Source organism: Barbus barbus (assembly GCF_936440315.1).
Source record: "Barbus barbus genome assembly, chromosome: 24".
Lineage (NCBI taxonomy): Eukaryota > Metazoa > Chordata > Actinopteri > Cypriniformes > Cyprinidae > Barbus > Barbus barbus.
The window spans coordinates 7,562,322-7,816,221 of NC_136752.1; the positions used below are offsets into that span (position 1 = coordinate 7,562,322).

At 37.9% G+C, this 253,900-nt stretch overlaps 8 protein-coding genes across 10 annotated transcripts; 5 read left to right on the forward strand and 3 right to left on the reverse strand.

The window, feature by feature from the left end:
* Positions 1-79,322: 79,322 nt before the first annotated feature.
* LOC306844112 (acyl-CoA:lysophosphatidylglycerol acyltransferase 1-like) lies at positions 79,323-118,675 on the forward strand. The gene is made up of 8 exons (XM_079376030.1): positions 79,323-79,910; positions 80,991-81,243; positions 93,853-93,971; positions 94,102-94,197; positions 94,360-94,636; positions 106,288-106,414; positions 117,317-117,423; positions 117,539-118,675. The coding sequence occupies exons 2-8, from the start codon at positions 81,006-81,008 to the stop codon at positions 117,688-117,690; spliced, it is 1,116 nt and encodes a 371-aa protein (XP_079232156.1). The 5' UTR covers positions 79,323-79,910; positions 80,991-81,005; the 3' UTR covers positions 117,691-118,675.
* Positions 118,676-123,328: 4,653 nt separating this feature from the next.
* LOC306844110 (serine/threonine-protein kinase Nek2-like) lies at positions 123,329-129,694 on the forward strand. Its single transcript, XM_079376028.1, has 10 exons — positions 123,329-123,592; positions 123,676-123,779; positions 124,099-124,316; positions 125,143-125,383; positions 125,696-125,778; positions 125,920-126,046; positions 126,515-126,737; positions 127,418-127,472; positions 128,331-128,407; positions 129,223-129,694. The coding sequence occupies exons 1-10, from the start codon at positions 123,583-123,585 to the stop codon at positions 129,432-129,434; spliced, it is 1,350 nt and encodes a 449-aa protein (XP_079232154.1). The 5' UTR covers positions 123,329-123,582; the 3' UTR covers positions 129,435-129,694.
* A 697-nt stretch (positions 129,695-130,391) lies between these two features.
* LOC306844109 (proton-coupled zinc antiporter SLC30A1-like) lies at positions 130,392-137,746 on the forward strand. Its single transcript, XM_079376027.1, has 2 exons — positions 130,392-131,190; positions 135,503-137,746. Exons 1-2 carry the CDS (start codon positions 130,584-130,586, stop codon positions 136,393-136,395), a joined length of 1,500 nt encoding a protein of 499 aa, XP_079232153.1. The 5' UTR covers positions 130,392-130,583; the 3' UTR covers positions 136,396-137,746.
* A 7,214-nt stretch (positions 137,747-144,960) lies between these two features.
* Positions 144,961-157,665, forward strand: LOC306844113 (protein RD3-like). Of its 2 annotated transcripts, none has more exons than XM_079376032.1 (4): positions 144,961-145,068; positions 150,289-150,436; positions 152,574-152,899; positions 156,660-157,665. In XM_079376032.1, exons 3-4 carry the CDS (start codon positions 152,613-152,615, stop codon positions 157,024-157,026), a joined length of 654 nt encoding a protein of 217 aa, XP_079232158.1. In that variant the 5' UTR covers positions 144,961-145,068; positions 150,289-150,436; positions 152,574-152,612; the 3' UTR covers positions 157,027-157,665. The 2 variants fall into 2 exon arrangements, with proteins under 2 accessions (XP_079232158.1, XP_079232157.1); XM_079376031.1 differs by lacking the exon at positions 144,961-145,068 and adding an exon at positions 149,706-150,043.
* Positions 157,666-158,198: 533 nt separating this feature from the next.
* LOC306844114 (uncharacterized protein) lies at positions 158,199-160,729 on the reverse strand. Its single transcript, XM_079376033.1, has 7 exons — positions 160,489-160,729; positions 160,148-160,217; positions 159,898-160,047; positions 159,704-159,762; positions 159,261-159,350; positions 159,042-159,134; positions 158,199-158,844 (listed from the first exon to the last, which is right to left on the reverse strand). The coding sequence occupies exons 1-7, from the start codon at positions 160,489-160,491 to the stop codon at positions 158,794-158,796; spliced, it is 516 nt and encodes a 171-aa protein (XP_079232159.1). The 5' UTR covers positions 160,492-160,729; the 3' UTR covers positions 158,199-158,793.
* Positions 160,730-162,267: 1,538 nt separating this feature from the next.
* LOC306843970 (ammonium transporter Rh type A-like) lies at positions 162,268-171,485 on the reverse strand. 2 transcript variants are annotated; one of them, XR_013781883.1, is made up of 11 exons: positions 171,212-171,485; positions 166,773-166,956; positions 166,483-166,633; positions 165,687-165,834; positions 164,897-165,063; positions 164,665-164,802; positions 164,451-164,572; positions 164,283-164,356; positions 163,963-164,036; positions 163,635-163,832; positions 162,268-162,846 (listed from the first exon to the last, which is right to left on the reverse strand). XR_013781883.1 is itself a non-coding variant. In XM_079375740.1 (10 exons), the coding sequence occupies exons 1-10, from the start codon at positions 171,390-171,392 to the stop codon at positions 163,758-163,760; spliced, it is 1,314 nt and encodes a 437-aa protein (XP_079231866.1). In that variant the 5' UTR covers positions 171,393-171,485; the 3' UTR covers positions 162,268-163,757. The 2 variants fall into 2 exon arrangements, 1 of the variants encoding a protein (XP_079231866.1); XM_079375740.1 differs by having other exon boundaries at positions 162,268-163,832.
* A 21,913-nt stretch (positions 171,486-193,398) lies between these two features.
* On the reverse strand, positions 193,399-201,488 carry LOC306844177 (uncharacterized protein; the record flags this gene model as incomplete). The annotated part of the gene is made up of 20 exons (XM_079376127.1): positions 193,399-193,469; positions 193,538-193,649; positions 193,768-193,933; positions 194,009-194,198; positions 195,972-196,102; positions 196,459-196,550; positions 196,626-196,795; positions 196,871-196,985; positions 197,192-197,394; positions 197,740-197,857; positions 197,945-198,153; positions 198,350-198,500; positions 198,575-198,792; positions 198,873-198,969; positions 199,041-199,208; positions 200,478-200,531; positions 200,764-200,904; positions 201,064-201,188; positions 201,271-201,363; positions 201,473-201,488. The coding sequence occupies 20 exons, from the start codon at positions 201,486-201,488 to the stop codon at positions 193,399-193,401; spliced, it is 2,640 nt and encodes an 879-aa protein (XP_079232253.1).
* A 5,205-nt stretch (positions 201,489-206,693) lies between these two features.
* LOC306844178 (delayed-rectifier potassium channel regulatory subunit KCNS3-like) lies at positions 206,694-207,974 on the forward strand (the record flags this gene model as incomplete). The annotated part of the gene is made up of 1 exon (XM_079376128.1): positions 206,694-207,974. The coding sequence occupies one exon, from the start codon at positions 206,694-206,696 to the stop codon at positions 207,972-207,974; it is 1,281 nt and encodes a 426-aa protein (XP_079232254.1).
* Between the last annotated feature and the right edge of the window lie 45,926 nt (positions 207,975-253,900).

Below are 253,900 nucleotides of genomic sequence, written 5' to 3' on the forward strand. Positions count from 1 at the left end.
TAGACAATTCTATCATTGGCATTGGTCAGATGCCAAAATCAACAATAGAAAACAATGTTTACAGTGTGAACAATGCTTCCAATTATAAAAGCATCTTTGTCAGAAGTGGGATTTGAACCCAAGCCTCCATGTGGAGACCAGAAACCTCAACAACTGAGAAGGAGATAACACCTTGAGTCTGGCGCCTTAGACCACTCGGCCATTCTGACAATAACACACTATTTTGTAAAAAAATAAAAATAAATGATAAATGGAATTGGTCAGAGGGCAAAAGAAGGAATGTAAAATATAACATTGACTGTCTCAACAACTCTTCCAACTATAAAAGAGCTGCTGTCAGAAGTAGGATTGGAACCTACGCCTCCATGTGGAGACCAGAAACCTCATCAAGTGAGAAGAGAGAAAAGCCTTCAGTCTGGCAACTTAAACCACTCTGCCTATCATTGCCATTGGTGAGATGCCAAAATAAACAATAGAAAATATAATGTTTATAGTGTCAACAATGCTTCCAATTATAAAAGCATCTATGTCAGAAGTGGGATTTTGTCCATTCTGACAAATGGACAACAGGATGTATAGACAATTCTAACATTGGCATTGGTCAGATGCCAAAATCAACAATAGAAAACAATGTTTACAGTGTGAACAATGCTTCCAATTGTAAAAGCATCTTTGTCAGAAGTGGGATTTGAACCCAAGCCTCCATGTGGAGACCAGAAACCTCAACAACTGAGAAGGAGATAACACCTTGAGTCTGGCGCCTTAGACCGCTCGGCCATTCTGACATATGGACAGCAGGATGTATAGACAATTCTAACATTGGCATTGGTCAGATGCCAAAATCAACAATATAAAATATAATGTTTACAGTGTGAACAATGCTTCCAATTATAAAAGCATCTATGTCAGAAGTGGGATTTTGTCCATTCTGACATATGGACAACAGGATGTATAGACAATTCTAACATTGGCATTGATCAGAATCCAAAATCAACAATAGAAAACATAATGTTTACAGTGTCAACAATGCTTCCAATTATAAAAGCATCTTTTTCAGAAGTGGGATTTGAACACACGCCTCCATATGGAGACCAGAAACCTCAACAACTGAGAAGTAGATAACACCTTGAGTCTGGCGCCTTAGACCGCTCGGCCATTCTGACATATAGACAGGAGGATGTATAGACAATTCTAACATTGGCATTGGTCAGATGCCAAAATCAACAATATAAAATATAATGTTTACAGTGTCAACAATGCTTCAAATTATAAAAGCATCTTTGTCAGAAGTGGGATTTGAACCCACGCCTCCATGTGGAGACCAGAAACCTCAACAACTGAGAAGTAGATAACACCTTGAGTCTGGCGCCTTAGACCGCTCGGCCATTCTGACATATGGACAACAGGATGTATAGACAATTCTAACATTGGCATTGGTCAGATGCCAAAATCAACAATAGAAAACATAATGTTTACAGTGTGAACAATGCTTCCAATTATAAAAGCATCTTTGTCAGAAGTGGGATTTGAACCCACGCCTCCATGTGGAGACCAGAAACCTCAACAACTGAGAAGGAGATAACACCTTGAGTCTGGCGCCTTAGACCGCTCGGCCATTCTGACATATGGACAACAGGATGCATAGACAATTCTAACATTGGCATTGGTCAGATGCCAAAATCAACAATATAAAATATAATGTTTACAGTGTGAACAATGCTTCCAATTATAAAAGCATCTATGTCAGAAGTGGGATTTTGTCCATTCTGACATATGGACAACAGGATGTATAGACAATTCTAACATTGGCATTGATCAGAATCCAAAATCAACAATAGAAAACATAATGTTTACAGTGTCAACAATGCTTCCAATTATAAAAGCATCTTTGTCAGAAGTGGGATTTGAACCCACGCCTCCATGTGGAGAACATTAGAACATTGACTGTCTCAACAACGCTTCCAACTTTAAAAGAGCTGCTGTCAGAAGTAGGATTGGAACCTACGCCTCCATGTGGAGACCAGAAACCTCATCAAGTGAGAAGAGAGAAAAGCCTTGAGTCTGGCAACTTAAACCACTCTGCCTATCATTGCCATTGGTGAGATTCCAAAATAAACAATAGAAAATATAATGTTTATAGTGTCAACAATGCTTCCAATTATAAAAGCATCTATGTCAGAAGTGGGATTTTGTCCATTCTGACATATGGACAACAGGATGTATAGACAATTCTAACATTGGCATTGGTCAGATGCCAAAATCAACAATAGAAAACATAATGTTTACAGTGTGAACAATGCTTCCAATTATAAAAGCATCTTTGTCAGAAGTGGGATTTGAACCCACGCCTCCATGTGGAGACCAGAAACCTCAACAACTGAGAAGTAGATAACACCTTGAGTCTGGCGCCTTAGACCGCTCGGCCATTCTGACATATGGACAACAGGATGTATAGACAATTCTAACATTGGCATTGATCAGAATCCAAAATCAACAATAGAAAACATAATGTTTACAGTGTGAACAATGCTTCCAATTATAAAAGCATCTATGTCAGAAGTGGGATTTTGTCCATTCTGACATATGGACAACAGGATGTATAGACAATTCTAACATTGGCATTGATCAGAATCCAAAATCAACAATAGAAAACATAATGTTTAAAGTGTCAACAATACTTCCAATTATAAAAGCATCTTTGTCAGAAGTGGGATTTGAACCCACGCCTCCATATGGAGACCAGAAACCTCAACAACTAAGAAGGAGATAACACCTTGAGTCTGGCGCCTTAGACCACTCGGCCATTCTGACAATAACACACTAGTTTGTAAAAAAATAAAAATAAATGATAAATGGAATTGGTCAGAGGGCAAAAGAAGGAATGTAAAATATAACATTGACTGTCTCAACAACGCTTCCAACTATAAAAGAGCTGCTGTCAGAAGTAGGATTGGAACCTACGCCTCCATGTGGAGACCAGAAACCTCATCAAGTGAGAAGAGAGAAAAGCCTTGAGTCTGGCAACTTAAACCACTCTGCCTATCATTGCCATTGGTGAGATGCCAAAATAAACAATAGAAAATATAATGTTTATAGTGTCAACAATGCTTCCAATTATAAAAGCATCTATGTCAGAAGTGGGATTTTGTCCATTCTGACATATGGACAACAGGATGTATAGACAATTCTAACATTGGCATTGGTCAGAATCCAAAATCAACAATAGAAAATATAATGTTTACAGTGTGAACAATGCTTCCAGTTATAAAAGCATCTATGTCAGAAGTGGGATTTTGTCCATTTTGACATATGGACAACAGGATGTATAGACAATTCTAACATTGGCATTGATCAGAATCCAAAATCAACAATAGAAAACATAATGTTTACAGTGTGAACAATGCTTCCAATTATAAAAGCATCTTTGTCAGAAGTGGGATTTGAACCCACGCCTCCATGTGGAGACCAGAAACCTCAACAACTGAGAAGTAGATAACACCTTGAGTCTGGCGCCTTAGACCGCTCAGCCATTCTGACATATGGACAGCAGGATGTATAGACAATTCTAACATTGGCATTGATCAGAATCCAAAATCAACAATAGAAAACATAATGTTTACAGTGTGAACAATGCTTCCAATTATAAAAGCATCTTTGTCAGAAGTGGGATTTGAACCCACGCCTCCATGTGGAGACCAGAAACCTCAACAACTGAGAAGGAGATAACACCTTGAGTCTGGCGCCTTAGACCGCTCGGCCATTCTGACATATGGACAGCAGGATGTATAGACAATTCTAACATTGGCATTGATCAGAATCCAAAATCAACAATAGAAAACATAATGTTTACAGTGTGAACAATGCTTCCAATTATAAAAGCATCTTTGTCAGAAGTGGGATTTGAACCCACGCCTCCATGTGGAGACCAGAAACCTCAACAACTGAGAAGGAGATAACACCTTGAGTCTGGCGCCTTAGACCGCTCGGCCATTCTGACATATGGACAACAGGATGTATAGACAATTCTAACATTGGCATTGATCAGAATCCAAAATCAACAATAGAAAACATAATGTTTACAGTGTGAACAATGCTTCCAATTATAAAAGCATCTATGTCAGAAGTGGGATTTTGTCCATTCTGACATATGGACAACAGGATGTATAGACAATTCTAACATTGGCATTGATCAGAATCCAAAATCAACAATAGAAAACATAATGTTTAAAGTGTCAACAATACTTCCAATTATAAAAGCATCTTTGTCAGAAGTGGGATTTGAACCCACGCCTCCATATGGAGACCAGAAACCTCAACAACTAAGAAGGAGATAACACCTTGAGTCTGGCGCCTTAGACCACTCGGCCATTCTGACAATAACACACTAGTTTGTAAAAAAATAAAAATAAATGATAAATGGAATTGGTCAGAGGGCAAAAGAAGGAATGTAAAATATAACATTGACTGTCTCAACAACGCTTCCAACTATAAAAGAGCTGCTGTCAGAAGTAGGATTGGAACCTACGCCTCCATGTGGAGACCAGAAACCTCATCAAGTGAGAAGAGAGAAAAGCCTTGAGTCTGGCAACTTAAACCACTCTGCCTATCATTGCCATTGGTGAGATGCCAAAATAAACAATAGAAAATATAATGTTTACAGTGTGAACAATGCTTCCAGTTATAAAAGCATCTATGTCAGAAGTGGGATTTTGTCCATTTTGACATATGGACAACAGGATGTATAGACAATTCTAACATTGGCATTGATCAGAATCCAAAATCAACAATAGAAAACATAATGTTTACAGTGTGAACAATGCTTCCAATTATAAAAGCATCTTTGTCAGAAGTGGGATTTGACCCCACGCCTCCATGTGGAGACCAGAAACCTCAACAACTGAGAAGTAGATAACACCTTGAGTCTGGCGCCTTAGACCGCTCGGCCATTCTGACATATGGACAGCAGGATGTATAGACAATTCTAACATTGGCATTGGTCAGATGCCAAAATCAACAATAGAAAGCATAATGTTTACAGTGTGAACAATGCTTCCAATTATAAAAGCATCTATGTCAGAAGTGGGATTTTGTCCATTCTGACATATGGACAACAGGATGTATAGACAATTCTAACATTGGCATTGATCAGAATCCAAAATCAACAATAGAAAACATAATGTTTACAGTGTCAACAATGCTTCCAATTATAAAAGCATCTTTGTCAGAAGTGGGATTTGAACCCACGCCTCCATGTGGAGAACATTAGAACATTGACTGTCTCAACAACGCTTCCAACTTTAAAAGAGCTGCTGTCAGAAGTAGGATTGGAACCTACGCCTCCATGTGGAGACCAGAAACCTCATCAAGTGAGAAGAGAGAAAAGCCTTGAGTCTGGCAACTTAAACCACTCTGCCTATCATTGCCATTGGTGAGATGCCAAAATAAACAATAGAAAATATAATGTTTATAGTGTCAACAATGCTTCCAATTATAAAAGCATCTATGTCAGAAGTGGGATTTTGTCCATTCTGACATATGGACAACAGGATGTATAGACAATTCTAACATTGGCATTGGTCAGATGCCAAAATCAACAATAGAAAACATAATGTTTACAGTGTGAACAATGCTTCCAATTATAAAAGCATCTTTGTCAGAAGTGGGATTTGAACCCACGCCTCCATGTGGAGACCAGAAACCTCAACAACTGAGAAGGAGACAACACCTTGAGTCTGGCGCCTTAGACCGCTCGGCCATTCTGACATATGGACAACAGGATGTATAGACAATTCTAACATTGGCATTGATCAGAATCCAAAATCAACAATAGAAAACATAATGTTTACATAATGTTGATCAGAATCCAAAATCAACAATAGAAAACATAATGTTTACAGTGTGAACAATGCTTCCAATTATAAAAGCATCTTTGTCAGAAGTGGGATTTGACCCCACGCCTCCATGTGGAGACCAGAAACCTCAACAACTGAGAAGTAGATAACACCTTGAGTCTGGCGCCTTAGACCGCTCGGCCATTCTGACATATGGACAGCAGGATGTATAGACAATTCTAACATTGGCATTGGTCAGATGCCAAAATCAACAATAGAAAGCATAATGTTTACAGTGTGAACAATGCTTCCAATTATAAAAGCATCTATGTCAGAAGTGGGATTTTGTCCATTCTGACATATGGACAACAGGATGTATAGACAATTCTAACATTGGCATTGATCAGAATCCAAAATCAACAATAGAAAACATAATGTTTACAGTGTCAACAATGCTTCCAATTATAAAAGCATCTTTGTCAGAAGTGGGATTTGAACCCACGCCTCCATGTGGAGAACATTAGAACATTGACTGTCTCAACAACGCTTCCAACTTTAAAAGAGCTGCTGTCAGAAGTAGGATTGGAACCTACGCCTCCATGTGGAGACCAGAAACCTCATCAAGTGAGAAGAGAGAAAAGCCTTGAGTCTGGCAACTTAAACCACTCTGCCTATCATTGCCATTGGTGAGATGCCAAAATAAACAATAGAAAATATAATGTTTATAGTGTCAACAATGCTTCCAATTATAAAAGCATCTATGTCAGAAGTGGGATTTTGTCCATTCTGACATATGGACAACAGGATGTATAGACAATTCTAACATTGGCATTGGTCAGATGCCAAAATCAACAATAGAAAACATAATGTTTACAGTGTGAACAATGCTTCCAATTATAAAAGCATCTTTGTCAGAAGTGGGATTTGAACCCACGCCTCCATGTGGAGACCAGAAACCTCAACAACTGAGAAGGAGATAACACCTTGAGTCTGGCGCCTTAGACCGCTCGGCCATTCTGACATACGGACAACAGGATGTATAGACAATTCTAACATTGGCATTGATCAGAATCCAAAATCAACAATACAAAACATAATGTTTACAGTGTGAACAATGCTTCCAATTATAAAAGCATCTTTGTCAGAAGTGGGATTTGAACCCACGCCTCCATGTGGAGACAAGAAACCTCAACAACTGAGAAGTAGATAACACCTTGAGTCTGGCGCCTTAGACCGCTCGGCCATTCTGACATATGGACAACAGGATGTATAGACAATTCTAACATTGGCATTGGTCAGATGCCAAAATCAACAATAGAAAACATAATGTTTACATAATGTTGATCAGAATCCAAAATCAACAATAGAAAACATAATGTTTACAGTGTCAACAATGCTTCCAATTATAAAAGCATCTATGTCAGAAGTGGGATTTGAACCCACGCCTCCATGTGGAGACCAGAAACCTCAACAACTGAGAAGTAGATAACACCTTGAGTCTGGCGCCTTAGACCGCTCGGCCATTCTGACATATGGACAACAGGATGTATAGACAATTCTAACATTGGCATTGATCAGAATCCAAAATCAACAATAGAAAACATAATGTTTACAGTGTGAACAATGCTTCCAATTATAAAAGCATCTTTGTCAGAAGTGGGATTTGAACCCACGCCTCCATGTGGAGACCAGAAACCTCAACAACTGAGAAGTAGATCACACCTTGAGTCTGGCGCCTTAGACCGCTCGGCCATTCTGACATATGGACAGCAGGAAGTATAGACAATTCTAACATTGGCATTGGTCAGATGCCAAAATCAACAATAGAAAACATAATGTTTACAGTGTGAACAATGCTTCCAATTATAAAAGCATCTTTGTCAGAAGTGGGATTTGAACCCACGCCTCCATGTGGAGACCAGAAACCTCATCAAGTGAGAAGAGAGAAAAGCCTTGAGTCTGGCAACTTAAACCACTCTGCCTATCATTGCCATTGGTGAGATGCCAAAATAAACAATAGAAAATATAATGTTTATAGTGTCAACAATGCTTCCAATTATAAAAGCATCTTTGTCAGAAGTGGGATTTGAACCCACGCCTCCATGTGGAGAACATTAGAACATTGACTGTCTCAACAACGCTTCCAACTTTAAAAGAGCTGCTGTCAGAAGTAGGATTGGAACCTACGCCTCCATGTGGAGACCAGAAACCTCATCAAGTGAGAAGAGAGAAAAGCCTTGAGTCTGGCAACTTAAACCACTCTGCCTATCATTGCCATTGGTGAGATGCCAAAATAAACAATAGAAAATATAATGTTTATAGTGTCAACAATGCTTCCAATTATAAAAGCATCTATGTCAGAAGTGGGATTTTGTCCATTCTGACATATGGACAACAGGATGTATAGACAATTCTAACATTGGCATTGGTCAGATGCCAAAATCAACAATAGAAAACATAATGTTTACAGTGTGAACAATGCTTCCAATTATAAAAGCATCTTTGTCAGAAGTGGGATTTGAACCCACGCCTCCATGTGGAGACCAGAAACCTCAACAACTGAGAAGGAGATAACACCTTGAGTCTGGCGCCTTAGACCGCTCGGCCATTCTGACATATGGACAACAGGATGTATAGACAATTCTAACATTGGCATTGATCAGAATCCAAAATCAACAATAGAAAACATAATGTTTACAGTGTGAACAATGCTTCCAATTATAAAAGCATCTATGTCAGAAGTGGGATTTTGTCCATTCTGACATATGGACAACAGGATGTATAGACAATTCTAACATTGGCATTGATCAGAATCCAAAATCAACAATAGAAAACATAATGTTTAAAGTGTCAACAATACTTCCAATTATAAAAGCATCTTTGTCAGAAGTGGGATTTGAACCCACGCCTCCATATGGAGACCAGAAACCTCAACAACTAAGAAGGAGATAACACCTTGAGTCTGGCGCCTTAGACCACTCGGCCATTCTGACAATAACACACTAGTTTGTAAAAAAATAAAAATAAATGATAAATGGAATTGGTCAGAGGGCAAAAGAAGGAATGTAAAATATAACATTGACTGTCTCAACAACGCTTCCAACTATAAAAGAGCTGCTGTCAGAAGTAGGATTGGAACCTACGCCTCCATGTGGAGACCAGAAACCTCATCAAGTGAGAAGAGAGAAAAGCCTTGAGTCTGGCAACTTAAACCACTCTGCCTATCATTGCCATTGGTGAGATGCCAAAATAAACAATAGAAAATATAATGTTTATAGTGTCAACATTGCTTCCAATTATAAAAGCATCTATGTCAGAAGTGGGATTTTGTCCATTCTGACATATGGACAACAGGATGTATAGACAATTCTAACATTGGCATTGGTCAGAATCCAAAATCAACAATAGAAAATATAATGTTTACAGTGTGAACAATGCTTCCAGTTATAAAAGCATCTATGTCAGAAGTGGGATTTTGTCCATTTTGACATATGGACAACAGGATGTATAGACAATTCTAACATTGGCATTGATCAGAATCCAAAATCAACAATAGAAAACATAATGTTTACAGTGTGAACAATGCTTCCAATTATAAAAGCATCTTTGTCAGAAGTGGGATTTGAACCCACGCCTCCATGTGGAGACCAGAAACCTCAACAACTGAGAAGTAGATAACACCTTGAGTCTGGCGCCTTAGACCGCTCGGCCATTCTGACATATGGACAGCAGGATGTATAGACAATTCTAACATTGGCATTGGTCAGATGCCAAAATCAACAATAGAAAGCATAATGTTTACAGTGTGAACAATGCTTCCAATTATAAAAGCATCTATGTCAGAAGTGGGATTTTGTCCATTCTGACATATGGACAACAGGATGTATAGACAATTCTAACATTGGCATTGATCAGAATCCAAAATCAACAATAGAAAACATAATGTTTACAGTGTCAACAATGCTTCCAATTATAAAAGCATCTTTGTCAGAAGTGGGATTTGAACCCACGCCTCCATGTGGAGAACATTAGAACATTGACTGTCTCAACAACGCTTCCAACTTTAAAAGAGCTGTTGTCAGAAGTAGGATTGGAACCTACGCCTCCATGTGGAGACCAGAAACCTCATCAAGTGAGAAGAGAGAAAAGCCTTGAGTCTGGCAACTTAAACCACTCTGCCTATCATTGCCATTGGTGAGATGCCAAAATAAACAATAGAAAATATAATGTTTATAGTGTCAACAATGCTTCCAATTATAAAAGCATCTATGTCAGAAGTGGGATTTTGTCCATTCTGACATATGGACAACAGGATGTATAGACAATTCTAACATTGGCATTGGTCAGATGCCAAAATCAACAATAGAAAACATAATGTTTACAGTGTGAACAATGCTTCCAATTATAAAAGCATCTTTGTCAGAAGTGGGATTTGAACCCACGCCTCCATGTGGAGACCAGAAACCTCAACAACTGAGAAGGAGATAACACCTTGAGTCTGGCGCCTTAGACCGCTCGGCCATTCTGACATATGGACAACAGGATGTATAGACAATTCTAACATTGGCATTGATCAGAATCCAAAATCAACAATAGAAAACATAATGTTTACATAATGTTGATCAGAATCCAAAATCAACAATAGAAAACATAATGTTTACAGTGTGAACAATGCTTCCAATTATAAAAGCATCTATGTCAGAAGTGGGATTTTGTCCATTCTGACATATGGACAACAGGATGTATAGACAATTCTAACATTGGCATTGATCAGAATCCAAAATCAACAATAGAAAACATAATGTTTACAGTGTCAACAATGCTTCCAATTATAAAAGCATCTTTGTCAGAAGTGGGATTTGAACCCACGCCTCCATGTGGAGAACATTAGAACATTGACTGTCTCAACAACGCTTCCAACTTTAAAAGAGCTGTTGTCAGAAGTAGGATTGGAACCTACGCCTCCATGTGGAGACCAGAAACCTCATCAAGTGAGAAGAGAGAAAAGCCTTGAGTCTGGCAACTTAAACCACTCTGCCTATCATTGCCATTGGTGAGATGCCAAAATAAACAATAGAAAATATAATGTTTATAGTGTCAACAATGCTTCCAATTATAAAAGCATCTATGTCAGAAGTGGGATTTTGTCCATTCTGACATATGGACAACAGGATGTATAGACAATTCTAACATTGGCATTGGTCAGATGCCAAAATCAACAATAGAAAACATAATGTTTACAGTGTGAACAATGCTTCCAATTATAAAAGCATCTTTGTCAGAAGTGGGATTTGAACCCACGCCTCCATGTGGAGACCAGAAACCTCAACAACTGAGAAGGAGATAACACCTTGAGTCTGGCGCCTTAGACCGCTCGGCCATTCTGACATATGGACAACAGGATGTATAGACAATTCTAACATTGGCATTGATCAGAATCCAAAATCAACAATAGAAAACATAATGTTTACATAATGTTGATCAGAATCCAAAATCAACAATAGAAAACATAATGTTTACAGTGTGAACAATGCTTCCAATTATAAAAGCATCTTTGTCAGAAGTGGGATTTGACCCCACGCCTCCATGTGGAGACCAGAAACCTCAACAACTGAGAAGTAGATAACACCTTGAGTCTGGCGCCTTAGACCGCTCGGCCATTCTGACATATGGACAGCAGGATGTATAGACAATTCTAACATTGGCATTGGTCAGATGCCAAAATCAACAATAGAAAGCATAATGTTTACAGTGTGAACAATGCTTCCAATTATAAAAGCATCTATGTCAGAAGTGGGATTTTGTCCATTCTGACATATGGACAACAGGATGTATAGACAATTCTAACATTGGCATTGATCAGAATCCAAAATCAACAATAGAAAACATAATGTTTAAAGTGTCAACAATACTTCCAATTATAAAAGCATCTTTGTCAGAAGTGGGATTTGAACCCACGCCTCCATATGGAGACCAGAAACCTCAACAACTAAGAAGGAGATAACACCTTGAGTCTGGCGCCTTAGACCACTCGGCCATTCTGACAATAACACACTAGTTTGTAAAAAAATAAAAATAAATGATAAATGGAATTGGTCAGAGGGCAAAAGAAGGAATGTAAAATATAACATTGACTGTCTCAACAACGCTTCCAACTATAAAAGAGCTGCTGTCAGAAGTAGGATTGGAACCTACGCCTCCATGTGGAGACCAGAAACCTCATCAAGTGAGAAGAGAGAAAAGCCTTGAGTCTGGCAACTTAAACCACTCTGCCTATCATTGCCATTGGTGAGATGCCAAAATAAACAATAGAAAATATAATGTTTACAGTGTGAACAATGCTTCCAGTTATAAAAGCATCTATGTCAGAAGTGGGATTTTGTCCATTTTGACATATGGACAACAGGATGTATAGACAATTCTAACATTGGCATTGATCAGAATCCAAAATCAACAATAGAAAACATAATGTTTACAGTGTGAACAATGCTTCCAATTATAAAAGCATCTTTGTCAGAAGTGGGATTTGAACCCACGCCTCCATGTGGAGACCAGAAACCTCAACAACTGAGAAGTAGATAACACCTTGAGTCTGGCGCCTTAGACCGCTCGGCCATTCTGACATATGGACAGCAGGATGTATAGACAATTCTAACATTGGCATTGGTCAGATGCCAAAATCAACAATAGAAAGCATAATGTTTACAGTGTGAACAATGCTTCCAATTATAAAAGCATCTATGTCAGAAGTGGGATTTTGTCCATTCTGACATATGGACAACAGGATGTATAGACAATTCTAACATTGGCATTGATCAGAATCCAAAATCAACAATAGAAAACATAATGTTTACAGTGTCAACAATGCTTCCAATTATAAAAGCATCTTTGTCAGAAGTGGGATTTGAACCCACGCCTCCATGTGGAGAACATTAGAACATTGACTGTCTCAACAACGCTTCCAACTTTAAAAGAGCTGCTGTCAGAAGTAGGATTGGAACCTACGCCTCCATGTGGAGACCAGAAACCTCATCAAGTGAGAAGAGAGAAAAGCCTTGAGTCTGGCAACTTAAACCACTCTGCCTATCATTGCCATTGGTGAGATGCCAAAATAAACAATAGAAAATATAATGTTTATAGTGTCAACAATGCTTCCAATTATAAAAGCATCTATGTCAGAAGTGGGATTTTGTCCATTCTGACATATGGACAACAGGATGTATAGACAATTCTAACATTGGCATTGGTCAGATGCCAAAATCAACAATAGAAAACATAATGTTTACAGTGTGAACAATGCTTCCAATTATAAAAGCATCTTTGTCAGAAGTGGGATTTGAACCCACGCCTCCATGTGGAGACCAGAAACCTCATCAAGTGAGAAGAGAGAAAAGCCTTGAGTCTGGCAACTTAAACCACTCTGCCTATCATTGCCATTGGTGAGATGCCAAAATAAACAATAGAAAATATAATGTTTATAGTGTCAACAATGCTTCCAATTATAAAAGCATCTATGTCAGAAGTGGGATTTTGTCCATTCTGACATATGGACAACAGGATGTATAGACAATTCTAACATTGGCATTGGTCAGATGCCAAAATCAACAATAGAAAACATAATGTTTACAGTGTGAACAATGCTTCCAATTATAAAAGCATCTTTGTCAGAAGTGGGATTTGAACCCACGCCTCCATGTGGAGACCAGAAACCTCAACAACTGAGAAGGAGATAACACCTTGAGTCTGGCGCCTTAGACCGCTCGGCCATTCTGACATATGGACAACAGGATGTATAGACAATTCTAACATTGGCATTGATCAGAATCCAAAATCAACAATAGAAAACATAATGTTTACATAATGTTGATCAGAATCCAAAATCAACAATAGAAAACATAATGTTTACAGTGTGAACAATGCTTCCAATTATAAAAGCATCTTTGTCAGAAGTGGGATTTGACCCCACGCCTCCATGTGGAGACCAGAAACCTCAACAACTGAGAAGTAGATAACACCTTGAGTCTGGCGCCTTAGACCGCTCGGCCATTCTGACATATGGACAGCAGGATGTATAGACAATTCTAACATTGGCATTGGTCAGATGCCAAAATCAACAATAGAAAGCATAATGTTTACAGTGTGAACAATGCTTCCAATTATAAAAGCATCTATGTCAGAAGTGGGATTTTGTCCATTCTGACATATGGACAACAGGATGTATAGACAATTCTAACATTGGCATTGATCAGAATCCAAAATCAACAATAGAAAACATAATGTTTAAAGTGTCAACAATACTTCCAATTATAAAAGCATCTTTGTCAGAAGTGGGATTTGAACCCACGCCTCCATATGGAGACCAGAAACCTCAACAACTAAGAAGGAGATAACACCTTGAGTCTGGCGCCTTAGACCACTCGGCCATTCTGACAATAACACACTAGTTTGTAAAAAAATAAAAATAAATGATAAATGGAATTGGTCAGAGGGCAAAAGAAGGAATGTAAAATATAACATTGACTGTCTCAACAACGCTTCCAACTATAAAAGAGCTGCTGTCAGAAGTAGGATTGGAACCTACGCCTCCATGTGGAGACCAGAAACCTCATCAAGTGAGAAGAGAGAAAAGCCTTGAGTCTGGCAACTTAAACCACTCTGCCTATCATTGCCATTGGTGAGATGCCAAAATAAACAATAGAAAATATAATGTTTACAGTGTGAACAATGCTTCCAGTTATAAAAGCATCTATGTCAGAAGTGGGATTTTGTCCATTTTGACATATGGACAACAGGATGTATAGACAATTCTAACATTGGCATTGATCAGAATCCAAAATCAACAATAGAAAACATAATGTTTACAGTGTGAACAATGCTTCCAATTATAAAAGCATCTTTGTCAGAAGTGGGATTTGAACCCACGCCTCCATGTGGAGACCAGAAACCTCAACAACTGAGAAGTAGATAACACCTTGAGTCTGGCGCCTTAGACCGCTCGGCCATTCTGACATATGGACAGCAGGATGTATAGACAATTCTAACATTGGCATTGGTCAGATGCCAAAATCAACAATAGAAAGCATAATGTTTACAGTGTGAACAATGCTTCCAATTATAAAAGCATCTATGTCAGAAGTGGGATTTTGTCCATTCTGACATATGGACAACAGGATGTATAGACAATTCTAACATTGGCATTGATCAGAATCCAAAATCAACAATAGAAAACATAATGTTTACAGTGTCAACAATGCTTCCAATTATAAAAGCATCTTTGTCAGAAGTGGGATTTGAACCCACGCCTCCATGTGGAGAACATTAGAACATTGACTGTCTCAACAACGCTTCCAACTTTAAAAGAGCTGTTGTCAGAAGTAGGATTGGAACCTACGCCTCCATGTGGAGACCAGAAACCTCATCAAGTGAGAAGAGAGAAAAGCCTTGAGTCTGGCAACTTAAACCACTCTGCCTATCATTGCCATTGGTGAGATGCCAAAATAAACAATAGAAAATATAATGTTTATAGTGTCAACAATGCTTCCAATTATAAAAGCATCTATGTCAGAAGTGGGATTTTGTCCATTCTGACATATGGACAACAGGATGTATAGACAATTCTAACATTGGCATTGGTCAGAATCCAAAATCAACAATAGAAAATATAATGTTTACAGTGTGAACAATGCTTCCAGTTATAAAAGCATCTATGTCAGAAGTGGGATTTTGTCCATTTTGACATATGGACAACAGGATGTATAGACAATTCTAACATTGGCATTGATCAGAATCCAAAATCAACAATAGAAAACATAATGTTTACAGTGTGAACAATGCTTCCAATTATAAAAGCATCTTTGTCAGAAGTGGGATTTGAACCCACGCCTCCATGTGGAGACCAGAAACCTCAACAACTGAGAAGTAGATAACACCTTGAGTCTGGCGCCTTAGACCGCTCGGCCATTCTGACATATGGACAGCAGGATGTATAGACAATTCTAACATTGGCATTGGTCAGATGCCAAAATCAACAATAGAAAGCATAATGTTTACAGTGTGAACAATGCTTCCAATTATAAAAGCATCTATGTCAGAAGTGGGATTTTGTCCATTCTGACATATGGACAACAGGATGTATAGACAATTCTAACATTGGCATTGATCAGAATCCAAAATCAACAATAGAAAACATAATGTTTACAGTGTCAACAATGCTTCCAATTATAAAAGCATCTTTGTCAGAAGTGGGATTTGAACCCACGCCTCCATGTGGAGAACATTAGAACATTGACTGTCTCAACAACGCTTCCAACTTTAAAAGAGCTGTTGTCAGAAGTAGGATTGGAACCTACGCCTCCATGTGGAGACCAGAAACCTCATCAAGTGAGAAGAGAGAAAAGCCTTGAGTCTGGCAACTTAAACCACTCTGCCTATCATTGCCATTGGTGAGATGCCAAAATAAACAATAGAAAATATAATGTTTATAGTGTCAACAATGCTTCCAATTATAAAAGCATCTATGTCAGAAGTGGGATTTTGTCCATTTTGACATATGGACAACAGGATGTATAGACAATTCTAACATTGGCATTGATCAGAATCCAAAATCAACAATAGAAAACATAATGTTTACAGTGTGAACAATGCTTCCAATTATAAAAGCATCTTTGTCAGAAGTGGGATTTGAACCCACGCCTCCATGTGGAGACCAGAAACCTCAACAACTGAGAAGTAGATAACACCTTGAGTCTGGCGCCTTAGACCGCTCGGCCATTCTGACATATGGACAGCAGGATGTATAGACAATTCTAACATTGGCATTGGTCAGATGCCAAAATCAACAATAGAAAGCATAATGTTTACAGTGTGAACAATGCTTCCAATTATAAAAGCATCTATGTCAGAAGTGGGATTTTGTCCATTCTGACATATGGACAACAGGATGTATAGACAATTCTAACATTGGCATTGATCAGAATCCAAAATCAACAATAGAAAACATAATGTTTACAGTGTCAACAATGCTTCCAATTATAAAAGCATCTTTGTCAGAAGTGGGATTTGAACCCACGCCTCCATGTGGAGAACATTAGAACATTGACTGTCTCAACAACGCTTCCAACTTTAAAAGAGCTGTTGTCAGAAGTAGGATTGGAACCTACGCCTCCATGTGGAGACCAGAAACCTCATCAAGTGAGAAGAGAGAAAAGCCTTGAGTCTGGCAACTTAAACCACTCTGCCTATCATTGCCATTGGTGAGATGCCAAAATAAACAATAGAAAATATAATGTTTATAGTGTCAACAATGCTTCCAATTATAAAAGCATCTATGTCAGAAGTGGGATTTTGTCCATTCTGACATATGGACAACAGGATGTATAGACAATTCTAACATTGGCATTGGTCAGATGCCAAAATCAACAATAGAAAACATAATGTTTACAGTGTGAACAATGCTTCCAATTATAAAAGCATCTTTGTCAGAAGTGGGATTTGAACCCACGCCTCCATGTGGAGACCAGAAACCTCAACAACTGAGAAGGAGATAACACCTTGAGTCTGGCGCCTTAGACCGCTCGGCCATTCTGACATATGGACAACAGGATGTATAGACAATTCTAACATTGGCATTGATCAGAATCCAAAATCAACAATAGAAAACATAATGTTTACATAATGTTGATCAGAATCCAAAATCAACAATAGAAAACATAATGTTTACAGTGTGAACAATGCTTCCAATTATAAAAGCATCTTTGTCAGAAGTGGGATTTGACCCCACGCCTCCATGTGGAGACCAGAAACCTCAACAACTGAGAAGTAGATAACACCTTGAGTCTGGCGCCTTAGACCGCTCGGCCATTCTGACATATGGACAGCAGGATGTATAGACAATTCTAACATTGGCATTGGTCAGATGCCAAAATCAACAATAGAAAGCATAATGTTTACAGTGTGAACAATGCTTCCAATTATAAAAGCATCTATGTCAGAAGTGGGATTTTGTCCATTCTGACATATGGACAACAGGATGTATAGACAATTCTAACATTGGCATTGATCAGAATCCAAAATCAACAATAGAAAACATAATGTTTAAAGTGTCAACAATACTTCCAATTATAAAAGCATCTTTGTCAGAAGTGGGATTTGAACCCACGCCTCCATATGGAGACCAGAAACCTCAACAACTAAGAAGGAGATAACACCTTGAGTCTGGCGCCTTAGACCACTCGGCCATTCTGACAATAACACACTAGTTTGTAAAAAAATAAAAATAAATGATAAATGGAATTGGTCAGAGGGCAAAAGAAGGAATGTAAAATATAACATTGACTGTCTCAACAACGCTTCCAACTATAAAAGAGCTGCTGTCAGAAGTAGGATTGGAACCTACGCCTCCATGTGGAGACCAGAAACCTCATCAAGTGAGAAGAGAGAAAAGCCTTGAGTCTGGCAACTTAAACCACTCTGCCTATCATTGCCATTGGTGAGATGCCAAAATAAACAATAGAAAATATAATGTTTACAGTGTGAACAATGCTTCCAGTTATAAAAGCATCTATGTCAGAAGTGGGATTTTGTCCATTTTGACATATGGACAACAGGATGTATAGACAATTCTAACATTGGCATTGATCAGAATCCAAAATCAACAATAGAAAACATAATGTTTACAGTGTGAACAATGCTTCCAATTATAAAAGCATCTTTGTCAGAAGTGGGATTTGAACCCACGCCTCCATGTGGAGACCAGAAACCTCAACAACTGAGAAGTAGATAACACCTTGAGTCTGGCGCCTTAGACCGCTCGGCCATTCTGACATATGGACAGCAGGATGTATAGACAATTCTAACATTGGCATTGGTCAGATGCCAAAATCAACAATAGAAAGCATAATGTTTACAGTGTGAACAATGCTTCCAATTATAAAAGCATCTATGTCAGAAGTGGGATTTTGTCCATTCTGACATATGGACAACAGGATGTATAGACAATTCTAACATTGGCATTGATCAGAATCCAAAATCAACAATAGAAAACATAATGTTTACAGTGTCAACAATGCTTCCAATTATAAAAGCATCTTTGTCAGAAGTGGGATTTGAACCCACGCCTCCATGTGGAGAACATTAGAACATTGACTGTCTCAACAACGCTTCCAACTTTAAAAGAGCTGCTGTCAGAAGTAGGATTGGAACCTACGCCTCCATGTGGAGACCAGAAACCTCATCAAGTGAGAAGAGAGAAAAGCCTTGAGTCTGGCAACTTAAACCACTCTGCCTATCATTGCCATTGGTGAGATGCCAAAATAAACAATAGAAAATATAATGTTTATAGTGTCAACAATGCTTCCAATTATAAAAGCATCTATGTCAGAAGTGGGATTTTGTCCATTCTGACATATGGACAACAGGATGTATAGACAATTCTAACATTGGCATTGGTCAGATGCCAAAATCAACAATAGAAAACATAATGTTTACAGTGTGAACAATGCTTCCAATTATAAAAGCATCTTTGTCAGAAGTGGGATTTGAACCCACGCCTCCATGTGGAGACCAGAAACCTCAACAACTGAGAAGGAGATAACACCTTGAGTCTGGCGCCTTAGACCGCTCGGCCATTCTGACATATGGACAACAGGATGTATAGACAATTCTAACATTGGCATTGATCAGAATCCAAAATCAACAATAGAAAACATAATGTTTACAGTGTGAACAATGCTTCCAATTATAAAAGCATCTATGTCAGAAGTGGGATTTTGTCCATTCTGACATATGGACAACAGGATGTATAGACAATTCTAACATTGGCATTGATCAGAATCCAAAATCAACAATAGAAAACATAATGTTTAAAGTGTCAACAATACTTCCAATTATAAAAGCATCTTTGTCAGAAGTGGGATTTGAACCCACGCCTCCATATGGAGACCAGAAACCTCAACAACTAAGAAGGAGATAACACCTTGAGTCTGGCGCCTTAGACCACTCGGCCATTCTGACAATAACACACTAGTTTGTAAAAAAATAAAAATAAATGATAAATGGAATTGGTCAGAGGGCAAAAGAAGGAATGTAAAATATAACATTGACTGTCTCAACAACGCTTCCAACTATAAAAGAGCTGCTGTCAGAAGTAGGATTGGAACCTACGCCTCCATGTGGAGACCAGAAACCTCATCAAGTGAGAAGAGAGAAAAGCCTTGAGTCTGGCAACTTAAACCACTCTGCCTATCATTGCCATTGGTGAGATGCCAAAATAAACAATAGAAAATATAATGTTTATAGTGTCAACAATGCTTCCAATTATAAAAGCATCTATGTCAGAAGTGGGATTTTGTCCATTCTGACATATGGACAACAGGATGTATAGACAATTCTAACATTGGCATTGGTCAGAATCCAAAATCAACAATAGAAAATATAATGTTTACAGTGTGAACAATGCTTCCAGTTATAAAAGCATCTATGTCAGAAGTGGGATTTTGTCCATTTTGACATATGGACAACAGGATGTATAGACAATTCTAACATTGGCATTGATCAGAATCCAAAATCAACAATAGAAAACATAATGTTTACAGTGTGAACAATGCTTCCAATTATAAAAGCATCTTTGTCAGAAGTGGGATTTGAACCCACACCTCCATGTGGAGACCAGAAACCTCAACAACTGAGAAGTAGATAACACCTTGAGTCTGGCGCCTTAGACCGCTCGGCCATTCTGACATATGGACAGCAGGATGTATAGACAATTCTAACATTGGCATTGGTCAGATGCCAAAATCAACAATAGAAAGCATAATGTTTACAGTGTGAACAATGCTTCCAATTATAAAAGCATCTATGTCAGAAGTGGGATTTTGTCCATTCTGACATATGGACAACAGGATGTATAGACAATTCTAACATTGGCATTGATCAGAATCCAAAATCAACAATAGAAAACATAATGTTTACAGTGTCAACAATGCTTCCAATTATAAAAGCATCTTTGTCAGAAGTGGGATTTGAACCCACGCCTCCATGTGGAGAACATTAGAACATTGACTGTCTCAACAACGCTTCCAACTTTAAAAGAGCTGTTGTCAGAAGTAGGATTGGAACCTACGCCTCCATGTGGAGACCAGAAACCTCATCAAGTGAGAAGAGAGAAAAGCCTTGAGTCTGGCAACTTAAACCACTCTGCCTATCATTGCCATTGGTGAGATGCCAAAATAAACAATAGAAAATATAATGTTTATAGTGTCAACAATGCTTCCAATTATAAAAGCATCTATGTCAGAAGTGGGATTTTGTCCATTCTGACATATGGACAGCAGGATGTATAGACAATTCTAACATTGGCATTGGTGAGATGCCAAAATAAACAATAGAAAATATAATGTTTATAGTGTCAACAATGCTTCCAATTATAAAAGCATCTATGTCAGAAGTGGGATTTTGTCCATTCTGACATATGGACAACAGGATGTATAGACAATTCTAACATTGGCATTGGTCAGATGCCAAAATCAACAATAGAAAACATAATGTTTACAGTGTGAACAATGCTTCCAATTATAAAAGCATCTTTGTCAGAAGTGGGATTTGAACCCACGCCTCCATGTGGAGACCAGAAACCTCAACAACTGAGAAGTAGATAACACCTTGAGTCTGGCGCCTTAGACCGCTCGGCCATTCTGACATATGGACAGCAGGATGTATAGACAATTCTAACATTGGCATTGGTCAGATGCCAAAATCAACAATAGAAAGCATAATGTTTACAGTGTGAACAATGCTTCCAATTATAAAAGCATCTATGTCAGAAGTGGGATTTTGTCCATTCTGACATATGGACAACAGGATGTATAGACAATTCTAACATTGGCATTGATCAGAATCCAAAATCAACAATAGAAAACATAATGTTTACAGTGTCAACAATGCTTCCAATTATAAAAGCATCTTTGTCAGAAGTGGGATTTGAACCCACGCCTCCATGTGGAGAACATTAGAACATTGACTGTCTCAACAACGCTTCCAACTTTAAAAGAGCTGTTGTCAGAAGTAGGATTGGAACCTACGCCTCCATGTGGAGACCAGAAACCTCATCAAGTGAGAAGAGAGAAAAGCCTTGAGTCTGGCAACTTAAACCACTCTGCCTATCATTGCCATTGGTGAGATGCCAAAATAAACAATAGAAAATATAATGTTTATAGTGTCAACAATGCTTCCAATTATAAAAGCATCTATGTCAGAAGTGGGATTTTGTCCATTCTGACATATGGACAACAGGATGTATAGACAATTCTAACATTGGCATTGGTCAGATGCCAAAATCAACAATAGAAAACATAATGTTTACAGTGTGAACAATGCTTCCAATTATAAAATCATCTTTGTCAGAAGTGGGATTTGAACCCACGCCTCCATGTGGAGACCAGAAACCTCAACAACTGAGAAGGAGATAACACCTTGAGTCTGGCGCCTTAGACCGCTCGGCCATTCTGACATATGGACAACAGGATGTATAGACAATTCTAACATTGGCATTGATCAGAATCCAAAATCAACAATAGAAAACATAATGTTTACATAATGTTGATCAGAATCCAAAATCAACAATAGAAAACATAATGTTTACAGTGTGAACAATGCTTCCAATTATAAAAGCATCTTTGTCAGAAGTGGGATTTGACCCCACGCCTCCATGTGGAGACCAGAAACCTCAACAACTGAGAAGTAGATAACACCTTGAGTCTGGCGCCTTAGACCGCTCGGCCATTCTGACATATGGACAGCACGATGTATAGACAATTCTAACATTGGCATTGGTCAGATGCCAAAATCAACAATAGAAAGCATAATGTTTACAGTGTGAACAATGCTTCCAATTATAAAAGCATCTATGTCAGAAGTGGGATTTTGTCCATTCTGACATATGGACAACAGGATGTATAGACAATTCTAACATTGGCATTGATCAGAATCCAAAATCAACAATAGAAAACATAATGTTTAAAGTGTCAACAATACTTCCAATTATAAAAGCATCTTTGTCAGAAGTGGGATTTGAACCCACGCCTCCATATGGAGACCAGAAACCTCAACAACTAAGAAGGAGATAACACCTTGAGTCTGGCGCCTTAGACCACTCGGCCATTCTGACAATAACACACTAGTTTGTAAAAAAATAAAAATAAATGATAAATGGAATTGGTCAGAGGGCAAAAGAAGGAATGTAAAATATAACATTGACTGTCTCAACAACGCTTCCAACTATAAAAGAGCTGCTGTCAGAAGTAGGATTGGAACCTACGCCTCCATGTGGAGACCAGAAACCTCATCAAGTGAGAAGAGAGAAAAGCCTTGAGTCTGGCAACTTAAACCACTCTGCCTATCATTGCCATTGGTGAGATGCCAAAATAAACAATAGAAAATATAATGTTTATAGTGTCAACAATGCTTCCAATTATAAAAGCATCTATGTCAGAAGTGGGATTTTGTCCATTCTGACATATGGACAACAGGATGTATAGACAATTCTAACATTGGCCAGAATCCAAAATCAACAATAGAAAATATAATGTTTACAGTGTGAACAATGCTTCCAATTATAAAAGCATCTATGTCAGAAGTGGGATTTGAACCCACGCCTCCATGTGGAGACCAGAAACCTCAACAACTGAGAAGTAGATAACACCTTGAGTCTGGCGCCTTAGACCGCTCGGCCATTCTGACATATGGACAACAGGATGTATAGACAATTCTAACATTGGCATTGGTCAGATGCCAAAATCAACAATAGAAAACAATGTTTACAGTGTGAACAATGCTTCCAATTATAAAAGCATCTTTGTCAGAAGTGGGATTTGAACCCACGCCTCCATGTGGAGACCAGAAATCTCAACAACTGAGAAGGAGATAACACCTTGAGTCTGGCGCCTTAGACCGCTCGGCCATTCTGACATATGGACAGCAGGATGTATAGACAATTCTAACATTGGCATTGGTCAGATGCCAAAATCAACAATATAAAATATAATGTTTACAGTGTGAACAATGCTTCCAATTATAAAAGCATCTATGTCAGAAGTGGGATTTTGTCCATTCTGACATATGGACAACAGGATGTATAGACAATTCTAACATTGGCATTGATCAGAATCCAAAATCAACAATAGAAAACATAATGTTTAAAGTGTCAACAATACTTCCAATTATAAAAGCATCTTTGTCAGAAGTGGGATTTGAACCCACGCCTCCATATGGAGACCAGAAACCTCAACAACTAAGAAGGAGATAACACCTTGAGTCTGGCGCCTTAGACCACTCGGCCATTCTGACAATAACACACTAGTTTGTAAAAAAATAAAAATAAATGATAAATGGAATTGGTCAGAGGGCAAAAGAAGGAATGTAAAATATAACATTGACTGTCTCAACAACGCTTCCAACTATAAAAGAGCTGCTGTCAGAAGTAGGATTGGAACCTACGCCTCCATGTGGAGACCAGAAACCTCATCAAGTGAGAAGAGAGAAAAGCCTTGAGTCTGGCAACTTAAACCACTCTGCCTATCATTGCCATTGGTGAGATGCCAAAATAAACAATAGAAAATATAATGTTTATAGTGTCAACAATGCTTCCAATTATAAAAGCATCTATGTCAGAAGTGGGATTTTGTCCATTCTGACATATGGACAACAGGATGTATAGACAATTCTAACATTGGCCAGAATCCAAAATCAACAATAGAAAATATAATGTTTACAGTGTGAACAATGCTTCCAATTATAAAAGCATCTATGTCAGAAGTGGGATTTGAACCCACGCCTCCATGTGGAGACCAGAAACCTCAACAACTGAGAAGTAGATAACACCTTGAGTCTGGCGCCTTAGACCGCTCGGCCATTCTGACATATGGACAACAGGATGTATAGACAATTCTAACATTGGCATTGGTCAGATGCCAAAATCAACAATAGAAAACAATGTTTACAGTGTGAACAATGCTTCCAATTATAAAAGCATCTTTGTCAGAAGTGGGATTTGAACCCACGCCTCCATGTGGAGACCAGAAATCTCAACAACTGAGAAGGAGATAACACCTTGAGTCTGGCGCCTTAGACCGCTCGGCCATTCTGACATATGGACAGCAGGATGTATAGACAATTCTAACATTGGCATTGGTCAGATGCCAAAATCAACAATATAAAATATAATGTTTACAGTGTGAACAATGCTTCCAATTATAAAAGCATCTATGTCAGAAGTGGGATTTTGTCCATTCTGACATATGGACAACAGGATGTATAGACAATTCTAACATTGGCATTGATCAGAATCCAAAATCAACAATAGAAAATATAATGTTTACAGTGTGAACAATGCTTCCAATTATAAAAGCATCTATGTCAGAAGTGGGATTTGAACCCACGCCTCCATGTGGAGACCAGAAACCTCAACAACTGAGAAGTAGATAACACCTTGAGTCTGGCGCCTTAGACCGCTCGGCCATTCTGACATATGGACAACAGGATGTATAGACAATTCTAACATTGGCATTGGTCAGATGCCAAAATCAACAATAGAAAACAATGTTTACAGTGTGAACAATGCTTCCAATTATAAAAGCATCTTTGTCAGAAGTGGGATTTGAACCCACGCCTCCATGTGGAGACCAGAAATCTCAACAACTGAGAAGGAGATAACACCTTGAGTCTGGCGCCTTAGACCGCTCGGCCATTCTGACATATGGACAACAGGATGTATAGACAATTCTAACATTGGCATTGGTCAGATGCCAAAATCAACAATATAAAATATAATGTTTACAGTGTGAACAATGCTTCCAATTATAAAAGCATCTATGTCAGAAGTGGGATTTTGTCCATTCTGACATATGGACAACAGGATGTATAGACAATTCTAACATTGGCATTGATCAGAATCCAAAATCAACAATAGAAAACATAATGTTTACAGTGTCAACAATGCTTCCAATTATAAAAGCATCTTTGTCAGAAGTGGGATTTGAACCCACGCCTCCATGTGGAGACCAGAAATCTCAACAACTGAGAAGGAGATAACACCTTGAGTCTGGCGCCTTAGACCGCTCGGCCATTCTGACATATGGACAGCAGGATGTATAGACAATTCTAACATTGGCATTGGTCAGATGCCAAAATCAACAATATAAAATATAATGTTTACAGTGTGAACAATGCTTCCAATTATAAAAGCATCTATGTCAGAAGTGGGATTTTGTCCATTCTGACATATGGACAACAGGATGTATAGACAATTCTAACATTGGCATTGATCAGAATCCAAAATCAACAATAGAAAATATAATGTTTACAGTGTGAACAATGCTTCCAATTATAAAAGCATCTATGTCAGAAGTGGGATTTGAACCCACGCCTCCATGTGGAGACCAGAAACCTCAACAACTGAGAAGTAGATAACACCTTGAGTCTGGCGCCTTAGACCGCTCGGCCATTCTGACATATGGACAACAGGATGTATAGACAATTCTAACATTGGCATTGGTCAGATGCCAAAATCAACAATAGAAAACAATGTTTACAGTGTGAACAATGCTTCCAATTATAAAAGCATCTTTGTCAGAAGTGGGATTTGAACCCACGCCTCCATGTGGAGACCAGAAATCTCAACAACTGAGAAGGAGATAACACCTTGAGTCTGGCGCCTTAGACCGCTCGGCCATTCTGACATATGGACAACAGGATGTATAGACAATTCTAACATTGGCATTGGTCAGATGCCAAAATCAACAATATAAAATATAATGTTTACAGTGTGAACAATGCTTCCAATTATAAAAGCATCTATGTCAGAAGTGGGATTTTGTCCATTCTGACATATGGACAACAGGATGTATAGACAATTCTAACATTGGCATTGATCAGAATCCAAAATCAACAATAGAAAACATAATGTTTACAGTGTCAACAATGCTTCCAATTATAAAAGCATCTTTGTCAGAAGTGGGATTTGAACCCACGCCTCCATATGGAGACCAGAAACCTCAACAACTGAGAAGTAGATAACACCTTGAGTCTGGCGCCTTAGACCGCTCGGCCATTCTGACATATAGACAGGAGGATGTATAGACAATTCTAACATTGGCATTGGTCAGATGCCAAAATCAACAATATAAAATATAATGTTTACAGTGTCAACAATGCTTCAAATTATAAAAGCATCTTTGTCAGAAGTGGGATTTGAACCCACGCCTCCATGTGGAGACCAGAAACCTCAACAACTGAGAAGTAGAAAACACCTTGAGTCTGGCGCCTTAGACCGCTCGGCCATTCTGACATATGGACAACAGGATGTATAGACAATTCTAACATTGGCATTAGTCAGATGCCAAAATCAACAATAGAAAACATAATGTTTACAGTGTGAACAATGTTTCCAATTATAAAAGCATCTTTGTCAGAAGTGGGATTTGAACCCACGCCTCCATGTGGAGACCAGAAACCTCAACAACTGAGAAGGAGATAACACCTTGAGTCTGGCGCCTTAGACCGCTCGGCCATTCTGACAATAACACACTAGTTTGTAAAAAAAAAAAAAAAATTGATAAATGGAATTGGTCAGAGGGCAAAAGAAGGAATGTAAAATATAACATTGACTGTCTCAACAACGCTTCCAACTATAAAAGAGCTGCTGTCAGAAGTAGGATTGGAACCTACGCCTCCATGTGGAGACCAGAAACCTCATCAAGTGAGAAGAGAGAAAAGCCTTGAGTCTGGCAACTTAAACCACTCTGCCTATCATTGCCATTGGTGAGATGCCAAAATAAACAATAGAAAATATAATGTTTATAGTGTCAACAATGCTTCCAATTATAAAAGCATCTATGTCAGAAGTGGGATTTTGTCCATTCTGACATATGGACAACAGGATGTATAGACAATTCTAACATTGGCATTGGTCAGATGCCAAAATCAACAATAGAAAACATAATGTTTACAGTGTGAACAATGCTTCCAATTATAAAAGCATCTTTGTCAGAAGTGGGATTTGAACCCACGCCTCCATGTGGAGACCAGAAACCTCAACAACTGAGAAGTAGATAACACCTTGAGTCTGGCGCCTTAGACCGCTCGGCCATTCTGACATATGGACAACAGGATGTATAGACAATTCTAACATTGGCATTGATCAGAATCCAAAATCAACAATAGAAAACATAATGTTTACAGTGTGAACAATGCTTCCAATTATAAAAGCATCTATGTCAGAAGTGGGATTTTGTCCATTCTGACATATGGACAACAGGATGTATAGACAATTCTAACATTGGCATTGATCAGAATCCAAAATCAACAATAGAAAACATAATGTTTAAAGTGTCAACAATACTTCCAATTATAAAAGCATCTTTGTCAGAAGTGGGATTTGAACCCACGCCTCCATATGGAGACCAGAAACCTCAACAACTAAGAAGGAGATAACACCTTGAGTCTGGCGCCTTAGACCACTCGGCCATTCTGACAATAACACACTAGTTTGTAAAAAAATAAAAATAAATGATAAATGGAATTGGTCAGAGGGCAAAAGAAGGAATGTAAAATATAACATTGACTGTCTCAACAACGCTTCCAACTATAAAAGAGCTGCTGTCAGAAGTAGGATTGGAACCTACGCCTCCATGTGGAGACCAGAAACCTCATCAAGTGAGAAGAGAGAAAAGCCTTGAGTCTGGCAACTTAAACCACTCTGCCTATCATTGCCATTGGTGAGATGCCAAAATAAACAATAGAAAATATAATGTTTATAGTGTCAACAATGCTTCCAATTATAAAAGCATCTATGTCAGAAGTGGGATTTTGTCCATTCTGACATATGGACAACAGGATGTATAGACAATTCTAACATTGGCATTGGTCAGAATCCAAAATCAACAATAGAAAATATAATGTTTACAGTGTGAACAATGCTTCCAGTTATAAAAGCATCTATGTCAGAAGTGGGATTTTGTCCATTTTGACATATGGACAACAGGATGTATAGACAATTCTAACATTGGCATTGATCAGAATCCAAAATCAACAATAGAAAACATAATGTTTACAGTGTGAACAATGCTTCCAATTATAAAAGCATCTTTGTCAGAAGTGGGATTTGAACCCACGCCTCCATGTGGAGACCAGAAACCTCAACAACTGAGAAGTAGATAACACCTTGAGTCTGGCGCCTTAGACCGCTCAGCCATTCTGACATATGGACAGCAGGATGTATAGACAATTCTAACATTGGCATTGGTCAGATGCCAAAATCAACAATAGAAAGCATAATGTTTACAGTGTGAACAATGCTTCCAATTATAAAAGCATCTATGTCAGAAGTGGGATTTTGTCCATTCTGACATATGGACAACAGGATGTATAGACAATTCTAACATTGGCATTGATCAGAATCCAAAATCAACAATAGAAAACATAATGTTTACAGTGTCAACAATGCTTCCAATTATAAAAGCATCTTTGTCAGAAGTGGGATTTGAACCCACGCCTCCATGTGGAGAACATTAGAACATTGACTGTCTCAACAACGCTTCCAACTTTAAAAGAGCTGCTGTCAGAAGTAGGATTGGAACCTACGCCTCCATGTGGAGACCAGAAACCTCATCAAGTGAGAAGAGAGAAAAGCCTTGAGTCTGGCAACTTAAACCACTCTGCCTATCATTGCCATTGGTGAGATGCCAAAATAAACAATAGAAAATATAATGTTTATAGTGTCAACAATGCTTCCAATTATAAAAGCATCTATGTCAGAAGTGGGATTTTGTCCATTCTGACATATGGACAACAGGATGTATAGACAATTCTAACATTGGCATTGGTCAGATGCCAAAATCAACAATAGAAAACATAATGTTTACAGTGTGAACAATGCTTCCAATTATAAAAGCATCTTTGTCAGAAGTGGGATTTGAACCCACGCCTCCATGTGGAGACCAGAAACCTCAACAACTGAGAAGGAGATAACACCTTGAGTCTGGCGCCTTAGACCGCTCGGCCATTCTGACATATGGACAACAGGATGTATAGACAATTCTAACATTGGCATTGATCAGAATCCAAAATCAACAATAGAAAACATAATGTTTACATAATGTTGATCAGAATCCAAAATCAACAATAGAAAACATAATGTTTACAGTGTGAACAATGCTTCCAATTATAAAAGCATCTATGTCAGAAGTGGGATTTTGTCCATTCTGACATATGGACAACAGGATGTATAGACAATTCTAACATTGGCATTGATCAGAATCCAAAATCAACAATAGAAAACATAATGTTTACAGTGTCAACAATGCTTCCAATTATAAAAGCATCTTTGTCAGAAGTGGGATTTGAACCCACGCCTCCATGTGGAGAACATTAGAACATTGACTGTCTCAACAACGCTTCCAACTTTAAAAGAGCTGTTGTCAGAAGTAGGATTGGAACCTACGCCTCCATGTGGAGACCAGAAACCTCATCAAGTGAGAAGAGAGAAAAGCCTTGAGTCTGGCAACTTAAACCACTCTGCCTATCATTGCCATTGGTGAGATGCCAAAATAAACAATAGAAAATATAATGTTTATAGTGTCAACAATGCTTCCAATTATAAAAGCATCTATGTCAGAAGTGGGATTTTGTCCATTCTGACATATGGACAACAGGATGTATAGACAATTCTAACATTGGCATTGGTCAGATGCCAAAATCAACAATAGAAAACATAATGTTTACAGTGTGAACAATGCTTCCAATTATAAAAGCATCTTTGTCAGAAGTGGGATTTGAACCCACGCCTCCATGTGGAGACCAGAAACCTCAACAACTGAGAAGGAGATAACACCTTGAGTCTGGCGCCTTAGACCGCTCGGCCATTCTGACATATGGACAACAGGATGTATAGACAATTCTAACATTGGCATTGATCAGAATCCAAAATCAACAATAGAAAACATAATGTTTACATAATGTTGATCAGAATCCAAAATCAACAATAGAAAACATAATGTTTACAGTGTGAACAATGCTTCCAATTATAAAAGCATCTTTGTCAGAAGTGGGATTTGACCCCACGCCTCCATGTGGAGACCAGAAACCTCAACAACTGAGAAGTAGATAACACCTTGAGTCTGGCGCCTTAGACCGCTCGGCCATTCTGACATATGAACAGCAGGATGTATAGACAATTCTAACATTGGCATTGGTCAGATGCCAAAATCAACAATAGAAAGCATAATGTTTACAGTGTGAACAATGCTTCCAATTATAAAAGCATCTATGTCAGAAGTGGGATTTTGTCCATTCTGACATATGGACAACAGGATGTATAGACAATTCTAACATTGGCATTGATCAGAATCCAAAATCAACAATAGAAAACATAATGTTTAAAGTGTCAACAATACTTCCAATTATAAAAGCATCTTTGTCAGAAGTGGGATTTGAACCCACGCCTCCATATGGAGACCAGAAACCTCAACAACTAAGAAGGAGATAACACCTTGAGTCTGGCGCCTTAGACCACTCGGCCATTCTGACAATAACACACTAGTTTGTAAAAAAATAAAAATAAATGATAAATGGAATTGGTCAGAGGGCAAAAGAAGGAATGTAAAATATAACATTGACTGTCTCAACAACGCTTCCAACTATAAAAGAGCTGCTGTCAGAAGTAGGATTGGAACCTACGCCTCCATGTGGAGACCAGAAACCTCATCAAGTGAGAAGAGAGAAAAGCCTTGAGTCTGGCAACTTAAACCACTCTGCCTATCATTGCCATTGGTGAGATGCCAAAATAAACAATAGAAAATATAATGTTTACAGTGTGAACAATGCTTCCAGTTATAAAAGCATCTATGTCAGAAGTGGGATTTTGTCCATTTTGACATATGGACAACAGGATGTATAGACAATTCTAACATTGGCATTGATCAGAATCCAAAATCAACAATAGAAAACATAATGTTTACAGTGTGAACAATGCTTCCAATTATAAAAGCATCTTTGTCAGAAGTGGGATTTGAACCCACGCCTCCATGTGGAGACCAGAAACCTCAACAACTGAGAAGTAGATAACACCTTGAGTCTGGCGCCTTAGACCGCTCGGCCATTCTGACATATGGACAGCAGGATGTATAGACAATTCTAACATTGGCATTGGTCAGATGCCAAAATCAACAATAGAAAGCATAATGTTTACAGTGTGAACAATGCTTCCAATTATAAAAGCATCTATGTCAGAAGTGGGATTTTGTCCATTCTGACATATGGACAACAGGATGTATAGACAATTCTAACATTGGCATTGATCAGAATCCAAAATCAACAATAGAAAACATAATGTTTACAGTGTCAACAATGCTTCCAATTATAAAAGCATCTTTGTCAGAAGTGGGATTTGAACCCACGCCTCCATGTGGAGAACATTAGAACATTGACTGTCTCAACAACGCTTCCAACTTTAAAAGAGCTGCTGTCAGAAGTAGGATTGGAACCTACGCCTCCATGTGGAGACCAGAAACCTCATCAAGTGAGAAGAGAGAAAAGCCTTGAGTCTGGCAACTTAAACCACTCTGCCTATCATTGCCATTGGTGAGATGCCAAAATAAACAATAGAAAATATAATGTTTATAGTGTCAACAATGCTTCCAATTATAAAAGCATCTATGTCAGAAGTGGGATTTTGTCCATTCTGACATATGGACAACAGGATGTATAGACAATTCTAACATTGGCATTGGTCAGATGCCAAAATCAACAATAGAAAACATAATGTTTACAGTGTGAACAATGCTTCCAATTATAAAAGCATCTTTGTCAGAAGTGGGATTTGAACCCACGCCTCCATGTGGAGACCAGAAACCTCAACAACTGAGAAGGAGATAACACCTTGAGTCTGGCGCCTTAGACCACTCGGCCATTCTGACATATGGACAACAGGATGTATAGACAATTCTAACATTGGCATTGATCAGAATCCAAAATCAACAATAGAAAACATAATGTTTACAGTGTGAACAATGCTTCCAATTATAAAAGCATCTATGTCAGAAGTGGGATTTTGTCCATTCTGACATATGGACAACAGGATGTATAGACAATTCTAACATTGGCATTGATCAGAATCCAAAATCAACAATAGAAAACATAATGTTTAAAGTGTCAACAATACTTCCAATTATAAAAGCATCTTTGTCAGAAGTGGGATTTGAACCCACGCCTCCATATGGAGACCAGAAACCTCAACAACTAAGAAGGAGATAACACCTTGAGTCTGGCGCCTTAGACCACTCGGCCATTCTGACAATAACACACTAGTTTGTAAAAAAATAAAAATAAATGATAAATGGAATTGGTCAGAGGGCAAAAGAAGGAATGTAAAATATAACATTGACTGTCTCAACAACGCTTCCAACTATAAAAGAGCTGCTGTCAGAAGTAGGATTGGAACCTACGCCTCCATGTGGAGACCAGAAACCTCATCAAGTGAGAAGAGAGAAAAGCCTTGAGTCTGGCAACTTAAACCACTCTGCCTATCATTGCCATTGGTGAGATGCCAAAATAAACAATAGAAAATATAATGTTTATAGTGTCAACAATGCTTCCAATTATAAAAGCATCTATGTCAGAAGTGGGATTTTGTCCATTCTGACATATGGACAACAGGATGTATAGACAATTCTAACATTGGCATTGGTCAGAATCCAAAATCAACAATAGAAAATATAATGTTTACAGTGTGAACAATGCTTCCAGTTATAAAAGCATCTATGTCAGAAGTGGGATTTTGTCCATTTTGACATATGGACAACAGGATGTATAGACAATTCTAACATTGGCATTGATCAGAATCCAAAATCAACAATAGAAAACATAATGTTTACAGTGTCAACAATGCTTCCAATTATAAAAGCATCTTTGTCAGAAGTGGGATTTGAACCCACGCCTCCATATGGAGACCAGAAACCTCAACAACTGAGAAGTAGATAACACCTTGAGTCTGGCGCCTTAGACCGCTCGGCCATTCTGACATATAGACAGGAGGATGTATAGACAATTCTAACATTGGCATTGGTCAGATGCCAAAATCAACAATATAAAATATAATGTTTACAGTGTCAACAATGCTTCAAATTATAAAAGCATCTTTGTCAGAAGTGGGATTTGAACCCACGCCTCCATGTGGAGACCAGAAACCTCAACAACTGAGAAGTAGAAAACACCTTGAGTCTGGCGCCTTAGACCGCTCGGCCATTCTGACATATGGACAACAGGATGTATAGACAATTCTAACATTGGCATTAGTCAGATGCCAAAATCAACAATAGAAAACATAATGTTTACAGTGTGAACAATGTTTCCAATTATAAAAGCATCTTTGTCAGAAGTGGGATTTGAACCCACGCCTCCATGTGGAGACCAGAAACCTCAACAACTGAGAAGGAGATAACACCTTGAGTCTGGCGCCTTAGACCGCTCGGCCATTCTGACAATAACACACTAGTTTGTAAAAAAAAAAAAAAAATTGATAAATGGAATTGGTCAGAGGGCAAAAGAAGGAATGTAAAATATAACATTGACTGTCTCAACAACGCTTCCAACTATAAAAGAGCTGCTGTCAGAAGTAGGATTGGAACCTACGCCTCCATGTGGAGACCAGAAACCTCATCAAGTGAGAAGAGAGAAAAGCCTTGAGTCTGGCAACTTAAACCACTCTGCCTATCATTGCCATTGGTGAGATGCCAAAATAAACAATAGAAAATATAATGTTTATAGTGTCAACAATGCTTCCAATTATAAAAGCATCTATGTCAGAAGTGGGATTTTGTCCATTCTGACATATGGACAACAGGATGTATAGACAATTCTAACATTGGCATTGGTCAGATGCCAAAATCAACAATAGAAAACATAATGTTTACAGTGTGAACAATGCTTCCAATTATAAAAGCATCTTTGTCAGAAGTGGGATTTGAACCCACGCCTCCATGTGGAGACCAGAAACCTCAACAACTGAGAAGTAGATAACACCTTGAGTCTGGCGCCTTAGACCGCTCGGCCATTCTGACATATGGACAACAGGATGTATAGACAATTCTAACATTGGCATTGATCAGAATCCAAAATCAACAATAGAAAACATAATGTTTACAGTGTGAACAATGCTTCCAATTATAAAAGCATCTATGTCAGAAGTGGGATTTTGTCCATTCTGACATATGGACAACAGGATGTATAGACAATTCTAACATTGGCATTGATCAGAATCCAAAATCAACAATAGAAAACATAATGTTTAAAGTGTCAACAATACTTCCAATTATAAAAGCATCTTTGTCAGAAGTGGGATTTGAACCCACGCCTCCATATGGAGACCAGAAACCTCAACAACTAAGAAGGAGATAACACCTTGAGTCTGGCGCCTTAGACCACTCGGCCATTCTGACAATAACACACTAGTTTGTAAAAAAATAAAAATAAATGATAAATGGAATTGGTCAGAGGGCAAAAGAAGGAATGTAAAATATAACATTGACTGTCTCAACAACGCTTCCAACTATAAAAGAGCTGCTGTCAGAAGTAGGATTGGAACCTACGCCTCCATGTGGAGACCAGAAACCTCATCAAGTGAGAAGAGAGAAAAGCCTTGAGTCTGGCAACTTAAACCACTCTGCCTATCATTGCCATTGGTGAGATGCCAAAATAAACAATAGAAAATATAATGTTTATAGTGTCAACAATGCTTCCAATTATAAAAGCATCTATGTCAGAAGTGGGATTTTGTCCATTCTGACATATGGACAACAGGATGTATAGACAATTCTAACATTGGCATTGGTCAGAATCCAAAATCAACAATAGAAAATATAATGTTTACAGTGTGAACAATGCTTCCAGTTATAAAAGCATCTATGTCAGAAGTGGGATTTTGTCCATTTTGACATATGGACAACAGGATGTATAGACAATTCTAACATTGGCATTGATCAGAATCCAAAATCAACAATAGAAAACATAATGTTTACAGTGTGAACAATGCTTCCAATTATAAAAGCATCTTTGTCAGAAGTGGGATTTGAACCCACGCCTCCATGTGGAGACCAGAAACCTCAACAACTGAGAAGTAGATAACACCTTGAGTCTGGCGCCTTAGACCGCTCAGCCATTCTGACATATGGACAGCAGGATGTATAGACAATTCTAACATTGGCATTGGTCAGATGCCAAAATCAACAATAGAAAGCATAATGTTTACAGTGTGAACAATGCTTCCAATTATAAAAGCATCTATGTCAGAAGTGGGATTTTGTCCATTCTGACATATGGACAACAGGATGTATAGACAATTCTAACATTGGCATTGATCAGAATCCAAAATCAACAATAGAAAACATAATGTTTACAGTGTCAACAATGCTTCCAATTATAAAAGCATCTTTGTCAGAAGTGGGATTTGAACCCACGCCTCCATGTGGAGAACATTAGAACATTGACTGTCTCAACAACGCTTCCAACTTTAAAAGAGCTGCTGTCAGAAGTAGGATTGGAACCTACGCCTCCATGTGGAGACCAGAAACCTCATCAAGTGAGAAGAGAGAAAAGCCTTGAGTCTGGCAACTTAAACCACTCTGCCTATCATTGCCATTGGTGAGATGCCAAAATAAACAATAGAAAATATAATGTTTATAGTGTCAACAATGCTTCCAATTATAAAAGCATCTATGTCAGAAGTGGGATTTTGTCCATTCTGACATATGGACAACAGGATGTATAGACAATTCTAACATTGGCATTGGTCAGATGCCAAAATCAACAATAGAAAACATAATGTTTACAGTGTGAACAATGCTTCCAATTATAAAAGCATCTTTGTCAGAAGTGGGATTTGAACCCACGCCTCCATGTGGAGACCAGAAACCTCAACAACTGAGAAGGAGATAACACCTTGAGTCTGGCGCCTTAGACCGCTCGGCCATTCTGACATATGGACAACAGGATGTATAGACAATTCTAACATTGGCATTGATCAGAATCCAAAATCAACAATAGAAAACATAATGTTTACATAATGTTGATCAGAATCCAAAATCAACAATAGAAAACATAATGTTTACAGTGTGAACAATGCTTCCAATTATAAAAGCATCTATGTCAGAAGTGGGATTTTGTCCATTCTGACATATGGACAACAGGATGTATAGACAATTCTAACATTGGCATTGATCAGAATCCAAAATCAACAATAGAAAACATAATGTTTACAGTGTCAACAATGCTTCCAATTATAAAAGCATCTTTGTCAGAAGTGGGATTTGAACCCACGCCTCCATGTGGAGAACATTAGAACATTGACTGTCTCAACAACGCTTCCAACTTTAAAAGAGCTGTTGTCAGAAGTAGGATTGGAACCTACGCCTCCATGTGGAGACCAGAAACCTCATCAAGTGAGAAGAGAGAAAAGCCTTGAGTCTGGCAACTTAAACCACTCTGCCTATCATTGCCATTGGTGAGATGCCAAAATAAACAATAGAAAATATAATGTTTATAGTGTCAACAATGCTTCCAATTATAAAAGCATCTATGTCAGAAGTGGGATTTTGTCCATTCTGACATATGGACAACAGGATGTATAGACAATTCTAACATTGGCATTGGTCAGATGCCAAAATCAACAATAGAAAACATAATGTTTACAGTGTGAACAATGCTTCCAATTATAAAAGCATCTTTGTCAGAAGTGGGATTTGAACCCACGCCTCCATGTGGAGACCAGAAACCTCAACAACTGAGAAGGAGATAACACCTTGAGTCTGGCGCCTTAGACCGCTCGGCCATTCTGACATATGGACAACAGGATGTATAGACAATTCTAACATTGGCATTGATCAGAATCCAAAATCAACAATAGAAAACATAATGTTTACATAATGTTGATCAGAATCCAAAATCAACAATAGAAAACATAATGTTTACAGTGTGAACAATGCTTCCAATTATAAAAGCATCTTTGTCAGAAGTGGGATTTGACCCCACGCCTCCATGTGGAGACCAGAAACCTCAACAACTGAGAAGTAGATAACACCTTGAGTCTGGCGCCTTAGACCGCTCGGCCATTCTGACATATGAACAGCAGGATGTATAGACAATTCTAACATTGGCATTGGTCAGATGCCAAAATCAACAATAGAAAGCATAATGTTTACAGTGTGAACAATGCTTCCAATTATAAAAGCATCTATGTCAGAAGTGGGATTTTGTCCATTCTGACATATGGACAACAGGATGTATAGACAATTCTAACATTGGCATTGATCAGAATCCAAAATCAACAATAGAAAACATAATGTTTAAAGTGTCAACAATACTTCCAATTATAAAAGCATCTTTGTCAGAAGTGGGATTTGAACCCACGCCTCCATATGGAGACCAGAAACCTCAACAACTAAGAAGGAGATAACACCTTGAGTCTGGCGCCTTAGACCACTCGGCCATTCTGACAATAACACACTAGTTTGTAAAAAAATAAAAATAAATGATAAATGGAATTGGTCAGAGGGCAAAAGAAGGAATGTAAAATATAACATTGACTGTCTCAACAACGCTTCCAACTATAAAAGAGCTGCTGTCAGAAGTAGGATTGGAACCTACGCCTCCATGTGGAGACCAGAAACCTCATCAAGTGAGAAGAGAGAAAAGCCTTGAGTCTGGCAACTTAAACCACTCTGCCTATCATTGCCATTGGTGAGATGCCAAAATAAACAATAGAAAATATAATGTTTACAGTGTGAACAATGCTTCCAGTTATAAAAGCATCTATGTCAGAAGTGGGATTTTGTCCATTTTGACATATGGACAACAGGATGTATAGACAATTCTAACATTGGCATTGATCAGAATCCAAAATCAACAATAGAAAACATAATGTTTACAGTGTGAACAATGCTTCCAATTATAAAAGCATCTTTGTCAGAAGTGGGATTTGAACCCACGCCTCCATGTGGAGACCAGAAACCTCAACAACTGAGAAGTAGATAACACCTTGAGTCTGGCGCCTTAGACCGCTCGGCCATTCTGACATATGGACAGCAGGATGTATAGACAATTCTAACATTGGCATTGGTCAGATGCCAAAATCAACAATAGAAAGCATAATGTTTACAGTGTGAACAATGCTTCCAATTATAAAAGCATCTATGTCAGAAGTGGGATTTTGTCCATTCTGACATATGGACAACAGGATGTATAGACAATTCTAACATTGGCATTGATCAGAATCCAAAATCAACAATAGAAAACATAATGTTTACAGTGTCAACAATGCTTCCAATTATAAAAGCATCTTTGTCAGAAGTGGGATTTGAACCCACGCCTCCATGTGGAGAACATTAGAACATTGACTGTCTCAACAACGCTTCCAACTTTAAAAGAGCTGCTGTCAGAAGTAGGATTGGAACCTACGCCTCCATGTGGAGACCAGAAACCTCATCAAGTGAGAAGAGAGAAAAGCCTTGAGTCTGGCAACTTAAACCACTCTGCCTATCATTGCCATTGGTGAGATGCCAAAATAAACAATAGAAAATATAATGTTTATAGTGTCAACAATGCTTCCAATTATAAAAGCATCTATGTCAGAAGTGGGATTTTGTCCATTCTGACATATGGACAACAGGATGTATAGACAATTCTAACATTGGCATTGGTCAGATGCCAAAATCAACAATAGAAAACATAATGTTTACAGTGTGAACAATGCTTCCAATTATAAAAGCATCTATGTCAGAAGTGGGATTTTGTCCATTCTGACATATGGACAACAGGATGTATAGACAATTCTAACATTGGCATTGATCAGAATCCAAAATCAACAATAGAAAACATAATGTTTACAGTGTCAACAATGCTTCCAATTATAAAAGCATCTTTGTCAGAAGTGGGATTTGAACCCACGCCTCCATGTGGAGAACATTAGAACATTGACTGTCTCAACAACGCTTCCAACTTTAAAAGAGCTGTTGTCAGAAGTAGGATTGGAACCTACGCCTCCATGTGGAGACCAGAAACCTCATCAAGTGAGAAGAGAGAAAAGCCTTGAGTCTGGCAACTTAAACCACTCTGCCTATCATTGCCATTGGTGAGATGCCAAAATAAACAATAGAAAATATAATGTTTATAGTGTCAACAATGCTTCCAATTATAAAAGCATCTATGTCAGAAGTGGGATTTTGTCCATTCTGACATATGGACAACAGGATGTATAGACAATTCTAACATTGGCATTGGTCAGATGCCAAAATCAACAATAGAAAACATAATGTTTACAGTGTGAACAATGCTTCCAATTATAAAAGCATCTTTGTCAGAAGTGGGATTTGAACCCACGCCTCCATGTGGAGACCAGAAACCTCAACAACTGAGAAGGAGATAACACCTTGAGTCTGGCGCCTTAGACCGCTCGGCCATTCTGACATATGGACAACAGGATGTATAGACAATTCTAACATTGGCATTGATCAGAATCCAAAATCAACAATAGAAAACATAATGTTTACATAATGTTGATCAGAATCCAAAATCAACAATAGAAAACATAATGTTTACAGTGTGAACAATGCTTCCAATTATAAAAGCATCTTTGTCAGAAGTGGGATTTGACCCCACGCCTCCATGTGGAGACCAGAAACCTCAACAACTGAGAAGTAGATAACACCTTGAGTCTGGCGCCTTAGACCGCTCGGCCATTCTGACATATGAACAGCAGGATGTATAGACAATTCTAACATTGGCATTGGTCAGATGCCAAAATCAACAATAGAAAGCATAATGTTTACAGTGTGAACAATGCTTCCAATTATAAAAGCATCTATGTCAGAAGTGGGATTTTGTCCATTCTGACATATGGACAACAGGATGTATAGACAATTCTAACATTGGCATTGATCAGAATCCAAAATCAACAATAGAAAACATAATGTTTAAAGTGTCAACAATACTTCCAATTATAAAAGCATCTTTGTCAGAAGTGGGATTTGAACCCACGCCTCCATATGGAGACCAGAAACCTCAACAACTAAGAAGGAGATAACACCTTGAGTCTGGCGCCTTAGACCACTCGGCCATTCTGACAATAACACACTAGTTTGTAAAAAAATAAAAATAAATGATAAATGGAATTGGTCAGAGGGCAAAAGAAGGAATGTAAAATATAACATTGACTGTCTCAACAACGCTTCCAACTATAAAAGAGCTGCTGTCAGAAGTAGGATTGGAACCTACGCCTCCATGTGGAGACCAGAAACCTCATCAAGTGAGAAGAGAGAAAAGCCTTGAGTCTGGCAACTTAAACCACTCTGCCTATCATTGCCATTGGTGAGATGCCAAAATAAACAATAGAAAATATAATGTTTACAGTGTGAACAATGCTTCCAGTTATAAAAGCATCTATGTCAGAAGTGGGATTTTGTCCATTTTGACATATGGACAACAGGATGTATAGACAATTCTAACATTGGCATTGATCAGAATCCAAAATCAACAATAGAAAACATAATGTTTACAGTGTGAACAATGCTTCCAATTATAAAAGCATCTTTGTCAGAAGTGGGATTTGAACCCACGCCTCCATGTGGAGACCAGAAACCTCAACAACTGAGAAGTAGATAACACCTTGAGTCTGGCGCCTTAGACCGCTCGGCCATTCTGACATATGGACAGCAGGATGTATAGACAATTCTAACATTGGCATTGGTCAGATGCCAAAATCAACAATAGAAAGCATAATGTTTACAGTGTGAACAATGCTTCCAATTATAAAAGCATCTATGTCAGAAGTGGGATTTTGTCCATTCTGACATATGGACAACAGGATGTATAGACAATTCTAACATTGGCATTGATCAGAATCCAAAATCAACAATAGAAAACATAATGTTTACAGTGTCAACAATGCTTCCAATTATAAAAGCATCTTTGTCAGAAGTGGGATTTGAACCCACGCCTCCATGTGGAGAACATTAGAACATTGACTGTCTCAACAACGCTTCCAACTTTAAAAGAGCTGCTGTCAGAAGTAGGATTGGAACCTACGCCTCCATGTGGAGACCAGAAACCTCATCAAGTGAGAAGAGAGAAAAGCCTTGAGTCTGGCAACTTAAACCACTCTGCCTATCATTGCCATTGGTGAGATGCCAAAATAAACAATAGAAAATATAATGTTTATAGTGTCAACAATGCTTCCAATTATAAAAGCATCTATGTCAGAAGTGGGATTTTGTCCATTCTGACATATGGACAACAGGATGTATAGACAATTCTAACATTGGCATTGGTCAGATGCCAAAATCAACAATAGAAAACATAATGTTTACAGTGTGAACAATGCTTCCAATTATAAAAGCATCTTTGTCAGAAGTGGGATTTGAACCCACGCCTCCATGTGGAGACCAGAAACCTCAACAACTGAGAAGGAGATAACACCTTGAGTCTGGCGCCTTAGACCACTCGGCCATTCTGACATATGGACAACAGGATGTATAGACAATTCTAACATTGGCATTGATCAGAATCCAAAATCAACAATAGAAAACATAATGTTTACAGTGTGAACAATGCTTCCAATTATAAAAGCATCTATGTCAGAAGTGGGATTTTGTCCATTCTGACATATGGACAACAGGATGTATAGACAATTCTAACATTGGCATTGATCAGAATCCAAAATCAACAATAGAAAACATAATGTTTAAAGTGTCAACAATACTTCCAATTATAAAAGCATCTTTGTCAGAAGTGGGATTTGAACCCACGCCTCCATATGGAGACCAGAAACCTCAACAACTAAGAAGGAGATAACACCTTGAGTCTGGCGCCTTAGACCACTCGGCCATTCTGACAATAACACACTAGTTTGTAAAAAAATAAAAATAAATGATAAATGGAATTGGTCAGAGGGCAAAAGAAGGAATGTAAAATATAACATTGACTGTCTCAACAACGCTTCCAACTATAAAAGAGCTGCTGTCAGAAGTAGGATTGGAACCTACGCCTCCATGTGGAGACCAGAAACCTCATCAAGTGAGAAGAGAGAAAAGCCTTGAGTCTGGCAACTTAAACCACTCTGCCTATCATTGCCATTGGTGAGATGCCAAAATAAACAATAGAAAATATAATGTTTATAGTGTCAACAATGCTTCCAATTATAAAAGCATCTATGTCAGAAGTGGGATTTTGTCCATTCTGACATATGGACAACAGGATGTATAGACAATTCTAACATTGGCATTGGTCAGAATCCAAAATCAACAATAGAAAATATAATGTTTACAGTGTGAACAATGCTTCCAGTTATAAAAGCATCTATGTCAGAAGTGGGATTTTGTCCATTTTGACATATGGACAACAGGATGTATAGACAATTCTAACATTGGCATTGATCAGAATCCAAAATCAACAATAGAAAACATAATGTTTACAGTGTGAACAATGCTTCCAATTATAAAAGCATCTTTGTCAGAAGTGGGATTTGAACCCACGCCTCCATGTGGAGACCAGAAACCTCAACAACTGAGAAGTAGATAACACCTTGAGTCTGGCGCCTTAGACCGCTCGGCCATTCTGACATATGGACAGCAGGATGTATAGACAATTCTAACATTGGCATTGGTCAGATGCCAAAATCAACAATAGAAAGCATAATGTTTACAGTGTGAACAATGCTTCCAATTATAAAAGCATCTATGTCAGAAGTGGGATTTTGTCCATTCTGACATATGGACAACAGGATGTATAGACAATTCTAACATTGGCATTGATCAGAATCCAAAATCAACAATAGAAAACATAATGTTTACAGTGTCAACAATGCTTCCAATTATAAAAGCATCTTTGTCAGAAGTGGGATTTGAACCCACGCCTCCATGTGGAGAACATTAGAACATTGACTGTCTCAACAACGCTTCCAACTTTAAAAGAGCTGTTGTCAGAAGTAGGATTGGAACCTACGCCTCCATGTGGAGACCAGAAACCTCATCAAGTGAGAAGAGAGAAAAGCCTTGAGTCTGGCAACTTAAACCACTCTGCCTATCATTGCCATTGGTGAGATGCCAAAATAAACAATAGAAAATATAATGTTTATAGTGTCAACAATGCTTCCAATTATAAAAGCATCTATGTCAGAAGTGGGATTTTGTCCATTTTGACATATGGACAACAGGATGTATAGACAATTCTAACATTGGCATTGATCAGAATCCAAAATCAACAATAGAAAACATAATGTTTACAGTGTGAACAATGCTTCCAATTATAAAAGCATCTTTGTCAGAAGTGGGATTTGAACCCACGCCTCCATGTGGAGACCAGAAACCTCAACAACTGAGAAGTAGATAACACCTTGAGTCTGGCGCCTTAGACCGCTCGGCCATTCTGACATATGGACAGCAGGATGTATAGACAATTCTAACATTGGCATTGGTCAGATGCCAAAATCAACAATAGAAAGCATAATGTTTACAGTGTGAACAATGCTTCCAATTATAAAAGCATCTATGTCAGAAGTGGGATTTTGTCCATTCTGACATATGGACAACAGGATGTATAGACAATTCTAACATTGGCATTGATCAGAATCCAAAATCAACAATAGAAAACATAATGTTTACAGTGTCAACAATGCTTCCAATTATAAAAGCATCTTTGTCAGAAGTGGGATTTGAACCCACGCCTCCATGTGGAGAACATTAGAACATTGACTGTCTCAACAACGCTTCCAACTTTAAAAGAGCTGTTGTCAGAAGTAGGATTGGAACCTACGCCTCCATGTGGAGACCAGAAACCTCATCAAGTGAGAAGAGAGAAAAGCCTTGAGTCTGGCAACTTAAACCACTCTGCCTATCATTGCCATTGGTGAGATGCCAAAATAAACAATAGAAAATATAATGTTTATAGTGTCAACAATGCTTCCAATTATAAAAGCATCTATGTCAGAAGTGGGATTTTGTCCATTCTGACATATGGACAACAGGATGTATAGACAATTCTAACATTGGCATTGGTCAGATGCCAAAATCAACAATAGAAAACATAATGTTTACAGTGTGAACAATGCTTCCAATTATAAAAGCATCTTTGTCAGAAGTGGGATTTGAACCCACGCCTCCATGTGGAGACCAGAAACCTCAACAACTGAGAAGGAGATAACACCTTGAGTCTGGCGCCTTAGACCGCTCGGCCATTCTGACATATGGACAACAGGATGTATAGACAATTCTAACATTGGCATTGATCAGAATCCAAAATCAACAATAGAAAACATAATGTTTACATAATGTTGATCAGAATCCAAAATCAACAATAGAAAACATAATGTTTACAGTGTGAACAATGCTTCCAATTATAAAAGCATCTTTGTCAGAAGTGGGATTTGACCCCACGCCTCCATGTGGAGACCAGAAACCTCAACAACTGAGAAGTAGATAACACCTTGAGTCTGGCGCCTTAGACCGCTCGGCCATTCTGACATATGGACAGCAGGATGTATAGACAATTCTAACATTGGCATTGGTCAGATGCCAAAATCAACAATAGAAAGCATAATGTTTACAGTGTGAACAATGCTTCCAATTATAAAAGCATCTATGTCAGAAGTGGGATTTTGTCCATTCTGACATATGGACAACAGGATGTATAGACAATTCTAACATTGGCATTGATCAGAATCCAAAATCAACAATAGAAAACATAATGTTTAAAGTGTCAACAATACTTCCAATTATAAAAGCATCTTTGTCAGAAGTGGGATTTGAACCCACGCCTCCATATGGAGACCAGAAACCTCAACAACTAAGAAGGAGATAACACCTTGAGTCTGGCGCCTTAGACCACTCGGCCATTCTGACAATAACACACTAGTTTGTAAAAAAATAAAAATAAATGATAAATGGAATTGGTCAGAGGGCAAAAGAAGGAATGTAAAATATAACATTGACTGTCTCAACAACGCTTCCAACTATAAAAGAGCTGCTGTCAGAAGTAGGATTGGAACCTACGCCTCCATGTGGAGACCAGAAACCTCATCAAGTGAGAAGAGAGAAAAGCCTTGAGTCTGGCAACTTAAACCACTCTGCCTATCATTGCCATTGGTGAGATGCCAAAATAAACAATAGAAAATATAATGTTTACAGTGTGAACAATGCTTCCAGTTATAAAAGCATCTATGTCAGAAGTGGGATTTTGTCCATTTTGACATATGGACAACAGGATGTATAGACAATTCTAACATTGGCATTGATCAGAATCCAAAATCAACAATAGAAAACATAATGTTTACAGTGTGAACAATGCTTCCAATTATAAAAGCATCTTTGTCAGAAGTGGGATTTGAACCCACGCCTCCATGTGGAGACCAGAAACCTCAACAACTGAGAAGTAGATAACACCTTGAGTCTGGCGCCTTAGACCGCTCGGCCATTCTGACATATGGACAGCAGGATGTATAGACAATTCTAACATTGGCATTGGTCAGATGCCAAAATCAACAATAGAAAGCATAATGTTTACAGTGTGAACAATGCTTCCAATTATAAAAGCATCTATGTCAGAAGTGGGATTTTGTCCATTCTGACATATGGACAACAGGATGTATAGACAATTCTAACATTGGCATTGATCAGAATCCAAAATCAACAATAGAAAACATAATGTTTACAGTGTCAACAATGCTTCCAATTATAAAAGCATCTTTGTCAGAAGTGGGATTTGAACCCACGCCTCCATGTGGAGAACATTAGAACATTGACTGTCTCAACAACGCTTCCAACTTTAAAAGAGCTGTTGTCAGAAGTAGGATTGGAACCTACGCCTCCATGTGGAGACCAGAAACCTCATCAAGTGAGAAGAGAGAAAAGCCTTGAGTCTGGCAACTTAAACCACTCTGCCTATCATTGCCATTGGTGAGATGCCAAAATAAACAATAGAAAATATAATGTTTATAGTGTCAACAATGCTTCCAATTATAAAAGCATCTATGTCAGAAGTGGGATTTTGTCCATTCTGACATATGGACAACAGGATGTATAGACAATTCTAACATTGGCATTGGTCAGATGCCAAAATCAACAATAGAAAACATAATGTTTACAGTGTGAACAATGCTTCCAATTATAAAAGCATCTTTGTCAGAAGTGGGATTTGAACCCACGCCTCCATGTGGAGACCAGAAACCTCAACAACTGAGAAGGAGATAACACCTTGAGTCTGGCGCCTTAGACCGCTCGGCCATTCTGAAATATGGACAACAGGATGTATAGACAATTCTAACATTGGCATTGATCAGAATCCAAAATCAACAATAGAAAACATAATGTTTACATAATGTTGATCAGAATCCAAAATCAACAATAGAAAACATAATGTTTACAGTGTGAACAATGCTTCCAATTATAAAAGCATCTTTGTCAGAAGTGGGATTTGACCCCACGCCTCCATGTGGAGACCAGAAACCTCAACAACTGAGAAGTAGATAACACCTTGAGTCTGGCGCCTTAGACCGCTCGGCCATTCTGACATATGGACAGCAGGATGTATAGACAATTCTAACATTGGCATTGGTCAGATGCCAAAATCAACAATAGAAAGCATAATGTTTACAGTGTGAACAATGCTTCCAATTATAAAAGCATCTATGTCAGAAGTGGGATTTTGTCCATTCTGACATATGGACAACAGGATGTATAGACAATTCTAACATTGGCATTGATCAGAATCCAAAATCAACAATAGAAAACATAATGTTTAAAGTGTCAACAATACTTCCAATTATAAAAGCATCTTTGTCAGAAGTGGGATTTGAACCCACGCCTCCATATGGAGACCAGAAACCTCAACAACTAAGAAGGAGATAACACCTTGAGTCTGGCGCCTTAGACCACTCGGCCATTCTGACAATAACACACTAGTTTGTAAAAAAATAAAAATAAATGATAAATGGAATTGGTCAGAGGGCAAAAGAAGGAATGTAAAATATAACATTGACTGTCTCAACAACGCTTCCAACTATAAAAGAGCTGCTGTCAGAAGTAGGATTGGAACCTACGCCTCCATGTGGAGACCAGAAACCTCATCAAGTGAGAAGAGAGAAAAGCCTTGAGTCTGGCAACTTAAACCACTCTGCCTATCATTGCCATTGGTGAGATGCCAAAATAAACAATAGAAAATATAATGTTTATAGTGTCAACAATGCTTCCAATTATAAAAGCATCTATGTCAGAAGTGGGATTTTGTCCATTCTGACATATGGACAACAGGATGTATAGACAATTCTAACATTGGCCAGAATCCAAAATCAACAATAGAAAATATAATGTTTACAGTGTGAACAATGCTTCCAATTATAAAAGCATCTATGTCAGAAGTGGGATTTGAACCCACGCCTCCATGTGGAGACCAGAAACCTCAACAACTGAGAAGTAGATAACACCTTGAGTCTGGCGCCTTAGACCGCTCGGCCATTCTGACATATGGACAACAGGATGTATAGACAATTCTAACATTGGCATTGGTCAGATGCCAAAATCAACAATAGAAAACAATGTTTACAGTGTGAACAATGCTTCCAATTATAAAAGCATCTTTGTCAGAAGTGGGATTTGAACCCACGCCTCCATGTGGAGACCAGAAATCTCAACAACTGAGAAGGAGATAACACCTTGAGTCTGGCGCCTTAGACCGCTCGGCCATTCTGACATATGGACAGCAGGATGTATAGACAATTCTAACATTGGCATTGGTCAGATGCCAAAATCAACAATATAAAATATAATGTTTACAGTGTGAACAATGCTTCCAATTATAAAAGCATCTATGTCAGAAGTGGGATTTTGTCCATTCTGACATATGGACAACAGGATGTATAGACAATTCTAACATTGGCATTATTCAGAATCCAAAATCAACAATAGAAAACATAATGTTTACAGTGTCAACAATGCTTCCAATTATAAAAGCATCTTTGTCAGAAGTGGGATTTGAACCCACGCCTCCATATGGAGACCAGAAACCTCAACAACTGAGAAGTAGATAACACCTTGAGTCTGGCGCCTTAGACCGCTCGGCCATTCTGACATATAGACAGGAGGATGTATAGACAATTCTAACATTGGCATTGGTCTGATGCCAAAATCAACAATATAAAATATAATGTTTACAGTGTCAACAATGCTTCAAATTATAAAAGCATCTTTGTCAGAAGTGGGATTTGAATCCACGCCTCCATGTGGAGACCAGAAACCTCAACAACTGAGAAGTAGATAACACCTTGAGTCTGTCGCCTTAGACCGCTCGGCCATTCTGACATATAGACAGGAGGATGTATAGACAATTCTAACATTGGCATTGGTCTGATGCCAAAATCAACAATATAAAATATAATGTTTACAGTGTCAACAATGCTTCAAATTATAAAAGCATCTTTGTCAGAAGTGGGATTTGAATCCACGCCTCCATGTGGAGACCAGAAACCTCAACAACTGAGAAGTAGATAACACCTTGAGTCTGTCGCCTTAGACCGCTCGGCCATTCTGACATATGGACAACAGGATGTATAGACAATTCTAACATTGGCATTGATCAGAATCCAAAATCAACAATAGAAAACATAATGTTTACAGTGTCAACAATGCTTCCAATTATAAAAGCATCTTTGTCAGAAGTGGGATTTGAACCCACGCCTCCATATGGAGACCAGAAACCTCAACAACTGAGAAGTAGATAGCACCTTGAGTCTGGCGCCTTAGACCGCTCGGCCATTCTGACATATAGACAGGAGGATGTATAGACAATTCTAACATTGGCATTGGTCAGATGCCAAAATCAACAATATAAAATATAATGTTTACAGTGTCAACAATGCTTCAAATTATAAAAGCATCTTTGTCAGAAGTGGGATTTGAACCCACGCCTCCATGTGGAGACCAGAAACCTCAACAACTGAGAAGTAGATAATACCTTGAGTCTGGCGCCTTAGACCGCTCGGCCATTCTGACATATGGACAACAGGATGTATAGACAATTCTAACATTGGCATTAGTCAGATGCCAAAATCAACAATAGAAAACATAATGTTTACAGTGTGAACAATGTTTCCAATTATAAAAGCATCTTTGTCAGAAGTGGGATTTGAACCCACGCCTCCATGTGGAGACCAGAAACCTCAACAACTGAGAAGGAGATAACACCTTGAGTCTGGCGCCTTAGACCGCTCGGCCATTCTGACAATAACACACTATTTTGTAAAAAAAAAAAAAAAATTGATAAATGGAATTGGTCAGAGGGCAAAAGAAGGAATGTAAAATATAACATTGACTGTCTCAACAACGCTTCCAACTATAAAAGAGCTGCTGTCAGAAGTAGGATTGGAACCTACGCCTCCATGTGGAGACCAGAAACCTCATCAAGTGAGAAGAGAGAAAAGCCTTGAGTCTGGCAACTTAAACCACTCTGCCTATCATTGCCATTGGTGAGATGCCAAAATAAACAATAGAAAATATAATGTTTATAGTGTCAACAATGCTTCCAATTATAAAAGCATCTATGTCAGAAGTGGGATTTTGTCCATTCTGACATATGGACAACAGGATGTATAGACAATTCTAACATTGGCCAGAATCCAAAATCAACAATAGAAAATATAATGTTTACAGTGTGAACAATGCTTCCAATTATAAAAGCATCTATGTCAGAAGTGGGATTTGAACCCACGCCTCCATGTGGAGACCAGAAACCTCAACAACTGAGAAGTAGATAACACCTTGAGTCTGGCGCCTTAGACCGCTCGGCCATTCTGACATATGGACAACAGGATGTATAGACAATTCTAACATTGGCATTGGTCAGATGCCAAAATCAACAATAGAAAACAATGTTTACAGTGTGAACAATGCTTCCAATTATAAAAGCATCTTTGTCAGAAGTGGGATTTGAACCCACGCCTCCATGTGGAGACCAGAAATCTCAACAACTGAGAAGGAGATAACACCTTGAGTCTGGCGCCTTAGACCGCTCGGCCATTCTGACATATGGACAGCAGGATGTATAGACAATTCTAACATTGGCATTGGTCAGATGCCAAAATCAACAATATAAAATATAATGTTTACAGTGTGAACAATGCTTCCAATTATAAAAGCATCTATGTCAGAAGTGGGATTTTGTCCATTCTGACATATGGACAACAGGATGTATAGACAATTCTAACATTGGCATTGATCAGAATCCAAAATCAACAATAGAAAATATAATGTTTACAGTGTGAACAATGCTTCCAATTATAAAAGCATCTATGTCAGAAGTGGGATTTGAACCCACGCCTCCATGTGGAGACCAGAAACCTCAACAACTGAGAAGTAGATAACACCTTGAGTCTGGCGCCTTAGACCGCTCGGCCATTCTGACATATGGACAACAGGATGTATAGACAATTCTAACATTGGCATTGGTCAGATGCCAAAATCAACAATAGAAAACAATGTTTACAGTGTGAACAATGCTTCCAATTATAAAAGCATCTTTGTCAGAAGTGGGATTTGAACCCACGCCTCCATGTGGAGACCAGAAATCTCAACAACTGAGAAGGAGATAACACCTTGAGTCTGGCGCCTTAGACCGCTCGGCCATTCTGACATATGGACAACAGGATGTATAGACAATTCTAACATTGGCATTGGTCAGATGCCAAAATCAACAATATAAAATATAATGTTTACAGTGTGAACAATGCTTCCAATTATAAAAGCATCTATGTCAGAAGTGGGATTTTGTCCATTCTGACATATGGACAACAGGATGTATAGACAATTCTAACATTGGCATTGATCAGAATCCAAAATCAACAATAGAAAACATAATGTTTACAGTGTCAACAATGCTTCCAATTATAAAAGCATCTTTGTCAGAAGTGGGATTTGAACCCACGCCTCCATATGGAGACCAGAAACCTCAACAACTGAGAAGTAGATAACACCTTGAGTCTGGCGCCTTAGACCGCTCGGCCATTCTGACATATAGACAGGAGGATGTATAGACAATTCTAACATTGGCATTGGTCAGATGCCAAAATCAACAATATAAAATATAATGTTTACAGTGTCAACAATGCTTCAAATTATAAAAGCATCTTTGTCAGAAGTGGGATTTGAACCCACGCCTCCATGTGGAGACCAGAAACCTCAACAACTGAGAAGTAGAAAACACCTTGAGTCTGGCGCCTTAGACCGCTCGGCCATTCTGACATATGGACAACAGGATGTATAGACAATTCTAACATTGGCATTAGTCAGATGCCAAAATCAACAATAGAAAACATAATGTTTACAGTGTGAACAATGTTTCCAATTATAAAAGCATCTTTGTCAGAAGTGGGATTTGAACCCACGCCTCCATGTGGAGACCAGAAACCTCAACAACTGAGAAGGAGATAACACCTTGAGTCTGGCGCCTTAGACCGCTCGGCCATTCTGACAATAACACACTAGTTTGTAAAAAAAAAAAAAAAATTGATAAATGGAATTGGTCAGAGGGCAAAAGAAGGAATGTAAAATATAACATTGACTGTCTCAACAACGCTTCCAACTATAAAAGAGCTGCTGTCAGAAGTAGGATTGGAACCTACGCCTCCATGTGGAGACCAGAAACCTCATCAAGTGAGAAGAGAGAAAAGCCTTGAGTCTGGCAACTTAAACCACTCTGCCTATCATTGCCATTGGTGAGATGCCAAAATAAACAATAGAAAATATAATGTTTATAGTGTCAACAATGCTTCCAATTATAAAAGCATCTATGTAAGAAGTGGGATTTTGTCCATTCTGACATATGGACAACAGGATGTATAGACAATTCTAACATTAGCCAGAATCCAAAATCAACAATAGAAAATATAATGTTTACAGTGTGAACAATGCTTCCAATTATAAAAGCATCTATGTCAGAAGTGGGATTTGAACCCACGCCTCCATGTGGAGACCAGAAACCTCAACAACTGAGAAGTAGATAACACCTTGAGTCTGGCGCCTCAGACCGCTCGGCCATTCTGACATATGGACAACAGGATGTATAGACAATTCTAACATTGGCATTGGTCAGATGCCAAAATCAACAATAGAAAACAATGTTTACAGTGTGAACAATGCTTCCAATTATAAAAGCATCTTTGTCAGAAGTGGGATTTGAACCCACGCCTCCATGTGGAGACCAGAAATCTCAACAACTGAGAAGGAGATAACACCTTGAGTCTGGCGCCTTAGACCGCTCGGCCATTCTGACATATGGACAGCAGGATGTATAGACAATTCTAACATTGGCATTGGTCAGATGCCAAAATCAACAATATAAAATATAATGTTTACAGTGTGAACAATGCTTCCAATTATAAAAGCATCTATGTCAGAAGTGGGATTTTGTCCATTCTGACATATGGACAACAGGATGTATAGACAATTCTAACATTGGCATTGATCAGAATCCAAAATCAACAATAGAAAACATAATGTTTACAGTGTCAACAATGCTTCCAATTATAAAAGCATCTTTGTCAGAAGTGGGATTTGAACCCACGCCTCCATATGGAGACCAGAAACCTCAACAACTGAGAAGTAGATAACACCTTGAGTCTGGCGCCTTAGACCGCTCGGCCATTCTGACATATAGACAGGAGGATGTATAGATAATTCTAACATTGGCATTGGTCAGATGCCAAAATCAACAATATAAAATATAATGTTTACAGTGTCAACAATGCTTCAAATTATAAAAGCATCTTTGTCAGAAGTGGGATTTGAACCCACGCCTCCATGTGGAGACCAGAAACCTCAACAACTGAGAAGTAGATAACACCTTGAGTCTGTCGCCTTAGACCGCTCGGCCATTCTGACATATGGACAACAGGATGTATAGACAATTCTAACATTGGCATTGGTCAGATGCCAAAATCAACAATATAAAATATAATGTTTACAGTGTGAACAATGCTTCCAATTATAAAAGCATCTATGTCAGAAGTGGGATTTTGTCCATTCTGACATATGGACAACAGGATGTATAGACAATTCTAACATTGGCATTGATCAGAATCCAAAATCAACAATAGAAAACATAATGTTTACAGTGTCAACAATGCTTCCAATTATAAAAGCATCTTTGTCAGAAGTGGGATTTGAACCCACGCCTCCATGTGGAGACCAGAAACCTCAACAACTGAGAAGTAGATAACACCTTGAGTCTGGCGCCTTAGACCGCTCGGCCATTCTGACATATAGACAGGAGGATGTATAGACAATTCTAACATTGGCATTGGTCAGATGTCAAAATCAACAATATAAAATATAATGTTTACAGTGTCAACAATGCTTCAAATTATAAAAGAGCTGCTGTCAGAAGTAGGATTGGAACCTACGCCTCCATGTGGAGACCAGAAACCTCATCAAGTGAGAAGAGAGAAAAGCCTTGAGTCTGGCAACTTAAACCACTCTGCCTATCATTGCCATTGGTGAGATGCCAAAATAAACAATAGAAAATATAATGTTTATAGTGTCAACAATGCTTCCAATTATAAAAGCATCTATGTCAGAAGTGGGATTTTGTCCATTCTGACATATGGACAACAAGATGTATAGACAATTCTAACATTGGCATTGGTCAGATGCCAAAATCAACAATATAAAATATAATGTTTACAGTGTGAACAATGCTTCCAATTATAAAAGCATCTATGTCAGAAGTGGGATTTTGTCCATTCTGACATATGGACAACAGGATGTATAGACAATTCTAACATTGGCATTGATCAGAATCCAAAATCAACAATAGAAAACATAATGTTTACAGTGTCAACAATGCTTCCAATTATAAAAGCATCTTTGTCAGAAGTGGGATTTGAACCCATGCCTCCATATGGAGACCAGAAACCTCAACAACTGAGAAGTAGATAACACCTTGAGTCTGGCGCCTTAGACCGCTCGGCCATTCTGACATATAGACAAGAGGATGTATAGACAATTCTAACATTGGCATTGGTCAGATGCCAAAATCAACAATATAAAATATAATGTTTACAGTGTCAACAATGCTTCAAATTATAAAAGCATCTTTGTCAGAAGTGGGATTTGAACCCACGCCTCCATGTGGAGACCAGAAACCTCAACAACTGAGAAGTAGATAACACCTTGAGTCTGGCGCCTTAGACCACTCGGCCATTCTGACAATAACACACTAGCTTGTAAAAAAAAAAAAAAATTGATAAATGGAATTGGTCAGAGGGCAAAAGAAGGAATGTAAAATATAACATTGACTGTCTCAACAACGCTTCCAACTATAAAAGAGCTGCTGTCAGAAGAAGGATTGGAACCTACGCCTCCATGTGGAGACCAGAAACCTCATCAAGTGAGAAGAGAGAAAAGCCTTGAGTCTGGCAACTTAAACCACTCTGTCTATCATTGCCATTGGTGAGATGCCAAAATAAACAATAGAAAATATAATGTTTATAGTGTCAACAATTCTTCCTATTATAAAAGCATCTATGTCAGAAGTGGGATTTTGTCCATTCTGACATATGGACAACAGGATGTATAGACAATTCTAACATTGGCATTGGTCAGAATCCAAAATCAACAATAGAAAATATAATGTTTACAGTGTGAACAATGCTTCCAATTATAAAAGCATCTATGTCAGAAGTGGGATTTTGTCATTTCTGACATATGGACAACAGGATGTATAGACAACTCTAACATTGGCATTGGTCAGAATCCAAAATCAACAATAGAAAACATAATGTTTACAGTGTCAACAATGCTTCCAATTATAAAAGCATCTTTGTCAGAAGTGGGATTTGAACCCACGCCTCCATATGGAGACCAGAAACCTCAACAACTGAGAAGTAGATAACACCTTGAGTCTGGCGCCTTAGACCACTCGGCCATTCTGACAATAACACACTAGTTTGTAAAAACAAAAAAAAAAGTGATAAATGGAATTGGTCAGAGGGCAAAAGAAGGAATGTAAAATATAACTTTGACTGTCTCAACAATGCTTCCAATTACAACAGATCCTTTGTCAGAAGCTATAATGTTTACAGTCTCAACAACGCTTCCAACTATAAAAGAGCTGCTGTCAGAAGTAGGATTGGAACCTACGCCTCCATGTGGAGACCAGAAACCTCATCAAGTGAGAAGAGAGAAAAGCCTTGAGTCTGGCAACTTAAACCACTCTGCCTATCATTGGCATTGGTGAGATGCCAAAATAAACAATAGAAAATATAATGTTTATAGTGTCAACAATGCTTCCAATTATAAAAGCATCTTTGTCAGAAGTGGGATTTGAACCCACGCCTCCATGTGGAGACCAGAAACCTCTGCAACAGAGAAGGAGACAACACCTTGCGCCTGGCGCCTTAGACCACTCGGCCATTCTGACAATAACACACTAACTTGTAAAAAAAAAAAAATGATAAATGGAATTGGTCAGAGGGCAAAAGAAGGAATGTAAAATATGACATTTACTGTCTCAACAATGCTTCCAATTACAACAGATCCTCTGTCAGAAGCTATAATGTTTACAATCTCAACAACGATTCCAATTATACAAGCATCTATGTCAGAAGTGGGATTTTGTCCATTCTGACATATGGACAACAGGATGTATAGGCAATTCTAACATTGCCATTGGTGAGATGCCAAAATAAACAATAGAAAATATAATGTTTACAATCTCAACAATGCTTCCAACTATAAAAGAGCTGTTGTCAGAAGTGGGATTTGAACCTACACCTCCATGTGGAGACCAGAAACCTCATCAAGTGAGAAGAGAGAAAAGCTTCGTGTCTGGCGACTTGGACGACTCTGCCTGTCATTGCCATTGGTCAGATGCTAAAATAAACAATAGAAAATATAATGTTTATAGTGTCAACAATGCTTCCAATTATAAAAGCATCTATGTCAGAAGTGGGATTTTGTCATTTCTGACATATGGACAACAGGATGTATAGACAACTCTAACATTGGCATTGGTCAGAATCCAAAATCAACAATAGAAAACATAATGTTTACAGTGTGAACAATGCTTCCAATTATAAAAGCATCTTTGTCAGAAGTGGGATTTGAACCCACGCCTCCATGTGGAGGCCAGAAACCTCAACAACTGAGAAGGAGATAACACCTTGAGTCTGGTGCCTTAGACCACTCGGCCATTCTGACAATAACACACTAATTTGTAAAAAAAAAAAAAAAAAAAAAAAAAAAAAAAAATTGATAAATGGAATTGGTCAGAGGGCAAAAGAAGGAATGCAAAATATAACGTTGACTGTCTCAATAATGCTTCCAATTACAACAGATCCTTTGTCAGAAGCTATAATGTTTACAATCTCAACAACGATTCCAACTATAAAAGAGCTGCTGTCAGATGTAGGATTGGAACCTACGCCTCCATGTGGAGACCAGAAACCTCTTCAAGTGAGAAGAGAGAAAAGCCTTGAGTCTGGCGACTTAGACCCCTCTGCCTATCATTGCCATTGGTGAGATGCCAAAATAAACAATAGAAAATATAATGTTTATAGTGTCAACAATGCTTCCAATTATAAAAGCATTTATGTCAGAAGTGGGATATTGTCCAATCTGACATATGGACAACAGGATGTATAGACAATTCTAACATTGGCATTGGTCAGAATCCAAAATCAACAATAGAAAACATAATGTTTACAGTGTGAACAATGCTTCCAATTATAAAAGCATCTTTGTCAGAAGTGGGATTTGAATCCACGCCTCCATGTGGAGACCAGAAACCTCTGCAACTGAGAAGGAGACAAAACCTTGAGTCTGGCGCCTTAGACCACTCGGCCATTCTGACATTCTGACAATTACACACAAAATTGTAAAAAAAAAAATTGATAAATGGAATTGGTCAGAGGGCAAAAGGAGGAATGTAGAATATAAAATTGACTGTCTCAACAATGCTTCCAATTACAACAGATCCTCTGTCAGAAGCTATAATGTGTACAATCTCAACAACGATTCCAACTATAAAAGAGCTGTTGTCAGAAGTGGAGATTTAGGTTTAATTTGAACCTAAGCCTCCATGTGGAGACCAGAAACCTCTTCAAGTGAGAAGAGAGAAAAGCCTTGAGTTTGGCGACTTAGACCACTCTGCCATTCTGCCAATCATTGTTACTGGTCAGATGCCAAAATAAACAATAGAAAATATAATGCTTAAAATGTGAACAACGCTTCCAATTATAAAAGCATCTTTGTCAGAAGTGGGATTTGAACCCACGCCTCCATGTGGAGACCAGATACCTCAACAACTGAGAAGGAGATAACACCTTGAGTCTGGCGCCTTAGACAGCTCGGCCATTCTGACATATGGACAACAGTATGTATAGACAATTATATCATTGCCATTGGTCAGATGGCAAAATAATCAACAGAAAATATAATATTTACAGTGTCAACAATGCTTTCAATTCTAAAAGATCCTTTTTCAGAAGTGGGACTTGAACACACGCCTCCATGTGGAGACCAGAAACCTCAACAAAGGAGGTTTGTTGGTTTGTTAAAGAGACCAGAAATCATAACAACTGGGAAAGTGGAAAAGCTTTGCGTCTGGCGCCTAAGACCACTGGGCCATTCTGAAAATTACGAACAAACATGTGAAAAATAAATTCAATTAATGGAATCAGTCAGAGGGCAACATAAACAATAGAAACTATAATGCTTACAGTCTCAACAACACATCAACTATAAAAGAGCCTTTGTCAGAAGCGGGATTTGAAACCACAAGAGACCAGAAACCTCATCAACTGGGAAAATGTAAAAACCTTAAGTCTGGCACCTTAGACCGCTCAGCCATTCCAAAAATTACAATTAAACATGTGAAACATAATTCAATAAATGGAATTGGTCAGAGGGCAAAAGAAGGAATGAAAACTATAATGTTTACTGTGTCAACATTGCTTCCAATTATTAAAGAACCTTTGTCAGAAGTGGGATGTTTATATAGTCCATATATAGTCCAATATAGTCCATGCAGTCTCTTCTAATGCATCTTTCAGCATTCCCTTCTTGTAATGGAATCATTAATATGCCATAATGTTCATGTCTTAAAACAATGATAGTAATTATATGTATTGTTTACACAATTAAATGGTGTATTTACCAAACACCATCCCTAATACAGAATATTCACCATGCTTTATTATCCAAAACCATGTGCAATATTTTGCTGGAGGATATTGCATAAAGACAGCTAAAGTAGCATATAAAAGACAGATCATATTGAAAAGAAATAAAAATTTGTTATTTAAAACCATATTATTTTAATCGGATGAAGCCACCAGATTGCATGCATAGTGAAATGTCCTGAGCATCATAGAATCACATTCAGTTTCCTGCTCATCATTAGAGCTCTCCTGGTTTTCTTCCTCTTGCTTGCTTGTCCATGTCCCTATCATAATTTTATTCTTCCATGACTTAAACAATTTGCAGTTGTTCTCTATCGTATCGAGACTATCTCTCCACCAGAATACATACGTATGGGGAACTATGACACCACCCGTGGCACGTGACGTGGATTATCTGTAAAACATTAATTATGCCCTTGCGCAGATCGTACCCACTTGTGTATATTAGGGATGATCATAGTGCTTTACTTTCTCCTTTGATTCCACGCGTTACGGAGCATGTGGCTAGTAATTGCTGGTAATCTTATCGTATTTTCTACATTTCTATTTATTCAGTGTTTGTTTACCTGACTGATTTCTGTTGTTGCAGGCACGAGTGTGAAACCTCCAATCCATCAAGGATAAAAAATAGCTTTTTTGTTGCACCTCTTCTGGAGAACGCCCGCTTTTATAGAGATCTTCATATATTCATCCATTCCGCAGCTATACCGCATCACATCATTGGTGAGGTTTTAACATGCCCATGAGCTGTAGTTCCATATTGCGTTCTAGATCGCTAACACGGGCAAATTTAGGTGGGTGTTAAGTCATCTTCTGCATGCAGCGGTGTTAAGAACATCAGAAGTACGATACCGTATTGCACGGCTTGTGCTAGTCTCACGTAGCCAGACCTTCAGACTTACAGCTGAAGGTCTGGAATATATAGCCGTTTTCATTGGCCAAGGCCCGCTCATTGTGTCAAAGCAACTGCACAATATCAAAAAAGGAAAATAGTGTGTCAATAATGTAAAATGAAAAGATAAAAAAAAAGATTTTCAGTTAAAGGTATTTCATTATTGAATTCAGTGATGTCATCATCCAGCTCAGTTCAGTTTAAATCGTGTCTTTGCAATCAGGTCGACGATATCGCTGGAAATGAAGTGTTCCCAACTAAGCAAGCCAGAGGCGACAGCGGCAAGGAACCAAAACTCCATCGGTGACAGAATGGAGAAAAAAACCTTGGGAGAAACCAGGCTCAGTCAGGGGGCCAATTCTCCTCTGCCAAACGAACCAGCAGTTCAATTCCAATTGCAGCAAAGTCAGATTTTAAGGGCTCAACTGGTTCCAGTGGTCTTTACCGATGGCTGTCTAAGTGGCAGGGTCCTCACCGGGGATCTGTCTCTGGCGCTCATCTCAGTGTCCTGGTCTCTGCTGACGTTCAGGGCCATAGAGGTCGTCTCTGGGTGCTGATCCACCATCTGATCTGGATACAGACTGGATCTGGTGACTGCAGTGACCATCTGGGCTGGATACGGACCGGATCGGGTGGCTACGGTGGCTGGGGATATGTCCGGTTTCACACTTTTGTTGCCAACAGAGTCTCCATCATTAGGGAAGCCACAAAGACATCACAGTGGCTATATGTTGGCACAAAGGAGAATCCATCTGACGATGCATCCAGAAGAAGGAGGGCTGGAGATTTTATCAAGAACAACAGATGGATAGAAGGACCCAAGTTTAATGTACAAACCAGGAGAGGATTGGCCTGTAAATATGTTGGACACTACAGTAAGGGATGATGACCTTGAGGTCAAGAAGGAAGCTTTTGTGAATGTGGTAAATACTCAAGACTCACTGAAGGGTACAAATAGGTTGATGGCTTATTTTTCAGATTGGAGGAGACTTTGAGTATCAGTTGCCTGTTTGCTCAAGTTGAAGAGGATGTTGTTGAGAAGGATCTGCAAGAGGTTGAGAAAGAACCTCACTGCAGTTCTCCAACAGCACATGCTTGATGATGACAGTTTCCACACAGTCTTGCAGAGGCGATCTTGAACGATAGACCAATCACCAAATTGTCTGATGATCCAATGGATCTGGAAGCTCTCACACCCAATCATATTCTGCTGCTGAAGGGAAAACCATCCTTATCTCCTGAGATGTTTGATGTGCATGACTTATACATAAAAAGGAGGTGGAACATACGTTTCACACCTCTTTTGGAAGAGATGGGTGAAAGAATACCTGCCTTTGCTCCAAGAAAGGCAGAAATGGAATAAGGTTAAGAATAGCCTCAAGCGTGGAGACATTGTGGCTATTATGGATTCAACGGCACCTCGAGGCTCTTGGCCACTTGGAAGAGTCTTGGAAACATTCCCTGACAAGAAATGGCTGGTACGCTCTGTTAACTTACAAACTAAGACAAGTTTTATTGATAGGCCAGTAGCAAAACTTTGCTTTTTTACATGAGTCTATGAGTTAAGGGGTTTTGTTACCAGCATCATGTGTGTATTGTACTCACTATTTGTATTTGTTTATGGCTCTTTGTTATGTGTTGGGAATTGGTATGTTAAATCATCCCACTTAGGGGCCCGTATGTAAGAGCCATTTTTGGTCTTTTCCTTGAATTATGTACGTGTATGTCCAGTAGGGGTCACTCTTGGGTGATTGTTCACAAAATATCAGTGGGAACCTTCCTTCAGGTAACAGGTGTTGCTGGAGGGAAGGTGCACACATTTTTTGACCGTTAAGCTAGGCTGTTTGTACCGCGCTGTAAAGGTGAATGACTGGTGGATTTATTGACTGTTTGTTTGGATTCTTGCCTACATGGAAATGAAGACCAGTAGCAGTAAAATAAATCTACAACAATAAGCATTTTAAACTCTTGTGTGGACAGTCCAGTTAATAGTAATTCAAGAGTGCGCGTCCATTTACAAGCAACGTCCAGCATCCCTCAGCTGCTTAAAGTAAGAACTTGCTTAAAGTTGGCTGCTTACAAATCCCCCATAACATTTACAATTGAAAATATTTTTTATTTTTAAACCTGATAGCAGTTACAATTGCTGGACATGTTTTGTCCCATGTCTCAAGAATCAGTAATTGTGTCTGATTAATTCATACAGTAATACAGTTTTCATAAGCACAGTAAAATACTGTTAATTTAGGTAATTTGTATCATTGTATCAAAGCCGACACTCTGACACTACCTCAGCAGCTGGGTTTCGTCGGAGAGGCTCAACTCAGTGGTTGGGTAGCATTAAAAATGACCCAGCAACTTAGTTACAGAAAAAAATACCAGCACCTGGATAAAAAAATATTAAGAATAACCCAATAAAATGATCCAACAAGCTGAACCCAGAATTTGGTGTAAAATAAATAAATAAATAAAAACAGCACTTGGGTAAAAATATAAAAAAAACAACCCAATAAAATGACCCAACGGGCTGAACCCAGCATTTGGGTTAAAACAATAACCCAGCATTTTTAGAGTGTACATTTAAAATATAGGACGAGTTTCAGCCAATATTAAGTGCCATACATTTTAGACACAATATTGTCAATATCTATTGCTATTGCTTCAAATTAGCTCTAAACAGTCACAGTATAATTTTTGCTTCCAGGAACAACAGTGGCCTTTCATTCTTGAACGATTTAGTCTTTTACATTAAACTTTAACATGTTGTTTGAACATAAATGTGTGTTGGCAGTGTGTGCACACATCCACCCTATAATGATAAAAACCCACCCAGTGTTTTTATTTTTTATTTTATAATTCACATAAATCTTGACCCCTTTCTCAAATCAAGCCATTCTCAGCTTATTGGCTGTGTGACATCACACAGACCCATGCCGTTCCCACGATTGTTGATTGACACCTGGTGTTTTACCTTAGACCCCTCCTGAGTGAATAGTTTCAATAAATAATTGGACCGTCCGACATTGTTTTGACGCTGGAGCAGGGATAGACAAGAATGGCCCCTTAGCGATTGAGGTGTTTTGTTGTTGGATATAATAATGAACATAGCAGTCATCATTCACTCCCGATATCTGAGATGTTGAAAACGCAGTGGATTAATTTTGTTTTTGAAGGGAATGTGTCCCCCGATCTGCCTAAATGCATCTATGTCCGTGCGAATCATTCGTGATCCAGCCTCACCTACAGCAGAAGTGAGTATAAGTTTTTTTTTGTTTGTTTTTTTTAATTAATCTTTGCAAATCACCATTCCTAATACTGTGCTAATTAGCAAGTTTCACGGCTAAAGTAAACAGTATGGCTCACCACACCATGGAAGAGAGGGGCGTGGTGACCAGAGCTCATTAGTATTTAAAGAGACATGCATCAAAACAAGTTGCTGTGAAAAGAGTTGTTTTTGACAAGGTAAAAAGGGTCTTGTTTTACACTACCATTGAGAAATTTTAACCAAAGTATGTTAATTTTGGTTAAAATGTCTTGTAAAACAGACTTTTCATTAAGACCCTAAAGCAGTGGTTCTCAATTCCAGTCCTGGGGACCCCCTTTCCTGCACATTTTGCATGCCTCCCTTATTTAACACACCTGATTGAGATCATCAGCTTGTTAGTTCAGTTTATAGCTCTTTCCCCTAACAAGCTGATGATCTCAATCAGGTGTGTTAAATAAGGGAGGCATGCAAAATGTGCAGGACAAGGGGTCCCCAGGACTGGAATTGAGTACCACTTCCCTAAAGAATCATATAAACTTATGGAAAATGGACATCCGATGACCCATTTCACAAATCATCAATGAGCCAATGGTTCAATTCCTCATTCATAAAGATTCATTTCTAAATGAACCAGCCGAGTTGATCTCAGCCACAGTCTATGCTTGTGTTTATATGAGGCGCGATTTAAACAGAGAGAGAGTGTGTCTGAACCCCGAACGTTGTCAGGAAGGCTATTCCAGAGTTTGGGAGCCAAATGTGAAAAAGCTCTACCTCCTTTAGTGGACTTTGCTATCATAGGTACTACCAAAAGTCCAGAGTTTGCGACCTTAGGGAGAGGGTTGGATTGTAGCGTGGTAGAAGACAAGTTAGGTACGCAGGAGCTAAACCATTTAGGGCCTTATAGGCAAGTAATAATATTTTGTAAATGATATGGAACTGAATAGGTAGCCAGTGCAGAGACTGTAAAATTGGGGTAATATGATCCTATTTTCTTGAACTGGTAAGAACTCTAGCCGCAGCATTTTGGACCATCTGTAGCTTGTTTACTGAAGATGCAGGACAACCAGCTAGCAATGCATTACAAGTCCAGTCTAGAGGTCATGAATGCATGAACTAGCTTTTCTGCATCAGAAACAGGTAGCATGTTTCGAAGCTTGGCAATGTTTCTAAGATGGAAGAATGCTGTTCCCTATCGATACTCCACTCGTACTGCGTCTTGCTAAAGACGCTATGGGAAAAAGCCTTTTTTCTCCTTTACTGAAGCCTTATTCAATCACGCAGTGAAACTGCACGATCATTGGTTCGTGCAGTGTGTTAAAAACGAACCAATGTGTCGGCAGCGGAGCTGCATGAGCCTATGGCGACGGAGCCCGCCAGATCCCGCCAGAACGGGCGGGGTTATCTGGCTATATAATCGGCCGTCTGGCCATAGGATCCTCAGATTTCTTCTCCTTCAGCGACGACATCTCGCCTTCGCTGATCCCAAGAAGCCGCCTCGCCGTTGACACGCCTCGCAGCTGAGCCAGAGACCTCCTGCCAGCTGAGACGCCGCTTTCACCGCGCTCCAGCCCCGCAGAAGCCCCGGTCTGTTCGCTGCCGCCATCCGGTGAGTGCTATAAAAATGCATATTTATCGGCGTTGTTGCAAATGCCGCAACAGCGAGTGTGGCTCGTGCAGGGGATCCTGCACGATGCAAAAGAGCAGTGAGCGCGTGCCGCCTGTCTGGGTCTCGCCCACGCACTGACTGCGCGCTTACTGAGACAGCTCGTTCGAGTATGAGTCTCGCTCTTCCCGCTCGCTGTCCGTCTCTGTGGAGGCAGCTCCGCTCTCCCGTTTCCCCTCTCTCAGCAAAGCTCGGAGAATGAAACATCAGAGCCACGGAGCTTCCTGCAGCGCTCGGATCCGCCGGTGTTCACACGTGAGAATCAGAGCTCCTCCTTCATTGGGCGGCTCTATTCTCTTTGGCGGACCGGAGTGGAAAGTTATGTGTGTGCGTCACTGAGACTGCGCTCACACAGGCAGCCTGCTTTCACCGAAAGCCAGGCTTTACTCTGATTTGCTCGCGGTCCTCTATGTAGCAGGCCCCGCCTCCCCCCTTCTCTTCTCCCAGTCACCTTGGAGACAGGAACAGCGAGTGAGGCTGAGCAATCAGGTTGAGTGATTTTTCGCGCCGGCTTAGCCCCGTGTGTTTCACTCTGCATACAGCGCTTTGATCTGCCAGCGCGTGTGGATTAGCGCGCCTCATTACATTGAGTGGCTCAATCCTTCTGCGCGCATTGTAAAATGCTGCGCTGGGCGGCCACCCACTCACGTTTATTTTCTCCCAGTCACCTCGGAGAAAAAGACGGTAAAATCGCATGGCTGGGCGTTCAGGCTTGAGTGATTTTTCGCGCCGGCATAGCCCCGTGTGTTTCACTCTGCATACAGCGCTTTGATCTGCCAGCGCGTGTGGATTAGCGCGCCTCATTACATTGAGTGGCTCAATCCTTCTGTGCACATTGTAACATGCTGCACTGGGCGGCCCCGACTCTCGCGTTTCTCTTCTCCCAGTCACCTCGGAGAAGGAGACGGATAAAAAAAAAAAAAAAAGGCTTGAGTGATTTTTCGCGCCGGCATAGCCCCGCGTTTTTCACTCTGCATACAGTCTTTGATCTGCCAGTGTGTTTACACTAAGTATTAGCGCCTCTTGCAGCTCTTTGATCTGCCAGCGCTACTTTCATTATGAAAGCTTCAGTCTGTCCCTGCCGCGCTCACGGTCCCTTTCTTCAATGAAGGTGGCCACGCCTCCCCTGCTCTAGTGTTTCTACTCTCCCAGTTATCTCGGGGAAGAAACTGCAAGCTCCAGGGTTCACGCGATCAAGCTTGAGTGAATTTACGCCAGGGCAGCCCCGCGTTTCACTCTTTGATCTCGGCTCGCCTTCTTCAGTGAAGATGGCCCCTCCCCTCGTCCGCTACGAGCGGATCTGAGAGGATGCGCGCGGCACTTTTGATCTGCTGGTGTGTTTACACAATGGTAATTAATACCCCTCTTCTAAGAGTGGTTGATCCTTTTAGGCAGATCGAAAGCAAGTTGTCACTATGATTATAACTGACAGCTTCAGACTCCTGACGCTTCTGGGCTGTGCCCACGGCCCAAATGGCCTCTGTCATGCCTCCAAACACCCCGTTTAGCTCCGGGTGCCTATGGCAATGAGTTTGTGGTAAATACTGTTGTGAACACTGGGCCCTTTCAAAAAGCGCCCACACAACTGATCGCTGTTATAGCAAGGAAATAAAACACAAACATTTTCAAAAGGGAGCACATTCCTCTCCCTCTTATCACGAGCTTCAGGTCCCCGCTTGGCGGCCTGCCACTCGAGTTTATCCAGCCCCTTGCCACGCGGGCCAAGGCCTGGAGGGCCATCCCCGGAGTGTCAGAATGGGTTATACGGATAATAGAACGAGGTTACTCACTCCAATTCGCTCGCAGACCCCCGCGCTTCAGCGGCGTGGTCTCCTCTTCTGTAGATGGCTAGAACGCTCACGTTCTACGTTCAGAAATGATGATGCTGTTGAAAAAAGGAGCCATAGAAATGGTTCCTCCAGCTCAGAGCGAATCAGGCTTTTACAGCCATTACTTCCTCGTTCCCAAGAAGGATGGCGGCCTCCGGCCCATCCTCGATCTCAGACGCCTGAATCGCGCCCTCGTGAGGAGGTCGTTCAGGATGATCACACTGAAGCAGATCCTCTCGCAAATTCGCTCAGAGGACTGGTTCTGTTCCCTGGACCTGAAAGACGCATACTTTCACGTCCAGATAGCCCCCCCATCACAGACGATTCTTGAGATTCGCCTTTGAGGGAGTGGCTTATCAGTACACGGTCCTTTCCTTTGGACTGTCCCTGGCCCCACGCACTTTTACGAAGTGCATGGACGCGGCTCTTTCCCCTCTCAGGCAGATGGGAATCCGCATTCTCAATTACCTCGACGACTGGCTCATTCTGGCCCAGTCAGAGGTACAACTACTCTCACACAGAGCCCTCCTCCTCAGCCACCTAGAATGCCTGGGGCTCAGGGTCAATTTTGCCAAGAGCGCGCTGTTTCCCAGCCGACGGGTGTCGTTTCTGGGAACAGTTTTGGACTCAGCTCAGATGAGAGCTGTGCTAGCGCCGGAACGCGCTCTGGCCATTTAAAAGCTCGCAGCCTCCTTCCAGAGCGGCACCGCTCGCCCCGTCAAAGCGTTTCAGAGGATGCTGGGCCTCATGGCCACAGCATCGCCGGTGCTACAGTTGGGCCTGCTTCGCATGCGGCCCCTTCAGCGCTGGTTGAAACCACGGGTTCCACCCCACGCATGGCGACATGATCGCCTACATATCAGGGTGAGCCAGGCCTGTGTAACAGCCCTGGTCCCCTGGAAGAACCCACGATGGTTCAGAAAGGGTGTGGCCATAGGGATGGTCTGCAGCAGGAAAGTTGTCACAACAGACGCCTCCAACATGGGTTGGGGGCGCTGTGCGAAGGCAAACCGACCTTTGGTCGAAGGCGGAGCAGAACCTCCACATCAACTGCTTAGAAATGCTAGCAGTGTGTCGAGCCTGCCAGTTTTCCTGCCAGAGCTAAAGGGACGACATTTGCTGATCCGCTCAGACAACATGTCAGTGGTGTCCTATGTAAATCACCAGGGAGGTCTCTCCTCGAAGCGCCTCTTCCTTATGGTAGAGCGACTTCTGGAGTGGGCTCAGCTCAACTTGCGCTCGCTGAGAGCAGCAAATTTGCCGGGCAGATTGAACCGAGGAGCGGATATGCTATCACGGAGCAACGTCCTCTCAGAAGAGTGGATGCTCCATCCGCAGACGGTTCGAATGATCTGGAGAATCTTTGGCAAGGCCGAAGTAGACCTTTTCGCCTCCAAAGACAACTCTCACTGCCCAGCCTATTATTCGAAGGTCAAGGACGCGTTGGCCCACGACTGGCCCAACCTCCTCCTTTATGCATACCCTCCGATCGCTCTGATTCCTCAGGTCATCAGGCGAATCAGGGAACAACGACACAAGGTCTTGTTGGTGGCCCCCCTGTGGGAGAACCAGCCTTGGATGTCAGAGCTGACCCAGCTGCTAACCGCAGCCCCCTGGTCCGTGCCCCTGAGACGAGATCTCCTCTCTCAGGTGAATGGTTTGTGGCACCCTCTTCCCAAACTGTGGGCGCTTCACCTCTGGCCGCTCAACGGGAGCCTACCAGCCTCCCAGAGCGAGTGCTAAATACCATTTCTGAGGCTAGAGCCCCGTCTACGAGACGCCTCTATGCCCTTAAATGGGCGGTTTTCTCTAAATGGTGTCTAAACCGCGGTGAGGACCCCCCTACATCTGAGTTGGCGGTGATTCTGTCCTTCCTGCAGGAACTGCCGGATAAAGGACGCTCTCCCTCCACACTCGGGCTGTTCGTATCGGCAATAGTGGCCTTCCACGCCCCTATTGCGGGCCAATCAGTGGGCAGGGACAATGCTATCGTCCGTTTTCTAAGGGGTGCCAAGAGGCTGAATCCGCCTCGGCCCCTTACTGTCCCTACATGGGACTTACCCACTGTGCTGAGGGCCCTGAGGGGCCCTCCTTTTTGAGCCGCTCCAGTCCACGAACCTTTGGTCACTGTCGCTGAAGACTGCTCTGCTACTAGCACTAGCGTCAGTCAAGCGAGTAGGAGACCTGCAGGCGCTCTCTGTGAGCCCCGCCTGCCTGGAATTTGGGCCAAACGACTCCAAGGTCGTCCTAAAACCAAGGCATGGATACGTACCTAAGGTACTTTCCACTCCGTTCAGAGCTCAGGTCATCAAACTCTCCGCGCTTCCTCCCTCCGAGGAGGACCGGGAGTTAATTTTGTGATGCCATGTTAGAGCCCTACGGATCTACTTTGAGCGTTCCGCCTCCTTCAGGCGCACGGAACAGCTCTTTGTTAGCTTCGGTAACCGCGCCAAAGGGCTTCCGGTCACGAAGCAGAGACTCTCTAAGTGGATAGTGGATGCCGTTACGCTGGCTTACTCTTCCTTGGGCCTTCAATGCCCCATTGGAGTACGAGCCCATTTGACTAGAGGCATTGCCTCGTCACGGGCCTGGTCTAGCAGTGTGTCTATTACAGACATTTGTGCGGCGGCCGGCTGGGCCTCGCCGTCCACATTTGCAAGGTTTTATAAGCTGGATGTACCGGCCTTGCAGGCCAGGGTCCTATCTGCTTAGATGAGTATGACTTACGTTGTGGGAATAACCCTAACGGAGAACTCTTGACTGCACGGGCACTCAAGCTCTCTGATGGGTTCCTTGCATATCTCAGCCCTGAAAGTGCTGAGTATGCGAGGAATGCATGGAATGACCCGGGCCGAGCGTGACCCCTACGAGCTCAGCTCGCTTTAGCCCGAGTATACTATTATACTTCCCTCTGAGCATGGAATGCTTATGGAGGTATTTTACACAGTCGTTCCTCTACCATAGCACGGCGTGATTGAATTGTGTTCCCATAGCGTCTTTAGCAAGACGCAGTACGAGTGGAGTATCGATAGGGAACGTACTCGGTTACTATCGTAACCTCGGTTCCCTGAGATACGGAACGAGTACTGCGTACTTTGCCGTGCCAGGTAGCTGCACGACTCAGTCGTCGCTTCAGTCGAAGTAAACCTGAGGATCCTATGGCCAGACGGCCGATTATATAGCCAGATAACCCCGCCCATTCTGGCGGGATCTGGCGGGCTCCGTCGCCATAGGCACATGCAGCTCCGCTGCCGACACATTGGTTCGTTTTTAACACACTGCACGAACCAATGATCGTGCAGTTTCACTGCGTGATTGAATAAGGCTTCAGTAAAGGAGAAAAAAGGCTTTTTCCCATAGCGTCTTTAGCAAGACGCAGTACTCGTTCCGTATCTCAGGGAACCGAGGTTACGATAGTAACCGAGTACGTTTTTGTAACATGGGAAATATGATTTTCAAAGGACAAGTTGCTGTCTAATATAACACCCAGATTTTTTACTTTAGAGGACGTAACAGTACATCCGTCTAGTTGTAAATTGTAATCCAAGAGATTCTGTGTACTGTTTTATCTGAATTTAATAGGAGGAAATTATTGGTCATCCAATCTTTTACATTTTTTACACAATCTATTAGCTTAGATAGTTTAGACGTTTCATCTGGTCTTGTTGAGATATATAGTTGAGTATCATCAGCATAACAATGAAAACTAATCCTTTATTTTCTAATAATATTACCAAGAGGCAACATGTACAGTATATTGAAAATAGCAGAGGACGTAGGACAGATCCTTGTGGTACTCCATACTTTACTGGTGATAATTGAGATGACTCCCCATTTAAATGAACAAAGTGGTAGCGATCGGACTGGTAGGATCTAAACCATCTTAAAGCCTGCCCTTGAATACCAGTATAGTTTTGTAATCGATCTATGAGTATGTCATGGTCTATAGTGTCGAACGCAGCAGTCATTTGTAATTTTAACAAGTGCAGTTTCTGTGCTATGGTGAGGCCTGAAACCTGACTGAAATTCTTCAGTGAAGAGGCTTAATAACCGCCAGCTTGAATGGTTTTGGGACGTGACCTTAAGATAACGATGAGTTAATAATATTGAGAAGCGGTTCTTCTGCTACAGGTAACAACTCTTTCAGTAGTTTAGTGGGTACAGGATCTAATAAACATGTTGTTGGTTTAGATGGTGTCGATAAGTTTATTTAGCTCTTCCTGTCCTATAGTTGTAAAGCACTGCAGTTTTTCTTTGGGTGCGATGAATGAAGCTGAAATTCTAGATGCAGTAGAATCTACATTTGATATTGTATTTCTGATGTTATCTATTTTATCAGTAAAGAAATGCATAAAGTCATTACTATTAAACTGTGAGGGAATATTTAGTTCGGGCGGTGTCTGTTTATTTGTTAATCTAGCCACTGTGCTAAATAAGAACCTTGGATTGTTTTGGTTATTATCTATGAGTTTGCGGATATGCTCTGCCCTGGCAGCTTTTAGAGCCTGTCTATAGCTGGACATACTGTTTTTCCACGCAATTCTAAAAACTTCCAAGTTAGTTTTTCTCCATTTGCGCTTCTTTCTTGAGAGAATGGGTATAACTGTTGTACCATGGCACAGTACGTTTTTCTCTAACCTTTTTCAATTTGAGGGGGGCAACAGCTTCTAATGTATTAGAGAAGATGGTGCCCATGTTAGTCATTTCGTCTAGTTCATGTGTATTTATGGGTACACAGAGCAGTTGAGATAAATCAGGCAGGTTATTTGTGAATCTGTCTTTGGTGGCTGGAACAATAGTTCTGCCCGGACGATAACGCAGAGCCATATAATTAATATCAGTAATACGCAGCATGCACAATACAAGGAAATGATCGGTAACATCATCACTTTGAGGTACGATATCTATATCGGTAAGATCAGAAGACACTGACTGCTGCTTTTTATATAACATATTTCCCGTTATGAATTATGATACCGTTTGGTTCGTTGAGTCGGATTGCTTTCTCACCACAAACGAACCGCTCCAGGGGTTGTTTGAAAGCGTGCCGAAACCTCCTCTTCAAGGAGGTCTCGGTACGCTTGTTTGGTCCGCTTTTGGTGCACACCTGAGTGTGATTGCTGCTTTCTCACCTGCCCAAACGAACCGCACCAAGAGGGAAAACGAACTCTAGTGCGATTCAACCGAATTAAATGAGGCAGGTGTGAAAGCACCCTAAAACGATGAGTGGGCCCGGTGACGTTTTGCTTGACTCCAAATGAGTTTATTAGGTCAGTAAACGCAAGTCCTAACACATCATTTGTATTATTAACGTGAATGTTAAAATCTCAGACAATCAGCACTTTATCAGCATTAACTAATAGATCTGAGAGGAAATCTGCAAATTATTTTAGGAAATCTGTATATGGCCCTGGCGGTCTATACACAGTAGTCAGAGCAAGAGATAAGAGATTTACAATAACTGCTTTGGGTGCGAGTGATCTAATGTTTAGGAGCCCAAGCTTTAAAAATAGTTTTTGTTCATTTATTTTGCGTTTTTCTGGTTTAATCACGATCAGATTGTTTCTAGATCCTGCATTAAATTTATATTTTGACCTCGCTATTCGGGGAACAGACACAGGCTGTATAGATTGGACAACGCAAGTACTTCTATCTTTTAAGTGGGTAGAACAAAAGTCATCATAGCAGTTATTGCATAATTGGCTTACTAGTCAGATGGAGCGTAGCGTCCTGGAGATGTTGTCCGACAGGAGTTCCGCTCCGACTCTGCTGGGGTGCAGGCCATCAGCAGGAAAAAGCCTAGGACGCTCCCAGAAAATATTCCAATTATTAACAAAGAGCAGTTTCTGTTCTTTACACCATGACAATAACCATTCGTTTAAATCAAACAGTCTACTGAACCTTTCGTGTCCTTGTAGATATGTGGGTAGCGGTCCTGACACGATGATCGTAGTCGCGGGCGATGTGCTGCGTATCGTCTCGATCAGGCTCCTGAAGTCCCTCTGCCGCAGCTTGGTGCCGTTAACCCCCGCGTGCAGCACGACAGCACCGATGCTCTCGTTGCCCTTCAGGATCGTGGGTATCTGCGCAGAAACATCGAGAACACGAGCACCGGGGAAACAGTGAGTGTGCACTTCACCTTCAGCTAACTTAGCACGTACGTGCCGGATGATGGAGTCTCCGAATATCACAGTGTTGTGTTCCATCTCGCGGAGGGGAGCGAAGCGGTTCTGGGTGGAGATCTCGAAGACTGGAGGCGGCGGAGGAGGACAGGTCGTCGCCCGGGGCCTGGCTTGCGTCTTCCACTGATGGTGCACCCAGGGTCCGTGGCGTCCCGGCGCCGGAGTGAAGGACATCTTGGAAGATCGTGTCCTGTGTGCACAGGGTCTGTGCAGAGAAACACACGGAGTAGAGGTGGTGGGAGTGTTAACAGCGTGCTGTATACTTACCCCGGACTTGTGAGCATCAGCCCGGGATGTTTCCAGCGCGGCTCTCCGCTCTCTCAGCTGGGCCTGCTTCTCCATCAGGTCGCAGATCTGCTTCTCCACGGCCTCCAGCTCCAGCTGTCACCTAGTCACCAAGTTATATTCGTGAGTTTGGAGTCTGTTCTATGTTGTATTTTCCCCTGCGTGTTGTCATTAAAGACTATTTGAGTTATTTCCTGCCTCCTGCGTTCTCCCTGCTTCCAGGTTACTTGACCGACACAGAGATTTAAAAAGGTTAGATAAATTGCCTTTTAAGTTAAAAAAAAATATCCCTGTTAATTAATTTAAATATCACATCTTATTAGACATTAGAGAAATCACACCTTAGAGAAATTTCTGCTTGTAGGGTTGGGATTATTCTATTTAGGACTATTTTATCCTGGCTTAACTGTATCCTGCAAAGTGTCCTTTTTGGTGTTACAGAAATGGCCAACCTAATTAAATCTGTTGTCGGTTAATTTGACAGATAAACTTACATCTCGACTTTTATTATTTCAGATGTGACAAGTAAAATTTTTGTTGCCATTGTTGATATTAATTTGGTCACTGTCATCATGGTTACAGATCATGTTGCACATTTGTACAGAAAGTATTCAAGATGCTATTGTTAAGTGTCAGTGTGAAGAGAATATTTCAAAACTTAAATTCTCAAATTACTTTCAGTTCTGGCCTTGATTAAAAAACAAACACAAAAATAATGGCTTCTGAGAGGGATGGTCTCCAAAAATTGGAGCACAGGGTCCTCTGGATATCTCAAGCTAATATTGCTCACATTCCAGGAGTTTTATGCCAATTTATCCCTGATTTACCCATCCTGCAGTCTGAGAAAAAATATTGTCCAGGACTGGTTGGTTCCAATGTTCAGCATTTTCAGATCAAATCTTAAGACTCACAGACACACTGGGCTGTCCTAATCATATAAAAAATGTTTGATATGAAGGATTTCAAATTGAGATGAATATGATTGGGACAGAACCTTCGCAATAGCCAACGTACAACCAACAAGCTGCTGTATGAGTCCGTTGGACAGCAGAGATGGAGGAACAGCATGTGGAAGTTTGGCAACAACACAACTGCTTGTACTTGTAAAAGAGTCAACTAAAGGTCAACTAAAATATTCCAGTTGTCCCTTAAATTGACATTGAGTAGCTTAAAATTTCAAGTTGACCTAAACTAAAAAAATTTAAGTCAGCGGAGTAACAAATTATTTTAAGTTGAAGCAACTTTTTGAAACTTTTTTTTTTTTTTTTTTTTTTTTTTTTTTTTTTTACAGTTCTTGAAAATGTACCACAACCAAACAGACAAAGAGAAGCACTGGGGTGAAATCGCCTCGGTTATGAACATACTGGCTCAGTGTAAAATGCTCGTAGTGCACTAGCCAGCAAACGTAAACATTAGCTGTTGAAATGTCATTGATGATCTGCAACATGAAACTATGTGGGATCACATGAGGTTCTCCCTCTGGCAATATAATCTTAAAAAAATATCTTGTAGTGTGAGATGCGCCATGATTTTCAATTCTTGTAATGTGTGTACGTTTGGGATTTGGGAGAAGAAAATGTGTGAAGATTCTGCTTATGTGTGTGATGCAACCAGATTTCACTTCCGGTTAGGATTTAAAAACACCTGTAGTGTGAGCATGGACTTAAACAAATAAACAAACATATTTAAATGTATGATTTTCAATTACACTGATTTAACTTGATCATTAATTTACAGCTATTTGCATTGGTAATGCCTGCACAGACAGGTGTTTTTCTGCATGGCAGAGGTTGCTGTGGATGGCTGTACAGGAGAGGGTGTGGGAAAAACGATCTTTAGCGATTTTTGCATTGGGATGCCACAATAAGCAGCAATGGAACAAGCACAAAGCAGGCGAAGGAGCAGATCACATACAGAGCATCTATCATGGATGTGTGGTAATGACGCCAGGCCAAAGTGCAAGAGATGCCATATGGTTCAGGCACATACTCACCCTATCTGAACTGCAGGAAGGATGACCAAACAGCAGCAATTTACCATGTAGCTACACACACCAGATGGATGTTATCTCCTTCTATCCATGTAGCTGGAGATACAAAGAAGGTCATATTGGTAAATTCATCATTAATGAGTTGATCTACATAATTAGACCTCTGAATTGTGATGGTCAACTATTATTACCATTGTGATGTATTTCAGAGTAGCACAGCTATTTATGAAGGAGAAAAAAAAACGGTCATGGCTGTTGATTGGATTGTGAAAATTTTGCATTGCGTACATTAAAGTGATAGTTCACTCAAAAAAATAAAAATAAATAAATTATAATTTACCCATCCCCATGTTGTTCCAAACCTGGATACGTTTCTTTTTACTGCTGAACACAAAAGTAGATATTTTGAACAATGCTGGTAACCAGAGTTGCTGGTAGCCATTGCTTTCCGTAGTACTTTCCCCTCCCCATGCTATTCAAGTCAATGGCTACCAGCAGTTTGTTACCTATTTTTTGGTTAACATTCTTCAGTATATTTTTTGCATTCAACAGAAGAAAGAAACTCATACAGATTTGGAACAACTTGAGGATGAGTAAATAAAGACAGCATTTTTATTTTTGGGTGAACTATCCCTTTAATGGAGGCAGATCTGAATGCAATAAATTGATCACAATAAAACCATTCCATGCATAAAGAAAATAAATAGGCTTAATATTGATTACATGCCATCTTTAAAGAGTGGTTTGTGAGACCTTCAAGTTTTATTTCAAGGTTCCTTGGTCTTCATTAAACTGCTGCTAAAAAGACACAATGATACAATAACTACATAGTTTAAAAGTTGTCTAACAGAATTTTGGTCATGTATCAGGACAATTTACATGCTTCTAGATGAAAAAGCCTGGAGTTTCTTCTATTTTGCATTTTTCTTGTTTAATACCATAGCAATTTATATGTACAGTCATGGCCAAAAAATATCGGCACCCTTGGTAAATATGATCAAAGAAGGCTGTGAAAATGAATCTGTGTTGTTCATCTTTTATTAAAAAAATTCACAAAAATCTAACCTTTCATTGGATAATAAGAATTTAAAATAGGAGGAAATATCTTGAAATAAATATATGAAATAAATGTAAAAAAGAGATCAGAGACCATTCCTTCATCCAGAATCACTCCAGACCCTTTAGATTCCCAGCTCCATGTTGGTGCTTCTCTTCAGTTCACCTCACTCATTTTCTACAGGGTTCAGGTCAGAGGACTGGAATGGCCAGCAGAAGCTTGGTTTTGTGCTCAGTGACCCATTTTTGTGTTGTTTTTGAGGTTTGTGTTTGGATTATTGTACTGTTGGAAGATCCAAACATGGTCCATTATAAGATTTCTAACAGAGTGAAAATATGAAAATATTATCAAATACCAACAGATTAAAAAAATCAATAAACGACTGCACTAGATTTTTTTATCTGTTGGTATTTGATGGAATCCATGATGCCATGTGTCTAAACAAGATGTTCAGGACCTCCAGCAGAAATATAGGCCCAAAACATCACAAATACAGCAGTATATTTCATTGCGCACATGGGGTACTTTTTATCTGTTTTCACCAAACCCATCTTGAGTGTTTGCTGCTAAAAAGCTAATTTTTTAGTTTCATCTGACCATAGAAGCCAGTCCCATTTGAAGTTCCAGTCATGTCTGATAACTGAATATGCTGGAGTTTGTTTTTGGATGAGTGAGGAGATTTTTTCTTGAAACCCTCCCAAACAACATGTGGTGATGTAGGTGCTCTTTGACCATTTATTTTTAAGGTTTTCTGACCCCGAGACTCAACTATTTTCTGCAATTCTCCAGCTGTGGTCCTTGAAGAGTCTTTAGCCACTCAAACTCTCCTTCTCACCGTGCATTAGGACGATATAGACACACATCCTCTTCCAGGCAGTTTTGTACCATTTTATGTTGATTGAAAATTCTTAATTATTGCCTTGATGGTGGAAATGGGAATTTTCACTGCTCTTTTCTTTTAAAGCCATTGTAATGGATTATTAAGGGAATTTGGGCTTTGTTTTCCCTCCGATTTATATTTCTGTTAAACAGGAAGCCATGGCTGGATCATTTCATGTTCATAATCACCCTGGAGTGCTCAAAATTGTGAATATGAATGGGAATATACTTCAGAGATATTTTACTCATAAGAATTTCTAGGGGTGCCAATAATTGTGTCCAACGTGTGTTTGAGAAAAACATTTATTTCATAATGATATTTCCCTCCATTTTAAATTCTTATTATCCAATGAACGGTTAGATTTTTGTGAATTTTTTTAATAAAATATCAAAAGGATTAACAATGCAGATTAATTTTGACACTCGTAAGATGAAGCAACCTAGGTCATAAGACACACAAGTGGCATGACGTCCCAGTCAAACGTGACTAAAAGATGAGATATACAGTATAACTCCATTCAGTCAGTAATTTTACTCAGATATGAATGTGATGGTAATAGTGGACACAATTTATCCAAGGTTGAGCAGTGTATCGTGTGGAACCAGATATTGGTTTGCAGCATAACAATGAAGGTGAATAAACAAGTAAATGTTAAAGCATCTATGCAGCTATCACTATGCACCATTCACCCTTCAGCAACAAATAAAGGTTTCTTCAGCCAGTTACATGATAAAATACTTTATTCATATATTATACCAAGTTGTCTTAGGACAATCAATATCCTTTATGTTTAACAGAACCTTCATTAAAATTAGAGAAATTACTTTTAATAAACGAATTATATATTCTTATATATTCACACTATAATTTGTAGTAATAGATTTAAAATACATTATGGACATCAAGCTAAATGTATTTACCTTTATCTTACTCAAATATTGTATTAAATTGTGAACCAGTGAAACTCTATTATTAAGATATTTAGTGTGATTAATAAAACCAGTCAGATAACATTACAAAACTCATGTAGGTTATATATGAATGGAATACATGAATTACAAAAGATGTGATGAATAAATAAGCAATAGGCAATAGATAGATGTTCTCTGTATTTCCACTTTGAGATAGACTTTTCCTGCCCCTCAGGAAAAGGTCACAGAGAGATAAAGATGTGTAGTTGCTTTATGTCCACCTGCAACACAACAGAATATAATAGAAGCAGTGATTCGTTCGTTGCTGTGTGCAAATAGAGAAAAGGTGCAACCGTGTTTGGAGTCTGTTTAGTTATAATGAAACTGTTTATTATTCAAAACGACAGTCTGGACTTTGAAGGGATAAAGATCTTTTTTTGGCATACAACAACAGTTCAGTGTGATCATGTTTGTCAAGCTACAAAGAACAAAATGTTTGGTTTGTTTATCATGCTATGTCTTCATAAAATATGAACTATTCAATTCAGGTGACCTTTACTTCTATAGTGCTTTATACAATACAGATTGGATATATATACAATGGAGACCATTCAGATTCTGTTGTAAAGCAGCTCTAAAAGACAATAGTGTCATTATTTAGCTCAAGTCAGTTCAGATCAGTTTACAAGTCATATAAACTATCTTTGTGGTTTATTTTTTTTACAAAACTCAATAAAACACAAAGTTCAAAACTGTAGCTATGTTTTCTGTGCAACAACTACAAAGGATCTTTGCTTTACTTAACTGAGTGGACTGTGTTCTTTCCCTTATTATTATTTTTCTGTGGAATTTAATGCTTTTACTGCATAGTTAGGGTGCATGACTTCAATATAACCTTTAACTAATAAGTCTACATTTTGTACCAAAGGTGCATGTTTCTTTTGGCAAGGTATTTTTGGATGTGACGTATTAAAAAGACAGATAAGGTTAATCTCAACCTCAACTGATCCCATAACCGTGACCATTTGAACCAGGTGATTTTATAAGATGAGGTAATAAACTAAATAGTAGCTGAGGTTCAATAACTGGGTAAAGTCAGTCACTCAGTGGATGCCTCACTTAGTATGAAGGTATCTGATTCTAATAGAAATTATAGGCTAAATAAGTCATTAGTGATCATTCACTTAAGACAGACAGATATATAGATAGATAGAATACTTTTTCAATTGCCCACTGGGTGTCATAGTTTACCAACTTTTCCCAAATACAGCCAAAAAACACCTGAATATTATTTGGTTTCATTTTGTTTGTAGAATGTGGTTAGGATTCCGTTTCTTTTTAAGCTTCTTTTATTCTACAGTGAGTCTACTACTGTGTGAACACTCGTTACCTACACTTCCAACGATGCAAGTTTATCCTTAATATAAAAAAAATATTATTATCATCTAGTTTCTTCAGCAACAGATCTGGGCCGGTACCGGTGCGCGTGCCCGCCGCCTGTGGGAGGTCCAGAATAACGGAGCCAAAGATCATCATCATCATCCTCCTCCTCCTCCTCACCCCGGAGGAGAGGCCCAGTGAATACATGCCCGACACGACACGCCTCATCCGGAGCGGAAAGATGGGTTTACGAGTGTGATCTCAAGCGTGTGCTGTGTGCGATCCAGAGGTTCGGTGACTCCAGCAACATGCGCGTGTTTAACTGAATCGCATGCATCCGATCAGGACACCGACTCTCGGAACCGAGGCAAGCCGTGGAGCACACGACCTAAAGTTCTCGGGTTCACCGATCATCTCCATCCGCTACATGTGACCGAACCGAACCGTCCGAACCCATCTGCAGCTTCACCAGCGGGCTGCGCGTTAGCACGGTGAGAAAACACCTTCACGTGAAGATTAGAGGATTAAGTTAATGATATGAGATCGTTTCAGATCATCGATGAACCGTCGAAGCGTTTTCTTAGATCTGGATCGCCACTTTGTATGAAGGACAGACCGTCGGGGATTATATAAACATGAAAATGCACAACTATCGAAACAACCACTCAAACAAAGAGATAATTTTAAGTATAAATGATCATATTATGATGTGACCGTTAAACTGAATTATGACCGGGGTTCGCTTCGCATTAGCTTAGCATGCTAACACAGCAGCGCAAGCACAGACACTTTCTGCTTTATTTACTAACAGTGATTGTACATAGTATCATGTTTCATTTATTCATTCATATGTCTACATTTGAATTGTTAGAAAATTATACACGTTTTGGTATAAATTGGTAGTGCTGTTAAAGCTGCAGTTAAAACTGTATGTAGCTTGCTAGCCGCGTTAGCTCTCTGTTCAACACTTAATTTTTTACATTTCACCTTCATTCAAAGGATTTTTACTCTGATTGACCATAAAACAAATTAATGAAAGCCATACAAACTCAAATAACTGAACTGAAGTGTGTTAAACTTAATCAGCTCCCACGTGTGTCCTATCAAACGTTATGAGAAATAACATAGTTATGAATAATTATACTCTACACCGTTATTATGGTTATTATTTTGTACAGGGTAATTTGTATATCATACATTCACCCAGGACAAATATAGGATAAAGCATGGTATTCTTGGTTTCTTTGGTTAACCTGAAGTAGCTCCTGCTCAACATGCTTATCAGGAAACACACTATTTAATTTGAACCAATGTTTTTCTTTGTTTGTTTTTGGTTGAACCACAAATGTCAAAGTCTAACGGGCTTAAAGGGTGTCAGTATGAACCAGCACATTTATAAATGTGGTTACTTGAGTGTCTGTTAGTAAATCAGTTCACAAGCGTAAGCTGCATCTCTATACATGAGTCTATTTCTTGTTGTCACCTCCATGTCTTGCATTCACTGGCTTGATTTAAGCATGCATCGCATCAGTTAAAGTGTTGAGATTTAATTTGCTTTTTCTTTTTTGCAGGCAGGACAGTACAGTATGGCTCCCCATCTGGAAACGGCCCGCAAATTGTTCTGGATTTTAATGAAGTCACTGCTCCGTTTCACCTTCATGTTTGTCAATAACTGTGTGGCGATCCCATCCTACTGCCTCTACCTGATAGTCCTGCAGCCTTTAAGACTTCTAGATGGCCCCACATTCTGGTACATCGAAGGGGTCATGTTCAGGTGGTTACTGGCGATGGTGGCGTCTTGGGGCTGGTGTGCGGGTTACACGGGTAAGACCAGCTTTTCCCCTCTTTTCTGAGCTTCTAAATGCCAGTGCAAGTCCCTTAATGTAAAATATTACTGCCGGACTGTGTAAAACAACCTTTTTCAAGTAAGCCACACAGGGCACTAGACATCAGTCAGCATCTCCAGTATATAGTGGCGCCAAAATTTGACTGCTGAGTGCAGATCTATTGATTGTTTTTCATCTTTATTGACTCCCACACTAGGGTTGCCCATGTTTGGATTGATTTCTTTATTTTCATTGGGAAACAAGTTTGATTAAGCGGTTACATTTTGTTTTTTGCTTTGATAGAGTGTATTTGGACAATATTATACACTGGGAACTTCATGGGAGGTCTTTGTTTACCTCACATCTCTCCACATCATCATTCATCAGAGACTGGAAGTGTTGCCGTATTGCTTTGTGTAGTTTGCTACAAGTATCGATTGCAATTTGACTTTTTCATTAGAAAGAGATTTTGGCTTTTCCTTGTAAAGCTGATTTTAATTTATGGCTAGTTGGATCTACGAGAGGTGATACGCTCTCTGCTTACTCACGAGCATTTCATAGGTAATTTCATTTGTTGCATGCTGGTACTAAGAGTAACCAGGGTGTTGATTGTACGGAGAAAGCTTGAGACTGATTATGTGGACAATGAGATGGAAGTACAAGGGCTGGGACTGTTAGACGATCACGAAGACAGATAAGACGGTTTGTCAGCTTTTTACAAGATAACAGATAAAGGTTGTTCATGTGACATTTAGCAATGTTCCACATATTGACATGCTGTATTTATTTGAATCAATTTTCTTCTATGTGCAGATGTTATGAGTTCATAAGTGTCTGCAGACTAATATAAATATTTGTATTTTAAAAGGTAAAATGTTATTTAAAAAACCTATGAAGAAATGGTGACCAGTTTCTACGGCTGGGTGATATGACAAAAGTAAAACTACGTATAACTGTGTTCTTACTCGTATATTTGCTGTTATGTATTAGAACAATGCTATTTTTCCAGTTAACGGAATCATCATTTGAACCAACAGCTATGGTGGACAAAAGCGTGAACAGCCATTTCGAGAGTTTTAGGAGTGAGGAAATATTTAATTTTGGACAGTAAGCGAAGCTGATAGAAACTGGATCCGATAACAGAAGAGAGATGTTTATCAAATTTTAAATGCTGGTCAACGAGAACTTCTAGGTTCCGTACCCGTGAGGATCTAAAAACAGATAAACTTTCTAACTCGGGGCTTATACACAGAGTTCTCATTGAGACCGAAAACAATTACCTCAGTCTTGTCTTCATTTAGGAAGAGGAAATTTTGGGCTAGCCATGATTTAACCTCCTCTAAACATTGCAGAAGAGAAGTAATCGCAGTGGAATTGTTTCTTTTGATTGGTAGATAGATTTGAGTATCATCTGCGTAGAAATGAAAAGACACGCCATGTTTACGTAGAATAGAGCCCAGAGGTAGGATGTATAGAGAAAATAGAGAGGGAGCTAAAATAGAGCCTTGTAGAAGGCCACAGGTCAGAGGTGCAGAAGTAGTAAAATTACCCAGCTTTACTAAAAACTTTGTCAGACAGGTTTGACTGAAACCATTTCAGGACGTTAGCTTTTAGACCTACCCAAGATTCCAATCTAGATAATAGTGAGGAGTGGTCTACGGTAGGGCTGAGCTATTAATTGCATTTGCGATAATATGATTTTTCAACCGCTGCGATTACACTCACGTGACACGCGAGAGCAAAGAGGTGTTCGACTTGAAGATCGATCGGTGTATGACATAAAAGTACGGCGAGAGAAAGCATCGACGTCCACTCCGCTCTCTTATAGCTCTCGCAGTATTCGATGACATACAGCGATCGGTTCCTTTGGAATTCGATACAGCTCCTTTGGAATTTTTCAGCTTTTAAGAACTGCCGGGTTTTCCGGTAGTGGGCGGGACTAATGCCCAAACAGCAATCTCATTGGCTGGCGCTCACCTATTATCCTCCCTGTTTTGATTTCAGCGAATCAGTTCGAGTGAACGCAGACAACCTGATTAATATTTATGAACCCAGCAGCTCAATAATCCTTAAGTGCGTTTTATATGGTTCTTATTAGTTGTAGAATTCATAGTAGTTTTATCTTATCAGTATTATTTGTAGTTTTTCCCCCTTTTTTTTAATAGAAACACTAAATGACAAACAATAACCAGACCTAAGTTCAGTCAACATTACAAATATGCATTCATACATGGTTATTCTAATTACTAAAGTTCTCTCATCATTTAATGCTAAATTATCATATAATGTTTGACTGACTGATGCTAAGTGAGATATTTATAAACTAAAAAAAATACAAGCCAATGGAGATTCTGTTGCCAAGGTGTCTATAGCGGGTTGATAATATTTACAATAATCAATTGAATTTAATAAGTGTCCCACAGAAACATTAAAATAGTGTAGATTAGTGTACAATGTTTTATAATAATAATTGATTCTATTTAGTGACCATTTCATTCATTTAACATATTTAATATTGGGGGCATCCAAGTTATTTGACACATTTGAATAAAAAAAAAAAAAAAAGTAACCGTTACTTTCCCTGGTAATTAGTTGATTTTATAATGATGTAACTCAGTTACTGTTTGTGAGGAGTAACTAGTAATATAACTAATTACTTTTTTTAAAGTAACGTGCCCAAAACTGCATACTATACAATGATTACTTGTCTTTAGTGAATAATACAGAATATAAAAAGCTTTAAGAAATAATTGCATATTAAATCGCAATATTGGTACAAAAAAACACAATTCGATTATTTTCCCAAATCGTTCAGCCCTAGTCTACGGCAGTGGTTTTCAAACCTGCAAGCACCCCCCTGCCCTGCACAGTTTGTATGTGTCCCTTGTCAGACACACCCAATTCAGGTCTTGCAGGCTCTACTAATGAGCTGATGGGTTGATTCAGGTGTGTCTGATAAGGGAGACATACAAAATGTGCAGAACAGGGGGGTGCTTCTAGGACAGGTTTGGCAACCACTGCTCTACGGTATCAAAAGCGGCCGATACATCTAAAAGAATAAGAACCACAGGGTCTCCGGAATCGGTAGAGGGGTAAATATCATTTAACAATCTCAACAGGGCGGACTCAGTGCTGTGAGCAGACTTAAAACCAGATTGAAAAACCTCATAAATACAATTACTTGACAGAAAACATTGAAGTTGATTCAGCACAATTTTCTCCAAAACCTTTGACATGAAAGGCAAGACAGAAATTAGCCGAAAATGTTTTAGGACAGAGGAATCTAGTGAAGGCTTCTTGAGCAGAGGAGTGACCGTAGCGACTTTAAGATTTGCAGAGCCAGTTTGGAGACACTTCACGCAAGATGCCTCACCACACTGATAAGAGGCTGAGCTGATGAAGCAGGTGGAGATAAATGTGTGCGGCAGAGGTCAAAACCATGTGTCATTTACCTGCTGAAGAGCACAAAGATCAGATCTCACATGCCTTGAAGGAACATGTCACTTAAAAATGAACATTGAGTAATTATTTAGTCACCCTTATGTTCATCCAAAATTGTATGTTTTTTTTGTTTGTTTTTTTTAGTGGAACAAAAGAAATTTCAAGCACCATTCAAAGTTTCATACTAGTTTTCCATACTACTGCACTGTTCATAGTATATGAGGAACTGCAAAAATTAAGTAATTATTTACTGTTCATTTAATGATCTGGTTCTCAAGTTTGACTCAGTGATCCAGTTCTCCTTTTGTGTTCCACTGAAAAGATCAAATCCTGCACACTACTTTAACTTAAATCATTACTACATTTTATTACCAACATTTTGATCAATCAGAAAATGAAAATATTGAAAAAAAAATTGAAATTGAAAAATTTGAAAATATTGCTAATAAAATGAACATTATGATGCGAGTAGTGTGTGGAATTTATCAGTAGTTTATATTGCACTTTTGTCTGATTTACCTACAAAATAGCATATAGCTTTAGCAGCCATTCACACAGAACACAAAGATGCAAAATGCCGGGCAATGGAATGAAAAAACAACTAAATCTTTTTTGTTGTTAGAACACTGTCAAGAGTGAGATGCTGTAAAAGACTTGAGTGCGGCGGTCAAAGATGTCTATCTAATGTAGAAAACCAATGGAAAAACCGTGCCTGTGTGGAGTAAATAATGACAGAATGTGGCATTTTTGAGTGAACTATTCCTTGAAGTGGCTTTCACATAATTATTAACAGCGACAAAAAGACCTGAAGTCACTTATTGTCATTGAGAGTTACCAGTGAGTGACAGTGACCGCTGGCATTGCGAGTAGCTTTATGTAAATGAGCAGTGGCGCGATTCGTAGCCATGAACCACTGGCTGATACAGTTGGATGCAGAAGTTGAGTAGGAACTCGTGCTAGAAACTAGTAGTTCAGGAAGTCAAACTAATCACTACTGCAATTGACAGTTTTGTGATTGGGAATGACATCTGCAAATAGCAGCACAGGTCACATGGGCAAGATAAGAACGCAGTGCTTAAATAGATGGGCATGATGTCACCTAACATTTGGGGGAAACGAGACAACTAAAGTTCTCTAAAATGCCATGTCTGCATTTTAATTCTTGTCCAGTTTTATCTGTTTTTGTCTTACTGAATTTTCTTACACTATTGATGATTTCATAGTTAACAAGGAAGGAAAAGCTGCTTTGCATTGCGTTTGCATGAGTTTTCCCCACAAGGTCTCCATGACCAGGATCCTGTTTTACATGCAAAACACTGGGAGGGATATTTTATATTGTTCTCTGAAAAGCAGATTTCTGAGTTGTTTTGCTGATATGAGAGAATTACACCAAGCAGGATCAAAACATCCCTTCCAGTTTTGTTAAACTACACAGCAGTGTGTTTGCTTTGACTTTGTTCATTTGAGTTTTGTAGTCACTGGTTGTAAATGAGATTGAGAGACCTGATGCAGCTCATTGGCTTGATCTGTCTAAGGGCCAAGTTTTGCTCCTGAATGACATATTGCTGAGCTTGTCATGAAGCAGCAGCTTGGTGGTGTAATCGCTGTTAACTAACAAGTTGTGAGTGTGAATAAATGGCAGACAATATTGTCAAAAGGATACAAAACAGTTTTCTGATTGGTAGGTATGTAAAGACAATGTAAAAATAAGCAATCTTGTGACTTTGACACTATTTTACTCCTTATTTTTGAGTTGGTAACAGTGGGTCAAGCAGCCATGAGTTGATTAGAGGCTAGTTTCTATTTTATTTTTTTCTAAAGCTTGAACTAATTTATTTCTAAATGTTTTAGAACCGCATATTTATGACAAAAACAAGAATTTATTTTGTAATTGTACAGTTATTGTAATTGCAATTATTAATTTTGAATAGAAAATATGTAAAACAAAAGTTTTCTTATGTAAATTCTGCATAAATTGCCTATTATTATTATTATTATTATCATACTTATTATAAAATTAAGAGTTGTATAAACGAGGGCTGTTAGTAGATTAAAATTTTAATCTAATTAATTACATGGTGGCGATTCATCTTAATTAAATGTAAACTAAATTTGGCTGTGAAAATACCCACAAAAGATGATTTTAAAACTATTATTGTGTTAAATGAGAAAGTAACATGTAGATATTAAAATAGTAACTTTAGAAAGAAATATTTGATTTCATTCAACATAATTTATTACACATTAACGTTTAGACAACAACAGCCTAAAACTATGGAACATGAAAGAAGATAATTTGAGTGAAAGTGACATGTGGCCAAGTATCGTAACTAGGGCTGCCCCCGACTAAAGATATTCCTAGTCGACTAACACTCCTGCATTTTAGCGATTAGTCGAATAATCGTTCATTTATGATATTAATATAATAACTTGCGTATATACAAGGAAAGGTACAGTCCAAGTTGAAGTTTAACACTTCCATATGACAGAAAATGCTAAAGCATGATATTAGCGCGTTCAAAATGAAAATTAAGCGCTTAAAACAGAATAGTAAAGCGTTTAAAGTATACAGCGCTTACGGACACAAAAATCAGTGGCCGGAATGTTATAGGCTAATTATAACATAAAAACAGCAATCAGACTGCCTGTGCATTTTAATAATTTATTATCAAAAATACAAAAAGTAACAGTTACATGTCAAAAAAAAAAAAACAGTTTTGAATAAAATAAACTAAAATTCGTTCTTTAAAATAAATCAAATAAACTTATTAGTAACTTAGGCCTAGTACAAAAAAAGGCAAAACAACCAAACAAATACTGTAGCAAAAACGCTGTTTGGTATAAAAATACAGTGGAAAATTTATATAATTTTTATATTGTTCAAAAGGAAAATGAACAAAAACGAACAATTTAATAAATGCACATGGCACAACGCCAAAACTTAGAATAAAAAAGGCGGCAAACAAATTAACAGCCTAAGTATTTGATTAAATTGTTTAGAACAACTATATTTAAGACAAAATGTGGAACAAATAATTTAAAGAACACTAATACAATATATCAGAGCAAAGCCGCAAACTGTCATTAAGACGACGGATGAGTCTTGACCTGAAACAACAAATTGCAAACATCAGACTAATTTTTCTAACAGAATAAAAAACAACTTCTTCATTATATAAAAACGAATAAATAAAAATAATATGTATTTATTTATTTGTATAGCCTACCCGTTATAAAAATACCCCTTTTTTTTTTATTATTTATTATTTTTTTTTTTAGCCTAACGGATAGCAAACAGAAACACTACAAAAAGGAAATTAAGCATTCTTACCTAAGCTTTCAATTCGATTTTATTTTTTTTCATATTATGTGAGAGGAACACCAGCTTGTCCACATTGTTGGGAAGAAGGGAGCTTCTCGACTTGTTCACAATGAAGCCGGCCTTTGAAAAGATGCGCTCTGATGGAGTGGATGTGGAAGGGATACAGTGGAGGCGTTTAGCTGCTTTAGCGAGCTTTGGATATCGATGTTCATTTTTTTGCCACCATGCCAATGGTCCGGAATCAACCTTTGTTTTATCTGCCAAGTACATTTTTAGTTCATCCTTCTCTTCTGCATGCTCCTCCTCATCAATGGCCATCAGCATGGATATCTCGGCCTGCTTTTCCTTTTTCGGTTCGGGCTCACCCTCCTCTGCAGGGCTAATGCTGTCATGATCATTTTCTGGCGCAGCTTCTGTAGATAAACTTTCTGCCAGATCCGACACTGTGGAGTACGCATCTTCTCGTTCGTGTTGGTCAAAGAATGACAAGCTCTTAAAACGTGGGTCTAAGACAGCAGCTTGTATATAAATGCTGGTCGCGATATTTTCCGTCAGTTGCCATCTCCTGTCAATTTCTTTTGCTAGTTCTGTCTTTAGTGCTTTTGTGGTGGGACTGTCTTCGTTGCGCAGCACCAAATGGCGTCTCTTCATGTTTATTAACATGGGCAGTGTGGCAGATAGGGATGCGTTTAAATCCTGAGAAAGCAGCTCAGTGAGAGTGATCATAGGCTTTAGCACTGCGACAGTGTCCTCCGCTGTCAGCCAATGTGCTGTTGTGAGATCTAGACCTCGTTCAGACCGTTTGGTAATTTCAGGGTCTGACAGCACAGCTGTAACCGGCCATCTCTGTTCCAAGAGTCTCTCCAGCATGAAGTACGTGGAGTTCCATCTTGTGGAGACATCTTGGATAAGTTTGTGTTCTGCAACATTCTGCTGCTTCTGTTTATGAGTCAGAGCTGTTGTAGCCTTGGTACTTTTCTTGAAATGCCCCACAAGGCGTCTAGCAGCAGCGATGCATCGACATATGGGGTCAGTTTTAAGAGCCGCGTTTATGCATAACTGTAACGTGTGCCCCGCACAACGGACGCCCTTCGCATTACCCCAGGATGGATCATTAGAAATCAATTCTGTGCACAACACCATATTAGCGGCATTGTCATGTACGACTGCTACCCTCTTTTCTCCAGGTATTTTAAATTCTTCCATCACTTCACTGAGTCGCTCTTTTATGTTGGTAGCTGTGTGGCTCTCCTCCAGCACTTTTGTTTCCAACACAAAAGAATGTAGTTGCCAATCTTCAGACATGAAGTGTGCAGTAACGGTCATGTAACCCTCACTCTGGATAGAGGTCCATGTGTCTGTTGTAAAGCTGACTGCTGTACAACTTTGTATTTTCTTAACAAGAATTTCTTTAGTCGTGTTGAACTTGCTTGTTAAGCCATGCATTATTGTGTCGCGTTTGGGAATGGTGTAGCCTGGTTCGAGGAATTCAAACATTTCTTTGAACCCGTCACCACGGACAACGTTGATTGGTCTCATATCAAGCGCAATGAAATCGACGATTTTCTCTGTGATTTCGCGCTTTCTTTTCTCACTTAGAGGGGGTCTCAAAACTAATCTCTGCTGCATCATTGTTGACCGCGAAGTCGAAGCGCACAACGCCACATCATCGCTGCTATATTGTGGATGAGCCTAGAGACAAATGCATGTCAAAAACCATGAATATGATTTAACTTAACAGCGCAAATGTGTTTATATCCTTATTGTTAAAACGAGGGGCCATGTGAGGTGGTTAACGTTACTACTTACATGTTTTAAATGATAAGACATATTCGATGTTGACGAGTGATAGGCAAATGTTTGCCTGCAGAGTTTGCAAACAGCCTTTTTAGGGTCGTCCTTCGACTTTTCAAAATGATCCCACACTTTGGACTTTTTTCCTGACATAATTATTAGCATCAGCCAGACACCTCTCCCACAAGTGCGCTTTGGTATACAGCGAGGCACGAGATCGCGTTGCTCTCGTTGCTTAATGCGTAATTTCACGTGATTTTTTCACGTGACTAACCGACTAATGAAAATGTATTCGACCAAGCCCTCTTCATATCGACTAACGTTTAGTCGACTATTTGGGGGCAGCCCTAATCGTAACCCATACTCTGAATTAGTGCTCTGCATTTAACCCATCCTAAGTGCACACACACACATGGAGCAGTGGGCAGCCATTTACGCTGTGGCGCCCGGGGAGCAGTTGGGGGTTCGGTGCCTTGCTCAAGGGTCTCACCTCAGTCTGTGTTGTTCGGTGATGCACAGCAGTTCTGCCGTGGCTTTACAGGAAATATTTTCTTTGGCAAAAATGAAGAAAAACAGATGATGTTGTGTTTAAATATAACACAATATCAACTTCTTATTTACTGAACTATTGTATAAAAATCACATTTGCACTCGTGCTACTCGGACATAAACGGCAGTCGTGTGATATTGCTTATCGTATGATATAAATATGAGACACAAACTCATACAGGGGCATTTTTATCCCCAATATCTTGTATTTTATGGCATAACTGCACTTATGGGGTTGTTGCCCTGCATCATATTTGTCAGGAGTCAACTATATGAAATGCAAGATGATGTACAGGTCTGGGGGCGGGCCAGTGTTAACTGCGTTAATATATTTTAATTGCATTATTTTTTCATAAATTATATAAATTAACACTTTAAACTGACAGCCCTAGTATAAACCTAGTAGCTAGTAAACATTTGTGGGTTTGCTTTGTGTAAAGCACCATTGGCTGGTCAAATTTATTGCGGTTTTCCATTATATTATTATGATTTTTATCTCTTTTTTTTCTGTCAAATTCAGTCATTTCAATAGGAATCCACACAATCTGGAATTTCTGCGTGTGGACACATTTCCCCACGTTTCATACATTGCTACACTATTAACAATGGGCTTCGTACTTGCTTATTTGTATATCTTGTAATCGATTTCCTCACAGAAGCAGTCAGTGATCATTCTTAGAGCTGTTTACAGGGTTTTGTGATCTAGAATGTCTCGGTCTGAAATCGTAGCAGCCACGCTTGTTGTCCTGAAGTCTGTAAGCAAATACTCTTTGTTGATAGAAGGTCTGGTGGTATCTTTTAGCAAACGTGGGTGCCCGTAACTTGTCGTGTCAGGTGCCCTCAACCCCTGAGCTTGATACTTTGGAAGTGTTGTAATGGTTTATTTTGTTTGTGGTCTTTGACTTGCTGGTAACAACAGAGGCTGTGAGCCATGCCATGACTCGGCATGACCTCTCATAGAGATCCGTTGGGTTTCCTGCTCTTCATAGGGTTGTTTAAACTCGCCATCAAGGGCAAAGTACAGCGGTAACAGAGGGGAGATTTTAGGGCTGCACAATTAATCGAATTTCTAATCGCGATTACGATTATGGATGCCACGATTACGTAATCGTTCAAAGCCGCGATTTAAAAAAATAAATAAACAATTAAAAATGCCCACTTGCATTATTCTGTGTGCTTAAGAGGTGTTTGCAGCTCAAACAAACTGGATAAAAGACTTTGTCACTCTGTTGTGCATGATAGATATAAACGGCAAATGTGTCAAGCGGAACAAAATAGCGGTACTCGTTTGAACTGCACGCCACACTGACCTTTTATCCGCTCGCCTCAAAAGAAAACAGCGTGAGCTTAGAGGGTATGCGTTTATTACAGTGACCAGTCGTGATCACGTACTAAACAACGCTGTGAAATCCAGTAAGAAGCACTCGAGTTCAGCGCAGAGTTCTCCAGGACAAATCATGTCTCTTTAATTTAAACTAGTTTAATGCCAAATAAATCGGAGCTGTTATTCTCATCAACACTGATGCAGAAAGTGCAACAACGATCCAGTTAGAAGACGTTTCAATCCACAAATAACCCATATTTACCATAGTTTTACTGTAGTAACATGAACTGGTACGTTGGCAGAAAAGTAGGATATTCATATTGCGTATTATATTATTAATATACTAAATATGTTAAAGGAGTAATGGCATATAATTACATTATTTTGTTAATTCTATCAGTTGATGTGGATTTGTTATTAACAATGTCTTTAGGCTACTGTTTTTCAATGCAAACACCGTAGAAACCATATAGTTAGGCTACTTTTTTACCACGGTAATGAGGTGCTGTACTTTTTGGTTATGTATAAAAGATGAGGCTGTTACAGTTTTCACAATGGTACTGTCAAATGTACATCTGCATCCCAACTCAAGCTCCTGCTACTCTGAACTCAAGCTCCTGTTCTAATGTGCATTTCTAAGAGACAAAACCTGTAATATTGCATGTTCAGTTACCAAATCAGGTGCTGGGGCCACCGCTCTCGAATGTTAGTCTGGAGCCCTAATAATATAAATTATTGTAAAATGTTACTGTCATTTGAAATTGTCTGTTTAATTGTAAATTAAATATAGCTTTTAAATTTTTTTTTTTTTTTTAGTTTTAGTATCACATTATTATACCATGCATAATTTTACCTTTTTTTGTTTAAAGAAGAAACCAAACCAATGTATAGTTGACATTTGAGGCTCCATGCTATATAAAAGCAATACAAGTTCAGGAAGAGTGTTTTCAGCCTTTTTTTATATATTTTATAAACAATGGCATAAATCTGTTCAAAATAATCATTATTAATAATCACAATTACAATCTAAAGGGAATAATCGACAATTATGATTTTTGTCATAATCGTGCAGCCCTAGGAGATTTACACCCTGTTGTGCAAGCGCAACTTGTCTTTTATTAACTCATAACTTGCTTTTGAAATGTTACTTACTTATTTTTGAAGATTTTTTTTTTTTTTAGGTGGTTACCAGTATTTTCTTTAAAGACCAATGAGGTATCTTGAGATTGTGACTGATATTACCAACAGACACATTAGGGATTGGCATCAGCAGCTACCTCATGATACATGATACACATAGCTGTACATAAATCATAGTCCAGTACATGATGATATTATAATCGGATTGAGATTGTGTATCCGTGAGAGGGAATATCTTTGGGGTCAGTTTCAACCTCTTGGGACTTCTAGAAGTGGTGCTGACTGCACTGACAAAATAAAATAAAATAAAATAATATTGATAGTTTCATGAGAAAAAAGAATTGCGATTAAATGACTGACATATAATCCTAATACGCATGATACAACTTCATGATAAATAGGACGTACACAAACAAATGAAAGACTGTTAATTGTGTTAAGATTTATATTTTTATAATATAAAATCTATATATATAAGTCTAATCTATATATATTATTTTTTTTACTTTTATAATCTGTCTGTATGGATGCATTCAATTCCTAAAGTGAAGGAAAAAAAAAGGTGTTCTGCTGAATTTTTCTATTTATTAAAGAATCATGAAGAAAGTGTATCACGTTTCCACAAAAATATAAACAACTCAACTGTGTTAAACTTGGATAATGTTTCTTGAGCATATTAGGATGATTTCTGAAGGATCATGTGACACTGAAGACTGGAGTAATAATGTTGAAAATTCAGCTTGTCAATCCCAGGAAAAAAATACTAAAATAACAAAACAAAATAATAATAATATCAAAATAGAACAGTTTATTTTAAATAGTAAGAATATTTCACAGTATATTACAATACAAATAAATCAAATAAACTTAAAAAAAAAAAAAAAAAAAAAAACTTATTGACCCCAAAGGTTTCAAAAGTATATGTATATCCATAATGTGTATTGAATATTTGTGCATTATGTGCTGATGATCATTTTCAGTAACGCAATGTTTTCTGATTTTTTTTTTTTTTTTTTTTTTTTTTTTTTTTTTTTTAGTGACAGAATGGGGTGATGATGTGAGACCAATGTCTGAAGATGAAGCCATGGTCATAGTCAACCATCAATCTACAGGAGACGTGTGCACCCTAATGATGTGCTTGCAGGACAAGGGCACGGTACGCACACCTCTGCTTGGGTTGGGGCTAGTACTGCTCTCATGGTTGTGAATTGTACTTTAAATATAGACTGACATCACATTGATATTTCAGATCAGACAACAAAACTAATTCTCATGTTTTTGTCCAGGTTGTACGAAAGATGTTGTGGTTGATGGACCATGTTTTTAAATATACCAATTTTGGGGTTGTGTCCCTGATTCATGGAGATTTCTTCATCAGACAGGTAAGAGCTGTTCACTTAAAATATAGATTTTTTGTTGCGTAATGTGACAAGGATAGTGAGTTGATGTTCTACCTTTATTTGTCTGCATTTATTAAAAAATGAAATTGTTTTAGTGCAAGGGGAAATTTAGCCGACATTGACTAGATTTGTCATTACCAACAGGGCAAAGCACATCGAGAAAAGCAACTAGTTTACCTGAAGGATCACCTAGACAAGTATTACAACAGCAGAGACAGGAAATGGATTGTGCTGTTTCCTGAGGGCGGCTTCCTAAGAAAGAGGCGAGAGACAAGTCAGTCCTTTGCCAAAAAGAACGACTTGCCTTACTTGACTCACGTAACACTGCCACGACTAGGCGCCACACAGATTATCCTGAAGACCTTAGGACCCCAGCAGGAAAACGGTATCTTGGGAACAGAGGGAAGCCCACCAGGTCAAAGTAAGGAACAAAATCAGCTCATTTATATTTAAACCGTGTCTTTCACCATATTTCCCATGGTTCTGTGTATGAATTACCAAATGGTATACCATTTACAGTGAGTCCCTTGTCCTTTTCAAAACAATATGAGTAATATCTGTATTATGGTGGGCGATATGACCAAAATCTTATCACAATATGAGTAATTTTATATCATAACAATATATATCACAATATAGTTATTTTTTCTTTTAAAAAGGTTTTTATGGTATTAAAGTCTTTGATACCATAGAATTTTCATAATCCTTGTCGCCAGTGTCAATATCAAACTAATACAAAAAGAGACAAAAAAACTTGCAAAGATGTGATACTTGCAAAGATGGGGATTATGACGTGTATAAGTGTTTATGTAATCGTTCAAAGTTAATAAAGCGACAAAAAATGTGCGCTCCTCTCACACAGAAAAAGAGACGGGGCATGCATATAGCTCTGCTGTTTGTTTCAACAGCTTAAGGCGTAAGTATACTTTGTTTCGAACGCATAGCCTTTAAAAGTGTACTCCATTTGAAGTTGTACGCGAACGCAGGCGGTCGACACATACGCACTAGAAAGCTTCATCCATGTTCAGTGTGTGCTCTATTTTTCCCCGTTAAGTTATGACTGATAACAAATATTTTTGAACTCTTTTAAACCAAAGCTGAGATGACTCATACCCTCTCGCTCACAAGCGCTCCTCGACGTGAGCGTCTGTTGATGCAGTCTCCGCTGTTTTGTTGTCTCTCTTTCTACTGCGAAACAACGGCCCGGGACAGTGTTGCCACCATGTGGGAACACTCATGGTGTATTTTACCTCATCTAGTGTACCGATTTATTATAGACTTTTTATTATATAAATTAATACCAAAGACTTATGCAATCTGTCTGTCTACATTATGAAATCTGCTAAAACAAATGAAAAATATTATAACAGTGTAATTCCACTATAATTACAAATTGCAATAGCCTATGTTTCTCTATTAAAACAACAACTGTTGAGTAAGTGCATTTATTCAGCGATCACAATCGCAAACAATATAGTCTAGATCTCATGACGGAACACAGAGCGGCTGAGTGAAACTTTCATTTAGAAGCTAAACTCCAGCTTGTTTGTCAGTGTTTTCAGGTCATCAGCGGCGGCGCTTCAGCAATGAGAAGCGAGTGCGTACGCATGGTTGCCAGATTGCTTAAAATAAGAAAAACACCAGGCAGAAAATGTATACAGCGTAGCTCTGATTCGGGGATTCAAACTTTTTGATATCTGGCAACCGCACACATGAAAGCTCACGTAGTAGAGGCGTGTAGAGCGGTCCACAATAAAAAAGTTTTATTTTTTTTGACAAAAATAAAGATGTTTTTGTTAAAGTTTAAATTTTTTGAATACATTTTAGTCTCGTCTTATTTCGTTAACGAAATTGCATGTTGATAGTTATTGTTTATTGACCTTATTGTCGTCTCGTCTTAGTCATGGGAAAAAGGCTTGTCAACCAAAATTTTTCGTCATGGTCTTTAACAAAATTAACACTATATGAAACGATTTAATTTCGTCCAACCGATATATATCGTCTTATCTCACAGCCCTAACTCCCTAAAGCAGATGCTAATGGCTAGTATGGCAATGTCCCTTAACACGGTTGTGTATCATACAGCATTTTATTTTTTACGAATTTAAAACCTCATTCTATTACTGAGCTAACACCTGCACATTTTCAGGATTCACACCCTTATTCTTGGCAACCCTCACAACCCGCACTTTATTAATGGAACCACACTGGACAGCTAATTGACTGCAAAGACCCTCCCTCCTTAGTTACTGTTGCTATCTTCAACAATGCCACATTCACACTACACGTGTTCTCACGCAGTGAAAGATACATCGCAGAGCAAAGAGAAAACTGACAACAGACAGACAAGACAGAGCAGGTTACTTCTCGTATGAAACAAGGTTTCAGGACCCTCAGCTTTCAAATTTTGTCATTTCTGAAGAAATGTAAACAGTAAACACCCTTTTGTGGCTCTTTAATCACCGATCACTGTATTGCCTCAAAGTGCCACGTGAACCGATAATCTTTTCATATTTACTTTAAAGCACGAAATGAACATCAGAACGTATTATATTTCAACTGCAGAACACCATTTTTCAAGTTTAAGTCTACTGAAGTCGGTCTACTCTCCTGTTTGATTTGTGTTTAAGGCTAGAAGTGATACAGCTGTGGCTCCTGGGCATGCCCTCATCAATATAGCGTATTTTTTGTCACGCTGTACATCAATCATTACTGTTTTTGCATTAATGTTTAGAGTTGGGGTAGGTGTAGACGTTAATAAAACAATCTAATAGGTACAAAATGTAATTTATTGTTAGCTGTTGGACAAGATGGCGGTTTTGGTGTTATGATTGGACAGATCGCCTGTCTATCAAGCTCTTTGCGAACGGTTAATTGTCCGCCATGTCATACAATCATGCTGAATGAACAAAAACATTTCAAGACTCTTAACAATCAATTCAAAACATCGTGGACTTTTGTATTGTTCATAGATGACTTTTAATTTTTGGCATGTTATTTTGTTTTTTTCTAAAGTATTTTAATGAGGATTTTTGAATAAAACATTGCAAGATTAATGGCAGAAGTTTTATTAATAATATAATTTATTAGTAAGTTAACTAAAGGATTAGTTGATAGATCAGAATATAACCTATAGATTAATTCTCGTTTGGCTCTCAGCGAAGGCGGTCGCATTTTCTCTCCTGTTCTCCCCTTATCTTCCCTGCTTGCTCTTCGTCTCGTCTTGTACTTGAGAGATTCCTTCTGCACTGCTCTGAAAAACTGAAAAATCATGGATTTGATCAACTGGTCTCGCAACAAAATTGACACCATCTTCTCGACGAGAAGCCTGGGATCGGGGAACCTGATCGGGGTCGTGTGTCTGGCGGCTCTTTCCATGGAGGACATTGACATCTACCTATTCGGAACCACGATAACGGGTTTTCTGCTGATTGGATTAGGCTTTGCTCTGGGTTATCAAAGAATTCAGGAGACGGAAACAGCTGTCCAAAGCCTCACAAGGCTGCCCGTCATGATTGAAAATTGATGGATTTGGAGACCAGAAAGGACTAAGAGAGTAGCCGTGAAATTGGAATGCGGCTACTCAGTCCAAGACCAAACAATCGCAATCTTATCTTCTTTCGGCTCCCCTAAACCAGCTGGCTCAGCAAGGTCACTGCTGGTGTAAACAACCCCGGAAGAGCACTGCAGTGAAGACGCTCTCTTGCGTTCCTCCCCCCTTCCAGACACCTGATGTTGTCGACTCTGTCGGGGTCCTGACCAAGGCTGTTTCCGTGGCAACCTGCTGTGTCGCTATTACAATCTGCGGACTGAGGCAACTTGTTTTTGAATTCCAGCGTGACGACTCACCAGGCCAACGAACACACGAACTCCACTCATATACTGATAAGCATTCACCTCCCAACCCTAATCCAACGCCTTCGCCGCTTTGCACCGCCACCTGACAAGCGGGTCTGTGACCGGCGCCTTGGGCTGCAGGACCGGATGGCTGCTTGCCAAAGCTGGATCAACTCTCCCCCCCGTTGCTAGTCATGTGTCTATGTTATGATTATGTGCTTCTGTTGCTGAGGTGTTTTTTTTGTCCTGTTCTCACACTGTACTCCCGCAGGAGCATAGTCTGGGGGTTATATTTTTTTCTCCTCTCCCTTCCTCATGTTTATGCTGTATTATCTTCCAAAATTCCCTGTCTTCCTGTCCTGTCTACCCCCTTGTCATATTGTATGTATGTTTGTGTATGTATGGACAGGTTGATGGCTAATTTCGCTGGTACTTGTGACTAGTGACAATAAAGGGCTACTACTACTACTACTACTAATAGTCAATTAATCAGCTATCCAAATAATCATTTGTTGCAGATCTAGAATCAAAAGTAGAGTCAAATAATTTATAATACTAAAGTGTAAGCTTAATGTCTTTATGTAGATGTAAAGGCCAGTTTATAAAATGTCAAACTAAACAACAAAATATTTTCAAACAATTTACTGCACCAAAGCTGTTCGCATTATTCAATTTCAGTGCAAATATTTGTCATTGTCATAACATCTGGAAAGCTAAATGGATGGTTCAGCATCCAAACAATAAAAAAAGATAAATAGTTTGTGGTGATTTTGTTTTCTTTCATTCAAGTAAACAAACAATATCTGAAGTAAACTCAGTGACTTTTATTGTATTGATAAAACGCACACACTTCTCAAAACTGTAACACTTTCACTGTTAATCAAGAGTTAATAAACTCCTAATTGTCTGCTTATTAATAGTAAGGTTGTAGTAGTTATGTTTCGGTATGGGGTAGGTATAAGGGATGCAGAATAAAGCATTAAAATGTGCTTTAAAAGTACTAATAATCATCTAGGGCTGCACGATTAATCGAAAGAAAATCACGATCTCGATTCATACATAAATGCGATCTCATTTCTAAATGACGGCGATTCACTTCCGTGTATTTTCCTGCATTCAGAGCATGCTGCATTCACGCGTTATTGGTCACACTCACACAATAACAAACCATTATTAATTCACCAATCAATCATAAATCTCGATCACTTTTCTCCTCTCCCTCATTGGCCCACGTTCTGCTGTCACTCACGTGACGTGTAACAAGGCGGCAGGCCTAAACGGAGTCAATAGGCGCGTTTGCAGAATGATCACCGTATGACATCAAAGTACCTCTAGATCGATAAGAAAGCAGTCGGATCCTATGCATTCAAATCGCTCTTGCGGTACTTTGATGTCATACGGTGATCATTCTGCGCAGCGCTGCTTCAACGGGGCGTCAGCATCAACGCTTGACGGGGGGCGTGTCTGAAGCTTGGTGCTGACCAGAGCCGTTGAGAAACAGTTGCGACACGCTTTGATCTCGCCGCTCATGGAGCTCTCAATAGTTCCAAACAACTCCGCGCTGTCAATCGGGTCAGACAACAACAGCGGGTATACTTGCAGCATTTTCCGGCAAATATTAACACACAACGTCCATTGATTAATGTGTTTAATACACTGATAGTAGCATTTTGTCTGTGGAGTTTAATGGAAATAATAATTTTTTTTTTTTCTTGTTTAACTATGGAGGAGTACAAACATAGTACAATGCAACACACAGGATAAGGCGGTTACATTTCTTTGTATGCAAAGTATAAATCGTGTAAACTGCTTAATAAAGATTGGAGACTTGAGACGTGTTTTTGTGTTGCACTTATTCCTGTGGATGTGTAGACCAATGATGAAATAAATTATGCTTATTTAAAGACTATAAGAAATCTAATTAGTATGTAAAATGTGTTATTGTATTAATATATATTTCTTAATCTATGGTCATCTATTCACATTTTAATACAATATGTTAAAAGATACAATATGCATACACAAGTGAATATCAATGAATGCTAGAAATAGTTTTAGCCATTAAAAAAAAAAAAAACATACATCTTTTTCGCCACCATCTGACTAATTAATACCAGCACTTACCTATTCTATTTATTTATTATATATATTAAAAAAAAGCGAAGCGACGCGAGGGACCCACAATTCAGTTCGGCAACGCTTGACGCCACTCCATTCAAAGTAAACGAGAGGTGTTGACGCCGACGCCCCGTGTGAATGAATATTTTTATTTATTATTGTTAATGTTCTCTTATGTTCAACAACTTAAAGCTTTAAAATTATTCACTTTAAGGGGTCTAAAATAAAGAAAAAAGACAATTTTTTGTTACTCCAGCAATTTATTATACTGAATGTCCTGGTTTTTTTTTTTGTACTTGAGTGCAATACATTTTGGTTGAAAAAATGAGAATCGTGTAAGACAATCGTGATCTCAATTCCCATGGAGAAAAATCGCGATTCACATTTTAGCAAGAATCGTATAGCCCTATAATCATTTTATATGCTAGTAATCTGCGTGCTAATAAGCAGCTAATTAATAGTGAATAGTGTTCCCTACGGAAGAAACAAATGCATACCGGTTTGGAATGACATGAGCGTTAGTAAATAACAGATTTTTTATGTTTTGGATAAACTATATATTTGTTTAAAAATATTAATAATAATAATAAAAAAAATCTTCAAATACTGATACTTCAGTGCATTGACTGTGAATTGTGACAGAAGTGTATTGTACTACTATACTGTGTCTATATGTTCCCACCACACCTAGTACATTTTAAACTTCCTTGTTGGGTGGATCTTCCATTTTGTCTCCTCACACCACTTGTGCTGTGACTTGCTGTTAATGGGTTAACTAATGGAGATGTTGCGTTCCGACAGGCATGGATTCAAAACAAAGAAACACTAAGGCTGGCTAAGCAAGATAATAAGCTGTTAGTATTGTCTCTCAGTAAATGTGGAGACAACCATCACAGTCTCTCAGAACGCATCAGAGGACATGCCCACTCAGAATTAACATTTTTATGTGCAGAATGCACATCTTCATTTTAATAATTCCTCTTTTTAGATTTGTAAGTACAATATGATGATATGTTAAAGGGGTCATATGACGTTGCTAAAAATAACAATATTTGGTGTAATGCAATGTTTATATGGTTTAAAGTAAAAAAAAAAAAAACACATTATTGTCCACATACTGTGCATTATTGTTGCTCCTCTATGCCCTGCCTTTCTGAAACGCGTCGATTTTTACAAAGCTCATTGTTCTGAGAAGCGAGGCGTGCTCTGATTGGCCAGCTATGGAGTGCATTGTGATTGGCTGAATACCTCAAGCGTGTGACGGAAATGTTACACCCCTCATCGTATTGTGATGGCGTTTCCCATCTCGACGAGACTAAAACAATAAAACCCATTATAAACGAGGCATTTCTTGTATCCAGTGGGGACATAATTACTGATTATAATGACTTATACTATCTTTTTACACGTCGCGTTGCATATCGCGCCGCGTAAACATAACCATGTCTGCATTTGTGATCGGAGAAACGACAAACAAGCACTACTCTACACTGCTCAAAACTCACCTTTTGAATCGTCAGTGGCAAATTTTTTAAATATAAAAACATACTTACAGGCTGTGAGTCAGAAACGGCAGACTGTCCTTGCAAAGTTGGAATTGCCCCACTTTATAGAAACAGCCTTTGTGAAAGCCAGCATTGTAGACTACTCTCCTGCCAGGTTCAGGAAATAGTGCTCCGTAAATTACGCCGCACACACTCTAATATTTGGGTTGAACTCTTCTAGAACAATGTTGTAAATATAACTTAACCACTGATTTCTACTTGTGTTCTATTTTGGAAGCCCAAAGTAAGTAGCTCCGCTTTCACAAAGAAACACTGCGTCTCCAGGACATGAGGCCGGCGGCAGCAACAATACCACAGCAAAAATAATAGTTCCGCCTTCTTTCATTGCGTATACGTTTGGGCGGTGTTGTGAAAATCTCCCCACATCGTGACGTAGATGTGGGGATATAATTTTTTTTTTTACATTTTTCAAAAATATGTATGTTCATATTTACCGCAAACAGTGCGCTGTTACTTTAATTCAGTGCTTGCAGTGCAGCAAAAATAGAATCTGTGCGGAAACGATCTCTACACAGCTGCAGACGCACCGCTCCTGGAACGCACTGCCGGACCGCAACCGTGTGCATTATGAACGATCTAATCCGTTAACATGAGCGTGGAAAAAAATTTGCACGACCTATGCACTGCAAACGCAGTAATGTGAACCACTCACGCTGTTTGTGAAAGTATGTCTCTCAGAAAATTTTCAAATTACTTTTTAATGAAGAAATATGAGTTGTACCTCACCTTCAGCATTATAATTATGTAACCCACGCCGGACTGAGACTGTGACGCTGCATGTCGTGTCAAACCTCTCACAGCAGGCACTTCATCAGCTTGAGATAGGTTTATGAGATTGGTCTTTTCAGAGACCGCCAATCAAACATCCCAAAGGGATTATTGGACAATAGTGATCGGTAGCCGATCAGTCGGAGCACCCCTAATCACAGGACTGCTCGGCCAATAAATCTCCCACCGTCAACACATTTCAAGTTAGACTTTTTAAATCACTGAGTGAGCCATATTCCCATTATACATAATATAAACATAATACATATCCCTAATGTCTCTGTGTTTTAGATAGACTACGGTAGGTTTGGTAATTAAAGCTTTTATGCAGAATAGTGTTATTTTGTCTGGTGTGTGTGATACCCCTGACTTCTTCTCCAAGACGCAGCGGTGCGCTTTTGCACAGTGTGTCACTTGCATATTTGTTTATATTTTGATTAGATAATCATGCAGTGTTCTAAAATAGCAGCAAATAAAATGTGAGAGTACAAATACAATATCAAAAACCTGTGCATGTAATTTTAATATGGATTGAGTTAATTTTAATGTGTAGGCCATCATTTTAAGATGGCCATCTTTAAGCATGACTGTTGAAATTAAATGGTAATACTTAGCAATAAGAGTCCATTTGTAACATTAATGAAAGCTGTAGAAGTATTGTTCCTTGTTAGAGTGTTAATTTCAACATTTACTCTTACTAATAGGCTTCATTTTTCAATTTTAAAGTTTCTTCTTTTAACATTTTATAAACTATGAAATGACTTTAATAATCCATATAGTAATTATTAATACAACATTTTTATTCATTTATAAAGTATGGTTCAGTACTGTTACTGCTTTTTTAAAATAGTAAAGTTCTAGTTAGTTTTCATTCAGTATCCATTTTAAAAACTATCGGCTGATTAATCGGTATCGGCCAGTGTGGTCCAACCTAGCTATCGGTAAAATCCACTATCGGTCGACCTCTAGTGAATATACAATACTAACATGAACTGTTATTGAAACGTGGAAATTGCTCCCGAATAGAATGAATATCATACCTTCATGCAAATCCTTTCCAGCTAACACACGCATTACCAGTTATGTGATTTATCGGTACTGTACTTTTATTTCACACGTTGCATGCTCGTAGTTTCTGCGCTTTAGTAAAGTGATATACTGCGCGGCGTTGCGTCCACGCGTGCTATTGAAGAGTGCGCACTACAAACACAATATAACATCTGGCAGAACATGATAGGTCACTTTTCTGAGGTTATTTCATAAGTTACAAAAATAACGATGAATAACGACACTGACATTAAACCTTTCAACATCTCATCTGACCGCAGCTACTAAATCGGGACAGCACGTTTTTCTCAGGCACTCTTTACTTAAACTGCATCTGACAGAAGTGGCAACAGCTTTCATGCACGTCTTTTTAAAATAAGTCTTGTGTCAGAAAAACATTTAGAATGAGATTTTTTAGTTTTTTGATGTCGTTTCTTTAACCGCACACTCTACGACCCACTCAGAACGGTCTCGCGACCCACCAGTTGAGAAATACTGCTATACACTGTATTTCTTATTGTCTTTTTATATGGTCAGTTTTATTTTTATTTATTTTTTTGTGAACATTTTATGAGTTTCACACTTATTTTATTTCCCATTTAGTCAACAGTAACAACACTGGTATACAAAACATTTGATAGTTGGACATTTGATGTTTTTATATATTTATTTTTATGCGTTTTTTTATTTATTTTATCCTGTTGAAGGCATGTGTGCTCTTGAATTCTGTCTGCATTATTTCTTTAATTAATGTAGACAGTCAGCGGCGTAACTTCTCATGCTATTGTTTTGGTTGGATTTTATTTTAGACATCCCACACCATTTTACAGACAATGTGTCGTTAAATATAGTTCAACTTAGGGGTGGGCAATTATGGCAAGAATATCATATCACGTTTTTTTTTAGAAATATCACGATTTTATCATGATTCTTTGTCATGTTGGTTTTACTATTTTGTCTGAGCAGTACAGCCAAAATAATTTCCCTGTTATAAAGACAAAGCCTTTCAAAGTAACAAAATATAAAAGAGAATGGTGGATATTTAGGCCAAAGTGGGCAAAGATAAAAATGTTTGTCATTATTTTATATTTGTTATTAACAAATAAGAACAAAGATACACATTGCAAATACAAATAATATACAAATAAAACAAGCAGTGCTTTATTTTCAGGTACAATAGGCCTGTTTAGCAGGAGCATTCAAGAAACTGAATGAACAAATATAAAAATAAAACATTATATAAATTGATTCCTATTAAAGCAACTGTATTTTTTTCAGTCAAGAGTAGTTATGTTTTTTTTCTCTTGCGTTTTGTTGTTTTAACATTTAAAGAATAAAAATTGTCATCTCTCTGTCAATTCTGTCAGTGTTTTATACCATCATTTACTCACTCAAAATTAGTTTTAAACCTGAATGAGTTTCTTTCTTCTGCTGAACATACATGCTGTTTTGAAGAATGTGGGTAACCGAACAGTTGCTGGTCCACAGTGACTTCCGTAATATTTTTTGCTACCATCAAAGTCAGTGTGGACCAGCAACTGTTTGGTTACCCACGTTCTTCAAAATATCATCTTTTGTGTTCAGCACTAGAAAGAAATTAATACAGGTTTGGGACAACGTGAGTGAGTAAATGTCCGAAATTACATTTCTAATGACATTTCTAATGAACTAATGACAGTCTGCTGCATGTTTAGTTCTGTTCCTTTAAGACCTGCACGCATCTAATACACAGGCGTGTGACCCGCGCGTCTGTTTCTCTCAATGGTTTACATTCATTTTAGACATAACAACAAGTCTACATGTAAATCTTGTGTGTTTTGACAGTATTAGCTCAAAAGATAACTTAGTTGAGTAATCAGGCTCTGTTAGACATATATTGTAGTGCGCGATTCAGGTGCACGTCTGACCAGCGCACGAATGAAAAGCTTAACGGGCAAGGCTTTAAAACACACGCAAATAATGTACTTTTGTGATTGTGAATAAGGGCAGTGTTTCGAGAGTGTAACGCTACCGCTGAGTTAACACTGAAGTGAATGTATTTGGTGTTGTACAGTATATTGATACTGCGGCGCCAGAACTGGAACTGATAGAATGTGGGCTGTAGCGCGATACTATGATATTTCTTCAAAAGCAGATCGTGGAGACATTTTTATCATCCACAATCAAAAATCATCATATCGCACACCCCTAGTTTAACTTTTAAACAGCCGTAGGGTTCTCTTCCATTCTGTCGTTTCCCATCCAGCTGTTTTTGAACACATCTTATTTGAACGTCTCCTAAGAAACATGTCTAAACTCGAGTCGGTCTTAAGAAAGCTTTGTGTAATTATGGTCGACCATAATTACACAAAGCTTTCTTAAGACCAACTCGAGTTCAGACAACACAATGAATAGTTGTAATGAAAAGAGAAAATATTTAGCACATTTGTAATTTAACTCAAGGACTAAAAGTGGTTCATTCAGTTCATGTTGAGAATTGTAGTTATTGATTACACCAAAATTGTGCATTCATTGGTCAAAATATAAAATCTAGTTTTGTGGTAATAACTGGGGGGAAAAAAACAATGCACTATATTCTGAAGCTATATTCTTGATTGCTATTAAGTACAGTTTGTGTTTGGATGGAAAGAGTGTGAATAGTGCTTTTTCGTTTCTTTATTGAAGTGAATTGGCCTTTGTAGTTAACATTGGTACAGCTCTTTCTCTGACTTAAGTCTCTGTGTCTGCTCACCTTCAGGTAACAAAGCAAAAGGACTACAGTGGGTAATAGATGTGACCATAGCCTACCCTAATGCAAGACCCATGGATATTCAGACATGGATTTTTGGTTACAGAGATCCAACAGTAACACATGTACACTACAGGTAAGAACTGTTCTCTAATATACTGTTGTATCCGCAAATGTATCAAAGGTAGGGGTGTGCAATATATATCGTTTGCGATTAATATCGTAATTGTTGTTTTAACGATGTGCGATTTGACATTGAGTATATCGCAAAAACCAAAAAAAGCATCTGGTAAATGACTAAATGTAAATTTAGAGTGCACGCATTCATTACGTGATGAAGTCTAGTAGGTTAGACAAGTGCGCGTGCGGCCAAGCGCATTTAGAGTGCATTCTTTCACTGCATGATTCAGTCTATTAAAATGCATTTAATCACAAAATTTAAGGTATGGGGACAGAAAATATATATATATATATATATATATATATATATATATATATATATATATATATATATATATATATATATATATATTTATATCATTCTATATAGTTAATCAATATCACATGAATGCATTTTTTCTCCCAAAATCAGCATGATTACAAATGTGATATTGATTTTTACAATAAACAAGAAGTCAATTTAGAGATTATTGCCCGTTTTTGCTCAGTTTTGCCAGCAAAAATAATTCCAATTTCCAAACACAGCCACAGCTCTGTTTTTCGTTCCTGAATGAATCAACCGTTTAAATGATTTGGTTCAATCGCAGTAACTCACTTATTAACATTGACTTCCTGCCACCTTCTGGCATTTTTAATTTCACATTTAGCTACTCAAAGGTGTAAAATCTCATTTTAAATTAGGATTGGGCTAATCCCCCCCCCCCCCCCCCCCCCCCCCAAAAAAATCACAAAATTTCAAATCTTTTTTTTCTTTCAAGTTTAAAGGCAGATTTTTGCTCCTAAGTCAAAGTTGTAGAAACAACGTTAATTGTGGTTTTAAATGACTCTTTATGGTCTGGACATGACAAACACAATGTTTTTGAATTCTTTACAATTTTATAGTTGTTTTCCCTTAACAAAAATCTGAAAATAGACCAATTAATTTCTTTATTGCATGTTCTAATGAGTGATACCAAATCATGAAACAGGTTTGTGTTGCCTGAGTTGATGACACGTACCTAGCACAATATTAGTATGTTTTGTTTTGTTTGTCTCTTAGAAATGCACATTTGATAGTAGCTTGATTGTTGTAGTAGATTGAGTTAGGATGCAGATGGAAATTTGTTCATTATCAAAAACAATAAGATCTGTAAAAATGGTAACAACGTCATTATGCTGAAATGTAATTATTCTGACTGTTTCAGTTTTATTAACATTAACCATTGGTCTTCCGTAGTAGCATACATTTGGATCATAACCACAGTAGTAGTAGTCTAAATACATTTAGCATAAAAGCGTAAACACTATAAATACTGTAATTACATTCCGTTACGCTTTTAATACATTTAATACAGGTCTACATTAATAATATAATAAAATTTTACATGAATATCCCACATTTCTGCCACAATACCATGGTGCAGTTAGTATTATTACTAGTGGTCGACCGATATTGTTTTTTTTTTTTTTTGACAGCTGATTCCGATATCTTGGAAAGCAGGGTGGCTGATATATAGCTGATATAGTTTTATTTAATGTTAATTTATATTTGAAGTCATTTGAAAATGGATTAAAAAATAAAAGTATAAAATAAACACACATACTTTAGATGACTATTTTTTTAGATAAGTATTTTTCACAAATAAATCAATATTTAAAGGTGCCATAGAATGGAAATCTATATTGACCTTGGCATAGCTGAATAATAAGAGTTCTTTACATGGACATGACGTACCGTGAGCCTCAAACACCATTGTTTCCTGCTCCTTATGTAAATCTCGTGAATGCTAAAGACCACTGAAAAATAGGCGAATCGGAACATAACACCGACTGTGACGTTACAGTTGGGATCACTAATAGTTCTGCCCCTTACATTTGCATATACCCGCCCATGTTCTAGGTCAGCCGAATCATCAGAAGTTCTGCAGGTATTGTGAAGAAACGAGTGAGGACAACAGCGGAAATGGCAGATCATGGCAATAAATATGTTCGAGGCTGTGCAGGGGATGTGAAGTGCAGGGATGGTGTCTGTATTCAGAAAGGCTCGGAAAGCATATAATGTGTTCTAATAGAATAACGCGAGCCAAGTTAGCTCCTTGCTAGCGGTAGCCTGTTACATTACAGTACGCAAGATTTCACTTGCCACATAAACAGAGTAAGGAGAGATGAGGATGATGGCGAATGATTTACAGATCCTGAGCACCACTGACAAGCATCTGATCTTGTAAAATGTGTGGTAAGTACTGCCGCTCCATAGCATAAACTGAGTTTGTGCGATCGCGAATCTCGAAAGTGAAAGTAAAAAGCGATCGTGCATTTGAAAGCAGTTTCAATGCCCAGTATATTAATAGCGGCTCCCTGATGCCTGTATTTTATTTACAGTATAATTACCCAACGATATAACTGCGCGAGAAAGTGTTGAAATGTATATTTTACTTGTGTTTCCTTCTTGCTGTGTGAGCTACTGAAATGAGCTGCACTGTGAAACAGCCAATCAGAGCAGAGCTCAACATTGAGCCGCACTGTGAAACAGCCAATCAGAGAAGAGCTGAACATTATTATTCATGACTAGGGGTGTAAGAAAATATCTCAAACGGAATATCGATATAAAAAAAAAATCATACAGGATTCATGGCAGTACATGTTTCGTTTTGAGTTCATATCCCGACCGCTAGAGAGCAGTCTTCATCTCTCTATTTAAACAGTGACAGGAAATACTAGCATTAGGGCCACAGTTGCCAAGTCCGCATATTGTATGCGACTTTGGGCTTCTTTTTTTGTAAAGTTGCGTGAAAAAATCCCTGGTTGTGGTGTTTTTGGGCTTATTTAATAAATAAATATGGTTGCTTGTTAGGGAAATCTGACAAGCAGCTTCGTTTCTTTGTTCGCCGTATTCTCCAATGCATTGATTGACTCTCTGTGCTATAATATAAGTGCCGCAGCGTAATTTGCCAAATGTCCCCCTCATTGGAGAAAAATCACATTCAGAAAGAAGGCGCATGATGCTGTAATCCAAGAGATGATAGAAGTAGACGTAGAGGAGTGGGATGACTTTCTTTTAGCCTCATTTTTACAATGTTCTTGTAATGTATTAATTATCGCGGGCTTTAATAAAAAACAAGAAGTCATATCCTAATACTGAGTAAATACATTTGGTTCGAATAGCCTGGTATGGCAAGATGTCTTAATTTAGGCCATTTCTTTTTTTAACTTTTAAACTTAGACCACATTATTAGATAACCTTTTGACTTCATGAATACACAAATGACAGCTTAATGATTTTTTTCTTTTTTTATAATATTTTTAATATTTTCTTTAAGACAATATATATTATAATTGAATATAATTGATATTTTTTTCTATAATTTCTGTGGCATTTTGTATGTAATTTATTTGATAGTTATGTATCATTATTTTACTTTAAATGGTAGAGAAACTTGTTTTTGACCTCAAAATAAAGCACTTCCCCTCTGTACATGGCTGTGGGGACGAGCAGTTTTGTGGTGCTTGGAATTCTTTATAATTCAAAACAAATATTGCCACATTGATGGCTCAAGAAGGCGTAATTGGTCAAATAACAAATTGTTTCATTTTAAAATATAAAAAAAAAAATTGTAACCGTGACGATTTGTGTAATATTTATGTAAAGGACAGAAAAATGGACGTTTCCATAGAATGACCCCTATATATTTTAGGCTATAAATATGTGGCTATGTTACAGCTCCCCTTTGAAGCTCTTGTGCTTTTCTCCTTTTCCATCTCTCCAATCCTATTCTGCTCACAGGTGATTGGAGATGAGTTTTGTTCCCACTTTTGTTACAGTTTGCTAATTTTTGTCATAGCTTCTGTTTTTGCTTTTCAAATAAAAGAGTGGTTTCAGTTTAATATGTTGCAGGCTCATTTATTGGTAATAAATAATTGATAATAATAAATCATAAAAAAAAATATTGGGCTTGTTTTTGAAGCTGCGGTTGCTTTGTCTCGCGAGAGTTGCTAACTGTGATTAGGGCACGCCACTAATGTTAGCGTTAGTAGTTAGTAATAGTTCGCTGCCAGTAATGGAGGATGAACGAATGGTTCCAGCTCTTGTTTTGGTGTACAAAGCTGAAGTGTTGCATCATTTGGGCTTTTATGGTAATGTCCGCTCCGGGTGCCACCTCGGTTCCGCCGCTTGCTGCGCCCCGTGTTGAAGAGCCTTCGCGCGAGCCTGCAGCTTTCTCCCATGTTGGGGGGCGTTTTGTGCAGTTGGGGCGGTGCTCGCGTCGCGGTCTCGGCGATTCCACGCGGAACATAAATACAAACTGAAAAACCTGTGAAATCCAAGTTGAAAGGGAATGTTCAACATCTGTATTTTATTGTTTTACAATTGTTTTGTTTTCTTCAGGAATCCTGCAAGCACTTTATTTTTCATTGATACTAAGCAGATGTAATTTTTAACCTTTTAAAGCAGGGTCTATATATATATATATATATAATATATATATATTTATATATATATATATATATATATATATATATAAATATATATATATATATATTTATATATATATATATATATATATATATATATATATATATATATATATATATATATATATATATATATATATATATATATGGTCCATTTTATAAAATATTTTATACATGCATTTAACTAAAGAATCCTGCAAGCACTTTAATTTTTTCCCCTTGACTCGTACTGCACAAAAAGTGGTTCAATAATATTGAATGTTATAGGGACTGATTTCTGCTTAAACAATTTTATTTATTTATTTATTGCTAAGGTTTGCATATTGTGGTGTGCTCTTAATGACATCTTTCCTAAAAATATATCCTATTCCTAAAATAAGAAATATCCCAATATATCGCCTTGCTTACAGTATCGCAATATATCGTATCGCAACCCCCTGTATCATACAGCCCTATTCATGACCCTTCCAAATAAGGTAATAACAGACCATTTCATTCTAGGAAAAAATCCGAGGGTTGTAAATAGACATGTAAAACCATTTCTGGAGAATTTTTGCCCTTACCTAAGCCACATACCTTCTATGTAGATAACAGAGAATAATTTAAAATATTATATGAGTGCATTCTATGGCACCTTTAATAAAAATATAATTAAAATGTAAACACTGTAACCAACAGGGCACTCTGTATTCTGGGAAGTTTGTGTGCATTGGGAATCATATTGTTCAAATAAAGCCAAGGTAACACTCATTTTACATACAGCACACAGTGAAAGCGCAGCATAGTTTGAAATCACAAATTTAAAGTTTGTTGATCGTTCTTTTCCTCTGACCGACCATCACGCAGAGCACACGCGATCATGTAGGATACAAATGCACACTTCACAAGATCTCACAACTGGATTCGACTAAGCTTGCAAGGTTTGTGAAATTAAATGTCCATTAGTCATTCTAAGATTTGTTTAAATTATATAAACGTGTATTTGCTGAATGCTGACGGCAAACGAGAAAGTAGTATAATGTTTGCCTTTGTTACCAACAATATAAAAGCAATCGTTATAATATTTTTGTATGCATTTAAGTTTTTTATTTAACAGTTCTATCTGATTATTAGACAGACTTGTATCCGTATAGACAGAACTGTTAAGGACAACAGTTAACAAGGAGAATGTGAGCCCTGTGTGTTCAGGCGCTGCCGTTCTCAGCGCAGTCAAAATAAAAGTCTGCCTCGAACTGATCCGCCAAACAGAGAAAAACTCGTCCACTAATTATTACAGTAAATCCATGGTAAATTATGGCGATTCGTAGATTGAAAAGCCTTCTGACGGTATCGTTGCACACAGTGTTTCTCCTAGTGTCAGTGTTGTTTCATCCAGCTTTAAGCTAGTTCAAATGGATCTCACAGTGCTGTTTAGTGGTCACGTGACCGACTTATCAGCGAGTGAACGGATCTGCTTTAGTAAACTCATGAATTATTGGATTTAGAGCCAACAGTTATGTCGCAACAAGTGTAACTTTTTTTTTTCACCTTTTATATAGCGGTTTTAACAATACAGATTGTGTCAAAGCACTTAACAGTATCAAATTGGAGGATAGAGTGTCAGTAATTTAGGCATTTTGACCTAAATCAATGCAGCATCCATCTATGATGACTGTATGCTGTCAAACATACACAACTATTAGCCGATCATAGCAGTGGGCATTTACTTCAGAGTCTACAATCCGCCGCACCTCTTCAAACAGAGCGTTCTGATGAGGGGGTTAAAAACAGGACAGAAAATAGCCTGTTACTTCTAAACTGTTTTTTGATGTAAAAATCTTAACATAAGTAGACCTCAGAAAACAGTACAAAAAAACTAAAGGCAGTTCATAACCCCTTTAAAATTAAAAATGTCTTTTTTTTTATTTAATGTATATTAATAATAATTAATAAACATGAAATCTCAAATATGTGACCTACTGTCATTACCATACTTGACGAGCCATTATCATATTTTGTGTAAACGTCGGTGCAATTACAATACCTGGTGGTGCTATCCACAATTTGTATTGGGATTATATTTTGACACCCTTAGCCACTGCACTTTCATGATCTTACTAAGAAAGGTTAAACAAGTACAAGAGATGATGAAAATGATGGGGAATGATTCTTAATCTCTTTCCATGTGTTACTCCCCATTTCTGAACCCTCGCTGTGAAACTGAGTTTAAGCCCTTTGTCAATTTAGTGCCAGGTGGGTGGATGATCACACTGGGTCAACAAACTGCCTTAGATTTTTGTTTTATTTTTTTATATGCCTCCCTGCAAACTGTCTTTTATTCTGCTGTGCAGTGTTTGCTGATTCAGTCCAGAGAGCACTGCTATGATTTATGATCACCTTACCGTTTACATGCTCATCAGTTTTATCCCCACACCTGCCCTGAAATGGCCTCAGAGGCAAACAGAAACAAAGGCGTCGAGTTAATGAAGTTTTACAAGGGTAGCAAAAAATACAGTCATTGTGGTTCCATATTTATGTATATATAGGATGCCACATGATAATGTTTGACCAGTATGCTTGGACACACATACATACACACATACATACATACACACACACAAAATAAATGTACACATGCATATATTATGTAAATAAACACTTATTTTGGATGCGATTAATCATTTGACAGCACTAGTTTTTTGTTTGGTTTTTTTGCTAAGCCTGACATGTAAAATAGTCAGAAAAACTTTATTTATTTTTATTTGATTGAGTATTATATTTGATAATTTCATTTCTCATATAGACAAATATGGAGCTCATACTTGAAGAAAAAAACACTTCGATTATATTCAGATCTCTCCTGCAATTTGGTAAAGTTTCTGATATTTCTATGAAAGTCAGATGACATTCTGATAGTTCGTAATGTACCAACACAATTTTATAACAGACTAATTACTTAAAACAACCTGAAGGTGGGTAATTTTAGAATTACACTAAAATATATTTTACTTATTGGTAATTTAGAGGCCTTAGAAATTTGCTAGAAAATACGATACAGTGGGCTTTATAGGTTTAAGGAGAAGAATAGAGTTAATTGTTGACACACAAATGAATGCACAGTAGATTTTGTTAGGGTAGGTATGGTTATGTCAGACATACAGAAAGACATCCATCAAATGACAACACCGCATCGGATCTGAACTTGAACAGTGACCTACCAATAACTCAACATTTCCTGTTAAACGGGCACTGATGCTCTTTTCACACTTTGTTTTTTGACATTGTCTGGCTAGAGGAGTGCCGAGAGCGACAGTGAATCGAGGAGAAGCTGGATCACAAACTCAAGTCTGATTTGAATTCTGACTGACTTTGAAATGGCCTAAAACAAAACTAACTCTCCGTAGGCACTTGTATTTCCTGTCAAACTTAGTTTGACACAATGTGGTTATGGGCACTTTCTGTTCACAGCCATGTGGGTGATATAGTGATTGAAATGAAGAACTGGTTTCAGTGCACTCTTAAAGGAAGTAGGTAGCTGGGGCTATCATTCCACCTGCTGCACCCATGGTACAGTTCCTTGATTATTACCCCAGAGTGAGACTATAGTTCCTAGCCATATCGAAAATTGCAAGCGTTTCATTTTCCATCAGTCTTAGTACACGATGTAACTACAGAAGAGTCAAGTTTTAAATAGGAGAAATATCGAAAGTCTTTGGTCATTTTTCTAACGGTCTAATTAGATTCAATGATCTATGCTAAGCTACGCTAAAAGTGCTACCGCCAGACCCAGAGATCGGCTGAATGGATTCAAAAACTGTAAAACTCAACTGTTTAACTCTTGGGGAGTTGCAAAATTTTCAAAAATAGTGGAGTGTTCCTTTAAAAGTGAAGGTTTCAATAGGGACTTTTCACAGCGATGCCTTTGGAGCAATCATTTTGGGTGAACAGTATTGTTTTTTGTTTTTCTGTTAGGAACCTTTTATATTATAAAGAACCTTTTGTGCATTGAAAACGTTCCATGGATCTTAAATGTTCTTCATGGAAGATTTTTTTTTTTAGTCCCTAGTTTGGCATGGAATAAGGTGTGGGCTTTTGGGTAAGCTACACAAAGCAAACCCAACACACCATGCTCCCTTAGTCACTTTGCAAAATTAAAGGGAATCCTAACCACAGTAAAAAAAAAAAATAGAACCAAGCCTTAAAGTATTTCAACAAGTAGTTTCAACAATAGTTGAAATGGATGAATAAAGGTATGCCTGTCCAGAAGTACAGTCTATTTCACAGACATTTCTCTGGAAACAAAGCAGAATGTAGAGATTAGTTCTGTGGCTACGGAGTCTACCAGGTCACTGAAATTCCCCTGAAACAAATCTCGGAGATACAGAGAGGTTTAATTGGTTTGGTGGAAATGCTCCATTTCAAGACTTACGGAGCCTCTAGGGAACGTATCGCAATCCGTAGCACATTAATGTCACAGATTACATGAACTGTCTTGGAAATATCACTTAAGTCCTTGTTTTATCTGTCTAGGTACCGTAGTATACTGAATAACATGTCTATATTTGTGTTCAATTGCAGTAATTTCAACAATTTTCAGTTCACCTGCTTCAGGGAAAAAAGGCTTCATTTTATTTCATTTGCAATAACTACTGAAAATTATAAAGTGTTCATAAACACTTTTGTGATGGCATACACCGCAAAGCATTACGATTTTTTTCAGTCTATTCTAACAAGACTTTTGCAGTTCTCACAATTTGAACAAAATCATCCTGAGATTTGAACCACAAAAAAAAAAAAAATGCTAATCTATGTATTCTCATTCATCAGGTGACCTGCCCTATAGAACATAAAACCTTCCAACATGGCATTACGAAAGCTTGTGGGATGCATCAGTAATGTGACGTGACAAACATATGCGGTGCGGATCTATATGGAGCCGTATGTCCTTCTAGAGGGAAACGTGTGATTTGATGCACAGATCTATCCTATAGATGGTTCTGGGTGTCTCGGGTGACTTCTGTTCCCAGGGCCCTTATCTCATGTTATTGCCAGGCATTTTCTGGTATTTGTCCCCGAGGGCCTTATTACTCCACACCTATTGATTTGTGTGTGGTAGATGGAAGGTGAACGAAGATAAACAAGTCGAAAGAAAGTAAGCTATAGATGTACAGTATGGATGGATGTACTGTAAATTAATGAGTGAACAGCTTTGTATGTTTCTACATTAACATCGGTGCTACCAGAGATTGAGAAATTAGTCAAAATAATAATACATAGTTGTGTTTGGGAAAGATTATACACTAAATTTCCATACATGGTTTAATAGGAGATTTGCATTAATTTCATTAAAAGAAAAAGAGATCTATTTCATATGCAGCACTTTTGAACTTTATATTCATCAAATAACCTTAAAAAGGTTTACACGCAGCAACATTAATAACTGGAATATTCGATTTCAAAAATGTCTTGAGCATCAAATCAGCATATTTGAATGATTTCTGAAGGATCGTGTGACGCTGAAGACATGATGCTGAAAATTCAGCTTTGCATCACATTACATTTTTAAAATATATCCAAATAGAATTTTTATTGTAATATTTTACTGTAGATTTTGATTATGGAGATATTACTTCACATTTGATTTCCAACACATTTGTACTAGTTTTTATCAGCTCATTTCAACTTAATTTAATATCCTTTCGATAAGCAGGATTCTGTTGATGTAAACGTATTAATGTTAGTTTTTGAAAATTTTTGTACCAAAGGAAGGTCGTTGGGTATTAAGGAAACAGTATAAAAAAATGCAGTTGCAATTTCCAGTCTCTCAGTAGAGATACACTATCATAGCCTAAAGCCAATGTACTCTTTATTGAATTTGGTTAAATATTTACTAGTACAGTAATAGAGGGAAGTCGACTGTTTCGAAAACAAAGAGAAAAGCAGAAACTGGATCAGTCAGGAAGCTAACTTCACGATGTTGTAATATTGTGCCCAATCACATCCTCTCTGTACTCTGTTTTCGTAAGACACGTTTGCAGTCAGTCAGTCGTGTGTTTGTAAGTCTCAGCTGTCTCAGCGGAGCTCGGCCCGTGTTTCAGCAGAAAACTGCTGTCATCAGATGAAGCATCTCATCAACACAAACGCTGAATCGGTCACGCGGCCTAAAGCGCTGAGCTCTCCACTTCACCATGCTAACTGTGGGAGATCTGATGAAGACTGAGAATTGGGATCATTTGTGCTCCATCTGTTTTTTTCAGTGCCTGTTAGATTTTCTCCCTCAAGCTGTCTTCATTGCTTGCCTAAATTACCTTCATTATTGTAAAATTCATTTAGTAAATTTGTTTATGCTTTTTATGCTGGTCAGTATAGTTTTATCATTTTGATTATATTTCTCAGTTCTGTATAACATACGTATTTGTTATATTTTCAGGACATACCCCATAAAGGACGTCCCAGTAGAATCAGGAGCGCTGGCAGATTGGCTATATCAGCGATTTGTGGAAAAGGAGAAACTTCTGGCTCACTTCTACAAGACAGGTACTTTGATAACGTTCGAATTTAGTTTCCCCAGATCTATAGATTGTACATATTCATCCTCCAACTAAAACCAAACTTGCTGACAAGTTCTCTCCACCTTTCCTTCATCTCGCAGGAGCATTCCCTCCACTAGAAGGCCAAAAAGAGGTGGTCTCCCGAAACATGACCCTTGACATCGTTTGGCTGTTTTTCGTCCAAACGTTCGCCTTCGCCTCAGGCTACATGTGGTACAGCATTCTACATCACATCTACTGCTGGTTCTTCTGACCGCTCTGAGGAGACCGTAATGCGCAGGATGGAGGAGGGAACGCCAGAGACCAAGAGCCCTGATCGCCATTCTCCTCTGCCGGATGGTTGAATGTACCCCGCAGGACGACTCCAATTGCTGTATCCGATCGCGGTTCAGACACATCCACCCAATCCCAGCTGCCCATGCATACATGCGTTTATCCTTTAGATTTGCGTAGAACCAGTTCAACATGTTTACACATGCGCGCTCACATGCAGAGAGAAGATTATGCACATCTAAATGTTTACTCATGCACATGTGGACACACCTTTTTGTTTTTTTTTTGTTTTTTTTACTTTTGTTTTTACTTTAAATCAAAATTAGGCTCAGGAATAAGCCAGAGATAGATCTGTCACGTCCTCTTATTTCTCTCGTGTCCTGCCACGTGAGGCCCCCCCCCCCCCCTTTTTATCGTTAACTCCCAAACAGGATGACTGAATTTTTTTCAGAGACTGCTGTCCTCTTTGGGAGAGCCTCCTCTGGCCTTCATTGCACTATGAATCCTTGTCGCCCCCCCAATCCCCCAAACGGAAAACCCTCGGTGTGTGCTGCCCTCATGTCATTTCCTCCTCGTGGCCGTTTCATCTCGTGTTGACTGGATGCTGTTTTCTGTGTGTATTGTCAGTATTGAGAGACGGTAGGACGATCGTGATGTTTACACTGACTGAAGTGGGATTCGATTTGATGACGCGTGGGGGGGTATTTCCAAGACGAACTTGGTTCTTGTTTTAAAACAAGGAGACGATGTCCTCTGGAGAACTTTACACAATCAACGCCATACAGACACATTCAAGCGCACCACATGACTGCCACACGACCGATTCGATAGGACAAACACCCCTCACTTCCAAAGTTTTACAAAAATTAAGCCATATGCTTATCTTCGGGTCAAAAGGGGGCGGACATTCTACTGACTGAACTTTTGTGTTTGTTCATTGTCCTAAAAAGATTTTAATTTGTTGATTTTTGAGTCTCAAACTGGTCTCATTTCTGTAAATGTGACAGCATAACCTGCCTGTGTGATTGTGTGCGACTGACTGTTGCTTTTTTTTTTTTTTTTTTTATTTTTTAGATGAACATAATGTCTGGTAGCTTCATGTTATATCAGAGTGTTGGCAAATATCGGTTTAATAGTTGAGATTTTACGTTCTTTTTCCTCATTCTGTGGTTAATCTTGTACAGAAAGGAGTTAGAGCTGCGGTCGCTCTCTGCGTTTTTACTTCTGAAATATCATGAATGTTTAAGAAGAAGATGAAGAAGCGGTGAGGAGCTTCTGTCCCGGCAGGTGCTTACGTTGCTCTCAGTATCTGAGCGTCACCTCGTCTGCTATTTGCTGTCTTCTGCGGCAATCGTGTGGACGCGTTTCTGTTCATCAAAAGAAACCGTCTTAAAACTGCTGCCACGCAGAAGGATCAGAGGCGTAGATTCGATTTTGTGCCGAGGCGCAAAATATTTTAGACTAGCTTTAGACTATCTTGAGGAAAATGGAAACGTTCTCCTCGAGACAAAATTGCGTTTTTCATGTGTGAAATTAGATCTGTTTGTGTGTGTGTGTGTGTGTGTGTGTGTGTGTGTCGGTGGGGAAGATGTCCGTCTACGTGTTCTCATGTCGGAAGGGAATATGGGCGAGGTCCAGCAATAATGTACTCAAAAATAAATGCCCATGTTGTGGCGTTCTCAAGAAACGATGCTTAGATGTATAAATTAGACATTTGTAGGTGAAAACATTGCACCGTAATTGTCATCCCCCCTTAACCGAAGCCATGTCATCTGTGAAAGTGAACTTTGTTTCTATAGCTTGCCAGATTGGAATGTGAATGACGCCAGAAGACTAAAGCCAAGTTAGATGCGGACTGCATTCAGAGCAGGCTACGTCACCGTGAACGCCTCAGACGTTCCTCGTCTCGTTCTCACTGTCTGTCAGATTGAGACGTAACATTGTTTTCCTAAGTATGGTTTTATGTTTTTAAAAAAAGTGTGAGATATATCTATATATTAGCAGTTTAACCAAATTACAATAGAATGGTCCATAATTTTCATTTTGTACTCCTGTTTCTCTTCCTAGCTACCCAGCCATTTTACAACACACAAATTAATTGTGCTGGAATAAAAAATCATGCGCAGCAGTGACCCACAGTGACCTCTCTGAGTGTTATTGATCTGAAGCATTTGGCAGAGTTGCGTTTGTTCATCTGAATCATTCTGATCAGGCTCTTTGGATGAACATGCACCAATGAATCATACACAGTCAAATTTGGATCATGCATTCCATCAATTTTGATATTTAAACATATGCCTCAGATGCCTGTGTATATTGCACTTTGTTCAGAAGAAGAGCCAGAGCTGGTCCTTTCTGCGAATAGGGTACAAATTGGTTCCATTACTTCAGCAATAAAAGCACAAATCCCATTCCATGTTGAGAGAAATTTGTTTGATACGACTTAGAATGAAGCTCGTTCACCAAACACACCAACACTAAAGCAAATTATAATGGTATATCAATCACAGTCTGTATTGTTAATTAAAAAAATAAATACAGAATGATAGTAAGACCAGTACATGGCCTTATTGCGTTCTTTTAGTTTACATTTTTTTTCAATAAAGCATTTAACCTAAGACCAACTTTTTTTATTATTCATTTTCTGCTTGTAACGGAGTTGTAAAAACTTGCAAAATTCATATAAAATAAAACACAATATATATAGTTTACTTCCCGAGGTACAAAACCATTTTCTCAATGTTCACGCTTCATTTTTAGTACATTTGAGAAAAACAAAAACAAACCAACATAAAATTATGTTTTTAAAGAGTTTTGTACCCGGTTCAGTGAAAGTGCCAGCTGCTTCGGTTACTTATGTTCAATACAAGCATATGTAATTATTTTATATATATACAGGTCCTTTTCAAAAAATTAGCATATTGTGATAAAGTTCATTATTTTCTGTAATGTACTGATAAACATTAGACTTTCATATATTTTAGATTCATTACAACACAACTGAAGTAGTTCAAGCCTTTTATTGTTTTAATATTGATGATTTTGGCATCTCAAAAAATTAGCATATTTCATCCGACCAATAAAAGAAAAGTGTTTTTAATACAAAAAAAGTCAACCTTCAAATAATTATGTTCAGTTATGCACTCAATACTTGGTCGGGAATCCTTTTGCAGAAATGACTGCTTCAATGCGGCGTGGCATGGAGGCAATCAGCCTGTGGCACTGCTGAGGTGTTATGGAGGCCCAGGATGCTTCGATATCGGCCTTAAGCTCATCCAGAGTGTTGGGTCTTGCGTCTCTCAACTTTCTCTTCACAATATCCCACAGATTCTCTATGGGGTTCAGGTCAGGAGAGTTGGCAGGCCAATTGAGCACAGTAATACCATGGTCAGTAAACCATTTACCAGTGGTTTTGGCACTGTGAGCAGGTGCCAGGTCGTGCTGAAAAATGAAATCATCTCCATAAAGCTTTTCAGCAGATGGAAGCATGAAGTGCTCCAAAATCTCCTGATAGCTAGCTGCATTGACCCTGCCCTTGATAAAACACAGTGGACCAACACCAGCAGCACTGACTGTGGGTACTTGACACTGGACTTCAGGCATTTTGGCATTTCCCTCTCCCCAGTCTTCCTCCAGACTCTGGCACCTTGATTTCCGAATGACATGCAAAATTAGCTTTCATCCGAAAAACGTACTTGGACCACTGAGCAACAGTCCAGTGCTGCTTCTCTGTAGCCCAGGTCAGGCGCTTCTGCCGCTGTTTCTGGTTCAAAAGTGGCTTGACCTGGGGAATGCGGCACCTGTAGCCCATTTCCTGCACACGCCTGTACACGGTGGCTCTGGATGTTTCTACTCCAGACTCAGTCCACTGCTTCCGCAGGTCCCCCAAGGTCTGGAATCGGTCCTTCTCCACAATCTTCCTCAGGGTCCGGTCTCCTCTTCTCGTTGTGCTGCGTTTTCTGCCACACTTTTTCCTTCCCACAGACTTCCCACTGAGGTGCCTTGATACAGCACTCTGGGAACAGCCTATTCGTTCAGAAATTTCTTTCTGTGTCTTACCCTCTTGCTTGAGGGTGTCAATGATGGCCTTCTGGACAGCAGTCAGGTCGGCAGTCTTACCCATGATTGCGGTTTTGAATAATGAACCAGGCTGGGAGTTTTTAAAAGCCTCAGGAATCTTTTGCAGGTGTTTAGAGTTAATTAGTTGATTCAGATGATTAGGTTAATAGCTCGTTTAGAGAACCTTTTCATGATATGCTAATTTTTTGAAATAGGAATTTTGGGTTTTCAGGAGCTGTATGCCAAAATCATCAATATTAAAACAATAAAAGGCTTGAACTACTTCAGTTGTGTTGTAATGAATCTAAAATATATGAAAGTCTAATGTTTATCAGTACATTACAGAAAATAATTAACTTTATCACAATATGCTAATTTTTTGAAAAGGACCTGTGTATATATATATAGCCTTTTTAGATGGGTAGCAGTAGTCTTGAACATGTAGACGTATAAAACTTACTGCAAACTTGAGATCACACAGGTATTAAAAAAAAGAGAGATTTTCCACCTTAAGTGGAAAAAGTATTTGTTGTGCTTTTCTTTCTTTGCTGGAAATGTTCTTGGAAGCCCTCAGAAACAAATGCTAACCGATATCAGATCAGTACACACACTTCTGAATGTTTAAAAGTGGTCCTGACTGATTATAGAGGGTTTTTGTTTAGTTGTTTTGCCAAAAATCAGTCAGATCGGTCTCTTCATGTGCTGTACCTTTAGCTTTTGAATGATGGCATCAATGCTTGAAAATATAACGTGAGAAAATAATAGCTAATTTCCAAAGACAAATGACTATGTTTTGAGGGGTCATGTCATGAAGCAAAAATGGAGATTTCCAGATGTTCAATGTGTTTTTTTCACTTATGTGGCCTTTATAAGAACATTTGAAGCACGTCGATGCTCATAAACACCCACCTGTGTCTCATAATTGAATAGAGCTCTAATAGTGCATCTTTCACAATGAAATGACGTTCTCTCCTGTCTTTCTGGCTATATGTGCAAAGCTGGTTTCCTGTGACGGTTTCTAGTGGAAACGGCTTCAGGTGGACTTTGGCCCTGCCACACCCAGACCCTTTAGAGGCGATAAACACACTGCTGCCACCAAGCGGACGAGCAGAGAGTTTACACTAATGCACAGCTTCAATAACGAAGCAGAGGTCCGTCTGCAGACGGTACGTCTCACAAGTAGCCTGTTTTTGTTCAAATCAAGGAAACCATATGATAGGGGGGATGAAATATTGAGAAAATCGCCTTGAAAGTCCAAATGAAGTTCTTAGCCATGCATATTACTAATCAAAATTAAGTCTTGATATATTTAGGGTCAGAAATTTACAAAATGTCTTAATGGAACACGATCTTTACTTAATATCGTCATGATTTTTGGCATAAAAGAACAATAATTTTGACTATTGCTACTTATGACTGGTCCAGGGTCACATATTCAGGAAACGTGTCCAAAAACAAGATGGGAGAAATTCTAACTTATGATTTAAAGTTAAAACGTAAAGTTTAATGTTTACAGTTGTAAAACTTGGCCGTTCAATGTTTACTATTTATATACGCAGCGCTCGCACTGTCTCTTTAAGAAATACTCTCCCGCGCGTTCTCGCGGTTCTTCAGCCCTTGGCAACGTGCACGCTGTGTCCTCATACGGACCAATGAGATCACCGCCAGCGGTCAAGTCTAGCCAATCAGAATCCAGCGCGTGAGCACGTTTGAAATCCGGCTTGCTTGTTTCTCAACACAAACAAGAAACTAACGTTTTAAAAACTAAAACAATACAAGACACCGGAAGTTAAGCACAAAGGACGAGAAGTGAATGTATTACGGTGAGTGAACTGAATCCTGATGTGTTTGTTAGTAACGTTACAGTTTGTACATGATAAATAATCGAGCTCTGTTGAGTTATTAGTCTGCAAGATGCCAACCAAAACTGAAGACTATGAGGTGATGCTCACCATAGGATGTGGATCTTATGGGAAATGCCAGAAAATCAGGAGGAAATCAGATGCAAAGGTCAATAAAATACAGATTGAACAGTATGGTATTGTTGTAATGTACTTTCATATTAGAAGCCTAAATCAAAATCAGAAAATGAAAAAATATTTAGGTATTTAAGTAACTTTTTTTTTTTTTGAATGTCCTTATTAGATAAAATATCAGTTCATATTCCATAGTACAAGGTGTTTTTAGATGTTGTTTGCTGTGACATGTTGTGATCTAGTGCATAGTTAAGTGAAGTTGAAATAATTTGGGGTACTGTGAATGATCACATGGTAGTTATTGGTGTCTCTTCCCACTGGATCATTTGGACCATGTCTTCTGATCTCCTTAGATCCTGGTTTGGAAGGTGCTGGACTATGGCACCATGGCTGAGGCAGAGAAACAGATGCTGGTGTCGGAGGTCAATTTGCTCCGTGAGCTGAAGCACCCAAATATCGTCCGATACTACGACAGAATTATAGATAAGACGAACACAACATTATATATAGTGATGGAGTACTGTGAGGGTGGAGATCTCGCCAGTCTCATCAACAGATGCATCAAAGACAGGTAAAATGAAGCTACTCGGGGCTTCTACAAGTCTTGAAGTCTTAACCCACACTTTCACAAATAAAGGTCTCAAATCGGAGCAGAAAGTGGTAAAGTTGTGGTATTAAATGTGGCACGCTTTGCTTAAAATGAAAACCTTCCTCAGCATTTATGGCTTGTTTTCCAATACAAATATCTAAACATTCCTAAATTAAGATGCACATGAGGTGCAAAATGAATGGCTTGTGTTTTGAGGAATTGAACAAAAGTGAGTTTGTTTAAAATAAAGAACAAATATCTGTGAATAAAGAACTAAAACTTGTTTAAAGACATTTTTCCTAAGTTCATTTCCAGATATTTGTTCTTTTCATAAACTCAATTTTCACAGAAAACAAGACTTGTATCATTTTGCTTCTCAAGTAAATGTATGTGGATTTAAAAATCTTTAGACATTTGCCTTGATAAGATAAAAACTGAGGAAAATAAGACGATGGAGTATCTAGAAGTAGAAGAATATCACTTTTTTTTTTCACAGTGTGATCAGAAGGTACCATAAAAGTTATTTCCATATTTCTAGAAGTTGGGAGCAAAGCTATTCAAGCCTATTTGAAGCTATTTTTTGTTAAATCAATTAAAAAGTAATGAAGATCGATATGAAGAGGTATTAGCAACACTTTGAAGTTTGAAAATACAACTCTGTTACATTTAGAGAACATATTGACATACTGCGTTCCACTAAATTTATTAGTTAAAATATTCTTCTCTTGGTCTTAAATTTACCTGCAGAAACCCTGCTACTGTTATGTTGTTGTTTAAGCTGTTTGTTTCTTTTCCATTGTCTTTGCAGACGATACCTGGAAGAAGTATTCATCCTGCGTGTGATGGCACAGTTGTCCCTGGCATTAAAAGAGTGCCATGGTAGAAGTAACGGCAGCAGTACAGTACTGCACCGTGACCTGAAACCCGCAAACATCTTTTTGGATGTCAAACAGAATGTAAAACTTGGCGATTTTGGTTTAGCTCGGATACTGAACCATGATACAAGCTTTGCTAAAACATTTGTTGGAACTCCATATTACATGTCGCCGGTAAGCGTTCTTTCATTTAAATGTGTTTAAAAGAGAAGATAGAGATCACTGGGATTGTGATGAGGGAAAATGGGCGAGTGTAAAATATACATTTAAGTGCATATTTCCTGACAGATGTTATTATACACTGATGGCATATTCTGCTTTTTGACCCAACCCTCCTGATAGTCCAACCTATCTAAACAAGCTTCAAAATGCAGAGAAACTGTTGATCTTGTCATGGCATGCATTGCATAACTGATTACTTGTGCCATATTTCATCATATTCTTACTGACTTGGCTTTCTCGGTTTTATTCCTTTTGTATTCACAGGAACAAATTAACCGGATGTCCTACAATGAAAAATCAGATATATGGTCTTTGGGATGTTTACTCTATGAACTATGTGCTTTATCGTAAGTATACATGTGTTATTGTCCTTATATTTTTACTATGATTACACTGACCTCAATTAAATACAGGCTGGTTGTGTGATTATACAAAATAGTGAAAATTTAAACTTAGCTATATTCAATCCTAAATCTCCCACCCCCAAGTCCCCCATTTACAGCATACAACCAAACAGAACTGGCTGGAAAAATCAGAGAAGGGAAGTTCAGACGAATCCCATACAGATACTCTGATGATCTGAACACACTTCTTTCAAAAATGCTCAACTTAAAGGTAAAGTCATTTCTATCAGAAGTACCATGAATTTGTATTTATTTATTTTTTAATAGAACTTGTGTCAGAAGGCCAAAGTCAAAGTGAATTTGAATATCAAGGGTCACTGTTAACTCATTAAACACTTGCTGAATTGCCACTGTCGGTCAGTTGTGTGACTGGGTGATGAACATAAAGAATTGTAAGATTTGAATTGAACATTGGAAATAGCAAGCCTGACAAAACGTTCAACGAGGCCGTTCACACAGAATGAGTCTTTGCGTTCCACTGCACTGCTTTCCCATTGATATTCTATGTAAAATGTGCTGGACGAATGTGATTGCCCTGCTATTTTTGTTTTTTATGCAAACATGCATTCTGTATAAAAGGCCTTGTGTTATTGTTAGAATTTCAAAATCTCGATTAATCTTTTCCATTCACATTGACTTGTGTGCTGTTGTGTCACATTCTGGCTGGCTGTTTTGTTAGGACTATCTGAGGCCCTCGGTGGAGTCCATTCTGCAGAACAGCTTGATCTCGGGCTATGTAACCCAGGAGCAGAAGAGGCTTCAGGAGAAGCAGCGGCGCAGATCCGTAGATGTAGAGCAGCCCAAACATCCAGAGCCGTCGCTTCTAGCAGACCTGCGGCTGAAGGAGCAGATTCTACGCGAGCGTGAACAGGCCCTCAAAGAGCGAGAGCAGAGACTAGAGCGTACGTCTACTTTTACGTTTTATTAGGCCTCTTTACACCTCAAACTAACATCTGCCTGCCTCCAATCACAGTTGGTCAGGTGATAAACATTGGCATACTTAACCCCAGATGAAAATAAGGTTTTAAAAATAAATGGGAATCATTTCAAAAATTCAATAAAAAACATCTGTTGTCATCATTCTAAACCCATAATGCTTTTGTTAACCTTCGAAACACAAACACAAAAGATATGTGCTTTCTTAACATCCGAAAACAAACCTCATTGGTTCTTGTCAAGCGTGTACATCTGAGCTTCCATTTATCAAATTTGATGTGCTCTATGTATGTGCATTGATTAATTTTTATGAAAAGTCTAAATTAATTCTGTTATGAAATAAAGTGATAGTATCTTTTCAGAAGACTGTGATTAAACCACTCTATTCATATAGTTTACTTTTACAGTGTATTTCACCAAATTTTGGTTGCATGGGCTTTCAATGGGCCAGGTTCAATCTATCCAGGTTCTTCGTTTGTGTTGTGAAGTTAAACAAAAGTCTTATGGGTTTGGAATGACATGACAATGAGGAAATAATGTAGAAATGATCATTTTAGGTGAACTAACCCTTTAAATGCTGCTAATTGGCAAGACCTTGTAATTAACCGTTTTTTCTCTCTCTCTCTCTCTCTCTTTTCTCCCCCAGAAAGGGAACAGGAGCTGTGTGTCCGAGAGCAGCAATCAAATGAAAAGCTGGCCAGGTACATGTATAGCCTTCTTTGCTGAAATGGTCACATGAATGCATTAAAGGGGTCCTATTATGCGCTCTTATAAAGTCTTGATTTTGTTTTGGGTGTGTACTAGAACATGCTCTCATGCTTGGTGGTTCGAAAATTGCATTATTTTTCACGTAATTTACATAATTACAATACCTCTCTCCCCAGCCTGACACAAACGGCTCAATTCTAACTTTATAACATGAATTAAACTGAAACTGTTATACAGTTGAATTTATTTATACCATATTCCCACAGACTTACACTATTTGTTGGCGGCATATATACGCAAATTAATTATGTGCCAGCGGGAGAGATCGAGGTTTCCCCGGTAACGCTGTACACAAAGCAGAGCTCTGCTCACAGACGCTGCTTTATCAGACATTACATGCAAGATTAAATGAAAATGGCATCCACAATTTTCTGAAAACAGTTGGTTTCCATCAGAAATACGATGATAAAAAATACCCGCACCGGGTTTTGATTTTGAAACGTGCAGTGCTCAACCAAGCTTCCCAACCCGCCCCGCCAACCATTTGAATTTCCGTAGGCGGGATTTATTTTAGTGATATCATAAATACAGGAAAACAAGTCCAAACTTTGTAGTCCAAATGAGCCATTCGTTGTAGTTCTTAAAAATAGATTTTTAAAAACGAAATATCGCCCTTTGGAGTGGACTTTGAGATTTGTAACTTTGTATTTCTTTTTATGCCCAAACATACACACTACAAACTGAGTGAAAGTGAAAAAGCATAATAGGACCCCTTTAAACATTAATCATGCGCTGCACAAGTTCACATATGGTAATGTTAATAATATATCGTTGTAATTGCTCTCTAACAGAGCTGAGAGCTTGTTGAAGGCATATAATTTAATCCGGCAGCAGAGGGCGTTGTCTCTACTCAGTTCCAGTGACGCGGGTATGAAACCATTTTTCTATATAGAAATTAATGCTGTTAAGATGATTGAACATGTATTGTTTTTTTGGTCTTATTTCAGTGCTTTGAGTGTAATTTTAATGCTCAGTGTTAGTGCCTGGTATTTGTTTATATATGCTACTGGGCAAACGTTTAGAATAACATGTAATATCATTACATAATTTAATTACAAAATATATGTTACTTTACTGAGAAAAAATGTGTAGTTAAATTAGTTACTTATGAAAATGGAAACCATTACAAAGGGAGTTGCATCTGAATAATTTCACAAATATATTTTTCACAAATTGCATTGACCGCTCTAAAATGAGACGCCAATATGTCAGGAGTTTAAAACACAGAATAAGACATGCTTATTCGATAACGGTTTTATTTCCTATTTGTGTTTTATGTATTTAAGATAAATTGTCTTTCTAAGGCATCGTTAGATGCCAGTGTTTCCTGTCATAGCTATGTAAAAAAATTTATGTATCATAGGTATTAAAGTATTTCTTGTTATGACTTTAAATCTGTATTTAACCTCAGAACAATCTCAAAGTAAAAAAGTGCTAGTGTCTGATTTGTGGTGGCTGTGCTTTAAAATTAAATTATTATAATAATCTCAGTTCAAGTGATGAAAGATTTTGAAAGTCTGACAGTGATGAAGCTACACTTGTGAAGGCTGAGGAGGGCAGCGTGCAGCAACAATGACTGAATTTAGTCTTTTTAGCCAACATTATTTGGGTTACAGATCCTGTAATGAAAGAAAATACTTCTATATTTAAAGCATGAGAATGACATAATTCTGTTTTTGACAGAGAATGAAGAGAACATCTCTCCGGGAAAGAAGAGAGTTCACTTTGCAGGAGATGGCAAGGAGAACAGCAGACCTGAGAGCAGACTGATCGCTAAACCTCAAGAGCATTGTCTTGTAAAGAGGCATCAATGGGCTAACATGCGTATACAGGCTCTTGGTGAAGAAGAAAAGATTTATTCTCCAAAGCCCAGAGAAATGCAGGTCATCCGCTAACCATGAACCACAATGTCCACTGAAAGTGGTGCATTAGTCTGATCAAGTCAAGAATATTTTTTATTTAATGTTGTGTACATTAGGGAATAAGATTTCTGCTTTTATTTATTTGCTGCAGCATTTGTACAGTACAGTGGAACAACACTTCATTTTTGGTCATCGCACTGGATTATTTTATCAAAGATAATGTGTTGCATTCTTGTAATTTTATATGTTTTATTTGGATATACTGTTTTAATAGAATAAAGGGTTGATAATATTATCTGTTTTATTTGTATTCGTTAAAACTGAACATATTTGCCGTTTTGGGCTTCGTAAGCATAATAGCCAACATTTAAAGTTTACACACGTACATCACGGAGACGTCTGTTTGAAGTCTGCATTTACATCTGCAAGACTTATGTTTTAGTGTTTGATCATCTGCAAAAAAACGTCTATAGGACGGTTCCTACCAGATGTTAAATAGACGTATATTAGATGTCTTTAAGATGTTTGATTTAGAATGTATGTAAAACTGACATCTGAAAGACGTCTGTCAGACGTTTGAACACAGCAGATGCTTTCCAGATCAAGAGATATTTAACAGACGTATGTGTGCTGTCATGGCTCGAGGGGTACTCTTGCCTTGTCCAAATACCCACACTTGCGGTCTTGGCCACTTGAGATGTAAGATGTCAGTTTTGTGCATTCTAAAACATAAACATCTATTTGACTTCTAAAAGGAAACGTCCTATAGATGTATTGCAGAGGAGCAAACACTCTAAAAACGATACGTCTTGCAGGCGTCAAATAGACCTCTCTGTGATGTACGTGCGCTATCAGGGAAGTGTGGGTCTTGGACAAGGGGTCTGAATTTAGAAGCGCAGTTCTTCGCTTTTCCTGGAACGAGTTAAATTATCCTCGATCCCAAGCGTTCAGCCAATCGCAGGCGAGTGTGGGCGTGGCCTGACGCTGAGCGTGTTCCGTGTGGAAAGTTCGCCGGTCCGGGTGCAAAGTTTCAGCCGTCTGCAGACCGGAGACAGAAGACGAGCACAAAACCGGATCTAACAGTCGCTTACTGTCTGCTGGCGTGAACGAGTTCAGTTATGGGATATTAACCCGAAGCGGTATCGTGTTCATTTACAGCTGTGTTCATCTCGCGGCGGAATCATGGCCTGCGCGCCGACCCGGGTTCGCCTGCTCTGCATGCTGTCGCTCACCTTCGGCTTTTTCATCGTGGAGGTGGTGGTGAGCCGGATCACGTCTTCTCTAGCGATGCTGTCGGACTCCTTTCATATGTTGTCGGACGTGATCGCGCTGCTCGTTGCTCTGGTGGCGGTGCGTTTCGCGGAACAGACCCAGTCCACCAATAAAAACACGTTCGGCTGGATCCGGGCCGAGGTGATGGGCGCGCTGGTCAACGCCGTGTTCCTCACCGCGCTCTGCTTCACCATCATCCTGGAGGCCGTCGAGCGCTTCACCGAGCCCCATGAGATCGAGAAGCCCGAGGTGGTGATTGGGGTGGGGGCTGCGGGGCTGCTGGTCAACCTGATAGGGCTCTGTCTCTTTCATGGGCACGCCGGAGGCGGCGGACACGGCCATTCCCACGGAGGACACAGCCACGGGGGACACAAAAAACACAAGAACGGGAAGGTGCGCCGGTGTGAGACGCTGGAGGATAGTCGGACCGCGGGCGAGGAGACCAATAATCTGGTCGGGAATCAGAACAACAGCCCTAAAGGCGTTGATCCGGACAGGAGCAGAGCCGATAAATCGGGTTTGTGTCATTAAAACTTATTCATATGATCACAAGATAGATGTTCTTAATTATACAAAACAATCGGGATCGGTATGTATTAATCAGGTTGATGTAGGATTGTGTAACGGGAGAAACGTGTGCAAAACTTTATTCTTCGAGCTTTTGTTTCATGTTTGTTAATATGCAACCACTGGCAACAAACTCATTAAACTGAAGCGATTGTTCACCCCAAAATTAATTCTGTCATTTATACACCCTCTTGTCATTTCAAACCTGTATGACTGTGTTTTGTGGAACATAAAGATATTTTGAGAAATGTCTCCATGGGGGTTTAGTCCATACAGTAGAAGTCAGTGGCAGCACTGGTTACCAGGAGTCATCTAAGTTAGTTTAAAGAGTGCTAACCAAAACTGTTTAACTTTAGTGGTTTGGAATGACATTAAGGTGACCGAAGGATGACAAAATTGACATTTTTGGATAAACTATGCCTGTAAGAAAGTGTCTTAATTATAATGCACAACTGTTTAAGTGGTTTCCCTACTGGAAAAAAACTAAAACCAACCTATGCTGGGGTGCGTTTCCCAGAAACAACCATAGTCACAAGTTCCGTCCTTACCAATAGAGTTCAATGGAACTTATAGTTTGGCTAACTATGCTTTTGGGAAACGCACCCCTGGTCATGCTGATGTTCAGCTGATTCCCCAGCCTGCCAGCTAAATAAGTGGTCAAAACTCCTCTAAAACCAGCCCGAAGACCAGCAAAAACTAGTCAACCAGTTAAGGCTGGTTTTGGCCGTTTTTTAGCAGGGTTGACTTTACTAAATGAAACTTGTATGGTTTCTGGTAACATATCGTTACTGTACTATTACTGCAGTCGAATTGTGGTGATTTTGTATTAGCGGTCACTGTGATTTGATTGTTTATATATATATATAGATAAATGCAGAGATGGTAGTTTGGTACTTTATTAAGACTGTGTAGGAATTTGAGGTCACAGTGCTGTTGGACATGATCACTGATCATGCTGGTCGTAACTATGGAGACTGTTCTGGTCTTTGTTTGAGGACTGTCAAAAATAAACTAAGCCACATAGGTGGTCAGCTGACAGTTCAGTTTCTTAACCCCTTAAGGGTCACCCCCATTTTTGAACATAAATATGAAAGTGAACAATCCAAACTTAAAGGGATAGTTCACCCAAAAATGAAAATTCTGTTATTAATTTCTCACCTTGTTCCAAACCCGCAAGACCTCCGTTCATCTTTTAAGACAAATTAAGATATTTTTTTATTAAATCTGAGAGCTCTCAGACCCTCCTTAGACAGCAAGGGTCCTTACATGATCAAGGTCCAGAAGCGTATCAAGGAGATCGGTGAAATAATCCATGTGACATCAGGGGTTCAACCATAACTTTTACGAAGCTACGACAATACTTCTTGTGCACAAAAAACGACCAATATCAAATTCGTCTCTTCCGCGTCACCCTAGCGCCATTTTGGAGAGTATCCACTAGACGGAAACTGCATACGATCTTCTGTGTTAGCCACATACCGGATGCGCTGTTTTCGTTCAAATCAAAGTGTAAATATGCGTAGAAGACGTATCCGTGCGGTGTGGCTGACGCAGATGAGCGTATTCAGTTTCCATCCAGCGGATATTCTCCAAAATGGTGCTACGCTGATGTAGCGGAGCTGAACTATTGAATAAAGTCGTTATTTTTGTTTTCTTTGCATACAAAAAATATTCTTGAAGCTTCGTAAAATTACGGTAGCGCATACATTCTGTGCCTGCATTTTTGGAAATAGCTATCTGTACCAGCAGGTGGCAGTAGTCTGTATTCGTTATTCAAAATGGAAAACCAGAAGTAGAACTGCTGGTATACAAACTGTAAACCATAAGCTACCGTTTTCGTTATTTTCTCGCTTAAAGCATATGAACTTGTTTTTTTTATTAAAATATATCTAATAAGATGCAAATGGAACTGGCATTATCAGTCCTTGGTCTTGTTCTTGTAGAAGAAGAAAGGAAGAACAGGAGGTGAAAATAAGGATGGTTGTCCACTTCTGTATTCCTTGTTGTGCACTGCTTTGCTAAGCTAAACAGCCAATCAGAGTGATCTCTCTCACCAACGCCAGTTCAACATTCTCCATCGGCCAAAAAGCCGCCTGACTAGTGCAAACGGTGAGGAACTTACTGCAAAAAACTGTGCCGACAGATGCTCAACAATGGCCCGCCATTGGACAACACCAACTGACCAATGACTTGGTGTGTCACGGCCCTTAGAGGTTTTCCGTCTGTTGCTTGCCTGTCCATTATCACACACTATTTATTTGATTAATCTGCTTTTGTGATAGTTTAAGCAACAATCAACCTTATGCTTCTTGCATAATTAGGTTAAATAAATTTAGTTTCCATGGATTCGCAACAATATTATGGCATGGCAGCTCATTACCTGTGAAGATCATGTGCAAACACTTTCTTTCTGTGCTTTTATCTGTGTTTATCAGATAAGCAGAATTGTAACCAGATATGTTCTTTCAAGAAAAGCAGTTTATTCCAAATACAAGCTGAAACAGTCACTTGGCTTATCTAGAGGAATTGTCTGTTTGCATGTTTAAGACACTCCAGATGAAAGATGAACAGATGGGTCATATCACATGAGAGATTAACAGATGGGTTATATCACCCACGGGCCTCAGTGTCCGAGGCTTCTGTGCGTACATTGCTAGTGAGGCTTTTTGAAGAACATAACATTGGTTTGCACACCAAGGACGATAACTATAAATATTAAGTTTTAATAATTGTTCTAATTCTGAGAATAGGGAAGTCTACACTATAGCTCCAATTATAATAACATAGAGCAATGATTTTATTGGACTCACTTTCAGAACATGTTGTTTTCAGTTGATGAAAACACATCAACAGCCAATTGAAGTCCACTGGTATGCATAATGTATCGTCTACAATAATATTGTAATTGTTAAGTGCGTGAGCTGACATTACAAAGACCCCCCCCCCCCCAAAAAACCCCCGAAAATGGTTCCAAACAAAGCCAGAGCATTGTTGAATGAATCTGTTTTTGAACAAATCATGTTCATTCAATGATGCATTGATAAAGATAATCGCTTGCTTTGTTTCTAAATGAATCGTTTGAAAGAATAATTCAATGAGTCCCTCAGGGACTTGTCCTCGCCTATTGGCGGTTTTAGTGTTAGTTATATATACACGACAGGCCTAAGACAGCCAAGGTACCAGCACAAAAATATAACTGCGCTGTTTCCCACATTCTTCAGAATATCTTACTTTGTGTTCTGCAGAACAAAGACATTCATACAGGTTTGGAACTACTTGAGGGTGAGTAAATGATGACAGAATTAAAAATTTTGGGTGAACTGTCCCTGTAAAGAGCTTGAGCATTTGAAGCAGGAAATGACTGCAGTGTGTTACTGTGCGATGATGTGGATGCTAATATAGTTATTGTTGCAGTTATTGTTATCATTCTTGGTGTGAAAAAGCTTAGTTTTTATCTTTATAATGAAAGTCAGTGGGGTCCAATGTTGTTTGTATGGCTAAAAACATTGTTCTAAATCACTTCCTTTTAGTGTTGTCAAAAGTACTGACCGTGATACCATTCGGTATTGGAATTTTAAAAACGTCCATTTCCTGCTAAGATGTGAGCGCTGTTGAGCAGATTCTTAAACAGCTCTGATTGGTCATTGTGTTCACGCGCTCAACACATACATCTGTGATTGGCTTCAATGGTCAATAAAGCACCCTGTGAAGAGCGTGAAGCGATGGTCATTGAAGCCAATCACAGATGTATCTATTGAGCACGTGAACACACGAGACTCCAACTCGCAACCTTTGGATTACGAGTCCAACTCTCTAGCCATTAGGCCCCTCCCTTCTCCTCTCAAAGTGTTTTGTAATCGCTCCTCCAGCTACAATTTTCTGTTCTTCACTTGTTCCCTGCTAGTTGGCATGAGACACACTTTGAGCCAGAGAGACAGTCTTTCAAAAAAAGAAAGAAAAAAAAAATCCTTCTCATCAAATAATGTAACTCCACACCACATTCCACTTGACACTGCTCCCATACTATTGTCAGGAATGCTGTGAATACAAACAAGTTGTACAAATAGTGAAGCATTCCAGTGCTTTTATACACCCACATTTCCTCAAATTTATTAAAAATTTCATCAGAAGTTGAAAAGTTTGTCTATCCAAGGTAAATGGAGCAAAGTGTAACTGCTGATTAATTTCAAATAAAATATACAAACTGCTCTTTTGTGCAGATTTTCTTGAATTTTCATACTGGCTTTATTTCTCCTCCGTAGAGATGTGTCGCAGTGACAGCCTGGATTTGCAGATTAACGGCAGCGCTCCGTACGAAGAGCTCGAGAATGGACACGACTCAGCATCCCAGCTCAACATGCGGGGTGTTTTCCTGCATGTGCTGGGCGACGCTCTTGGCTCGGTTATAGTGGTAATCAACGCCATCATCTTCATAATGGTATGGAATCCATGCAAGCCGGGCGAAATCTGCGAGAACCCTTGTGTGGGCCAACATTGCGCAGACCATTCACTCAATATCAGCAGTGCTGTAACTAACGGCCCCACAATAGCAGGACCCTGTTGGGTACTTTATCTTGACCCCACACTCTGCATCATTATGGTCTGCATCCTCTTCTACACCACATACCCATTGTTGAAGGAGTCTGCACTTATCCTTCTACAGACCGTGCCCAAGCAAATCGACATGCATCTGCTCAACGCTCGCCTGCAGGAACTGGAGGGCGTGTTGGCAGTGCACGAGCTGCACATCTGGCAGCTGGCAGGCAGTCGAATAATCGCCACCGCACACATCAAATGCCACGACCCCACGTCCTACATGGACGTAGCCAAGCGTATCAAGGACTTTTTCCACGATGAGGGCATCCACGCTACAACCATTCAACCAGAATTCGTAACTGTAAACTCTGAGTCTCGCACTTCGCTCTGCGAGCTCTCCTGTAGAACGCAGTGCGCCCCAAAGCTCTGCTGTGGCGCCATTGATTCCGCAAAGCCTCCTGATGGAGCTGTAGATGCGAAGAAATCGTGTGAAACCAAAACCCCAACGGTAACCAGTACTTCTGCTACATCTCTAGAGATCATCAGCGAGTCTGTGGAGGAAACAAGCAGGCCAGAATCCATTGCCATCATGACTAGGGAGGTGGAATCGTCATTGTGAGCAAGAAACAGGTTAGACACAGGACAATCTGTTCTGTTAAGGGTGCCGATGTTTATTGGATCAGCTGACCAATTTCTGCCATGCTGTGAGAAGAACTGAGCCCAAACACACTCATGATAACACGCATACACCACACAGCCCTATGTCTCAGATACCACACCAACATACAGACAATATAAATAGGCTGCATGTGTGTTTACCGCCTCTGATTGGTGTCCATGCCAAAGCTTCTCTTCATACAGGACATCAGACACTTGTGTCCTTGCTGTGGATGTAATGCAACGACAAGCAATTTTAACGTTCAGCTGGTGGACCAAGTAGAGATGTCTGGACCAGTATTTTCTACCCATATGTGTTTTCTGTTTTATTCTTCACACTTTGTTTGTTTTCTTAGTCATATATAAACTTTCGATTTTGTGAGATGTAATAATTTATGTATTTAAGTTATTGGTAATTAAGTTTTTTTTTTCTTAGTTTTTTTTTCAAATAACTTTTTGTAAGATTAGATAGAGGTTTAAAAAAAAAGTTTCACAACAAATGATCTATGCTTTAACCGAGAGTATTTTTAGATGATGTTTTCAAAGATGCTGTTCAATCTTTCACTTTTTTTTTTTAGATGATCTCTTATTAGACCTCAGAAGATGTGTCGACAGTACTTCACCATGCCTATAATTCAAACTGCTGTGTTATAGCACTGAATCTAGTCAGTGTAGGAACTAGACAAACCTTCTCTTATTGTTTTTTTATAAAAGCTGATGCCTTGTTTGTTCTGTTGTTGTCAGTCAAAACGAGCTGTAAAAAAAAATTAATATTGGGGACAGCCGGAGAGTGACATGTTTTCTCCATGCTGTCGTAAAAGTGAAGGGACCTCCTCCGATTTGTGGAAAACATTAATTTGTGCATGACCAAATATACTTGTGGTTATATGGAAAGCTTTTAGAAACCAAGCAAACGTTGTAAACCAAAAGACAAGGGAGTTGCTTTCTGAAATACACAGAAGTAGATTTGGGTTGAACACATTATTTGGGGTGTCGCACAATCTACTCAGTGGCCTTCATTGGTGAAAAATATATATCAGCTTTTCACGACACTATTTATATCTGCAAACTTTAGCATTTGGTGAAAATATGCAATTTATGAAAAACAGAAATACTACTAGTCTTTATTATTAGTCGTTTAGTGAATTTCTTAGAAATCTGTAGAGGAAAGATGAGCTTACACTATAAATGTGCTGACGGATTGTTTGTATCACGGAGGATTTTAAAAGTACTATGCCAGCGGAAATGTTTTTTGATATATTACTGTCAAATGTGTCGTAAATTAAACATGCTTGTTTGGTACTGTTCAATTAATGTCTGTTTCTTCACTTTTTTTTTTTGAAGGGATTCAGTCGAGGTTTATTTGATTTGACCAAGTAATGAATAGAATGTGAAACCTGAACATCATACAATGAATAGAAAAGCTCTATGAAAATTATAAATCAGGTTAAGTCAACTTTAAAAGCTGGCCAGGATGAAACATGTAAATGCTAAAGAGCAGCGGGCTCAGCATTGATCCCTGGGGGACATCAGACTTCATTTCGGCTTCAGCCTTAACTCCACCAAGAGATACAAAATGAAAATAATTAGAAATAAAACTATTTTAGAACAAAGACATTCTGTTTGTCAATTCAACATGTAACCAAGAAATGTGTTGTTTGTTTCCAAGACAAAGAGCAAATAAATCCTAAAGTAGATTATACCAATATGGTGTAATGTGAATTTATAGAAGTTATAGCATGTAACAGGGAATGCACCAGTTATTGTTTGATTTAACGAAAATAAATACAATTTGTTTAAATTAGTCTTAATTTTACCTTTCACAATTAATTATTTTGACCCTTCCACATTTAGTATATAAAGTAAAATTAAATTTAAAGTCAAAAATAAATAGTATACCATTATAGTGTAACAACATTAAGCAATGCAGAATGACTTGCTTATTCTGGAGTTCTAACATCATCCCTTGACAATTCAACTCAATTGCTATCAGATGCACTATGACTCATTGGTAAATGTATAGCAATAGTAACATTTCAAATAAGACTTCAGTCTGGCTTGATTCAGTCATTGTTTGCTATATAACTGCTGACAACTCTACCTCTGCTACAAAACCTTGCCATCTTCAAACAATGGACAGTTGGATGGAGGACGATGTTTGGCAAAGTGCTCTAGTTTTTAGGCATAGTGACCATATAACTAAAAAGAACTTATATTGCAAAAACTGTTTCTATGAAGAAGTCTGTGGTAACATTTTGTCTCAGTACTGTAGATCTATCTTGACATTACATTCCAGCTTCCACTTTTTTTCACACACACACACACAAAAAAGGTTTCGTTTCTACAATGATGTTTCAGTGGGCCACAAACGTTCACTGTATTTTAAACATAATATCCTTGACAGTCTTGTGAAATGGAAAGATAAATAGTGTTGCCTAATTTTGTAATAACTTTAAAGACAAATACTAGATAACGTCTAAAGTCTGTGGTTGAAGAGACTTTCAGCACAACTCTAGTTTGATAAAAATGTGACTGAAAGGTAAAAGACAGAGACTCCATTCAGTCGGTTATTACAGAACCTTTAGTCATGATGGAAACTAGCTATATAGCTCAAATAAAAGAAAAAAAGGAGAGAGAACGGTATTTCCATTGCATGAAAGCCACATGCAGCCTGCTAATTAAGCGCACACAACAGCTCTCTGGCTCATCAAAGCCATCACATGACTGCAGACTAACCGAGAGGTTCAGCAAAAGCCTGCTTTCATAACCAAGCACCTGTTTCCCTGCCGAAAGATTCACATTAATCCTATAAAGCAATCTCCTTCAATGTAAAACCTCCTTCACTGTGAAGAACAGTCAAAATATTCCTCAATATTATGCAAGCTGAATTTCCATTTAAAGACTCAGAATATGCAGTCTTCATGTAAATATCCCAATATAATCCAACAGTGGAGTATGTATCTTTATCTTGGGTCAGGGACACTCAAATCTGGCTCTCGAGATCCACTTTCCTGCAGAGATAAATGAGAATCATTTCTGTAGATTGAGAGTGGCCTTAGTACAGCAGAAGGTGAGATCAGGAGAGTAATAATGAGGCAAGAGATTATGCTTCACTGCCTGCTGCAAACCACAGTCATATGCAGACTTTGATCTCACTGAGGTCAATAAGTGCAATGTCATGTACTTCAGGTGACTTAACAAGCAATAACATTAGATTTCAGATGAATTCCAGCAATTTCAACCCCCAAGCTGCACTGACTGTGTTTGTTACATATTTCAAATTTTAATTTTTTTAATGCATGTTACTGGTAAAGAATTAATTAATGCATTTTTCTGTACTTTTTGTTTTTGTCACTTTGTTTTAAGGTCTAATTCTTACTAACAAGCCATTAACTACAACTTTTTGCGACTATAACTTCAATAAATTCCTAATTTGCTGGTTATTAATAGTTAGTAAGGTAGTTGTTAAGTTTAGGCATTGGGCAGGTTTAGGGATGTAGAATATGTGCTTTATATGAACTAATAAACAGCCAATATGTTAACAATATGTATGCGAATAAGCAACTATAGTGAGAATTGGTCCCTATACCAAAGTAGTACCTTTTTTAACCTCATAATCTTTCATCAAAATATCATAACATGAGTGATATGACTTCTGTCTGCTGATGTATGCAGGCTGCACTGCACTTAAGACAACCACATTTAATTCTCTATTTACGCAACTTACACTTTTCATGATTAAGCCAACAACCGTTGGATGAAATTCAAAAAAGTCTTACCCAATATTTTTGTTTGATTGCAACATCTGTTTTATGCTGACATGACTAGCATTGGCATCTTTAAATTTGTGATTTCTCAGTTTTAGTTGATGTTCTTTAAATTATAATTATTGGTACTTACTGTTCATTCAAACGCTATGTAAAGACTAAATGGGGTGTAAATGGAGATTTCTGCTTAATTCTGCTGTTTCTCCTAAGAGAAATATCCCAATAATCTCACATGTGTCTCCAAGAGATTCAAGGAGATCTTAACATCTTAGGTCCACAGGACAGGAGATGGGCTATAGAACCTCACCCAAACCACACGCATTCCTCTCACAGCTGATACAAGAAACTGAGATTAAAACAACAGCCCAATATGCAGCAAGGCTATAAAGTTCACGGTGATCAGATCACACACAGAAACAACATAAACAAGGGTGTGAACCTGGAGAGAAAAGTGCTTGAGAAGTTGTTTCTAGGTGGAATGCAGCCTTCATGGTGCTGTTCTTGGAAATGTCCAGATTTCCATTTCTGAAGTCATAATTACGAGTTTGTTACGGGAGAAACCAGGCTCAGTGGGGGGGCCAGTTCTCCTCTGGCCAGGATATTATTGTTTATTTATTGTTTAATTCTTGATTTAATTAAAGTTTTAAATATATAATATATATATTATATTTCTATTTTTATATTGTTGCAATTTCTAACAATTATGTAGTTAGGTATTTTAATATATTTTTTGTTATTTTGTTTTATTTTTATTGTATTTTTAGTCAAGGTCTTCACTAGGGATATGTCCCCGGGGCTCATCCAGGTGTCCGGCCTCCGCTGACGATCAAGGCCGCAAACATCATCCGCCGGCGCCGATCCACCATCTGATCCGGACACGAACCCTAGAACACAGAATAAGAAAGAAACAGACAAATATTAGCGTAGATGCCATTCTTCTTACGATGTAACGAGTACATCGTGTGTTATGGGGAGTGTTCCCAGTTCTGGTTGATCTAATTAATGCAGCCTAACAATCCTTTAATGGATTTGAATAATAGAAGTGTATTAGTGTGTTATGTGTAAGTCAGGTTAAAGAAATGTGTCTTTAATCTAGATTTAAACTGACAGAGTGTATCTGCCTCCCGAAACAGTGTTAGGTAGATTGTTCCAGAGTTTGAGTGCTAAATAGGAAAAGGATCTGCCGCCCGCAGTTGATTTTGATATTCTAGGTATTATCAAACGGCCAGAGTTTTGAGAACGCAGCGGATGTGGAGGACTATAATGTGATAAGAGCTCGTTCAGGTACTGAGGAGCTAAGCCATTCAGGGATTTTAAAATCTATACGATGTTTGAGGGGGAGCCAATGCAGTGTTGACAGAAACGGCTAATATGTTCATACTTCCTAGTTCATACATACAATATGCATCAAATATTTAATGTAAGCAATAGATGTTGTGGGAAACCAAATTCAAAAAACATTCGTCATTGTTCTACTGTGATATTGACCTGCCCAACTTTGAAAGTCAGGTATCTGAGTTTCCCAGCCTTAAATATGACTTAAGAGGCCGTTTATGTTCATTCATGTTCATATATTTATGATCATTCCAACAGAACATGAAGGCAGCATAAAGCCATGTGTTGTAGATCCCAAAGTGGTTCCCTTTTCTCTTAGAGGTTCCATCTCTCCTTGGAGAACAGAATTAGCAGGACTTAATCTGGTAGGGAAGGGGTTTGTGGCAGGAGAACAGCTGTGAATGTCTGAGCGGTTTCGCGTCAAATCACATCAAGGCAAGAATGAATGACAGCTGCTCTCTGTAAAACACTGCTGCTCGCCATTCGGGCAGATGCCTAAAAGAGTTGTCTGAACAAGTGTATTGTGATTTAAATTGCTGATATTATTTTCCTGACGGATAAACACAATTGCTGTGTATTTATCCATCAGGAAAATAATATAACGCTTGGTTTTTTAATGTGACATTGGTATCACAGAATATGTGTGACAAGATCTCTTTTTAGTCCATTAGCTGTGTTCTGTTCCTCCTAATTGTTTTCTTTCTTTCTTGTATTTTGCTGTTAATTAGTTGTAGTCTGCTCTCGTTTCTATATCAAATACTCGCATGTCTTTCTTGATTTTTGCACACAGCACTTTAATACGTAATTGTCATAAAGGTTTTATTTATAAGTGCCTTTCCCAAGCTCAAGGTCATTGTACAAGGAGAAAATACATAAACAAAGCTTCGAGTCATGAATACAGTACATACATATACAAATGCATACATAGAGACTTAACAGTAAAACCAGAAAGTACAACACAACCCAGTAGTTTCACAGCAAAACATTAATCAGAAGGCTGGAAATTATATAAGAAAAGGTTTTTAGTTGAGATTTGAACGACAGTAGCCTATAGTGAGGGTGTTGCAAAGAACTGGTGGAAGAGGATTCCTGAGTTTCAGAGCTACCACCCATTGATACCAAATGAAAACAAGGTACAGTAAAGCAGGTTTGAATCAGATGACCATAGAGAGTGAGAAGGTCTATAATAGTGCAGCAGTTCAGATAGATAATGGGGAGCAAGTCCATGAAGGCATTTAAAAGTTACCAAAATAATTTTATACTGAATGCGAACAAAAACAGGCAACCAATGTAGATTATAAAGTAAAGGGGTACTGTGTTTAACGCATGTTGTTGCTGAAAGATTCTTGAGCTTCTGGAATTATTCTGATAGTAATTTGTTAAAACTTCTACTCTTCTAAGTTTGCTTTTGATGTTCAATGGTTGAGGAGTAAGGAGAATAATGTCACCTTATTGTGCCCAGTTACTTCCATATTTCAAGAAAAGTACCATGGGGCATTGGGAAAAGGTGGATTGAAGTGTTTCCCAACCCAGTGTCTGAGTTTGCTCACTCACTTATTCAGTGGACTATATTAGTGCAGTAATGGAAGGAATATTGAATGAAGGTATGGAGGCCATTTTGAAATACAGCCCAAGACGCATGATTATTATTTTCTTCTCCTCAAACCAGTTATCCCATCCCAAAGCTATCAGTCGACATGTAGTTACCTGTCAAGAAAAGTTCAAACTTCCTGGATTCAGTTCAGAAAAACCCATGGATGGAAATAATAGTAATGCTACCTGTCGAAATGTATTACTATGGTGTAAAGTTAGAGTTTGAGGTACATTGTGTAAACAACATAATCTTCTGAATCAGATGTGGGGCGGGATTTGTGTTTAACTGGTTTCAGGTGGAAATTTCACACTTCCACGACCTAAAATGAAAGGGTCAAATAGGGAGACATCCAAAATGTGAACTGCTGGTGTGCTTCCAGGAGCAGGGTTGGGGAACACTAGTCTATTGCCACACGTGTGCTGAGATAAGACGTTGCACATCAGTATTTCAACATGTGACCAAAACAAGGAAATAAAAACAACCGCCTCTGAACTTGCTGACTTGAAACATTAGAACTCTAGAATAAGGCCAGATCCCAGTGGAAAACAGCTCTGAGAGTGCCAGCATCAGCATGCTGTTGCAGTGACCATAAAAACAGCCATGAATCCACTTTCACTGATAAACTTTTAGGCTTAAAGTGATTTTTTTTTTCTTTTGAGAGTCACATTTCAGAGATTATGCAACAAAAAGAAACACTGAAGGAAAGCGCGCTCTTTCTTCGACATGAGTCAGACTTAGTGAGTCAGAATTGCAAAATCCTAAAAAAAAAAAGGAAGGGTGGAATCTGATGGATTATTTTCACTTCATCTGATGATGTAAAGCTCCACTGATTCTTTGAGTTCTCTCAAAAATCTAAATTCTGTCATTTAGTTTATAGAAACACAGGGCTGTCAAATATAAAAAATGGCAAAAAGCGCCATAAAACTATCATAAAAGTAGTCAATTCGAACATTATGATAGCTAAAGAACAAATCAAATGAACCACTTAGTGTCTTTATGGCCTTTTTAGATCTTGTGAGCTCCTGTTAGTTAGGACTTTGTAAAGATTTCTGCCTTTATGTTCCACAAAAAAGATAATGGCATACAGGTCTGAACATGTAGCTGATTAAAAAAGTGTGGTTTTCACTCTTGGGACAAATTTTCCTTGAAAACCCAAAAGCAGGAAAACATAAGCTAGCAATGAGGCCTATTATAGCTTAACGTTATCAATTACCTATACATTTTTATCAATGTGTGGGTTCCTAATTATTCCCCATTATCAATAAGCAGTGTGGCAAAGCTCAAATATACAGTCCAGGGTCATAATGGTAGATGAAATCGGTCCTTGAGCAAAGGCCATTAAAAAGCTAATGTAAGCAAATGCTGGAAACCCCCATCACTGGTACAAACCGCTCACATGATCTGTACTGGCACTTCCTTTTTCTTTTCATTATATTTCATTAATATAATTATTTTTAACAATTTTATTTTAAAATATCCTATTTTTATTTTCATTTAATAAACCAATAATTTAAAAAATGCTGTAAATTTGAATAATTATGATTTGCACATTGCTTGTTTACGAGAATAAATAGTGTAGTGATTTCTCAAACAATTTCAAGTGTATAAAAGAAAAGCTCCATTTTACTTGCTTCCTCTAATTATTTCTTCTAAACCTCACAGTAGGTTTAGAATGGGGGCTCATTATAGCTTGTACACGTCAGAACTGATTAACAAGTGGACATGGGACGACTAGGTCGTTTTCTTTAATGACTTTCAGAGCAATGCAGCACTTTGTTACAGTCAAAATGTCTTTGTTGCTATTTGATACAGGCACCTCAAGCATGTGACCAGACTCTTCCTGTCTGTGTTCTGCGTCTCATGTTCCATGTCATTCTTTTCATTTAATTCCCCTGATGCACTCATCCTTAGTGAGATTTGTCGAGTCACACGTGTACAGGTAAGAAATATTCACCGCTGACACGTGGTTTGGTTTTACAGGCAGTTTGCAGTGAGGGAGTCCTTAAAGATATCAAATAATGAAACAACGAATCAGTGTTTTGATATGGTGAGCTTTCTTGATGATTCAGATTACTATAGTTTAAGATAATTATTAGCGGGCTGTCATATAATACTCCTGTAAGAAAAAATAATACATATTTTTCTGTAGCACTTTAGTTTATGTACCAATTCTCACTATTAACTTTGCTTATTAGCGTGCTGCCTTATTCTGCATTATTCTGTAATCCTACCCCATACCTAAACGTAACAACTGCCTTACTAATTATTAATTAATCAGCAAATTAAGAGTTTACTAGGCAAACGTTGTAATTAATTGTTAGTTAGAGAATTGGTCCCCAAACTAAAGTGTGACCTATTTTTCTAAGTAAAATCATAGTTTCCATTCAAACATTTTACATAGTAGGCTATTATTTTAAAATATTAAAGACAATATTAGTAAGTTTAGTACAACAATAGCCTACATTTGCAGTAAAATATTTAATAAAAGCATAGTAAGTAAAATATATAAGGCACCAAATATAGGCTATAAATGCATATCTGGAAGCACCCGCAGTAACTGCTGTGTAATAGTGGTCAAAGTCTTCCTCCAGTGGTTAAAATGCCGAAAAGCATGTTTCTTAGGTTGTGGATAAGTGAGGCTTTGCTGTAATGGCAGGTAATCCTACAGTTAGACGTTCAAACCTTGATCCAATCGATAAGCCACATTATATATAAGCACTTTAAGAGTTAGTAGATTGTGATGGGAAGACAGGGAATGTACACCTATAAATGCATGATTAAAACTAATCACTGCAAATGAACTGTGCAGAGGGATAAACTGTCAGTCTCTCAAAAGGGAGGACTGATTAGAAGTCGAACAGATCTGTGAAAATAAAGTCTTGGTTTTATATCTGAAGAGTGCGGAACGCGAGGAAGGGAACGGGACATTTACAGCACTTCTGAAATGAATCAAAAGAAAATTGACCATAGTTTTACTACAAATAAAACCAAAAAACCATGGTAACCACAAATTAACACTAGTTTAACCATGGTATTTGTAGTAAAACTGTGGTTATATGTAGTCAATACGCCAAAAACCATGGTTACTACAATTTTACTATAATAAAACCATGGTTTAATTTTTTCTGAAATGTATTGTCAACACTGTTCTGTGATTTCTCAATTAAATAGCTTAGAAACTGAAAAATCAAAATTTACTCTGATCTGAAAAGCTGAATCTTTGGATTTGCACACACAGACTAATCAAAACACCCGTGTTTTGAAGTCAAAGTTGCAGATTAATAGTTACACATGAGTAGAATGACATTCACATAAACAAAATGACACACACAAACGTGTGCTTTTGCGCTTTACTTCAGTTTCGCTGTAAAACCTCAAGTCAGCACTTACAACCTCTCAGATCTGGCAGTACAACTTCAAATCTTAACGCTTTGACTTTTGCTACTCCTGCAGTATTCCTGTAGCAAAACTCACTTGTGCACTCGTAAATGCAGACATGAGACCTCAGAGCCGGGGGCGGGGCTGGGCTGCGAATGAAGACATTTTATTGGTCGATGCCTGCAGAAAGAAACATGTTTTTTATGCATATGTATCAGTTATTTGTAAAACACTGGAAACTATTTTCATTGAATATCCTTAGCTTTTATATGATTTTAAGACAGCATTCATCTTGTCATACAGGTATTATCTGGTAGACAAATAATGCAACATCTTTCATATGCATATTCTGCACATTGCAGAGTAATATCGCTGCACCAGAGCCGCTGAGAAACAATTGATTGTGCATTGATAGCTACGCTGACTACACTTTACAATATAATTTTATTCTGGGGAATGAGACAGCATTGTTCTCATGCTCCTTGGCAGTCAAATGTGACCAAACACCTTAAATGTAACTTTTAACCAATAAAATAACTGTACTAAATTTTAGCTCAGTTCTGTTTAGTTAGAGGAGATTTTACTAAATAATAGGCACAATAATTATGATCCATGAATGACCGTTTTAAAAAGGCCTATAACATTTTCTAATATGCTCATCATTTATATTACAATTAGTGTAGTATTTAGGATTAAAATAGATCAAATGTTTTCCAGTGCAAAGAGGCAAATTAGAGGCATTTGGTGGCCAGAAAGATAATATTCATATGTAATGCCATGGTTTAACCACTAGATGCCCTTATGGCTGTTTAATAAATACATGTAGGCTATTTATCTAGTTGCTCAAAACAGTATTGCTGTTCATAACTGCTTACTTTTTTTAGGTTTTGCTGCTTAATGTACATTTAGACATTATCAAACACTCGATTTTTATAAGTTAGATTTTTTTTGAGCAAATCACTTTATTTAGTGCAATATCTAAAACTTTTTTTTTTTAAATGATGTAACACCATGCAATCATTTGTCTAAAATAATTACGTATTTTTTTAGCTAAGCAAAATGATGAATATTTATCTTCTGGTGTCACTCTTGTCCTGTCAATTGGGGAGAAGGATAGGATAGGATCAAGTGATAGGATCACGCTGATATAATACTAAATTCAGCATTTTAATAAACAGTGGTTTAATAAACAGCGTGCTACACGGGTGAAGATTCAGATGGACTCAGATGACCAACGTTTGCATTTTAAAGAGCCACTAATATAATTCCTGACGGTAGATTTTATTCTTAACTTCATGAGTTAAAATGTTGCTCGGCCATATATAAAAAGCTACATGATTTTAGTTGGATTTTCCCAAACAGGCTATTGTCAGACTAAAATCTGCTGGTATATTGGTTGAAATATGAAATATCTCCTTACAGGTCACTTTTAGTTTTAAATGTTGTAGGCATATATATACTATACTATACTATACTATACTATACTATACTATACTATATATAAACATAAATATAATAATAAACTATGATATCTCTTATGAAAATTAAGTTGGTTTTACTATTGTAAAAGTGTGGTAACCATGTTTTTTTGCAGGTTACCATTTCAATATAGGCAGCTTTACTACAAATACCATGGTATTTATTTAATAAAACCATGGTTAATTTTCGTAAGGGAAATTAATGTTTAGATTATAGTTTGGTACATTTACATAGCTGAATCACAATAAAGCTCACCTGAACTTAAACTAGTTTGATTATAGTAGCCTATTTGTATAATTAGATTAGCCTACTCCTCTTAGTAGGTTGTCTATGTGTAGTTTTATACTTGTTTAAACTTTTACTGCAGAGGTAGCCTACAGCATTTCTCTCCACTGTAGGCTATGTTTCAACATATATAGAAGAAAGACAATAAATCTTACTTGACCTAACGTAAAAATAAAATTCAAAATGCTTTCATTTTTGGTACACAATATTGTCTCTATCCACTATACATTTGCATTTTAGTATTACAATATATTGTGACACGATATATTGTTATACCCCTGCATTGTTTTGAATGTTGAACAATTGTATCAATATATATGTATATTCTATATCCCGCGATCCAACAGAGGATAAGAGGTACGGAGAATGGATCAGTTTTTATAGGGAAAGACAGCCTAGTTAAATGTTTAGCCATGTCACTCCTGATTTTTGAACTAATCAATCATGTTAACAACTTTACAGCACTTGTTGTGAATTTCACTGACACTGTAGTAAGGTCGCTTTGTGAACACATCTAAATGGTTAATTATAGATCTAGTAAGACAGAAACTCACCTGTTCCCCGCTCATATTGGTCTGAAAAGGTAAAGAGGTGTTTTAGGTCTCCGGAGACTAGCGTAAATTGACCGACAGCGCCATCTGCTGTTTTTGGAAAAGAAAGTTGCGCATCAACTTGCACATGTGAGAAAATCAGCCTGCACGCATTTGTGAGAAAATCAGCCCGCACTCGTGTGAGAAAATCAGCCTGTCGCATTTGTGAGAAAATCAGCCTGCACGCATTTGTGAGAAAATCAGCCCGCACTCGTGTGAGAAAATCAGCCTGCACGCATTTGTGAGAAAATCAGCCTGCACGCATTTGTGAGAAAATCAGCCTGCACGCATTTGTGAGAAAATCAGCCTGCACGCATTTGTGAGAAAATCAGCCTGCACGCATTTGTGAGAAAATCAGCCTGCACGCATTTGTGAGAAAATCAAGCCAAGTTTCCTCATAAAAAGGCAAATGAGTCTCACAGTTGTAACACACAATACATATATTTGTCCATACCTCTGCAGTTTTGTATTTGAAAATCACGTTGCGTTTGTTTGAAAGTCGAGTTTTTCTTTGCAAAGCAGATTGTGTTTATTTGCAAAACACTGGATTTGTTTGATGAATATTGGCACAAAATTCGCTCCATAGATAAACATCCAATTTTAATTTTTGGGTGAACTATCCCTTTAAGTTTTTAAACGAATCGTTTGAGTGAATTATTCAATGACTTATAAAGTAACTTGTCTAATGGCGTAACAATGCAACCTGCAAAAAAGGTCAGAGAAAATCCCTAGAAAAGTCAATCTGGAGACACTGACAAACTGAGTATGCTAATCAGCTTGGAGGACCAGTGTTATAACTTTAGCTATTTACAGCCGTAATAGACCATCGGCATGCTGTGTGAGTGCATTTGACTCATTAAGGGACCAAACTGAGGGACTGTCTCATGCATGTTATGGTTTTACTGCTAAGCCGAGACATCTGCTTGGATTAAACCTTTTCCATCTGCTGGCCTCCAGTCTACTGCCGAGCTATAAAACCACGTCTGTGCCTGGTGGAGGAAGCAAGTCAACTTATATGGATACATTTTCAAAAAATATATAGCTCCACACATTTGGGATTTTTATTTACTACTTTGTGTATTTATTATTTATTTAAACCTGTAAACATGGAACTTCAACATTATTTCTAGGCCACTAATCAAATAAGAAAATTTGTGGGCATGTGAGCTCTTTGAACAAAAGGTAAGATTTCTTCGCTTGCACTGAAGCTAATGACTTCTGAAACATCCTCAAATCATGTTGGAAAATATGATCATGAGGTTTTTAAGCTTTAATTGGGGGGGTAAGGCCTCGATGTTAGCCTTGTACCAGATAGCTCATCTTGGTCACATGACCTCATATAGCCCACACATGCTCGTAATCTGTTTATGCAGCGCATGACCCGTCCTCCCCCTCTCTTCTGCCCTCCCATCCCGTCTGCCTTTCAGCTGATGATGCATGTGGCAGAATAGGCTTGGGAGTATTGCTATAGCAACCGCAAACAGAGAGGCACTTCAGAGCAATCTCAAAGAGGAAATGTGACCTGGGCCATTACACATCTACAAGCCCTACAAGACAACCGGATCACTTCTAAAGGTAAGGAGATCGTGCAAATGAGGAATGAATAAAGAGGAGATGGCAAAGGAGAATGGGGGAGGAGTGGGTGGATGGATGTAGAGGAAGACAATATTGAGAAAAACACAAGACTAACGAATTCAGCACGTTTTGAGAAGTCAAACTTTGCATTTTGAGAATCACTGGCAGGGATTTAAAGTGATGTTAATGGTAACAGGTGGACATTGAACATATTACTTTTAGTACTGTTGGTCAGTACAGTGTTCAAGGCAAAATAATCTCTTCTTGATGGATCAAATCATACATTTGCTTAATAACATTACTGCTTTGGTCAAATTTTAAGTAGTGAAATGGCTATTGTCTCCAAATGAATGTTCCTAAATTTTGGACATATTCTGAAATTATAACTGTTGCACTTTAATTCTGATCAGGTCTTCTATTTGAGGCAGGTTTATGGATGGCATGTGTTTTAGTACTCAAACAGTTTTGTTTACAACTTTGAATAGACAAACAATGAGATATTTCTCAAAATATCTTTTTTTCTGTGTTCAGCAAAGGATCATACAGTTTTTGAACAACATTTTCCTTTTTGGGTCAACTATCTATCTATTTCAACTGCTTTTTATTCTGTATTCTCGTCATCACATGGCAATGAACCCAAATGTGACATTCAATGAGTAATTTAAGAAATAATGCTTTTTATAAGTGGTTCTCGACTGGTGGACCATGACCCAAAAATGGTCAAAAAATTATAAAAACAAAAATAATAAATAACTCTAATTTGTAAGTAAACCAAATGTAGAGGACATTTTACAAAAAAATACATGTAAAGTTGTTCCACTTCCAAATGTTATGTTTAATTCAATATGATACTGTCCGTTTATTTGTGAAATTGACTGGTTTAGAATAAAATTATTTCAAAGAAAATGTGTGTGTGTGTAAACCTGTGTGTGTAGTGGCATGGTTAAATGCAACTAAATTGTTTGCATAGGTAGACACTCTTCACAAATTCACATCAGAACAGATTCTGTGTTGGAAATGAGCCGAGAGCTCAGTGCTGTGATGTCTGTCAGGTGTTAAAGAGCATCTGTGCTTTGAGGTTTAGCCTTGGTAACATTCAGTCACAACAACAATATGATGTTGCAAATGAGTAGGCTGCAACCTTAAATGGATAGTCCCAATATAAAGATTGACATCTATACACTCTTAAAACTAAAGGTGCTTAAAAGGTTATTCACAGCAATGCCACAGAAGAACCATTCAGTCAAACCATCTCTTTCTTGCCTTTGTATAATCTGAAGAACCTTCTTTCGCCACAAAGGACCTTTTGTGAAACAGAAAGGTTCTTCAGATGTTAAAGGTTCTTTATGGAACGTTTAGACAAAGAGGTTCTTCTATGGCATCGTGAAGCACCTTTACTTTTAAGAGTGTCTTAAATGAAGAACCTTAAACACCCATGGAACATTTCCATCGAACCTAGGTTCTTTAGATTATGAAAATGTTCTTTACACAAAAAAAAACAGTGGTTCTTTTAGCAAAGGGGAAGTTGTGGCCTAATGGTTAGAGAGTCGGACTTGTAATCCGAAGGTTGCGGGTTCGAGTCTCCGGCCGGCAGGAATTGTAGGTGGGGGGAGTGAATGTCCAGCGCTCTCTCCACCCTCAATACCACGACTGAGGTGCCCTTGAGCAAGGCACCGAACCCCCAACTGCTCCCCGGGCGCTGCAGCATAAATGGCTGCCCACTGCTCCGGGTGTGTGTTCACGGTGTGTGTGTGTTCACTGCTGTGTGTGTGCACGTTGGATGGGTTAAATGCAGAGCACGAATTCCGAGTATGGGTCACCATACTTGGCTGAATGTCACTTCACTTCAAATGTTTGGTTCTTCAATGGCATTTCTGCGAGTGAATGTTGGTAGCCAAACCATTTCAGATTCCACTGGATCCACTAAAATACCATGGAAGTCAATAGGACCCAAAACTGTTGGCAGATGATCACAGAATTTTGTGTGCAAGCCCTTCATGCCAAATTTCGAGGTGAAATTAATAAGAAAAGGCAAACACAAATCCCAAGATCCATCATCCATTGCACACCCAACATTTGTTTAAACTGCTTTTTGTTTTGTGTATCCATGACGGCTTTTACTGCATCTCTTATAAAGTTGAAGGTGAGCAGCAGAGGGCCGGTGACAGCAGCGAGTATGTCGTGGTTCAGCTGGAACGAGCCGTACTATCGGAGCCCACGACGTGAGCCGTCTGAAGTGGTTACGGACACCTTGATGCTGGAGCTGAGCTGGCAGATGAAGGAGGCCGAGACACAGCAGCGGGAGCGAGACAATGAGTATCGGCGGCTGAAGAGCGGCGTGGACTACAGCTGGCTCATGAGCACCCCACGCAGCTCTCATGACATCAGCCAAGGAGAGAGACTCGGCCTTGAAGAGCTGTGTAGCAAAGTACCGCCATCATACTGCGGATCTGTAATACAAAGGTAAGACATTAAAGGATACATTCACTGAGTGCTCCATGTTGCACGTTTTGTTTTCAGCATGAGGATGTTCGTCATCACAGGTTCAGGAGAGGGCGATCTGGGTTAATTAGTTTACTAAGCCGTCTTTGTGATGTCATTACAAAGAAACACACAAAGACAGCCATGATTATTTTATCTTGGTGAACTAAGCTGCTCTAACCTGCTGAAGTGATAATAGTAAATCGCACACAGGCCTCACGGGATACACACCTGACAGATTCAGATGAGCCCCAACAGATGCTGTTCATGTTTATTCAGGTGGCAACTGCATAGCAACTGATTTTTTATTTTTTTTGTTCTGCCCCCATATGATAACAAACACCCATTACTTAAAGGGACAGGTCACCAAAAAATTAAAGTTCTGTCATCATATACTCGCCCTCATGTTGTTGCAAAACTATATGATTTTTTTCTTCTGTGGAACATAAAAGATGATAATTTGAGATTTTTATTTTTACAATTTTTTTTTTTTTCCATCTAATGGAATTTGATGGTAACGGGTTGGTTACCAAAACACTTATATGAATATATTTGTTTATTCAGAAGAAAGAGTCATGCATGTTTATAATGACATGATGGTGAGAAAATAATAATCCACTAACTTCCATTTAGGTGAACTTTTATAACACAGACACACACACAAAGTAAAAAGAAATCACACATTGTTTTGCCCATTCACTAATAATTCATAGCAATCATGGGCTGTCAAGCATTAAAAAGGGGAAAAAAGGTATTATGAAAGCACTGTATCCTGTGTGTTATAGTCCAAGCCTTCCAACAAAATACAGTATGTTTGTATATATAGTCATATCAGTCTGTTCCTCACATGATTAATTTGATTAAGTGAAACTAAAACTTTTGAAAAACAGTTTTTGTTATTTGAAATTATTTTGTTAAAATATACAAATATTCCTAAAGCTAAAACGAAATAAAAATTAATAAAACTATATAAAACTACTACTAAAATGACAAAAACACATATCAAGACTACTAAAAGTTTAATTAAAATTAAACTGAAAATTATAAAATATCAAAATAATAGATAAAATATTATATTTTATTAAAAAGAATATATAAAAAAAATATTTTATATATTTTATCACTAAGCTGAAGATTTTTGATGTGTGTGTTTTGAGAAAAAAAGGTTAAAGGAGTAAATACTGACATAATTTTCAAGTCAAATTCGTGCATCCTTGTAAGAGAGAATCTTTTTTTTTTTTGAAAGAAGTAGGATGATCCCATGAGGACTAGGTGAAAAAGTTAGACTTTTGAGAGGATTTTGTTGATTAAACAAAGGAGGAGAAGGAAGATTAAGAAAACACTGATTCATTGATTTAATTGGAAAGATAAGAACCTAGCTTGGTAACCTATTTTAAGACTCCCTAAGAACATCTTAGTCTGTGGAGCAAGAGCGCTTTTACTCTGATGAGTCAAGGGCTTATGGTCTGCTCTCATAGGGACCACAGGTGATAATTCACCTGGGAAAGAGAGGCTGATGTTTTTGCGCTGTGTAAAATCTGTTTTAACGGGTGATTAAAACAGACACACAACCAAAAGAATTTGTCTGAAAATGGTTATTGAATGGTGTTATAAAACATTAGCAATCATTTCGTTTTTCCTTGAGGTCCACTTAGCCTACACATGACAATTTTCAACTCTTTCTATAACTTTTACAATAAAAGATGCAGGGGTTAATTTTTGTCACTGTACTTATGTAAATTTATGTAAATAACCTCATGATTGGCTAATCTCTCTGCATATGAAATGAGTAATAACACTTACTTATAAGATTCTAACATTGGGATTGTATGGAACTATGTTTCTGCTTAAAAAAAAACAGTAAATTGTGACTTTATCTTTCAATATCACTTTAAATCTTGCAAGTGTGACTGTTTCTTGTAGTTCCGTAAATGCGCCTTTCAGTTTCTCAGTGTGACTTTAAATCTCACAATTGTGACTTTGTTTGTGATAACTGCAACTTCATACCTCATACTTGTGGCAAAGGTAACTTTGTTTCTTTGTAATTCTGACTGTATATCTCACAATGTGCCTTCAAATCTCACAATTGCGACTTTCTTTCTTGTAATTGTGGCTTTGTCTTTCAATGTGATTTTAAATCTCACAAGTGTGACTGTTGCTTGTAGTTCTGACTTTATATTGCATAATGTGCCTTTATATCTTCCAGCTACGACTTTATATCTCTCAATGTCACTTTAAAAATCACAATTGTGACATTGTTTCTTGTAATTGCGACTTTATATCTCGCAGTTGAAACTTGATTTCCCTCAGTGTGACTTCAAATCTTGCAAGGGTAACTTTGTTTCTTTGTAATTTCAACTTTTTGTCTCTCTATGTGACTTAAAATCTTGCAAGAGTGACTTTATTTCTTGTAATTGCGAATTTATATCTTGCAGTTGCAACTTTAGTTTTCTCAGTGTTAAACCTGGCAAAGGTAACCATGTCTTAGTAAAATCTTCATAATTTCTTTATATTTCAGTGTGCCTTTATATTTTTCAATTGTAACTTTATACTCTCAATGTGACTTTAAAGCGCACAGTTGTGACTTTGTTTCTTGTATTTGGGACTTTATACGTCACACTTGTGACTTTATTTTTCAGTGTTAAATCTCGCAAGGGTGATTATTTCTCCAAATTTGGATTTTATGTTTCACAGTGTGCCTTTATATATTTTCCAATTGTGACTTTATGTCTTTCGATGTGACTTTCAATGTCTTGCAAGGGTGACTTTATTTCTTGTAATTGCGACTTAATATCTTGCAATTATAACTTTATTTACCTCAATGTGCCTTTAAATCTCGCAATTACATCTTTGTTTCTTGTAATTGTGGCTTTATCTTTCAATGTGACTTTAAATCTCGCAAGGTGACTGTTTCTCATCATTTTGACTTTATATCTCACAATGTGCCTTTTTATCTTCCAATAGTGACTTTATGTATCTCAATGTGACTTTAAATCTCACAATTGTGACTTTGTTTCTTGTTCCTTCGCCTTTTTATATCACATCTCTAAATGTAAATTTAAATTGCGCAGTTGCGACTTTACTTCTTGTAATTGTGACTTTATATCTCACAGTATCTTCCTGCTGTGACTTTATATCTCAAAATGTGACTTTATATGTTATAGTTGCGAATTTGTAGTTTGTAATGTGACTATGGCCCGGTTTCACAGACAGGGCTTAGACTAAACCTGGATTAGGCCATAGTTCAATTAGGACATTTAAGTAATTTTTTATAAACACACTTATAAAAAAAAAGCATTACTGGTGTGCATCTTGAGACAAAACAAGGCACTGATGTATTTTAAGATCAGTCAGTGCAAGTTTCTTTCAGTTGAAACAGCTCAGGCTTACATTTTAGTCTAGGATTAGGTTTAAGCCTTGTTTGTGAAACCAGGGGTTTATGTCTTATTTTAAACACAATTACTTTTTATGTTTTACTCTGAGGCAGAAACAGGCTTCCATGTGATCCTTGTATAGATGCAGGTCACATCATTTGGCACGTTTCTTCATCAGACATCTTGAAGACAGTTTAGTTGCAGCTTTGAATGCCTTTTTTGGATGGACAGAAAGTTTTGATTTCGAAAATTAGTAATACATATAATACAAAGAATGAATTCAACTTGAATTAAATGACGTACTGCGCCCCTTAGACAAAAAAAAAAGTGTTATTCAAAACTGTCCACACTCTTTCCTGTCTTCACAGGTTTCGGCAGGTGCTGATGGAGAATGAGCCTGAGGTGCAGGAGGTTTCCGGACTCTTTCGCTCCGTGCTTGTGGAAACACTTGAGCGTGTTCATGAGGAGCAGGAGGCGCAGCGTCTGACCCACCAGTGGAACAACAGACGCTCCATAAGCCTGTCCCTGATGAGCTTCAAGTCTCGCGTGCGCATCAACCCTTTCGGCAGCACCTTGGGCCTGAAATCAAACAGCTACGGCTCGGAGGAAGATGGAGTAGATGTCAAGACTGTGTGTGGGGATGTTGAGAAGGGCCTTGGTCAGACAACAGAGAAAGCGCAGCGCGTGTGGAGCATGCCGGAGTTTCGGCACAAGGGGATCAATGGGAAAGCTTGAGTGTCTGGGAGTGGGATTCAGCCGGATCTGGCCCAGTCAACGACTGTCTGATATTCCCAGCATCTCCTTCACTGTCAGTGTATTTATATTTCCAGAAGTATGGAGGGACGAGGTATGTTGATGTTGGGAAATAAAACTCAAGCAAAGCATCATAAATCAATAAATAGGCCTATGCTACAAGGACTACAGATCATAAAGCCACACTTTTCATTTTTGACTGAATGTGCATATATGCAGTAAAACCAGATACTAGCCTGATCATTTACTATCAGATTCAATTTGTATGACAAGTTATTCTGAAATAGTACAGTTGCCTAATTTATCCTGTGAACTTTTGAAATGGCCCTTCTGTTTCACAGTTGATATAAAAAATAATTAAAAAGAAAAATAGGCTATAATATTCAAGTGCAGATCAACTTTTGTAACATTGCCCCGTTTGTTTAGAACAGCTGGTGCTGTATTTGGTGTGGAAATGTTCAGATGCTTGTGCATGACAAGTGATGAGTTGCTTGCGAAAAATATTTAATTTTAATTACTTTGGTCAGTTGAGTTACAATAACTAGAATGTAAATGTATAAAATCAATAAATGTTTTAATTTCATTGTGCTGAAAAATAAAGATTGATGCACGCTTGCTTCTAGTTTGTGATTCTGAGACAGTAATATGTACCATGGTATCTTATATTTTTATAACAAATGCCTCTATGGTATCTGAAACCCATTTCTGATTATTATAAAGAGTAAAAGACCAACTTTTCTTTGCTCATATGTTCCATACAAAAACTGCAATTGGAGTTTTGTAGCTTTTAGTTAAGGTCTATTTTTACACATTTAAAATGTGCATCTTTTCTCTTCCCACAAAATGGACCAAAAATATTGATGACACATCAGCATATCCAAATGTTTGCCCAATCGAATGCTCTTAATGTGTATGTTCTCTCCTCCAATACCACCTACCTTTGGCTAGCAAAAGCAAGAAGCAAAAAGCTTGTAGCTGTTTTGAAAAAGAGACCTTTGATTGGTCCCAACCTAATTTCCTGTTTCAGTAGCAAATAAGCATATCTTTAAAATAATAATAATAATAATAAGCATACCTTAAAAAAAACTACCTCAACTATCTAAATGATTTTGTCAAATGTTAGAAAAATGTTTATGTGATTTCAAAACCTTTTCGAGATACTATAAAATAAAGAACACAAACCGTAAATTTATTGAACAGTATTGTCATCAGTACGGTCAGATGCACGTAACTCACAAAGACAGATCACAAGCTTTCAGCTGCTAGTGGTGCCTCTGCATTTGGTTCAACACAGTAAATACACAAATTATCATGGGATAACAAGAAATGCACCACTGGAACAACACGACTACAATGTTGTTTCAATTTTGAATTGTTTTTGAGATATACAACCTTCATCTCCCTGGTCACAACCTGTACACACGTGATTTACATCCTTCTGAACAATTCCTCACAGATCTGGACTGATTCTGTTATTATGTACTTGAGGTTTGCATTTTTAAAAAAAGAATACATTTTTATTTTATTTTCTTACAATTTCAGTAACATGTAACAATGTTACATCCAAGCTACAGTTCTCGTAGGGTACGGTTAATCAGACATAAAATAAGTATTTCAGGACACAGTCTGGAATTTAAAAAAGGAGGACAGCCATCCACATAGTTGGTAAGTCTTTCCCTGAGTGGCAGTCAGGCGAATAATGAAAAAAAAAAAAGTTATCTGATTCTGCAGTTCCAGGTCTGGACTGAATCAGAAAGTGGAGTTCAAGAACTCCAGCAGTTCTGCTCTGTTTTTGTCCCTCTGTTTAAAAAATAAAAAAGCAAGTCAATAAAAAAACTGTGTTAATATGACTAGAGTTAATCTGGTTTACATTCTAGCGTTAGTTTCACCAGCCATCATAACTAGATAAAAGCAGCAGAGGAAAATATCCATCCCGTGCTTTTATTCGAGTTTTTCTTTAGTGCATTTAAGTGTAACACGCACAATGAAAAACTCACCTGCTTGTCTTTCTTTGATTTTTTCATTTTCATTTTAATCTTTTTCCCAGAAATCATACTGTACTTGCCAGATTTCGTCTTTTCCTTAAGATACTGGGGATGACAGAAATGTATTCAACTTTGCAATAACTCATTCAAAATAAAAATAAAAGCATTGGTAAAAAAAAAAAAGAGAAAAATGTCTACTATGAAGCTTTGAGTTGAGTTGAAAAAAAGTACCTTTGAAATTTGAACAGGTCCAGAGCTGTTGTCCTGCCCTTTGTGCCCCTTTTCCTTCTTCCGCTTACGTGTCTTCTCTTTTTTCCCTTTCTATAATAATAATAATAGTAAAAACAGAGAAGTGATCATTTATTCCACACCAACATTTAATTAATTAACATCAAACAGCTCCTAAAAAATGACACAATAAACAAGAATGGAATAGTTCAGTCAAAAATGAAATTCTTTGTAGTTTGACAGTCACTAACTGACATCGCATGTCAAGAGCTGCGTGAAAATGATTTAATTATTGCTTTTGTGTTATGAAGAAAAAAATAATAAAGTACAGGTTTGTAACACTGTGATTGAATAAATCCTGATTTTATTTTTGTGTGAATTCTCCCTTAATACTTTGGATAAAAATACACAAATTTATCAAATGAAATGAAAAAATAACCGGGTACCTTTTTGCCTTGTTTCTCTTTCCTTTTTTTCGAAGATTTTCTTTGTTTTTTGCAAGAATCTAGCAGTGGAAGCACAAAACACATTGACATCTCTAATCACCTAATGAAGTACGTGAGGCTTTACACACACAAAATTCTCCTTTCATGCAATATAATCAATTTGTAAATAAATACATGATTTTTATTTAACTTACCTGAGCCACTAGAGCTGGAGTTACTACGTGATGATGAACTGCTGGATGAAGACCGCGAAGAAGAAGAAGAGGAGGATGATGAGGAGGAAGAACTGGAAGATGATGAGGACGATCTGCTTCGGCTTCTTGCTCGTTTGCGGGTTTCTCTTCCTGTTAATGTATAACAGTATCACTTGTGCATGTCAAGTTTAGGGATTGTGTTCTCCCAGTGATTTGTTTCCTAACAGAGCAGTCGTCTAGAGAAACTCACCTCTGCTGTGAGAACTACTTCTGCTTTTTGTACTTGACTCACTTGTCTCCACGGCGTCCACTTTGGCAGACTGATAAATAAGAAATAAAACCCTCAGCATCCAGATCTTTTCAAACTGCTCAAAACATGGCCTGTGTTCTTCATGAGAATCATAGGCAGATTCAAAGCTCTATATGATGCTAAAAAATGCTGAATTTGCATTCATTCTACAGTCAACTACTCATTTACTTCACACGCTGCACTTTATCCATATAAAATGTTTAGAAACAAGTTTGTAAACATCAACCAATGAATTACAGCTTCATCTGAAGGTTTAACGAGAAGGCTGTTCAACACTTTACCATGTTTTAAAACGTGGTCCTCGCGACCACACCAAAAAACCCGGAAAAATCAGAGTAATAGCCCGATATGACTATAATCCGTGCTGAAAATAAGCTGCGTGGAATATAAATGACTCCTTTTCATTTCTGTGATCGGTGAGTGTGAATCAATAACATAAACACCACTGCGCGGCCATCTTGTTTACGTCATACAAACAAACTACATTATCCGGGTACTGTTTAGCAGCGCAGGCGCGTGTCCGACGCACACAAATAAAAGTCCTAATTTATCTACTGTTTATTAAAATTTTTAGTATCTTATTCAGGTATATAAAAAAATAGTTAATTTTTGAAGCAGCACGCAGACTGTGTCATCACATTATTATTTAATTTACATAACTCTTTAAATTGAAGCGGTTTAATGAAGGTCTCGGCTTCCTGGAGAAGTTTGGAGCTTCTTGGCCTGAACACTTACATGGAAAACCAGGTAGCCTACGTCCAGACAAGATATGCTACCAGTTTTTTACATCTGAAATGCTACATTTGAATAGCCATTTTTCTTCAGGTGAGATAGGATATATACGTGCAGGGACAAAAAGGAGGTTGGTTATGTTTTTCTTTTACCACAAACTAATCAGTTTCCTCATCGCAGATAGATTTTGTAGACATATAATGTGTCTCTAAGATTTTAATTTAGAAATTGGGTTCATGTAGGGCCTAACTGTACCAACTGTTTATAGATTATTAAAAAAATATATGTTTGGTTTTAATGTAGCATGAGGAAATTATTCCACTTTTCCAACAGAGCGCGCCAACGACTAAATTATATTTGTGACCCTGGACCACCAAACCAGTCTCAAGTCGCTGGGGTATATTTGTAGCAATAGCCAAAAATACATTGTATGGGTCAAAATATAAATTTGTCTTTTATGCCAAAAATCATTAGGATATTAAGTAAAGATACATGTTCCATGAAGATATTTAGTCAATTTCCTACCGTAAATATATCAAAACTTGCATTGCTAATAACTTCATTTGAACAACTTTAAACGTGATTTTCTCAGTATTTAATTTTTTGGCACCCTCAGATTCCAGATGTTCAAATAGTTGTATCTCGGCCAAATATTGCTCTATCCTAACAATCCATACATCAATGAAAAGCTTATTTATTCAGGAGGATGTAGAAATCTCAATTTTGAGACATTCACAAATGTTGGACATTTTCCCCCTGATGGTCACTGAAAGCATTTTTGCATGATTTACATCTCTTTTGTTGTGCCTGAAAATACGTCAACAATGTAGGCTATTTTACGGTGGCCGAGAGAGCTCAACGTGCTGCAACTTCAGAAAACACATGCAAATAGAATAAGCACCAGAAAATCAAGAAAACATCTTCATCAGTTTGACAGCAGGAGGTGAAAATGCTCACAACACAAACAAATAAAGAAACACACTGCAAACGCTCACAACACAAACAAATAAAGAAACACACTGCAAACGCTCACAACACAACCAAATACATTTTATTTGCAGTGTGTTTCTTTGTTTGGTTGTGTTGTGAGCGTTTGCAGCACATGTGTTGTCAAATTGAGGAAGTTGTTTTCTTTATTTGCAGGTGTTTTATCTATTTGCAGCGCGTTGAGTTTTTCAGGACGTAATAGTTTTAAATAGGCTACTTTATCATTGGTTGTACCGATGTCAGTGATAACTATTGTTGCAGGAAAGTTGAAGGATCTTTGGATGTCTTCTATTAGGCATAATTGAAGAAGAATGACGAAAAAAATCATAACAAAACAAACTGCACAGATGCGGTGTATATTTGAACCAATTCAGAAACGTTGATATTTGTTTTTTATAAATGACAGTAAAAGTTTAATACATTCACAGACTTTTCAAATACAATTAAGTGATGAGGTTTGAGAGTGTAGCATATGAGAACACATACATTCAGAGACACAAATATTGAATCAGTAAGTCAGCTTGCAGTAAGGCTGTCTGCAAGGATTATATCCTCTTTATCATTAAAAAAACAACATGGCATTAGTAGTCTTACAAAGTGCAAGCAGTGACAAACTGATCACGTCTGCTTACTTGTACTGTGAACTGAACATTCAAGCACTGTAGTAAATGAGCTTTTATGTAAGGATGTTGTATGACATTTTACAATTATCCTGATAAATAGTTGAAGTTTCAAAAATGTAAATGTACTGCATTTGGACACTTTGTTTTATGACTACATCACACTGCCAACAAATTATTCATTTCTTAGTCATTTATGTCATTGATTTGAATCAGTTGGTCCCAGGGTCCATTAGTAGAGGTATGAAGTTCTTCAGTGGTTCACAAGTTCACTCAGGTGTCCTAGTAGAGTAACAACACCTGAAAATAATCACATAAACTATGAACATGTTCCACTGATGTTATCCTAACAAACTGGAAAACTGTGCTTATTTATTATTTTTCTTTAAAATGCATGCCAATATTTTATTTGTGATATTTTATATATATTTTTAAATGTAACTTTATTTGTGGGTTTTTAAATACTTTTTGGGGCCACTGTATTTGCCTGAGTTCATATTCAAATATTAGAAATTGTGTGAAAACATAAAAGTCAACAATATATTTCTTAGTTCTTTAGGATACAATAGCTTAAAATACTTCATATTTCATTGCATAAAGGGTTGTTACTGATCACAATAATAAGCAACTATAATTGTTGCAAGAAAGTCAAAGGATCTCTCTTTGGATGTAGACTAATGCATGACCATTTAAAAATAATAATAGAGCATTGGTCAAAATCACTAGTAATGATAAAAGTTGGGTCTGTACAAAATAAAAAAAAGCTTATTCAAAGTAAAATGAACTACTTTAATGACAGACACTTAAGCAAAAGGTCTCGAATTGGCTCAGATATTTTGGCACATTACAGTGAGCAACTATTCAGTTATGTGCAGTTCAGCAAATGACGACAATAACTGACCTACACTTTGAGTTAGCTTAGTAACGTTTTGGTAATTACTTTTAACCATCTTATATTTTATTATATAATGCCTAATTTTAGAAGGTTTGAGATGCCACTTATCAATGTCATAATATAAGTTGCAGGTGTTTTTAAAATTTAGCTAGGCTACATGTACAATAAAAAAATAGATGCCATCTCTTAGTACTTATGATGAGTTCACTGTTGAGGATTTTAGTGAATGGAGTAGATGCTGATGTCGAAAAGCCCTTGAGTTGCTTATTGGACCGGGTCTCTTGCTTTGTGAAGTGAGCTGGTTTTGAGCAGAGCTTCAAGCCTCTGCTTTGTTCGTGGAATAATCGCCGTGAGTCAAACGCTCTTCATTTTCCTCCTCTTCCTCAGGTACCTGCATCAAAAGCATCCACAATTATCAAACTTATTAGCTGTAAGACATTTTCCTCAGCATTAAAAAACAGTTGTGACCATGTCCTTGTATTACACAATAGCATTAACATATCAATCTTTTTTTGACGTACCTCCCAGAAGATTGAGTCGTCGAAGCAGTTTTGATCAGGTGGCTGCCCCCAGAATGGAATCTTCATAATCAGGCCTGGAGAAGGTATAAAAATTGCTGTGTTTTGTACAATTGTTTATTTTTTATATAATACAATAGAGTAATGCTAATTGGGTCAATGACAAATAAGTGTGTCGAAAAATAGTTTATAATCCATGTAAAATATTTTAATTTAGAAATTATTGTATGCATGAATGGCATTTTCCTTTTAAATACATGAATTAAACCCTTTTATATTTTTCAATATCTTGCAGATTTTATGGTCCTTGTATTAATACGTACCTGTGATCAACCCACCTACCAAAGCAAACCCTAGAGATGATGCCAAACCACATGCCTGATAAGTTGCTGTAACACTAGGATAAACAAGCACAAATATATTAAACCCATTTGTTGCAATACTGGTAATAGCAAAAATCTAAAGACACAATGCAAAGAACTGCCAGTTACTGTTCTTTCTTTCCTAGTGCTGCCGCCACAATCCCGGCAAGGCCTCCTAGGATGCCTGGCATGCCGTGAAGGTTATGCACGCCACAGGTGTCTTGGATTCCAAGTTTAGAGGCGAGTATAGGCTGGGGAGACCAAAAAACAGATGATGGATTAAAATGTGATTCTTTTCTATTATAATAGAGTCGCGGGTACTGTATATTAAAGAAACTCATACAGTGAGGAACTTAAATCCAACGGTGGAGATAACTCCTGCAGTGATTCCTATCACCATTGCTCCAAATGGATGGATGTCCATGTCAGCACAGGTGCCCACAGCGACACCTCCAGCCAGTGTGGCATTCTGAATGTGAACCTGTGCCACAAAACACAATAGGCTAAGTCATAAGGATCATGGACTGCTAAAATGTGAGACCTGGTAAAAGTAACAAAAGACTGGGATGACCCACCATGTCAAGTTTCCCCTTCTTCTCCACCAGACTGGAGGTAGCGTAGGCAGCGAGAGCGCAAGCAGCCAGAGAGAAATAGGTGTTGATAACAGCTCTTAGCTGAGGATCACCAGGTGCAGCAATAGCAGAATTAAAGCTAGGCCAGAACATCCACAGGTAGACTGTGCCTACAGACAGAGGGAGAGTGGAATGGTGATTGTTTACAAGTACCTACAGACACAGTACCAAGGGTATGGATCTTAGACTGTCTGTTATTTTCAGTTGTGTTTCAAAGCTCAATGAAAGTCTTATGCATTTGGAAAGAAATGATGACAAAATTTTCAACTAGACTTAGACAACTAGACAAAGCTACTGTATGTCTTAGAATGTCTGTACAGCATTCTAAACAGACTGTGTATCAATCCCTCACAGCCTCATTTTCATTCATGTTCTCTCATATATGGCATCTTGCATGTAGAATATTACAAAAAATCTTGCTTACATCCCTGTTGAAAAAACAGGATATGTTGGTTAGGAATGTTTTGAAGCATGGTAGCTGGTCCTGAGCAGGAGCTAGTAGCTAAGGACCAGTTTAAACCAGCTCATAACCAACTAAGGACTAGCTTAAACCAGCCAGATACTATATCTAACCAGCATATGCTGTTTTTTTTTTGTTTTTTTTTCAACAGGGATATGCAAACATTATATATTGAAGCTCCAGGAGGATTTTGTGGGCAAGTAAGTACCATGTAAGCAGATCTCTCAGAGGCAAATTTTTGGTTTTATAGCTGACTGAAAGGTCTACACATACCGATCATTGCAAACAAGTCTGAGTGATAGACCGAGCCATCATTCTCATGGCCGTTCCGAAGACCTGGGCGATAAAGAACACGAGCGACGGCTAATCCAAAGTAAGCCCCAAAAGCATGGATGGTCATGGAGGCACCCACATCAGAAACCTGTTAAGAGACGAGAATGTTTATGAATACCAGATGAAAAAAAGGTAAATGATCATGTTTGACTGCTGCTTTTAAGGTATGATTTATTTCCTAGAGATGCCACCACTGTTTAGTGTTAGTTCCATTTAGACAATAATTGTTTGTGCTGTTGTGAGTCAATTAAGACAGTAATAATAATGATAGTAATGAGAGTATTTCCTTTATCCTTTATAATCCAGACTCTATACCTTATTCAAGACAAAGAGTTTGTTTCGTACACTGTGTTTCAGTTGTTATTGGAAAACTGGGCGTGTTAATTACGTTTATCCTGCCACCTTTAGGAAGGAGATAGACAATTGCCTAAACTGCTTTTCCTTCATCTTTGACCCAGCTTCCTTTTGTATTAAATTGAGTTTCTTGCAGGAACTCGGCATGAAATTTCATGAGGCTCTTCCACCAATATTAAAGAACCCCAACCTAATTAAATGTAATATTAAAATTATACATAAAGTTTAAACCTACACTAAGATCTTGATCTGTTGCAAATCAATCTATTGCTCAAATAAGGATGGAAGCAGCTTCACAGTGATTCCGCCAGAAAACCAAAACAAATTAGCAATTCAATCTATGCACTGATTTAAGTATATGAACTAATGAGATTGTACAAACCCCAAGGACTCCCACAACCAAATGCTCATTGATGCAGAAGGTAGTGATCTCCAGCAGGGTCATGATGAGAAGCTGAACATGGCTGGTTTTTCCCAGAACCGCTCCAAATGAGATCAGAACAGTCGCTGTACTGAAGTCAGCATTAATCATTCTGTAGAGAAGGAGATATGAAAAGTTTCATTTATTGGCATATTTAGTCAAATACAACTGAACATCTAGCATTTAACTATTTTGATAAACAATGATCTATCAAACCCCCCCCCCCCCCCATTACAAAAATTTGAGTTTACTTTTCAATGTTGACAGTTATTTTTCCATTATGCATATGCCAGATGTTCTGGAGGAGAAGACCCCACTGCAAGCCAAAGGCAGCCAGCAACAGGTTGATCCCTACACTGCTGAAGCCATATCTCTTTAGGAAGGTCATCAAGAAGCCAAAGCCGATGAAGATCATCACGTGTACATCCTGAAACACTGGACACATGGATAAAGAGTTTATGAGAAAGAGCTGTTTTTCCACACCTGAAGCCGGAAATTAGTCGCAGCATTCTAGAACCTCAATTAGTCCAACTTTAGTTTGAACAGGTCAGCATTGAAAGATTTCACTGTTGTGTTATATCAGTGAATAACGACATCAATTTGCACAAAGCTATTGTACTTCAAAGGATTATTCACCCAAAAATTTAAATTCTGTCATCATCACCCTCATGTTGTTCCAAACCCATAAGACCTTCATTCATCCTCAGAACACAATCTGTGGTCTGCAGGATAGATTTCGGTCTCTCCATTGACAGTCTACACAACTATCACTTTAATGCTTCAGATAGTTTTGGTGTGGACTGGGCCCCGCACCAGATTGAGACGGCCCTGGTGAGAACCAATGAGGTTAATTATTGTGTGTTACTCAGTACATTTGAGCTTCTGTAAGATCCAGTGAAGTTTCTTCTTGCACGTCAAGTGAGTACGATTTGAGCTTCTGTTTGTTCGCTGATCAGTGTAAATGCAGGTGTGTGTGTGTGTGTGTGTGTGTGTGTAAATAAGCCCCAAAATGGTAGTTGCAAAGACTGTCAATGGATCTTAGACTGTCTGTTATTTTCAGTTGTGTTTCAAAGCTCAATGAAAGTCTTATGAGTTTGGAAAGAAATGATGACAGAATTTAAATTTTTGGGTGAACTTTCTCCTTAAGAATTCTAGAAACAGCGTGCAGTTGGACTACTTATGATATGTTTGCTCTTTTGATATTTTCATTCTATGTCAGGTATTACATGTGTTCTACAGGAAACAATAACAGAATACTCAACATAAGGGTGAGGAAATTCCAGAAGTTTCTTTTTAGGGTGAAATGTTATATTTTAAAGCGCAGATCACAGAAAATGCATAATAAGTCTAGTAGTAAAGTAATTCTTGATGAACAAACAACTGTACACCCATAATAGTTACACAGCAACAAATCTCTGTTTTTAGGCTATTTAATTCATACAAAATTACCAGAACAATTATATTACCATGCTCTTTCCGTCGCTGTACAAAGGTCTTGTGTGCTCTTCTATTAGTCTATGAATGACAGGTTAAGAAGTTGCCTGTAGTGACCCTGTTGGTGTATGTAATTTTATTCACTTCGCATGACTCTAATGAGTGTCAAATACTTATTTTATGATAAGTCACATTCAGAGCAATCCAGCCTTTTCATTGCTCTAACTGGCTGCAGCTTGACAAACCATAAGGCATTTTTGTAGCTTTCTCAGTTTCTTAACTTGGTGACTAGTCATTGTGCATGCATTGACATTTTGTTTAGAATGGATATAGCACACATGTAAACAAATATGTGAATCAAACTTCAAAGTTTAGGGTACATATGAAGATAACTTTCAAAAAATCAGTCTGGATTCATTTTGGTTGATAAAGCATTGCATATAAAAATACCCAGCAATTTGCATTGGTTTTCATGAATGATACTCACCATTGGGGATGGAAACTGTGAGAAACTGAGTGACTTTGATTCATGGATTAATAATCTAATTACTATGAAGTATATTACACTGCTCCATTTTGAATGAATGCATCCAGAGCGTTTCCCTGCCAATATGCGGATGAATGGAAATGCAAAGAGTAAAAGAATACAGAAACTTATAACAATTTCTATAAACTCACAACAAATGAATGTGCACACTGATTGTCCTAACAACCTTTTCCCATCTTTCCTGAAGAGAGGAAATGAGTTCTAGGCTGTCCAACTCAGGAAGCTATGCAGTCCCTGCGCACAGAGATAGGATACCGTCCAGAACACCTTATTCATCAGTAAAGTCCGTTTTCAGACTACACAATGCAAACCATATCACTGTGCCATCTGATAATAATCAGACACATTAACAATTGTCAGTAAGTTTTAAAAGGGTCTCACTGTCAGTCCCAAGAGAGACAAGTGGAACTACGAAGCGTGAACCTCCAAAAGGTTTGAATAGGCGAATATTCAGACTTCCTCGGAATGCATCCGAAACCCACCCATTCAGTAATCCACACAAAATCTAAACTTGCCAGTAACAAACCCAAATAGTCATCAATCATAGCGTTCATGGTCTGACATCTGCTAAACTCATCAAGATAACGATGACCCCTGTAAGTACTACCAACTAAGCTTAGTGGTGAGGAACTTTGATCAGGACTCAAACTGAACTGAATTTTCTTTGCTCGCTGCATATTTTTATAGCTGGCAATATATTTTTTATAGCTTGCTGTCTTTATAAACGATCATATTCTCATTTTAAAACATTGTCCATGCTCCCAGCAGACTGTACACAAAGAACAACTGTACGATGATGATACAGTAAGAGACTAAACAGGAAAACTTCAGATAAATATGATTAACAATCAGCAAATTTCAGTCTTATCTTACTTCACAATTCATCTAAAAACAAACAAACTACTGAATGTGATCTATTGCAGCATACACTCAATTCTCAATGGTAATTTTTGATTTTTCATGCAAAAAATCTCAACGAAGGACTCCAAAAATGTGATAGAATCTAGTTTTGTTATATCATCACAGCCCTTCCCATTCTAAAAATGTCCTGTGGTACCACAGTAGGGTTCTTACTCTGTCTTCAATCAGTCTTTTGCGTTATTGTCACTAGTCTTTGATGGTTGTTGAGTAATAGATTGCGATTCTGCTGAAAACCCCTCAAAACATTTAGGTGGGCCTCTGACACAGCTGAAACAGAGGTAAACAACTCTTATCAGCTGTTGCATGACCCAAGTTTTTTCCTCTGATCTTTCTGCTGATCTTAAGCAATACATATTTACAATGATAGGGTTGACTAAAGGACTTTTCACTGGCTATTTCATGCATGCAAACTTTGGAAGAGCATCATAATGGAAAACGGATAATTTTACCGGCTGAGTAGAGGTGCACAATCCATTTTTCCCAACTGTTGGCTGCTACAACAAACAGAATATTTTTCCCAGTGAAAGTTTTCGCTTTTTCCACATGCAACATATTTGCTGATAAAATCTCAAAGGTCCTATTTTACTAATGGGTGGAAAGATTCCTCTCTTTGCGAATGTTCAACGACTTAATTATATTCTGTCAGCACTAATTTAAAGCACAGTGACATAACTTAGCTATATGTGTTTTCTTTGTTGCCCAGATGAAAGCATCCTTTATTTTATTTTCTTTGAAGCTTTTCTCACTCATTTCTGGAATGCTGTGCATGTATGTACCAAAGCGACAGATGGCCTTAATTTTCCCATTCTACAAACACATGCTTTTTTCTTTTTCTTTCATTTTCACATATGCTTTTAATTATTTTAAAGGTCATCAGGTTCACTGGGTGGCAAATAATTTGTAGCCTGTCTCTGTCACATTGTGCCCCAGCCCTTCAACATGTTTAAACCTTTGCAACTCAAAGGCAGAAGAGATATTATTCAGGATGAGGTAGTGTGACAACCACAAAGAAAGTTACAATAAAAAAAAAAAAAACAGATGACAGTTCTTATCAAGCCCTAAACAAATGCATCCAATGACATTAACAGTAAAGTTCAATGTACTTGTCAGTGTAATGCAATGAGTCAGATTACAAATTTTGAAGGGTTGAATGAAACTATCAACATTCAATTCAATTAAATACAAATTGTCCAGTTTACCTATTAAGTCTTGCTAATAATTTTATATGTAAATTAAATGATAATGTTAATTATAAATGTATGACATGTATAATTAACCAAAGCTGACCTACATCATCCTCTTCTCTTTGTTTTTCTCCTGAGAGTGCAAGATTCTGTGGTATTGACTTCTCTTCGGAGGGAGTATTTTTAGGGACTTGCGTGCTGAATGAACATTAGTGAAATATTGCCGCCAAAGCCTTTGCAGAAATAAACCTCTCAGTGAACACTGATGAATGAGTAGCACCATGAAACCTAATAGCAAAGTTTACTAGAGTAAATATTAGCCTTAAAAAGGATGAATTCATTTGCAAATCATCCAGAAATATTTTCTTCAGACAATGACCAAAAGCATGAAGGCAATGACAAGCTAACAGCAATTTCCAACTACATCCACATGATCTGACCCTTAATGTTCCTAATAACATAACGTATTCAGGTTGAGCCAATAAAATAAGATTTAAATACATTTTTAGACCTAATTAAAACCAATCAGTTTGGATGTCAAAACAAGACCTGATGTATACACACATCTACAACACATACACAAATCTGACAGGGGTATACTTACTGGGATAAAGGGACATTGGGCCACTTGAATGAGTTGTATTCGATTCTTCATGACTCCCATGTCCATGAGCATCACCGGTGTCATATACCACAAGGAGAGCGTACAGGACAATGGTCACGACTTCCAGCGTTAAGGCCAGAATGGGGAACTTGAGCCTCATGTTGGTGGCATATGCTGGCATGCTTAACACCTTCTCTGTTCTACCGTTCTTCCTCTCTGGGTGATTCTCCCTCTTGTCTCTACCTCTCTCTCTCTTCACGCTGTCTGTGGCTTGTGGGGGGAGTGCAGAAAGTGGCATGTGGTTTTGAATTGGCTGCAGGTTTTGGAAGACCAATGACAAGAGAGAACATTAAGGTGGGGACGGTCACACCCCCTGTTGCACTGTACTTGTAGGAATGGATTTCCTTTCTCCTCCTACTTATGTAAATGAAGAACAGTGTTTTAAATTCACAAGTAAATAAATAGAAGCATATATGGCTTATATGTCTCCCTAGAGAACCATAAATGTGAAAACAGCCAAAGATTAACAACACTTTATTATTTGTATTATATGGAAATTCAATGGTTTACCACATGGTTGGTTACACATTGTAACATTTCATGGGTTTACACTGTAAAAATGATTTGTTTCTCTTTTTTCATTATTGCCTTCTAATTTGCTTTTATATTGCTTTGGATCTGTGTATTTTGGTTCCTCTTTTAGACTGAACACACCCTGAAATTTGAGAGCTGAGTAGTAGAGCATGGAGCAAGCAAGTATTGTTGAAAATGTTATTTGGTTCTCACTTCCTAAATAAAAAAATTTATTTATTTAATTATTTTTTATTTTTTGTAATGTTAACAGTAAAGATCTGTGGAGTGACAATCAGGGACATATGATTTAAAAACATATCAAAACAGATGAAAAGAAACAATATTAAAACAATCTTAAATGCCTATAACATTTTAATTAGAATAAAGTAAACACTCAGTCTTAAAATTTCATCTTATTTCTAGATGGATGGATGGATGGATGGATGGATGGATGGATGGATGGATAGATAGATAGATGATAGATAGATAGATAGATAGATAGATAGATAGATAGATAGATAGATAGATAGATAGATAGATAGATAGATAGATAGATAGATAGAGAGAGAGAGAGATCAAACGTCGTAACTCAGCAACTCGTATATCATCTAGAAGTTTCCCATGCAATTTAGCTTGGACATTCATGTGCTTGAAACTGGTAATTATAATATTTCTGGCTCCACTTGAAGGGCCAATTGGAACCTGAGACATATCTATGGAAAATAATATCTTAGAATATTGGAGGTGGGCTCGGTTAACTTGGAATAGTATGTGCTTAGCATGCATTTACTATGGCATAACATCCACTGTAGCAACGCCTTGAATACAGTCTTCAGCCCTATATTATATTATATAATAAGAAAAACTTTAAGTTATTACACAAGTAATTTCAAGTAACTTCACTGAAAACTAGAACCTGAAATAATCAGCAGGAAACTGCCTATTTGCTCAAACCTTCAATTAGGTGATTATAACCACTTAATTCCCAACTATAACCACACTGTGTTGACACTTTATTGTACCTATTTGGTAATTTTGGTTAATGGACTCAAACATAATCAGAGATGGTCAGCATTATAATATTTAAATTTTAATGTTAGTTTTATTCATCCAGTTTTGTTTCATAATGACGACAAAACTAATATAAACGTATTACTTTCTAATACTTAGAAAATGTAATAATTTTCGAAAGACAAATATAATAAATTTACCTAATTGTAATTGTATTAAATGTCAGCAAGAAGGTCCCCAGTTCGAGTGCCGGAGCAACACGGCCTTTCTGTGTGGAGTTTGCATGTTTTCCCTGCGTCTGTGTGTGTTTTTTTCCCCCCCTGGCACTCTAGTTTCCCCCATAATCCAAAGAAAGGAAGCATAGGTGAATTGGAGATGATAAATTGCCCATATTTTTGACTGCCTGTATATGGCCTGTATATATATACTGCCTGTATATATATATATATATATACACTGAACAAAATTATAAACGCAACACTTGTTTTTGCCCCCATTTTTCATGAGCTGAACTAAGACTTTTTCAAGGTACACAAAAGGCCTATTTCTCTCAAAATTTGTCAAAATCTGTGTTAGTGAGCACTTCTCCTTTGCCGAGATAATCCATCCACCTCACAGGTGTGGCATATCAAGATGCTGATTAGACAGCATGATTATTGCACAGGTGTGCCTTAGGCTGGCCCCAATAAAAGGCCACTCTAAAATGTGCAATTTTATTACACAGTGCAATGCCACAGATGTTGCAAGTTTTGAGGGAGCGTGCAATTGGCATGCTGACTGCAGGAATGTCCACCAGAGCTGTTGCCCGTGAATTGAATGTTCATTTCTCTACCATAAGCAGTCTCCAAAGGCGTTTCAGAGAATTTGGCAGTACATCCAACCGGCCTCACAACCACAGACCACGTGTAAGCACACCAGCCCAGGACCTCCACACCCAGCATCTTCACCTCCAAGATCGTCTGAGACCAACCACCTGGACAGCTGCTGCAAAAATCGGTTTGCATAACCAAAGAATTTCCGCACAAACTGTCAGAAACCGTCTCAGGGAAGCTCATCTGCATGCTCATCATCCTCATCGGGGTCTCGACCTGACTGCAGTTTGTCGTCGTAACCGACTTGAGTGGGTAAATGCTCACATTCGATGGCGTCTGGGAGAGGTGTTCTCTTCACGGATGAATCCCGGTTTTCACTGTACAGGGCAGATGGCAGACAGCGTGTATGGCGTTGTGTGGGTGAGCAGTTTGCTGATGTCAATGTTGTGTATCGAGTGGCCCATGGTGGCAGTGGAGTTATGGTATGGGCAGGCATATGTTATGGACAATGAACACAGGTGCATTTTATTGATGGCATTTTGAATGCACAGAGATACCGTGACGAGATCCTGAGGCCCATTGTTGTGCCATTCATCCACGACCATCACCTCACCGGACATGTCACCCATTGAGCATGTTTGGGATGCTCTGGATCGGCGTATACGACAGCGTGTTCCAGTTCCTGCAAATATCCAGCAACTTCGCACAGCCATTGAAGAGGAGTGGACAACCTGATCAACTCTATGCGAACTCTATGCGGAGTGCAAATGTGTTGCACTCCGTGAGGGAAATGGTGGTCACACCAGATATTGAGTGATTATATATATATATATATTTTTTTTTTTTTTTTTTTTTTAATGCATTTAGCAGACGCTTTTATCCAAAGCGACTTACATTGCATTCAAGTTACAGTTTTTACATTTTATCAGCTCTTGCTTTCCCTGGGAATCGAACCCATGATCTTGGCGTTGCTAGCACCATGCTCTACTATTTGAATATATATATATATATATATATATCAATTTACTTTTTTTACACAGGAGTTAAAAACACTTAAAGTGGGACCTTAAAAACATGACATATGCTACAAGTTTCAAAAGAATTTACATTAATGCATATTTTAATTTACTATAAAGACAATAAATGTATTTAAGTTGTACATAAAGATGTATTTAAGTCTTAAGTCAAATAGAGCAATCCTAAATTCAACTAATTTCAGAGATTACACATGAATGTAAACTTTAAAACATTTTAATTTAGTTGTAACATGCAGTTAATTGCCTGAAAACATATTATCCAGTTTAAATATTCTTGTAAAATATATTATTTCTGCAGGTCCCTTTTTAAAGTATGGCAAAAAATTTCCACAAGGGTAATCAATAAATAATATTAAATTATATTAATTTAATCAATAATAATGGTGTCGCTAGTAATGGAGTAAATTGAACACTCTTGTAAATTGAGTTGGAGGGTCAGTGTAGATTTACAACCTTATAGGCTTCTTATGGATCATTGGTATGACATTTTAAGATAAACAAGCTCTTAGAAGATTTTTAAAGACTTCTGCCACCACAAATGCATTCATCAGGTCCTAATATGAGCCATTTCTTAAAGAAAGCTGTGCATATTTTTGCACCTGATGGGACGATGGCAGCTTAGCCAAGTTTGGAGCGTCTTTGCAGACACTGTGGGTCACTGAATCATTAACTATTAGCCTCTTTCAAAGGATTCTCCTGTTTCATATCCAGAACTCCCCTCATGCAAAGGTCTCAGGGTTTCCCGACCTCTATAAGTAAATCAGAGCTCATTCCTCTAGTGTTGACTGTTATATACTGTTATATACCACACAGGGGCGGATTTAGTGAATTGGGGGCCCCAGGCAAATATAGGAATGGGGCCCTACACATTTACACACATTTACTTAAATCAACCTTGAGGTTCCTTTTTTGTCATGATGCTTGCTATGGTGCCCCATAGTTGTGTCCAATGTTTCTACATTTTTCATGTACCTGTTATAATTCTTTCATTTACACTTATATTTATTCATTCAGCAGACACTTTTATTCTTTCATGTTGTAGACCAAGAAATAGCAATTGGTTTACTGTTGAGATACAAACTTTAACAAAAAAACTAAATAAATTATAAAATGATAAACCTCACAAATTAACATTTAAACCATTTTAAGAAAAGGGATGAGTCAGAAGTATAAATTATTATATTATTTAAAACGGGTTTATTTGGTGAATTTTAAATTCAATTCTTTATTGTCATTGTCATAATAATTAACAACGAAATATCGAAAGAGCATCCCCACTGCATAGCAATGGTAACAAAGTGCAAAGTGCTGCAGTCCAGTCACAGTTATTTTTGTGGTGTTATGTAATGTGTGCCTACTGATATGGGCAGAATGGGAGGAGATTGTCTGTTTAGCAGCCTCACTGCCTCTGGGTAGATGCTGTTTGCCAGTATGGCTGTTCTAGCGCATATGGACCTGTATCTTCTACCTGAGGGCAGCAGGTGAAACAGGTGATGTGCTGAATGGTGTTGGTCACGCAGGATGTTTTGCACACGTCTTAGACAGCGAGTGGTGAAGATGGTGCTCATCTCTGGAAGAGTTATAACCACTCGCTGAAGTGCCTGCTGGTCAGCCTTAGTGCAGCTGGAAAACCACACTAGGAATCCATAAGATAAGACACTGCTAATGGCACAGTTATAAAAATTCACCATTAGCTCCCTGGGAATTTGGGAAGTCTTCAGTTTCCTCAGATAGTACAGGCATTGTTGGGCTTTTCCTACAACTGAGGCAGTATTAGTGCTTCATGACAAATCCTCCGATACAGTTACCACCAGAATTTTAAATTCTGTCACTCTCTCCACCACCTCATTGCCAATAGAAAGTGGAGAGTGTTTGTATTGTCCAGTTTTGCGGAAATCTACAATAATTTCCTTGGTCTTCTTAATGTTAAGAGCCAAGCTATTGTTATCACATCATAATGCCAAGTGCTGTACCTCATTCCTAGCCTGTCTCATCATTGTTGTTAATGAGCGCAAGCACCGTGGTGTCATCTGCAAATTTGACAATATGATTTGATGGGGAAAAAGGCACAACAGTCATGTGTAAAAAGGGTGTAAAGCAGTAGGCTAAGCACGCATCCTTGGGGGACCCCAGTGTTAATAAAAAGGGTGGAAGATGTGTGCCCGTCAATTCTCACACACTTTGTGCAATTAGTTAAAAAAAATCCACCATCCAATTGCATAGTGTGGTGTTTAGTCCCAGGTTGTGTAATTTAGATCTATGTTTAAATGGCCGGATTGGGTTAAAAGTAGAGCTATAATCGACGAAGAGAATCCTTGCATATGTCTTATTGAGCTCTAGATGTTCCAATAATGTGTGGAGCACAATTGCAATGGCATCCTCAGTCGACCTGTTCTTCCTATATGCAAACTGGTATGGGACAAGTGTTGATGGTCTCGCTTCCTTAATGTGTTTGATCAACCTCTCCAGGCATTTGGCTGGGACGGAGGTAAGTGCCACAGGTCTGTAATCGTTTAGACACTTGACATTAGACTGTTTGGGAATGGGTATTGTTGCTGCTTTAAAGCAGGCAGGGACCCATGATGTGAGCAGTGACATATTATAAATGTAAGTGAAGACATCCGCTAAGTCGGCCGCACAGTCCTTCAATACCCGGCCCAGAACTCCGTCTGGACCAGCTGCCTTCCTGGGGTTGATGCTGCAGAAAACAAGTCTCACGTCATGTGTGCTCAGGACAGGAGCGGAGTCAATGGTGGGGAGAGGAGCCAATTCAGGATCCGTTTTAATCCGTGAAAAAAAAAAAAGATTTAATTCTTCGGCTAAGGTAGCACTACTGCTTTCAGAGGGATATATAAATTTTCTTTTATAGTCTGTAATAGACTTAATGCCCTCCCACACCTGCCTGGGTTTTGTGCAGTTACTCAAATTGGCTTCAATCTGCCCTTTATGGTTTAATTTGGCAGTATTGATGCCTTTCCCCAGAGCAGTCCTGGCCAAGCTATAGGCATTAGCGTCCCTCGATCTGTATGCTACGTTCCTAGCTCTAATTAGATGTTGTACATTGTGTGTCATCCAAGGCTTCCTATTTGATGCCACATGTATTTGCTTCCAGGATGTTACACTGTCCACACAAAAATTAATGTAGTATAAAATGTTTGTGGTGTATTCATCCAGAGATTCACATGTAAACGTGCCCTCTCCCTTAAATACATCCCATGTTGTATGGTGAAAGCAGTCCTGAAGCATAGGAATAGCATCCTCTGGCCATATTCTCACATGTTTTAACATAGTCCCAGCCTTTTTAATCCTGGATGTATACCGTGCGTGTAGCAAAAGAGGGAGATGATCTAGGTGGGGATACGTCTGGGCTTTATATGCATCAGCTACGTGAGTATACACTTGATCCAGAGTTTTTTCTCCCCTAGTAGCACACTTCACATTGCGGTGGAATTTGTGAAGAACCGTTTTTAAGTCAGCGTGGTTAAAGTCCCCATCTGCGATGAAAAACCTCTCCGGCTATGCGACCAAGCTATTGGTAATGCTGTCATAGATCTGTGCCAGCGCTAGCTTGGCATTAGCATCTGGTGGAATATACACTGCACAGATATGAACAGCAGTAAACTCCCTCGGGAGATAAAACGGCCTGCACATGAGCAGTATGAGTTCCACCTCTGGGCTACACAGTTTATCCACTACCTTGGTCTGAAGAAAAATGGCAGACTGGATTATTGAAAATGCACATTCATCTGTCCTCTGCCAGTAGGAGGTGCTTTTGGAACATCAGAAATATAGCAGTTTCCACGGTAATGGCTGTAAACAAACTTTTCTGAAGACAATCATTTCCGTTCAGAGGTTCATTTACATAAAAACTTGAATTAGTGAGAATGAGAAAAGTGTGAAAAAATATAGCCTATATTGACAAGGAAAGTCCACTGATGAGTTACCAGTGTAAGCCTGCATTTAATTTTAGTCATTTTAACTTAGGGCTGTCAATTGATTAAAATATTTAATCGCGATTAATCACATGATTGTCATGAGTTAACTCGTGATTAATAGCAACTTAATCGCACATTTTTATCTGTTCTAAATATACATTAAATAATAGAAATTAATACTTTTCAAGTTTTTAATACTGTAATCAACATGGGCATGGACAAATATGGATGCTTTACGCAATATGTTTATTATTAGTGAAACCATAGTTAGCATAGAGCATAAAGACTAGACAAAAGTTTTTCATAAATGTTTTTCAAAGAACTTGTTCATATCTATTAGACACATGAAAAAGAAAAAAAAAGAACATAGAAATACAGGTTCCCAATATTTCTCTTTCTTTGCACTGAGCAATTTACTGACACAGCTCACTTCTTCTGAACATGCAATATGTAAGGGATAATCAACGGCTAGCCATGCATTAAAGGATTTTAATGCACGACATGGAGGCAAAGAACCACCCGATGCAAAGTGGCCGTTGATTATCCCACTTATTCCGTGGTCATTTGCCAAGTTATAGACAAGTTAAAACTTATTGCTCTTTGCAGCGCAATATTTGACCGGAAGGGTAAAAATAATGGTTATTTTCGTCAGTTAACGCTCGTTAGCGCTAGCATTCTGCCAACTTCAAATCAGACACAGAGATGAAATAGTGCGGTAAGACCACATTTATTTTAATGAATTATAGCATGTATTTCAATTAATTGTCGATTGAGAGAGAGAGCGAGAGAGAGAGAGAGAGATGACAGTTTTAATTTTGGTCACACTTTATATTAGGTGGCCTTAACTACTATGTACTTAAATAAAAAAAAAAAGTACAATGTACTTATTGTGCTCATATTGTATTGCAACACACTATTGCTGCTATTGACGTGGGATACGGGTAAGGTTAGGGACAGGTTTGGTGGTATGGGTAGGTAAAGGTGTAAGGGATGGGTTAAAAGTGTAATTATAAATATAATTACAGAAATTAGTTACAGATGTAACTACATATAGGCATTTTTAAAAATATAAGTACAATGTAAGAACATGTATGCACACAATAAGTGCATTGTATCAAATGATTAATTTAAATGTAAGTACATAGTAGTTAAGGCCACCTAATATAAAGTGGGACCTTAATTTTTTTTACATAGATTGTGTAAAAAATGTAAAAGATTGGATGACCAATAATTTCCTCCTATTAAATTCAGATAAGACAGAGATATTACTTATTGGATCAAAAAACAGTACAAAGAATCTCTTGGATTACAATTTACAACTAGATGGATGCACTGTTACGTCCTCTAAAGTCAAAAATCTGGGTGTTATATTAGACAGCAACTTGTCCTTTGAAAATCATATTTCCCATGTTACAAAAACAGCATTCTTCCATCTTAGAAACATTGCCAAGCTTCGAAACATGCTACCTGTTTCTGATGCAGAAAAGCTAGTTCATACATTCATGACCTCTAGACTGGACTATTGTAATGCACTGCTAGCTGGTTGTCCTGCATCTTCAATAAACAAGCTACAGATAGTCCAAAATGCAGCGGCTAGAGTTCTTACCAGGTCAAGAAAATATGATCATATTACCCCAATTTTACAGTCTCTGCACTGGCTACCTATTCAGTTCCATATCATTTACAAAATATTATTACTTGCCTATAAGGCCCTAAATGGTTTAGCTCCTGCGTACCTAACTCGTCTTCTACCACGCTACAATCCAACCCGCTCCCTAAGGTCGCAAAACTCTGGACTTTTGGTAGTACCTATGATAGCAAAGTCCACTAAAGGAGGTAGAGCTTTTTCACATTTGGCTCCCAAACTCTGGAATAGCCTTCCTGACAACGTTCGGGGTTCAGACACACTCTCTGTGTTTAAATCTAGATTAAAGACACATCTCTTTAGCAAAGCATTCACATAATGCATTTTATAATCTTGTACTGCAGTTATATCTGATCAAATGTACATTATTATTATTCTTTAGCTTGGGTTGAACAAATCATTATTGCTTAGATGGAACAGCAGCTACGCTAATTATGTCTCTATTTGTTTCTCTGTTTCTGATTAACATCCCGTGGAAACTAGGAATGACAGAAGCTTCAGTCTGGATCCAACCCTTAAATGATCTGAGATGACACCTGAGAAAAGATAATGCCAGCCCCTCAGAGGACCTCAGAGGATGCCAACGCTCAGACAACATACAGAATTACCAAATTTTGCCATAAGTTAAATATATTAAGGTTCTGCAATATATAAATATATTGTGGAAACTTAATTTCCTGTAGATGCTTTGCAACGATTTGTATTGTAAAAAGCGCTATACAAATAAACTTGAACTTGAACAGTTGTTAGAGAAGCAACATATCCGTTTTAACTGAAAGCGCAGCTCCTTTAGCCGCTCGCTGAACAGAGCAGACGCAGAGAGAGAGGTGTGCGCGGCAGTCAGCTTCAGATGCATAATATTTGCATTTGCTACAAGCAGGATACACAAGAAGTAAGTTCAACTGGGACACGCAGACGGTTGCCGACCCGTGGTAATAAACACCGTAAACAGCAACCGTTCGCATGTCCGTGCTTAATGCGCATCTCGTATAAAGCATTTTAGGGGGCCCTTGGCTTTTGGGGGCCCAAGGCAGTCGTCTACCTTTGCCTAATGGGTAAATCCGCCCCTGATACCACAGCAGCACAGGCATCTCACCATCTTGACTTAATTAACACACATTCCTCCCTCTAGAATTCTGGTAATGTTGTAGGCAAATAGGATTTAAACAGATTAAAATATGAAGCTTAGATACTTAGGGTCATATGCTTTCCTATAACAAGTTTTTTATTTATTTATTATTTTTTTATATGAAGCCTTATCATCAATTACAGTTACTCTTTCAGTGGTATTCGTTTGACTGGTATAAAAGTTTAGACTCTAGCTGAGGAAAGTCAGAGCTAACAGCAGATTAGTTTGGTGAATGTGACATAACCCAGAACTGTTTCACTGTGTGGGAATGGTATGTCTATATGAGCGGCTCTCCTATATCACACTGCAGGCATCTCCCAGGAGACTGGATCTCCCCTGATTTATTGTATCCTTTGGAATGTATGCAGAAAAGACAGAGATGCAATTTAAACATTCCTGTGTGTTTGTCACAAATACATATAACTCATAAATAATGCTTACAGTAAACGTCAGTTGGAGGAGCTAAACTTCCTAAAGACAACTCAAAAATTTGGCTTCAGGCCAAGGAACTGAGGAATAGTAGTGATCCAGTAACTGGAGAGTTACTGAGGTCACGATTCTGCCTGCAATGAATACACAAACAAAAACACTGTCAAAAATCAGTTTTCTTTTCGTTTTTCTTCGACATTCTGATGTCCACATTCCGATCTATGGAAGTGTAGGAAGTCTGTATTTGCTACTTATTGATTATTATTACAGAACAAACAAACTAGACATGTTTTTACCGTGTCCCATTAAAAGTATATTACACCCAATTTCTGCCATCATTTTCTTACTCTTGTTCCTTGTTCTTTTTTCAGTGAAATGCCCAAATTCGTGAAATGTCAATGTCCAAATTGAGTATTATTTTCAAACAATTGCAATGTTTCCGTCCAAATTTAACTAATGTGCAAAATTGGAATATCCAGTTTCTATCCAGTGAGACAAAGAGAACAAAATTTTAACATCCCGATTAATAGGCGCCAAATATCACTACGAAAAAGGTAATTTGCTGCAGTATGAGAAACAGCTGTGGGTCTTTTTTTGATTAAAATAAATTTCTTGTGCTTCAGAGTGCACAGACGAAATTCAATAAACGCGGTCATGTTATCTTGCTTTTAGAGGTGGATGCCTGCTGTTCGAATGTTGTGTGAGACAGTTCTGGAAGGTAATCACACAGAACCACTTTGATGAAAGACTTTGACTCAGGCATTTCAGAAAGACCAAATCATCATTACAGATGCTGTGCAATGAGATCTGCTGGTTCGTCTAGTTATGCCATCCAATCATGTGAAGTCACATGAAACATTGTTTGTTTGTTTTATTTATTTGATGATTTTCAAAAAAACATATTTTTAGTTTTACAAATAAATCAACAAGGATAAATAAGAATGATTGAACATATGAACAATTTTTTTTTTTTTGGTTTTGAGTGAACTATTCCTTTAAATCCCATTTGATTAAGGGGTTAAATTAATGTGGCCATTCAACTGAAACTGCCTTGCTGTCAGTCACTGAAGCACTATGGAGTGCAAAAGCTGAGTCCAAATCTTCAGTTCTCATTCTGATAATTCTATCTGCGGCATTCTGCACTGTTAATCATCGAATCTCTCATCGATGGGCATCACCGGAACTGCACTCCACTGGTTTGAGCCTTACCTCACAGGTAGGTCCTTCAGGGTGTCTTGGGGAGGAAAGGTATCCAAATCACATCAACTGGTCACTGGGGTTCCTCAGGGATCAGTTCTTGGGCCCCTCCTCTTCTCCATATACACTACATCACTGGGACCCATCGTTCAGGCACATTTTTTTTCCTACCATTGCTATGCTGATGACATGCAGCTCTACCTCTCATTTCAACCAGATGATCCAACGGTACCTGCTCGGATCTCAGACTGCCTGACACACATCTCAGCATGGAGGAAAGAACATCACCTGCAACTCAACCTGGCAAAGACAGAGCTTCTCATCTTCCCAGCCACTCCATCAGTACAGCATCAGTTTACCATCAAACTGGGCTCATTAGTGATAATCCCATAAGGTTTGGCCAGAAATCTGGGGGTGATGATCAGCTGACCTTTAAAGATCATTTTGCAAAACCAACATGATCATACAGGTTCACACTACACAACATCAGCGTCGGCTCCTGGTCTCATTGCAGAGAGGCACAAAATCACTCTCCAGTATGTTTTGTTCACCATACCCTGTAGGTGGAATGTCCTACCTAACTCCATCTGGACAGCTAAATCCCTCACAATCTTCAAGAAACAACTGAAAACTAATTTCTTCCATCAGCATCTAACTGCCTCTTCATAAATAAAAAAAATATTTTTCTGTTTTCTTATTATCCTTTCTTGTCCTTACTTTTACTATTTTGAATGATGGCTAAAACCTTGTATAACAGACACTTCTCTTGTTCATTGTCAACTTATGGAAAATCGTTTGTTGTATTCCTCAACTGTAAGTTGCTTTGGATAAAAGCAATTTGCCAAATGTATAAATGTAAATGTAAGGGGTTTATGGAGACAGCAGGTATCAATCACTGTGAAGTGATCTGTTAGGAATAAAAGATTTATCTTTTCCATTCAGCACTCTTAGAATATACTCCCTTCGGTACTTTAGAATGTGTATTGCATATTTATTATTACATGAAAAAAACAAGCTCACTCCAAAGCTCACGTTGTGTGTTTGAGGCTGTTGTAAGCGAATCTGTGCTGACCTGCAGCTGTCCACCTATTCATCACCCCAAGGATCCCACAGCTGCTCGACTGCATCAATACATACACCGGCCAGGTCTGTCAGCAGGAGCCCTGGGCCTCTGCATAGTCAAAGAAATTAGGTGTGTTCAACTCTAGTTACAACGTTTCACAATTTCCTCATCGAAGGCTTCCAACTTGCATCTGCTTATAGAATGTTGAAAACCCCTGAAGAAAGTATTGGCCATAAATGCCCCATTCAACACTGATGGCTTCCCACTTAGAAGATTTTGCCAGAGGATTTGATGGAATTGCAGTTTTGTTTTTTAAATCGTAAAGTTTGATTATTATGATTATGATTTTTGTACTTGGCCCCACATAAAAAGTGTTTCATCACTGTTTGAATGAAAAGACCCACATGGAATGCAGATCTCTGCAGCTATTTAGTTTTTGCTAAATTTTGACACATATTTCACAGTTTTACATATCCTCTGCTAACTGTATGTTCTTTAATACATTTTTGATAATAATAATAATAATATAATTATTTTTTAACTCTTATATTTTCATATGATATTTCTACATCATAAAATAATTACAGTTTGTAATAGTATGGTCAGATTTGTTTAAACACATTTTGCAGAATTTTATACAAATCTCCCCTCAAAAATTAGCAGCAGAAATGCTGAAAAAAAAAAAAAAGATTTCACCTGGGTCTGCTCATGATATCTGCCACTTTTCTCTCAGAATGCAACTAATTTTTGCTCAATCCTTATATAAACGCCTAATGGTCCAACACAATTCCTGATTCGCCATAGTTACAAACTCTTCCCCAATTACACATGATTGGACAGTGAGCGCTGGGGTCTGTACAGAAACTGTAGAGTTGACAACAGATCCTGTTGTGGTACTTCTGTCAGTTCTGGAGGATTCTAGATGCCAATAGCACCCCTTCCCAAATCCACCACACCCTCACTTCCTGTGGTAAGGGGCTGTGGGAAATCCTGTGCTGTCTGATAAGGGGGCCAGGATGGAAACCCAGACAGGCAAGTAATCAGTAGGTTGGATGATGGTAATCAAGAACAATCACAAGTCAGCATCTTGTTTGTTTAGCATCAGGCTCCCATACTGTACCTAACATTACGTAATGCTTACAGAAAATGACAATAGATACTTTGTTTGTCCAAAATTGGAGTAGTGTTTGTACCATTTGTACCAAAATTCTGAACTAAACAGGTATTTGAGTATAGAATCAATATCTTACATTTGAATCTGTGGCCATTTGAGGATCATACATGTTTCTGGTTGACCCTCTCCTTTTTTCATTCTTACATTCTCCATGTCATATAAACTGCATGCATATATTATAATGTATCTCTGCATATGCTATTGCCTGTTGGACTGTATTTGAATGCATGAATCAGTATCTGTTTTTAAAATAGCTCAGAGCACCTGAGATCATTTGTGAGCGTATGACAGCAGGAGGGTCTGGATTTAGTTTGTAAGAGTGCTGTGGTATGTGGAACAGGCGCGTTATTGATGGTGGAGAGAGGGATGGCCTGTGAGCTGCCTCACTCACACGCAATGCTTCAGCCGATGAAATAAAGTCAAGAGTGTGTTGCAATGGGGATTTTTTTCTTCTTCAGATAAGCAATAAGCATAACTTTGCACGGCAGATTTTGAAATGGAACATGAAATTAATAGAATGCAAAACCCAAAATCAAATACTTTTCAATGAATTCAGAGAAATTATCATGCAAAATCAAAATATTGAAAGTGGTTTTCATACTGCATTCCATTCAAAGTGAGAGAGAGAAGAAGAACAGAAAAACTCTAATTACGTTCTGCCCATTTCCTTGTTTATCTATACTGTACTTCCTCCCTTCTGCAAAGATTGCAGGACTTTTGTTTGTGCGGAACTAAAATTAGCATTAATACATTAATTTTGGGATTGATTAAGTTTCTTTTATTTAAGCTTGAAAGTACTTGGCATCAGATCAAACGCAAAGTATATTCAACTCTTTAAATCTGAGTTCTTTTCTTCTGATTGTAAAGCATTAGATGGTATCTTTAAATTTGTTTTCCTCAATTATGCAGATAACAAAAAAAGAAGCTTGTCTCAGTCTACTGCCAACTTGAAATGGATGATAATCTTTAAGCTTTTAAAAACTTTTCCATTTCTTTGTTTAAAACATTTGTACATAAATATTTTTGAGCAAAACCTTTACTACACTTAGTTTTGCAAGACAATTGCAGCGAAACAGCGATTTGTAATTCCTCTTGAAAGAACAATCAGTTAACTTTAATGGCCAATAGAGCTGAGTAGTACTTTAGAGTAGTTCACGCAGGTTACAGTGTTAGTTTCCTTAAACTGGACTTAATTGACGTGGCCTCATCCACCCTTTCCTCCACAGCTTTAATCAATCAGGACGCCTTTGAAAAACCAAAAGGATTGGCTCCAACCTGCCAGATGGAAAAAAAAGGAAAGTAAAACAGGATGTGTGTACAGGAGGACAACAATTAGTGATGCATTGTATGAAGACTAAAAATCAAAATATGCTATATGAATCAAATTAGAACAATGTGAAGGTGTTATAAATAAAAATTGAGGTATAAAGAGTATTGTCACCGAAAGTGATTTTTACAATGATTCTTATATAACTGAATTAGTGAGCGTTGTTTGTCAGGTGGCAAAACTTATACTGGTCAGAAACAGCAGGCAGTAATTGTTAGTACTGAGGCGTAGCAGTGTAGACATGAACACTGCAAACTACATGTGTGTGACCAGCATGTGACCTTTCTCCATGAAGGATATGGATGGCTCCTTGTGAAACTCCATAATGGCAAACAGATCCTGGAGGATGGAGAAAAGGAATGCCGATGCACATTATTAACTTGTGAAACCTGGAAAATGTCTGTGTCAAATTACAGTTAGATTCAGAGAGGCAGGTGTAAAGGCCCTAGAGCATCATAATTTATGAGGCACATATCAAGCGCATATCAGAGAAGCCTAGAAAGTCATTTGATAGTGTGTGTGAGCGCAGAAAAAAGTCTCAATAGTATGTATACCATAAAGAAGCTCAGAAGGTCCTGGATGAATACGCGTTTTATCATAATATTTATCAAGATGTTCTATGATTCGTGTATGGACATGCACTACTAGACAAAGGTTTGAAATACGTTTTTTAATGTTTATTGGGGAAAAAAATGCCAATTCTGATCACCAAGGCTACTTTAATTTGATAAAAAAGAAGAAGAAGAAAAAAAGACACTAAAGACAATAATATTGTGAAATATTAGTACGGTTTTAAATGATTGGTATCTATTTTTAATTGATGATATTGTTTTCCCCTATGATGTCAAAGCTGAATTTTCTCGATCATTGCTCCAGTCTTTAGTGTCAGAAATCATTGTAATATCCTGATTTGGTGCTCAAGTATTATCAGTTATTATTGCTGATCTATGATTAATTATAGTTTGTTATTAATTCTAAAAATTGCTGCTTAAAACCATGTAAAACTGATTTTTTTTTCTCCATGATTTTCTGATAAATAGAGCGTTCAATGAATAGTATTTATTTGAAATAGAAACCCTTTGCAAAATAAATACTAATATAAATATAAAATATATTTATAAAATATAAATACTTTTGATCAATTTAATGCTTACTTGTTGAATAAAATAATTATTTATTTCTTTTGATTATATATATATATATATATATATATATATATATATATATATATATAATTTTATTTAATTTTTTTAATACCCCACACTTTGGTTGGTAGTGTATCAAGGTCAAAAGTACTAAGCATCAAAACCTTTTTTAGCATTGATAATAATGAGAAATCAACTTAAATATTCATAAAACTTTTGACTGGTGGTATAAGTTTAAAAGGTTAAAAAAAAGTGTGCATATCCAAACGACCCAGGTTCAGGAAGAAAAAAAGACGTTTATGTTTACGAAAACTCCACATTCTGAACCCTGACTGCACATATGTTTGCAATATTAATAAATATACTGTTGTTGATTGCAGCACACAATCAGTGTTTCCAGACTGGGTAGTTTACCTCCCAATTGGACTGATTTTGAAATGACCTTGGGCAGCTGAACATATGACAAGCTGATTGATTCATATATTTGACTAAATCTGTAAGCCAGCTGATTATGACTCATTAACTACATTCATCTTTCAAATACATTAAACCTTTTGAATTCATTAAGAAACTTCACTGTAGACATGTCGTGCCAAAAAAAGTTCTCATCTGAAGAATAACTGCAAGGATGTTTGTGTTTGTGATAAGAAGTCCTGAATGGCAGAGCCAGTGTTATCAAACAGGGGCCAAGCACTTGCACATCTCCGTTTCAGCCGCTATCTTTCCGACTGTGCAGAAACACACCAGACTTCGGTGGGTGATTCAGTAATGAGTCTCAACACAGTTTCTCCAGTTCAACCTCTTAGTTATTATCTATACCGCCTGTATGATTATAAATCTTGTTTCCACTTAAGTGTACAAACGTTTACTGTACTCTGTTTTCAATTAAAATATTAACAAACTTAATTAAATTAACTATATGATGTGCTGACTAATTAATCAAAGACATTTTTGTGACTAAAAAGCAAATCATTTAAAACCATGAGCAAGATATGCATCTTTGGCTGTTGCATCAAGTCTTGCTGTTCGTAAAAAAAAAAAAAAAATTTGAGAGATTATATATACTGTATATGCTACTGTATAATACAACTGTATTAATACATAATATATACTGTATAATGCAACATTTATACAGATTTGAGACCTTTAGCAGATGTTTGCCTCATTAGGTCTGGAGATCAGAGTGTTCTTTAAACATTAAGATAAACTATATCTTCAGCCTGATAAGTAGCATATGTTTGATGTCAAGGGTCTTAAAGGAGGATTGTTTTCCTGACTGCTGAGGAAACATAATGACAGTGTTTGGTGCTGAAAACGTGACCGCAGCACTCCATGCAAACAACAGGAACACAATATAAATAGCAACACAAGTGGCAGCAGATATGTGAGAAGTTATACAATATTTTAGTTGTGTCTGTAGTGCATACATGCAGTCTTTCTAAAAATATTTTATTGCTTTCAATTAAGTATAATGAAATAAGTATATAAATCCATAAATAAACATTTATTTTTAATATATCTACTTCTTCACAATAAAACATTTGTAAGTTTGAATTAGTAAATTATGCTGTCATTTGTCTTGAGTGACAAAATACTATAGTCACTTATACGACAGTCACTTGCCTCGTTTCTGAATGAATCATCCGTTTGAATGAATCGGTTGAATGAATGAATAAATGACTCACTCATTAAAACAGACATTTTCCGCCACATACTGGTGGTTTAGTTATATTTAAAAAGTATCGTTGCATTTTTTCAACATTTATGTGTATTTTAAACAACAACAAAAACATTAATCTTATACAATATATATGCATTTGAAATTTTGCAATGTAAATGCATTTATGGCACCTCAGCTTCATCAAACTTTGTGTAAATGCATCTAATGCCACTTCAGATGCAGCTTCTGTTTCCTCGGCAGTGGAAAGATAAAGTTTGTTAAAACTAATTTCATTTGAATAGTAACAACTCCACAGTTGTTTCTTATGCTAACCAAATTAATTGAAACAAAGTAAGAATTTGATGTGAAAGATGACACATTTAATAAAGTTAGGGGGGGGGGGGGGGGATTACCATTTATAAACAGTGGGAGATGACATCTGTTTTGTTACATACAGCAACTCATTTTAAGTTTAAGTTTAAGCTATTTCTTCCTCTTCCCAGTTACAGATCACTTTATTTTGAGAGTTAAGTGAGAGAAAATCTGTAACTTAGTCCAGATTGGCGGAATTGTAATGTTTAATCATTTATTTTATTATGTAAATTGAAATTTGCATAGATTTTTGTTTGTATATGCTGTCAGTTATAGTTCTTAGAAAGAAAATCGGAATCGGCAAAAATCGGTATCGGCAGGTCACACTTCCAAAAAATCGGAATCGGCCAAGAAAATTGCAATCGGTGCATCTCTACCTTAAACTCTTAGTATTCCTGAACAATCTACAACAAGTCTGCAACAATCTTTAGGTAGGTGGTATTCATCCACATGAGTACCTGGACGCAAGGTTTCACATGAGAACGCTGCGCTGACCAGACCTCCGTTGGCCTACCTTCTTCTCATAGTGAATCTGCTGCCATCTCTTTCTAAGGTAAACAACACAAGCATCCACCAACCCACCTGATCAGAGCAGACAACCTTATTCCATCGCTCTGTAGTGGACAGCACATTCCAGGGCCCAGTGTATGGCGGGGCCCCTCTCTGACCACAATAGGGGACAAAGGTTTGCTACATTTTAATTGTATCTTGATGGACTAACATAAGCTAACTGTCCAACACCATCAGATAAAGATTCCAGGATACCAGCCAGACACCTCTTAGAGGGCAAGGAAGCCCGGGAAGGACAGGACTTCCTATTGGTCAAAATGCAGTTTCTGCCCTCCACCCACCAACAGACTGATTCCTCATGTTTTGGCCTGTGACCACCATAAAAAGTAGCAGCAGCAGTGGGTGAAACAAAGAGAGATCACAGAGATCCATCCAAATCCATTCATAATCATGTTCTCAAACCTTAAACTGATGCAAACTACAACACACACATCTCATACTTATTCAGAGAAATAAGTATTCTCAGTGACAGCGATGTGTAGTGCAACATCTTACACAAACTCAGCTGTAAATGGAAAAACGAATGCATGCATGACAGTTCAATCTTTTTCCATCATGTTTGGACTTAATGTGTTCGTAACATTGACAAATCTATTCTGGTTGTGGTTTGGTAAGTGAAAAATGCACCAATAAATCTTTAGTGACACTTTTCTAAATGTGTGTTTGGACAATGCAAATAAGTTCCCCAGGAGGAAAGAAGGGTGGCCACACCATGTCCTCCACTCTGATGGAAACAGCCAATCACAGCCTGGAAATGGAGAAGTGCCAGATTGAAATCTCCTCCTCATCGGAAAGGGATAAAGGTACCTTCCCAAAAGACACTCCTTGTTCTGAGTCTGAGTCCCGAAAGGGAGACACCAACAGATCAATGAAGTTCTGAGTCTCCGGCCTGCAAAGGTGAGACTGCAACAGATCAACCTTCTTCGGAGTCTTTCGTCCAGAGAGAGACTGTAACAGATATCCGTTCTGAGTCTCCCATCCCGAGAGACAGAAACATCAACATTCTGAGCCTCTGGCCCATGCGGGAAGAGGCAATAACAGATACCATGTTCTGAGCATGTTGTGCATCTGTTTCCTGGCAGCAGTGTGTTATGTTGTTCTTGGACAGATAGTGCTCACGCACAGTTCATTCTTCTCTTCCAAACTTGGACACAGAGCTGCGCACATTATAATGCCATCTAGTGGAGTGCACTGGCTCATTCAGTGAGTTATACATGAGGCCATTATTTATATGTCCTCAATAAACATCTCGAGATATGTGAACATAGGTTAACTAGTGTGATCACTTTTGGCGCTGTGAACTCTTAAACCATTCTGAACAATCGCACTAGTTCAATTTGTCCAATTTCCACCACATTTTAAATGATGAATTGTTTAATAGGATTCTGTAAAAAAAAAAAAAAAAAAAAAGGGAAGAGAAGAGAAAGAAATAGACTACAATTAATCAAATATCAGCAAGGTCCTCACACTCTTCAGCATCAGGATATGCGGAGCTAACCAATGAGTGATCTGATTTTGCCAGCAGCGAAAAGGTTTTTTTTTTTTTAAATGTAAATATGAGTTTAAACACCAGCTATAGTCTGGCTGATGTAAATGTGATATATGCTATTTTTTTCATAATGGAAATCCTGAGGAAATAAGGCATGTCTACAGTCTTGATCTCTGCCAAGACCATCAAGGTCTGGCTGGTTTGCATGGTCCAGTTTACCCCTGCTGTTGATGCCACAACTACACCATTATAGGGGCAAAATGAGGGTTTTCTATTCAAGCCCATTGAAAAGTAGCCATGCATGATAGCAATTTTTTTTTTTTTTTTGCAAGAAACAATTAAATTAAATTATATATTTATGAAGTATATACTATACAGTACATATACAAACCCTATTTGTAATTAGTTTTTTATTGCAGCTACTGATTTCCACCATCCTAGTCTAGTACATAATCTCTACATTTGCTTTTCAGAAAGCACATTATCACATTTTGTTCAGTTGGTACTTTACCAACAGTGACTATATTTACATACAGTAACTATTTTTGATGGCAGAGGGGAAAAAACGCACAGGAGTGGTACACCTTACTTCAAATAATTATAGATTGATTGCACTTTTTAGAGATTGACAGTCTATGGTTACTACACAGTCATTATATGGAAGAAGCTATATCACACGTTAAAAAAAAAAAAAAAGACAAAGTGCACTTTCATTTTGTGCAGTATAAATTTGAAAGTGATGGTCTCTGAACTTTACATTACAAATGAATCACTGCATTGTTTTCTATTATTACAATAAAAATGAAATAGAATTTTCACAAAAGGTCATAACATTTGTGTAGCACAACCGCCAACAATAATTATTCTTATATTTAGTCATATTCAGTTAGCCTACAGGGGCCCAATAAATCCATAACAACGTTTAAACATTGATCAACCTGTAACAGACCTCCTACTTGCCTGTTCCTCCCAACCCCCTTCAGACAGCACAACATCCCACAACCCTCTACCACAGGACAATATGCGGCAACAATCACTCCGGTTCACACTAGAGTTTATCTGAAGAGTTTCATTAATTTCAGATTTTTATTCATAAGAATGATTAATCTGAAATTCATCCAAAGATATGGGGAATCAAATCAATGATTTTCACCATTTATTTTGCATCTGTTTTGATATAAAAGGCCCAGAAAAACATGAAACATGTAGGCTATACATTAAATTGCTTTTAACAGTCACATATATAATTCTCATAACTGCATTCTTATTTTGTTATGTGGTATATGTTCTGAAATAGATCAAATTCCACTCAGTCGATTGGGTTAAAACGCTTTATTGCACTTGAGACGCCATCTTGTGGACAACCACAGCATCTTCATTAAGTAACTGCAATGGAAGAGTGTCTGTTACAGACATCTATTTGTGGAAATTCCACAAGGCAGGTGTTATTCAACACAGAATGTCCACAGGTTCACATCATCTGCATCAGATATATGACTTCATTCGAGCTCCATGTTGCACCAAGTGGTGTACAAAACCAGAAGTCTCCTTGTGTTGATGCCTTTAGAATTACTCAAGTACATTTCTCGAGATAATTTGGAAATATTAAACTTACAGGTTCATATCAACAGAATGGGGCCTATAGACACCTGCTGCAGGGCTTCCTCTGAAAAGCCTGAACTTCTGCGAACTGTGGAATATTAAGACCGATCAGAGATGAGAAACATCACTTTGACATTACTGAATTGAAAGCGTTACCTCTATTTGAACTGCTCCCAACCGGATTCTGAACTGCTGGACACTCTTTGTAGCAACGTCCATCAGCAGTGTTCTCGACATGACAAATAACGACGTCACAATGGACAAAAACCTAAATTTGCCAAGTAAATGAACTGTTATAGGGTTATCGCTTTGATCCACAATACATGAAAAGAACTGTTTTATAAAGAATTTGTATCAATAAAAATTCTGGAAACTTTTCAACTTACCCTTCTGGCCAAGGTGTCATCCTCACTTTCAGAACTCTCATCATCATCATCTTTGAGAGCAAATGTCTTAACTTCAAACCTTTTGAAGTGATCTGGGATGTCCACTCTGTCATCTGCGATAACAGGATGGAAGATGGTCTGTTCAGGGTCTTTAGGATTGGCACATCTGGTCAGAGAAGAAGAATTAGAACTCACATCAAGTAGAAATGTTCCACAAATGCATACAATGTTTCAAACATACCCATCAACTATTAAATCCCATCTAGGTTTGGATTCTTTGTCCTTGGATAGTGTTGCCCAACAGTTTTCCAGGACTACTGCTACCCTGGAGTCCTTGGAGTGATCCATACCCACCTCAAAATATAGAGGCTGTTTCAGAAACTTTAAAACCGGGTAGTCACCATCATGATAGAAGAGCCGGTAAACCATATCTAGAGAGGTGGGGATCTCAAATTATACCATGCATTGCTCCGACTAACAGGCATTTGTCTTAAGTTAGTATCTAGTTACACTGAACAAAATTATAAATGCAGCACTTTTGTTTTTGCCCCCATTTTTCATGAGTTGAACTCAAAGATCTAAGACTTTTTCCATGTACACAAAAGGCCAATTTCTCTCAAATATTATTCACAAATCTGTCTAAATCTGTGTTAGTGAGCACTTCTCCTTTGCCGAGATAATCCATCCACCTCACAGGTGTGGCATATCAAGATGCTGATTAACATGATTATTGCACAGGTGTGCCTTAGGCTGGCCACAATAAAAGGCCACTCTAAAATGTGCAGTTTTACTGTATTTGGGGGGGGGGTCCGGGGTCCAAAAACCAGTGAGTATCTGGTGTGACCACCATTTTCCTCACGCAGTGCAACACATCTCCTTCGCATAGAGTTGATCAGGTTGTCCACTCCTCTTCAGTGGCTGTGCGAAGTTGCTGGATATTGGCAGGAACTGAAACACGCTGTCGTATACGCCGATCCAGAGCATTCCAAACATGCTCAATGGGTGACATGTCCAGTGAGTATGCTGGCCATGCAAGAACTGGGATGTTTTCAGCTTCCAGGAATTGTGTACAGATCCTTGCAACATGGGGCCGTGCATTATCATGCTGCAACATGAGGTGATGGTCGTGGATGAATGGCACAACAATGGGCCTCAGGATCTCACCACGGTATCTGTGTGCATTCAAAATGCCATCAATAAAATGCACCTGTGTTCGTTGTCCATAACATACGCCTGCCCATACCATAACCTCACCACCACCATGGGCCACTCGATCCACAACATTGACATCAGCAAACCGCTCACCCACACAACGCCATACACGCTGTCTGCCATCTGCCCTGTACAGTGAAAACCTACAGTCAGTTCGAGACCCCGATGAGGTCGACGAGCATGCAGATGAGCTTCCTTGAGACGGTTTCTGACAGTTTGTGCAGAAATTCTTTGGTTAAGCAAACTGATTGTTGCATCAGCCATCTGGGTGGCTGGTCTCAGACAATCTTGGAGGTGAAGATGCTGGATATGGAGGCCCTGGGCTGGTGTGGTTACATGTGGTCTGCGGTTGTGAGGCCGGTTGGATGGACTGCCAAATTCTCTGAAACACCTTTGGAGACTGCTTATGGTAGAGAAATGAACATTCAATTCAGGGGCAACAGCTCTGGTGGACATTCCTGCAGTCAGCATGCCAACTGCACGCTCCATCAAAACTTGCGACATCTGCGGCATTGTGCTGTGTGATAAAACTGCACATTTTTGAGTGGCCTTTTATTGTGGCCAGCCTAAGGCACACCTGTGCAATAGTCATGCTGTCTAATCAGCATCTTGATATGCCATCCATGAGGTGGATGGATTATCTCGGCAAAGGAGAAGTGCTCACCAACACGGATTTAGACAGATCTGTGAACAATATTTGAGAAATAGGCCTTTTGTGTACACAGAAAAAGTCTTAGATCTTTGAGTTCAGCTCATGAAAAATGGGGGCAAAAACAAAAGTTTTGCATTTATAATTTTGTACAGTGTACTTTTCACAAAAAGTTGCTGCATCCTGGCTTATCAATGTAATTAAAAGTCATCATGAAATTATAATGGATCCAATATACTTTATTGGGCAATCTCGGCCTTATTGTGAATGATTTAAGATCGCATGTTATTCCCAAAAACAAAACATTGGACAAAGAAACCATTAGCAAAAGTAGTTTACATACCCTTAGAAAGCCTCAGGCTAACAGTGAGTTCACCCTTCCCAACATCTGCGTACGGCTCTTTAAAGTGAGAAACAGCATGAAAGATCATGCTTTGAGTGGCGTTTGCGATATAAACACAGGACATCATGAACCTGTTTGAGATGAGCAGACTTCATTTACATTTTAGTCATTGTACTTCACCATATAATTGCTTAATATTTACAACTTGAATTGTGGTAACTAAGTCATTACTAAGCAAAAACTGACATCAATAAAGGAAACTGAAGTGAATTTAACCCTTTAAATGGACAAACATGTTAAGTTATTTTTATAATTCTTTATTAATAATGAAAAATTACATAATGCAGACCTAACAGTGCATTTTTATCAGGACTCTGAATCATCTTTTTTTATATAGTTGATTTATCCTGTTTAGCAAAGGGTTAAACGCTACATGCTTGTTTTGATGGACAAAGCTTTGTGAGGCATGCGTTGCTTAAAACCTAACCTGTATTCCTGCTCAGGGAGTACTGTCTCTGGCAAAAGTACATCTCTCTTCCAGGTGACTTCATTCTCATATATCATGGTATCCTCAACAAACTGAACAAGCTAAAGAGTTAATGAATCACCTTATTACATAAGTTGTGTGAATATTTGATCCGAGCACCCTTGTACCTTTCGCGTGGTTCCACAAGTGGTGACACCAAAGTGAAAATAAGCAAAGTAGTCTTGACTGTAGGAGGGTTTGCAGGACGGGTCTCTTAGGGAGAGTTCTCCGGGAAGAATATGTGGGAACAATTCCAGTTTGGGAAGCACCACAGTTACTGTTCCATTAGAAAAACACTCTGGGACAACAAAGAAACTCACAATCGTAAAATATCAACAAGACATCATGAAAGCGATGTAAAATACAGACCAACCTGACAATATTACAAAAAAGGGGCAGGCAAGAGAGAACTCTCTGAAGCTCCAGTTATTCAAGGAATCGTGCATTTCCACATCAATTCTTCCCATGATTCCCGCCAACTGAACAGACTTGAAAAATAAAAGTATAAAAACAGTCAGAAAAAAAAAGCAGCATGTGGCTTTGAAACAACTGAAGTTATTCAACTAAAGCCTCATGTTTTAATGTTTCGGTGAACTATCCCTTTGTATATGTGTGGGCACCACTTATGACTGGAAAACTGTGCTGTCGTAAGCATCACTAATCACTAGTGCAACCCAAGAAAGCTGAAGAATACCTCAAAAGCCACAAATGGTGCTAGGAATGGCACAATGATTTTGAAATGGGTTTCATTTGAATGATGCTCATACTGCTGTAAAATCGTATTATTCAGCTCCAAATGTCCTAGATGGATCTTTATTTGGGAACTTGGCGTGCTCCCATATTTGACATAAATGTTGAAGCTGTCCTCATTGCAACTTCCCTCTACATGTGGAAGGACTGCAGAAAAAGGACACAAAAAGGTAAATATCAGCACGACCCAGTTATGCAAAATTCTGCTCCTAGAGATCTGCCTTGCTGCAGAGGTTACTGTAGTTCCCCCAAATCAATGGTGCCATAAATGCCATATGAACAACACTTGAGCTGCAAAAAAAAAAAAAAAAAACTGACCATCAGACAATGCGGATTGGCTAATGAAACCATAACCACAATATCGCATTTATATACTACCTGGATCACACAAGTGATCCAAAACTTGACCCCTCTGCACAAAGGGAGATCTCCAGGAGCAGGACCTTGTTCCAGTCTTTTTCTTAAAAGGTCTTTTTCAGTCTAAGGTCTTACCAATGTCAGCTAAAGAAGCTTCTAGTACAACGGAGTGTGAAAGTGCTGTATGTTCAGGCAAGATGGCGAAACCAAAGACCAAATCAAGTATGTAGGTTCTTACATCAGGGCGAAACATCTGCATTATAGATGAAACCATTTTAAGACAAGGCAAATCACACGAGCTAGGATAACAGCTGCATAGACAGAAGTGAAATGCGTATACCTTTATTTGGACATAAGGTTCAGAGAAGGGAACCTGGAGAGCAAAGGCTTTAGTGTCATTCGGAAAGCTGTGCTCTTGCAGGTTAATGCCTTTAATAATGATCTCCGAGACAGTGAGTAATTCAGAGCCAAAGGTGATATTCAGCAGCTCCACATCAGGTAGGAAGTAACCCAGAAGTACATCAAACACCCTCAGCTTGGGTTGAGTGTCTGATCACATAAAAACAATTCTCAAAAAAAAACAAAAAAAACAAAAAAAAAAAAAAACTCTCTCTACATATACACACACACACATATATATATATACACATATACATATATATATATATATATATATATATATATATATATATATATAAATAAAATAAAATAAAATAAGCCTTTCTTCCCTAAATTCAACACTCACAGTCGGTAACTTGGGGTGGCCATGGTGTCAAAGGAGTGGTGATGGGGAACAAGACCGTATACGTGGTCTCATCCTGGCCCTCCTTCCACAGCAGCTCAAGCATGGGTTCTATGGTGTAACTGACATGGTACTGGTCCTCAAGAACATGACTCTGTAATTAACCAAAAAGGCCTTAGTCATTGCCTTCAAGTTAAACAGAAAAAGGAAAGCAGTTGACAATTCAACCTTGTAGTATCCATCAGCAGCTCCAATAGGAATCTCAACAACTACATGGGACTCTTTGAATGTCACGGCATAGTTACGGCTTTCCATCTCTTCAGGTGTTAGCCTTCTTCCATTGATGCCCATGTGCACCTCCAGGATTTCGACTTCCAAGGACACCAAAGGAGTTATGTGCAGAGGAACTTGCCAATAAATCATTTGACCCACAACTGAAGCTCCATCTGAAGTCAAATCAGAACACAATACGAGTTGTAGAACACCAAAATGGCAAAATAACGTGTGTGTGTCAATGAAATCTCACTGATTGGACAGGCAGCTGCCGACTCGACTATAGTCATCATCCAGCGGTCTCGGAACAAGACCACTGATTTGAACACTACCATATCGACATCATCAACCTAACAAGGAAAAATACTTCAGGCACTACAGAGAAATGAATGCCAATGCTGGCACATGAAACCGTTCATACATTTTGGACAAAGGTTTCAACCATGTGGTATGGGCATCGCATGACCAGTCGTGTTGGAGAACTCTGAACATTGTAGCCCATCGCTTGTAGGGTCTCTTTATCAAAAGACTTCTCTTCAGGGGTGTACAGTAGGATTTTCCAGAGTTGCAAGTTAGGTATAACTGTAGGCTGTTAAAAAGGAACGAGAGAAGATTCTGTATCAAAGAAAATCATGAAATTATCTATGAAGAACATGAAAATGTAGAAGAAAAAATTAAATACAATGTAAGTGGTACTTGCACATGCGATGCTAGGGTAGTTGCCAGGATATTGCTATACGGTTGGCAAAGTGTTAGGGGTCTTTTTAGTGCATTGTAATATGGTTTCTAGGGAGCTTTTAGTGGTTGCTAGGCCAAAATAGGATCTCACCCCTATTCCCTATTGTGGGAACTCCTCTTCAGTCTATAGCTGCATTTGGAATTGCATAGCATCCGAGTAGATACTTTATTGCCATTAAAATATATATAGAGAGTATGCATAGTATAAATGCAATCGGGACATATTACATCTGTCATGTGACCTACAACATTAGTTGCAATGCTTCACTGCCATAAAAGACTTCACTCCCGTGGCCTCATGGGATAGTAAATCATTGGATGCACACTCAAAAATATTGGCAGTTGTAGTAAACCACCCGGGTATTTCTCATATACCATTTCACAAATACCAATGAAAAAGATATATACTACCTATGTTGGGGTAGTTACAAGTAACACAAGGTATGTAATCAGAATTACTTTTTCATTTAAAAAAAACAAACTTTTTAAAATAAGATAAAATATATATATATTTTTTTCCCATCTGTTGACTAAAAGCAATTGTAAACTTAATATGAACATACATTGACACAAAAATAGATTCAGTATTCATCAGAATTAATGCAAACAGTGAAAAGCAAACTCAGAATATTACAAAAACCCATAATAATTAAATACTTAAACACAAAAATCCTTTATGCGTTCAATCCCATTGTATTAACCAGTGTTGCTGACCTTCAATGATGTAATTTAACCATACTAAGCAATTTTGTTATGAAAGGGCTTTATATTAACCCATAAAAAAAAAAAAAAAAAAAACAAGCCCAGGCCAGATAACGCAAAAGTAATGTAATGCATTACTTCCTATGAAAAGTAACTGAGTGATGCAATTATTGACTTTTTTAGGGAGTAACAATATTTGTAAATCAATACTTTTAAAAAATAACTTTCCCCAACACTGTATATTGTTTGTAAGGATGCAGTTTTAGATTCAACTTATGAGATTTGACCCCTTTTTAAAACTTACAATAGTAACACCACACACTCCTTAAAAACACACAATTTTAGACATAATTTAGTATAAATGGTGTGGGACACCAGCAGCTTACTGAAGCACCACTAAAAAGATTATTATACATACCAGCTGTTTTACTGGTGCTGTCTTGATTTCTGGTATCGCATTTCTTACGGACACCTGACAGAACATAAGCATGCACAGGCTGGTAACACAAGTAATGCATTTCCATTGACACGTTAGATTACAACTAGTCTTAGATCATTATCCAATTAGATGAGAAGTTCCTCAATTTAGCAGCCATCAGTCCTATAAACTATCCAGCTACCACTGGTCAAACCTGATGCATAACCTCCACATAATGTCAGAAATGTCCACATTTTATCAAAAGTTAAGAAAATAAGTTACTTGCCTCCATGAAGTTTGTTTCACACAATATCTCACGTGAAGTCATGGTGTGACTGCAGAACTTGAACACTTCATGGACTTTCTCAGATAGCGTGGGGAATTCATACAGTTTAAACTGCATGGCTACTCTAAATTCCTTGTCACCCTATTAAAAAAACGGTAGGTGTAATTAGAAATAAAACGATTTCCCTCTTAAACATCCACTCCTGCATTTCAACTTTAATATTTTCTTAATTATTTACACAAACTATCGTTCCAGAACTAGAGCTGGTTAAAGAAATGCTTAATTTATAAAGACACAAACCTGGTTCTCTGCATAACAACTCTGTAGGGAAGCTGACACTATCGTATTCCCCCAAGGATCAGATTTCTGTGCATAGCCACATTGAGCTGCCAGGTGAGGTGTGAGAAGGACTGTCTGGGTGTCATCTGAAACGCCCAGAGAAGGTCTGAATTGATTCCTGGGTGTATTAAACTCATTGGCACACGAACAAAGGGATAATTAACTTACTGACTGCATAAAGCTCTAAAGGACTTCCTGCACTCAAGGAACCAGGGAGGATAAACTGTACCCTATTTCCAAGACATTCAGCTAGGATTCCATCTGCAATAAAGAAATGTGTCCATTAAGTAATTAATTACATGACTTGACACAAAATAGTGAATGCACAGTATGGCTTACCTACAGAGTTATCTGCATGGATGCTTATCACAGTGACCACAACCCATAACGCCCTACAAATATCATAAATAAATCAACTCATCTTGTGATGAATTCAAACATTCATATTTCCATATCCTAAAACATACCCTATTTCAAAGCATCCCATTATGATATCTTTGTTAACCTTTGTCTTCTACACAAATGCGCGACCGCAACTGTGTCTCGTGCGCGTTTTGTCTGATTGCACAGTATTGCGCGCAGGTGAGGAACTCAAACAGCTTGCGCGGCTTCCTGCGCTCGTTGACGGGACTCTCCGCCCTACTAGGTGTGGATTTAAAGATGAACGGGAAACCCCTGGCTCTTTGTGCCTATAGCGATCATGTATTATTGATAAAGTGACTGTTTCTGTGGAGTTTTGCGTCAGTGCGGAAAGGCGCAAGTGATTTGAAGCCGCGTGGGTGTGTGATCTTCAGTTGATTTTATATTTGCGGTAAGATTTCTCTCTTTTACCATTTCTTCTGATGTCTAACTGTAGTTATGACTCATGAGAAACTCTGGGTTTAGATGTTACATTGACTATATCTAAGTAACTATAAGGTTTTAAAAGGACTCTTTCTTAATAACGGAATTTTAGAGCTTGGTTTCTCTAGCAGTAAGATGGGATGTTTCAAACGTCTACGAGGCATATTAGGATAATTCGTGTGCAAACAAAAGTAAGTATCATAATTTAATAAAAATCATAAAAGGCATGAACAATAAATCAATAATGGAATATATTCAGGCAAGAGTGAACTATATAGGCTATGTATGTATCATAGCCTATATGGACAAAACTATTGGGACACCCCCTTCTAATGAACAGGTCTGACTACTTTAGTAATTTCCATGAGTACAAATCTTAATGTTAAATCATATAATGATAGGCCTATTCTAAGCAGTTGTGTGCTTATAATTTTATGGCAACAGTTTGGACGGGACCCTTCTCTATATGACAATGCAAGGTTCAAAAGTCCCTTTTTCTGTTCTGAAGAAGGGGGTGTTTCAATAATTTTGACACATAGTGTATGTACAAGTCATTGATGTTTGGTGATGAGTTTTTGGTTCAAGGTCTGCATTTAACCCTTGTACTCTGTTTGGGGTTTTTGACCCCAAATGACATTTGCTGAAATAATAATAATAATAATAAAAAAAAAAAAAAGTTCCCTTTATCTAAATGGCATGAGACTTGTCAACACTTGGTAGCTCTACAAATAAAAAATTCAACTGGATTTAAATCTGGTTGTATGTTAGTGTAAAAAAAAAAGACCCCACATTTAAATGAATGGGGAAATGATAAAATTGGTACCTTTTTGCTTTTTAATTTTTCAAATAAAATCAATAAATCCACCCCAATACAGACGACAAAATGCACGAAAATGAAGTAGCAACCCTTCCACACATTCGCAATGCAGAACGATTACCCCCCCCCCCCCCCCCCTAAAAAAAAATCAACATAGACATCAATTGAAGACTATGAAAATATAGATTTTTTTTTTGTTACATAATTTGTCTAAAATGTCAGTTACAATGCAGACATGTAATGTCAAATATAATGTCAGCTTAATAGCAACTTTTTATCAATGTTAATAGTATATGTAAAAATTAAATATTAGAATCAGAATGAGCTTTATTGGCCAAGTATGTTTACACGTACAAGGAATTTGTTTTAGTGACAGAAGCTCAACAGAAAGACAGCAACAGGACAGGACACGGACAATAAAAACAAAATAACAAGAAATAGCCAATAACCAATGTACAAAGCAGCAAAAAAAAAACAATATATAATATAGACAACTATGTATGTACAGGTCAAGTATGTGCAAATTAGAAATGAGAAAAATTAAAATAAAATAAGTGAGTGTGGTGAATGGATAATGTATTAGTTGTGTGTTCCACGTTTATTATTGAGTGTTCATGAGATGTATTGACTGAGGGAAGAAACTGTTTCTGTGTCTGGTCGTTCTGGTGCTCAGAGCTCTGTAGCGTCGACCAGACGGTAACCGTTCAAAGAGGTTGTGTGCTGGATGTGAGGGGTCTAGAGGGATTTTACCAGCCCTTTTGCTCACTCTGGATAAGTACAGTTCTTGGAGAGTGGGGAGGGTTGTACCAATGATTCGCTCAGCAGTCCGGACTACCCTCCGTAGTCTTCTGAGGTCAGATTTGGTAGCTGAGCTGAACCAGACAGTTATTGAAGTGCAGAGGACGGATTCAAGGATGGCGGAGTAGAACTGTTTCAGTAAGTCCTGTGGCAGGTTGAACTTCCTCAGCTGGCGAAGAAAGTACAACCTCTGCTGGGCCTTCCTGACAATGGAGTCAATGTGAATATCCCACTTCAGGTCCTGAGAGATGGTGGTGCCCATCTGAGTGACTCCACTGCAGTCACAGTGCTGTTCATGATGGTGAGTGGGGGGAGTGCAGGGGGGTTTCTCCTGAAGTTCACAATCATCTCCACAGTTTTGAGCGTGTTAAGCTCCAGGTTGTTAAGTTCAAGTTCAAGTTCATTTTATTTGTATAGCACATATACAACAGCCAACAGGCTGACCAAAGTGCTTCACAGATGATACCACATACACAGAAAAACAGATCAGACAAAATGTAATATAACCCGATAAAAAAAATATATATATATAATAATAATAATAAATAAAAAATTATAATTAAATAAAAAAGGCCATATCACAGTACTCAATACACTAAGGAAAACAAATACGTTTTTAGCAGGGACTTAAAAACAGACAGTGAAGGGGCCATTCTAATCTCTAGAGGCAGGGCATTCCAAAGTCGGGGCCCTGCCACTGCAAATGCATGCTCACCTCTGCGCTTAAGCCTAACGTGAGGGACTACCAACAAAGTCTGGTCACAGGATCGTAGGCTTCTGGACGGAGTGTAGAGATGAAGAAGCTCAGAGAGGTAGACAGGGCTAAATTGTGAAGGGATTTATATACAAAGAGTAAAATTTTAAAATCTATTCTCTGACAAACCAGCAACCAGTGTAAGGATTTAAGAACCGGGGTGATGTGTTCATGTTTACGACACTTTAAAAGAAGTCTGGCCGCAGCATTCTGAACAAGCTGAAGACGTGCAATCTGACCCTTAGATATACCGCAGTATAAAGAATTGCAGTAATCTAGACGAGATGTAACAAAAGCGTGAACAGCCATTTCTAGAGTTTTAGGAGTGAGAAAATGTTTAATTTTAGACAGTAAGCGAAGCTGATAGAAACTGGATCCGATAACAGAGGAGATATGCTTATCAAATTTTAAATGCTGGTCAACGAGAACTCCTAGGTTCCGAACCCGTGAGGATCTAAAAACAGATAAACTTTCTAACTTGGGGCTTATACACCGAGAGTTCTCATTTGGACCGAAAACAATTACCTCAGTCTTGTCTTCATTTAGGAAGAGGACATTTTGGGCTAGCCATAATTTAACCTCCTCTAGACATCGCAGAAGAGAAGTAATCGCAGTGGAATTGTTTCTTTTGATAGGTAAATAGATCTGAGTAAGTTAAGACTGCACCATACAGCCAGCTCCTTCACCTCCTGTCTGTAAGCAGACTCGTCACCGTCCTGAATGAGGCCGATCAGTGTGTTGTCGTCTGCAAACTTCAGGAGCTTGACAGAGGGGTCTTTAGAGGTGCAGTCGTTGGTGAAGAGGGAGAAGAGCAGTGGGGAGAGAACACAGCCCTGAGGAGCTCCAGTGCTGATGGTGCAGGTGTTGGATGTGAATTTACCAAGCTTTAGTAACTGCTGTCTGTCTGTCAGGAAGCTGGTGATCCACTGGCAGAAGGAGGTGGGGACGGAGAGCTGAGTTGGTTTATTTTGAAGGGTTTCCGTGATAATGGTGTTAAAAGCGGAGCTGAAGTCCACAAACAGGATCCTCACATAAGTCCCTGGTCTGTCAGATGCTGCAGGGTGAAGTGCAGTCCCATGTTGACTGCATCATCCACAGACCTGTTTGCTCTGTAGGCAAACTGCAGGGGGTCCAGTAAGGGTCCAGTGATGTCCTTCAGATAAGCCAAAACCAGTCTTTCAAATGATTTCATGGCTACAGACGTTAGGGCCACAGGTCTGTAGTCATTAAGTCCAGTAATTTTGGGTTTCTTTGGGACGGGGATGATGGTGGAGCGTTTGAAGCATGAGGGGACTTCACACAGCTCCAGTGATCTATTGAAGATCTGTGTGAAGATGGGGGCCAGCTGATCAGCACAGATTTTTAGGCATTATTTGAGTTTTTTTTAGGCTATTTTTAGGCATTTATTTGAGTAGTTTTTCCAACACAGTCTCAAGGCAAACTATTTTACGTTTTGGTGAATTGGTGGCTAATTCGTATCTCATTCCTATGTTTTTGTATGATTTGCCTCACTGGTCCTATGATGTGACATATATATTTTAAAGTACCATGTATTTCAAGTAATATGATAAAAAAAACAACATTTAAACAAAGAGTATAGCATGTCTGCAGGACTATGATTAAACAAAATCTAGAGGAGGGGTCCTCAACTCCAGATCTCGAGATCCACTTTCCTGTAGAGATTAGCTTCAACCTGGAGCTACCTACCTACCTGCAAATCTGTAGTAATCCTGAAGACATAGCAAAGAAAGGACAGTAAAAAATAATTTTCAATTAGACCACAGGGGTATCAGTGTTTATAGATTTGAGTTGACTTTAAATAAGATTTTAGTTTTAGTTTAAACATTTCAATAGATGGGCACATCCTTGCGTCTTCTGGTAGAGTGTTCCATTGAATAATAGCTTTCACTGAGAAAGACGATAACCCAAAGGCAGAGTGACGAAAAGGAACAACACAGTCGCTAATTGATGATGATCTAGTAGATCTTACCGAGACTATAGAGCGAAAATGCACAAAATCACGAAGTACTGAAGGGGCCAAACCATTTAAAATTTTATATACCATACACAAATTTGAAAAAAAAAACACAAAAATTATCAAAGAACCTACAGTGGTGATATTGCTTAGGCTTTTTGTCCAGAGTTTTTAAAGTATGTTGTTTAGGTTGGAGCTAAACTCTGCAGGAAAGTGGATCTCGAAGTCCAGAGTTGAGGACCCCTGATCTAGAGTTTATATTCTGGTCATTTATTTAATCAGTTTCATTGATTTAGTAGTTTTCTGTGTTTTTGATGTAGCTAACATTCACATTTCTGTTGTTTTAGTGGAAAATGCCAGTATATCATTGGCAAGACTTCCAGATTCGATGAATCAATACCACCATGATGTATGGGCAAGTTCTCCACCATCAAGGCAGGGAGGAAGATCTTGTTAATCTCAACGTTGGAGGCACCCATCACAAGGTGGAGCGCTATGTTCTGCTTCGGTTCCCCAACACGCGTGTGGGTCAGCTAATCCAGTGCTGCAGCGATGCTGCAATCCTGGAACTCTGTGACGACTACAGCCCCGCTGAGCAGGAATACTACTTCGACAGGAGCCCGCAAGTCTTCCACTGTGTTTTGAACTTCTACCGTACAGGACACTTTCATGCTCTGGAGGAGCTCTGTGTGTTTTGCTTCAGTCAGGAGATCGAATACTGGGGCATTGGTGAGCTGGATCTGGAAGCCTGCTGTCTCGAATGGTTCCTTGAGCGCAAAGATGAGCTGGAGCAGAATGCGTCTGGCCGGTCTAGTAATGCATCGTCGTCTGGAGAGATCTCGGTTGTGAGCAGTGACCTGTGGAGGTTTGAGGGCACGTGGTGTTCAGATGTCCGCAAGTTCATGTGGCAAATTCTTGAAGATCCCAATCACTCCAAGTGTTCCAAAGGTGTAGCTGTGGTTTCCGTCCTGGTCATTTTGACCTCCATTGTGGCCATGTGTATCCACAGTATGCCGCAATTCAGGTATGCAACCGACAGTGAACATTCTGTCCTGGACTCTCTGGAGTTCATCTGTATCATTTTCTTCTCAGTGGAGTTTGTCCTGCGAGTCCTAGCAGCTCCTCAGCCATGGAGGTTTTTGGGAAACCCTCTGAACATGATTGACATGGCTTCTATCTTGCCTTTCTATGTGATGCTGGCCTTTGAAAGATTGGATGAAGAGGATGAGGAGGAAAACCAACATCTGGTCAATATGGGGAAGGTGGTTCAGGTTCTCCGTTTAATGAGGGCCTTCAGGGTGCTAAAGCTTGCTCGACATTCAGAAGGAGTGAGAGCTTTTGGAGAAACTCTAAAGAACTGCCAATGCGAGGTGGGTCTGCTCGTTCTTTTCATTACTGTTGGAATATCGTTCTTCTCGACTTTTATCTACTACACTGAAAAGGAAGACGCTTCGTCCAAACTCTCTTCTATTCCTGTTTGTTGGTGGTGGGCCATTATTTCAATGACTACGGTGGGGTATGGGGATGTATATCCACAGACAGCGGCTGGGAGAATTGTAGCTACACTTTGCATTCTCTGTGGGTTGCTTGTGGTTTCTTTACCTACCACCATCATCATGAACAACTTTTCCAAGTACTTTGATAAAAATACACCTAAGAGGCACCTTTCAGAAGCTAAAACATAGGAAAATGTCAACGGTTTCCCTGTGGTTTAAAATGTTAGCTTGCTTTTGCAATCTAAACTTTTGAAACATTTTTGTGGTTGTTTCAAAGAAAGTCTTTATGACAGTCTTTACATTAATAAATAAAATTAACATATTGGTGTTAAATACTTCATTTTAAACAACAATGCCTGATGTTTGGAAAAAGTGAAAAACCTAGAACCAGCACTTCGAAGTCAAGTCATATGATACACTCAGAACAAATGAAAACGAGCAGCACAACATTCATTATTTTCTTCAAAAAAGTTTAATAGTAGTTCTATGTACAACAAATGATCATACTTAATATTCAGTTATTCAAAGAGGCAGATTGATCAAATCTGAAATTAGGCAAAATACTGAAGCAAAGCTAAAGCAGAGAAGGACTAAACCCTTCATAAAATCCTCATCTGCAAAAAACCCAACATTTCATATTCAGATATGTGAATATAACTCAAATTAGAAATAAAAAAGCAAATTAATTGTACAAATACCAAACTATTTGTAAAATGCCAAAACAACTAACAGCAATGAAACATCAAATCATACATTCATTTTTTTTCTTTTACGATCCTGCATGCTGTCATAGCTCTATAAAATAATCTTGACGAAGTTCAAATAAACATGGTTTAGAGCAAAAATAAATAAATAAATAAAACTGTTTAAATTAAGCATATATTCATTTATCAATATATGTATTTTTTTTCTAAATAAATAATGTATATTTGGCATTAGATTCATCCTTATTATTGATATATTTAATGATTCAAAACCAGTTTGAAGCCAAACCATTCTCAAAAACTCACTGTTAATAGCCCATTTATGAGAGGTCTCACTGATTCAAATCACATTACATAAGATGTGCTGGAAAACAAAACAAAAAAGAGAAAATCCCTCCCCTAGACAAATTAGTCATGAGAAACTAAGACCAAAATATTTTCATACCGGGGTTACGGTTAACCTTTGAGACCAAAACCTGTGAATACACAGCAAAACTGCCACGCTCTGAAAAGTCAATGGAGCACCACAGACAGACCTCAACATCCTAAAGAATCATTATTTTCACATAGTCGAACCGAAGAAAGGATGTCAAATTGTGTCTGTGCCACGATCAATGAAACCCTTCAGGTTATTGCTGAACAGGCAGCGAAACATCTGTACTTAATTTCTACAGCTGAACACTCATTCAACTGCCTATAATACTGTGATTTCTTTGCAGAGAAGCCTTGAATAGGTGGACAACTGACAAATGAAAAGGGAGCGTGGGGTAGAGAACAACTGATAAAGGGTATAATCTTGAATTTTGTAATTATAAGCAATTATATATATATATATATACATCTTAAAAAGATAATCGTGCCATTTGGAGGGCAGACAATGAGGCCTATACACTACTAAATATATTGATTCCGTATGAGTGTGAGTATATGCATGTTGATTGTCCTGGTAAAACCAATCCGTGCCTATATGAATCCAACACACCTCTATGACAAAAGCACCAGTTTTAATCCCTCATTTTTTTTTAACAGTTGTTTACATTGTTTCACATTTTCAGTAAAATAAATAACAGCATTGTTCATAGAACAATAGCCGTCTTTGCATTATGGAGGAGCTGACCCTCAAAGAGGAGAATCGAAAACTAACAAAACCTATTAAAGGGCTTCCCTGCAGTACGTCAGTACAAAAAAACTGCGCTGCCACTTTCAGTTTAATGTAATGCAATGCGTTTGCGGCTTTACTGTATATCTGTGCACACACTGGCCACAACTTTATAAAATGTTTTTATAGGCAAGAACTATCCTCAGGGGAAGTAGTGAATAAATAAACTGCAACCACGTTGAAAAAAAGCAGCATTGCTGGTCACCAGCATGTTGTGGTTTAGAATGCGGGAAGCTTAACTAGCTTAACCAGCAGAATTGCCACACAGCTGCAAATGTAGTAACTACAGCAACTGAAATGAATTGATTTGAAATAATTTGTTATTTGAATCTGAGGATAGTTGAGCCAAATTGTACAGATCAGAGTCTAAAAGTCCAGATTTCAGGTCCAAATCAGTTTTGGAAGTAAAAGGTTGTTTGCATTTTGCCTTTGAGGGCCAACCTACGTCAACCAGCTTCACTAGACAGATCACGTGTGTTGACTAGTATTTGTTGCTGGTGAATAGCAAAGCTATACTGGTCCACCAGCTAGACCAGCATCATACCAGCTCTAAATCATCTTTTCAACAGGGTTGCAAGACATATTTTGTTATTCCTTAATAAAATCTATTCACAAAAATGGGTAAAACATATAGTTTCTGTGAATAGGCGTCTCTTCTGAAACTCAGAAAGTCAGACTAGAGCTGCTGCATAGTAGAAAGGCATGACAAATCGCTCTGTTTGCCTTGAACTGATTGCAGAGAGACTCAGTGCTAGTAGAGAGACTTTACTAGCACTAGTGTAGTGTCCTGCCATTAATACCACACACTAAGAGGTAATGACACCATGTGCCTGCCATGTTTTTATACACTATTGCACATTCTGGCAAGTCTGGTAGAGTGTGTAAGCACGCAAGAGGTGGACACTGGCATTTAGTCTGATAAGGTGTATTGTTTTGTAGAGATGAACAATGTGAAGCCCTCATATGTCCATCATAACAGAGGACAGATATAAATCAAAACTGAAGTTACCTGCATTTAACATTTTTCTCAGTCTTAAGGTGCGGTCACACTAATTACATTTCAGATATGGGCAACAGGATATAATGTCACAGTTATTAATAAATAATAAATCCTAAACAACACAGGTTTTTAATCAACCCAGGCTTATTGGAAAAGCGTTTCTGTGGTTCTGCAAAATTATATATTGTTGCTTCTCCCTTGTTTCAATGTAATTTCAAAGTGAAATGACTAGTGAGTGGCGGTAATAGTGCATTTAGTTTTATCCGAAACAGATGAACATGAGTCAAGCAAAGTTTTACAACACTGGTTTTTGTATCACAGCAGTTCTTAAATGAAATGTCTATTGAGTGGCACTGAAAGGTTAACGCTCTGTCACAGTAAGACATTACTACACTAAACACAACCAATAGTGTTAACAAAAGCAAACATGAGATAAAAACACTGAAGCATTCATGCCATTTTTGTTCAGTTATCCTCTTGTGATTTGTCTTTTACAGGACTCTTTTGAACTTCATGTTCATAACTTCAAGTGAACTTCAAGTTAAATGCTATACCGGGTGCGCTACAGAGCAAATTTATTACTTAAGAAAAGCCATACATAAGGAGCTGGTTATGTGATGCAATCATCAATATGTGTTTGTTTACACGCCATGTAATACGGTAAAAGTGTTATGAGGTTGTAACAGTACTATTGCACAAGAAACCACACACAAATGGTGTGTCTTTATTAATCGATAGTCTGCCCCGTAATCAGCTGGAAACGGCAATATTGGCCTCCCTCGATAGAAATTGGAAATCTCTCAGCAGGGTCCTTGTACGGTGCCTGGGATGGCCCGTCTTTGGTTCACTTAGTTTTGTCGTGGCCACGACATATTAAGTCATGAGAACGTGATATTAACTCGTGGGAACATGATATAATGTCATGGCCACGAGATTGTTTTTTCGACACTTTTCTCGTGGCCACTAGTTTAATGTGTAAACAAACCTACGTGACCATAGCAACCCAGGATTATCAGAGATGGATAAAACATTTTTATTAACATTAAACATTTCATTTAATATTTGTATAATATTATTATTAGGTTATATTAACTTGTTAGGGCTATATTTTATGTTCATTTCGTATAAATATAATATTTTATTATATATTATTTCCCCTTTCAATTCGTGTATCACTTTACTTAATTAACGTTCTGTATAATTATGCTATTTGCAACCATATATTTTGCAAATACTGTAAATGCCTGACAATTATGCCAATACTTTATGATTGTAGGCTATGCCCATGCATGATGATAAATGAGCATGTGAATGATTCATTCCTCAACGAAACACTATAGGCAGTAGGCTATAATATTAATAATTACTAATTCACAGAAAAAAAAAGAAAATAGATATATATTAAATTCAACCTTTAAACTGCATTTCCAATAGGCTATAAATTCCAGTCAGCATAATAAAAGCTTTATGTCCAGCATATACAGGCTTACAAAACTGGTCAGAACGTTATGTTAAAAGATCGAAATGAAGGGGAAATAATATAATAATAATAATAGCTAATAATAATATACAAATATTACGAAAAAGATGATCAGTTAATGGACACACACAGCTAAACTGTGGGATGGATAAAAAATGCTTTCTTGTAGGTCTATTTTATTTTATGTACTTCATGTAACATTTAACCTATTTGTGATAAACTTAATTCAAATGCTGGTTACATCGCTTGCCATTGCCTACAGTCCAGTAGCCTATGGTCAATATAATAATTTAAATATGTAATATTTAATAATATATATATATATATATATATTAATGAATCCCTGATAATCCAGGGTTGCTATGGTCACGTAGGTTTGTTTACACATTTTTTTCTCCCTCAACATAAGTCGTGGCCACAAGAAATAGATGTTGTTCCCTCAACGTAGCATCTCGAGGCCATGACATAAGGATGTCGTTACCTCGACAAAACGATCTCCTGGCCCTGACATAATATCACGTTCCCATGAATTAATATTTCGTGGCCACAACAAAACTAAGTGAACCGAATACGGGCCTTCCCGGGCACTGTACCCTTGGAATAGTCCTACCCCCCATTACTGCACCCTAATGTTTTTGGAGTTTAGCAAAAATGTAAGTAGACACATTTGAACACACTTGAAATGTTGAATGAGATATTCTATCTGCTCCACCTTTTCATAGCACTGTGAACTATGTAGCTTTGAGATCTGTATTCTGAAGACTTCTCACTATATGAATTTGCAGATCCAAGTTTACCAACTTTACATTTCACTCACCTGTGTTCACATGCATATGAATGGTTGTTAAAGTTTAATGTGACCGCACCTTTAGACTTCCATATTGATAAAACACTATATTAATACCCCTAATAGCTGTCAATATTTATACTGAACACATCACTATCACACAGTCCTGATTAAGTACAGAACCCAAATTTCCACACGATAATCCAAGAGATGATCTTCTAAGCAAACAATTTTCATCAAAATATCAATGATCCCACCAATCATGCATCGGTTTTAACATTTTTGAGCCCCTACAAGATCAGATGATAAGAAATGCATGATGAGAAATAATACTGCAGGGTTTCGCCAGTCTTTGACCATAAGCGACATTTCCTCTGCATAAGTCGTATCTCATGCAAATCATTTTAAGTCTCCAACACTGATTATAAGGCACCTATGGATGTTTCCACCTTTTATAATCACCGATATCTAAATCTCTATAAAAAAAAAAAAAAAAAGACGGACACACGGCATGTGTCAGGTGATGGCACTCTACAACTATTTACATTTACACAAGCAGCGATACATCTAGCCACAACTTGTCAGCACTGCCTGAACGCATTTTATGACAATATCTTTTAAAACAGGGCTGGAAGTTTCTCTGAAAAAGGGACCTAGTTGTAAAGTACTCTTAAGTTGGACTAAAATATGTAAATCATTGAGAAAGACACCTGTCCTGTGGGCTATCATATTTTTAGCTGTTATATATTCATATAAAATGTGCAAGATGATAACTGTACCTCAGTGTACATATTTAGCAGCAGTTGGTAGCATGTCAATATCTTCCCACTGACTTACAGTTGCTATGAAAGGAAACGCAACATCCGTGAGAAGAACCTCAAGCAAAAAAAAATTAAAAATTCTGTATCCACCTTTTATATGAGTTTAGATAACTTCCTTTCAAACTATTTGGACTAATTGTAAAGCCTTGATCATTTCTTTGTGTATGTAGTGCTTTCAATACATTGAGACAAGAACTGAGACAGCAATACTGAGCCACTACAACATGTAAAAGCACAGCATTACACACTCAACGTATCTCACTTCTTCAAGGAATAGTTCACCCTAAAATATAATCATTTACTCATAAGATGTTTTGCAGAATTTCCTGGCTGCTTTTGTCCTTGCAGTGAGGTATGGTGATCCAACCTTTCAAGCTGTAGTCCTACCATCTGATTTCTTTTTTTTTTTTGCCAGTAATTGTCACCATCTTTTTCCACTGTGTAGAAATAAGCTGCCTGGATATTCACTAAAGACCTCCTTCTGTGCTCAATATGAGGATTAAACCAATGGAGATCAAGATAATTTTAGGTTGAACTATCCCTTGCTTTAAAGGGATAGTTCACCAAAAAAGAAAATTCTGTCATTAATTACTCACCCTCATGTCGTTCCAAACCCGTAAGACCTTCGTTTATCTTCGGAACACAAATTAAGATATTTTTGATGAATTCTGAGAGCTCTCTGACCCTCGCATAGACAGCAATGTAATTAACACGATCAACGTCCAGAAATCTAGCAAGGAGATCGGTAAAATAATCAATGTGACATCAACCGTAATTTTACGAAGCTACGAGAATACTTTTTGTACGCAAAGAAAACAAAAGTAACGACTTTATTAAACAATTCGTCTCCGCAGCATCACCTTGGCGCCATTTTTGGAGAGTATCCACTGAACGTAAATGGCGTATGCTGTTCTGTGTCAGCTGCGTCATGCGGATATGTTTTCTACATTGTTTACTCTTTGATTTGAACGAAAACAATGTATCCGCGTGACGCAGCTGACACCATTTACGTTCAGTGGATACTCTCCAAAATGGCGCTAGGGCAGGGGTCTGCAACCTTCAACGTCAAAAGAGCCATTTTGGCCCCTTTCCTACCGAATAAAATTCATGTGGAGCCACAAAATATTTGATGCCCAAATAAAGATAACACGGCATATAGCTAAAGTTTTATATTCAGTTATGTTACAGGGCAGAGGAGTAGCAATCATTTCAGAAGTGAGGGGGACAGAAATGTCAAATGTAGTAGTAATAATAATAATTATAATAATATTTATGTATAATTAACAAAAAAATTATTTTAATTGGCTACGAAATAAAATACACTGCTGGACAATAACCAATAATTTGTCTTCTATAATATTTTTACTAATGACAATTTTATGGTTATGATTGTACAATCAGTATATATACTACAAACACTTTTTTCCACTTTTATCACCGAATAAGGCAGAAAATATATGTGACCCTGGACCACAAAACCAGTCTTGGGGTATATTTGTAGCAATAGCCAAAAATACATTGTATTAGGGCTGTGCGATTAATCGAAATCGCGATTTGAGACGTTGCGATTTGCTAATCGCAAAGCCTGTGATATGGACGCGATATTACTCCGTTTCAGAGCATATGCATGACTGCCAGCCTTGAGTTATAAGGGTTTAAGGGTTATAATGGGAATTGTTTTGGTTTTAATGTAAACTATAATGGTGTCTACTGGTATTTGATGCATTCTATTGGTGGGATATAATCTAGCAGGTGGCATCCAATAGAACACCAGTAATTCCTATTGGAATAATGCCCGAAACAAAACAAAAAAATCGCAATTTGATATTTTTCCCCAAATCACACAGCCCTGCATGGGTCAAAATGATTGATTTTTCTTTAATGCCAAAAATCATTAGGATATTAAGTAAAGATCATGTACCATGAAGATATTTTGTACCGTAAATATATCAAAACTTCATTTTTGATTAGTAATATGCATTGCCAAGAACTTTATTTGGACAACTTTAAAGGCGATTTTCTCAATATTTAGATTTTTTTTGCACCCTCAGATTCAAGATTTTCAAATAACGTTAGTTGTATCTCAGCCAAATATTGTCTGATCCAAACAAACCATACAACAATGGAAAGCTTATTTATTCAGCTTTCAGATGATGTATAAATCACAATTTCGAAACATTGACACTTAAGACTGGTTTCGTGGTCCATGTTCACATATTTTATAGCTTAAATTAATAAATGCTTTCAATTACCACTGTATCATTCATATTTATTACCTGGAGAAGACTTGAAAAACACACAAACCATATCGTCTTCACGTTTCATCAGTTAAGTTTTATGCTTGTTATTCAACTTAGCTACAGCCATAGCAGGATGCCTGTCAAAAGTTACTATTACTTCTCTTTCTGCACGAGAGCGCCCTCCGGCTTCGAGGATGAATGAACATACAGCGCATGAGAGTGTTCAGCGCTCGGTGATATTCACATCGTTTTGCATACGAATAAAATCGTATGCAAAATGACATGACTATCTTTTCTCTTTTAATTTAAACCTAGATTTATTCACATTGGCCCTTGAAAACCTCTACTTTAACACACTTGACCGAGAAAAAGTGCAGGGGACGAGTTTAGATTGTATTAAAAGTCGGGGGGACACCTCCCCCACGTATTGTACTCCCACACTACAGGGAGCCACCGCAGAGGGATGGAAGAGCCGCGGGTTGCCGACGCCTGCGCTAGGGTGATGCGGAGGAGATGAATTGTTGAATAAAGTTGTTATTTTTGTTTTCTTTGCGTGTTATTGTTTTTCGATCTCCTTGCTACGTTTCTGGAGCTTGATCGTGTTAATTACATTGCTGTCTATGCGAGGGTCAGAGAGCTCTCAGAATGCATCAAAAATAAATTTGTGTTCCGAAGATGAACAAAGATCTTACGGGTTTGGAACGACACGAGGATGAGTAATTAATGACAGAATTTTCATTTTTGGGTGAACTATCCATTTAGCTGTGGTATTAAAACTAATCATTACCCAATTGACTTTTTCCTGTACAACGAGACTGCATTTACTTCTTAGATGAGCTGAAACATTTATTGACAATTCCTTCTCTTCTTCTGATTTTTCTTCATTTTTAGTTTTTTCCTTTTTATGTATAATTTTTTTTGCAAGAGCAGGGCAGTACATTCACAATGCTTTTTGCTTAAGATGCTGTAAGGCTGCCAGGTAAAGGAAATAGCTAAAAAGTCAGGGATTTTTATGCTGCTTTCAAACGCCTTCTGAATGTAAGCAGCAGTTATGCTAAGAGGATAGACCGTACCGCCATCTCTGGATAGTTAGGCCTGGAACCAAGGGGAAAAATCCCGGAATCACAGTTCAAATTCATCATTGTGCCAGTAAAAATAAATAATAACTGCTGTTAAATAAGGTACTGAATCTAATGCTGCTGTTGGTTATTATTTAGTCCACAATCAAGGTAATAAAGACCCTGAAGCCAAATTAAAAATAAAAAGCAGAGTTGTTTCCACTCAACTTAAAATATGGTATTTGAATTCAACAATTAATCATAGAGACTCCTATTGCACACCCGGGTTTCCGTTCTCAAAAGTGACAAGGCAGATGAGCACATTGTTGTGCAAATGCTGGACCAAAAAAATAGTGATATACAAAAAGCATCACTCTCTAACCTAAAATACATGAATTTCTTTTCAACAAACCAGTGAGCGTAAATATGATAATCCGAGATGCATGAGACACCGTGTTAAACCTCCCTTTAAAAAGTCCACAGGTGGTTTATAGTGCTGTGCAGAAAGGAGAGGAGGGGGGCTTCTACATTTTAGAGTATAAAGCAGCACCATTTACAGTAATATTATTAAAGTTTCTTTTGCACCTTTATATGTCACAGACTACCTTGAGTGGTGAACACTGAGGAAGATTGGTGTTATAAATACTTCTCTGTAAATGTTTTTGTGTAAAACCGGCGGTCAGTCAATGAAAGTCAAGCTATGACTGAATGATATCAAGGCCTTTTTGGGCTGAATGAACTTTAAACCTTAGCAATTGAATAAAAGGATTTTTAAAACTGTCTTTGACAGTGCAGTTAAGTCCAGAACTAGATTTAATCTCCGTCAACCCTGAAGCTAAAACTAAATTGAAGTCTAGAAGCAAAACCTTCATGCAAATCCCCAACTGCGACAACATCACGAGGATCAAGATCAACATTTCCGTTGGAAATACAAATGTGGATCATTTAAGAAGTTTAACTGCTTTGTACAACCTTTTAAGCAGTAAAGACTTTGCGATCTTAAATTCGCTTATTTAAATCTAAACTCCATCTAAGTCAAGTTTAGAGTCATTTTATTTTTCTGTGTGTGGGAATGATGCCGTGAATGAAGTGACTATGCTGTGATATTAGTTTTGTGCCAGTGCTATAGGATACATTTTCTGAAAGGAGTGTTAACTGTGCCTATGCTGAGGGCTAGACTTTGGCTTTGCTCAGCAAAATTCCGATTTATTTTTATTTTATATATTTATTTTATTTTATTTGGAATCTGATTTTTCCAAACCACATCCATATGTGGTCATCTGAAAATCTTTTACAATGCGTCTGAACAGTCAGATTACATTACAGATTACAGAAAGTAGTTTTTCGTCATTCCAGAAGTATTGCATACCGTATGTCTCTTTTTATTTTACTTTTATATTAAATTATGTGACATTCACCGGAGCCCTAAAAGGGACATGGGAATAAAAATTATATTTCTTAGCAAAATAAAGTATTGCATTCCCCCCAGAAATGTTTGCCTGCAAAAAGCATTGAAATATAGCCACCTCATATCAACACAAATGTTTTGCGAGTGAACGGAAAAAAATTCTCGGGGGAATGAAAAGGTTTTGTGCAAGAAAGCAAATTACTCGGGGGAGCGCAAACATTTTGTGAGAAAAACACAACGTAATTTTTTTTGTTTGTTTTTTTGAGAGAACGAAAAGTTTCTCAGGCGAAAAATATTGTGCAAACGCTTTATGAATGTTTTGTAAGAGAATTCAAACCTTTAGTGAAAGAAAGCAACTTTTTTTTTTAGGTGAAAGCAAAAGTTTTGTGAGAAGCACAAACGTTTTGCACGAAAAAATGCTTTTTAGAGAAATGTAAAAGTTTTTTTGAAAGAATGAAAGCACCTCAGGGAAATGCAAATGTTTTGCGAGCGAATGCAGATTTTCTCCGGGGAACGCAAACATTTTCTAAGAGCACACAACAGTTTTGTGAGAAAATGCAAAGTCCCCAAGGGAGCAAAATTTTTTGCAAAAGACATTTTGGCGAGAGAACTTAGAAGCATTTAAATATAATTTCCATCAGTATGTCCCTATGGCTCCATAACATTCATGTCATTAATTGTAAGTGATTTCAGACAGCATATGCTAATAACCCTTACGCGTCTCATGAGTTGAGCACCTTGGCAAGATGTCATGATAACTGTCCTCTTTGCATCATGCTGATGCTTTTATCACTACTATTGCAACTGCCTCCTAACTGTGTCTTAAAAATGGGATGTGAAACCCAAATCGGATTTATGTGCAGTGTGAACAAAGCCTTAGTTTTGGCCTCTGAATGTACTAAAACTGATATACAAACTGGGTTGCAGTAGCTGCAGGTCTTGGAGTGCATAGACTGCCATGACCTCTTTGCATTGAGCTCTGTTTGAGGCATATATAAACTCACCACTATTCTCAGCTCAGAGTAGATGATGAGCAGAGGAAGAATACTTGTAACAGATGCGAGAATGTGAACTGGTGCAGCGGTGACATGGAGCAGAATGGATGTACCCTGTTGGTGAAGTGCACTGGTGAGCCATAGTATATGTGTGTTTCATAAACGGGTTTGGGCTTCAGGGATGTAGATCTCTATGCTGTCGGCCCGCTCTGTAACTGAGCTCTGACGGAAAGAAGCAGCCCGTTTTGCAGCCAGGAGCCTGCGGCGGGCCTCTTGCCTCTGTCGGTCCTGCAGATCCAGGGATCGCTCACGCATGACAGCTCCACGACCTTTAGGAGGCCTCTTTGTAACAGGAGGTGGCCATTTTCTTTCCTGAGGTACAGAAGTAGAGTTCATTATCATTTCCTTGGTTTATTAGAATGTGTGTCAATGCAACATCAATTTAGTGCAAATAATTATTTAAAAAGAAAAAAAAAATTTATCAGCGATTTTCTTATTTTTGTGAAAACAAATGCACAAAATTAATTTAGGGGCTGAAAAAATTAAGCTGAGAGCTGAATGACTATATTTACTAATGTTATATGATGTTATAATGTTATATTACTAATGCACCTGATTAAAACAATCCATTTAACAAAGGCATCTGTATCAGTATTAGTAATTATATACTACCAGTGCTGGGGAAAGTTATTTTTTAAAGTAATGTATTACAATATTGCGTTATTTTATAAAAGTTGTAAAAGCCCTTTCACAACAAAAGTGAAATGAATAAGCCTCAGGCTGAAGGAAATGTGAAATTCAAAAATTCACAAATCTTTCAGCTGTGCTGGCATTCTGGATGCCATAAAGAATAGGACACGAGAATAAAGTTCAACACTTTCTTCTCAATCACCAAAAAAAAAATGGTTGAACTGGGTCACGGAGTCAGAACTGGTTATTAAAATATGATTAAACATGTATAATAAATTAAATATTATTTATGAAGGATTTTTGTGTTAACGTAATTATTCCAGGTTTCCGTAACATTCTGAGTTTGCTTTTCTCTGTTTTTATTCATTTTGAGGAATACTTTTTATTGATTTATTTTGTAAGTGAGATGAGTAAATGCATGCGTTTCATTTAGAATCTTAGTCTCATTTAAGTCAAATTTAGTTAATCATGTTTATACAGCACACACAACACCTCTGACTTACTCCCAATTTCTCTCAACATGAAAACAGTAGAGCTGTCAGTCAATAAATGGGAAAACAAAGTTATTGGCATTATTATTTCAAAAAGTATCTCAGATATTTACTTGTAAATTAAAAAATAATGCTTAACCTAGCTACTAGTTTAGCCAATGGCTTACTAGTTACTTTAAAAAGTAATCTGATTACATAACTCATGTTACTTGTAATGTGTTAACCCCCAACACTGAAACTACCATTCAATTTTTTTTTTAATATTTCTGAAAGATATCTGTCACCATTTATTTAATGAAACATGCAGCAAAAACAGCAATATTATGAAATATTATTACAATTTAAAATAACTGTTTTCTATTTAAATATATTTTTAAATGTAATTTATTAATGTGATGACATGCTGAAGTTTTAGAATCATTACTCCAGTCTTCAGTGCCACATGATCCTTCAGAAATCATTCTAATATGCTATTTAACAAGAAACGTTTCTTATTATCAATGTTGAAATCGGTTGTACTGCTTATGTATTTATGTATATATATATATATATATATATATATATATATAGAGAGAGAGAGAGAGAGAGAGAGAGGATATGAGGCTCCATGTACCTTCTTCTCTGGACTCTCCACTATCCTCCACTCATTACTCTTGATTTGCTGCAGCTCATCAAACTTGGCAGTGACATCATCGATGGAGAGCTGCAGGAGATCCCAGAACCCAGCCAGGTCCTGAGCCGTGGGGCGGGGCATAGCACTGGGGTCCTGAACAAAACCATTATACGTCACACACTTCTCAAAGAAGAACAACGGTTATAAGTTACAGCTTTACTCATAAGTTTACACACCCCTTGCAGAATCTCAGGGATCTTTTAAAAAATATCCATATAATAAATTTTTAAATAAGAGGGATCATAACAATGCATTTTGGTTTTTATTTAGTTCTGTGTTAATGAAGCTATTTGACATGTATTTGCATACGTGTAAATTACCTTGGTTCTAAACATCATATATTGCCTATTGAGTGTAAATGGATGTTTTTAGCCTATTTAGCCGATAGCTGTGTGTGTCTCCAGTTTGTCCTGAGCAGTGAAGCTGCCCACTGTTCTTGACAAAAATCCTCTGGGTACAGTAAGTTCTTTTGATTCTCAGCACGTGCTGCACGTTTGAGCTCTTCCCCACAGTGCATGGCACGAGATCCAGCTTTGCCACTCAGGACAACTGAGGGACTCATACACTATCGATTATCACAAAAGCCAGTGAGCAGGAGATAATGCAGAGATGTACATTTTTGAAGAGACTAATTTGTTTACTTTTGTCTTGGGTTATGGAGCTTTTTCAGGGCCGTACAAAATAATAATAACAACATAAAAATGTATGAGAAAGGAGTATAAACTTATGACCCCTTGAAAATAAGTATCCTGATAACTATTTACGCATCACTGCACCAAGTGCTATGAATCAATAAATTATCACGAATAATCACTAGAGGTCACTGTGGTCCAGCTTCACTTTTATCATCTCATATCCAAACAATGACTATTTGACAATGTCATGTATACCGATCATTAAAATAGCAAAGTCATATTTTAAAAAAGATGGGTGTGTGATGAGCTATTAACTAACAATGTTCTGTACATACTCATGATAATGGGGCTAAAAAAAGAGTTAATTTTCTGTAAAAACTAATGATTTATTGAACCATTTTTCAGTTACAAACACAATAGTTGTTCTTTATGCTGGCTACATCCTCTCTTCTCTGTTTACAATGCTAAGCTAAACCGTTCATTCTCGTGGAAGCTCATACTAGAGAGGACAAGCTGGTCTCTGCCTGTCCGTGTGAATGTATTATAACATCCATCATTTCACAATCTCCAGAGAGAGAGACAGACAGAAACAATCACTGACCACTAAACAAACCCTTTAAAGTGTCATTCAGCCCACAAAGTACCAATTAATGTCAGGATCTTTTACTTTCACACAGTCTGAAACCGGTTAAAGCTCCTTTCAGGCTGAAATTATATTTAGTGGAGATGACATTGCAACTAATCAATGTGTAATTCAGTCAACTAAACAGAGTAAACACTTGTTAAATGATATATACATACATATACATATATATATACATACATAGGTGCATCTCAAAACATTACAATATTGTGAAAACATTCATTTTTTTTGTAACTTATTTCAAAATGTGAAACTTTCATAGATTATAGATTCATTACATGTAAAGTAAAATATTTCAAAAGATTTTTGTTTTAATTTTGATGACTAGAGCTTACAGCTCATGAAAGTCAAAATCCAGTATCTCAAAATATTAGACTATTTCCTAAGATCAATCAAAAAAGGATTTGCCAAACAGAAAAGTTCCAAGTTCTTTAAAGCATGTTCATTTCTGCACTCAATACTTGGTCGGGGTTACTTTAGTACAAAAATGACAGCATCCGTGAGGTGTGGCATGGAAGCGATCAGCCTGTGGCTCTGCTGAGGCACTATTGAGTCTTCAGCTCGTCTGTATTGTTGAATCGACTGTTTCTCATCTTTCGCTTGAAAATATCCCATAGATTCCATATGGGGTTCAGGTCAGGCATGTTGGCTGGCCAATCAAGCACAGTAATATCATGGTCAGCAAACCACTTGGAAGTGGTTTTGGCAGTGTGGGCAGATGCTAAGTCCTGCTGGAAAAGGAAATCAGCATCTCCATAAAGCTTGTCTGCAGATGGCAGCATAAAGTGCTCCAAAATCTCCTGGTAGACGGCTGCATTGACTTTAGTCTTGATAAAGCACAATGGACCAACACCAGCAGACGTCACAGCACCCCAAATCATCACTGACTTCAGAAACTTCACACTGGACTTCAAGCAGCTTGGATTCTGTGCCTCTCCACTCTTCTTCCAGACTCCAGACCTTGATTTCCAAATTAAATGCAAAATAAACTTTTAATATGAAAAGAGGACTTTGGACCACTGAGCAACAGTCCAGTTCTTTTTCTCCACAGCCCAGGTAAGATGCTTCTGATGTTATTTCTGTTTCAGAAGTGGCTTGGTACGTCTGAGTGTGGTGACTCTTAATGCACTGACTCCAGCTTCAGTCCACTCCTTGTGAAGCTCTCCCAAGTGTTTGACAATATTCTCAAGCTTGCGGTCATCCCTGTTGCTTGTGCACCTTTTTCTACCCAATTTATTCCTTCCAGTCAACTTTGCATTTAATATACTTTGATACAGCAATCTGTGAACAGCCACCCCTTTCAATAATGCCCTTCTGTGACTTACCCTCTTTGTGGAGGGTGTCAATTGCCAAGTCAGCAGTCTTCCCCATTATTATGCTTTCAAAGAACAAGAGACACCCGGAATTTATACTGTAGGGATGGTCATTTAATGAAACTCAAATGTAAATATTCTAACATTTTGAGATACTGGATTTTTGACTTTCATGAGCTGTAAGCTCTAGTCATCAAAATTAAAACAAAAAAACTTTTGAAATGTTTTACTTTACATGTAATGAATCTAGAATATATGAAAGTTTCACTTTTTGAAATGTTACAAAAAAAATGTTTTGAGATGCACCTGTGTGTGTATATATATATATATATTTATATATATATATATATATATATTTTTTTTTTTTCCTTCAGTAAAATGATATATTTACTTGATATGCAAAAATGCACAATATATTTAGATCTATTATACAATAATATCTTGCCTTAGTATGTTTTTAAGGTTTTTAAGCATAATGATCAAATTTAGTACAGTTAACTATACAAAAATAAAACTGCCTATGATATTAAAATAATATCACTTCTCGAATTGATTGGCTTTTGAGGATCTTTTCTTATTTATGTGAAAACAATATGAGGTGATGAAAAGCTAGTATTTAACCTTAGATAATTTGTTTTTCACCTAAAAACAAAGTCTTACAAGAAAATATTGTGCATTTAATAAATGCAAGGTTACGGAAGCGTATTGCATTCACTTGAGGAAAAAGAAATCTACTCTGTTTTTCTGAATTAACGAGTTAATTATCTCAGAATTACGAGATAATTTTTCATGAAAAAAAAGTTTTTGCTCTGTTTTTCTGAATTAATGACTTAATTATCTCAAAATTATGAGAGAATTTTTCTTGAAATAAAAAGTTTTTGCTCTGTTTTTCTGAATTAATGACTTAATTATCTCAAAATTATGAGAGAATTTGTCTTGAAATAAAATGTATTTGCTCTGTTTTTCTGAATTATTGAGTTAATTATCTCAGAATTATGAGATAATTTTTCTTGAAATAAAATGTATTTGCTCTGTTTTTCTGAATTATTGAGTTAATTATCTCAGAATTATGAGATAATTTTTCATAAAAAAAAATTATTTTGTTCTGTTTTTCTGAATTAATGAGATCCCTCAAAATCCTGCCAGGAGCTCTATTTTAGCTGGATTGCATGGAAGTAAACATGTCCCCCGCCTTTCAAGTTTAATCCGGTTTTATTTTACTTTGGGTTTGAGACATTGGGAGATACTGCTGTCTATAGTATGGGACGTGCCATATAAGAACTGACCATTCATTTCTTGTACTTATTAGAAATGGTGTCTTTATCCCCCTCAAAATGTAGTAATGTCCCATATCTCGAAAACGCTGCAGTAAAATGGTTTCTTATGAGATGTACATATAGTGTAGGACGTCCTGTTTAAGAACTGGCCATTCATTTCTTGTACTTATTAGAAACGGGGTCGTAATACCCCTCTAAATCGATTAATGTCACATATCTCCTTTTCTACGAATCTTGCAATGAAATGCAGGTAGAAGAATATAGTAGGCCTAATACAGATACAAAGACAGCAATAAATAACACGAATATTAAGCAGATGTACATAAAACAAACAGAAAAAATAACGGAAAAAGTCATTATATCTCAATTCTGGGCGTCTAGAATGAAAAGCGCTTTGAATGCGCGTTCCCTCTTTGTTGGTCCTGCAATTACCGTAAGGATAGTAATACGCGCCGACCATAATGTCAATCGCGGCTGGCTTGACCGTGTTTTTCTGAACTGCGGCTGGATCCTGGAGAAACACAGCAATGTCAAGCAGATCAGAATGTTCTTTTCGTCTGAACAGGCGCAAAGTCTTGAGGTGTCTGCGCAAAGTTGACGCACTAATAACAATACCATTTATATTACTTAAAGACAGCAGTATCTCCCAATGTCTCAAACCCAAAGTAAAATAAAACCGGATTAAACTTGAAAGGCGGGACATGTTTCCTTCCATGCAATCCAGCTAAAATAGAGCTCCTGGCAGGATTTTGAGGGATCTCATTAATTGAGAAAAACAGAGCAACAACTTTTTTTTCATGAAAAATTATCTCGTAATTCTGAGATAATTAACTCGTTAATTCAGAAAAACAGAGTAGATTTTTTTTCCTCAAGTGAATGCAATACGCTTCCATACAAGGTAAACACTCTCACAAACACTTCTTGATGAACTGCCTGTCAAAGAGGCAAACTGAATCATTTATGACAGAACTGGTGCATGGTTGATGTATTTTATGATGCAAAAGGAGCATTAATGTATATCTCACGGGGATCGTAGAAATGCCACATACCAAATTTTGCTGACACAACCAGTAAAATTGCTGGAATTTCTGGGACATGAGGAGGTGAGCACTGCCCACAGCACTCCGGATCTTCCCAAGAACTGTAAGACATTATTAGATAAAAATATGTGCATTATTAAATAGAAATATGTACATATACATAATTTTCTTTGAAATTGTTTGAAAAAAAAAATAATAAAAAAAAAATTATATATATATATATATATATATATATATATATATATATATATATATATATATATACACACACTCACACAACTTGAAACTGGTACATATTTTTATATAATTTCTATATTTTTATACATTTGTAATTATTAAATACAGAATTTAGTAAGAACTGATAAGAACAGCCCAATGTCATAACTATGTTTCAAGGTGGCAATTATGTATGAATTTGTCCATGTGAATCATATGAATATTAGATTGTATGAATTTATATGAATAAGTCACCAATTTGCCAAAATGTAAAATAGGTACAACCTGAGACTGTGTTGGTTTAAACTCATTGTCTGTTTTTTGATGTCTTGCACACTCACTCTCCTCTGACAGGTCGTGCTCCTCTGCCTCACGTTCCATGTCTTTGCACCATCCCTCCAACCTTTTGGTCTCACTGTGCAGAAGCTGCATGAACCAGCTGCCATCACGGCGGAGTGGCGACACACGGCCGGACTCGGCTGCTTCATGAGTGGGCTCCACCAGCCAGGTTTCGGGTTGTGGACTGGGTGGCCCGCTGGAGGGCCGGTAATCCTCACGGTAGCTAAAAAGGCCCTGTGTGCGTACGGTCCGAACCACGTTGTACTGTGTGGGCGTACTGGGTTCAGAATGCCGCTGAAATCCTCCAAACTGCAAACTCTTATCTTCAGTCGAAGGAAACCCCTCCAGCTCCAAATCGGCCTGAACTGCTGTAGTAACACTGTTGGACCGTTTAAAGCGGCCAAGTCTGAAAATGAACATAAGAGTGACAATATTAAAGAGAGCAGTTTATGTGCTTACACACAGAAAATATATAAACATATGTATTTATCTATCTGTTTATTATTGAAAAGGTAGTTTTTAATCAGCTGAACAACTAATTAAAATCAAATTGATACCTGGACAATTTTCAGTCTGGTTTCCGAGCACAACACAGCACAGAGATTATTAAGATAATAAATGATATTTGCTTCAATTCTGATTCTGGCAAAATATCAGTGCTTGTACTACTAGATGTTAGTGCTGCGTTTGACACTGTCGATCATAACATACTTCTAGAGAGAATGGAAAACTGGCTTGGGCTCGGGATGGTACTCAAATGGTTCAGGTCATACTTAGAAGGGAGAGGTTATTATGTGAGTATAGGAGAGCATAAGTCTAAGTGGACGTCCATGACATGCGGAGTCCCACAAGGCTCAATTCTTGCACCACTCCTGTTTTGCCTGTATATGCTCCCACTAAGTCAGATAATGAGAAATAACCAAATTGCCTATCACAGCTATGCTGATGATACCCAGATAGCCTTATCTCCAAATGACTACAGCCCCATTGACTCCCTTTGCCAATGCATTGATGAAATTAACAGTTGGATGTGCCAAAACTTTCTTCAGTTAAACAAGGAGAAAACTGAAGTCATTGCATTTGGAAACAAAGATGAAGTTCTCAAGGTGAATGCATACCTTGACTCTAGGGGTCAAACAGCTAAAAATCAAGTCAAAAATCTTGACAAAGCAGTAACTAAATCAGCATACTATCATCTCAAAAACATTGCAAGAATTAGATGTTTTGTTTCCAGTCAAGACTTGGAGAAACTTGTTCATGCCTTTATCACCAGCAGGGTGGATTACTGTAATGGTCTCCTTACCGGCCTTCCAAAGAAGACCATTAGACAGCTGCAGCTTTTCCAGAACGCTGCTGCCAGGATTCTGAATAGAACCAGAAAATCTGAACATATCACACCAGTCCTCAGGTCCTTACACTGGCTTCCAGTTACATTTTGGATTGATTTTAAAGTACTTTTACTCGTTAATAAATCACTCAATGGCATAGGACCTAAATACATTGCAGATATGCAAATTGAATATAAACCTAACAGACCACTCAGATCATTAGGATTGAGTCAGTTAGAAATACCAAGGGTTCACACAAAACAAGGGAGTCCGCTTTTAGCTATTATGCCACCCGCAGTTGGAATCAGCTTCCAGAAGAGATCAGATGTGCTAAAACATTAGCCACATTTAAATCCAGACTCAAAACTCATCTGTTTAACTGTGCATTTGTTGAATGAGCAGTGCTATCCGAACTGATTGCACTATGTATAATCATTTTCTATTCTTAGCTGTTTTAAATTATTTTAAAATCAATTTTTATATAATTTTGTTTTTATTATTATATATTTTTTTTAATTCCTTGTTTTTATTGTTGTGATTATTATTATTTTTTATTTCACTTCCTTTTATGTAGAGCACTTTGAATTACCACTGTGTATGAAATGTGCTATATAAATAAACGTGCCTTGTTTCACTTATTTTTCTGAGCTACTGGACTTAAAAGGATTATTAACTCAGGATAACCTTAGTTCTGCGGACCAAATATCCTGTAAACTTACCTCTTCTCATCCTCCACCTGGATACCCACAGAGTGATACTGTGGGAGACCTTTACTATCTGTCTCAGAATCTGTGGCCGCTTCCACCTGAAGAATAAGAAAATTAAGAGATAAAATTTGCACAGAATGAATGAGAACACACACACACATATATAGTGCCCTCCAAAAGTATTGGAACAGTAAAGACAAAATTGCTCTGTTGGCTGTGGAGTCAAGACAGTTACAAATATGATTAAAAGATGAATATGAGACAAAAATACAGAATGTCACATTTTTTATTATCGGGTGATTCAACACATAGATGTTTTACCAGCTAAGGAGTTCAGTACTTTTAGAGTTCATCCCTCTATCTGATGTGAGCATAAGTATTGGAACAGTTGCCTCACAGGTCTTTCTAAGTGATCAGCTGTGTTCTTTTGCATTAATTCTTCAGATATTAAAAGCCAGGAATGTGTCGTATCAGTTATATCTATTACTTCTGCATTCTGAATCTTGCATTCGATGATGACACACACAAACCAGGATGAAGATGAGGGAGCTGACTTTGAGAGAAAATCAAGCAATTTGGATGATAAAAGAAAAGAGGAAGTCAATTAGAGCTATAGAAAAAATAAAGGGCATGGAGAAATCAAGAGTTTGGAAACCACCAGCAACCAACAACAAGCTGATCAGCCAAGAAAACAACAATAGTTGATGACAGACAAATCATAAAAGTTGTGAAAATGAACCCTAAAAGACGTGTCTGTAAAATCACCAACAACTTCCAGAAAGCTGGGGTGATGCTCTGACAATCTACTGTCCTCTGGAGACATTGACAGAATTACAGATGATACACAGAAAGATGCAAACCTCTGAACAGCACCAAAAATAGAAAGGCGAGATTAGAGTTTGCAAAAAAGCACAAAGGTGAGCCAGAAGAGTTTTGGAACTGTGTTTATGGACCGATGACACAAAGATGAACCTTTATCTAAGTGATGGGAAAGCAAAAATGTGGAGAAAAAAAGGGAACTGCAATTATCCCAAGCATACAGCCTCATCTGTAAAGCATGGTGGTGGTGGTGTCATGGCATGGGCATGCATGGCTGTCTCTGAAACAGGCCCTCTCAACTTTACTGATGACTTAATGTATTATGACAGTAGCAGAATGAATTTGGAAGGGTACAAAACCATCTTGCCTACCAAAAATCAAGAGAAAATGCCACCAGATTCATTGGGAAGTGCTTCATATTGCATCAGGACAATGACCCAAAACACCCTGCCAGTTCAGTCAAGGAATTTATAAGGGCAAATAAATGGAAAGTCTTAGATTGCCCAAGTCAATCTCCAGATTTAAATCCAATTGAAGATGAATTTCACCAGCTGAAGAGGAGAGTAAAGACAGAAACTCCCCAAAACGAGCAACAATTGGAATTGACTGCATTAAAGGCTGGGAAAAGTATTTCAAAGGATGAGACCAAGAGTCTGGTGATGTCTATGGGTCACACACTCACCGCTGTGATTGTGTGCAAGGGATCTGCAACTAAATAATAGCTTTTAATCTTCTATATATGCCTTATGTTCAACTGTCCCAAGACTTATGCTCACATCAATGAGTGGCATGAGCTCTAAAAGTGCTGTTCTTTTTATTTGGTAAAACATGTATGTGTTGAAACAGCTAATAATACAATGTGACATTCTGTAGTTTTGTCTCATATTCATTTTTTAATCATATTTGCAAATGTCTTGACTCCACAGCCAACAGAGCAATTTTGTCTTTACTGTTCCAATACTTATGGAGGGCACTGTATACTATATATATATATAGTAATGAGAATCTGAGGTGAAGTAAGTAGTCAGAAGATATTGCTGCAAGCTGCAATTATGGGGCCAAGGACATTGCTAAGATTATGTACACTGCATTAAGCATGATCCAAAGAAATAAAGCACTATGACTTTTATGTCAATTATTGCAAAGTTTGCAGTTTAACCATTACAAGTTTTGACACCTAAGTAACAAAGTAAGCCCCCAAACTCTTATGGTATCTCCAAGAGGGTGTTTCCATGTTACAGGGATAGTTTACCCAAAAATTAAAATTCTGTCATTAATTACTCACGCTATATAAGACCTTAGTTCATCTTCAGAACACAAATTAAAGATATTTTTGATGAAATCCGAGAGCTTTCTGGACCTTTATAGACAGCAACGCAACTGAAATGTTCCCAGACCCAGAAACGTAGTAAGGACATCGGTAAAATTGTCCATGTGACATCAGTGGTTAAACCATAATTTTCTGAAGCTACAAGAATACTTTTTGTGCGCAAAGAAAACAAAAAAAATGACTTTATTCAACAATTCTTCTCCTCCAAATCACGTATTCCGCCAGTATGGAGAGTACCACAATGTAGCACCACATGCATGTGTTGCTTACTTGCAGAGGTACTCTCGATAATGGTGATTTGACGTGATTTGGAGGATAAGAATTGTTGAATAAAGTCGTTATTTTCTTTTCTTTGTGCACAAAAAAGTATTCTCGTAGCTTCATAAAATTACAGTTGAACCACTGATGTTAAATGGGCAATTTTAACGATGTCCTTACTATGTTTCTGGGTCTGGGAACATTTCAGTTGTGTTGCTGTCTATGGAGGGTCAGAGAGCTCTCGGATTTCATCAAAAATATCTTAATTTGTGTTCCTAAGTTAAACGAAGGTCTTATGAATTTGGAACGACATTAGGGTGGGTAATTAATGATAAAACTTTAATTTTTGGATGAACTATCCCTTTAAGTTTCAATTTGCCAAACCATTGTTTTAAATGTTTTGATCGATATTGTTTTAAGATTATTTGAGGTAAATTTGGAAAAGATTAAGCAATGGCTGAAGGAAACGTTTCAAAATTCTAAAAAGTGGAAAATCTAGTCAGGTGGAAATTGAAACCAGTCATATGACTGATGGCATTAACCAAGGAATCACAGAAAAATAATTGATTCTTGGCCTAATTGTTTTAAGGAGATCCATTGTTGCTGTTGCTCCAAATTTGCCATGATATAAATTGAGATGTTGTACAGTATGGTTCTAGGGATTGCCATAGACTCCCAGCCAGTCAAAAAATAATAACAAAACTAATAGATACAAAATGGGTTTCGCACATTCAGTGAGTAATAATGTAAGTATCAAGGCAAATCTTACAACATAATATAATATTGCTACAGTAATACAATGTCCTGTGGGAGGCATGAACACATTAGCACAGACCCAGAAGAGAAAACAACAGCTTAGAGGCACACATATGAGACTTCCCTTAAAGAGCTGTCATTTCACAGACACGTTGTTATCTGAGGCGATTTATAGCACACTTGCTATGAGGACAGTCCCCTAAAGCAGCCTGCTCAAGAGCCCAATGAAGACACAGGACCAGTGTTGGGGGTAACGGATTACAAGTAATGCAAGTTATGTAATCAGATTACTGTTTTCAAGTAACTAGTAAAGTTACATATTCCTTTTTACAAGAAAATATCCGAGAAAATGTTTCAATAAAGTAACACCAGTTACTTTGTTTTCCCAATGCAAGCCTGCAATAATAAAATATGTTAAATAACACAAATATCCTTTATGTATTTAATCCCATTTTATTAACCAGTGTCTTTAGTTAGTTTTTTAGGGAGAAACACAATATTGTAATGCATTGCATTTAAAAGTAGCTTTCTCCAACACTGCTAGTAACCAGTTATTAATGTTCACAATACTAACCTACTGTATACTGTAACCAAACATTGGAGACATGGTTTATTGCTTAGTATACTTCCTCTGATTCCTGATTTCATATTATTAGTTCTGGCGGTGACAGTTAGTTTCTTCAGCATCCAGAGTAATGAATCCCTGTAAATTGCATCATGAACATACAGTAAAGCATTTTAAACAAATTCAAAGTCTTCTGGAAGTTTATGACTTATTGATGAATTCTCCATATTGTATCTCTCACAGCTAGTGCTGTAAACATGTCTTATTGTGTATCGTGGTAAAATCATCTAAACTCACTAAAATGCATCTATAATTTTTAAACTCATTCAAACGTGAAGCAAGTGCCTTTGAGCTTCTACACTAACAAAATGCAGATAAAAAAAAAACCTTTTTTGATCCACTTCAAATGTTGACTTCTATAGTTTGATGTACTCTATACATGTGTGTTTTTTATTATTCTTTTTTATGTGAATAAAAGGCTTTTAAATGCTTTTCATAAGTCTTGGACTAAACTGCTCAATTTTTACTTATACAATCTTTTCAAGTGTCAAACTTTTCGTGGAATGGACTTCCAATGGACGGACAGAAATCTCTCAGGAAAAATATCTTTATTTGTGTTTTTGAAGATGAACGAAGGTCTTATAAATTTGGAACAACATGAGGGTGAGTAAATGATGACATAACTTTCATCTTTGGGTGAAGCATCCCTTTTAAGTGTATATAAAGTGATTGCTCTGGCTGTTCATGTTGAAATTCATAACCCAACATATCATGATGTCAAAATTATTCCCAACTATACCCTTAATCTGATGATAAAATTCTTATAAACTTTATCCCCTGGTTTCACAGACAAGGCTTAAAACTAGTCCCAGACTAAAATGTAAATCTGAGCTGTTTCAACTGAAAGAAACTTGCACTGACTGATCTTAAAACATGTCAGTGCCTTTGTTTTCTCTTAAGATGCACACCAGTAATGCTTTTTTCTAAGGAATGTTTACAAAAATTACTTAAATGTCCTAATTGAACTATGGCCTAATCCTGGTTTAGGCTAAACTGGGCCCATATCAGGTTATTGACACTAAATGTTGCTTACTGAAACCAATACACTTACAAGCCATGTCACAATAAAGTGTTTCTCAAACAGTAGAACATGACACTGGAAACATCAATGTATTGGATTCGATTACTAGGGAATGTAAGAACTGATAGAAAAATATGAAAAATTCAATTGCAATGCAATTTGCTTTTGATAAAGGCGTCTACCAAATGTAAAGGGTGCATTTGGACAGTATTGTATGCCTTGGGAGTGAAAACAGACTGGGATTTCTAGTGGTTAACCAGAAGTACAATCAAATTTAGAGCCTTGTTTGTATTTGTTAGACGAGCCGCAGTAGCAGGTTTAATGGTCGGGTGGTTTGAGTTCCGGATTTAGCTAAATAAGTCATTCCAGCCTTTGTGGATTTGGTTGTTAATGATCCATAGCTTTATAGGTGTAATATTTTCTTCATCTCAACAGCTGCGGTTGACTGTTGGTCCTGTGTAGGAACAAGCCCACAGTGAGAAGCAGCATCATTAATCTTTGTTGTTCAGGGTCAATCTGCAATCTCAACTTCTCCACCACAGGATCTGGCTATATGAGGAGTCTTTGTGTGCACTTTCTGGGTGGGTGAGTCACTGTCTGAATGCTGCCAGCTATTTTTGGATTTGAGGCGAGACACAAAGCCATTGGGTTTACAAAGAGGCAGTGACCAACTGAGTCAATTATAATGACACAAACCTAAAACCTTGAGGGATGTTTACCTGTATCCCGATGGAAGAGCGTGGAGTCTTGAGGTATTCCTCTGCTTTGGACACCAAGATGGCTTTATCGCAGGTCTGAACGGAGCTGTAGCTCCCCGCAGAAGCGAGGCGCTTGGATGCGGTTTCCATTGCTAGGGTCACCGCCTTAGCGCTATCCAGGCTGTCGGTAGAGTTGTAGATAACCCGGCCGTGGCTATCCGGTGCCCAAAGCCCTACCCGTGACGGCCGACCCTCGTGGTATGCATCCTGCGTCGACTCTGTGCTGCTCTGGGCTGTTACAGAAATCAGCGGCTTAGTGGTGGAACGAGGAGGAACAGGTGGAGGGGTCTTCTTGTAGTCAGGTGTATATGTCACTACCGCTATAATGAAACAGATGAACGATATGTTAGATTAAAGAGAAAAACGCATTTTCAGGAGTCGGTGTGCTAGTTGTTTAATTGTAAGCTTCAAAACAATGGGTGTAGATGGTTTGATCATAACAGAGGATAACAGTGGAATAGAGAGAAATTCAGCCTTCAGCACAGTTGTTAACAGATGTCTGATCATTGACTCTTCTAGGAACCATTTTAAAGCTACACTATGCAACCTTTGGCCCTCTATTGGTTGAACTGTAAGTTATTCACAGAGGGACATTGTTTTGGAAATTACTGTACACGAGTTGTGTATTAGCGTCCTGAGGAGCACAGACAATGAAGAGGGATAGATCAAAAGACGGATATCTGAAAAAAACATTTCTCATGAGTAGGTAAGTAGCTTATATGGTGCTGTTGTTTTGATCAATTAACTTTACAAAAGTTTGGCAATCCTGACATTAAACATAACAATGGGAATGGTGGAAACATGAACTTGGCAAGGCTATTTATAGACAAACAGAGCAAAGTAGTAACTGGTTTAGACACTAGCATTGTCACCAACATAAAGATTGTTTTGTGAACCAAGTCAGTGCACAGCAAATGCTATGCAAACTATGTTGATCCGTGTTTAACTCTGACACTAAATGCATTTAGGTTCGAGGTTCAATTGTTGTGGCTTCAAGCTACTTCCACTTTGTATACAGTGGAAGCCTGACCTTCTTTCCTTTATTTATGGATATAAGGTAAACATAAATCAGAAAGGTGTACAGTTTCCCATTAAATCCTAAAGAATAAATCTTTTGAAAATGGAATAATGTGTATAGTGAGCAAACTGGACACTGTGAGCTGGTACTGTGCAATTTTGTGCTCTTGTGTTCACAGTATCTTCATTATTCATGCATCCTTGCAGCTCTTATAAACTGCAGATATTCTCTTGTGTTCCTGCTTGACAATCCAGTCTCACTAGTTTAAGACTGTTCGTCGTGCAAGCCAATGTTTTGACTATCCACAATAAATCTGATGCATACTGTATCTTAATCTGGCAAAGAGTAGTTCATTCTGATTTAATTTTAAAGGATGTTTAGAGTGGGGCAAAACTGTGCATTAAAAGTATTAGTTTGGCAAACGTTTCTCATTTACTTGCAACTACCATATTTTCCATGAACTAAATTTCTGAATATGTTTAAAATATTCAATGTCACAAAAAGACAACCGTTTCCCCTCAGCAAGCAAATAGGTTACACTTTATTTCTATAGGCCACTTTAGACACTGTACTAACTGTAAGTAACCTTGCAACTATTGTCAACTCAATCTCATTAGAATATTAGCAGACTGTCAGATTATGTTTAGTGGAATACGTTACTCTTAGTTAGTAGAATGTCTGAATGTTTTTTTTTTTGGGGGGGGGGGGGGGGGGGGGGTGATGATTAATACTTTTTAATCATGCAAGGATGCAGTGATCAAAAGTGACAGTAAAGACAATTATAATGTTACATATCTAAAATATGTATTTTAAAATGAAATATTTTGCAATTACAGTATTAACTTTTTTTTTTGTATATTTACCTCTGATTCATTTTAGATCCTGAATATTTTACTAAATATTCATTATTTACTTTGTTCTCACTGCATAATCTCTAAGAAACATAATCAAATTTCTCTGAGACTGACATCCCTTAGCCAACCAGATTGTGCAGTGATTTCTGCCTGTCAATCATTTTACACATTCACTGAGCAACCCATATATGGAAAGCAGGAAGCAGAGAGTGTGACTCATTCAAGTTTAATGCCATAGACAATCTGATAACAGTTGTCAGTTTGTCTATTTTGCTAGTTGACAGCACTGAGATGACGTGCTGCGTTCTCCTGCTCAAGTCAGTTCTGGCTTGCGCAACCCAACCCTGGTGCTAATCCAGCTTGATTCTTTGAAAGCAATGAAGCCTTGGAAAAATCAAGCTGCCCTGACCCCAAAAAAATAAAAAAATAAAATAAAAAGAAGGAAATACAGACCTACTTTGCAGCACCTGCAGGGTGCTTGTTTTTGCCAACATGACAAAATACCTCAGTGTGGTTAAATGAAACAGTTTACATATGATGTGCCAATCAAAACCACGGGCTGCAAATAGCACACTATTATAAAACTGCTGAATGAGTCACAGACTGAAGGGAAACATGTGGGAGAGATATGTGTGATTCATACAGAGGAGTAAAACACTTCCAAAAATAGAATGTAGGGCTGTATAAGAGAGGAACACAATAATCCATTCATGACCTGTTGTGCTGATGCTCGGTGTCATAATTCATTCTGTCATCAGCATGTTGAACACTTCATCAGCTGTGATTAAATATAAAAACTCCCAGAGCAACAGAATATGACTCATCTCTGCAACCACTTTCTGGAAGCGTGGAAGATTTAAAACTGAATTCGGATGTTAAAATATTTTCTCCTATCGCGGCTATATGCAGAGACAACCATACCAACACACAAAGCAATACACTCTGAAGCTGACTGATTTTATATCTTGATATCTTTTATATATTTTCATCCTGTATTCTTTTGAATCTGAATAAAACATCTGTTGCAGGACTCATCATACTGTCTGTCTGAGCTATTCTTCAATGGCAGATGGTTGAGGAATGTTCTTTTGGAAAGCACTTCAGTTTAACAAAATAATCCTGAATAATACTGAAATAATAATATATGATATATTTTGCCATTTAATTAACACATTATAAACATACATCATGCCATATGTTTTTATTAACATTAAAAAAATTATTATCTATCTGTTATATTTAGATTTCATTTAAAATATTGTGTGATTTGATTCTCTTTAAGAAAAGAACAGTTTTATGAAAAATGAAACAACACCTTGAACACAAAATTATTTTAACTAACATTTTGTGGTAGATATTTTACATCTACTAAGGTGAAGTTCCCATATAGCAAAATTTCACAAGCAAAACAAAAAATAAAAAAAAGTAGCGATGCATAAAGCACAATTAAACCACTTTTAAACCAAACTGATTTTTGTTGGTCAACGTGGTGAATTTCAATCTTGCATGGGGAAATATTTTGCCCTTGTGCAAAATTCCCAGTCGTGTGGATTCCTGCAGAAATTTGGATTTCAACTGTGAAAATTTGCCAGACAATGGTCATTGTGACCACATCTTCATTCCTCACCTCAATAAATGGTTGTACAAATATGGATTTGCATGTATAGCCTACAAATACACATTTAGCAGTTCTATAAAATGTTGAAAATCCATATGTGTTTTAGGTTTATTTTTATCAGATCTCTGAGAAAGCAGTGTCTTGTTAGCTTGTAAAAACACATCTTGAAAGGCCCAGTTTTTTCTCTGAAAGCCCAGTGTGCCAATGAAGGGCTGCTGAACGATTTGGTGTCTTGGCAACAGTTATCAGGTGGGTATCAAATGCCACACAGGTGCTAAACACAGAAACAAAGATAGTAGGCATAATCAAAACCATGAATCACTAGTGAAGATTAGAATTTGTATCTGTGTTTCCAAAGAACACAGCTATATCTTAATACGCTTAATACATACAGTATGTGTACAATATACAGTATTGCTTCTATTTATTGATTGATTTTCATCTATTTATCATACATGATCTAAAGAAACATGAGTGAAGTCTTGTAAAATAATCATTCATTCACATTAGCTCATTAGGTGCATATGTATATTTCATTACAAACCTGCACACTGGAAAGATACACTTCTGTTGCTGAAGGGCAGTATCCTGAGATTTCAGCCTACTATGACATTACTTAACTAATTACACACTAATGACTAATTAACATATTTGATGTTATAGCAGTGTTAATTTGTTAGATGTTTTACCTAAACTTGCGCATAGCACATAAGGTTGTGAACTGAATCTTGAACTGTTTATCGGTGCATGTGTTGAGCTGCGTGTTCTGCATTTTAATGCCAGTTTGAATGAGTTATAAAACTTTCAGTGTGACTGTTTAATCAACAACAGATGTTCAGTCTCCACTAAAATCAGCTATTCAGTGCATGAGATGCATGATAAGAGACAGTAAAACAGCAGCCCAGCGATATAAGAACAGATATTCTAATGTGTGTACAGAGCCTTATCAGTATTAGTGACAAAATGTCCCTAGAAAACTAGCAGAATATCACGTTGTTGTTGTTGTTTGTTTTGCCTTGGCTTGCTTTGCTTTACTCTGTTTTGTTGCTTTGTTTTTTATTTAGCTGTTTTGCCTTGTCTATACTGTTTTGTTGTTTCAGCTTGATTTGTTTTGTTAGTTGTTTTGTCTTGCTTTTGCTTTGTTTTTTGTTGTTGTTGTTTTTGCCTTGTCTTGCTTTGCTTTACTTTGATTTTTAGCTTTGCCTTGCCTTACCTTGCTTTGTTTTCTTTCATTGTTTTGCCTTTCCCTGCATTGTTTTGATTTGTTGCCTTGTCTTGTTGCTTTGCTTAATTTTTTTGTTTGTTTGTTTGTTTGTTTTGTTGTTTTGTCTTGCCTTGCTTTGCTTTTTTGTTGTGTTTTGTCTTGCCATACCTCGATTTACTTTGTTTTATTGTTTTGCTTTTCATTGTTTTGTTTTGCCTTGTTTTGTCTTGCTTTTGCTTTATTTGTTTTGTTGTTTTGCTTTGATTTACGTTTTTATTTTATTTTTATAATTTTTTTTGCTTTGCCTTGCCTTGACTTTCCTTGCTTTCCTTTGTTTTGTTGTTTTGCCTGGCCTTTGCTTGTTTTGGTGTTATTTCATTGTTTTGCCATGCTTTGCTTTGCTTTATTTTTATTTCTTTTGTTTTTGTTTGGCTTTTGTTTTGTCTCGGCAGTCCAGACTTTAGATCAGCATGCATCTTCACTGTGTGGGAAAGATTAGCTTTGACATTTTGTTTTGTATTTCACAAGAAAAGGTCATGTGAGTTTGGAGCAACATGAAAATCTGAGAGGGTCTGCATGGGCAAGGCGCTTCTGAACAAGAACGCACTATGTGGTATGGCTTGACTGGAATGTGTGGCTTTACCTGGAGTGGAGGTTTCTGTTCGATCCACACTACAGGCAGTAGGGAGACGAAACTGGATCCCTGAAAAGAACAAAAGTCATTAGTAGAGCTTTAAAAAAAAAAATCTAATAGTGTTTAGACACGGTCACTGCACCCTGTCTCCCAACATTTCATATTCATTAAAATCAATAAGACATTTTAAACAGTGAACAATATTATTCAATCTGACACCAGTTGTTTGCATCTCCTGATATCTTCACTTGTGCATGATTAAGTCATTAATTTTAAAGTAAAATGTTTACAAAAGCCAATTAAGCTATAATCAGTGGTGTCAGATTGTTAAAAATGAACAAAGATGCATAGATTTAAAAAGTCACATATTTAAAACCACAAACAGGCCAGAACATTTAGTTATGAATAAAGAATTGGTGGTTGGTATAATGTTTAGCCAAAAGAGGTTCTGACACATCACTAAGCACTTATTCTTTATGATTTTCTCACCATAATCTTTAATGTAGCTCATGATGCAAGTATGAGTTTAATTCTGTCCTTGTGAAAAAGAAGTGTACTTTATGGAAATAATATATAAAAAAAAAAACACTCAAGTGTGAACTAAACATACCTTTTTTTAGACACTTGCATGGTAATTGCAATTAAATGAAATTAGATTATAGTTTAAATTTATATTAAATGTAATTAGCTGAACTTTAGAGTGTTTTTGACTCACTTAAGTAGGACTTACATAATTTCATAATTACTCATTACTGTCTCTGAAACTATAATTAATTAACTATAGATAATATGCTCTGCCAAATGTACTGACAAGCATTTATTGTTAAACTAACATTTTCTTAAATGTAGCTAAAAATATAATCAAGTTTTTTACGTGCTTTAGAATGTTATTCAACACATCGGAATATATGCACTTCTTTAACGCATGACAAAAGATGAAAAACAACAAATTTAAAATGTACTTTGAAGTATTACAAAGTGCACTTTTTGGTAACACTTTATTTTGATGGTCCCTTTTGAACATTCTTTTTACAATAAGTAACAATGCACCTATATGTCATCTAACTCTTATTAGAGTATTTTTAGCCTGTCTGCTTAAAGGGATATTTCATCCAAAAATGAAAAAATAACATTATCTGCACTTACAGTTTTTTTACACTACTAGTACAATTAATCATGCTTCTTTTTCACAAGGGCATTGTCTCCTTCAGTATGCCAATTAAAAATGATGCTCAAAATCAGTTCATATAAACATCATCATATATAATCCACCAATTGCAATTGTGTCTAAAAGTTAAAATGCTGCAGTGTATGGCACTTGGTCATTTGCCACCTTGGTAAGAAAACCATTGAAAACCAAACCATTATACACTTTTATACACCATTTCATTTTATTACACATTTTTGATTTTAAATGATGTTTTAACTAATGCAGAAAGTAAGTAAAATGAACAATGAAGGCAAAAAAGCAAAAATAATAAAATAATTAAAGGCAAAAAGTGTTTTGAACACTCAAAATTAAAGATGTAACTAAATGCACAAATGAATTTGCAAAACACTAACTAACTTTAATGAAAAATAAGTAAAAAAAAAAAAAAAAAGGTGAATCACGAACAAACTAAATGACTTTCTTACAATATGAATTCCTGTATGATTTTTGTCTAAAGTCTATAAATTAAAATGTAGCAAACAAAAACAAAAAAGTTAAAAGTATATAATTTATAGATGACTATATTTACACAAAAACAACAGTCTAAATAAATTACACAATCATTCATAGGTATTGGATCAGTATCAGATTTCATTTCCAGTGCGTCCATAACTGGAAAAGGGGTTAAAATTCACCATTGTGCCAGGTCATTGACTGAAGATTCCAATAAGAGCGTTGCTTGATCCTGAACGTTTCGCCTGGGTTGTCCTTATCATGTGTGCATGGACTCTGACAGTATGGAAGGTGATATGCTTAATAACTGTGATGACATGGATGAAGGATGATATGAGACACAGGAACAAATGTAGGCCTACATCAAGACATTTGCACCAGAAAAAAAGGTGAATCACTAACAAACTAAATTAGATTCTTACAATATGAATTTCTGTATGATTTTCACCTAACGGTCTGGTTGACAAATACTTCATGAAATTTCATTGAATGTTCCTTGTCACAGGTTTAAAGTGGACTTGCTTCATCCTCTACTAAGCTAAACGTATCCAACAGTATGCAAAATGCAATTATAAACATTCCAAAAATGTATTTGCTGATGCTTGATCACATGACCAAGATATAAATATTGTTATTTTATATTTAGAATCAGATTTCGTGTACAGATATTTTTAGCTTGTCCAATCAAGTAATGAGTAAAGTTTGATAAACTTCCCAGTCAATGGTCATTGCATTGTGGGATACAGTCCCTCACATGATGTGCTCTGTTAAAAGCTACATACAGTATTTCAGTAAATGGATAGTAGTAGGTCATCTAGATATTCCATACATATAGAAATTCTGCATACTCTGCACAGTACATACAGTATGCTGTAGTACAAGTAGTAGGCTAATATATCTATATCAGCAGATTTCAATCCCAGCCCCCCATCCCCCTGCATATTTTGTATGTATCTCTTATCATTACAGACATTTGTTCTATTCGACCACAAGTGTCCTGTGAAGTCATGCTTCCAGTTCGAAGGGCTAAAGGACTTGAAATGAAAACCGCTGTTCTACATTGAACATATTTGTTTACTAAAGGCCCTTTTCCACTACATGGTATGGCACGATACGGTTCACTTTTGGGAGGTTTTCCACTGGGTACAGTAACTGTTACTTTTTTCAGTACCACCTTGGTTGAGGTTCCAAGCGAACCATACCATTACCAAAACGTGACGTGTAAACTCTATTGATCACTGATTTGCCAGAGAAAATCGTCACTGCCTGCGTCATTGAACTTGTGACACGAGACCCAACAGACCTGCTAGATTTAAATCCGCACAGCCAGCGAAGAATCGAACGCAACTGTTTTGAATGAGCGCTCCTTTCTTTTAACAACCAAAAAAATGGCTGTTTCGTTGTCTGTTGAGGAAGTACAGACATTCCTCTTGTTGATTGCCAAGGAACGGATCCAGCGAGAGCTTGATGGAGCGACGCAGGATGAAAGAGTTTTTCAGGAGTCACGGCAGTAGAGGCGATGCAACCATAACGACATGTGAATAATTCCGCCCACTCTAAAGCGGTACTAAACTGCAATGGAAACGCAAACCGAGCCGTGCCATTCTGAGCCGTGCTGAGCCCAGTCGTACCATGCAGTGAAAAAGCACCATAAAAGATAGTTCTTGTTCTTAAATCTGATTGGATGAGCGATTTTAGTATACATTTTACGGTAATACATTTTTTCAATCCCACTGTGTCTACCATCTTGGATGATTTATTTCACTGTAGCTATGCATTATTCAGGGCAAAAAGCCATAATGTGACATTATTTTGACTAATTTCTCTCTGATTCCAATAGACTTGTTCACGTGTTTCAGAGATACTTGTGTGGTGAATCAGACATATGGTGAATGAATTGATGATTGAATAGATGGCTTGAAACCCAGGTAGATGAATGGAGAGAGGGATGTAATTTATCCATCAGAGCTGTAGAGGTGGACGACGAGTTCAAACACCTGACCTCTTGGTGGAGATCTGAGGTTAGAGCCTGATGATCTTTTTTTCTCAACATACATACATACATACATACAGTGGCAATGCCCCCATGAATGCAGAGTGGATGTCATCATAGTATAATGCTCCAGTTGCTTATCTAACCTTGGTTACCTGAGATAACGGGAACAAACATTGCGTTTATGATGCTGGGGTGAAACTCTGTTTTCCTCCGAATACTGAATCCTGATTTGTTAAAGTTTGTGCAGCTGCATAAACCTATGCCATTTCAGCTCACCAAAATAGGGCAGAGTAAGTCGACACTGAATGCCATTTCATCAGAATCATTTCAACTGAGGAGCGGTAGCATTGACTCGCATGCAGCTGTACAGCATGGCAGGGCAGGCAACACTTATTCCTGTTAACTCAGGGAACCAAGATTGCATTAGTAACTGGATTGTCCCCTGTCTCTTATGTTGCATTTATATTGCTTGGGGGAATGATACACCACAATGCCATGCTATAAGCACAGAACAGAAGCCGTCCTGTGAGCCCAGCTCTAGGGCACTGCCATGAGGCCCCTAAGAAACATAGGCTAACTAGTGAGGTTCAGGCCACCGGCCAGAGCACTCATTCAAGACTAAACCACTTACTTGGGGTGCAACAATTAAGCGGACAAGATCCATGCTTGAAGAGCAGGGATGTCCATGTTATAAAACCTGACAAAGGAAGATGGCGATGATCAGCTGGTTGCCTCGCAAATATCCCCAACTCTGCTGGACCAAGCCCATGAGGAGTCAATCCTCCTAGTGGAGTGGACCCTCACTCGAATGGGGAAATTAGAGCCAACTGAGGTGTAAGCCAGGCCAATTGAATCAACTATCCAGTGGAATAATCTCTGCTTCATAACTGTCAGCTCTTTAGAGGGGCCTCTGAAGCACACAAAGAGCTGCTCTGACTGCCGAAATTAGCTAAAGCGCTCCACATAATGCCCATACTGGGCAAATTAAGTTAGCTCTCTGATTGTCTTCAAAAGAAGGAAGAGCTATAGAATTATGACATGTTCTCTAAATGGAGTAGGGAGCACCAAACTCCAAACAGGAAGCGCTCACGAGAAATCGCCCACATGTTTGACAGATGCTAAAGCTAGCAGCATGGCGGTCTTAAGTGGCAGGGGCCATACGTTGGCCACTTGGAGCGGTTCAAAAGAAAAGCCTTAAAGGTCTCCGAGGACCGTACACAGGTCCCAAGTAGGAACAGTATGGGGGCGAGGCAGGTTAAGTCTCCTGGCTCCCCATTTGACTGGCCAGCTACAAGGGCATGGTTTGTTGCGAAAGCTGCTACATATACCTTGAGCATAGAAGGGGTGCAAGCCTTATCCAACAGCTCTTGTAAAAAGGACAGAATGGTTGCTACCTCACAAGAGGATGAGTCTTTGTTTCAAACTGCACACCAGTTAGAGAAGACAGGTCTTTATGGGATAAAGGCACCTTGTAGATAGTGCTCTGACCTCTGCTATAGTGTTGGCCACCTTCACCAGGAGCTGCAAAGGTTCCTGTCAAGGGGCCACAAATATAGACTCTACATTTTGGGTTGCCACAAGTAACCCCTCGCTTATGAGAGGAGGTCTTTGCTCAGCAGAATCAACCAGGGAGCTGTAGATGACAGCTGAATCAGATCGGGGCAACCACAACTGGTTTCACCAGAGTGGAACCACCAGTAGAACTAAGCATCTGATCCATCTGATGACCTAAGAGAGCAGAGTGACCTAGGGAAAGGCATACAGGTGGGCCTTGGGCCATTCCTAGGCCAGCGTGTCCTGTTCCTTGGAGAAAAATGTTGGGCAATAAGAGTTTTAAGATAAGTCTTCTAAAGAGTATCCATTCTCTTGGAGACATACTGCCCTGGGACAGCATGTCCAAGCCCTGGTTTAGTCTGCCTGGAACGTGCACTGCCCTCAATGAGCCCAGGTTGCACTAAGCCCATAGAAGGTGGTGTCTCTTATAAAGAAACCACAACCTGAAGCCGCCCTTGCAATTTACATGGTGCCCTTTTAGAGCTTGCAGGAAGGTTTTGAGGGCCCAGAAAACTGGCATCATTTCAGTGCAGTTGATGTGTAGCCTTTGCTCTAGGCTGGACCAGGAGCCGAATGCTGGGCTGCCTTCGCGCAGAGCTCCCCAACTTGAGTTGGGGACATCTGTCATAACAACATTCCTTCTGGAGGTCAGTCCCAATTGGACACCTGTCTGATACAGGGGCCTTATAAGGGGACACAGCTGAGACACATCGATGGTCCACCTTGAGTCAAAAGTCTCCCAGATACCAGGTGTGGGATGGAACACAGGCCTTTAACCCGTACTGCAGGGGCCGCATGTGAAGCAGGCCCAGCGGTATCACAGGGGATGCCAGGGTATCACAGGGTCCTCTGTGAGCATTCTAGTGAAAGCCATGCCCGCATCTGGGTTGAGTCGATAACGGCCCCCAGAAAAGCCACTTGCCTGCTGGGAGACAGACAACACCTTGATTCTGAGCCCAAAAAGCTCTAGATGGGTGAGAAGCATCGACCTGTGAGCACAGAGCTTGTGTTCTGACTGGGCTAAAACTAACCAGTCATCGAGGTCATTCATAACGTGGATTCCAGTTTGCCTCAGATGGGAGAGAGTCATGCTAAGTGCATGGAGCCAGGGACAGTCTCTTCAAGAGGAGGGACCTTCTCATAGCCCTTTTGCTCAGCACCATCAATGGAAGTCAATGCAGAAGAACTGAATTAAGCAAAGTAGGGGAGACACCACAACTTGGTTAGTTCATCATGAACTTCAGGAGAGAATGGTCCTGGTCTCTGATGGGGGCCTCACTGCCGGCACCCTGGCAGATACCATTAATCTAGACAGCTGCAGACGGGCTCTCCTGGGGCCAACCAATCCAAGCTGAGCTCTTCAATGGCCTTTGTGAGAATGAGCTCACTATCCAAACTGGGTCATACATGGTACCACATTCGTGGAGCGGCAGTCTTCTTCATTCTTTGTCTTCAGAGCTCAGCGAGGAGATGACCCTCACGCTGAAGGAGAAAGATTCTGATGAAATGACAATTGGCACCACCTTATATAGGAAGTTGCCTCTGCCGGTTTTGGTTGGCTGAAATGCAATAGCTTTGTGCAGCTGCACAAATGTTAACAAATCAGGCTTCAGTATTCTGAGGAAAATTGAGTTTCCCCCACAAGTCATTAACACAATGTGAGACACCATTTTAATAGGGAACTACAATCAACTAAACTTATTCCACACAACATTCTAGTGAAAACTCAGTAAATCTCACTTTGTTCAGTTTATATAATTTATATCATTAAAAATGTATATCAGTACATTCCCAAATACAGCTACCCTGTCCTACTGTAATTAGTGACTGTAAAAAGCTGCTGTCTTGAGGTAACGTAAGATTTTAAATGATTACAATCCCACTTCACAACATTTTCATTTAAATATTGTATTGTTTTAATTCAATATTAATTATTATTATTTTTTTTTATTCCTTTTTAAATAACACGTTCTCATTGGTTGAATGTGCTTATTAAATATGTAAAGACTTTTACTTAGGACCACTACAGTTATATCACATACTTAAAAAGTTATTTGGTTTAATTTATGCTATTGATGCTTTAATCATGCACGATCCCCTGTGAATTCAAATAACAAATCAAACACTTCAGCACAAAAAATCAAGAGTAATAATAATAGCAATAAAAATGTGTTTACAAACAGACAAAGAAATCCTCCTAAGATTAAAATAATAACAAAAGTTGAAATAAAGTATTTTAACTTAATGCAATATATTTGTAAATGTAAATGTAAATATTTGCCTCAAATAATTCTTTTTTTTTTAAATAAAGATAATGTTTCGCTAGATAATATGAAAGTAGACAAAACAATGATGTGAAATGAAGTACAACAGGTATATTACAAAGGAGCCCTGTCAGACCTACCGTACATTCTACGCCCCCCAGCTAAGCTACGGGCCCCTAAAATGAAAAAAAAGGGATAGCTTAGTAAGAAGTAAATGTAAAATAAATAAACACAGAAAAAAACACTGGGCCAAATAATTCAACACTATATAACATAAACACCTAAACACTATCCCTGACTCATGCATTGTGTCATGCGCTCTCTGCAATGATGATATGTATGTGTCTTTATTTGTAATAAACAAAAAAACAACAAACAAACAAACAAACAAACACAATTAGCCGAATTCACAAAGAATTTCGTGCAGGTGATTTTAGTGTACTAAACTACAGCAAGAAGCTAGAATATAGTATTTGGCCAAAAAAAAAAGAAAAGGAAAAACATACAAACCTTATACTAATTCATTTAAAATTGAATGCTTTACAAATGATGACAAGTGGTATAAATAAAACAAATAACAAAAAAGGTCTACATTTTTTATAAATAAAATTGGATGTTTAATTTATTGATCATTATTTACTGTAAGCGATATGCATATGCATTTTTTTTTTTTTTTTTTTTTAGAATTGCATACTAACAAAGTGATTAAGATATAAACAATTCCATTGTTTTAACCATATTTGAATAATTTAGGCAAATCAAGAGTTGGATCTGTCATCATGCTTCATGCCACTTTTATTCTGTGAAATTCTGCCTAAACATGTATAAAAGGCACAAATTTAACAAGAAAATAAAAATTTAGAACACAAAATTCTTAAATTCTCGATTTTGGGTGCACTTGGCAAATAATTTCTCACAGGTTTACTGCCAAAATGCAAAGCTTTAAAAGAATAGCATTTAATTGATGGACTGGAGTCGTGTGGATTACTTGTGGATTATTGTAATGTTTTTATCAGCTGTTTGGACTCTCATTCTGACGGCACCCATTCACCGCAAAGGATCCATTGGTGAGCAAGTGATGTAATGCTACATTTCTTGAGATCTGCTCTGATAAAAAAAAAAAAAAAAAAAAAAAAAAATACAATTCTGCTTCTTGGATGACCTGAGGGTGAGTACATTTTCAGCAAATTTTCAGTCAATGGATGTGAAGTAAGTCTGTAACTAATACTTTGTCTAGAAATGTTATCATCATTTCCTTTCTTACATTGATGGGAAACAGTTTTATAGCAAAATCCTGTCCCCTCATAAACTCGAGTTGCATTTTCTGGGAATCTATATAACTAAACTTCATCAACAGTAGCCTACTTAAAATATGCAACAACTAAAATATACAGACAACATTCACAATTTAAACTTAATTATGATCAATAAAAATTAGCTTCTGCCACAAATTTATTCATTCATTAGTTTTTGAGAATTTCACAGGATTTCACAGAAGTATGATTAAAAATTGTAGCATATCATTCTGGCTGGGGTATTGTAAGGGATTTTCCTTTTATTAATTCTAAAATGCCAAGCTAGAGTTGATGTCCATGTTAATGACATGTTTGCAAGCGACTTCATGTATGTGGTTAAATAATGGTCAGTTAAAGGGTCCGAGAGGTGTATGCATTTGTAATATTCTTTTTTATTTTTTTAAATTCTGCCTATTATGTTAATATGTTTGCTTATAGAAGAAACATACTTTCAAAATGGTTCACTTGTTTTCTTCTTTTAGACACTTCTTTGAGCACAGCAGTGCAGCTATGATCCCACATGAAATTCTGATGTCAAATGATTGAAAACACCTGCACAATCCATGTCATATCTGATAATCATTTCATTTTTTTATATATTTATCTCTGAAAAGAAAAATAGTACATAAGGCATGTATACATTGAAAAAATCAAAACAAATCACAGTTAATTTGGAAAGAGAAGCACATATAACAAGTTTTTGAAACATTAAAGGACTTCAGAAAAGAAAAAAAGAAAATTCATAATTTACTCACTCTCAATTAATTCCAAACCCTTGCTTTATGGGGAACGTGAAAGTCATACAGGCTTGGGATGAGACAAAGTGAGTAAATGATGACAGAATTTTCATTTTGGGGTAAAAATTAAGAGCATTTAATCCTCCTAATCTTGATAGCCATATTGTTAGAACTCTACTCGTATAAATAATATAGTTTGGACAAATATAACATCTGTTAATAGAGGAGGAAGCGTGATTTCATGGCAGTTTTGGCATTAAATTATAAGCAAGCTACATTTAAAAGAAAAATCTTTTTGGTTTTTGGTGATCCCATTAAATCCCACTATCCCAATAAATCATCATCATGGCATCTACATTTCACAGGACACATTGCCTTATTCGCTTATAGCCATACTTTACATCATTTTCTTTACTTACTGTATTGACAATGGTAAAAAATGTAGCTGCTACTTTGAAACCGTATGAATTAGCATAACAAACCAATGTAAATACTTATAACAACAGTATAGTAACAGCAACAAAAGAGGCAAAGGGTCACAATAAATGCCTGAGATTCATGCAAGGTTTGTCAAAAAATATCCAAGGGCTTAATTTTCATGGCCCTTTAAGTGCTGTTTAAAATGAAATCGACACGTGCCAATGACAGGTACAGATAAACACAGGACTTGCATAGAATGAATGAAGACCGTGAGAACATCTGCGATATCTTCAGCACCTTTAAAAAAAACAAAACATCTTTCCATTCCCTGAACATGTTTCTTAGCAAATCAAAAAACTGGAACAATTCATCAGTCTATTGCACCTCTGAGGGAACAAAACATTATTTTACTTAGTATGGATCAATTGAAGAATGTATAAGCTCTTGATGATGCAATAAATAGAAAACTTGAGTAATAAACCAATAAATTATGTCTGAATTTTGAATAACAGGTCCTTCTTGCACCACAAAAACATAATGCATCATATCATTTCTTTAACATTACACGGTTCCCTTGTAGCTGTTTTCTTATGGCTAAAACCCCTTCATTGGATGAAGCATAGAATATCATAGATCTCCACACCATGGACATTTAGGATATGATAACAGAATATCCATTTATACATTTAAAATCCATACACCCCCCCCCCCCCCCCCCCCCAGACATTCTGTCATTGTTTTTTTCAAATGCGATTCTCTTATTTCTGACACAATAAAATAGATGAAACTAAATATTCTATAAACACAAAGCAAGTTAAGAAGCCCAAACAATATATCTTCACCACTTTAAGGGATAGTTCACCCAAAAATGAATATTCTGCCTCATGTCATTCCTTCACGTTTCTTTCATCACAAAATAATATATTAATAGGGTAAAATACTGTTTGGATCTGACATTCTATATATTGACAGTTTTTAAACATTTTTTAAAAATATCTTCTTTTGGTCTTAGTAGGTTTGAGACAAAGTAAGGTTGACTAAATGCATTTTCAGGTTTGAGTGAACTATCCCTTTAATGTAGCAAAACAAATAAACAAAAGTGTCCATTCATTAAGCACTAATGAAATAATTTGATCAGTTAAACTATATAAATCAATATCTCCCATGTGCAACAGGACACACATCAGCAAGAGATTGATGAGTTCAAAATGACATCACTAGTGATGACGGTGTCAGTACATTCAAACCGTGCCACTCTGTGGGTCACAAAAGGAGCAAGGGCAGTTGGCAGTGTCTTTAAAGCCAAATCACTGGCTAGGCTTAGAGTTAATGGATTTAAGATGGTTTCAATGGATAGCTGTTTTAATGGATGCTTGATGTTGTTATTTATTTATTTTAAATTGGTATGTTTAAAGTTTGAAACTAAACTTAAACATGCCAATGCACAGATAAATCCAGCTATAAAATATAATGATCATAAATAGTGAATTTCATAATTTACTCAATGTAAATGAAGGTATGTCTTACTGCCGGAATATTTGTGAAATTAATTTTGGAAGTTAAGAATGAAAACATTTGTTACCACTGAATGGGCAAAACATTGTAATATTGTATATTAAACCAATCTTTTAAACTCTTTAATAATTGTACTGACATGATGTATCATACTCTAAATTGTTTTATGGTTTATAGATAAATATACAAAACGTAGTCCTGCAACAACAAATGGAATTTAACAAGAAACTTTTCTTAAAATCAAGATTTGTATTCCTCTTCTCTTCGGTGGCTTAAAACGAACTTCATTTTTAACAGAAAAATATTGCCTTGAACGTTGGCATGATATTTATTTTCAGTAAACAAAATAGTTTCATATAGCCTCTGTTCTAAATAAACTACTTAAGCCTAGTACATAAAATATATTGTGTTAAGGAATGTTCATCTTATTTTTTTTACATCATATCTATTTTTCTATGCTAACTCTGTGGAGCATAAATGTAATTTTCCATAAGTGTCACAGTGTCTCATTTCTTTATTTATAACGGTGGCACATGGAGATTGAATGTCCTGAAAGCAAACCCATATAATAAATAAATAAACAGATCGGCAGATAGATAGATAGATAGATAGATAGATAGATAGATAGATAGATAGATAGATAGATAGATAGATAGATAGATAGATAGATAGATAGATAGATAGATAGATACATACATGATTTCATTAAAATATTTGATTTAATTTTTTTTTGTACATATAGGTTCCACATGCTGTGTGTGTCCTGTGGAGACAAATTCAGACGGTCCCGATGATTACGACAAATCCCAAAAAATGAAACATAATGGAAAGGGAGATTCAGCATCTGTTTTGCATTTTATATACTTAATTTAAATGTGTGTGTGGGAGTCAAGGTCACAGTTATAGAACATTTATGAGAAAAACTGTATGAGAATTACAGGAGCAGTCATTTTGTGAAGCTACGTAGAAAGTACAAAACTACAGTAGTGCTGAGCGATAGATTTTCATTTCTGTAATTCAGATTGCAATTGTTGAATAAATGCCTAAGTAACAAAAACTATATGCGTTGGGAAATTTATATTAATAAATAAATATTATCTTTAATACATAACATATACATTATATATATATTATATAAAAGCTTTGACAGTATGCACTATCGAATGCAGTGAAATACTGAAATAAAATGATTGTATTTCCAGTATACATAAGAAGGCTGTGCATGTAATGAAACTTAAGTTGTAGTGCACTAATTAATATAAAATAATATAAATGCAATATAATCCAAAACTAAATTCATAGTTTCAGAAAAGCACCTAACAATGCAATTTTTAAAATGCCATTACCTGATTTGATATTTAATACTGAATAACAGTCAGTCAAATCATATAAAATGAGTCAATAATTTTAGTTAGGCCTTATCGGTATTGTAATTGAGAATTGTACGTATGCAGTTTTTCATAAAAGCAAGTTTTAGATACTTTAAGTGTATTCAGGATACAAAATGTGTAGTTACTGAGCAGGGGGCAGTTGTGTTAATCGGGTCATATTCAGGAAATTATAAAATGAGCTTTGTGGGTCTCCATGACTTATTACTAACAGAATTAAAATGGTTTAAAACATTATTTTTACCCACATATATACATATCACATTTATGAAAGGGACATCATATTTCTAGACTGTGATACAATTACAGTCTTAATCAGACATACTTTTAAAGTGATATGTTATTGGTTATGATTTATGATTTAGTACAAGGCACAACCAATGTTTACTCAGTCAGCTAGTCTAATGTGTTAAAATAATAGTGTTTTAGCATCTGTAATGATTAACTACTGATATTTTGCACAGCTGTAACTACACCTTTAGGACTGTGGGAGTCAAAAAGCAGTTATAGAGAAATGTGACCCTGGACCACAAAACCAGTCTTAGGTCGCTACGGTATATTTGTAGCAATAGCTAAAAATACATTGTATGGATCAAGATGTTTCTTTTATGCCAAAAATCATTAGGATATTAAGTAAAGATCATGTTCCATGAAGATATTTTGTAATTTTGTTACTGTAAATATATCAAAACTTCATTTTTGATTATTAATATGCATTGCTAGGAACTTCATTTGGACAACTTTAAAGGTGATTTTCTAAATATTTAGATTTTTTTGCACCCTCAGACTCCAGATTTTCAAATAGTTGTATATCGGGCCAAATACTGTCCGATCCTAACAAAACATACACAGTGTTGGGGAAAGTTTAAAGTTTTAAAAGTTTAAAGTTTTAAAAGTAATGCATTACAATATTGCGTTACTCTCTAAAAAAGTAACTAATTACGTTACTTAGCTACTTATTATGGAAAGTAATGCATTACGTTACTTTTGCGTTACTTTTTAAATATGAGCAGGGCTTGATTGTTTTCAATACAAGAAATTACATTAATACAAATGTAAAAGCCCTGTGTCTTGTGAAGGAAAAATAAATTCACGTCTGTAAAGTAGAACTCAGGATGAGAAGGTTTAACACTCTTCGGCAATAAAAAAACAATGAAGCACAATTGTTAGTTTATCTAAAGTCATGTTTGCTTATTAGTATGGTTGAACTGGATCATCAAAGGTCAGCAGCAAAGACATTGGTTAATAAAATGGGATTAGATACATTTGTGTGGTTTAACATATCTAATTATTGCAGTTTGCGTCATATTCTGAGTTTGCATTTCACTGTTTTAATTCATTTTGATGAATACTAAATGGTGCGACTGGGATGAATTAATGCATT

Bases quoted from the DNA above. Each gene is read 5' to 3' on its own strand.
- LOC306843970 (XM_079375740.1), bottom strand. From the start codon at position 171,392: ATGCCAGCATATGCCACCAACATGAGGCTCAAGTTCCCCATTCTGGCC. The intron at 164,573-164,664 runs GTATGAGTTTCT...TGGTCTCCCCAG, and splicing joins TTGGATTTAAGTTCCTCACT to CCTATACTCGCCTCTAAACT. The intron at 164,357-164,450 runs GTAACTGGCAGT...TGTTTATCCTAG, and splicing joins GCACTAGGAAAGAAAGAACA to TGTTACAGCAACTTATCAGG.
- LOC306844112 (XM_079376030.1), top strand. From the start codon at position 81,006: ATGGCTCCCCATCTGGAAACGGCCCGCAAATTGTTCTGGATTTTAATG. The intron at 81,244-93,852 runs GTAAGACCAGCT...TTTTTTTTTTAG, and splicing joins CTGGTGTGCGGGTTACACGG to TGACAGAATGGGGTGATGAT. The intron at 93,972-94,101 runs GTACGCACACCT...GTTTTTGTCCAG, and splicing joins GCTTGCAGGACAAGGGCACG to GTTGTACGAAAGATGTTGTG.
- LOC306844109 (XM_079376027.1), top strand. From the start codon at position 130,584: ATGGCCTGCGCGCCGACCCGGGTTCGCCTGCTCTGCATGCTGTCGCTC. The intron at 131,191-135,502 runs GTTTGTGTCATT...TCTCCTCCGTAG, and splicing joins GAGCAGAGCCGATAAATCGG to AGATGTGTCGCAGTGACAGC.
- LOC306844113 (XM_079376032.1), top strand. From the start codon at position 152,613: ATGTCGTGGTTCAGCTGGAACGAGCCGTACTATCGGAGCCCACGACGT. The intron at 152,900-156,659 runs GTAAGACATTAA...CTGTCTTCACAG, and splicing joins TGCGGATCTGTAATACAAAG to GTTTCGGCAGGTGCTGATGG.
- LOC306844110 (XM_079376028.1), top strand. The intron at 125,384-125,695 runs GTAAGCGTTCTT...TTGTATTCACAG, and splicing joins CTCCATATTACATGTCGCCG to GAACAAATTAACCGGATGTC. The intron at 126,738-127,417 runs GTACGTCTACTT...TTTCTCCCCCAG, and splicing joins GCGAGAGCAGAGACTAGAGC to AAAGGGAACAGGAGCTGTGT.
- LOC306844114 (XM_079376033.1), bottom strand. The intron at 160,048-160,147 runs GTGAGTTTCTCT...ATACATTAACAG, and splicing joins AAGTAGTTCTCACAGCAGAG to GAAGAGAAACCCGCAAACGA. The intron at 158,845-159,041 runs GTGAGTTTTTCA...TTTTTTAAACAG, and splicing joins AATCAAAGAAAGACAAGCAG to AGGGACAAAAACAGAGCAGA.